The sequence below is a fragment of the Erythrolamprus reginae genome, chromosome 2 (genome assembly GCF_031021105.1).
Source record: "Erythrolamprus reginae isolate rEryReg1 chromosome 2, rEryReg1.hap1, whole genome shotgun sequence".
NCBI classification, from domain to species: domain Eukaryota; kingdom Metazoa; phylum Chordata; class Lepidosauria; order Squamata; family Dipsadidae; genus Erythrolamprus; species Erythrolamprus reginae.
This window is the reverse complement of record NC_091951.1, coordinates 99512659-99792992: the sequence shown is the minus strand read 5'-3', so window position 1 is coordinate 99792992 and position 280334 is coordinate 99512659. Positions and strand designations below refer to the sequence as shown.

General features: G+C 41.6%; 6 protein-coding genes across 17 annotated transcripts in view; 3 read left to right on the top strand and 3 right to left on the bottom strand.

Annotated features, from left to right (window-relative positions):
- Nucleotides 1-92991: 92991 nt before the first annotated feature.
- NSD1 (nuclear receptor binding SET domain protein 1) lies at nt 92992-170708 on the top strand. Of its 9 annotated transcripts, none has more exons than XM_070738923.1 (24): nt 94868-95055; nt 95715-96625; nt 123816-123951; nt 126608-126780; nt 128721-130332; nt 135678-135799; nt 137057-137348; nt 139944-140050; nt 141929-142004; nt 144446-144564; nt 145865-146005; nt 149962-150085; nt 151112-151312; nt 152187-152366; nt 153598-153754; nt 155072-155277; nt 157257-157369; nt 158217-158486; nt 159109-159225; nt 159480-159621; nt 160077-160183; nt 161054-161255; nt 163449-163640; nt 167179-170708. In XM_070738923.1, exons 2-24 carry the CDS (start codon nt 95735-95737, stop codon nt 167235-167237), a joined length of 5739 nt encoding a protein of 1912 aa, XP_070595024.1. In that variant the 5' UTR covers nt 94868-95055; nt 95715-95734; the 3' UTR covers nt 167238-170708. The 9 variants fall into 9 exon arrangements, with proteins under 9 accessions (XP_070595019.1, XP_070595016.1, XP_070595020.1 ...); XM_070738922.1 differs by having other exon boundaries at nt 94875-95055; nt 128721-130869; XM_070738921.1 differs by having other exon boundaries at nt 94875-95055; nt 128721-130869; nt 164685-167652.
- Nucleotides 170709-173752: 3044 nt separating this feature from the next.
- On the bottom strand, nt 173753-187769 carry RAB24 (RAB24, member RAS oncogene family). Its single transcript, XM_070738846.1, has 9 exons — nt 187354-187769; nt 185835-186053; nt 184222-184290; nt 183884-183962; nt 179249-179316; nt 175718-175817; nt 175202-175252; nt 174631-174690; nt 173753-174237 (listed from the first exon to the last, which is right to left on the bottom strand). The coding sequence occupies exons 2-9, from the start codon at nt 185949-185951 to the stop codon at nt 174170-174172; spliced, it is 612 nt and encodes a 203-aa protein (XP_070594947.1). The 5' UTR covers nt 185952-186053; nt 187354-187769; the 3' UTR covers nt 173753-174169.
- Nucleotides 187498-190872, top strand: PRELID1 (PRELI domain containing 1). The gene is made up of 5 exons (XM_070738845.1): nt 187498-187906; nt 189236-189461; nt 189564-189677; nt 189862-189940; nt 190550-190872. Exons 1-5 carry the CDS (start codon nt 187815-187817, stop codon nt 190666-190668), a joined length of 630 nt encoding a protein of 209 aa, XP_070594946.1. The 5' UTR covers nt 187498-187814; the 3' UTR covers nt 190669-190872.
- MXD3 (MAX dimerization protein 3) lies at nt 190425-198568 on the bottom strand. 2 transcript variants are annotated; one of them, XM_070738843.1, is made up of 6 exons: nt 198127-198568; nt 197833-197947; nt 195974-196003; nt 194463-194577; nt 192634-192802; nt 190425-191764 (listed from the first exon to the last, which is right to left on the bottom strand). In XM_070738843.1, the coding sequence occupies exons 1-6, from the start codon at nt 198194-198196 to the stop codon at nt 191571-191573; spliced, it is 693 nt and encodes a 230-aa protein (XP_070594944.1). In that variant the 5' UTR covers nt 198197-198568; the 3' UTR covers nt 190425-191570. The 2 variants fall into 2 exon arrangements, with proteins under 2 accessions (XP_070594944.1, XP_070594945.1); XM_070738844.1 differs by having other exon boundaries at nt 192634-192799; nt 198127-198489.
- Nucleotides 198569-202600: 4032 nt separating this feature from the next.
- ZFYVE28 (zinc finger FYVE-type containing 28) lies at nt 202601-246917 on the bottom strand. Of its 2 annotated transcripts, none has more exons than XM_070738841.1 (13): nt 246482-246917; nt 222642-222782; nt 221206-221343; nt 220122-220324; nt 219393-219482; nt 216310-216399; nt 214811-214912; nt 212695-212847; nt 211531-211667; nt 209948-210061; nt 205642-205728; nt 204738-204850; nt 202601-203585 (listed from the first exon to the last, which is right to left on the bottom strand). In XM_070738841.1, exons 1-13 carry the CDS (start codon nt 246521-246523, stop codon nt 203460-203462), a joined length of 1536 nt encoding a protein of 511 aa, XP_070594942.1. In that variant the 5' UTR covers nt 246524-246917; the 3' UTR covers nt 202601-203459. The 2 variants fall into 2 exon arrangements, with proteins under 2 accessions (XP_070594942.1, XP_070594943.1); XM_070738842.1 differs by having other exon boundaries at nt 216310-216403; nt 219397-219482; nt 246482-246634.
- A 9858-nt stretch (nt 246918-256775) lies between these two features.
- The window catches only part of FAM193B (family with sequence similarity 193 member B), a 50758-nt gene continuing 27199 nt past the window's right edge, over nt 256776-280334 (top strand). For both annotated transcript variants that reach the window (XM_070738840.1, XM_070738839.1), the window contains exon 1: nt 256776-257043. In XM_070738840.1, the coding sequence (XP_070594941.1) occupies nt 256876-257043 (168 nt within the window). In that variant the 5' untranslated portion in view covers nt 256776-256875. The remainder of the gene's footprint in view (nt 257044-280334) is intronic.

The following is a 280334-nucleotide window of genomic DNA, read 5'->3' as shown; positions in this document are numbered from 1 at the left end:
AAATGATTAAAACCTATATTCCTTCTGATTGTGTCCCCTTTCTCCTGTTAAATATCCTAATTTCTGTGCCCCCCCTCTCCAACCACTGAACTATGGCAGAAAACACAGGATTATCAGCCCCAGGAGGTAACTGCAGCTGTCTCTCTTCTTCCTCCCCAGCCCACTTCACTCCCCCCCACAAAGCCATCTACTGGGTTTAAAGTTTCACAAGAGATCTTGTGAAGGAATTGTAGCCCCTGCCACCCCACTGGGGATAGGGTTTCAGCGGGCAGTTTTCCCCAGTGGGGCTTCCTCTCTTCCCAGCTGTAGCCCATTCCAATCCAGCTGGGTGAAGGGATGAGAAAGAAGACCTCTCCCCCCTTCCACACCCTCCACTCAGAAGTTGTTTGTGCTTCTGCGTTTCCTTTCTTCTCCAAAATAATACGTAGCAGTGAGATGGGGCAAGTGGTTATACTATGCTGTAGCCAGCGTGGTGGACAACTGGAGATAAGGGGTTTAAAAAAAAAAAAAGCCTTAGGCTGCAGACTCTTTTAAGAGCGTGCAAGAGTTTTCCAAGGACAGAAGAGATGTTGCAACAGGTGCGATAGACGTGAGTTGTTGCTAATCCTTTTGGTTCCCTCTGTTATCAGCTTAAAACTCAGCCCTGCATGTTCATCAGTATAGACCACTTGCACTTTTAAGATATATAACCCAGGCTTCGCTTATTAGCAGCTTCCAGAGTCGTATTAATTCAAGGATTTTTTTTCAGCCCATTCATGAATTACGGATGTTTTAGCTTATTCTGTTCCATTTTCCAAACGCACCACACCGCAGAGCCAACTTTTATCAATGGATCGGTTGGCAGCATGCATTGGCATTCTTCAGTCTTGAAAGAGCATCGAAGTCTGCATGGCAAATATTGTTCCTTATAAATGGTTGCAATATCATTATATGCAGATGTCTGTGAAGGTTTACATTTGTTAGAAAACTGCTTATTCTGTAGTAGAGGAATGGTATTTCCTCCCCCCACAGGAAAAAAAAGGATTTTTTAAAAAAGAAATATCCAGCCAAATTTCTATGACTATCCCTCTGACCTCTGGTCATTTATCCTGTACAAATGATCCCATTATTTACTCTTGCCCAGTCTTAAAATCAGAAAAATTCTCAGTATTATGATCAGAATAAATGAAGTATTTTTGTAATGGACTGTGCTTCAGTCCTTCCAGTTGCAGCATTTCATACAAATAAAATTGAATTGCTTAGTTTATTCTGGGGAAAATATTGGGGAATTTTTTCTGATGGCTGAACTGATTATACCTAAAGTGGTCCAGTCGCTGGCCTTTAATTTACTCCTGTGGATAATGTGTTCTCACAGAAACATTCCACTTTCTATAATCATCATCTCGGAGGTTTGTTGTGATTTTTTATTTTTTTGGATCAGTGTTGACTCCTAACAACTCCATGGAGCAGTCCCTGCAGTTTTATTAGCAACATTTTTGGAAGTGGTTTACCATTACCTTCCATGGCTGAATAAGAATAAACCAAAAACCAGCCAGCTGGCTTTTTGCTTAAGGCAGAACCAGAATCCAGGTTCCTGATTTATCCAAATATTAGCTTTGTTTGTCCCTTTGCAGCAGCATGAATACTTCGCACCCATCAATAACCAGTGGTCCAGAATACTAGAATGGCTTTACTTAACTCCAAGACAGCTGGTATTTAAGAAAAGTGTCCCACTTCCCCTATAATCAGGCAATTTTTGCATAGGACCAAAAAAAGAGCATTTAGCAAAACTGGTAATTTACAAGCTCATACTATCCAGATCTGCAATGAGTGATTAGCTTGCTCAACTTGAGGTTCCTCAAGAGTAGCCAAGAGGAAAAAAACAAATATGGTTTGGGGCAGAAAATTAGAATTGGGACAGCTAATGTTGCAGGGTATTCGGTCTCCTTTAAGGGGTTCCAGACGGCTATTAGGAGTTAAAATGAGACCACAATAAATATCATACATCTGCCTTGTTGTGCTGCAGAGATTCGACACTTTTCTAAATCATTGTGGTCAGCATGGGATTTGAACAGAGGATGACCCAAATGTCAAGTACAGTGGTACCTCTACTTATGAACTTAATTCGTTCCGTGATCAGGTTCTTAAGTAAAAAAGTTTGTAAGAAGAAGCAATCTTTCCCATAGGAATCAATGTAAAAGCAAATAATGCATGCGATTGGGGAAACCACAGAGAGGGTGGAGGCCCTGTTTCCTCCCAGGAGATTCCTAGAGAGGCTCCACAGAGGCTTCTCCCCACCTTTTCTGGTCCTGTTTCCTCCCAGGTGATTCCCAGGCAAAAAAATCTGGAACACCCGGTTATTATCTAGAAAAGTTCGTAAGTAGAGGCGTTCTTAGGTAGAGGTACCACTGTACTGCTGTTCCTATGACTTTTTTTGCCATTCAATAGGGATCATACTATCTTCTACTGCTACTAGGAGGCCTTTTCTTCAGAAGTCAACAGCTCTTACATAGTTTTTCCGCCAAAGCATTGTAACTAATCTATAATATAACTGACTTCTGAAAGATGAGCTTCTTTCCTAGCTCTCTTGGGACAAGAGCCTAAAACTGTATATAGACAAGCAAGTCTAGCATCCTGTGCTTGATCAATGCCAATCCCTTCAACCACAAAGCCATTCCAAAGGCCAGCTGAGATTCATAGGTTGTGGTAGGTTGTCAACCTGCCAGCAAGCAGCGGGTGTTTCAAATGACACAAGGGCTTTGGTTTGGGGCCAATACTTAAAATTGGCAGCTGAACGTTAAATCAGGACCACAATATATTGATGGGTTTCCTTGGCTGGGAATCATTGGCATTGGAAGACATTATTATTGGAAGGGATGGAACCTAAAATAGAATGGCACAAAATCATCAAAGATGTGAGCACAACAATGCTGATTCATAGAACCCACACGTCAATACCACCCACCAGGAATTTTGAACCTGTGTGGTTGGGTGGTATCCAGGTCGAGTGTTTGCCAACAGATTTCAGTACTCAAAGCAAGATACAGTGGTACCTCTACCTAAGAACACCTCTACTTACGAACTTTTCTAGATAAGAACTGGGTGTTCAAGATTTTTTTGTCTCTTCTCAAGAATCATTTTCCACTTACAAACCCGAGCCTCTGAAACTGTAACCGGAAAAGGCAGGAAGAAGCCTCCATGGGGCTTCTCTAGGAATCTCCTGGGAGGAAACGGGGCCGGAAAAGGCGGGGAGAAGCCTCCGTGGGGCCTCTCTAGGAATCTCCTGGGAGGAAACAGGGCCAGAAAAGGCGGGGAGAAGCCTCCGTGGGGCCTCTCTAGGAATCTCCTGGGAGGAAACAGGGCCTCCACCCTCCCTGTGGTTTCCCCAATCACATGCATTATTTGCTTTTACATTGATTCCTATGGGAAAAATTGCTTCTTCTTACAAACTTTTGTACTTAAGAACCTGGTCATGGAACGAATTAAGTTCATAAGTGGAGGTACTACTGCATAGCAATCCGCTAGGTCAATCAGTCACATGCTACAAATTTCCAAATGGAAAATCTCATCATAGGTGAGCAAAGCTAATAGGCTCTTACACAAACATTCCATATTAGTTTTCTTTCCACTTGCTTGTAAATCCAGGCATCTAGCTGTAAAAAGCTTACATCTTCCAAGTACATTAAATATTCTTGAAAACAGGTACATACTGTTCTTCATCGCTTTATTATGTGCTTTGTTCATCCGCAGTCTGCATTGGTTGCCGATCAGTTTCTGGTCACAAATCAAAGTGTTGGTTATGACCTATAAAGCCCTTCATGGCACCGGACCAGAATATCTGCAAGACCGCCTTCTGCCGCACAAATCCCAGCGGCCAGTTAGGTCCCACAGAGTTGGCCTTCTCCGGGTCCCGTCGACTAAACAATGTCAGCTGGCGGGACCCAGGGGAAGAGCCTTCTCTGTGGTGGCTCCAACCCTCTGGAACCAGCTCCCCCCCAGAGATTAGGATTTATGCCCCCACCCTCCTTGCCTTTTGTAAACTCCTTAAAACCCACCTCTGCCATCAGGCATGGGGGGACTGAGACATCTCCCCCTTGCCCATGTAATTTTGTGTATGATATGATTGTGTGTATGTTTTTATATATTGGGGTTTCTTAGATTTTTAATGTAAAATTGTTATTTTTTTATTTTAAATATTAGATTTGTTACCATGTATTGTTTTTTATCACTGTTGTGAGCCGCCCTGAGTCTACAGAGAGGGGCAGCATACAAATATAATTAATAATAATAATAATAATAATAATAATAATAATAATAATAATTTGTTTGATGATTATAATTGGTGGCTGAGAAAGACAACCTCCAGCTTCACAAAAAAATTAATATTTGTTATTCCATCTTGGCAGAATCCTTTTCAGAATCCGTGTATCCCAAGCTCCACAATAAAGATTCCGATTGGGTGTAATCCTTTTACTGCATTGATGCTGCAAGAAGCTACTGCATGCATGCATGCATTAGGTCCTGCTGCATCCTTGCAGTTTGAGTGGCAGAATGGAAGTACAATGCAACTTAGTAATTCCTATTGAATCCCTGTGTTGGAAAACAAGGTGTAAAGCAGATTTCTGGATTCTAGAGTTTTGCCAACCATACTGAAAGCGATGCTGTTACTGCCAGCATTTTACAGTTAATATCTATAAAGCCTTGTAAATAGCTACCAGAACAGTTCTAGGCTACATTAACGGCGGTGTGTGTGTGTGAAATCAAGATCACTTGAAGTGTTAATACTACTTTATAAGGCCTTGGTAAGGCCACACTTGGAATACTGCATTCAGGTTTGGTTGCCATGATGCAAAAAGGATGTTGAGACTTTAGAAAGAGTGCAGAGAAGAGCAATAAAATGCTTAGGGGACTGGAGGCTAAAACATTAAGAATCATTGCAGGAACTGGATATGTTTAGTCTGATAAAAAGAAGGACCGGGGGAGATATGATAGCAGTGTTCCAATATCTCAGGGGTTGTCACAGAGAAGACAGGAGTCAGGCTATTCTCCAAAGCACCTGAGGGTAGAACAAGAAGCAATGGGTAGAAGCTGAACAAGGAGAGAAGCAACTTAGAACTAAGGAAAAATTTCCTGACAGAACAATTAACGAGTGGAACAACCTGCCTCCAGAACTTGTGAATACTCCAACACTGGAAGTTTTTAAGAAGATGTTATTATTTTACTGAAAGAGTAGTAGATCCTTGGAACAAACTTCCAGCAGACGTGGTTGGTAAATCCACAGTGACTGAATTTAAACATGCTGGGATAAACATATATCCATCCTAAGATAAAATACAAAAAATAGTATAAGGGCAGACTAGATGGATCATGATGTCTTTTTCTGCCATCAGTCTTCTATGTTTCTAAGTTGGATAACCATCTGTCTGAAGTAGTGTGGGGTTTCCTGCCTAAGCAGGGGGTTGGACTAAAAGACCTCGAAGGTCCCTTCCAACTCTGTTGTTGTTGTTGTTGTTGTTGTTGTTATTTCAACAATGCAACACAGCAAAACAGATCACTACACTGGATTTTGTATTTCATCACCAGTCAGGTGCTTTCCAAGTACCTGTGTGATGTAGCGGCGAATTATGTGTGCTGATCCCAGTAGAGCGGCCTTCTGCAATTGACAGATGAAGATTTTGTCAAATCTGATGGTTTTCCAATGTCCACTGACATCCTTTGGCAGTGCACCCAGCGTGCCAAGAACCACTGGGACCACTTTCACTGGCTTATGCCAGAGTCGTTACAGCTCAAATTTTTAGATCTTTGTATTTCGCCAATTTCTCTAACTGCTTCTCCTCAATTCTGCTGTCTCCTGGGATTGCGATGTCGATGAGCCATCCTTTCTTTTTCTCCACAATCAGGATGTCTGGTGTGAAAAAGAAAGAAAGTATGGATCATTGACATCGCAACCCCAGGAGTCAGCAGAATTGAGGAGAAGCAGTTAGAGAAATTACCTGCAATTATTATTATTATGCCAGTACAACACAGCAAACGAGATCACTATGCTGGATTTCGTATTTCATCACCAGTCGGGCGCTTCCCAAGCACCTAGGACTGGGTGATGTAGCGGCGAATTATGTTTGCCGATCCCAGTAAAGCGGCCTTTTGCAATTGACAGATGGAGATTTTGTCAATTCCGATGGTTTTCAAATGTCCGCTGAGATCCTTTGGCACTGCGCCCAGCGTGCCAAGTACCACTGGGACCACTTTCACGGGCTTATGCCAGAGTCGTTGCAGCTCGATTTTTAGATCTTCATATTTCACTAATTTCTCTAGCTGCTTCTCCTCAATTCTGCTGTCTCCTGGGATTGCAATGTCTATTATTATTATTATTATTATTATTATTATTATTATTATTATTATCATCATCATCATCATCATCATCATCATCATCATTATATAACTCTGCCTAATTTCAGAGTCCCACAAAAACACTAACCCAACAGACAGACTAATATATAGAAGAAAAAATAGAAAGGAACAGTTTGGAGCAACTGTACCTGTGACGCCATTTTGACTTAGGAAAGGGCCCATAATATGGGTCCTTGTGAATGAAAGAGTGTTCCCTCTGGATCCCAAAGTCCTTCTCCCGCTGCCTCTTATAAGCAAATCGACCACCAGCAGGTGTGAATGCTACCATGCTCCAGAAGTCTTAGTGGCCCACTGAAAAAGGCCAGCTGCCTGCTAATATGCCAGAACCAATGAATTCATCACAGCTAGTGAATGAGCCCATTGAGCAGAACTGGAGACCCTGTTTGCCAACGGGGCTTTCTCGATCCCCACCAAACAGCTTGCTCCAAACTCAGGCGCAAAGGATTGTGGGAAGGGAGTTGGGGCTTTCTGTCTCATTTCTGTATAAATAAACGAATGCGTGGAGAGGAAAGAGGCAGTGGGGAGGGAGGCTGCTCGGTAGGCATCTCACTCAGCACTTCACCTTTGCAGAAAATCTCATCCTAGTCCCAGGGCTATTCAGCTAGTCCTCCACACCTCCTTTCCCTGGTGCCACAAAATATCAGAACCCCCCCACCCTAACCCCCGTGCCTTTGGCCTCTTTGCCGTGATGGTGTCTTGTCCCTTCTTGCGTGGGTCCAGGTGAATAAATGATCTCCGTTTCAGGGAAGGATGTGGTTTCAGGAGCTTGTTCCTCTCACCCTGGTTGGTTTGTGCTATTGCTTTCTTTTCCTTGCCCCCCCCCCTGCACACTCCCTTTCTCCCTGCCTTGCCAAAACCCCTTGAAAACAGCGCCACAGTCAATTACAGAGGCAAGGAGGAGTTCATTAATATTGAACACAAGCTCCGAGCCAGGTGGAGAAAGACAAGGAGGAGATTGTATGCGAGGAACGTGCAGGCCACCTAAACGGAGCAATTGGGCTTGGGTGTTTACACTTCTCTCTTCACCCTCTTAGCCCTCACAGCCAGGCCTTTCAAGAACTGCATTGACGAAAAGAGCAGCAACGAAGATGGCGGAACCGCGTGGCCCACCCAGGCCTAAGGCAGCCATCTGAGACTGAAATGGAACCTGTGTGCTTGCGGGACCCGGAATAGAAGGCAGTTTGTCACCGGCCCAGGAATAGAAATACTATCAAAGCTGCTGCCGGCGCCATGAAACCTGCCCCCTGTGCACAGATGTGAAGTGTTGACTTTGGCAACAGAGGTCCTAGGCCTTGTCTTGCTTGCAAAGAGTGAAATGGAACAGAAGGAGTAGTGTGGCCCTTTCGGTATGCAAAAACGGGGCATAAAACTTCAGCGTTTGACCCAGAAAAATAGATAATACATTTAAGAAAAAAAGAATCCATGGAGAAGGAAGAGAAAGCCCCATGACACAATGTTCAAAACGTCTTGGCATTTTGAATATTTGTCTTCGCTCAGTATACAAAACAGATGCTCACATTTTTTATTATTATTAAATCAGATTGTTTTTTTTATCCCTCTCCACCCCTGAACTTAACTGTAAAAAACCTAATGGCTTATAGTAATGATAATGATAATGATAATGATAATGATAATGATAACAACAACTTATTAGATTTGTATGCCGCCCCTCTCCGAAGACTCAGGGCAGCTCACAGTAACAATAAACAATGTACAACAAATCTAATAATTGAAACTATAGCTAAAACCCCCTATCATTTAAAAAAAACCCAATACTACTCAGTCATAACCATACATAAATCTTACTAGCCAAGGGACAGATCAATTACCCCATGCCTGGTGACATAGATGAGTTTTCAAAGTCTTGCAGAAGGCGAGGAGGATGAGGGCAGTTCGAATCTCCTGGGGGAGTTGATTCCAGAGAGCCAGGGCCACCACAGAGAAGGCTCTTCCCCTGGGTCCAACCAGATGATATTGTTTAGTTGATAGGACCCTGAGAAGGCTGACTCTGTGGGAACTAATCAGCTGCTGGGATTCATGCAGCAGAAGGCGGTCCCGTAGGTATTCTGGTCTGATGCCATCTAAGGCTTTATAGGTCATTACCAACACTTCGAATTGTGACCGGAAACTAATTGGCAACCAGTGCAGGCCGCAGAGTGTTGATGAGTTTTGAAGTATCAGCCAAACCATTACCAAAGAGACCTCATTCAGTTCCTAAGTGAATATGAGCCTAATCCAAATAGGGAAGCAATATGCCAATATCACCCGCATTAGGTTAAAAATTCCACTGGTTTATTCTTTTGTTAAGAAAATGGTCCAGTTATGTTGTGGTTAGCTCTGGTCCAGCTCCTGCCCCAAGGACTGTGGATGTGGGACGGGGGGAGACATCCACATGCCGCAGGCCTGTTGTGCTCCCGGTGGAATCTGCTGACCAAGAAGACATGGGTGACAGGGAGGAGGAGAGTGTGGCAGACAGCTCAGAAGGATATCAATTATCTAGCTCCTCCTTGGATTCGGAACAAGAGTTAATCATACAGCCACGCATGCGGAGAGCAATGCATAGGCAACAACAACTGAGAGATTATTATCAAAATAAATAAATAAATAAATAAATAAATAATTAGTGAGGCTGCTATAATTAGCAGCCTATGGGTTTGGCCATTTTGGAGGATTATCTGATCGTTGTGTTTCGTGCCTGCCTTGCTGACTTCGGCCTTTGTGTACTGATTTTTCCCCGCTTTGAAACTAAACCAGAGCAAAGTGTGTTTCACTTTGTGAAAGAAGAAGGACTGTGAATTGCCTTACAGCTGCAAACTAAGTATCTCAGGACTGATAAGGGACTTGTACAAATTACCAGTTTGTTTGGAGACGAGTGCTCTTTGCTATACCAAAAGAGGGCTTAGTTCATTTGGATTTTTTGGTATACAGAACATTGTTTTGAATTGTCAAACGTGTGTGTGTGTGACATTTGCATCTGTGAATTTTCGGGAGGATTCTACTAGAGACCTCGACAGAACAAGTTAGAGAGGATGTGTTACTTTAGTTAGAGTTCTTTGAGATAAGCGAAAGCTCTTCCTGGTCTCTGTAGGGCAGAATTGGTGCTCACATAAATGGAGCAGATGTTCCTTCTTTGAATTCTTGACCCTGGGCCACATCTAGAGCAGAAGAGAGGGAGTCCCAGCTGCTCTAAGCTGGGCATCGAATTAGCTTCCTTGTTCAAAGTACCTTTGCCTTTTGTTTCTACATCAAGGCAACAATTAGTTCTTTCAGAATATTAATGAAGAGTGAAAAGTAATTACTATAAATACAAGCAGTACTCACATAAGGGGTTGTAGGGGTTCAGGGGATGGACTGAAGGAGCTAATGACAGAATTATCAGCATATTGCTTACATTTTAGAGTTTGATAAATTCAGAGTGAGAAAGAACATAGAAACATAGAAGACTGACGGCAGAAAAAGACCTCATGGTCCATCTAGTCTGCCCTTATACTATTTCCTGTATTTTATCTCAGGATGGATCTATGTTTATCCCAGGCATGTTTAAATTCAGTTACTGTAGATTTACCAACCACGTCTGTTGGAAGTTTGTTCCAAGCATCTACTACTCTTTCAGTAAAATAATATTTTCTCACATTGCTTCTGATCTTTTTCCCAACTAACCTCAGATTGTGTCCCTTGTTCTTGTGTTCACTTTCCTATTGAAAACACTTCCCTCCTGAACTTTATTTAACCCTTTAACCTATTTAAATGTTTCAATCATGTTCCCCCTTACCCTTCTGTCCTCCAGACTACACAGATTGAGTTCATTAAGTCTTTCCTGATAAGTTTTATAGTCTTCGAAACATAGTTTTGAAGACTATAGCTATATGCATGGAAGATACAGTATCACTGGAGAGAAGATGTCCAACTTAGCCAGGTGCTAAGAGCAAAGGTACCTACACCTTCCATCAAATGATGTCGGTGTAACATTCAGCTTGTTTTGCTATTTTGTCTTGGTTGTAGAATGAGGGCCTTCTGTGTTCCAGAATACATGCAAAACACTTCATATTCTGCAGAATGTAGTCTAAAAAACCCCCAGTTGATATGTTTTCTGCCTATTCCACTTAATGCCCTTAGCCAGTGTTTCTCAAATATAGGGGGGATCACATTACACCTCAATCACGCTGATAAGCGTTTGAGTTTTTGCTGGCAAACCGTGCTGAATATTGCCAGAGAGTTGGGGTGGGTGGGTGCAAAATGTTTAGTTCTTCGGGCGGGGGGGGGGGGGTGTAACAGAAATAATTGAGAAACACTGCCCTTAGCCAACACTATTTTTGTGGAAGGGTCCTGGGTGCTCTCTGAACATGGTTGTTTTCTTTGCAGAGGCTTCTTTATTCAAACCAGGTAATATTATCAGTGCTCTGAAGATGGTGACTGATGATGTTACCTATTATTATTATTATTATTATTATTATTATTGTTATTATTATTATTATTAATTGGATTTGTATGCCCTCCCTCTACGCAGATTTGGGGTGGCTAACAACAGTAATAAAAACAGCATGTAAATCCAATACTAAAACAGCTAAAAAACCCTTATTTCTAAAACCAAACATACATACAAACAAACATACCATGCATAAATTGTAATGAAATTACCTAATTTGGGTAATGAAACCTGTGCAAGAAAAAAACGAAGCTGAGTGAGTACCAAGGAACCCCTCATTTCAACCCCGAACTATAAATTTCCCCCTCTCTCCTCTCTACAAATTTTCCCCTCTATCGGTACTATTTTTGTTTTTTAGAAAATTACAGGCTTCGGTAGAGCTATATAAGTCTAAGGCTGAAAAGTTTGCCAAGTGATTCAATTCCTTCTTGAAATAGCACGGCCTGCAATTCTGCTACTCCTAAATTCTCCCTCGAAGCAAGGAGCAGAAATAATGCCAGAAGACACCAGGCTGAATCTACAAATGATTAATGACTAGCTGGTATGAAAGAGAGCTAGAAAAAGTCAGCCTCAACACAGCTGGAATGTCTTCCCATGAAACCACTGACTCCAAACAGACCTTACTTGTTACAGTCCACAAATAATTTACTAGTGAGGGCACAATTATCTCCCCAGTCCAAGGGTGTATTATCTGTTACTCACAATTTGGGAGGCTAATATATCTTCTTGATTTGTCTTGGCTGTGAATAAGTTCTGTGATGCTTATTGGTATCCATCTCAACTGAGGAAAAAATAACAGGAATTGTTAAGTCAATAATTTTATTCATTTACTTCAATGATGCTTTTAAAGCTGGGTTACAGTTTTGTATTATTTTACCAAGGTGCTCAAAGCTCGCCACTCCAAGTTAATAATCAAGAAAAATTAAATTAAATATAAAGATGGCGGGCTCACTGATCGGAACCAACTGAACTGGGTCGTTGACATTATTGTGCCATCACCAGCAGGTTGTTACTGGTTCGGATGAACTGGTCCGAACTGGGAGGAACCCACCCTTGGTCTATATGGCACCTTCTGCTGTTAGCCTGCTGGGATGTTATTTATACTGAATATGAATATGACTCTGCGTGAATGATATGTACGTGTGTTGTTGAGCCGTTCTGTTATGAGTTTTAATTAAGGTTTTAGATTTCTTGACTTCTTTATTATTGTTATTTGTAATTCTATATGGCAGTTTATATTGTTGTGAGTCCTTCGGGACTGGGCGGCATAGAAGTCAAAATAAATAAAATAAATATTAGACGAGAAGCATTTCCAACAATTTCTTGCTGCTTCTCCTCTTTTCCTCTCGCGTCTTGTTTGCAAAGGGAACACAGTACTTTGCTGAAGTGTACATCTCCATGCCCCTTTCAAGGAAATGAACTCTCCTGGATCCCCACCCCCCACCCCCCCAATCTATGAGCATGGAAAACCAACGTCATTGCTTATTCACCCTGCCCCACCCTATCCCACACTTAATTAGGAAGCATTTGAATTTCCCCCCCATAAACTTAATAAAAGCATAGTTGCTCCAGGCCTTCTATCACAAAGGATCTTCCTGCAAGAAGCAGAAGAGACCCAAGTGCTCAGACTGCATTGAGTGCGAATTCAGGCTCATGCCAAGGACCTGACATGGTACCTCTTGGATAAAGATGAATAAAAGGTAATAGGATAGAATAGAATAGAATAGAATAGAACGGATAGAATAGAATAGAATAGAATAGAATAGAACGGATAGGATAGGATTGGATAGGACAGGATAGAATAGGACGGGACGGAACGGAACAGAATAGAATAGAATTCTTTATTGCTCTTGGTGCATATGCTCTCAGTGTACATAAAAGAAAAGATACATTTGTCAAGAATCATGAGATACAACACTTAATGATTGTCATAGGGGTCAAGACCAAGCAGTTGGGTCCACACTTCTGTCATCTTGGCGAACAGAAAGGGGTTAAGGGTGCAAGGTGGATGGATTCAGTTATGGTGGCAATGTGTGCCCAGTTGGGAGATTTGGGAGGAAAAAAACCCAGATTAGGGATAAATCATCATGCAGAAAATCCATTTACCGGTATGTGGTTGTTAGCAATTGAAAATGACTTCATGATGCCCGATCGATCAATCAGTCAAAAGGGATGCCTTGATGGAAGGACTCAAGGGTTGGCAGGCACTCCCCAAAGGAAGTGGGTGGATGGCGATCTATGATCTAGTTAATAAGATTGTGCCCTCCTGCAGGCCCCAGGAAGGAGGTCTGGCTGGGTTAATGATTGGAGTTGTGGAAACAAAGCCGCAGCCTAACTACAATCAACCATGGAAGTTGATAATTACAAAGCAGAAAGGGAGATTTCTGCCACTTCTTTTTCCCAACATTGGAATCAGGATTTTTGAGGCTATTGGTGCAAAATATATGCAAAATAGGATGTCCAGATAACTCTTCGTATTTTTTTGGAATAATTCGTATTTGCAGAACTTCTGAATGCAAAGCACACTACTATTATATTTGAAGTAATTATCAGCACTATCCTAGAGATTGTATTATTTTGGCTGATAATATGCATCTTGTAAATAATATGCATCACTTTCGCAATTTTGTACTAACTCTTAAAAACTAACAGATATTAAACCAAGCATATTGATATTTTTTCATTATTGAGTATTTTTAAAATTCATGACTGTATGGAAGAGCGGTGTACAACACAATGTACATACAAGTATTTCTTCTTTGAATTTAAAAAAAACACCTCTAAAAATAACATGTTAAAATTATATTTTGGAAACCAATACATTGATTATTTATACTTTGGAGTCCTCGCTTTAATATGAAAACAAGCATATTTTTCAGTCAGTTGCAGAAAATATACATCTTCTGATCCAGGGAGATCAAATGTGATCTGTTCTCATCAAACCTTTCCTACAAATTAGTAGGAAATCTCCTTTTTCATCAAGTTTTTCATCAAGAAGAACTTTGGTATGCAGCAACAGCCCTCGTTCTGTCCACTGCAAAAGAATGTACTGATTTATTGGAGGCTGACCCTCAAATGGTTAGTGTGGCAGCCCCATACTCTACAAAATAACCAGAAAACCAAAAGGAATGAATGCAGCCCTACTTTCGGAAAGAGAAAACTTTTAACTAGAGGCACATGTGGAGCCTGTGGTGGGATGGGGGCCCCTCCAACAACTGGAGCCCGTTTTATTGTTTAACATTCCTGATATTTTCTGTCAGAGCTGAACCAATTGTCCCTAATCCACCCAGCTCTACTGGCCAAACAAATGCAGCTGAATCCTGTTCCCACTGAACAGGCATCTTTTGTGAGGGGGGATTTAGAGAGTAGCCCAGTAAATCCATCTAGTTTCCTGAGTTGGGGTTCCCACACACACTCTCTCCCCCAGCTGCTAGCCCTTCCCACCCTTTGGCTTATGAAGATGCCCTCTTCTCCTGCCCCTGTATACAAAATGTAAGTCTTTCTCTCTTTCCTTCAGTTGCTCCTTCTCTTCTCTGTTCTCCTTGAAAGCAACTGCCATTCTTTTAAAAATACCTTGACTTGGAGAAATGGCCAGGAAGCCATTTTAGATTCATAGAAGACCTGACCATTGGATATGACATTTGTCAGCTTCAAAGTTCGTAAGAAAGCTTCACAAGAAAAGACGGATTCAAAGGCTAATGTCTATTGCCACAGTCTAAGTCGTTCTGCTGAGTCAAGATTGTTCATCTGACATCAGAAACAGAAGACCAATCTCCTTGGTAGAAGCTTTCTGGGCCCAGATCTTGTTCCAAAACATTACCAAGGAAGATCACTCCAAAGCTTGTGAATCCATAGAATGGAATTTTTCCTACTAGGAAAAAACCCCCAAATAATTTATTTTGATTATTGTATAAGAAAATGCATTTGTATTCATTTTGTCTGGTTATTTGTCTCTGGTTTTCCCCATAGGTCAAATTGGACAAATTAAACATCTCCAGTCCACACATGGAAAGCCACATTTGTATTATGAAAAATATGTGAAGGGGCTGTAGAGGAGGTTTAGATTAAAACTTTGGGTCATTTCAGTGTCTTATAGTTTCTTCCCTATTTTGAAGGAAGGAAATTGCAGAGATTGTTGTATCCTGAAATGGCTACCTTGTAACTCTGTAAATAGTTTGTTCCTCTTTCAGCGCTGTCTGAGCCCAAGCAGGAAGTCGCTCCTGATTGGCTCAGACGCGGCCGGCTCTAGCTTTGGCGGGAACCGCAAATGTATAAAAGGAGCGGTTTCTCCAGGCAGAGTCAGTCGGTACTCGCTGAATTGTCACTTTACCTTGCTGAGCTGTCACTTGTTCTCTGAGCTGAATAAAAGTACCGATTGCTCCAAACCCTGTCTCTGGGTCTACTTCACTGGCGACGAACGGACGGAAGAAACTTCGCGTGCAACATGGACAAAATCCAGATCGGCCAGGCTCCGGAACTCTTCGATCCCGAAAAATCGACATGGGACGAGTACATGGCCACCTTCGAGATATTCCTCGAGGCGGCGGGAATGCAGGACGCCGAAGCCGATCGCAGACGGGCTATTTTCCTTAACTACTGCGGCGCAGAAATCCGCAGACTAGCCCAAACTCTCACCGAACCAGAACAAGCAAGAGCCACAGCGTGGGACGTCCTACAACAAAAACTGGCGAGCCACTTCAAGCCGACCAAACCAGCCATGGTTTTTCGGCATCAATTCCACATGATGGTTCAGAGGGAAACCGAGTCGATCAGCCAGTTTACAACGCGGCTGCGAACGGTACTTGCTCAATGCAAGTTTAAAGACCCGGAAGCTCGCCTCACCGACGCCCTGGTTTTCGGCATGAAAAGCAACACGGTGAGAAATAAACTCCTCATCGAAGAAGAGCCGACTCTACAAACCGTAATTAAGCTGGCGCAAACCGCAGAAGCAGCCGACGCGGCGGCAAGAGAATTGAAAGAGCACGGAAGGCGAGAAATTATTGCGAAAATCGACTCCGCGTCTCCCAGCGCCGTGGAAACAGACAACCCCAGCCAACAAAGTTCCAGCGGAGACAACTGCCTCCTGGTGCAAGACCAGCCGAGACACCTGAGAACTACTCACCCAGCCCCCTGCGCGGGCTGCCGGGGAAATCACCAGCGCCATCGATGCCCCTTCCGAGACGCTACATGCCGCCGTTGCAACCGGAGAGGCCACATCGCCATCGCATGCAGAGCAACAGCGCCAGAGGACACATTTGCCACACCGCAATACCAGCGACCTCAAAACCAGACCCCCCAAGCGCGAGAAAGGAGACCATTCCGCAACGCGGGTCAAAGGAACTACTCAAACGCTAACCGCGACTACTATAGAGGTAACTCTCAATTTTCCGTGAATAACACGGCAACCAAAAAGGGGGCTAAAATTGTTATATCACTGTTACTCAATAACCAACCTTGCTCAATGGAGCTGGATACGGGCTCTAGATATACCATCATGCCCTGGGAAAAATTTAAACTGTATATGCCTAATGTATCTAAGGCTGACCTAAATCAAACCTCTTTGGTGATTAGAGACTTTCAGGGGGGAGTAATCTCGGTCTTGGGAACAGCAAATGTACCTATCGCATTCAAGAATGTTAAATGTACCCTTCCCATGCTTATTGTAACAGGGGCCAAGCACTCTCTTCTGGGTTTAGCATGGATGGAACCACTGGGGATCGAGATTTCGGGTGTGTGTAATGTAAACTGTTATGATATGCCTAACTTTGTGAAAGAGTTCCCTGAAGTGTTCAGCCCCACACTGGGATTGTATAAGGGCCCCCCTATATCTTTCTCTATTGACCCCAAGGTTCCACCGATCAGACTAAAACCTCGCAGGGTCCCCCTGCCGCTCCTCCCCAAACTAGACATACAGCTGGACAAACTCATTAGCCAAGGTATCTTGGTCCCTGTGGAGCAGGGGCCATGGGAAACTCCCATAGTTACCCCTCTGAAGCCAGATGGCTCCTTAAGAGTTTGCGCTGATTACAAATCGACCCTAAACAAGGCACTCCAACACCACCCCTACCCCATCCCGGTTGTGCAACAACTGCTACACTCCCTGGGGGAGGGGAAAAGGTTCGCAAAGATCGACCTGGCGCAAGCTTACCAGCAACTTCCGGTCGATGAACAAACGGCGAACGCTCAAACAATTGTAACGCATAGGGGGGCTTTCAAATGCACGAGGTTACAGTTTGGGGTAAGCATAGCCCCAGGAATATTCCAGAGCATTATGGAACGCCTATTGTCAGGGATAAATGGGGCCATTCCATACTTTGATGACATCTTAATTGCAGGGGAAAACCAGGAACAAGTAAACAAAAGAATAAGGGAAGTACTTAAGAGGTTACAGGACAAAGGTTTAAGAATCAAGCCTGATAAATGTGTCTGGGGAACCAACAGTATAGAATTCCTAGGATATAAAATAGATAAGGAAGGTATCCACCCCACAACAGAGAAGCTGAGAGCAATTAGAGAAGCCCCAGAGCCACGAGATAAGAATGAGTTGCAGGCATTTTTGGGCCTCCTTAATTTTTATTCCGTTTTTTTAAAGCAGAAGGCAACAGTAGCAGAGCCTCTCCATCGTTTACTCCAGAAGGAAGCCCGCTGGACATGGGGGAAAACTGAACGTGAAGCTTTTTCTCAAATAAAAAATTTATTAACCTCTAAAAGTGTAGTAGTCCAATATAGTGCTTCACTACCCATTAGGCTCACGTGCGACGCTTCGCCGTACGGCATAGGAGGAGTCCTAGCTCACGTTCTACCTAATAAGACAGAGGCCCCAATAGCATTTTTTTCTAGAACCATGACCAGCACAGAAAGGAATTATAGCCAGTTAGACAAGGAGGCTCTAGCATTAGTGGCAGGGGTAAAGAAGTTTCACAATTACATTTTTGGAAGAAGCTTTGAGCTAGTCACTGACCACAAACCCTTACTAGGCCTGCTAGCCCCCAACAAGCCCACTCCACCTTTCATGTCTCCAAGACTGATCAGATGGGCTCTTTTCCTCTCAGGGTATCAGTATGAGCTCACCCACAAGGGGGGGAAGGAAATCAATCATGCAGACGGCCTAAGCAGATGCCCCATAGCAGACTTAGTGGAAGACCCTGTTCCTTCCACAGATGTGTTAATGATAGAACTCGAGGAAAACCCACTAACCACAGCAAAAGAGGTAGCTGCACACACGCAGCAAGATCAAATCCTTAAACAAGTGGTGAACTGTGTTCTAAAGGGATGGCAAAATGATGTTGTGAAACCTGAAGTGTGTGATTTTAAAAACAAAAGACTTGAATTATCGTATGTAAAAGGTTGTTTACTGTGGGGGGATAGAGTGATCATTCCCAAAAGCCTAAGGGGAAAGGTACTCAAAATGTTACATGTGGGTCATCCTGGGATTGTCAGGATGAAGAGCCTGGCAAGGGGGCATTTATGGTGGCCAGGGCTGGATGCTGATATTGAAAGTTGGGTTTCAAAGTGTGACCCGTGCCAAGAGTCACGGCCCAGTCCCCCCAAAACAACTCCGGCTGAGTGGGAACAGCCTGCTGGTCCTTGGTCTAGAATCCACATTGATTTTGCTGGCCCAGTGGGGTCTCAGTATTTTTTAATAGTGGTTGATGCCTTCTCCAAATGGTTGGAAATAATAGCAATGAACAACATAACCACAAGCGCCACTATCAAGGTATTAAGCAGACTTTTTGCATCCCATGGTTGCCCAGATCTCTTAGTGTCTGACAATGGGCCACAGCTAACAGCCAGGCAATTCGAATTGTTCCTAGATGGCCTAGGGGTCAGGCATGCCCTCATCTCGCCTTATTCGCCCTGGGCTAACGGATTGGCAGAACGTTACGTACGGGTGGCAAAGGAGGCATTGCGCAGGTCAGGCCCTGGGGATGTGCAACAGAACTTGGACCAATTCTTACTCACCCAACACATTACCCCTAACTCGCACACACATGTAAGCCCTGCAGAGTTATTGATGGGAAGGAAGTTGAGGTCACCACTAGACAGGTTAAACCCAAGGTTCTGTGTTAATAATAACCAAATGTGTACAAAACCTGAAAGAGAAATGTATCTGGGACAAAATGTATATGTAAAAAGTTTTGATGGAAATGTAAACTGGATGAAGGGAATTATTGTTAAGCAAAATGCACCTAAGACATATGTTGTTAAACTAGAGGATGGTCGTTTGTGGAAACGACACATAGACCACATTCGGAAGCGAACAGAAAATCAATTGCCACAAACCGCTGACATGGACTCTCCCCCTTCAACAGACTTTAGCACATTGCCCGAAATAAGAGACACGCAAAGAGACTTATCGGGCCAGGGGGAACCATCCAGCGACGCCGAGCCATCCTCGTCCTCCGAGGCCTTCGTTGGGCCCGCCAGGCCAAGTCCGCCGCGCCGGGAGAACAGCGGCGAGCCATCCTCCACAGTCGATGGCGAAGGAGAAATTGAACTGCGCAGGTCAGCGCGAGCTCCTCGGAGGCCCCACCGATTGGACGACTTTGTCACATGGCTTTCTTGATGGATGTGTCCAACTATGAGGGGAGGGGTGTTGTATCCTGAAATGGCTACCTTGTAACTCTGTAAATAGTTTGTTCCTCTTTCAGCGCTGTCTGAGCCCAAGCAGGAAGTCGCTCCTGATTGGCTCAGACGCGGCCGGCTCTAGCTTTGGCGGGAACCGCAAATGTATAAAAGGAGCGGTTTCTCCAGGCAGAGTCAGTCGGTACTCGCTGAATTGTCACTTTACCTTGCTGAGCTGTCACTTGTTCTCTGAGCTGAATAAAAGTACCGATTGCTCCAAACCCTGTCTCTGGGTCTACTTCAGAGATCATAACCAATTCTGAGTCCTGCATGTTGGCACAGGCAAAAAAAATCAATAATATATTCTATTTCAATGGTGTTTATACTGCCCTTCAGCAGAGCCTGAAAAATAATTTATAATTTATAATACATGGAAAAGCTGACTAGATTACAATTTTTACATCCCTTCTTCTCTGCACTATCAAGAAATTTAAAATCTCTACATTGTATAAATTACCGTCCTCTGCCTCCTGATTGGTGGTATGTAAGAAAGCAACAGCCAAATGCCCAGTAGACATTTGTTCTCCTAATTATGGAAGAAAGGAATAACTAAACTAAGACTCATCCACCCTTCTAGAACAAAGACCCAGGTTCACCATGGCTTAGAACAGTGTTTCTCAACCTTGGGCGTTTCAAGATGGATGGACTTCAAGTCCCAAAATTCCCCAGCCAGCAACGCTGGCTGGGGAATTCTGGGAGTTGAAGTCCACCCATCTTCAAACGCCCAAGGTTGAGAAACACTGGCTTAGAATAAAGTAACTTTTCTACCTATCAGTATCACTTGTGATCATTTCATTTTCTGTCTCTTCTCTCTCTTTATGCCTCTCTTCTCCTTTTTCCAGTTCTTTCTGTGCTCTTCCTTTAAGGAAGAAAAAGTTTTAAAAAGTAGTCAATGCCATTGATTTCAGACGGTGCAGAACCATGATTTGTCACTGAGCTAAATGGCAATATTTCTCTGTTTAGAGTCTTCAGGAGCTGCTGAGCAGAGATGAAGGATCTTTTCCTGATCTGAATTATAGACAAAGATGTGATTCTGGATGCAGCCTGAGCTATTCTGATTAAATCATACCAAACCTTTTGCAATCTACAAATCTTTTTCAGAAAAGAGAATATAGAGAATAGCATTAGGGTCCCAGCCTCATCCATCCATCCATCCATCCATCCATCCATCCATCTACTCATCCATCCATCCACTCATCCATCCACTCATCCATCCATCCATCCATCCATCCATCCATCCATCCATCCACTCATGCATCCTTTCATTCACATTTCTCCTGCTTTTATTATTTTATAAATAATTTAAGGCAGAAAACATACATCATACCTCTCCCTCAGTGTTCCCTCTAATTTTTTTTGGGGGGGGCGGAAAAGTATAGTGTCTGAGCGGCAGTCCCTTTGGGACTGGGCGGCACAGAAATAATAAATAAATAAATAAATAAATAAATAAACAAACAAACAAACAAACAAACAAACAACCCACCCTGTTTTGCCTCAGAGAATTCCAAAATAAAATACTGTACTGTGTGTCTATAACAGTGAGCTCATAATAGGGCAACTCTTATCAATATCAAAATGCCACTTAAATAGTTGAGCTAGTTTCAAACTAGATTTTGATTTTCTTTCTCTCTTCCTTACTCCCATTCTTTTTCTTTCTCTTTTTCTTCCTCTCTTTTTTCTATCTGTTTCTCTCTCTTCCTCTCTTCCTCTCTCTCTCCTTCCCTCTCACTCTTTCCCTCTCGGCCTCTAGGCAGGTTTGGAAAACTCTGAGTTGATGATGATTTTTAAGTGAGCGGTTGCTCACTGCTCAGCTTAGAGGGAACTATGCTCTCCCTCTCCTATTTTCCCGACAATAGGTGAGCTGGCCTGAGAAAGAGTGACTGTCCCAAAGTCACCCAGCGGCTTTTATGCTTAAGGTAGGAAACTAGACAACTATTACAAGCATTGATATTGATAGAGTTGCCCTATTATGAGCTCACTGTTATAGACGCACAGTACAGTGTTTTATTTTGAAATTCTCTGAGGCAAAACAGGGTGGGTTTTTTATTTGTTTGTTTGTTTGTTTATTTATTTATTTATTATTTCTGTGCCGCCCAGTCCCGAAGGGACTGCCGCTCAGACACTATACTTTTCCGCCCACCCCCCAAAAAAAATTAGAGGGAACACTGATTACAAGTAGAAGCAGGTAAAACCAGTGTGGAAGCCAACTTCTCATTAACCCAGCAAGCTTCCTTTGGCTCTTTTCTGTAAATTAATTGGAGGTAAGAGTGCTATCTTGGGGCAGAGGATGGTGCATTGGATTTTAGATCAGGTCTATATGGCCGGATGCATCATGTGCTGGCCACGCCCACACATAGTTCCCTCTAAGCTGAGCAGTGAGCAATTGCTCACTTAAAAATCATCATCAACTCAGAGTTTTCCAAACCTGCCCAGAAGCCGAGAGGGAAAGAGTGAGAGGGAAGGAGAGAGAGAGGAAGAGAGAGAAACAGGTAGAAAAAAGAGAGGAAGGGAAAGAAAAAGAATGGGAGTAAGGAAGAGAGAAAGAAAATCAAAATCTAGTTTGAAACTAGCTCAACTATTTAAGTGGCATTTTGATATTGATAGAGTTGCCCTATTATGAGCTCACTGTTATAGACACACAGTACAGTATTTTATTTTGAAATTCTCTGAGGCAAAACAGGGTGGGTTTTTTATTTATTTATTTATTTGTTTATTTGTTTATTTATTTATTGGTTGGTTGGTTGGTTGGTTGGTTGGTTGGTTGGTTGGTTGGTTGGTTGGTTGGTTGGTTGGTTGGTTGGTTGGTTTATTTATTCATTCATTCATTCATTCATTCATTCATTCATTTATTTATTTATTTATTTATTATTTCTGTGCCGCCCAGTCCCGAAGGGATTGCCGCTCAGACACTATACTTTTCCGCCCACCCCCCAAAAAAATTAGAGGGAACACTGCGCCCACACCCAATTTAGGGAAGGGGAACCTCACATTTATCTACTCGACTTCTATGCCACCCAATCCCGAAGGACTCAGGGCGGCTTACAAAATAATAATACAAACACAAAAGATACAAAGCAATAAGAGAAGTCAAATATAATATCTAAAACTAACCCAATGATAAAACCCATTTATTATAAAAAGATATCATCTCCGGGACCACCTTCTGCCACACGAATCCCAGTGACCAGTTAGGTCCCATAGAGTGGGCCTTCTCCGGGTCCCGTCGACTAAACAATGTCGTTTGGCAGAACCCAGGGGAAGAGCCTTCTCTGTGGCGGCCCCGACCCTCTGGAACCAACTCCCCCCAGAGATTAGAATTGCCCCCACCCTCCTCGTCTTTCGTAAGCTCCTTAAGACCCACCTCTGCTGTCACGCATGGGGGAACTGAGATATTCTTTCCCCCTAGGCCTTTACAATTTATGCATGGTATGTTTGTGTATATGTTTGGTTTTATAAATATGGTTTTTTTAGTTGTTTTAGTATTGGATTGTTACATGCTGTTTTTATCCCTGTTGTTAGCCACCCTGAGTCCATGGAGAGGGGCGGCATACAAATCCAATCAATCAATCAATCAATCAATCAATCAGTAAACGAACAAACGAACAAACGAACAAACAAACAAACAAATAAATAAATAAATAAATCACACGCATACACACCATTCATACAGTTTGGGCATGAAAGATGTACAATTTAGGGGGCCCAGGCCTGCCGGCAGAGCTAGATCTTTGTGGCCTTATGGAAGGCCAGTAGGGTGGGAACAGAAGGGACATTGGGGGGTAGTTGGTTCCATAGAGCCGGGGCAGCCACAAAGAAGGCCCTCCCCCGTGGTCCTACCAACCTGCATTCCTTAGTTGATGGGACCTGGAGGAGGCCAACTCTGTGTGCTCTTATTGGTCTCTGAGAGGTGTGTGGCAAGATACCTAGTCCCTTAGATAGTCTGCCCCTGAGCCATTTAGGGCTTTATAGGTAATAACCAACACCTTGAATTGTGCCCGGAGACTAATAGGAAGCCAGTGCAGCTCGTGGAGCACAGGTGTTATATGGGTATACCGAGGTACACCCATGACAGCTCTCTCAGCTGCATTCTGGACTATTTGCAGTCTCTGAACACTTTTCAAGGGTAGCCCCATGTAGAGCGCATTGCAATAATCAAGACGTGATGACACAAATTTGATGCATAGTTTAGATACATAGAAACATAGAAGACTGACGGCAGAAAAAGACCTCATGGTCCATCTAGTCTGCTCTTATACTATTTTTTGTATTTTATTTTAGGATGGATCTATGTTTATCCCAGGCATGTTTAAATTCAGTTACTGTGGATTTACCAACCACGTCTGCTGGAAGTTTCTTCCAAGCATCTACTACTCTTTCAGTAAAATAATATTTTCTCATGTTGCTTTTGATCTTCCCCCCAACTAACTTCAGATTGTGTTCCCTTGTTCTTGTGTTCACTTTCCTATTAAAAACACTTCCCTACATACTTCCATAGAAGGTTTTGGTCACCGAATAGGTCTATTGTTTCAAGAACCCGTGAGTTTCACATCATTCTCTCAGCAATGTCACTAGCCACGCATGGGCCTAAAGCAATTCCCCTTTCCTATCCCGGAGCGCTGCCTTTTTAAGGAGGTGCCTTGCGCCAGCTTCTGAGGCCGCCAGCCCTAAAGAGTCCCGGTGTCTGCCAGGCGGGGAATTAAACTCAATCCCAAGGAATCTATCTTGCAAGGGAGGAAGGCACGCAATTCCCAAACAGGGGGAGGAAGAGGGAGGAACAGGACCATTAATCTAAGGAAATAATGCTTTATTTTCCCAGTGTAGAAATTTGAACTCGGGCAGCACCTGGGACAACAGGCTGTTGATTGCTTCAGTTCTGCTTCTGAGGCTCCTCCTGTCCCTTCTCTTCAGCAATAGATCATTAGTTAATCCCACTTCAGTGCTCGCTCAACAGGGAGGAGCGAGGTGGGCTATTAAATAATTAAATTCTGAAATATGAGTGAAAGTTTGCTGACCTCTTTAGGGCAGGTAACCCCCAGTCCAATTCCCAGGACTTACTCCTCAGTCAAAACACTGTGGTTTGACACTTTTGTTTTCTTAGCTGGAGGGGCTTTAGTGGGGCCACCACCACCACCCTGAAGAAGTCTTTCCCCACTTCTCCCACTTCTAAATGGTCTTTCCATAGTTCATGGCTACAGAGATGTATATGGTACGTTAACAACGCTAGAGGTAGATATAAGGAATTGTAGCCCAGCAGATTTGGTGGAAACAGAATCAGATCAATGCTGTGTTGAGACGGGTGGCTTTTATAGATGGCTACATTAAGACAAGGACATTTGGTTATAATGAACATAGCACAAATATATGAGCACAGACTCATTTTGGGAGGTTTCCTTCTTCATCCTCAATTCTACAATGAAATACTCCTTTAATCATTTGTACTCTTCTCCTCTGTGTTAACATTTATTTAGAGCCATTCTATATTATTCTAAGTTACTCTGTCCTTGAACCTTGAATGCGATTGAATTGACCCCATTACTCGCAGTCTTTCTTTCTTGCCACTGCAGATAATATTTTACCTCCCCGGCACAGTTCCCAGCCCCTTTTTAAAAATAACAAATAGATGGGAGTAAAATACCTGTAGCCAAAACAATTGACTGAATCAGCTCATGTTGCATTGTGAACAATTTAAACGGTAATAAAACACCAGTATTGTTGAATCGTCCTGACTCCAAGGTTCACATATATTTGTGAGAATATATCTATATTTATGTGTATGCACACACAGAGCAGATCTTCTACCAGAGGTTCAGTAGCGAACCTAATTTTAAAAATAAAAACAGCAGAAAAATATTATACACCTAATTTCTACACCTAGTTTCCCTTGTCGTCTCTCCCACTTGGTCCTGATGGATAGGCAGTAGGGGGAAAAATCATAAACATTGTTTTTATATGTGATAACCGCAAAAAATTATTGTAAACATAAAGATGGAATGATTTGGCAAAACCTATGACAGAGGAATCGTTAGTGAAGATGATAGAACTTGCTAAGATAGCCAAGTTGACTTGTTTGATTAGAGAAAAGAGAGGTCGATTTATAACAGTACTTATAACTGCTATAAAGAAGATTGAAAGCCACTATACTTTTTTCTTTCTTTCTTTATCTGCCACTCTTTTTCTTTTTGTTTCTTCATTTTTTTCTCTTTTCTTTTTTTCTCTATTTCAATTTGTATTTTAAACATTTTTGTGTTTAACATTTTCAATGAAATTATATACATAAAAAAGCTGACCCACTCTGTTTGCATTACGTGAAGTTCTTTTTACCTGTCTCCATTAAATAGAATCATCTGGGTTTTTAAAAAAAATCTATCAAATTTGTTTTGAACATTTCTACCGTATTGTTCTTATTTTGAATTTGGTGAATATCAATTTAAAGAGGCTCAGAACCATAAATAATACACCATCTTACCGTAGAAATGTTCATAGTTGATGAGAAAATTAGAAATCACCAGTCCCTTCTCATAATGTACAATGTGATAAAGAATGGTAAACAATATTCCCTTTCGGGAATCCAAAACTGCCTCATGACAGCCACTTAAAATGGATTTTTTATTTTCATTGGAATAGAGTATAGTTGCATGAGGTCTATTCACAAGTACTGGAGATCCTCCATATTTTAACATCATTTGATTTCAAGCTATATCAGAAGCAAATATATAGAACAAGCATGTAACCATACTAAGAACCTTTGGGATTTATTTTGTTGTATTACTTGTATTTCAAGATTTTATGAGGTACTGACGGGATTCATACATCAAATTAATTCATAATTTGCCTAATTACATTTTAATGAATAAACTAATTACATTTTAATGAATAAACTACAGTGACAATATGGTAAAACATTTTGTTTAAAAAGTAAAAAAAAACAAGCAAGCAGGCATTGAAAGCCAAAAGAGGAGGTTGGGCAGGAGAGAGAATATCTAAAATGTAAATAAGAAAAATACTGATTGCATGAAACTCAGATGTATTTTAAGGACACTACAAAGCAAAAGGCATACAAGCATCTTGTACAATTTAAAAACGATTGTGTAAGATTAAAAAAAGCAATATATATCACAACAGATTGTATGGAATTACAAAAGTTAAAGTAGTATTTTTAAAGTGATACATTAAACCCAAACATATATTTAATTCTAAAATCAAATTGCTGAAGACATACTAAGCAATATTATATCTTTTGAGAGGTACGAGGACTAAGCAATTTATAGAATGAAAAATTTCATTTTTGAAGATTTTACTGATTAAATACAAAATTAAAACATGTTTATCCACCTTAATTATTTTTATACTTTACATTCCCTCATAAAAAACATAGCTTTTTAAAAATATCCACATTTTTACTATTTTTTATTATTATTAACAAAGCTGGATTCAGATTTTTTTTAAAAAATAAATACACAGGAGAAACAATGAAGCCACAAAAGAAATGTTTTTTATATCTTCTTACTAGCTAAAATATTTCAGCTAAAGGACACTAGAAAACTAGATGTGGAGAGAATGCAGCTGTTTTATCTTTTGGCATTAACAAAGGAAGGTTTTTGTTACATCCTGAAGTACGGTCTAAATTTACATGTCGCTCGCTGATTGGCCCAGCTGCAAGCGGGAGTTTTGAATGGCTGTCAAAAGCCAGCCACCTCCAAGCAAGCCCTTAAAAGCGGCTTGCCGGGAGCTAACTGGCATTCTGCATTCGCTACAACTGAGATACATTTAAAATTATACTTCTTGTATAGCGTGCCAATACCTTAACTCAGTGGTCCCCAAACTACGGCCCGTGGGATGGATGCGGTCCGCTGAGGCAATTTATCCAGCCCGCGGCAGCGCACGAGATTTTATCAAAAGATATAATAAGCTCCTGAATCTCCTGTCCACTCACCGCGGTCTGCTGCTGACCGATGAGGCGGTACAGAGGCAAGGGGCGTGGAGGAAAGTGGGCCTGCAATTGGCCCCTTTCTTTGCCACCTTTAGAGAGAGAAACTGTTGCTGCCGCCTCCGTTCGGGCGAATTCAGGGGGTTAGCTGGAGAGCCAGACGGGGGCGGAGGCGACAGCGAAGTTTGGTGAGAGATACAAAGAGGGAGAGAGAAAGAGAGTGAGGGAGGGAAAGAGAGAGAGAAAGAGAAGACAGAGAGAAAGAGAGAGAGGGACAGAGAAAGAAAGAGAGAGAGAAAGGAGAGATAGAAAGGAAGAGAGAAAGGGGGATAGATGGAAAGAGTGAGAGAGAGAGAGAAAAAGAGAAAGAAAAAATGAGAAAATGATGGAGAGAAAACAAGGGAGAGGAAAATAAAACAAATGAGAGAGAAGGAAGAAAAGAGAGAGGGAAGAGAGAAGTGGAGAGGAAAGAGGGAGGGAGTGAAGGAAGGAGAAATGGAGGGAGTTTGTTGATTTAAGTTTAAATTTACTTGTTAATAGAGTATAAATTACTTTATTACTTTATTACTTCTTTATTTTAAATATTGTATTTGTTCCCATTTTGTTTTTTACTTTAAATAAGATATGTGCAGTGTGCATAGGGCTTTGTTCATAGGGTTTTTTTATTGTCCGGTCCTCCAACATTCTGAGGGACAGTGAACTGGCCCCCTGTGTAAAAAGTTTGGGGACCCCTGGTTTAGGAGAATCCTCAGGTTTCCAGAGACTTGTCTTACTGCCATCAGCTTCTGGCAGTGAAGAGTCATTGCCTATGTCAGACGCTGGGGGAGAAAAAGAATCAGATAGAGAGATGGATGCAGCCAGCCCATTAGTGAATGACCCCATTAGTGGGTCATCAGAGGAGGAGGATAGGTGGGTAGATGCCAGAATGCGCAGGCTCATGGCTAGAAGGGACCAACTGCGTAGGTATCGTAGGAGATAAGGAAGAACACCTGCGGCTGAGGCAATAAGGCTAATGGGGTTGCTGATAAATTACCAGCGTTGCAGAGAGTGCATGTGGGAGTTTATCCATTTGGAGAAGGATACGTCATGTTTGCATTGTTCCTGAACTTTCACAGACTTTTTGGGATATTTCACAGCTAAGTAAATCTTGTGAACTCACTTGAAGATATTTGGTTGTGATGCTCTCGCAGCTGCTCTGATCTGTTTGTTTTTGTCTCTCACAGCTTTCAAGGACTGTTATCTGTGTGTGAGCTAATTTGCTCAGTTTAAAGTGCGTGTGCACAGCATTATTTTGGATAAACTGCTTTTCTGCTTACTCTGCAACAGCGTGTGTTATATATTTTATTTATTTATTATTTATTTATTACTTGGATTTGTATGCCGCCCCTCTCCGAAGACTCGGGGCGGCTCACAACATGTAAAAAGACAAATCATAAGTAATCAACAATTTAAAATTTTAAAGATTTAAAAAACCCCACAAACTAACAGACACACACACAAGCATACCATGTATAAATTAAACGTGCCCAGGGGGGGGGATGTTTCAATTCCCCCATGCCTGACGGCAAAGGTGGGTTTTAAGAAGTTTACGGAAGGCAGGAAGAGTAGGGGCAGTTCTAATCTCCGGGGGGAGTTGGTTCCAGAGGGCCGGTGCCGCCACAGAGAAGGCTCTTCCCCTGGGGCCCGCCAACCGACATTGCTTAGTTGACGGGACCCGGAGAAGGCCCACTCTGTGGGACCTAATTGGTCGCTGGGATTCGTGCGGCAGGAGGCGGTCTCGGAGATATTCTGGTCCAGTGCCATGAAGGGCTTTAAAGGTCATAACCAACACTTTGAATTGTGACCGGAAACTGATCGGCAGCCAGTGCAGACTGCGGAGTGATGGTGAAACATGGGCATACCTGGGTAAGCCCATGACTGCTCTCGCAGCTGCATTCTGCACGATCTGGAGTTTCCGAACACTTTTCAAAGGTAGCCCCATGTAGAGAGCATTACAGTAGTTGAACCTCGAGGTGATGAGGGCATGAGTGACTGTGAGCAGTGAGTCCCGGTCCAGATAGGGCCGCAACTGGTGCACCAGGCGAACCTGGGCAAACGTCCCCCTCGCCACAGCTGCGAGATGTTGTTCTAATGTGAGCTGTGGATCGAGGAGGACGCCCAAGTTGCGCACCCTCTCTGAGGGGGTCAATAATTCCCCCCCCAGGGTAATGGACGGACAGATGGAGTTGTCCTTGGGAGGCAAAACCCACAGCCACTCCGTCTTATCCGGGTTGAGTTTGAGTCTGTTGACACCCATCCAGGCCCCAACAGCCTCCAGGCACCGGCACATCACTTCCACCGCTTCGTTGACTGGGCATGGGGTGGAGATGTAAAGCTGGGTATCATCGGCATATTGATGATACCTCACCCCATGTCCTTGGATGATCTCACCCAGCGGTTTCATGTAGATGTTAAATAGCAGGGGGGAGAGGACCGACCCCTGAGGCACCCCACAAGGGAGAGACCTAGGAGTCGACCTCTGTCCCCCCACTAACACCGACTGCAACCGGCCAGAGAGGTAGGAGGAGAACCACTGAAGCACAGTGCCTCCCACTCCCAACCCCTCCAGCCGGCGCAGAAGGATACCATGGTCGATGGTATCGAAAGCCGCTGAGAGGTCAAGGAGCACCAGGACAGAGGATAAACCCCTGTCCCGGGCCCGCCAGAGATCATCCATCAACGCGACCAAAGCGGTTTCCGTGCTGTAACCGGGCCTGAAACCCGACTGCTGGGGACCTAGATAATCGGCTTCTTCCAAGGACCGCTGGAGCTGGAGTGCCACCACCTTCTCAACAACCTTCCCCATAAAGGGAAGGTTGGAGACTGGACGGTAGTTATTAAGCACAGCTGGGTCCAGGGAGGGCTTCTTGAGGAGGGGGCGCACAAGCGCTTCTTTATAGAGTGATGGAAAAACTCCCCTCCCCAAGGAAGCGTTGGTAATCTCCTGGGCCCAGCTCCGTGTCACCTCCCTGCTGGCCGAGACCAACCAGGAGGGACACGGATCCAGTAAACAGGTGGCGGAACTCACAGCTCCAATGGCCTTGTCCACTTCATCAGGTGTCACCAGATCAAACTCTTCCCAGACAGGTGGACAAGTACGTGCCCCAGTCACCTCGACTGACTCGTTGTCAGTCGACTCTGCTATACAATTGGAGTCGAGGTCGGCCCGAATCCGAGCGACTTTATCAGCGAAAAACGAGTTAAAGTCCTCGGCACTACTCTGCAAGGGCTCCCCAACTCCCCCCTGATTAAGAAGGGAGCGGGTCACCCTAAATAGAGCGGCCGGGCGGGATTCCGCTGATGCAATCAAGGCGGCATGGTACGCGCATCTTGCCGCCTTGAGCGCCACTTTGTAAGTCTTAATAAAAGCTCTTACAAGTGTTCGATCAGATTCAGACCTACTCTTCCTCCATCGCTTCTCTAGACGTCTCTTCTGGCGTTTCAACTCCCGGAGCTCCTCGTTGAACCATGGAGCTCTACGGGGTCTAGCGCCACGGAGAGGTCGCAAAGGCGCAATCCGGTCAAGGGCCTCTGCTGCAGCCTCGTTCCAGGCTTTCGCAAGAGACTCTGCCGAACTGTGGACAAGTGCCTCTGGTATAACCCCAAGCGCCGTCTGAAAGCCCTCTGGGTCCATCAGGCGTCTGGGGCGGAACATCTTAATTGGTTCTGCCTCCCTGCGGGGAAGGATTGGAGCCAGGAAGTCAAGCCGTAGTAGAAAATGGTCTGACCATGACAAAGGCACTGCTTCTAAGCCCCTTAGTCTCAGACCATTACTCAGTTGCTCGGAAAGGAATACCATGTCGGGTGCGTGCCCCCCCTCATGAGTCGGACCCCGTACTACTTGAGTCAGGTCCATGGCTGTCATGGTGGCCATGAACTCCTGTGCCAACCCAGAGGTTTCGCCGAGTGACGGCAGGTTGAAGTCCCCCAAGACAATAAGTCTGGGGAACTCCATATATATAATATGATAAGAACCAAATTAATGGATGGAATCTATTACTCTGCAACAGCGTGTGTTATATATATATATATATTATATATATATATAATATGATAAGAACCAAATTAATGGATGGAATCTAAAAATGTTAGGGAAACAAGGATATATAAGGGCAACAAGGATTAATTGTAGTTTGTTATTCGGACAATACTTTAAGAATCGAACACGACTGCTCCTTAGAGGCAAATCTTCAGTAGCAATCTAAGACTCTAAGGAAACCATTAAGGAAAGGTGAATGCCAATTTTGAAAAGCAAATATTTCCCATGAAGAACTTCTTATCATCTGAGAACAAAAACAGGATAGCCAGATGCCCCATATGCTATACTGACATCGACCATGTTTTGCAGGCTAGTACAGAATAAATAGACATTGCCCTCTGCTTAGACATTTACACTAGAGTCTGATACACTACCATATTTTACATATATAAGAACTAAAAACCAGAAGGGTATAGTATTATAAATGATTTTAGTTCAAGCAATGTGCTCCACAAAATAGAACTGATAAAACGTTTTCCCTTCCCATCTTTTCCCCCAGGCATTTACCAAGAATTTTTTTTTTCACTCTCCTCCCTGCCCCCCCCCCCCAGCAATAATTTCCTTTCCCAATCTTATTTCCTTTCCTCAGCTAGTCTAGTGTTTCTCAATCAGTTGGCTGGGGAATTTTGGGAATTGAAGTCCATGCATCTTAAATTTGCCAAGTTAAGAAACACAGAGCTAGACTTAGGAAATTAATAAAACATCTCAGTGCTAGAAGGTAAAACAGCTGTATTATTTCTCAGAGTAACTATTAGCATTCTTTTATTTATTTTAACTGATAACCACAAGTAATGGGGTTCACTTACTTTTGCTACTGGTTTAGATATGTGCACGCATGCACAGAAACTTCTGCAATGCGCAGATTTATTTATTTATTATTTATTTATTACTTAGATTTGTATGCCGCCCCTCTCCGAAGACTCGGGGCGGCTCACAACATGTAAAAAACAAATCATAAGCAATCAGACAAATTTAAAATATTTAAATATTTTAAAAAACCCCATATGCTAACAGTCACACACACAGACATACCATGCATAAATTAAACGTGCCCAGGGGGAGATGTTTCAGTTCCCCCATGCCTGACGGCAAAGGTGGGTTTTAAGGAGTTTACGGAAGGCAGGAAGAGTAGGGGCAGTTCTAATCTCCGGGGGGAGTTGGTTCCAGAGAGTCGGTGCCGCCACAGAGAAGGCTCTTCCCCTGGGGCCCGCCAACCGACATTGTTTAGTTGACGGGACCCGGAGAAGGCCCACTCTGTGGGACCTAATCGGTCGCTGGGATTCGTGCGGCAGGAGGCGGTCTCGGAGATATTCTGGTCCAATGCCATGAAGGGCTTTAAAGGTCATAACCAACACTTTGAATTGTGACCGGAAATTGATCGGCAACCAATGCAGACTGCGGAGTGATGACATCCATATGGGTGAGCAGAACCATCCACATCCACCACTACCAATTCACCTGAATCGGGACAAACCAATAGCAACTCACCATTGATAACCAGAGATATAGATAGATAGATAGATAGATAGATAGATAGATAGATAGATAGATAGATAGATAGATAGATAGATGATAGATAGATAGATAGATAGATAGATAGATAGATAGATAGATAGATAGATAGATAGATAGATATGGCTCTCTATAGAGAGGTAGGTAGGTAGGTAGAGACAGACAGATGTATCTTCTGAGCTTTTGAACTCAACTTTTTGTTGACTAGCATGTTTGTCAGTCTTTTCCATCTCTACTCTCCTGAGTATGATTATAAAGCTACTATTGGTGTAGCATCTCACATGTTAACTCTCTCATCATGTTCAAGTATTTGTAATTCCTGCTGACTTAATTGTCCGTGCAATAAATTATGGAGCGAGTTAACACAGGTTTCAGAGCATGGCTTTAACCTTTGAATATTATCCTCCTACCGTTTCCTTTTTCTCACCCGTTTTTCTTTGACCAGTGTCCTAATAACATTTTCTAGGTAGGTGACTAGTTCTTCTTCAAGGTGTGATAGCCTTTATGTATATTGATAGCTGCTTTATACTTGCCATATATCATTCTTCCCATCTCCGAATTGACTGGTGGTCGGTATCATAGAATGACCTTTCCCAATTGCATTGGTGTAGGAAGCTTTCATAAGTAGATGCTTCATGTGCTGTGAAAGATTCATAAAGCCAAACTGTTCAAAGCATTACATAACTACCCATATCTCTCATGAATGAACACATTTCTTCCGCTCCTAATTCCCAACAATGTAGCTTGCTAAACACCGTTTTTCAATTTACACATGAATATTTTTAGAGTTATACAAACTGCTTATAGGATTTTTTATTTTATAATGCCCTCATCAAAGGAACTTTCCAAAATGCATTCATAAACATACAATAAGTCACATATTTTAACATGATGAGTGAATCGGGCTATTACTAGATTTGTACATCATGTTTAGCCATGGTTTGTTGAATAAACCACAACTTGCTAGGTTTTATCATACACAGTATGAAAACCAAAGAAACTAGAAGCCTTGACCAATGCATTTTTACATGCTCAGGAGTTCTACCATAGAGATATCCTCTTCATGAAGAATGAAACTGTTCAATCTGCAGAGGAGACAGAATGGATTTGTCAAAATCAAAGCAATCTTACACCACTAATCACCATGAAATGAAACCTATTTAAATAATTGATTGAACTAAAGTACCCTAATTTTCATACATTTCCTAAACCAACATGCATTAGTTACTATGGCAATCGGCTCGCAATGCATTTCAGGACTTTGATCATGCAACCAGCCCATATGCTGTTTGCACGATTGAATTATAATGGGGAACATAGGACTCCAACATCAGTGAATGCCTCTTGGGCTTTCTATAGTCATTGAAGAACTTACAGTAAATCTTGAGAAAAATTGTAAGTTGCGTCTCTTTTCCTTTAATTAATAGGTTTTTTCTTGTTTCTTTTTATACAATGATGCCATTAAAAAATCTTCTTAAGGCTTTCCTTTTAAGCTGTTTCCCCCCCCCCCCTCTAAAAATTATTCCTTTCAACTCCCATGGGGCAAAAATAGAGAACACCAATATCTTTTTTCCAGGGGAGTAATTTTCAGCAAGAAAAGACTATTTCACCTATCAGACCAAGCCAACATTTGTTTAATCAACATTTATTGGATACATCAGAAATGGCTGGCTTCATGCAACATATTATAACGTATTGTGGTTGGCTCTGGCCCAGCTCCTGCCCCAGGGAATGGGGAGGTGGATGCAGGGGAAAATTCAACATGTCACAGGCCTGTGTGATTGCCGACAGAATCAGATCAGAGTTTAGTTTCCTCGGACGAAGAAGAAGGTGGGAGTGACTCGGCAGAGGAGGGCTTGGCACACAGCCAAGGCAGTCAATCTCCCTTATCTTCCGTTGATTCAGATGATGACATTTTGGACCCACGCAAGCGCAGAATTATGCGTAGAAGAGACCAAGTAAGAACATATTACAGGAAATAAGGGAGGCCACCTGTGTTTGGGTGGGGCTCCAGTAATTAGGGCTGCTGCTATAAATAGCAGCATGTGGGTTTGGCCATTGTGGAAGAATATCTGTTGCAGTTTCATCAGGAATCTTGTGTGCTGGACTTTGTTGCTTTTTTCACGCCTTTGAAACCAAAGCAGAGCAGCGTGTGTGTGTGTCTCCCTTCCTTGGAAGAAGAAGGGGTGTGAAGTTTCTCCACAGCTGCTGGCTAAGTACTTAATGACTGCTTAAGGGAAATTGTACAGACTACCTGGTTATTTTGGGAAGAGTGCTCTTTGCAATACAAAAAGAGTGCTTAGTTTATTTTGACTTTTGGGATAAAGAACATTGTTTTGAATTTTGAAACGTGTGTGTGTCTGAAATTTGTATCCTTGAATTTTCAGGAGGCTCCTATCAGAAAGCCCAACAGAACAATAACGTAAACTGTTTTATCAACTACACTGTCTCATATGTGTGCACAAAACACCATAAACCACAACCAATGAACTACATTATGATTGAATGTGCAAGGCCATCTCAGGTGAGAGGGAGATAATTGGAAATTCATGTCTAACAATGACTACCTGCAATTAGAAAGCTCACTTTATATATGAGCCAGGGTGGCGCAGCAGATAGAATGCAGTACTGCAGGCCACTGAAGCTGACTGTAGATCTGTAGGTCAGCGGTTCAAATCTCATCACTGGTTCAAGGTTGACTCAGCCTTCCATCCTTCCGAGGTGGGTAAAATGAGGAGCCGGATTGTGGGGGCAATATGCTGGCTGTGTTAAAAAGTGCTATTGCTAACATGTTGTAAGCCGCCCTGAGTCTAAGGAGAAGGGCGGCATAAAAATTGAATGGATGGATGGATGGATGGGTGGGTGGGTGGGTGGGTGGATGAGTGAGTGAGTGAGTGAGTGAGTGAGTGAGTGAGTAAGTAAATAAATAAATAAAAATATATATATTTAAGGGTTCACTGCTTTGTTGTGCATTGTTGTATTTGCATCAGTTTGTGTGAGATTGTAGGGAGACTTGAAAAAGAATAGATGAGAACACAGACATAAACAATCAGGGGGGGGGGGGAGAAGGAAGAACATGCCCTGAGACTGGGAGGGAGGACGGCCCAGCTCAGCAGTGGTGCATCGCCGTCATGTGCCGTCCTGGAGCACCATTGGCACCACAGCCACCCCTCTCGCCTTCCTGTCTTTGTTTCTGAGACCAGCGAAGAAGCAGGGTTAAGTGGGTCCAGGGCATCAGTGCAGGAGCGGCAAGGGTTTCAGGGCAGGTGGCAGTTCATCTTCATGCACAAAAGGCAGGCGAGGGGAGAACAGGGGTCCCCCAGTGCCCTTGCTCCGCACAACCTGCTGCTCCCAATGATCTCCTTCATGCTGCCTGCTTTGCTCATGGGAGGATGGACTGTAACATCTATGCTTCTTTGCTGGTGCAACTGAACAGGGCCATGGCCGTTAGCACCCTTCTCCCTGCCTGAACCTACAGCCACCATGACCGCCTCTCACCTCTCACGGCTTTAACGGCAGCAGCTTTGGGAGATGCAGGCTCATCTGGAACTGCTCCACTGCAACTGAGATAGCGACACGCACGGACCAGCACCAGCAGAACAGGTTTGGTGACATCATTATGACATCACCACATCACACATCGCTGCGCTCTCTCCTCCGGAGACACACGGGGTCGCACGAAGTTCACCTCCATGGGCTCCCCGGCAGGGGCACAATCCGCTAGACGAGGAGGCAGGGCAGGCAGGAAGTGACAGGACAGGAACTGGGGTCAGCAGGGGCATAGCGGACACCCCCCGCTGTGGAGCATGATGCCCGAAATGCGGGGGGAGGACCACCCAGCCCGGTGCACCTCTCAAGCCAGCAGCCGAGCCTCAATGGCTAAACAATGCTGCTCCAGCTCCAGCTCATTTATTAGATTTGTATGCCGCCCCAAGTCTACGGAGAGGGGCGGCATACAAATCTAATAAATAAATCGCCAGCAGGTCACCACTGGTTCGGGTGAGCCTGTCCAAACCAGGAGGAACCCACCCCTGGTTCAGGGACACATATCTAAAGTTTATTTGATAACTATGTGAACTAGTTTGCCATGCGAGCGGTCATGGGTCTTCCCAGATACACCCATGTTTCGTCAACACTCCGCGGCCTGCATTGGTTGCCGATTACTTTCTGGACACAATTCAAAGTGTTGGTGATGACCTATAAAGCCCCACATAGCATCGGACCAGATTACTTACGGACCCGCCTTCTGCCGCACAAATCCCAGCGGCTGATCGGGTCCCACAGAGTTGGTCTTCTCCAGGTTTCGTCGACCAAACAATGTCGTCTGGTGAAGCCTACGGGAAGAACCTTCTCTGTGGCAGCCCCGGCCCTCTGGAATCAGCTCCCCCCAGAGATTCAAACTGCTCCCACCCTCCTTGTCTTTCACCAGACCCTTAAGACCCATCTATGTCGCCAGGCATGGGGCAAATAATGTATCCCCCTTTCTGGCCATTAAAATTATGAGTGGGTATGATTGTGTAGTATTGATTGTTTTTAAGATAATGGCTTTTTACTACAGTTTTAATTATTAGATTTGTTTCTGTATTGTTTTATTGTTGTTGTGAGCCGCCCCGAGTCTTCGGAGTGGGGCGGCATACAAATCTAATAAATTATTATTATTATTATTATTATTATTATTATTATTATTATTTTGTTGTTGTTGTTGTCTTCTCTCAGGGGCATTTGTGTTTTACTTCTAAGCTATCTATCCCCTGGTAGTTGATAGTATCCTAACCATTTCCTTAAGCCTAAGCAGCCTTAGCTTTCTAAGATCGGCCAAGTTACTAGATGCTACCACTTAGTTGGACATATTCTAAAGAGGAAAAAGAGAAAAAATCCAAGGGTAAGTGTTCTCCATTAATGATGCTGCAGTATAATTGTATGATTATCCCTTCTGAAAGGCATGTTCTGTATCTATTTAGTGTTCAGAACCTACCTTATGCAATATTTTTCTCCTGCAATATATTTCCCGAGAAATTTATTGCATGCTTACTTATTTGGCAACCACTTCCAGCTTCCTCGTGCTTTTTGGGCAAGAAAGGTTTGGGAATCAATGGTTTTTAAGTTCTTTTACTCCAGACCAGCTGTTGGAGCCTCCAGGTCAGTCCAGGGAGGGAAGGGTCATCATCGGGAGACATGTTGTGGCCTAGGAAGCCAAGCCAGCTGGCTTGTGTCATTCCAACATCCAGTTCCCATCAAATGCAGGCTGTCACCAGAGATGTAATCCTCAGCACACACTCAGCAGAGAGATCAGGCCATCCGCTCACACCCCCACAGAACTGCTCTTTAATGGAAGGGGAGGCAGAGCCCAGTCATTTAGTAACGTCAAGATAGAAGAGAGCTGGCATGTCAACAAATAAAAATGATTTCCCAGGCTGGGTTCAACCATTCAATTCCAGAACCACAGGATGTGAACAGTTTCGCAATCCAGTGGCTCAAAGTTGATCCACCCAATGTCTTGAGCAAGAGGTGACTGCTTTTTAACGATAATATGCACTTACTATTACCCATCTGCCACTGGTGTGCTGTTGGGAGCCAAAAATAATTGAACGTGACCTTAAGTCGAGTCTGATGGTCCCAGAATAATTGAGCAATTCTGAAACCATATAACCCTATGCTGTCGATATTTCCATCCTGGGAGTATATGAATATTATAAACCACCCAGTCAGGGATGAGTTCGGAACAGTTCGCCCAAACTGGTAGCGACCCACTGATGATGTCACAATGGCATGATATCACGATCACGTCACCAAACTGGATCGGTCATTTCCAATCCGTGGGTTCCGCCATTTTTCTTTTATTTATTTATTTTCTCAGTTTTGTTTGCAAATGGCAGCTATTCTCCCTTGGCACTTTTAGCAAAACATTCTTTTAAACATGCATGGTGACCCAACAAGGATTGGAGCCACCACTGACTGGAGTGGGGGTGTTCGGTTGCCTCCATTGTATACACAAGCTACTCCACAGGAGAAGGAGATTAATTTAAATACACCAGCTACTATAGTACTCCTGTTTTGAAAGGCAAATCTAGGTTTATGATCTTTATCTCATCTGGATAGGTATATGATGTAAACAGATTCCTAACTGAGCTGGGTAAGTTGATACAGGCATACCATTTTTTGAAAACTGAATTTTCAAAACACCTTTTCAGAAAGTCAACTATTTCGTTTATGTACATCAATGTAGCATCATGCTTATTATTAATGAATGAAATGTTTATGCTATTGAATTATTACACTCATGGCAAATTACAACAACCACAAAATTGTGATAGAATATCTGTGGGAGTAAAATTAATGCCCTCATCACCTCGAGGTTCGACTACTGTAATGCTCTCTACATGGGGCTACCTTTGAAAAGTGTTTGGAAACTTCAGATCGTGCAGAATGCAGCTGCGAGAGCAGTCATGGGCTTACCCAGGTATGCCCATGTTTCACCATCACTCCGCAGTGTGCACTGGCTGCCGATCAGTTTCCGGTCACAATTCAAAGTGTTGGTTATGACCTTTAAAGCCCTTCATGGCATCGGACCAGAATATCTCCGAGACCGCCTTCTGCCGCACGAATCCCAGCGATCGATTAGGTCCCACAGAGTGGGCCTCCTCCAGGTCCCGTCAACTAAACAATGTCGATTGGCAGGCCCCAGGGGGAGAGCCTTCTCTGTGGCGGCACCAACTCTCTGGAACCAACTCCCCCCGGAGATCAGAACTGCCCCTACTCTTCCTGCCTTCCATAAACTCCTCAAAACCCACCTTTGCCGTCAGGCATGGGGAAACTAAACATCTCCCTCTGGGCACGTTTAATTTATACATGGTATGCTTGTGTGTGTGTCTGTTAGTATATGGGGTTTTTTAAATCTTTAAATATTTTAATTAATTGGATTATTTATGATTTGTTTTTCACTTGTTGTGAGCCGCCCCGAGTCTTCGGAGAGGGGCGGCATACAAATCCAAATAATAAATAAATAAATAAATAAATAAATAAATAAATAAATAAATAAATAATATACATATAAAATTAATATACATATAAAAATAAGATCAGAAAACATCCACAAAAGTTCAGTTTTTAATAACAGTGAAGAATGCCTCTCCAGCTTATGGAGGGAAACTCTTCCATTATGTTGGTGCTATGCTCAAAAAGCAATGGTCTTCCAGTGGTGGAATTCAAAACATTTGTACTACCAGTTCCGCGGGCGTGGCTTAATGGGCGTGGTGTGGTGTGGCTTGGTGGGCGTGGCAGGGGAAGGATACTGCAAAATCCCCATTCCCTCCCCACTCAAGGGGAAGGATACTGTAAAATCCCCATTTTCTTCCAATCAGCTGGGACTCTGAAGGCATAGAATAGATGGGGGCGGAGCCAGACAGAGATGGTATTTACTGGTTCTCCGAACTACTCAAAATTTCCACTACCTGTCCTCCAGAACTGGCCAAAACCTGCTGAATCCCACCTCTGGTCTTTTGACTCTTCATCCTCTAGAATTTAGACAGCCCTGTCTACCATCATTTTTTTCCTGGTTTGACCAAGGTCAATCAAGGTGATAAACAATATTAAAATGTTGGACATAATTCACCGGTCAAGGTCTGCCCTTTTTGACTTCATCACATGCAAGTAAAAATGAGTGGCTCTTTAAATTGTTGGATCACAGCCATTATTTTGATGTTATTCACACATACACGCACATATCCATGGGAAGAACTCTAATTTGGGAACACAAACCTCCAGATTCTTTGATGCCAATTTATAAAGTATGACCTTATAAATCCCAATTAGCCTTTCCAATTGCTCAGTCAGTCCTGACTCTTGATTATAACCACTAGCACCAGCCAATAAGTAAGCCACTATGTTTTGGACCAACTATAGTTTTCAAGGGGGCACAAGTAGAGCAGATTGCACCAGTCTAACAAACGATAAGGGCATGAGTTATTATAACCAGCTTCTCCCTTATATGATTTTCATGTAAAATTATTTAATTAAGGCTACAATATTTAGCCAAAGATGTATCACCACCTTCCTTTCTGCAAAAAGCCTTTAAATTAGCTCCTGTTATTATCAATGGAAGCTATTTTAAACCCCCTGGCCATAGATTGTGGTAAGGGAAAAAATCAGGAGCTGGTTTACACACGAGCTCAAGTTTGATTGTGGTTGGTGGGATACTGGAGGTAGGATCCCTGAAATAAGATGTTATAATCCCTCCAACATGCTTGCTCAGAGTTAGCCTTTGGTCCAAGAGAAATGCCCTATTCCTGCCTCACTTTGGTCATATATATTTACGCATTTGAACCATTGTATTACCAAGCTCTGTTTGATGAATGGGTTCTAGTCGAAGGGAATTCCACAAGTTTATCCACCACTGCTCTGCAAATGCCATGCCATGCATAACTGCCAGGGAATAAGCCCCAGTGAAAATTTAGTTACTACTTTGGAAGAAAAATACATAGGGCTGTGCCATAAATCTTTTAAATGACCTATGGCCTTAGAGGCCGAACTTGCAATAGATAAATAGGACTGGGGAAAAGTGGCCAAAGTAAATTATGAAGTACAATTCCAATTTATATAATTCTGTTTCTGGGATAAATATAGTCTCCTAAATCTGTTTCATTTCAACTCCTCTTGGACTCTTGTTTTGTGTGGTTTTTCAAGAGAGATCAGGCAGGCTGGCCAGGCTGTGGTTGCTGCCTCAGTACAAAAGCCACAACAAGAGGAATGGAGGAGGAGGAGGAGAAGGGGAAGGGGAAGATGGGGAAGAAGAAGAGGAGGAGGAGGAGGAGAAGAAGAAGGAGGAAGAGGAGGAGAAGGGGGAGAAGGAGAAGGGGGAGAAGGGGAAGAAGAAGAAGAGGAAGAGGGAGGAGGGGGAAGGGGTGTTGTGGTTGGCTCTGACCCAGCTCCTGCCCCAGGGAATGAGGAGGGGGATGCAAGGGAAACTTCAACATGTCATAAGCCTGTGTTATTGCCAACAGAGTCAGTTCAGAGTTTAGTTTCCTCGGATGAAGAAGAAGGTGGGAGTGACTTGGAAGAGGGAGGCTTGGCACACAGCCCAGGCAGTCAATCTCCATTATCTTCCGTTGATTTGGATGAAGACATCTTGGACCCACACAAGTGCAGAATTATGCGTAGAAGAGACCAAGTAAGGACATATTACCAGAGATAAGAGAGGCCACTTGTGCTTGGGTGGGGCTCCAGTAATTAGGGCTGTTGCTATAAATAGCAGCGTGTGGGTTTGGCCATTGTGGAAGAGTATCTGATCGCAGTTCTTCAGGAATCGTGCCTTGACTTTGTTTGTTGATTTTTCACATCTTTGAAACCAACCAGAGCAAAGTGTGTGGGTGTTTCACTTCGTGGAAGAAGAAGGGGTGTGAAGTTTCTTCACAGCTGCTAGCTAAGCACTTAAAGACTGATTAAGGGAAATTGTAGAGACTACCCAGTTGTTTTGGGAAGAGTGCTCTTTGCAATACAAAAAGAGTGTTCAGTTTATTTTGAATTTTGTGATTAAGAACATTGTTTTGAATTTTCAAACGTGTGTGTGTCTGAAATTTGTATCCTTGAATTTTCAGGAGAGCCCGGCAGAACAGGGGGGAGTAGGAAGAGGAGGAGGTCACTGAAGTGGCAACATCCCAAGCAGAGATGGGCAACTATGGCAACTGTTGACTTCAACTCCCAGAATTCCAGCACAGTGTCCATATTTCAAAAAAGTTCCTGGGTTTAGACTAGAGCATAGTTTCTCATTAACTTTTTCCAAAGTCAAAGTAATGATTTTAAACTCTGTTGGTGTTTTTTATTTAAAGTAAACTCAACCTAAATGGACCAAGTACTTTTTTGAACTAACTGTTCCTTTTGGACCCTTGGTGATGGGTGGCGGGTCCACATTTTGGCTCTCGTAACTAGAGGCGGATTTTCCAGCAAGCGCAGAGGGAAAAGAAGGTGAAGGGCAGTGCTGGGCCAGACGACAGACTGAGATCTGCTCCTTGTTTTTTCGATCGCCACAGCATTTTTGCCTGAGCCCTAGCCAGTGGGATCCTTGAGTGTCTCCATGAAGCTGTTATGGGGAAAGTAGCAACCTTGAGGGATGGGGGGATTCCGCAAAGTGAATATTCCTTAGCCCAGCCCAAAATTGGCTTGAGCAGAAGGTTTTGCTCTCTCTGGAGGCCAAAGCAAAAAAGGTCACAGAGGCCCAGAGATCGATGGATGCATGGGAAGGGATGCTCCTACTCTGGGCCAATCAGAACCTGCTTCTTTCGGAGATTGCGTCATGTATTTCCTCTGACATGGGAGTCTGTATTATGAGATCATCTTTACTCCAGAATCAGCCTCAGAATCAAGAGAGACGCCACTTTGCTGCTCATCTGAGGGGGGGAGGGGAAGCAACTCCCCAAAATCTCTCATGCAGATCTTTTGCCATTGTCTCTTGCTTAGAAACACCAAAGCTTGAACTAACAGCTTTTGGCATGTGAAATATGCCTGTCCCCCTGTCTTAATGGAGTCAGCTAATTCGAGGCGATGTGTTGACTGATCAGTTGGGTGTCTTAATGTAATTCTGTATACCTTGAACTAATTATTCACAGCATCCATTTTGTTTGTACATACAATTTTCATGTTTACTTAATTGAGTAGCCTTTCTCAAAGATGAGGGGACTTGAGAAGGACAGGGTGGTGATATGCCCAGGTGGTTTTCGTAAGGGTAAAAATCATGCTGGAAAGGGAGTGAACAGCATTGCCACAACCAGACGGGCAACTGCCTTGGTTTTGGCAGCTGCTTATAAAATGATTTAAAATCTTGAAAGCTTAGAACTACGGCGCCTAAAACACGATTTAAGTATTGCCCACAAGATCATATGCTGCAACGTCCTACCGGTAAATGACTACTTCAGCTTCAACCGCAACAACACAAGAGCACGCAACAGATTCAAACTTAATATTAACCGCTCCAAACTTGACTGTAAAAAATATGACTTTAAAAATCGAGTTGTCGAAGCGTGGAACTCATTACCGGACTCAATAGTGTCAACCCCTAAGCCCCAACATTTCTCCCCTAGACTATCCACGATTGACCTCTCCAGGTTCCTAAGAGGTCAGTAAGGGGCGTACATAAGTGCACTAGAGCAGTGTTTCCCAACCTTTTTTGAGCCGCGGCACATTATTCATGTTTTCAAAATTCTGGGGAACACTGAAGGGGAGGGCGGGGGGGCTAAACAAAAGTTTGGACAAAAAAAATATCTCTTCCTCCATTTCACTCTATTTCTCCCTCCCTCTTTCTCTCCCTTCCTTCCCTTCTTTCTCTCCATCCCTCTTTCTTTCTTTCTTCCTCTCTTTTTTGCTCTCTTTCTCTCTCCCTCCTTCCCTCCCTCTATGTCTTTCCCTCTCCCTCCTTCCCCCCTTTCTTTCTCTCTCTCTCTTGCTTTCTTTCCCTCTCTTTCTCTTGCTTTCTTTCTCTCATTCTCTCTCCCCTCCTTTTTCTCTCTCTCTCTTTCTCTCTCGTTCACCACGCCAGCAACAGAGAGAAAAAGAAAGAGCGAGAGAGAGCCGGAGAGAGAGTGGAGTGCGCAGCAGCCATCAGCCTCCTCGCCCTCCCAGACGTCCCCAGCGCCCGGCCTTGCACCGCCTCCCATTAGCCCGGCCGAAAGCCACACAGTCCCGGACTCCCGGATTGCTCGCTTCTCCGGCCAGCGTGGCGCTTTCCTGGGCAGATGGCTTTGCTGACCGGAGAAACGAGCAATCCGGGAGTCCGGGACTGTGTGGCTTTGCGCCATGAAGAGAAAACGGCAGCAGGGAAAAGTCGGCCGTTTTCTCTTCATGGCGCAAAGCCACACAGTCCCGGACTCTCGGATTCCTCGCCCCAAGGCAGGAGGCGGTGGCGGACAAGAGTGGGCGGATCGGGCGGGCAATGGGGCAGGATGGAGAAGCCAGGGGCGCGTTTGGCCGGAGGCACCGTGGGGAGCAGGGGCAGGGTGGTGCGGCAGTAGGAGTAAAGGGAGCCGTGGCTGCCCCTGCCTCCCCATGGTGCCTCCGGCCAAACGCGCCCCTGGCTTCTCCGCCCTGCCCCATTGCCCGCCCGATCCGCCCACTCTCCTCTGCCGCCTCTCGCCACGGCACACCTGACGGTGTCTCGCGGCACACCAGTGTGCCGCGGCACACCGGTTGGGAAACGCTGCACTAGAGTGCCTTTCGTCCCCTGTCCTATTATCTTTCCTTTATCTCATATATCATATATATTTTCTTCCTTTCATATATCTTCTCTATTTTTACATATTATCTTTATATATATTACTACATGTCTATTCTCTTCTATATGTATTGTGTATTAAGTGTCGTACCATTAAGTGTCATACCACATGATTCTTGACAAATGTATATTTTATTTTATGTACACTGAGAGCATCTGAACCAAGACAAATTCCTTGCGTGTCCAATCACACTTGGCCAATAAAATTCTATTCTATTCTATTCTATTGGACAAATGAATAAATAAATAAATAAAATAAAAAATATAAAAATATAAAATGATTTGAAAATGATAGAAACGTATTAAAAATCCCAACATAATATTTTAAAACTATTCAAAGAGACACCGGTGTCCCAATATCTGTACAAATTATTGAAATAGAGAAAAACAAAACAAAACCCACCAGTCTTTCAAAGCACCAACCTCCATAAAAGTTCAGGGTTTTCCATGAGGTTGCTAAAATAATTACAAATGGATAGTAGGAATCCAGGAAATTCCAGGCTGTTGGCTAGATAAGAGGGGTCCAAAAGGGAAAAAAAAGCATCCTGGAAAAAGACAGTGCCAAACCATTTATTATCGTGACCAGAAAAAATGCACAATGTTTTTCTCCCCACTTTATGAAAATTTACCTATTGCAGTACTAGCAGTTGAGTGCAACCTATACTTGTCACTCCAGGTCTGGGGATCAACAGGTCAAGAAGATGTTACCAATTGGAGCTTTCCTGAATCATATCTCTGACTTTTGCAACCTGGAGTGCTGCTGGGGGAGGGGGTCATTGAACTGACCCTTTAAAGATTGCATTAACAGCCATTTCTCTGGGATTTTGTATTTTAACACAGGTTGTGATCTGATCATATTTAACTGCTTCTACCTCTGTGTTCCCTCAATAGTGGTGGTACATAGGAAATCACTCGATGGGGCCAAATCTGGAGAATTCAATGGTGTTACTCTTTGGTGTATATTGCTGAATCAGTCCTATTTATTTATTTATCTGTTTGTTTATCTGTTTGTGTGGTGGTTAGCTCTGGCCCAGCTCCTGCCCCAAGGAATGTGGAGGTGGATGTGGGGGAGACATCCACATGCCGCAGTCCTGTTTTGCTCCCGATGGAATCTGCCGACGAAGCCTCCTCTGACCAAGGAAGCATGAGTGACAGGGAAGAGAGGAGTTTGGCAGACAGGAGGAGATCAATCATCTGTATCATCCCTGGATTCTGAACAAGAATTAATGACACACCCACGCATGCGTAGAGTGATGCATAGGAGACAACAACTGAAGGATTATTACAAGAGAAAAAGAGGCCACCTGTGGTTGGGTGGGGCTGCTGTAATTAGTGCTACAGATAAAAGTGCAGCCTGGTGTTTTAGCCTCTTGGCAGTTTATCTGATTCATTGTTTCGTCAAGATCATGGTTTTTGTGCTGTTCAAGATTGTGTGTGGACTCTCTGGACTTTAGAATTGGACTCAATTTCCCAGTTATTGGATGAACAATTGGATTGCATTTAACCTGTGCCTTGTGTGTACCAGAAAATCCCTTTGACATTTAAAAAGGGAGCTGTTTCTGTTTTTCTGTTTATAAAAACTTTTGCGTTTTCCTTTTATCGTGTGGTGTGTGTCTTCCTGGACTAATTACCCTGTAATTACGGGTGGTTGAAACACGCCGGCAGAACTGTTTGTGTGTTTGTGTGTTTGTGTGTTTGTTTGTTTGTTTGTTTGTTTGTTTGTTTGTTGGCTTTCCAAGCCACTCAACTCCTTGCGGTCCTAATTTATGGCAGTTTAACACAGTGGTGAAATCTATTTTTTACTACCAGTTCTGTGGGTGTGGCTTGGTGGCGGTGATGGGCTACTTAAATTTTTCCTACCACACTATGGGCGTGGCTTATGCATTTTGTTTCAACATCTTTCAGTGCAAATTGGGTGCTCTGGCGTGGAGCGCCAAATTTTGCTACCGGAACAGCGTTCCTGACCGTTCCCGTAGGAGTCCATCACTACTTGGTGGGCATGGCAGGGGAATGATACTGCAAAATCCCCATTCCCTCCCTACTGTGGGGCCAGCCAGAGGTGGTATTTGCTGATTCTCTAAACTACTCAAGATTTCCACTACTAGTAACAGACCAGTCAGAACCTACTAGATTTCACCCCTGGTTTACCATCCATAGCACTTAGTGCATCTACAATAAACATAACTAAATTAAAACAGCCAATAACTGATCAAAGTTAGAACAACACTAAGTTAAATTATAGTTAACAGTAATAAGGAAAAACAAAATGAAATCAATGTTGCCACCTGCTGGCCAAAATCTAAAACAGAAATAGGAAAAAAAAGTTGGATCTAAAAAACTGCATTCACATTTCATCTATGGGGTTCACTAACACTCATCATCACCATATCTAATTTCTGTATCCTGGGTCCTGCTCGCCATCCATCTCCCGTGCAGTGATACAGGTAAGGCTGTATGGTTTTTTCAGAAAACCCAGCCAAAAGCTTCTGTAATTGCTGGCGTCCTTTCCCAAGCTTGGCTGTGCATGTGCTGAACTCAAAATTTCACCTGCTTCACTGCAAGGGATGAGGAGAATTGAATCGGACCATAAGGTGTAATCAAGGGCTGGAAAAGGCTGCTTTCAAGTGAAGCCAGGCCTTTCAGAAAACCTTATTTGCTGCATGAATTTCCAGCGCCTGCAGTCCAGAAGTGGATTCCACCTGGTTCGGACTGGTTCTGTAGAACCGGTAGTAACTTGGTGGCCTGGGTCACCTAGAACCAGCAGTGACCCAGGCCTGCCACGCCCTTGACTGGATCCATAGCCACCGCCATCTTGTTTTTTGTTTTTTTGCTGTGCATGTGGTTGAACACTAAGCAAACTGGCAGGGGGGAAAAGCGGAACCCACCCCTGCTGCAGCCTGCCTCACTCAACAACATAGGATCCTGATTGTTGCTGTGAGAGATTAGTACCTACTTGATCAGTAAAAATGAGGTCCTGTCCCTGGTAGGGGCCATTCTGATTTCCTTTGCCTAAGTGCTGCTTCCTGAGACATGCAGTAAAATCATTAGCGAAGCCCCCCAGTCCTGTCCCAACAGGAAAATTCCCTGTTCCATAGCTGGAGGGTGGGGGAAGCGAGAGGATTTTGTGTCCCAAAGATGATAGCCTGCAATAGCTTTGCCATCTGTTGATTTAAAAGGTCAGTAAGTCAAAACCTGGCAACATCCTGAACGAAAACAGAAAATGAAAACAAGGACTGAACTTGGTGCAGGGGGTCACTGGGGTCAGGGCTACAAATAATAACTTCCTGCACCCTGTGTGGATCAGGAAGCATGCTGGCCAGCACATTGATGGCCAATGACACTATCCTTTGTGTTCTGCACAAGCGGCAAGCGATCGACTCATTGGCTCAGGGTGGAAGGCTTGTCGCTTTCTCCTGGAATCCTTGCTGCCTATCTGGCCAATATTACAAGTCCTCGTGCTTCTTTCATTGAAGGAAGCCACAAATAAAAGAACCATTTGCGTTATATGAGCTGGGTTCGTGTGTCATACTAAGCCATGGTTTGTTCTGCAATTTATCATAGCAGAAAACGTACTTCGTTTGCAAAACATACTGAGCCATAACATGTGTCATACTTGGTTTTATAAACACAAACCAGCCACGTCATGGCTTAGACTGAATTTAGGGTGCCTCTTCACTGGCAGGGGGAAGCTCTCCAAATTATAAATCTAACATTGTTCCTAGTCCATCAATAGTGAACAGAGATTGAATTGGAGATGTTTCGCATTATTGCCTACCCATCCCATCCCTATGTTAGAGCATCTGTGTTAGACATCTCCAGTTGAGCAATATGAGGCAGGTTAACCAAACTGCACAGAATCTTAGGAGATGTTGTCCCGAACCCCTGCAAACCCCCAGCAGCCCACCCCTGCATACGATCTATCACCATAGTTGCTTCCTTTCCACTGAGCAATATTGTATCAAAATGGCCTCCTTGTTCTTCTCAATGGTAGGGGCAGCTCTTTTTTTTTAAGCATATGAAGCATCTGTTTATTTATTTATTTATTTATTGCATTTACTTGCTGCTCACTCCGAAGGGGACTCTAATTCTTTGAATCTAGTCACCACCAAAGAGGCCTTTTTCTTAGCAATCTAACATACACATCTGACTGGGTTCCCGTGTCTCATTTAGTCATGGTTTGTTTAAAGCAATTTGTCCAATAAGTTGTTAAGCTGCCTAGAGTCACCTTGGTTAATGGGATGGGTGGCATAACAATTAAAGAAATAAATAAAACTGGCAGAATTCATACAACGTGTGGCCAAAACCAAACAAGCCAAGTTAGAGTTTATAGGGGCTGATTAGGGAATTAAGAGTGTGTCCAATGTAACATTCCCTCACTCCTCCCAAATCCTAGATTATCATGGTAGATGAATTCCTACAAGATAAGATGTTAAAATAGGGTATTCAAAATAGAATACCTACAGAACCTGAAGTAAAAAATAACAATGTATCTACAGAAAACATTTTGGAAATAGAATAGTTAGAATACAGTAGAATAATAGAGTTGGAAGGGACCTTGGAGGTCTTCTAGTCCAACCCCCTGTTTAGGCAGGAAACCCTACACTACTTCAGACAAATATCTTCTTTAAAATTTCCAGTGTTGGAGTATTCAACTTCTAGAGGCAAGCTGTTCCACTGATTAAGTAATTAATTAATTAAATTTGTATGCCGCCCCTCTTTGTAGACTCGGGGCGGCACACAACAGTAATAGACAAAATATATAATACAAATCTAATAATTAAAACTAAAAACCCATAATTTAAAAAACATGCACACAACATACCAAATATAAACAGTATAGGCCTGGGGGAGTTATCTCAGTTCCCCCATGCCTGACAGTAGAGGTGGGTTTTAAGGAGTTTACGAAAGGCAAGGAGGGTGGGGGCAGTTCTAATCTCAGGGGGGAGCTGATTCCAGAGGGCCGGGACCGCCACAGAGAAGGCTCTTCCCCTGGGATCTGCCAAACGACATTGTTTAGTCGACAGGACCCGGAGAAGGCCAACTCTGTGGGACCTAATCAGTCGCTGGGATTTTGTGGCAAAAGGCAGTCCCGGAGGTATTCTGGTCCGATGCCATGAAGGGATTTATAGGTCAAAACCAACACTTTGAATTGTGACCAGAAATTGATCGGCAACCAATGCAGATTGCTCTAACTGTCAGGAAATTTCTCCTTAGTTCTAAGTTGCTTCTCTCCTTGATGAGTTTCCACCCATTGCTTCTTGTTCTACCCTCAGGTGCTTTGGAGAATAGCCTGACTCCCTCTTCTTTGTGGCAACCTGAGATATTGGAACCAGCAGTGGGTTGCTCACAGTTTAGCCCAGTTCTCTGAACCGGTAGTGCCGGCGATGGGAGGCTCCGCTCACCTGCCTGACATGCTTCTGTGCACGTTCCCAAACCACAAAACAGACAATTATCATTTCTTTATTTTTACACCCTTCTTTGACCTCAATCCCACTTTAGCCTGCTTTTCTGAGGCCCGGGCAGCTCTCACAGGGGCCACTTCTCTTAAGCAGCCTTCATACCTTACTAAGAGTTCTGAATCTTGGCTATATCCATCCTAAGATAAAATACAGGAAATAGAATAAGGGCAGACTAGATGGACCATGAGGTCTTTCTCTGCTGTCAATCTTCTAAGATTCTATGTTTCTATGTTTCTATTATGCTTCTTTTTAAAAAGAGGCCTTAAATCAGTATAGGAACCAGCCAATAAATGGAGTGATTTGCTACTAAGAGCAAACCCACTTAAACCTATTGTAATCATAGGTTTATAGGCACTGAACATTGGAATGAAATATTACTGGAGAGTGATGTTTTAGCCTAATGGGTGCTGAATAAAACCTTATTCTTCCTCTATAAAAGGGGCAGCAAAGTCCAGGCTGAGTAAGCAAGCTGCAGAATCCATGACCACGTGGAAAATAATTAACTTGATATACAGTATGAAGAAAACCTATAGCTAACTTCCATATAAGGAAATATATGCCTTACTCTCATTCCTTTGCTAATCACCAGTAAACACACAATCCAGGAAAAGGCAAAAAATGGAGCTTCCGTTAATTATCTATAGGGAAGTCATGAGAAGCTTGCCTTATACAGCGCATGACTGAATGGTAGTTGGGGGATGGCTTAATGTATGTGGCGTTCGCGAATTGGTTATTCTGTACCACATGTCAGGAAAAGTGAAATACAATAAAAGGAGCGATCTTGATTCAACCGAGGTCATCTCATTGAGAGAAAATTTTCTCTGTTGCTTCATTCTAATGTGGCAATCATGGCACCCTGTGCCTTCCTAGAGGTCGACCCACTGAAGGAGGGCTGTTTGCCTTCAAAACCAATGACTTTCTGCAAAATCATTTTTTCCACAGATAAATAAATAACAACACAAAGGGGTTTAAAATATATTTAGTAACCAAAGTAGGGTTGAAATATTCCTGGTTCGCTCGTGCCTGTCGGTCATTAGAGAGCCAGTCGGGAAGGAAAGGTGAGGCTCCACCCACCTGCCCAGATACCTCCATTTGAATTATTTTACCCTCTGTGCATGCGCAGATGGTAAAAGAACCCAAATGGTGGTGTCTGGGTGGGTGGGCGGAGCCTCGTGCTTCCTTCGCGACCGGCTCTCCAACGACTGACTGACAGGCACGAGCGAACCAGGAGCATTTCACCCTGAATCAAAGCTATTAAACTTTTTCCTCTGAACAAGAAAGAAAGCTCTCCAAACAGTTTACAGAGGAAAGAGGGGACCCACAGAGAATATCCTAAATCAGGAAATGAAATTAATTCTAATGCCTTTAGCTGCTAAAGTTTACCACATAGGAAACTGTTAAAAATCTTTCTTTCTTTTTTTTCTTTTTGTCCTGGGCAAAGAGTGTGATGAAATGCTGCCCTCTACTGGATTTAGTTCATTTGTGTAGTGCAGGCAAAATACATGCAAACATCCCTCACCTGAATTTCACAGGCCGCTGTTTGGGCTGCAGGCAGGGTCTCCCTAAAGCTACCTTCACCCCCTTCTTGGCCCATAGAGAAGACAGCTTTAAGTTATCCTTAGTTGCATGAGAGTTTAAATCTACACTGCTCAAAATAATAAGGGGAACACTTAAACAACACAATATAACTGGCATTGGACCAGAATACCTCCGGAACCACCTTCTACCGCACAAATCCCAGCGGCTGATAAGGTCCCACAGAGTTGGCCTTCTCCGGGTCCCGTCAACCAAACAATGTCGTTTGGCGGGCCCCAGGGGAAGAGCCTTCTCTGTGGCGGCCCCAGCCCTCTGGAATCAACTCCCCCGGAGATTAGAACTGCCCCCACCCTCCTTGTCTTTCGCAAGTTACTTAAGACCCACCTAAATCGCCAGGCATGGGGGAACTAAGACATCTCCCCCAGGCTTATTATATTTCACGTTTGGTGTGTATGTGCTGTATGGTTTTTAATTGTTGAGGTTTTTATATATTTTATTATTAGATTTGTTCCATTGTTATACTGTTTTTTATTGCTGTTGTGAGCCGCCCCGAGTCTTCAGAGAGGTGCGGCATACAAATCTAATAAATAAATAAATAACTCCAAGTAAATCAAACTTCTGTGAAATCAAACTTTCCACTTAGGAAGCGTCACTGATTGACAATCAATTTCACATGTTGTTGTGCACATTCAACTTTGTACAGAACAAAGTATTCAATGAGAATATTTCATTCATTCAGATCTGGGATGTGTTATTTGGGTGTTCCCTTTATTTTTTTGAGCAGCATATTTTTCCTTATAATTTCAATGCTACCCAAGAGCAGCTTTGATCTATAAAACCAGTTAGGCTTTGCCACCCTTTAGTCTGGAAAGAAGTCAGAGAACCAGTAGGACCTGGACATAGAGGCAATAAAGACAGAATAGGGAGCTGTTGCTTTGCTGTTTCTGTTCTTTTTTGTTTGTTTGTTTCCAGATGTAGGGGGTGTTCCGGGATGGTGGAGGGACCTGCCACACTCTTTTTAGGGCTCCTTGTTTAGTGACAATCAGCTTTCACTTGTGGCTCCAAGCATCTGCAACCCATGCAGAAGCCACATCCCAGTAACCCATCTTGGAGAGGCCCCAAACAGTTGACAGCAGTCCATGAGTCTTTGACTCTCTGTGAAGTAATGGATTTTTAAATCTGGTGTGTGAAGACTGGCTCCAGCAGGCTGAGTGGAGGAGACTGATCAATTGTCCAGGGGTCAAAAAGGCAGTCCCAGCAGGAGTTAGCAAGCAAGACACTTAGATTTCCTGGTCATTCATTGTAGCAGGAGAGATCTCCAGCCGTAAAGGTTCTCTATGCCACTAGACTGCAGAGAGAGTGTGACTACTCTTGTGCAACGACAGCCCCACTTAAAGTTCCATTGTGCACAGGTTTCTGTTGTGTAATTCATCTTCATCTACAAATGATCTGCAAATCCTCTCCATCCAAACCTAATTTCATGTGTCCTGCAGCGATGAGGCCGTGGCAAACCAGTAGGTAGAGATGACCACTGGTAGTTGTAGTCACAAACCTGCATGTGGGTGACTCCTGAGCCAATGACTGTTTCTCTGTGTACTGTAAAGTTGTTTGGCAGCATCCAGGGTAACTGAGCAGCCGTTCTAGGATAGCAAGCCCACCCTTGTACGAGGAAATTAAAAAACTAAAAATTGCCTGTCCCACAATTGCAGCCAGAAGATCATCTCCTTATGGTTGAGAATCAAGAGTGGGGGAAAGAATCAAAGAAAATTCATGTTTAGTTAGCCTGATATATCCATACCTGGGCTGGATAGAGTCAAAGTCTGAAAGATGAACAGCACTCATAACATCTGAACTTTGTCGTTATAGCATTGGCATTGCTGCACTCAGTGAGACCAGGCTGGCAGAAAAAAGTTATTTGCAGGAAATGGTGAGTAGATATACAGGTAGAGCTTTTTCAGAAGGAAACCCACAGACTGGCAATAGGACTCACAGAGTAGGTTTTGCAATCAAAACTGCTCTGCTGAAGAACATTTCTATTGCACCCAATGGAATAAATGAATGCTCTCCTCTTTGCAAGTCTCAATATATCATCAATCAGCATGTATACACCAACTCTCATGAGTCCAGATTAAGACATAGAAGTTTCAGGGACCCAGAGACATCAGAACCAGATCGGAACCACCCTGAAAGAGTGGTGAAGAAAGGAGGCACAGGTCAGTGGTCTGGGGGGGGGGGACCTGAAACTCCCACCCGGGAGCCAGCACCAGCCTCTTGACCAGCAGCTGAAAAAGGTGACTTGTTGCCACTAGCTGAGATGGCCACAATGGAACAATGGAAAGGAAGAGTTTGTGGACTGTCTGGGTGAAAAGATCTAAGCATTTGTGTAGGAGCGGTGTGGAAGTAAAATACTGAAGCAGGATGAGTATGGCCACTTTAAAGATAAAAAAAGATTTAAATAAAAGATATCCCAGAGTAGCTACTGGGAATACCCTAGAGCAGTGTTTTCCAACCAGTGTGCCGCCAGACATGGTCAGGTGTGCCGCGAAGAAGGAAGCTCAGCTTCTGGTCTCACAACTTTTTGCTGAGAGTGCGAAGAGCAAAAAGTTGTGAGACCGGAAGCTGAGCTTCCTTCTTTGCGCCTTCCATGTTTTCCGGCAACTGCAGCACCCTGCCCGGCTGCGGCTTCCCTGGCGGCAGCAGCAGGTGAGCTTTGGGGCCCGGCAGGAGGGCGGTGGCAGCAGCAGCAGCACTGGGCAGTAGCTGTGGGGCGGTGGCAGGGTGGTCAGCTGTGAGGCAGAGCTCCGGAACGGAGGCACCGATGGCGGTGGCTGGACATGTTGCTGTACGCCGTACATGCTGGCATTGCGTGGCCGGCACTTGCCTGCTGGCTGGGCCAGGACGGAGGCTCCAGCCCCACGCCCTATGCCCAGCGCAACGCCAGCATGTATGGCGTCTAGCAACATGTCCAGCCGCCACTGTCAGTGCCTCCGTTCTGGAGCTCCACCTCACAGCTGACCACCCTGCCACCGGCCCATGGCTACTGCCCAATGCCGCTGCTCCGGCGTGGTGTAAGAGAAAGAGAGAGAGAAAGAAAGAGAGAGAGAGAGATAGCAAGAGAGGGAGAGAGAGAAAAAGAGAGGGAGAGAGAGGGGGGAGAGAAAGAGAGAGAAAGCAAAAAAAGAGAGAGAGAAATAGCAAGAAACAGAGAGAGAGAAAGAGAGAGGGAGAGAGGGGGAGAGAAAGAGAAGGACAGCAAGAGAGAGAAAGCAAGAGAGAGAGAGAGAGAGAAAGAGGGGGAAGGAGGGTGAGGGAAAGAGAGCAAAAAAGAGAGGAAGGAAGGGAGAAACAAAGAGGGATGGAGAGAGAGAGGAAAGAAAGAGGAAGAAAGGAAGAGAGAGAAAGAGGGAGAGAGAGAGAAATAGAGCGAAAGGGAAGAAGAGAGAGATTTTTTTCGTCCAAACTTTTTTTACACACACACACACACCCGCTCAATGTTCCCCAGGATTTTGTTAATGTGAATAATGTGCTGTGGCTCAAAAAAGGTTGGGAAACACTGCCATAGAGAGAGTTGTATAAATGGAGATTAAAGCCCAAGAACATTGTTGATGTTCTTGCAATTGGACTTGGTGAAAATTAAAGAAATTTGAAAAAGAATGATGAATTTGAAGAAAATATCCCATATGTGGACTTAAAGCATTTTGGAGAGCTTTGTTAACTAACTGGTCTGTTATATTGAGAATCCGGCGATGCCATCTGCTGGTTGAAAGAAAACATTACAATAGTTTATGGAAAGATGGGCGGGTGAGAAATAGAATTGCTGGCAGCTGTGGGGATTGACCTTGCTCACAGGAAAATAATTTGGAAACTGTGAGAACTTGAAAGGTGATGGAAGAAAACAAGATTTAGAACTGGAATGGAATAGACTAAAATCGGATACCAGAATACTGAAGCATAAAGAGACTATATGGATTTAAGCTTCAACAAAGAGAGATTTGATTTTTAAAAGTTTTAATAATTGTAAACTTTAAAAGTTTTAATAATTGCGGAGAGGGGCGGCATACAAATCTGATTAATAAATAAATAAATTAATTAATTAATAATAAACTTGATAATATCAAGATGTGTATGTATGAAGAATTCATTGGGATGTTAAAATATATTCATGATGATATAAAAATGGATCATTTGGAATTTAGAGGTAATAAGAAAACACAAATGAAGTTGGAACATATAGAACACTACAGAATGCACAACGGTGCTGGAAAATAAAAATGAGGAACAAGGAAACTACCCCACCTCTGCAAAGGCAAAAAAAAAAAAGATTTGTCATGCGACATCATGTCATGTGATTGATTTGACATCCATGAACTAGATGCATCCCTGATTCAAACACTGGCACCTCCTTCACTATTTCATAGTACACCAGCACCTATCTCCCACACTATGTAAGGTGTTGAGTGATGGACAGGTCACAGGCTGGTCCGGTCAGCCCCTTTACATTGTAAGCAACCAAGGAGTGTCAACATCTGCAGATTACAAGACCCAGACCAAGTCCAATGCTTAGATATGCTCAATTTTTTTTAAAAAAACCTCTCTGACAGTATACCGCTTGTAGGCACCTGTTCTAAAAGGTGAACATAGTTTCAAGATGTCATCACACAGATGGCAACACAGATGTACTCTGAAAAGCCAGATGAATCAAGAACTGGTTTGATGGAAAAAACAAAACCATTTCAACAGCCCTCGGGGGCCTACGCAGACTTGCAAAATGATCCATCACCTGTCTCAAAGAAAGACAAGCTTAAGCACCTGCAATCCAAAGTATAGACAGAACTGGGATAAATGAAGGATGGATGGGAGCAGGAGAAGGCTGATTAGGTGGAACATTAGCTGACGCGCATGCCATCAAAGAGTTCTTCAGTGGAATAAAGTCAGCTGATAGTCCTTCTAAATTGGGATGCTCCCCTCCCCCGGCTATCAGGTGATGAGTCAAACCTGATCAGGAAAGACTGGAAAAATTGCTGAGCTGAACACTTTTCCAACTTACTCACTAAGCCACGAGTGTCAAACTTCTGGCATCATGTTACCGTCACATGATGTTTCCCATTTGCAGAACTTGGGTGGGCGTGACCTTCATGTGACACATCCGGTCCATGGCAGCCAGTTTGACACCCCTGCATGGATGTTCATGATATCTTTCAGCAGTCTTGGATGCCATAGATCTGCCTCCTTCTAAAGATAAGATCAAAAAAGCAATCTTGCAGATGAGCTCAAATAAAGCAACAGGGCAGGGTGGCATTCCTGCTGAAATCTACAAAGCATTAGATTCAAAGACATCTTGAAAAACATCTGGTCCATAGATGAGATAATGATGGTGATGATGATGATGATGATAGAAACATAGAAACATAGAAGACTGACGGCAGAAAAAGACTCCAAGGTCCATCTAGTCTGCCCTTTTACTATTTCCTGTATTTTATCTTACAATGGATATATGTTTATCCCAGGCATGTTTAAATTCGGTTACTGTGGATTTACCAACCACGTCTGCTGGAAGTTTGTTCCAAGGATCTACTACTCTTTCAGTAAAATAATATTTTCTCATGTTGCCTTTGATCTTTCCCCCAACTAACTTCAGATTGTGTCCCCTTGTTCTTGTGTTCACTTTCCTGTTAAAAACACTTCCCTCCTGAACCCTATTTAACCCTTTAACATATTTAAATGTTTCGATCATGTCCCCCCTTTTCCTTCTGTCTTCCAGACTATACAGATTGATGATGATGATGATGATGATGATGATGATGATAATAATAATCTAATAAAATAATAATAATAGTAATACAGTAATAATAGTAATAATAATAATAATAATTATTATTATTATTATTATTATTATTATTATTATTATTATTATTTATTGGATTTGTATGCCGCCCCTCTCTGCAGACTCGGGGCGGCTAACAACAATGATAAAAAAACAACATGTAACAATTCAAATTAATAAATCAACTAAAAACCCTTATTATAAAAACCAAACATACACACAAACATACCATACATAACTTGTAATGGCCTAGGGGAAGGAATATCCTAACTCCCCCATGCCTGGTGACAAAGGTGGGTCTTGAGTAATTTGCGAAAGACAAGGAGGGTGGGGGCCATTCTAATCTCTGGGGGGAGTTGATTCCAGAGGGCCGGGGCCGCCACAGAGAAGGCTCTTCCCCTGGGGCCCGCCAAACGACCTTGTTTGGTCGACAGGACCCGGAGAAGGCCAACTCTGTCGTACCTTATCGGCCGCTGGGATTCATGCGGTAGAAGGCGGTTCTGGATGTATTCTGGCCCAATGCCATGTAGGGATTTAAAGGTCATTACCAACACTTTGAATTGTGACCAGAAACCGATCGGCAGCCAGTGCAGGCCGCGGAATATTGTAGAAACGTGGGCGAATCTAGGAAGCCCCACGATGGCTCTCGCGGCCGCATTCTGCATGATCTAAAGTTTCCGAACACTTTTCAAAGGTAGCCCCATGTAGAGAGCGTTGCAGTAATCGAACCTCGAGGTGATGAGGGCATGAGTGAGTAATAATAATAAGGACCAGTACAGAAAAACTGTAACTCAATGTCGTATGGACAGTTGGTGGAACAAAGCATTGCATGGCCAGTTCTTGGAGAAGATTGAAGGCAAAGTGGATAAAGAAAAGACCTGGTCATGGCTTACAAGTGGAACACTCAAAAAGGAGACAGGAGGACTAATACTGGTGGCACAAGAACAGGCTACTAGAACAAATGCTGTCAAAGCCAGAATTGAAAAATCAACAGACGATCCAAAGTCCAGACTCTGTAAAGAAACAGATGAAACAATTGATCACATACTCAGCTGCTGCAAAAAGATCGCACAGACTGACTACAAGCATAGACATGATGCTGTGGCACAGATGATCCACTGGAACTTGTGCCGGAACTACCATTTACCAGTGGCAAAGAACTGGTGGGATCATAAGCCCGAAAAAGTGGTCGAAAATGAGCAAGCAAAACTACTGTGGGACTTCCAACTTCAGACTGACTGAATTCTGAAGCATAACACACCAGACATTGTGATCGTGGAGAAAAAGAAAGTATGGATCATGGACATCGCAATCCCAGGGGACAGCAGAATTGAGGAGAAGCAGCTAGAGAAATTAGTGAAATATGAAGATCTAAAAATCGAGCTGCAACGTCTCTGGCATAAGCCAATGAAAGTGGTCCCAGTGGTACTTGGCACGTTGGGTGCAGTACCAAAGGATCTCAGCGGACATTTGAAAACCATCGGAATTGACAAAATCTCCATCTGTCAATTGCAAAAGGCCACTTTACTGGGATTGGCAAACATAATTCGCCGCATAATACGCAGTCCTAGGTGCTTGGGAAGTGCCTGACTGGTGATGAAAGACGAAATCCAGCATAGTGATCTCGTTTGCTGTGTTGTATTGACATAATAATAATAATTTATTAGACTTGTATGCCACCCCTCTCCGAGGACTCTGATGTCTGATAATTTCCATGATGCCTTTATTTTATTTTTTATTTTATTTATTGTATTTATATGCTGCTCAATCCAAAACAGATTCAGAGGAGCTTTATAGTAACTCTATAAAAATAGGGGGGGGGGGATGAGACAGTGGAAACTGGAGAGGTATATCATTGCTATCCATTGCAGGCAAGAACCTTTCCTGCATTCTCCTTAACAGAATTGCTGCTGACTCAGAAAGGAACCTCCCAGAGGCCCAGTGTAGCTTTTGGCCAGAACGGCAGACATGATATTTGCTATGAGGCCAGTCCAGGAGAAGCAGAAAGAATGAGCCTTTTTACCCTGTCTTCATTGACCTGACAAAGGCATTTGACCCTGTAAACAGGGAGGCTGCCTAAATCATCCTGAGTTGTGATGAATGCTTGAGGAAACTTGTGCAACTGACTTAACTCTTTCATAATGGAATGACATGGCCGGTTCTTTGCAACGGGGATACATCAGCCATTTCCAGTGGGATAAAACGAGGTTGTGTATCAGTCCTAGTCAATCTAGTCTTCACTTGCTTGTGGTCTGAAAGAGAGTCTGAAAGAGAGAGTTTACATCAGGTGCTAACTGGATGGTTTTCCTATCGGACTTTATCTGACTGCATGGACAAAGTGTCTCCATACAGTCATGCAAAAATATCTCTTTATTGATAGGACGAAGTGGCACATGTAGACAGTGACCTAAAGTTTATGCTGAACAAATTCTCAGAGGATGCTATGCTCTGGGGTCTGATTCAGCCTGAAAAAAACCAAAATACTCTTTCTTTCTTTCTTTCTTTCTTTCTTTCTTTCTTTCTCTTTCTTTCTTTCTTTCTTTCTTCATATATTTATTTATTCAACTTCTATGCCGCCCAATCCCAAAGGACTCAAGGCAGCTTACAGTAGTAATATGAATACAATATAAATAGATACCAAGCAGTAAAAAAGAAGTTGAATATTATATCTAAGACTAAAACCCCATTATAAAAAACCCGTTTGTTATTAAAAAAAGACAGTCATAATCATAGGCATGCATACTTTACCAATCCATAGAACCCAAAATGACCATTAATGACACTCAGCTGTCAAATGTAAACAGCTTCAGATACATGGGGAAAATTTTGAGTGATGGGACTGTGAACAAAGGAAATTGATCAGCAAGGACAGCCAGGCACTTAGTCATACTAGAGTGTCAATCACTGAACAGGACCACCTTCTGCCGCACGAATCCCAGCGGCTGATTAGGTCCCACAGAGTCGGCCTTCTCCGGGTCCCGTCGACTAAACAATGTCCTCTGGCAGGACCTAGAAGAAGAGCCTTCTCTGTGGTGGCCCCAGCCCCCTGGAATCAACTCCCCCCTGAGATTCGAATTGCCCCCACCCTCCTTGCCTTCTGTAAGATGTTGAAGACCCATCTATACCGCCAAGCATGGGGGGATTGATTTCTCCCCTTACCTTTCCTGACTCAACATATGAGATTGGTATGATTGTTTTAGAGTTGTTAGTTTTTTTTTATAATAGTGGGGTTTTTAATATAGGATTTATATTGGATTTGTATTTTATTGCATCTATTGTTGTTATGAGCCGCTCCGAGTCCTCGGAGAGGGGTGGCATACAAATCTAAATAATAATAATAATAATAATGATGATGATGATGATGATGACGATGATGATGTAGGATCTATATCTCCAAGCTGAAAGTGTACAGAGCTGTGGCTACCCCTTCTTTCTTCTATGAAGGAGAGTTCTGGACTCATCAACGTCAGGGCTCCCTGTCGCCGGTGCTCCCGATGTGCTTCCAGTGACTGGTGTGGGTGTGTCCAGCAGGCGCGCGCATGCCACACAAGATTCAGCTTCTGCACATGCACAGGAAGCAACCTCAAGCAAGGACACTCATGCATGAGAGATTTTGCCAATTTTCAGCGATTTCTTTCCTTCCACACATGTGCGGAAGCAAATAAAAATGCCCAAAAATTGTCGAAATCCCACACGCGAGAGTGTCCTTGTGCGAGATTTCTTTTCCTGCACATGTGCAGAAGCCTAATCTCACACTGGCCTGCACGGGCCTGCACTGGGGATGCAGAGATGCATTGCGCATCTCCATTTTCCCTACCGGGATGGTGTACTGGACCATCCATGCTGCAGCCCAATACCGTGTGTGCTCCACACCATTCTCTGCATTTATTGGCAAGACTGTGTCTTCAACTTGGAAGTCTACAAAATCCACCAACATTGAGTCTCTGATCATATCAGATCCCAGATGAGATGGGTGCAGTGATGGGCTCCTACGGCAGTGATTTTCAACCTTTTTTGAGCCGTGGCACATTTTTTACATTTATGAAACCCTGGGGCACATTGAGTGGGGGGGGGAGCTAAAAAAAGTTTGGACAAAAAAATTATCTCTCTCTCTTCCTCCCCTTCACTCTATTTCTTTCTCCCTCCCTCCTTCTCTCCCTTCCTCCCTCTATGTCTTTCTCTCTCTCTCCTTCCCTCCCTCTCTTTCTCTCTCTCTTGCTTTCTTGCTCTCTCTTGCTCTCTCTTTCTCTCTCTCTTTCTCTTGTTCTCTTTCTCTCTCTCTTGTTCTCTTTCTCTCTCGCTCTTTCTCTCTCTTGCTTTCTTTCTCTCTTGCTTTCTCTCTCTCCTGCTTTCTTTCTCTCTTGCTTTCTCTCTCTCTTGCTTTCTTTCCCTCTGAGCCTCGTGGCACACCTGACCATGTCTCATGGCACACTGGTTGAAAAACACTGTCCTACGGGAATGGTCAGGTACGCAGTACCGGTAGAAAAAGTTTGAATTTTTTTTCCCCCTCTTCTGAGCTCAGGGTATGTTTTTCCTATTGCAGTAAATGAGGTTGAATGTGTATAATTTTAGAAGAGCTGCGTGTGTGTGTACATACACATACAGTTTATACAGTAGATAATGTATATTTCTGTGTGCCTTTGAGCAATATGTATTTATACATACGGCATATGTACATAGAATTAAATAGTATATTTTGGATGTTCGGTAATGTTGTGGTTGGCTCTGGCCCAGCTCCTGCCCCAGGGAATGTGGAGGTGGATGCAGGAGAAACTTCAACATGTCACAGGCCTGTGTTATTGCCGACAGAATCAGTTCAGAGTTTAGTTTACTCGGACGAAGAAGAAGGTGGGAGTGACTCGTCAGAGGAGGGCTTGGCACACAGCCCAGGCAGTCAATCTCCCTTATCTTCCGTTGATTCAGATGATGACATTTTGGACCCACGCAAGCGCAGAATTATGCATAGAAGAGACCAAGTAAAAACATATTACAGGAAATAAGGGAGGCCACCTGTGTTTGGGTGGGGCTCCAGTAATTAGGGCTGCTGCTATAAATAGCAGTATGTGGGTTTGGCCGTTGTGGAAGAATATCTGATTGGAGTTTGTCAGGAATCTTGTGTTGCTGGACTTTGTTGCTTTTTCACGCCTTTGAAACCAAAGGAGAGCAACATGTGTGTGTGTGTCTCACTTCGTTGGAAGAAGAAGGGGTGTGAAGCAGTGTTCCCTCTAATTTTTTTGGGGGGGGCGGAAAGGTATAGTGTCTGAGTGGCAGTCCCTTCGGGACTGGGCGGCACAGAAATAATAAATAAATAAATAAATAAATAAACAAACAAACAAACAAACAAAAAACCCACCCTGTTTTGCCTCAGAGAATTTCAAAATAAAATACTGTACTGTGTGTCTATAACAGTGAGCTCATAATAGGGCAACTCTATCAATATCAAAATGCCACTTAAATAGTTGAGCTAGTTTCAAACTAGATTTTGATTTTCTTTCTCTCTTCCTTACTCCCATTCTTTTTCTTTTTCTTTTCCTTCATCTCTTTTTTCTATCTGTTTCTCTCTCTTCCTCTCTTCCTCTCTCTCTCCTTCCCTCTCACTCTTTCCCTCTCAGCTTCTGGGCAGGTTTGGAAAACTCTGAGTTGATGATGATTTTTAAGTGAGCGATTGCTCACTGCTCAGCTTAGAGGGAACTATGGTGTGAAGTTTCTTCACAGCTGCTGGCTAAGTACTTAATGACTGCTTAAGAGAAATTGTACAGACTACCCAGTTGTTTTGGGAAGAGTGCTCTTTGCAATACAAAAAGAGTGCTTTGTTTATTTTGAATTTTGTGATAAAGAACATTGTTTTGAATTTTCAAACGTGTGTGTGTCTGAAATTTGTACCCTTGAATTTTTGGGAGGCTCCTATCAGAGAGCCCGGCAGAACAGGTAATAATGAATAGAGAGGGAAATTGTATCTCTTTGAGGCGAAGAGAAGCCAGGCACCCTAAACCCTTGATGTGAGTGGCGCCAAATTGGCTACCTTTAATCCAGTCACATGATCTTTAAGCCACCCCCCAGTCACATGATCGTCAAGCCACTCCCACCTGGTCACATGCCCAGACCCACAAAATAAGCCACGCTCACAGTGTGGTGGTAAAAAAATTTGTAGCCCTTCACTGGATGGCTGGGGATATATCATCACAACTGATGACTATTATAATATATAATAATAATATAATTATACACCTTTTCTGTTGCTCTATGGCAATGATGGTGAACCTTTTCCCCCTCGGGTTCCAAAAGCATGTGCACACACATTATTGCGCATATACAAGTGCCTGCACTCAATGCCCTCCAAACCCCTATGCATGCACACATGATCCCCCATGCTGCCATGCCCATCGTGTATGCATACACTATCCCACCCACTCCCCCATTTCCTGACTTCAGGTGGGCCCAATAGGCCAATTTTTTACCCTCCCCAGGCTACAGAGGTTTTCTTGGAGCCTGGGGAGGGTGAAAACGGCCTCTCCTGCCCCCCCTGGAGGCTCTCCGGAGGCTGGAAATGGCATGTTTCCTGACTTCCGGTGGCCCCAGCAAGCCCTTTTTTCACCCTCCCAAGGTTCCAGAGGCTTTTCCTGTGTGCCACCAGATATGTGCCATAGGTTTGCCATCTGTTCTATGGTAAACTGGGGGCTGGAAAGAGACCTCAGGGTCATCCATGCATGTGCTACGAAGATACAGTGAAGGAAACTTATACCCTTGTGGCATCCAACCAATACAACTAGAAGATGTGGCTGCTGATAAGATTCACTGGCAAGCCCTGTGCTATCACAGGCTTTGAAGACAGGCACCAGCAAAAACTGATGGAAGAATGTAAGTGGTATTGCAGAATACACCCACAGTTATTGTAACAATGGACTTCTGGGGACCCTATGGTGAGACCTTCCAGACTGGGACTGCAGAGCCACCTATGTGTTCACAAATGAACTGCGGTGTAATATACAGGGAAACTACCATGGGGGCTGTTTTAGGAACGAGGTTAAAGAGAAGCATGTGATTGGCTGAGCTGTATCGGACAGCGGAATGTTTAAGAAACTGTCAACTGTACTGACAGTTATTGTTCGTTATTAGTCGTTATTATACGTCATCCAGAGTTGGTTCTGCTGTTATCGCTATCTGCTGTGAATTAAAGTATGTTGAAGGCAATGAATGACTTATCTTAATCATTACACCCACCAACCAAGGTACTTATCATGCACAACAGCATGTCTTCTTCAGACCCAAAGGGCTGCTCATCCTTCCATCATCCATCCATCCATCCATCCATCCTTCCTTCCTTCAGCTTGGCATGATTGGCACAATCAATGACCTTTCTAAAATCAATGAGGCAGATTATTATTATTATTATTATTATTATTATTATTAATTATTTGTTTATTTATTTATTTATTCATTCATTCATTCATTCATTTATTCATTTATTTATTTATTAGATTTGTATGCCACCCCTCTCCGGAGACTCGGAGCGGCTCACAAATCCAATACTTAAAGAAACAATTAAAAACCCTTGTCATTAAAATAGTCACACAACCCAATCAAATCATAGATAAATCGTAAAAGCTAGGGGGTATAACAATTTCCCCATGCCTGGCAACATAGGTGGATTTTCAATAACTTGTGAAAGGAGGATGGGGTGGTTCTAAGCTCCGGGGGGAGTTGATTCCAGAGGACTGGGGCCACCACAGAGAAGGCCCTTCCCCTGGGTCCCACCAGACGGTATTGCTTAGTCGATGGGACCCAGAGAAGGCCAACTCTGTGGGACCTAATCGGCCGCTGGGATTCGTGCAGCAGAAGACGGTCCCGAAGGTATTCTGGTCCAATGCCATGTATTGGCAGATACTGTATTGACTTCTTCCTTTAAAATCCTTGGCTTTCTCAATTAAACAGCCTACATACTGTACCTCTTCATCTTCCGTGTATATGCAAAGCTATGTTACCATCCTGTTGCCTGGGATCCATTAGGTTTAAGGGGGAAATCCTATTTAATGCAGGGAAGAACCAGAAGAATGCACACATCATCACACAAAGAGGGAGGTTTATATACTTACTGTATATAACCTTAATCTTTCTAAAGCCTCTTCTTCAAATCTCCCAGTATTGTGCAGCAGCAAATTCACCATAGACCATATGAGGATAACGCAAAGGTAGGAGAATCCTGTTCCTCCTCAAGGGGTGGAGGGCAGCTTTCTCAAAAGGAAAGTGCAGTTGCTTACTAGCAGGAGAGAAAAGGAAGAACGGTGCCAATGTGGGAAGCAAAGACAACAGCATATTGGAGGCCCTGCCAAAAAAACCCCTATGTAGGCTACAGCAGAACCACTTTGAGACACAACCACCCAGCACCGGGATTAATACCAATGAAATCGTGTGGTGGGTGTTCCAGTTTCTTTTAGAAAAAATCTTTTCAAAAATCCAGGAAGTGCAATTTCCTTTCCTTTTGCTTGAAACCAAACTTCATTTGTGTTAGAGCCAGGCAATGATGGGGCAGGCAAGCACGGAACGGAAACAGCTTTATTGAACACAAGGGCAACCAACAACTTCTACACTAAATCTAGAACAACACTGATCATGCCTGGCGGCTATATTTATTTATTTACTTACTTACTTACTTACTTACTTACTTACTCGTTTGTTCGTTCGTTCGTTTGTTCGTTTGTTCGTTTATTCATTCATTCATTCATTCGTTCATTCATTCGTTCATTCATTCATTCGTTCGTTCATTCGTTCGTTCGTTCGTTCATTCGTTCATTCGTTCATTCGTTCATTCGTTCATTCGTTCATTCGTTCATTCGTTCATTCGTTCATTCGTTCATTCGTTCATTCGTTCATTCGTTCATTCGTTCATTCGTTCATTCGTTCATTCGTTCATTCGTTCATTCGTTCATTCGTTTATTTATTAGATTTGTATGCCGCCCCTCTCCATAGACTCGGGGCGGCTAACAACAATAATAAAAACAGCATATAACAAATCTAATATTTAAAATAACTATTAAAAACCTTATTAAAAACCAAACAAGCACACACACAAACATACCATGTATAAATTGTATAGGCCTATGGGGAAAGGATATATGTCCTGCTGCCAGGCTCTGCCAGCCAATGAGAACTTAGGGATTTTCCCGCCGGGGAAAAGGAATGCCCATAGATACCAATGAGTAGCAGCATCTCTGAGGATTTCCATCCTGGTTATCTAGGCTGGCCCAAGCTATTCCACCTGGTACCATAGTTCCCTCTAAGCTGAGCAGTGAGCAATCGCTCACTTAAAAATCATCATCAACTCAGAGTTTTCCAAACCTGCCCAGAAGCCGAGAGGGAAAGAGTGAGAGGGAAGGAGAGAGAGAGGAAGAGAGGAAGAGAGAGAAACAGATAGAAAAAAGAGAGGAAGGAAAAGAGAAAGAAAAAGAATGGGAGTAAGGAAGAGAGAAAGAAAATCAAAATCTAGTTTGAAACTAGCTCAACTATTTAAGTGGCATTTTGATATTGATAGAGTTGCCCTATTATGAGCTCACTGTTATAGACACACAGTACAGTATTTTATTTTGAAATTCTCTGAGGCAAAACAGGGTGGGTTTTTTATTTGTTTGTTTGTTTGTTTGTTTGTTTGTTTGTTTATTTATGTATTTATTATTTCTGTGCCGCCCAGTCCGAAAGGGACTGCTGCTCAGACACTATTTATTTATTAGTTGGACTTGTATGCCGCCCCTCTCCGAAGACTCGGGGCGGCTCACAACAAGTAAAACAGTAACAACAATCCAATTAATTAAAATATTTAACGATTTAAGAAAAACCCCATGTAATAACAGACACACACACAATCATACCATGCATAAATTAACGTGCCCAGGGGAGATGTTTAGTTTCCCCATGCCTGACGGCAAAGGTGGGTCTTAAGGAGTTTTCGGAAGGCAGGAAGAGTAGGGGCAGTTCTAATCTCCGGGGGGAGTTGGTTCCAGAGAGCCGGTGCCGCCACAGAGAAGGCTCTTCCCCTGGGACCCGCCAACCGGCATTGTTTATTTGACGGGACCCGGAGAAGGCCCACTCTGTGGGATCTAATCGGTCGCTGGGATTCGTGCGGCAGGAGGCGGTCTCGGAGATATTCTGGTCCGATGCCATGCAGGGCTTTAAAGGTCATAACCAACACTTTGAATTGTGACCGGAAATTGATCGGCAGCCAATGCAGACTGCGGAGTGATGGTGAAACATGGGCATACCTAGGTAAGCCCATGACTGCTCTCGCAGCTGCATTCTGCACGATCTGAAGTTTCCGAACACTTTTCAAAGGTAGCCCCATGTAGAGAGCATTACAGTAGTCGAACCTCGAGGTGATGAGGGCATGAGTGACTGTGAGCAATGAGTCCCGGTCCAAATAGGGCCGCAACTGGTGCACCAGGCGAACCTGGGCAAACGCCCCCCTCGCCACAGCTGAGAGATGGTTTTCTAATGTGAGCTGTGGATCGAGGAGGACGCCCAAGTTGCGGACCCTCTCTGAGGGGGTCAATAATTCCCCCCCAAGGGTGATGGACGGACAGATGGGATTGTCCTTTGGAGGCAGAACCCACAGCCACTCCGTCTTATCCGGGTTGAGTTTGAGTCTGTTGACACCCATCCAGGCCCCAACAGCCTCCAGGCACCGGCACATCACTTCCACCGCTTCGTTGACTGGGCATGGGGTGGAGATGTAAAGCTGGGTATCATCGGCATATTGATGATACCTCACCCCATGTCCTTGGATGATCTCACCCAGCGGTTTCATGTAGATGTTAAATAGCAAGGGGGAGAGGACCGACCCCTGAGGCACCCCACAAGGGAGAGACCTCGGAGCCGACCTCTGACCCCCCACTAACACCGACTGCGACCGGCCAGAGAGGTAGGAGGAGAACCACTGGAGAACAGTGCCTCCCACCCTCAACCCCTCCAACCGGTGCAGAAGGATTCCATGGTCGATGGTATCGAAAGCTGCTGAGAGATCGAGGAGCACCAGGACAGAGGATAAACCCCTGTCCCGGGCCCACCAGAGATCATCCATCAACGCGACCAAAGCGGTTTCCGTGCTGTAACCGGACCTGAAACCTGACTGTCGGGGACCTAGATAATCGGCTTCTTCCAAGGACCGCTGGAGCTGGAGTGCCACCACCTTCTCGACAACCTTCCCCATGAAGGGAAGGTTGGAGACTGGACGATAGTTATTAAGTACGGCTGGGTCCAGGGAAGGCTTCTTGAGGAGGGGGCGCACGAGCGCTTCTTTATAGAGTGTTGGAAAGACTCCCCTCCCCAAGGAAGTGTTGGTAATCTCCTGGGCCCAGCTCCGTGTCACCTCCCTGCTGGCCGAGACCAACCAGGAGGGACACGGATCCAGTAAACAGGTGGCAGAACTCACAGCTCCGATGGCCTTGTCCACTTCATCAGGTGTCACCAGATCAAACTCTTCCCAGACAGGTGGACAAGTACGTGCCCCAGTCACCTCGACTGACTCGTTGTCAGTCGACTCTGTTTTACAATTGGAGTCGAGGTCGGCCCGGATCTGAGCGACTTTATCAGCGAAAAACGTGTTAAACTCCTCGGCACTACTCTGCAAGGGCTCCCCAACTCCCCCCTGATTAAGAAGGGAGCGGGTCACCCTAAACAGAGCGGCCGGGTGGGATTCCGCTGATGCAATCAAGGCGGCATGGTACGCGCATCTTGCCGCCTTGAGCGCCACTTTGTAAGTCTTAATAAAAGCTCTTACAAGTGTTCGATCGGATTCGGACCTACTCTTCCTCCATCCCTTCTCTAGACGTCTCTTTTGGCGTTTCAACTCCCGGAGCTCCTCGTTGAACCATGGGGGTCTACGGGGTCTAGCGTCGCGGAGAGGTCGCAAAGGCGCAATCCAGTCAAGAGCCCCCGCCGCAGCCCTGTTCCAGGCCTCAGCGAGGGACTCCGACGAACTGTGGATGAGTGCCTCTGGAATAACCCCAAGCGCCATCTGAAAGCCCTCTGGGTCCATCAGGCGTCTGGGGCAGAACATCTTCATTGGTTCCGCCTCCCTGCAGGGGAGGATTGGAGCCAGGAAGTCAAGCCATAGTAGAAAATGGTCTGACCATGACAAAGGCAACGCTTCTAAGCCCCTTAGTCTCGGACCATTGCTCAATTGCTCGGAAAGGAATACCATGTCAGGTGCGTGCCCTCCCTCGTGAGTCGGACCCTGTACTACTTGAGTCAGGTCCATGGCTGTCATGGTGGCCATGAACTCCTGTGCCAACCCAGAGGTTTCGCCGAGTGATAGCAGGTTGAAGTCCCCCAGGACAATAAGTCCGGGGAACTCCACCACCAGCCCGGCTACCTCCTCGAGTAGCACAGGCAGGGCTTTTGACACGCAGCTGGGAGGCAGGTACGTGAGAAATAAGCCCACCTGAACCCCTAGGTCCAACTTCAGCAAGAGAGACTCGCAACCTGCAATTTCCGGAGCAATGAGTCTACGCAGGCAAAGGCTCTCCCTGGCTATAATAGCCACTCCTCCCCCCCTTCCCTGGGGTCGAGGTTGATGCCATATCTGAAACCCGGCTGGGCAAATTTCAGAGAGAGGAACACCTCCCTCCGGGCCCAGCCAGGTTTCAGTGATACAAGCCAGGTCGGCCTCCTCATCCAGGATCAGATCCCGGATGAGGAGAGCTTTATTTACCACCGACCTGGCATTGAGCAGCAGCAACCTGAGCCCAGGGCCAGAGTTATACTATACTTTTCCGCCCCCCCCAAAAAAAAAAATTAGAGGGAACACTGCCTGGTACCCCAACTGATATGTCAAACTCTCAGCCTGCAGGGCAGATATGTCACATGCTGGACATACAAATGCCAGTTTAGCGAGGGGGGGGGATCAGAATATGTCAGGTGATGCCACAATGACGATGTGAGCTTGACAGCCCCGGCCTGTAGGGAATAAAGGGGGTTAAATTCCCCAACATTTGAGAAGTCCTTTTATTCTTCCCTGCCTTATACCAATCAAGACAAGACCACAACCTCTGGCATTCTGGGTATTTAAAGGCACAGAAGCCTGGCCAATGCAGGAAAATACTTCCCTGATTCAAACATTTTCCTTATTTGAAATAAGCCAGGTTTGAAGATCACTCACTTGGCGGGTGCTTGATCATTTTTACTCTCTCTAGTAATTTTTTTTATTTCTTCTCTAGTGATTTTTTTTTTGAAAATCAGTGAGAAAAAAAGGCCCATTTCAATCACCCCTTTCTGTAGGGCAGAGGCCTTCAAACTTGGCAACTTTAAGACTTGTGGACTTCAATTCCCAGAACTCTCCAGCCAGCTATGCTGGCTGGAGAATTCTGGGAGTTGAAGTCCACAATTCTTAAAGTTGCCAAGTTTGAAGAGCCCTGCTCTAGGGAAAAAAGTTAATTATAAAAGTAATAGCAAATATAGCTAAATGGGATATTTCAGAGGCATGTAATAGCTGAACACATAATGGTGGTTTCAACTTATAAATAAAGCCATATTGGAAGGCCAATTTTCTAAAGAAACAGAAATCAGGAATGCAAAATCCATGTGATTGGAAGTAAAGGGATTTCTCAAGCAGGTGAAATTATATATAGCTCACTCTGAGTCTGTGGAGAAGGGTGGCATAGAAATCCAACCAAATGAATAAATAAATAAAATCACAATCTCTGGAACATTTACATTTAAAAATATATATACTAAGCTTTTGTCAGCCCCTGTTGACATCATCAGAGTGTAAAACCCCCAATGAAGAGATGCTTGCTTTTAGGTAATGATGCCGATCGATTTAGTCATTGCACACGTAATACCCTTTCCCCCCTCTTGTAATTGACTTTGTTGTTTTTGCTGACAGATGGCAATTTGATTTCTGTTCCCTGTTTTTAAATGTTCCGGAGATCATGATGTCTATCATTTCTTCATCTATAACTATACCTGGAACTCGCACTTTTACAAATAACATATGTGTGTATGTATGTGTGTAATATATTTTGGCTGATAATGAAAATGAAGGGAAACTATCTATTTCAAACTATCTAGCTCTCATCAGCTAGTCATACCCTTACCAGGATTTGAACCTGGGCAGTCTGCCTGTAAGGCAGTGGCTTTTAATCTCTAGGCCACAGGGAATCCTCCTGTCTCAGCTTGTATCAGGGAAGAGGTATATATTGTATTGGCAGTTCTGTGTTAGCAAAAACTTCAGAAGAGAAGGATTATGGGGTAGTGATTTCTGACAGTCTCAAAATGGGTGAGCAGTGTGGTCGGGTGGTAGGAAAAGCAAGTAGGATGCTTGGCTGCATAGCTAGAGGTATAACAAGCAGGAAGAGGGAGATTGTGATCCCCTTATATAGAGCCCTGGTTGGAGTACTGGGTGGAGTACTGGTTGGAGTACTGAGCCCTGGTTGGAGTACTGGGTTCAGTTCTGGAGACCTCACCTACAAAAAGATATTGACAAAATTGAACGGGTCCAAAGACGGGCTACAAGAATGGTGGAAGGTCTTAAGCATAAAACGTATCAGGAAAGACTTCATGAACTCAATCTGTATAGTCTGGAAGACAGAAGGAAAAGGGGGGACATGATCGAAACATTTAAATATGTTAAAGGGTTAAATAAGGTCCAGGAAGTAAGTGTTTTTAATAGGAAAGTGAACACAAGAACAAGGGGACACAATCTGAAGTTAGTTGGGGAAAGATCAAAAGCAACATGAGAAAATATTATTTTACTGAAAGAGTAGCAGATCCTTGGAACAAACTTCCAGCAGACGTGGTTGGTAAATCCACAGTAACTGAATTTAAACATGCCTGGGATAAACATAGATCCATCGTAAGATAAAATACATAAAATAGTATATGGGCAGACTAGATGGATCATGAGGTCTTTTTCTGCCGTCAGTCTTCTATGTTTCTAAGAGTTGTATATGATTTTTTTCTTTTTCTTTATTTCTTTTTTCCTGTCGAATCACCCTGCTATACCCAAATACAGGAGGAGAACCTGTGGCCTAGAGGTTAAAAGCTACTGCCTTACAGGCAGACTGCCCAGGTTCAAATCCCGGTAAGGGTATGACTAACTGATGAGAGCTAAATAGCTTGAAATAGATCTATATTAGTCTTCCTTCAATTTCATTATCAGCAAAGATACGTTACACATATAGAATATATCTGTCAGCTATAAAATTAATTGCCTGGAGGGGCTGAGAAGCAAAAAAAAAAGGAAGCAGTATGCTCCTTCTCATATTTGGGTTTACCAGGGTAATTTTAGCCCTCTCCTTGGGTGATATCAATGTTGAGTTTTCTTTACCAAATCTTGAGTGTAAGAAAGGAGTAATTGAAAAATAGTAGAGTACTATAATATTTCACCTTACACTTCCTTGAAGGCTTGGAGAGACAGAATACCAAAAAAGGCATAAAATGTGATAGCTCATTATCGATCTGCTTAAGGAATTATCGGAAAAGTTGATTGATACACACAACACACACATTCATGCACACAAAACCTGCGGTGTTCTTTTTATAATGCACTGGGTCATCCTTTTTTGCTACTGCAACTTCTGGAATTTTGTACAACCTATTGCAACAGGAAGAAGTCAAAATAATGTGAAAGATTCCAGGATTCCACTGGTGTGGGTTCAATTACCATATTTTTCGGAGCATAAGACACACCAGAGTATAAGAGTATTCATCTGGCTAGCATCCTTAGTCTGGTCAGCTTCAGCGCATTATTTCATCCCCTGGTTAGGGCTGAAAAAGCCTTTTTCAGAGGGAGTAGGAATGAAAACAAGCCTGCCCAAATCTATTGGTTTGGGTTATTGATTGGACATCTACCATTACAACATTTACTCTGTACAAATTTGTTTTAGGAATGCTACAAATAATTCCTTAGCATTCTAACAATTGTGATTTTTATGGAAGAATTGTGGAAATTGCAATTGTGGAGTTGATAAAGGAAGGGAACTCCTGTTTAAAAAAAACGCAGTTTTTTTTTCTTTGACCACAAATTAATCTGTTTCCTGGGACCCTGACCAAAGACTGGAGTTTCTCAAGGGTTCTTTGAATCTGTATTACTGATGTCCCATTTTAAGGGGACATTAAGCTCATTAAAATAGTGGGCAGTTGCTGGAAAGAAAGGTAACAGGAAGCTTCTGGCCAACCATTACCAAGGGTCCAAAAGAAACAACTAAAAAGTACTTGGTTCATTTAGGTTGAGTTTACTTTAAAAAAAACCCACACCTTATTTATTTGTCGAACATGTATAAAAGAGGACAGTAGGACAGGACAGAGTTTAAAATCATCACTTTGACTTTGGAAGAAGTTAATGAGAAACTGTGCTCTAATCTAAACCCAGGAACTTGCTTGAAGTATGGGCACTGTGGTGGCTCAGGAGTTCTGGGAATTTAAGTCCATAGTTGCCCATATCCACTCAGGATGCCACCACCTCAGTGATCTATCTGTTTTTCTTTCTTTCTTTCTTTCTTTCTTTCTTTCTTTCTTTCTTTCTATCTTATCTTATCTTATCTTATCTTATCTACCTACCTACCTACCTATCTATCTATCTATCTATCTATCTATCTATCTATCTATCTATCTGTTGTGGTTCAGCCTAAGGCTGCTCAGGGACCGTCTGTGTCTCTGCTGGCTCCATGCCCAGAGGAGGATGACAGCGAAGAGGAGGGGGCTGAACAGTCGGACGGGGGAGAGGAAAGTCAGGAATGGGACTAAGGAGAACAGCATGAGAGCCCCGGGGGGGGGGTGTCTCTCCCCAGCCAGTAGCTTAGAGTCATTAGGTGATGAAGCACAAGCCGTCATTGACATGCGACAGAGACGTTCAGATCAAAGAAAGGAGCAATTAAAGAAGTATTATCAGCACTGATTTAGGAACAGCTGGGCTTGGGTGTGGTCCTCCTTAGCAGGGTTTAAAAGGCAGGCAAGCCCTTGAAGCCATGTGGAGTGTTATCAGTGGAGTTACGGTGTCCTGCTTTGTTCTCGACGTCTCTGTTCCTGGCTTGTGGCCCAGCAGTTTGGAAGACCCGTGGGAGGTGTAGGTCTGCTATCTACAGCCTCGTCTTGGCTGCAAGAATCCTGTATTGCTGCATGGACTTTTGCCTTCGTGGATCTATTTGAAGATACAGCGCTTTCCTGTTTGTAAGGACATTTTCTGTTACCTGTGTTTTTCTTGAATTTTATAAACTGCCTTTGCCTTTTACCGGTGTGTCTGGCTTCTCTTTTTGGGTTGGTCTTGGCTTCCGGAGTGACCCAGACAGAACACTATCTATCTATCTATCTGCCAAATGCTACTCATGCATCATCATGAAATCTCCAGAAACATAAAGCTTGCAAACTTGAAACTTGGCACGTATTTTCTTCTTGGCTTCTAGGTGCTTGCTAAGAAAGGATTTTACAATCAGATCATTAGTAGTTTCTTATATTATTATTAACAAGCTCTGATTCTAAGGAGTTAGACATTCTACTCCCACTCCCTACCTGAAAAGAACTCTGTTCCAACTGCCAGTGGGCATGGCTAGCCTCTGACTCATGTGGCCTGCAGGCTGGGAATTTAGACATTCTACTCCATGCTAAAGAGTTCAGTTTCATAGTGAAGTGCAGATACCCAGCTACTAGTTAGAAATATAATGCATACCATATCATATAAAGACTGCAGATATGCAGAGGAGCACCAGATGGCAGCAGAAAAATTGTCTTGTGCACCTCCTTGCTGCCGTTTAGTGATCCTCTTGTATTTCTGCAGACCGGATGTGGCATAGCAAAATTTACTCTATGGTCTCTCTTTTTCCTAGATTATACAGTAGTCTGGTTTCCCAGCAGAGATTTATTTTAATGTCCTTTTACTTTTGATAGTAAGGTGTTTTTAAATTAGAGGAAATCAGTAATCAAAACTTCTGCAGAGGTGGGGATTGGCATGAGGGTGATTAAGAAAGCCCACTCATGGTTAATCCTCTGGCCACAATTTCTTTTTTAATCAAAGGCACAGGACCAGGAGTGGGCTACTGCCCAGACAGGGGGGAATGCAGTGGGGTAGCAAAAATGGACCTCCACCCCAGAACACCCAATTTGCACTGAAATATATTGAAAGAAAATGCAAGGCGTCCTGCATAAGCCACGCCCACGGTGTGGTAGCAAAAAGCCCTTCACTGCACAGGACCCTGAAAAATGTAATATTGAAAAATATTTTGCCATAAATAACACAATGCTATTGCAATTGTATTCCATTGCAAAAAACCCAAAAAAAACATTTAGCACTATGATGACCTAGTTTGGAAAGCTGCGAAAAGTTCCTGGAAAGAAACATGTTGAAATGACTTCTGTGATGTAGTCAACTAAATTGCATGAAAATGTCCATGAAGTCACTAGAAATCAAGCTCAAATGAAGAGATATTATATATTTTAAACCATTCTATGTAAGTATCCGCTTGCTTAACTAAGGCAAGCTGGTTTACGGAAATCAGGTGTCCTATAAATATTACAAACAAATTATTATTAAATGTTGGGCCTATGTAATTTTCATTTTCCTCTGGTTTGAAAAAAAGGGTAAATGAGTAATTCTATTTTGCTACCTTTGGGGATCACAGGAAGTTTTTCTCAAGCACACGGCCGGCAAATCTCCTATATCCTTGGGAGAAAACACCTAAATTCCAATTATAGAATAATTGGAATTTCAGTCAGTGAATATGAGATAAGATATATTTTTAAAACCATGATGACCAAAGGAGGGGGAAAATTGCAGCTAATGGGACAGAAATAATTGAAAGAGTTTAATAGTTTTTATTTTCCTTTCAGTTCTGTAAGATGTTATGATATTTGAAGGAAAGATCCATTGTGTATAAAATAGTTTAAGTTTTATTCTAAGAAGATCAGTGTCTGCTGTTTTAGGTTCTGTTTTAACAGGGTAAATGGTTGCTGTTTAAGTTTTGTGATAAGAAGGTAAGCGTCTGCTGCTCCTGTGGAAGGGACTGTTTACCCAATTCGTATCTGTTTAGGGCATATGATAAACCACATAAGGTACAATTCATCTTTAGGAGAAAGGAAACAGGATGTAGACCATATTTAGGCAGAAATTATGTGTACCTCTGTGATAGGTTGTAACCCACCATGCTAGATTAGTTAGCGTAGCATTGGGAGGTCTTGTAATAGTATACAGTGATCCCTTGATTTTCGCGGGGGTTACGTTCCAAGACCTCCCGTGAAAGTCGATTTTCCGCAAAGTAGCGGTGCGGAAGTAAAAACACCATTTCTGACTATGGACAGCCAAAAACTACCCCTCTCACCGGCTTTCTTTGGACATGGGTCCTCCTGCAGCAGCGCTGGCGGCCACCGTTCCCCGTAGGCACCCGCCCGCCGTTCGCCGCTTGCCCGCCCGCCCGCCGTTCGCCCGCCATTCGCCCGCCGCTCGCCTGCCGCTCGCCCATTTGCCCACCCGCCATTCGCCCGCCCACCGTTTGCCCACCCGCCGTTCGCCCGCCCGCCGCTCGCTCGCCGCTCGCCCGTTCGCCCGCCCGCCGTTCACCCACCCGCCCGCCCACTTGCCGCTCGCCCGCCGCTCGCCCGCCATTCGCTTGCCGCTCGCCCGCCGCTCGCTCGCCGCTCGCCCGCCGCTCACTTGCCACTCGCCACTCGCCACTCGCCGCCCGCTCCACCTCTCTTTCTCCTCTGCTGCAAGAGAGGCGGGACAGGCATTCTCCGGAGGCTGGTGGGTGCATGGGCTGGCGCATGAGAGAGAAAGAGGGGGGAGAGCAAGAGATAGCAAGAGAGAGAGAAAGAGTGAGAGAAAGAAAACAAGAGAGGGAAAGTGAGAAAAAGAGAGAGAGCAAGAGGGGGAGAGACGTATGATGTCATCGGGTGGGAAAAACCGTGGTATAGAAAAAAAACCGTGGAGTATTTTTTAATTATTATTTTTTGAAAAACCGTGGTATAGCGTTTCGCAAAAATTGAGACCGCGAAAATCGAGGGATCACTGTATTAACCCACTCTTTAGCTTCTGTCTGGTGTTTCTTCTTGTGAAGAGTACCATGCTTTGCAAATCATTTTGCAGAGAGAGTAAACATCTCTGTTCTCTTGTCCAAACATCTCGTGTGAACTTTTTCATCAAATTTCAACACACAATATTCATGAACTGGAGAGCCAATGGTAACAAGGTCAGCCAATGAATAGTTATTGCAACTAAGTCAGCCAATAAGAGTTTAACACTTCTGAGTCTATGCAGAGAATCGAAATTGAAACTTAAGCTTAAAAGGTAAATGTGACTCCAGTCCTTCGTCCACTCTGCACTCTTCTCTCTGTACTGCTCTGCTGAAATGAAACTGTTTCTCTGCTGTCTGTAATTGCTTGAAAAAGAACTCTGTTTATGGTATTGTAAATTCATCTGTTATTATGTTTATAAAGAAGTTATCGAATCCAGCTGAATCAGTCATCTGGGGTGCTTCTGGTTTTGATTTTGCAACAAACATTAATAGGTTATGGACCCAGATCACACAGAAAAACTGCACTGTAATTAAGATGAAGAGACTGCCTATGTTTAAAAGAGAAACAAGGCAGAGATTTCAAGGTGGCTGCTGTTTGAATTTAAGGAATGCTCTGCGCACTATGCCTCGTTTGGGACAAAAGAACTGTTACACACATGCACACAAAAATATACATTATCTACTATACATACTGTATGTGTATGCACACACAAACATACACCTCTTATAAAACTACACATTCCACCTCACTTACTGCATTTGAAAAATACACCCAGAGTCCACTTTCTGCCATACATTTAACCATAGCTCCTGTACATTAGAACATTGCACATACCTTCAGATGTTCTTCCCTAGCTTGCACATCACTGTTAGACCCAGGAAATGTCATGGATTGAGTAAAATGTGGTGAAACTCATTGAACAATTCACTTCCTTCCTTCCTTCCTTCCTTCCTTCCTTCTTTTCTCTCTCTCTCTGTCTGTCTTCACTTGCTTCCCTTCTTTTCTTCCTTCCTTCCTCTATCTTCCTCTTCCTCTTTTCTTTTTTCTCTTTCCCCGTCTTTCTCTTTCTTTCTTTCTTTCTTTCTTTCTTTCTTTCTTTCTTTCTTTCTGGAAGGAAAAAGGAGCATGAGGGGTACCGAACCCCCAATGCGCCCTGTTTTGGGCCTAGCAAGCTCCCTACAGCTCCCTGGGAGCCAAAGGGGGCATGGGGAACCCTGGAAGCAGGGCTGAGTTCTAATTTACCTTGCTGCTGACTCACTTCTTCCCACATCATGTGCCAAAAAAAAAAAAATCTGAAAAATAGATGTGACTGCATGCACAGTGCCAGAACTCAGCTTCTGGGCATGCTCAGAAGTAAAATAAAATAAAATTTTAAAAATTCCAAAAAAAGATGGACCCACCACTGCCCTCACATATATGCTACTTGTTCCCAACTCTAGGAGGCGCATCTCCATTTCTAAGCCAAAGAGCCAACACTGTCTGATGATGATTCTGTAGACATGTGGCCAGCATGAGTAAATACCGGAGGTGCACAGAACGCTGTAATCTTCCCACCGAGGTGGTCCCTATTTTTCCCCATTTTTATATGCTTTCAAACTGATAGGTTGGTGTGGTGGTTAGCTCTGGCCCAGTTCCTGCCCCAAGGAATGTGGAGGTGGATGTGGAGGAGACATCCACATGCCGCAGGCCTGTTTTGCTCCCAATGGAATCTGCCGACGAAGCCTCCTCTGACCAAAGAAGCATGAGTGACAGGGAAAAGGGGAGTTTGGCAGACAGCCTGGGAGGAGATCAATCATCTGTATCATCCTTGGATTCTGAACAAAAATTAATGACACATCCATGCATGCGTAGAGTGATGCATAGGAGACAACAACTGAAGGATTATTACAAGAGAAAATTAGGTCACCTGTGGTTGGGTGGGGCTGCTCTAATTAGTGCTACAGATAAAAAGAACAGCGTGCTGGTTTAGCCTTGTGGCAGTTTATCTGATTCATTGTTTCATCAAGATCGTGGTTTGTGTGAGGTTCAAGATTGTGTGTGGACTTTAGAATTGGACTCATGAGCAATTGGATTGCATTTAACCTGTGCCTTGTGTGTACCAGAAAATCCCTTTGACATTTAAAAAGGGAGCTGTTTCTGTTTTTCTGTTTATAAAAACTTTTGGGTTTTCCTTTTATCGTGTGGTATGTGTCTTCCTGGACTAATTACCCTGTAATTACGGGTGGTTGAAACACGCTGGCAGAACAGTTGGTAGAAGCTGTGGCAAGTAACGGGAGCTCACTCTGTTACACAGTGCCAGGGTTTTGAACCACCAAACTCCCGACCTGTCTGATCAACAACCTCAGCATCTTAGCCACTGAGCCACCGCATCCCCAAGAGATTGATACTGAGGATTAATACATGGAAGAATAAAGGGACAATGTTTCCAACTGGAACACAGTTGCAGAAGAGAAAGTTGGATTGGTTAAAACAAAGAAGCAGGAGGCCTGCAGCTACAAGGTTGCTGGCCAGCAAAGCCTGTGGCTGTTCCAGCCCCTCCTGTTTCCCTGCCTGTTAGAAGATGTGTCTCTATGGCTGGTGTGGTGAACACAGCAGAAATTGTACACTATGATTTTTACTGAGCAGCAACAGTATTTTGGAAAATCATCATCCCTGTTGTACCTCATACTAGTTGGGATTCTAGCACAGACCCTGTCCAAATCCTCTGCCTTCTCTGGTTGGTTTCAAGAGAAAAGAAACTTTTCCCATTGTGATTAGGTTGAGACCTCATTGATGGACTTGAGCTGAGATATATGGCTGTTGCTTGAGATGAGAAAATATACTGCATCCGGTTCCCATTGACATCTTGTCCAACCAGCTGGTCCTATGAGGAAGAATAGAATGGAATAGAATTCTTTATTGGTCAAGTGTGATTGGACACACAAGGAATTTGTCACAGAATAGAATAGAGTGGAATGGAATGGAATAGAATAGAATAGAATAGAATAGAATATTGGTCAATTGGACACACAAGGAATTTGTCTTTGGTGCATATGCTCTCAGAAAGAAAAAGATATATTTGTAAAGAATCATGAGGTACAACACTTAATGATTGTCATAGGGGTTAAATAAGTAATGAGGAAACAATCAATATTAATAAAAAATCTTAAGAATACAAGCAACAAGTTATAGTCATGCAGTCATAAGTGGGAGGAAATGGGTGATAGGAATGATGAGAAAAAACTAGTAGAAATGGTGCAGACTTAGTAAATAGTTTGACAGTGTTGAGGGGATTATTTGTTTAGCAGAGTGATGGCATTCAGGTAAAACCTGTTCTTGTGCCTAGTTGTCTTGGTGTGCAGTGCTCTGTAGCAACATTTTGAGAGTAGGAGTTGAAATAGTTTATGTCCAGGATGCGAGGGGTCAGTAAATATTTTCACAGCTCTCTTTTTGACTCGTATAGTATACAGGTCCTCAACCGAAGGCAGGTTGGCAGCAATTGTTTTTTCTGAAGTTCTGATTATCCTCTGAAGTCTGTGTCGCTCTTTTTGGGTTACAGAACCAAACCAAACCGTTATAAAGGTGCAGATGACAGACTCAATGATTCCTCTGTAGAACTGTATCAGTGGCTCCTTGGGCAGTTTGAGCTTCCTGAGTTGGTGCACTGGTGCAAATTAGAAACATTTATCCATTCTACTCCTGTTTACTTTGCCTGGATATCTGAAGGGAAGTTGCAAAACCAACCAGCTAGTGTTTCTCCTACAATCCTATAAATTCTTGATGTAGTTGCTGGCAGCACCCAGTTTGCTTAGTCTGGGCTAGGAAGCTAAGCAGGGTCAGGCCTGATTAGCACTTGGATGGAAGTCTTCAGAAAATACTAGGGCTATACTGTAGTTAGACTGGGAAGTTTTAAAATAAGCTTCAGAAGAAGACAAGCAGTGACAGATTGCTTCTATACAATTTCCCTTAATATTTGCAGTAAATGTCCAGAAAATCATTGGAAGTTGAGCTTGGGTCAAAGATGACTTTTTGTACTGTAGGCTTAAGGAGCTGATAGTCGTTGTGAATCAAGAGAACTCTCCCACAAAGAAGCATTTAAAATATGCCTAGACCATCCTTCAAAACACATCTTTGCAGTATTTTAAACTCCTAAATCACAGGTAATTTGGAAAAAAACAACAACCAAAGATCCATGGTAGCTTTCAGCCTGCCAGAGAATTCTTGAATAGATGTGCCCCAAGCTACTGGGCTTAAAGTAGAATTTCTTTATAGTGGATCAGGGGAGTTAATTAGATGCCATCAAGCGTGTTTTTTATTCCTAGGGCTGGGGAAAGGCATACCATCTTGACCTATTTTGGGCAACAACTCATATGCCTTTCAAGTGATTTATTTCATCCATTCATCCACTTTATCCATTGCTTCCCCAAAACCTGCCATGCATAATAATTTTTTCATCCATTGTCTACCTAAATCACATGCCTGAATTATATGAGTTTCTGCTGGCTGATTATCACCTCAAGGGAGCCATCAGTTTGGTTCAGGACCAATTTATTAGTTCTTCCTACTCTCCAAGGTTCATTTCCAAACACATAATTCTCAATGGCCAGCTTTTGCCTTTGAACCTTGTCACTGAAAACAATTGCTTTGATTATTCCAATTGTTCTTGTAGTATTCTTTATCCATTATGTATCTTAATTTCTAATTGTCCTTCAGCACTATGTTTATCTGCTCTTCAACTCTACCCCAAAAATCAAAACTATCTACCATCTTTACTCTTTCATTCTGCTCCTTTCCATGTCAAAGCTACCATTGCACTTTGATCATTCAGTTCTAGCTGCCTTATTTGCATATATTTATGTATGACAAGGATGCCAGAATTCTAAAAGCATTCTAGAATGCTAATTTACATTAGCTACAGCAAAACAAAGATTGAAGGACTGAGAGAATTCAGTTATCCTGTACTTGACTAGAGGTGAGTCCCATTTATTTTATACCATCCTCCACTTGTGTTTACCTACTGTTTGTGGTTTTATTTCAATGAGAGAGGGAAAACCTCTCCTAAGTTTTAAAGTTTAAAGTTGTGTGATTGTCATGCTCAGGATAAAGTATTCGCTACATGATTAAAATAATCTCCCCCAGACTTTCATAGTTTTATGTATGGTATGTATGTGTTGCATGGTTTTTAAATGATGGGTTTTTAGATGCTTTTTAATATTAGATTTGTTTACATTGTCACACTGTTTTATTGTTGTTGTGAGCCACCCCGAGTCTTCGGAGAGGGGAGGCATACAAATCTAATAAATAATAATAATAATAATAATAAATAATAATAATAGTAATAGTAGTAGTAATAAATAGTAAATAATAATAATAATAGTAGTAGTAGTAGTAGTAATAAATAGTAGTAATAATAATAATAATAATAATAATAATAATAATAATAATAATAATATGCCGCTCACTCCTACAGGATTCAGGGCGGTTAACAATAATCGCAAATACTAAAACCATAAGAAATATAACAATAATAAAACAACAATGATATAAAATACATAAAAACCAAAAAAGTCATACATACACACAGTCATTCCTAATTCCAGGCCTGCCGGAAAAGCCAAGTCTTAACGGCTTTCCAGAAGACCGGTAGGGTGGGGTTAGTACGGATCTCTGGAGGCAGTTGATTCCAAAGGGTCAGAGCCGCCACAGAAGAGCCGCCACAAGGCTCTTCCCCGTGGCCCCCACCAGCCAACATTGTCTGGCGGATGGGACCTGGAGAAGGCTGACCCTGTGGGCCCTTATTGATTGCAGCTAGGTATGAGGCAGGAGGCAATCCTGCAAATAGTCTGGCCCCGAGCCATTTAGAGCTTTAAAGGTGATAACCAACACCTTGAATTGTGTCTGGAGACTGACTGGTAACCAATGCAGCTCACGTAAACTTGGAGTGATGTGGGCATACCTTGGTACATCCGTTATTGCACGAGTCGCTGCATTTTGCACCATCTGAAGTCACCGAACACTGTTCAAGGGTAGCTCTAGGCAGAGCGCATTGCAGTAGTCAAGGCGAGAGGTGATAAGGGTGCGAGTGACTGCGGGAGCGCCTCCTGGTCAAGAGAGGGCTGCAATTGGTGGATAAGATGAACTTGCACAAAAGCTCTCCAAGCCACAGCGGAGAGAGGTTGCTCAAAGCCAGTGTTTCCTAACTTTGGCAACTTGAACATATCTGGACTTCAACTCCCAGAATTTCTGGAAGTTGAAGTCCAGATATCTTCAAGTTGCCAAGGTTGGGAAACACTGCTCTAGGCTCAGCTGTGGATCCAAATGGGGGGGGGATTAAAAAAAATTAAATCGAACTTTAAAAAACCCATGGTGTTACCCTTGGACCGGCATTAACCAACCCGGTTCGGTGTGATGTCACCCGTGGGTCACAACCGGTTTGGGTAAACTGGTCCAAACCGGGAGGAAACCTCCGCCCCCCACGTCTGCTAAATACTTTGGACAACCAGACAAATTCTTACACATTTAATATTGTGGTGAAAAAAGTTTCTTGCCAGCTGATCTTGTTTGCTGCTGAGAAAATACAGCAAAACGCATGTCATACACAAGGATACTTTAACCAAAAAATAGGTGCCATATTTTAAAAATCTATGAAGTATACTATGTTCTTACACTTCTATCTTTGTATTTTCTTTAACGTATATATTGTTAATTAATTACAAATGTTAAAAGTCCATATAAAAAAAGAACCATGCTATTGATGACGTGTGAACATTTAGTGTATGAGCAATTTTCCTCTATCCTGGTGATCCTTGACCTCTCAGCGGCTTTCCATACCATCGAACATGGTATCCTTCTGTGCCGGCTAGAGGGGTTGGGAGTGGGAGGCACTGTTTTATGGTGGTTCTCCTCCTACCTTTCTGATCGGTTGCAGTCAGTGTTAGTGGGGAGGTCAGAGGTCGACCCCTAGGTTTCTCCCTTGTGGGGTTCCTCAGGGGTCAATCCTCTCCCCGCTGCTATTCAATATCTACATGAAACCATTGGGTGAGATCATCCAAGGACATGGGGTGAGTTGTCATCAGTACGCTGATGACACCCAGCTGTACATCTCCACGCCATGTCCACTCCGCAAAGCAGTGGAAGTGATGTGTCGATGCCTGGAAGCTGTTAGGATTAGGATGGGCGCCAACAGTCTCAAATTCAACCCTGACAAAATGGAGTGGCTGTGGGTTTTGCCTCCCAAGGACAATCCCACCTGTCCGTCCATTATCATTGACCCCCTCTGAGAGGGTGCACAACTTGGGCATCCTCCTTGATCCACAGATGACTTTAGAACATCATTTTTCGGCTGTGGCGAGGGGGGCGTTTGTCCAGGTTCACCTGCTGCATCAGTTGCGGCCCTATTTGGACAGGGAGTCCCTGCTCACAGTCACTCATGCCTTTATCACCTCAAGGTTCAACTACTGCAATGCTCTCTACGTGGGGCTACCTCTGAAGAGTGTTCAGTAACTTCAAATCGTGCAGAATGCAGCTGCGCGAGCAGTCATGGGTCTTTCTAGATACACTCATGTTTCTACAACACTCCTCAGACTGCATTGGCTGCCAATTGGTTTCTGGACACAACTCAAAGTGTTGGTGATGACCTATAAAGGCCTACATGGCATCGGACCAGATTACTTACTGGACCACCTTCTGCCGCACAAATCCCAGCAGCCGATTAGGTCCCACAGAGTTGGCCTTCTCCAGGTCCCATTGACCAGACAATGTTGTCTGGCGGGACCTAGGGGAAGAGCCTTCTCTGTGGCGTCCCCGGCCCTCTGGAATCAGCTCCCTCCAGAGATTTGCACTGCCCCCATCCTCCTCACCTTTCACAAAAGCCTTAAGACCCATCTATGTCACCAGGCCTGGGGCAGTTAGATCATGCCCCCTCTTCTTTTTGACCATTAAATGTTATGTGTGGATGTAATTGAGTTAATTGACTATTTTTTAAATGTAAGGGGATTTTTAGCTTAGAGTTCTTAACTATTAGATTTGTACATGTTATTGTATTGTATTTTGTGAGCCACCCCGAGTCCCCAGAGAAGGGTGGCATACAAGTCTAACAATAACAATAACAACAATAATAATTTATTTCTTAATACTTGGAAAAAAACAATAATTGTGATTCCAAATCCTTTTAAAATTTCAGCAAATTGCAGCTTATAAATTAATTTCTTTTGCATTTAGATTTTAAAATTTTTACTAGTTACAAATAAATAGATGAAAATAAACAAAATTCAGGCATTTAGATCAAACTGGTTTAATTTCAGACATTACATTATTATTATTTCTATGTTTATTATAGTCTTTGATAGTGAAGCCAGTCAGTGATTCTTAATATATTTAATATATTTTTAAAGCTTTTCACGGAATGTTTTTGGAATTCTCTTTAATGAATTTCAATTTGAACCTCAATTTTTAAAAAGTATAATCTTAATATAATCTTAATATATCAATTATTTTATGCAATAAATTCTTTTTATGCGCATTCCTGTTTTGCAAGAAAAACTAGATCTATCAGGAAAAGAGTTGAATGAATCTGATTTTGGGGGAGCACACTATCTATACATGCTACAGTATATCTATACAGTGTTCCCTCGATTTTCGCTGGGGATGCATTCTGAGACCGTCCGCGAAAGTCGAATTTCCGCGAAGTAGAGATGCGGAAGTAAATACACTATTTTTAGCTATGAACAGTATCACAAGCCTTCCCTTAGCACTTTAAACCCCTAAATTACAATTTCCCATTCCCTTAGCAACCATTTAGATTATTACTCACCCTGCTTATTTATTAAAGTTTATTTAAAAATATATTTATTAAAGGCAAACAAAAGTTTGGCAATGACATATGATGTATTTTTTAATTAATATTTTTGAAAACCCGTGGTATAGACTTTTCACGAAGTTTGAACCCGCGAAAATCGAGGGAATACTGTACTGTACATATATTGCCTTTAAACAAGTTTGGCAAATTAGATAGGAAATTTGGTCTAGCGGTTAACGATAGAATTCAGGAGACTGTGAGTTCTAATCCCATCCTAGGCATGAAAGCTGGATGGTTTCTCAGCCCAAGTCACCTCATAGGGATATTGTGAAGAAAATAGGCGGAAGAAGTATGCATGATACTTTATGATATTTATAAAATAATAAAAGTAGGATAAAAATATTTTAAATAGGCATTGAGCTAGAAACTGGGAAACCACCTTAAGCAAGAAGCCAATTGAATGATCTTGGCCAACCATTCTTTCTCAGCCCTAAAAAACAGGCAAAACCCCCGAGAACCAGCGCGGCTCACAGAGCAATGGTGTAACATAGGCAAACCAAGGGATATCCAGCACTATACAGTCTTCAGGGGCAGCCCTTTGTAAAGTTCAAGGCAATGGTCCAACCAGGAATGACCAAGGAGTGAATGACCATGAGCAAGTCTTTCGCTCCAAAAATGGACACATTGGTGCATGATATATTTGTGCAAAGATCTCTTCAGCCACAGCTGACGTCTGCTCTTCAAGCAGGAGCTGCAAGCCTGGAAAGACTTCCAACTTGTGTACCAGCTCAGTTTGAGGAAAGCTTAGTCTACTAAGGGTGAAAGGCAAAACATATCACCAGACCCTGAACAGGAGCAAAAATCAAAGCTACTTTATCTTGCTAAGGTAGAATTAAAGTTAGTCCTTCCCCATCCAGTCGCTCATAGTCTCAGGGCACCAAGTCAGCCAGATCAAGGTTTATTTATTTATTTATTTGATTTGTATGCCGCCCCTCTCCGGAGACTCAGGGCGGCTAACAGCAATAATAAAACAGCATATAATAATAATCCAGTACTAAAAAACAGTTAAAAACCCATTGTTATAAAAACCAAACATACATACAGACATACCATGCATAAAATTGTAAAGGCCTAGGGGGAAAGAGTATCTCAATTCCCCCATGCCTGGCGGCAGAGGTGGGTTTTAAGCAGTTTACGAAAGGCAAGGAGGGTGGGGGCAATTCTAATCTCTGGGGGGAGTTGATTCCAGAGGGCCGGGGCCACCACAGAGAAGGCTCTTCCCCTGGGTCCTGCCAAGCAACATTTTTTAGTTGACGGGACCTAGAGAAGACCCACTCTGTGTGACCTAACTGGTCACTGGGATTCGTGCAGCAGAAGGCGGTCCCTGAGATAATCTGGTCCGGTGCCATGAAGGGCTTTATAGGTCATAAGCAACACTTTGAATTGTGACCGGAAACTGATCGGCAACCAATGCAGACTGCGGAGTGTTGGTGTAACATGGGCATATTTGGGGAAGCCCATGATTGCTCTCGCAGCTGCATTCATGGCTGGATAAATATAATTGTATATCTTCCCATTCTGATGATACTGTAAACTGTGCAATTGAAGAATCTCATCCAGCAGTTTCATATAGATGTTAGAGAAGCAACAAGAGGCCCAAGACGCGAAGCACCCCACTTTGCAGGGGCCTAGGGCTTGATCAATGCCCATCACCACCCAGATGCTAGCTGAAAAGGAGAAGGGCTACTGCAAAACAATGTCTCCTCCTCTCAGTCCCTGAAACTGGGCGAGAAGAACACCATGGCTGATGGCAACAAAAGCTGCAAAGAGATCCGGGAGGACTAGAATGGTTCACGTTATGACTTTGGGACTGATGAATAACTAACAGAATTATTGCCTAGCCCAGGGTTAGGCAAAGTTGGCTCTTCTATGACCTGTGGACTTCAACTCCCAGATTTCCTGAGTTAGCATGATTGGCTCAGGAATTCTGGGAGTTGAAGTCCACAAATCATAGAAGAGCCAACTTTGCCTACCCCTGGCCTAGCCATATTCATTGAAACTCTTAACATTGTCAAGCCAACACTGAGCTAGTCACATGAACACAGTTTCCCCAAGTGACAGTACAATACAATTTACACACCATGGCTCTGTGGTAGCTTAAGCAGAAACATGGAAATGATGACAGGGCCCAAAGCTGGTCAGCATAAAGACGTTATACATTATTTTCTGCTCTTTACATTCCATAGTCCTATACAAGAGAACACTCAAGGTTGCTAACCGATTAGCAAAAAAGAGATTCCAAAACTAAAAACATGTTCATATGAATTTTAATTTAATAATAAAAGTCTGGTGAAAAAGAAGCCTCTTTACATATTTTTAAAATGCTGATAGTGGTTAGCATAAGTTCTGAGCAAATATATTTCACTGCTTGGGAGTAATGCAGAAGAAGGGCTTCTCCCCACTATTTATTTATTTTTATTTATTTATTTATTTATTAGATTTGTATGCCGCCCCTCTCCGAAGACTCGCGGCAGCTAACAATAATATAAAAAGACAATGTAAACAAATCTAATATTAAAAATAATCTTTAAAAACCCAATTTAAAGAACCACTCATACATACAAGCATACCATGTATAAATTCTATAAGCCTAGAGGGAAGGGAAATTTCAATTCCCCCATGCCTGACAACAGAGGTGGGTTTTAAGGAGCTTGCGAAAGACAAGGAGGGTGGGGGCAACTCTGATATCTGGGGGGAGCTGGTTCCAGAGGGTTGGGGCCACCACAGAGAAAGCTCTTCCCCTGGGGCCCGCCAAATGACATTGCTTAGTCGACAGGACCCGGAGAAGGCCTACTCTGTGGGACCTAACCGGTTGCTGGGATTCGTGCGGCAGAAGGCGGTCCCGGAGATATTCTGGTCCGATGCCATGAAGGGCTTTATAGAAGGCCTTCACAGCCTTCTAGCTCCTTCAGAAAGGCTACTCCTGCAGTTCCTAGATGCTGGGCAGGACACTAATAAACTCTCCAGGGCCTTAAGCCATAACCAGTGCAGATCACTTAGTACAGAGGTCATGTGACCCAGTATGTTACAAATATCACACAGTTTGGTCTACAGTTAGAAACATTAAGGGGAGGGGAAGAAATAAAGTTGCCATTGGAACTGCTCCAGAATACATTGTTTCAAATAATTTACTTATGTTTACTGAGAAATTAAAAAATAATTTCCCTTTTATATTCCAATTAGAATATTTTATATTATTATACATGTACTGTATCAGTCAGGCTGCAGATTCCCAGCGACCAACTGACAAAAAGTTATCTTCTTTTGGGAAAGACGGGTCCAAAAATGATGGGCTGTTATTTGTGTAAAACAAGATAAAGGTGAACTCTAGCTGAAAGGAAAAGCAAGTCTAAGGTTTGCAGACAAAAGGAACTGTAGGCAAGATTTTTTGGGTGGGAATTTGAAGTGGATAAAGATTCTGGATGCTACTCCAAGGAAGCTGGAAGTAGCCATGGTTGAGGCCTAAATAGAAAGGTACAAGAGTTGGGTTAGCTGAAGGAAGTGTTTGCTGAAACAATATTTTTACTCTCTTTGGCCAGTATGGAAAATTGAATTCAAGGCAACAACTTTAAGGTTCAATGAATGTGGACAAGTGGGATGACCATGGTTAAAATAGTGATAGGTAGCACACCAGTCCTATGGGGGAACAGATAGAAAAAGAGAAGCTGGGAGTAGATAATCAAACTGTGCAAAGAAGAGATGAAGGAAAAAGAGACAGTGAAAATCCAAGGCAGGGAAAGGAAACACATCAGCTTGTTTATTTATTTATTATTTCTTAATTAGATTTGTATGCCGCCCCTCTCCATAGACTCGGGGCGGCTAACAACAATAATAAAACAACATAAAACAAATCTAATATTAAAAATGACTAAAAACCCTTATTAAAATCAAACATACATACAAACATACCATGCATAAATTGTATAGGCCTGAGAGGGGGAATGAACATCTCAATTCCCCCATGCTTGATGACAAAGGTGGGTTTTAAGGAGTTTACGAAAGGCAAGGAGGGTGGGGGAAATTCTAATCTCTGGGGGGAGCTGGTTCCAGAGGGTCAGGGCCGCCACAGAGAAGGCTCTTCCCCTGGGTCCCGCTAACCGACATTGTTTGGTCGACGGGACCCGGAGAAGGCCAACTCTATGGGACCAAACCGGTCGCTGGGATTCGTGCGGCAGAAGGCAGTCCCAGAGATATTGTTGATATGCTTGTGTGTTTTATTAATTTAGCCTTGGCCGTTGTGTTAAAGAGAGAACTGTGTTGAATTGTTGATAACTTAGTCGTAATATTCCTGACTATTGCTGGTCATAATGCTGGGTTTTGTGGAGGACAACATTTAAAAAGTAATCTCCACCACCACCACCCTCACCTTTTCTGTCCCTGGGCAGCTTGACTGGCAATAATCAGGGTCACCTTTGCTCACCTGACCCAGATGTGCAAACTGAATCTGAACTACAACTGACAAAGTGGTCCTATTCAGTTACTCTAATAAGCAGCAGAGAACTGCATGTGTTCCTACCTTCTATCTCTTTCTACCTTCTATTTTCAACTTGGGAATGGTTTTGTTTCCATGAAACATCAGGTACAATTGTGACAACCGAGTTTTAATCAAGCACCTTCTATGAATTTACAAAAATTCAAAAAATATTCTGAGATCATGATTATAAACAGTTCAGTTAAAACACCAGACTAGAAAGTTAGAGGCTATGCGTTCAGGTCCCACCTTAGCCACAAAAGCCAGTTGGGTGAGCCAGTGTCTCTGAGCTCATCCCACCTGACAGTGTGGTTGTGGTGGGGGAAATAGGAGGAGGAAGGAGCATGGTATATGCTCACTGCTTTGAGTTATTTGTAAAAGCAATAAAGATGGAATACAATTAAAATAAACCATGGGTAAGTATGTAAATAAACAAGGCCTATGTGAAGCAGTCTAAGCATTCAAAAGCATAAGTATTATTATTATTATTATTATTATTATTATTATTATTATTATTATTATTATTATTACAGTGACCAGGTTAAAAAGCAACTTTTACCTGCCACTTTTACTACACAAAGACTGGGAGGAGAGAGTGATAGCTCTTTTTATTCTATGTGGACCATTCTTTCCCAATTTCTTGCTCTCCAGGTACCAATTTCCATTACTCTTCAGAATCCGGTTCAGGATGGCTTGTAATCAATAACCACTTCAGAGAACAATACTGTCAATTTCTTTTTCATACAGGAATATTTGTGGAAGAGGGAGATTACACTCTATTTTTAATTTAATTTAGATAATTTTGCATTCTCGCCAAAAACACATAACTGGAAAGAGTGGTCAGTATACTACTGGTATTAGAAAAACACAAAACTCCCTTAATCAGATCATTAGTTTATTTTTAGATGAACTTCCTGCTGCAACTGGATACATCTTCTGCTGGTCCAAACTTTATTGGGGCTGCAACTTTCCAAATTCTTGCTGGTGAGGCATTCTTTGCCCTGCAGCCCTGATGTTTCAGGGGAAGGGGGGGTCATGTTGGAGACAACTGACCTGGACCAGCAGGGAACATTCTAGCTTGGAATCATTGTTTGTCTATTCTGAGGCCTCAACAGCTGCAGTTTAAACAAAACGATGCTCAGCAACCACAAAAGTAGGAAAATATCCTCTTTCAGAACTTTAAGTGTGCAGAGGTTCCATCTAAGATGGCCGTTTCAGAATAAAAGTTGTTTGTGTGTGTGATTTGCCCAGGTTTGTTCAAATTGTCAGTGGTCAAATTCAATCTTTCGGTGCAGATCTGTGCTGGGCTTTTAGTGCGGATTATTTTAACATCTGCAATCCAAGAGAGTCAGAATGTAGCAGGTTAGTCCACTGCAGGAAGACCACATCTCCCCCATGCCAGCCTATCCTTGAATGGCAACTCCCCACCCCCCAAACAAGAGTTTTTCTCCTCTGGAAAACTAGCACTAAGAGCCAGCAAGCTCTTCCAAGCCAGCAAAAGAGCAGAAAGAGCTGGGAAGATGGCCTTGGATACAACCAACACCTCCTTCTCTCTTTGCTTTGACTAGGGCTCGCTTCTTGCCTGCTCGCCCTCAACAAGGGAGGGGAATTTCGCTGAAGCCGATTCGAAATTTAAATATATAAATAAACATATCAAATACAAAGGAGGATTAATGAGAAACCGGAGGTCCCGCCGGGTTCCCTCGCCAAGCAAGACCGTTTTGCCCCCCGCGGACGAAATTCGCCGGCGAGGATTTCAGGTAGAGCGAACCCCTCCCGCTTCAGCCCGTCTGGAAGGGGCTCGGGAGCCGCCCGGGGGGCTGCCGTGTGTGCGTGTGCGTGTTTTTGAGTGCGAGTGCCCCGGGAAGGTTTTGACTCGCAACTCCAATGGCTGCTTGTACAAAGCAGGTGGGAACGGGAAGGGGGGTGGGGGTGCGGGCGGGGGCGACTGCATTCTGAGGCGAAGCCGGAGCCGCACGTTGAAACGGGAAGGGAGAAGCACACGGCGAAGGCCCGTCGCTCTTGGCCGGTGTCAGAGGAGCTTGAAGCGGCGGCGAAGGAGCCGGAGCCTGGAATGAGGCGGCGGGGTATCGGTGTCGGGGATTCGGTCCCTTGCGAGGTTCCCCGGCCGCCCTCGCCGCCACATGAAAAGACGAAGCAGCGCTGCCGAAGGCAACAGGCACGCGACGTCCCTCGCCTGGCCCCGGAGACGCAGCGGGTAGAGCGGGCTCCTCTCTCCCCCCAAGTCAGGCGGGAGAAGCTTCCTCCAATCTGTGGGGAGGAGGGAGGACAGCAGCACCCAAGCTCACTGCTGGGCAAGCCATTGGCTGGGGAGTGGATCTCTCTCCCTCTCCCTCCCTCTCGAGGGTTTGGGGAGCGGCCTGGTTTCGTTCTGTTTGAGGAGATCCTAGCTTCGCTTTCCTCAGCCGCCCCCATGGTTCCCGGGGGCAGCGGGGCCCTGTATCTCGTCTGTGGTGCAGGAGAACAGAACCTGGCCCCGTTAGGTGGGGGGGCCAAAAGGCAGCCATATCTCTCTCTCCACAGCCCAGTCAATTGCTTTTGAGGAGAGACGGCTCCCCTCCCTTAATCGGCGAAGGTGGGGCGGGGGGAAGGAGAAGGAAGGAAAGAATAGCGACGGAGCTTTTCCTCCTCACTCGCCACCCCATTGTTGGCCGCGAAGAAGGAACAAGTTGACCTGCTCCGTTTCCCTCATTGTTTGGGCGCGAATATTAGGGGGGGCGGCCTGACTACCTCCTGCTCCTTTATGTCAGGGGCAGAAAGCCACCCTGTTTTCCTCACACACACACCTCCCCTCCCCCTCGAAGCGGAATAAGGTTGACAAGGTCGGCCGGGCGCCCCGGTCAACCCCTGGAGGTGGCGGAGGGCAGCTCAGACTCGGCGGCGTCACGTGCCCCGGACAGAACCCCGGGACGGCGAATAAGCCCGGTTGGTTGGTGGTCACGGGGCGTCAGGAGGACTCTCTCCCCCCCTCCCCTTATTCCAGGCTGGCAAACGAAAGCGGCGGCTGTCCGGCGGGGGTTGGGTGGATGAGCCGAACAGCCACCATCTTTGCTCGCTCCTGCTCTCTCTCGCACCCGTTGGCGGGGGAGCCAGCAAAGGCCTGGCCTGGCAGGCGGTGCCCTGTCTGAGGCGCCTTGGTACGAAAACGAGTCGCTTTAGGCTGCGTGGGAAGGACGTGGGCCGCGAGGAAAGGCAGGGCTCGTCCAGCGCGGGCAAGGGAAGGAGAGCTGCGGCGCCATGTGCCGTGGGGAGGGAGAGAGGGAGGCCGAGGTTAGGCCGAGCGGGATTGCTCGCCCGCAACCACCCCTGGGGAGTAGCCTGAGGAGGGTAGTCAGAGGTGGGTCAGGAGGGGGCTGCAGCAGCGAGCACTAGGGGGCAGCGATAAGCCCACAGGGCCGTGTGGTGTCCAAAGGGGACAGGAGCGGACGCGCCCGCTCTGATTGGACAGCGCCGCGGTTTGCAGCTGCTGAACCCCAAGAGTCAGTCAGGGGGCGCGCGCGAGCGCGCACGAGGGGGGGTGGGGGACAGCAGTGGCGGCGGCGGCGCGCTTTGCAGCGGGGGCGCGCACGAGCGGAAAAGAGCGAGCGAGCAAAAGCGCAAGAGGCCGGCAGGCAGCTGTGCTGGAGTCGGAGCGGGTAGGGGCCGGAGGAGCCAAATCGGCTCTTCGTTTTTTGGCCCCGCGTTTGAGGGAGGGGGCAGGTAAATTTCAGGAACGACTTCCCCGTTTTGCAAAAAAGGGGGGGAGGGCTTTCAAAGCGTTTTCCTCAGTCAAATTCCATCCGGACATGGCAAGGGCGCTGCAGCCCGCTCCAGATGGGCCTTTGCAAAAAAGGGAGGGGAGGAAGGGGAGAAATCCTTGCTAGCTTCTGTCGGGCCTAGTTGGGAAGCCGGGCGGTAGGTAGGAAAAGGAGGAGGGATGAAAAGTCCAGAAGCCTTTGCTAAACCGCTCACTGTGTTGCAGCTGGAGCTTTCAGGGAGGAGGTGGCGGGCGGGCGGGCGGGCTGGCAGGGGTGGGGGAAGAGTGCGGCAAGGCCAGGCCAGGCCTGCTTCTGCTCTGCGGAGCTCCCGGCAAGCAAGAGCAGGGATGGATGCTGCCCTTGTTTTGAAGGCAACGTCAAGTTGTGGCGATTAAGGAGGCAACGTTGCTGGAAGTGGAGAGTCGCGGGGGGGAAAGGAGCCCGCGGCCGGCTTGTTAGCCGTTCTGCGGCCTCCGGGCCAGAACAGAAGGCGGCTGCCGGGCCTCTGCCGCGCGGCCGCCGAGAAAAGGAGGAGGAGCAGGAGGAGGAATGGCTGCCATTTTGGAGAACAAGGCCATGGAGGGCTTGGCTGACCCCATTGTTGCTGTGTTTGCTTCACAGGTTGATGCCCGCCTCGCAGAATGGATCAGGCCTGCGAAGTGAGCAGGAGGGGCTGCCTGCTCTCCTTGGCCACTCCTTTGGGGCTAGACGCGCTGGAGGAGGAGGAGGACGGGGACAGCAGCCCCTATGTGGGGGAGGGTCGGAGCCGTAGCCCCGAGCTCCCTAATGCGTTCCCCCTGGGGGTCCCTCCAGCAGCGTCTGAGGCTGCGTTCGTCCAAGACCCCCCACCCTCCCGTTATATCCCACTGCGCAGGCTGCAGGATTTGGCCTCCATGGGCAATGCTGAATATTTCAATGGCTCAAAAGATGGCTCTGATTCCTTGCAGGAGCTGGAAATGAACGACTCCAGCCGAGACTCCCTGGAGCTTTGCAGCTCGTCGTTGTCATTACATGGCTCCAGAGACTACCCTCTGCAGGATTCTGCCAGGATTCTGGATTTTGACTCGTTTTCTTCGTCCGAGGAAGAGGAGGAGGCGGATTCAGAAGCCTCCTCCAACACAGCTGAGGAAGACCCAGAGGACGAAATCCACTTGAGGATGGCAAGTAGAGCTATGGCCACCTGCAGTAAGGAAACCGACTCTGGAAACAGGGCAGATCTCCATCTAGGAGAGTGTATAGAAATTAGACCCAATGAGACCATTTCTGCCCTCTTATCCACCCCAGTTTCTTCTCCAGAGCATGTACAAAATAATTCTTACCCAGAGTCTGCTATAGGGGGCAGGACTGAGAAAAAGGATCTGCCCTCAATGCCTTATTTACCTGGAGATGCTGATCTGAGGAAAGAAAACCAATTGAGTCTCATGAAAGCATCTGAAAAGGAAGATCCCACCACTCCCATCAACTTGGGAAACTTGATAGAAAGGCTTGAATCTTCAATTACCGCAAATCCTCCAACTCCAGGATTACCATCTGTAAGCAGCCTTGGGGTACCCAATACCTTTTCTGGAAATTTATTTTACTGTGGCCACCTGCTGCTGTAGAGAAGCACAAATAGAGGGGAGGAAGGTCAGTCAGTTATGGGGCAGCCTTCTGCAACCTGGTGCCCTCCAGATAGTCTTGTTCTTAGCACTGTCTGAACTAGGATGCTAACATTTAATTCATCTGGAAGACATTAGGCTGAAGAAAGTTGTTGCGGGGCAGGTTTTTCCATATATGTGTTTTATGTGTTTCAGATGAAAATTGAAATGGGAATGATTTAGTAAAGTGAATGGTACAAATGTAGCTTATTCTGCTTGGTACATAATCATCAAAGTTGGAATATTGAAAAGTAACTTATTACAGAAACAGGATTAAATATGGCTTTTTTCCTTCTTATAGGAATTCCCAACTCTTCTTGCTTCTTATTGATAACCATTTGCCTGAATTGGAATGTGATATTTTATCAATATTTTTTTAAAAAATATTACTTTATTTTTAAAAAATCATTTGTATTTTCTTTTTCCTGCTTACGGTTTCAATTATTAGTACAAATCTGGAATTTTAAAACTACTTTAAAGCCAAAATATTCTTTGGATGGGACATTTGTCTATAGAACTTATTTCTAGAATTCCATGTTATTTCTGAGTGTAGATTGTCTTTAAATCAATGAAAAATAAATCAGTTCTGCGAACTAAAAGGTTATTCTTGCATTTCTGATTTGATTTGCAAGGTTGGTAGAACTGTTTCATATTTAAAGTCTCACTGCAAGATTAATAACAAAAATATGAAAATAAGTGTAATTTTGAGCATTTCTTTTTCACAGAAACATATTTCAGATACTTGCTGTCAGTTTGTCTTTTTAGTGCATGTACATATGATACAACGAACTTACATTATGTAGCATACTATACATTGTGTAGTATACAAGTGATGTCAACAAGTGTCGCATGCCAGGTAGCCATGCATATATATCAGGATAAAATAACATGCATGAAGCAGGGGGAAATATACTATATTAGCAAAACTAGAAGGACTTAATTTAAAAAGTAGGTTTAAAGATTACATTTTTTTATAGATACAAGAAGTTGAATCTGTTCATGGACTGGAGTTGATTGGGAATGACAGAGCCATGATACTGATAATACCTGAAATCAAAAGTTTACTTTTCAGGAATAATTTTTGCAAATAATTATGTTTTGCTGTGGCGCTATATTCATTGCTCTAAGTGGAAGTATTAAAGAATAAACACAGGGATTGACTTAAGAATTTTAATTGTGGTTGATTTGTAAAGGTGGCAGTAAATAAATAGAAAAAAGAGTGTGAAATAGGAGTCATAGAACAATTCCGCATTTTCCCATTCAGAAGTACATTCCATTTAATTAAATGGAACCTTTTTCTAGGCAAATGAGAAAAAGGATTGCAATAGTTGTCTGGTGCACACGCATATACCACCTCTTAAATTTGGACATGATAGGGTGGGATTTTTTGAGTTTGCTTGTTATGTGAACCAGGCTATTACGAGTTTATGTGTGGATGCAAACAATGTATTTGTACCAAGCCCTGCTCTAAGAATTGTTTTATCTTCAATTGTAACATTGACATAATATTTGTATATATTGTTACTTTATTGAAGGCTAGGTAATTCAGGGGGGAAATAGTTGCATCTAAAAGAACAGCTAACCCAATATTATTTTTTGCAGCAGGATTTATACTTCATTGAATGATGTGGCTACTTCAGCTATTAAGTGTGCATATAGATATGTAAATGTGTATGTATACAGACACATAACACACAAACATTTTACCTAATATAAGCAAGAAAAGTTCTTAAAGCAGTCATCCAGTCAAAGGAATTATATGAATTGAGTACAGTAATTTATTATATTTGTGGATAGGTGAAGTTGATCTTACAAAAGAACCTTATTTATTGTCTTAAATAAAGCAAGCATGATCCTACAAGATATATTCTCTCCTATACAAGGCCAAACAAGAATATCTCTCAAGTATTTATTTTATGATGTTGCTACTATTTGTAACTGCTTGCATTCAAATGTTTGGCTGTTTGTTAAAGTGAGGTACAAAGGACAAGCAATGCAAGAGTCAGTCATAGGAATATCGCTGTCCTGAATATAATTACAACTTTCATTTCCAAATCACTTTGGGGTGTGATTTTGTTTTGAGTTAGAATATGATTTCTCTCTTAAAATGTTTTGGCTAAGATTAAATCAGACTAAAAATATGTTATCTTACTGGGTCACTTTTATACATTAACAATAATAAACCAGGAAAACTCTAGGCAGTTATTAGTAATTTTTAACAAATGGTAGTCCTCTTTCATTCAATTGAAATGATTTTTTCTAAGAAAAGTTAATAAGGCTTAAATTATAGTTAATGGTGTGAGTTCTCATACTTGAAGAAAGTGAAAGCCTTTATAGGTATACCTTGACTTACCGCCATTTGTTTGTAACTTTTGATAGTGACTATTTGAAGTTATGATGAGCCCTCACAGTCTTAGTGTCCCTGCAGTTACATGGTTTCAGTCTGGATGCTTGACCACCAGCTTACATTTAGAACAGGTGTTTTTTAGTGTCCTGGGTCATGTGATTGCCATTTGTGATCTTCCCAACAGCATCTGAGAAGTTAGTGAAGAAGCTGGCAGGGTGGGCCATGGATCACAATTGTGATGCTTTGCTTAATGACCACATTGCTTAATAACATCTTTTCCAGTTCCAGTTATGGTCATAAGACGAGGACTACTTATAGCCTGTGACAAAATGGAAACAGGACCTTTGCACTTGTATGGAACTTAGCTGAGCGGCCTGTAGTGTTTCAATGGGATGCCAAATATCGCTGTTACTGCAAACCTTTGTAGTAAATTCATAGATGTGCTTTTCTGTGTAGAATAATAGTGGATATTATTTTTTGCTGCAAAAAAAGAAAAAAAAACAATTTGATGATTTCTGGACTTGATGATTGGAAAGGGTAGATTATGGAAAAAAAACTTTGATTTAACATTAGTAATATAGGGGAAAATACAAATATTCTTTATAACTGTTCTTAAGTAGATTAAAAGCCACTTCTTTATTATCTTTTTTTCTTTCATTTCTATTTCACTTCTTTTTTCTTTCCTATTTTTCTTTAACTAAAAAGTTCTAATGTTTTTATTTGGAAGAAAATCTATCTGTCATCCATCCATCCATCCATCCATCCATCTATCATCTGATACCAGAAATGGGGATCTGGCTTGCTCTTGTGGCTGGGGAGATCTGTACTCTGTACCTCTGGGAGATCCCATCTCAGATTTCTCCAGGCAAAAATTTCACTTAGGTCATCTTTTCTGCATCTGTTTTTCTATTTACTACCACTCAAATTATGAAGGGCTTTCTAAAAATAAATTGATTCCATTCTATTCCACATGCTCTGCCCATAACTAATGTAATGAACAGGTAAAATAATTTTGTGAGTTTCTGCTATATACAGTGGTACCTCTAATTAAGAACTTTTCGTCCCATGACCAGGTTCTTAAGTAGAAGCGTTCTTAAGTAGAAGCAATTTTTCCCATAGGAATCAATGTAAAGGCAAATAATGAATGCAAACCCATTAGGAAAAAAAATAAAAGCTCAGAATTTGGGTGGGAGGAGGAGGAAGAAGAGGATGATAGTCGCTGCTGAAGGAAAAAGGTGAGGTGGGGGAAATCAAAAAATTCCAAAACTTTAAGGCTTAAAAAAAAAAAAGAGGGACTCTGAGGCAGCGCCCAGTGAAAGGAAAACGTTCTGTTCGCTCTGGGGTGCCCAGAGCGAAGAGAGCATTTATTTTCTCTGGGCGCTGGCAGAGGTTTATTCCCTCTCCAAGGACCCAGAGAAAGGAAAATGCTTTGTTCGCTCTAGACTGCCAAAGCCTCCTTGAGCGCCACTGAAAGGCTCCTCTGGCAGCCCAGAAAAGCCTGAGATGGCCTGGATTAAAGGGGGAATGGCAGGAAATTGGCCGGGCCTTCGAGCCGCTCTCAAATTTCCTGGTAAATTTTTCCGGGCTTGGGTTCTTAAGTAGAAAATGGTTCTTAAGAAGAGGGGAAAATATCATGAACACCCGGTTCTTATCTAGAAAAGTTCTTAAGTAGAGGTACCACTGTATATTAATAGAACACTTATTAAGTTTTAGTTGTTCAAAATTAATCAGCATTATTTACAAAAAAATCTGTTGTACTCATAGGAAAAATGAAATAGCCTTTTCATTAATTTAACCAATGTTATTTATTATAATGCAGACTGTTTTTAAAAATGTGATTCTAGGACTCCTGAGTGTCCCCCTAAGACCTCTTTAAGGGTCTGCAAAATAAAATTTGCCACCCTACATTGAAAAATGTCTAAGGAAGCATCTTATCCCAATTTCATCAACCCATTGCATCAGGTCAGGCAAGGAAGGTATGTTACCAGCCCAGTTGGTTAAAGAATTTTCACTGGCAGGAGCTAGATAAACAGCCTTCTTGCCATTTCCATCACTCTATAAAATATTTTGCCTTCAGAGGTGAGATTGTACCTAGCTCTTTTGGCCTGCCAGAAGAGTATAAAGAGCATCCTAGATTTGCCCACGTTTCTACAACACTCCGTGGCCTGCACTGGCTGCCGATCGGTTTCCGGTCACAATTCAAAGTGTTGGTAATGACCTTTAAAGCCCTTCATGGCATTGGACCAGAATACCTCCGGAACCACCTTCTACCACACGAATCCCAGTGGCCGATAAGGTCCCACAGAGTTGGCCTTCTCCGGGTCCCGTTGACCAAACAATGTCGTTTGGCGGGCCCCAGGGGAAGAGCCTTCTCTGTGGCGGCCCCGGCCCTCTGGAATCAACTCCCCCCCCCCGGATATTAGAATGGCCCCCACCCTCCTTGTCTTTCACAAGTTACTCAAGACCCACCTATATCGCCAGGCACGGGGGAATTAAGATATCTCCCCCAGGCTTTCTTATATTTTATGTTTGGTATGTAAGTGTTGTATGGTTTTTAAATTGTTGGGGGTTTTTTAATGTAATTTTATTATTAGATTTGTTCCATTGTTATACTGTTTTTATTGTTGTTGTGAGCCGCCCCGAGTCTTCGGAGGGGGGCGGCATACAAATCTAATAAATTGAATTCAATTCAATTGAATTAAAAGAGTCACAGGTGACCCTGAGATTAGTTGGTCATTTGAAGCAACTCCCTCTGCCTTTAAGTTGCCTTTTAAACTTTGTTCTTATTTTATCTTCTGCTTTGTTTCCATTCAGGTTTTCAATTAAGTCACTCTTACACAGTGTTATGGTTTGGGTCTATAAATCACCCAGAGTCATTTGGGTAGTGAGATGGGAAATTTGATAAATTACCTAAATTTGATAAATTAATAATGCAATATTAAAATCCCATCAGTCCTAAGAAGCAACTGTGGACAGCAAATGTGTCAGTTTTAATTTTTAATATGATAAATGAAGGTAAAAGTAACCCATACAAACAAAGGCTCTTTAGGGAATCGTCCATAAATCTTAGAATGGAACAGGGTCCTGAGTCCACAAGTCTTAAGGAAACGCTGATACGATAATTTTGCATCATTGATTGCACAGAATAGTGATGGCGAACCTTTTTTGGGTTCGCATGCCAAAAGGGTATGTGGGGATGTGCTAGCATGTGTGCACATGCCCAGACCCCTTCCCTCCCCCTCACGCATGCACACACCCCTCCCTTGTGCTGCCCCCCAAAGGCAGTGGTGGGGTCATAACGGTGTGGTCCAGAAAGCCGTATCAGTATGAACCCATTGATTTTTGGTAAAAATTTTCCCCGGCATCTCTGTGTTGGAAGAAGCCCCCCTGCCCCACTTAATGCTGACCTCCTTCCACATGCAGACTCCGGGGGGGAAATCACCAAAAATCAATGGGTTCATATTGGTGCGGCTCTCCGGACCACACCGGGATGAACCCACCACTGCTGGTAAGTGAAAAAAAAAATGCCCAAATGGACAAACTGGAACTACATTTTTCCAAACTTCTGGTTTGTCCATCGGGGGATTTTTCCCCCCTCCGGGGCTTCAGGGAAACTTTTCTGAAGCATCTGGAGGACAAAACGGCCTTTCTCAAGGGCGCTGGAGCTGAAACACAGAAAAGTCTCACGTGCCCTCCCATATGGCTCCATATGCCATAGGTTCGCCATCCCGGGTGTAGAATAAAGTAGTTTGTCCATAATATCAACATAGAGGAAGAATGTTTCAGGCAGTCTGACCTATCTGGGAAAGTGAGAATGTTCACTCAGGGACAAATAAATCTACCTGCTAAATGCTCCCTTGATAGTGTCTTTGCTTTGGGATCCTTCCTGATGTGAGGGATTAAAAGGATCCTTTGCCCCTTTGCTGTCCAGAGGTGTCAGTCCCAGATTCTGGTGCATTCTTATAGTGACCTGAGAGCCTTTTAAGAATGAAATGTTTTTTTTAAAGCGGTAGTTGTTAGAATGTCTAACTTTTAACAAACTTTTAAGCAGAGTAAATGTAGCAATGTGGGTTAGTCAGTCAATGAATCAGACTTAGTACAAAATAGAACAATATTATTATTATATAAATAGGCAAATAAACAATAGTAGTTACACAGTCCAAATATCATACACATATAATCCCAATAATGGTTTACAAACCAGGTTATTGCACACAGCAAAATATACACACAGCAAATATAAATCTCTCTAGTGCAGGGGTAGACTGCACTAGAGACTGCACTGGCTCTTCTATGACTTGTAGACTTCAACTCCCAGAATTCCTGAGCCAATCATGCTAGCTCAGGAATTCTGGGTGTTGAAGTCCATGTCATAGAAGAGCCAACTTTGCCTACCCCTGCTCTAGTATAAACTCCCCCAAGAGAAACATTGTTGGCTTCCTCTTATGGCAAATGACGCTTAAAGGTACGGTCTTAAACTTACATTGTTAGCTTCTGTATTGCAACACCCAACATAGTTACATATAGTATACTAACAGGGTCCTGAGTCCACAAGTCTTAAGGAAACGCTGATATGATAATTTTGTATCATTGATTGCACAGAATAGTGATGGCGAACCTTTTTTGGGTTCGCATGCCAAAAGGGTGGGGTGGCGCAGCAGGTAGAGTGCTGTACTGCAGGCCACTGAAGCTGACTGTAGATCTGAAGGTCAGCAGTTCAAATCTCATCACCGGCTCAAGGTTGACTCAGCCTTCCATCCTTCCGAGGTGGGTAAAATGAGGACCCGGATTGTGGGGGCAATAGGCTGGCTCTATTAAAAAAGTGCTATTGCTAACATGTTGTAAGCCGCCCTGAGTCTAAGGAGAAGGGCGGCATTAAAATTGAATAAATAAATAAATAAATAAACAGTAGTAAGTAGGAGAAGAAACTGGCCATGTTCCCCAAGACCAAATTAAACAGACAAAGCCTAGTGAACCTCCTCCATCCATTACTGGAGGACTTTTCTTGGGCAGTCAGCTTATTTTTGTTATTGCAAACTCTGCAATAACACAGCCCCCTCCCCTCTTCTTATCTTTATGGCTTAGGAAATGTTGGAATCACAGAAGAGAGGTAGTACCTAAATTGGACTTTCTGGCAGACTGTTGGTTTTCCCAATAAATATGTTGGATTTCAGTTTCCATAATTCTCAGCCAGCCTGATATTAGGCTGAGAATTAAATCTAATGCATCTGGAAAGTTTCTTGGGAGGATTGCTGTTACTGTGGAAGTTTGCAAAAAATAACTTGTTATTTTAGGGGCCTTGATATTGTATAATACTGTGTAACCTTCAGATAGATTATCTTCATTGTTTTCAGAGAAAAACAATGTATCTTTATAACAGTATTCCTTATGGCAGATTGAACAATCCAGAACAGGCCTGGAAAACAAAAAAAATTAGAGATTGGTCCAAAATGTTCCTTTCATGGAGACCTCTGCTGAAAATAATGGGGGAGTCAATTTCTATTCCCTCCCCACCCCAGGCTCTAGTAGCAGCAAAATCTTGAATTCTGAAATAGTTCTAGTTCTCCTTAGTTGTGTTTTAAGAGTCGTGGGGTTTTCTGGGGATGCTAAAGTGGTCAAAAATTATTTTGCCTCTCCCCATATACTTTACATCAGATACTTTGCATGATGTATCATGAATTTTTTTCCCCCTTTGCTAAACTGGCCGTGGGCATGATCAGTGCGTGATGCATGTGGGCCACAAATTTGATAACCCTGCTTTAGATTATTATTCCATAAATGAGATGCATGAAGCCCTCTTATTTTATGGCTGTACACAAACCGCTTAACAACTTTGTTCATTGTTTCTGTTCAGAAGTAAAATGGCTTTTTAAGTTCATAAGACATGTGTTTAATTCCTCCATTTTCAGTGGCTATTTTTAGTTTGCTTTTCGCAATTAATTCGTGGAAAATCATAAAAATAGGTGAAGTGAGGCATCTATTATTAAGTGTTGTTCCTTATGACCTTTCAATCAGTCAATAGTAATTTTTGCTAAAGTAAGTAATAATATGCTTTCCTTGTTGTGTTAAATGAGTACGAGAAGAAATGTGGTAGCTGGGTCATTTAAGAAAGTTATAGAGCTGTATCAAAATATCACTTTAACTGCATTGAGCTGAGGATCATTTCAACCAGTTAGTTGTTGATTATAAGACCAGGGTATAGGTTACTACAAGCCTTCATTTGAGAGTGACCAGACAAAAGTATTGATAGCAGGCATGGCCTTCTGCTTTGCATACGTATCATAAAATATCTATGATATAAACAACATTTAGTCCTCAGAGAAGGGCGGCATACAAATAAAATTAATTAAATATATTCATGCACAATTTTTGGACACGCCTATGCATGTACAACACAAACGTTTGCCACAGGTGGGCAAAGGTTTATATTCAGAAAAATGCAGGGTATTTCTTGGGGTTTTTTATAGGGCAATAATGGTGAACCTATGGCATGCGTGCCACAGGTGGTATGTGGAGCCACATCAGCTGGCACATGATCTGTTGTCTTAATTCAGCTCCATCATGCATGTGCATGCTGGCCAGCTGATTTTTAGCTTGCACAGAGGCTCTGGGAGGCATTTTCACCCTCCCCAGGCTTCAAGAAAGCCTCTGGAGCGTGCAGAAGGCAAAAAACAGGCCCACCTGGCCCACCGGAAGTTGGGGAGCAGGGAGGTCATGCACACATGCACAGGAGATGAAACAGCAGGGGGGGTCATGTGCACGTGTGCAGGCTTGAATAATGTGGTGCATTGAATTATGTGTGAATTTAATTATATGTGCATTGAATTATGGATGTGGGCACTCGTGTGTAAGCGATACTGTGCACGAGCATGCTTTGGGCACCCAAGGAAAAAAAGGTTTGCAATCACTATTATGGGGAAAGCACAGTACTTTTGGTCATAGGCCATTTAATAATTGAAATATACCATAATTTTCGGAGTATAAGACGCACCTTAGTTTTTTGGGAGGAAAATAAGGAAAAGAATCTTCTTACCAGATATTCATCTGGCTAACACCCTTAGTCTGGTCAGTTTCAGCACATTATTTTATCCCCTGGTTAGGGCTTTTAAAAAACATTCTTTGCAAGGAATAACAATGAAAGACCTTGCAAGCCAGTAAGGGCTGGGAACATTGTTAGAATCTGGTTAGGGCTGGGAAGAAATTCTGAGCAAGTAGAGCAATGGAAAAAAAGCCTGCAAAGACTTAGGGCTTGGAAAACATTCTTTGCAGAGAATAACAATGAGAGACCTTGCAAGTCGGTAATTGCTGGGAACATTGTTAGCACCTGGTTAGGGCTGGAAAGAAACATTTGGAGCAAGTCAGAGCAATGGAAAAAAAACCTGCAGAGACTTAGGGCTTGGAAAACATTCTTTGCAAAGAGTAACAATAAAAAACCTTTGTGCTTAAAATGGGCTTTAAAATTAGTGTAAAACAGATTTCATTGTGCAGTAGGAAAAAAATAGGTCATTGTTTAACAGGCCAACCTCCAAAGAACATTGTTCAGCCCAGTGGACGAGTGTAACTAGGCTAACACATGGATTAGATTGCAAATTGAACTTGGATTAAATATTAGTACAACAATCATATGTCTATGCGGTCATAAGTTGAGATATCATATGACAGGATTCAAAGTTATGACTCTTCCCTCCAACCACCAGTAAACAAATATGGCAATGTTTAAATTAATGCATTTTCCGCAATAGATATATTTTGCTGGAAGCTAGAAGTAAGTGCAGGAAACTGGCAAAAAACATTACAAAAAGCAGTCATGTGACTGTGAGACACTGCAAATGGCTGTAAAAGGAAGCTGGGTGACAAGCACCCAAAATGCAGTCACATGACCTGCAGGATGTGTATAGGCATCATAATTCCAAAAATGGTTACAAATAACTTGGGGGAGGTCCATCGTGACACTCAATATTAAGTGACCGCTTGGCAGTCGAGGATTTAAATTCTGGTATACTAGGTTGACTTTCTGCTTTGCTTCTGGCTTGTGTAAGGTTACAAAAAACCCCTAGAATTTGATAACTTTAAAATAACACATAGCATTGATAGCTAAATGTAGTAAGCTAATACAGTGATACCTTGTCTTACGAACTCAGGACGAGATTCGTAAGGTGAAAAGTTCATAAGATGAAACAATGTTTCCCATAGGAATCAATGGAAAAGCGATTAATGAGTGCAAGCCCAAAATTCACCCCTTTTGCCAGCCGAAGCGCCCGTTTTCGTGCTGGTGGGATTCCCATGAGGCTCCCCTCCATGGGAAACCCCACCTCTGGACTTCCACGTTTTTGCGATGCTGCAGGGGAATTCCATCATTGCAAAAACGTGCGCTTCTCTGGCAAATGCTGCGATTTCGCTGAGGCTTCCCTCGCTGGGAAACCCCACCTCCGGACTTCTGTTGCCAGTGAAGCCCCTGTTTTTGCAATGCTGGGATTCCCCTGCAGCATCCCAAAAACGCGGAAATCCGGATGTGGGGTTTCCCATGGAGGAGAGCCTCGGGAATCCCACCAGCGCGAAAATGGGCGCTTCGCCTGGCAATGGATGGTCCGGAAGTGGGGTTTCCCAACAAGAGGAGCCTTCGCCTGGCAATGGAAGTCCCGAGGCGGGGCATCCCAGCGGCAGCGGCAAGTTCGTAAGGTGAAAATAATTCGGAAAAAGAGGCAAAAAAATCTTAAACCCTGGATTCGTATCTCGAAAAGTTCATATGACGAGGGGTTCGTAAGATGAAGTATCACTGTACTTGTTCCTAATCTAGAAAACGTGTTTAATGTATCTTTCTATTTTCCCCCTAAAAGAAGAACAAACATTTAATGGGTTATTGCTCAGACTTCTTTTTTCTTGTCCTAGTTTTACATTGTTACAAGCGTTCTATGGGGAACAAAAACATTTCTAAGTAACATGGAATATTGTTACCTGTTAGTATTGGAATGTCTACACTAAATGAGTAAATTTTTCTTTCAGTAAGGCCAGATTAATTTGAAGACAAAGGTTGCTTTTTATTACTTTTGAATAGAATAGATAGAATAGAGAATAGAATAGAATAGAATTCTTTATTGGCCAAGTGTGATTGGACACACAAGGAATTTATCTTTGGTGCATATGCTCTCAGTGTATGTAAAAGAAAATACACATTTGTCAAGAATCATGAGGTACAACACTTAATAGGAAACCCCGTACTATAAGCACTGGTTAGTACTGGAATGGGAGACCACAGGGAAATTTCATGGTTTTGGGCTAGATTAAGACATTGGGAAAAAAATACCCTGAAAGAAGGCAGCAGGCACTCATGTCTGTATGGCTGCTAACAAAATTGTATGTATATTAACTAGGAATCAAACTCAATTTGAACGAAAAAATTACATGTAAATGAGGTAGTACTTAAGGAAACAGTGGTTTAAATATTATGTATTTTCCTTTCTAAAACTTGCTTTGAATATCATACTGGTTTTTCTTCATAACAAATTAAACGTGAGGGATACTGTACTACTGGAAATGTTATGCTTCAACTTTATATTCTAATTGTTGTCGGGAGCCTTTCTCCAATCTCATGGTTGTTGTCTTCTACTTCGGCTTTCCTTATGATCTTTCCTTCCTATTTTACCTTTTCAAAGAAGCCAAAATCTGCTTTCTTGTAGATGATAATGATGATGATGATGGTCTTCTATTCCGCCCCATTTCTTTTTTCCCCAGATACGGTCATAGAGTTATGGAAAGTGGCCATTCCATACTTTGGCAAAACAGATATAGGCAACATTTCTTGTGTCACAATACCTAAGTGCGTACATAAAACGACTCCACATGACAAAGAGTGGAGTCATTTTTTAAAACAGTGATATCTCCTTTGTCAGTAGGAAAATGTATTATAGTATCATAGAGAGATCATAACATTTCTTTCAAAAATGTAAAGGAATTTGCTGACATAAATTGGAGACAATACTGCATTTAACTGGGCTATGGAAATTCATTTTTATTCTCTATTTTAGTAAGAGTCTATGCTGTCAAAAAAAGAGATAAAAACATCCATATCCATGTCATTTACAAATACAATGTTGAGGGGAAAAGAGCATTTTTAAATTGTCGGGGATTTATATATTGTTCTCTTTTAATATTAGATTTGTTGCAATGTTATATTGTTTTTGATTATTGTTGTGAGCCGCCCCGAGTCTTCGGAGATGGGAGGCATACAAATCTAATTAATAATAATAATAATAATAATAATTATTATTATTATTATTATTATTATTATTCTAGTCAAGGAGAAAGAAAGCCGGATATTGTGATATTCGGAATAAAGTACTCTTAGGTATGCTGTATGGAGTAATTATCTGGTTTCCATTTAGTGATAAGGATTTTTTTTTAAATCAGAAAAAAATATAATAGTAGATTCAGAGGTGGGTTCCTCCCAGTTTGTACTGCTTCTATAAAACCGGTAGTAAACCAGTGATGATGTCAGGAAGCCGATTCTGTTGGTTCTGGTTTGTGGATGCCACCATCTTTTGGGGGGGGGGGAACGGATTTTTTGCTGGTTTTTGCTTCTGCGCATGTGCGGAAGCTGAGGTTTCAACACTGCGCATGCATGGCAGCAACTTGTTTTTGCCAATTTTTTGCTTGTTTTTTGGCAGTGTGCATGGGCAACCACATAATAATAATAGTAATAGTAATAATAATTTATTAGATTTGTATGCCGCCCCTCTCCAAAGACTCGGGGCGGCACATAACGAAGCGAACCAGTGGTGAGGTAAGTTAGAACCCACCCCTGAGTAGATTCCACTGACTTTAAGAAATCTTGGGGATTTTATTCTTGTGGCTTATGCTGCAGCAAGAAATTTTAGAGTGCAAATAATGGCTATACAATGCATAGCCATGATAGATTATACAATGTATTTTTAGTATATTGAGGTGTTAAGATCAAAGTTATTGGTATCAGTAATAAATGCTACTACTTATATGGCCACCTAACTCACACTCAATGACTCCAATTGGCACATAGTGTTAAAAATCAATATAACCACCCCCCCCCCAGAAACAACATCCCCGTCTCCAGCAATGAGAAATCTGATCATACAAGCCACTTGATTGACTCTGAAACATCATTGAATCCTCAAGGACGTTGACAGTTTTCAGGGTCTTCCAGAGAAGTAGCAAGGAAAAAGACAACCTCATCTCTGAGGGAATGATGTTCCAAGGGAGGGAGCCACTGCAGGGAAGGCCCTTCTTTTAGGTCCCATCAGGTATGTTTCCTTTTTAGACAGAACCTGCTTGCTTCTATGGTGGATTGGGTAAATATATTCAAGGAATATTTAATGTTTTACACAGAAAAATGAAATTGAACCTGGCTTCTTTTCATTTCTGTTATTAATCATTGTGTATGTCAAATTGGCAGCATTATTTATTGATTCTACCAGCTGTGTGTATTACAGCATTAAGCACTAACTATTTTGGGTGCCTTTTTTTAGAAAACACATAATTTATATTGTTGGCTGGAGCTTGAAATTTCTCACATTTTATGTACTGTTGGAAGACATAATTGAGTTGTTTAATGTATACATCAACCCTTCTCAAACTGGGTGTTATCAGATGTTGGACTACAAATTTACAATCCACATCTTGCCAAGACTTGTCAGGATACTACACAAGATAGCTATATGCAATAAGTCCACAGGTGCCATATCACAGAGCCATATCAGAGGGCACATTGCCCTATGTCAGCTCCAGCGCATATGCGCATGCTAGCCAGCTAATTTACAGCCGTGAGGAAGGCCGTTTCACCCTCCAGAGGCTTCAGGGAAGCTTCCTTGAAGCCCCAGAGGGCAAAAAGCAGCACGATGGCCAAACCAGAAGTTCAGAAAAATAGACTTACGGTTTGCCTGTTGTGCTGTTTGTTGCACTCCGGAAGTTTGGAAAACAGCAGCCGGTTGTGCTGTTCTTCATAGTCCAGGACATCAGGAAGCTTTCTTGAAGGCTCCAGAGTGCAAAAACAGCACAAGGGGCAAACCGGAAGTCCATTGTCCAAACTTCTGGTTTGGCTGTTTTTTCACAGTCACAGGCTTCAGTGAGGCCTGTGTGCATGCGCGGGGATTGGGGGGATTGTGTGCAGGGGCAGCGTGGGGTATGCGCACGCATGCATGTGGGGGAGGCAGTGGCCATGGGCTCATGCGTGCGTGTTACCACAGGCACACACCTATTGGCACGCAAATCAAAAAAGGTTTGCCATCACTACAATAGGTCAACTTGTAACAAAAAGTTTTAATATACACTGATAATATTGCATGTATCAATTTGTGGCAGTATTTTAGGATATAAAAATAGTAGAATTTTGAAGTGTCTTGCAGTTTCAGGGGATAATTCAGAAAAGAAATTTGTTAGCCTTTTTTGTCATAGAAGCATAGAAGACTGACAGCAGAAAAAGACCTCATGGTCCATCTAGTCTGCCCTTATACTATTTTCTGTATTTTATCTTAGGGTGGATATATGTTTATCCCAGGCATTTTTAAATTCAGTTACTGTGGATTTACCAACCACGTCTGCTGGAAGTTTGTTCCAAGGATCTACTACTCTTTCAGTAAAATAATATTTTCTCATGTTGCTTTTCATCTTTCCCCCAACTAACTTCAGATTGTGTCCCCTTGTTCTTGTGTTCACTTTCCTATTAAAAACACTTCCCTCCTGAACCCTATTTAACCCTTTAACATATTTAAATGTTTCGATCATGTCCCCCCTTTTCCTTCTGTCCTCCAGACTATACAGATTGAGTTCATTAAGTCTTTCCTGATAGGTTTTATGCTTAAGACCTTCCACCATTCTTGTAGCCCGTCTTTGGACCCGTTCAATTTTGTCAATATCTTTTTGTAGGTGAGATCTTCAGAACTGAACGCAGTATGCCTTTTTAAAAATCATTTTCTCCATTCCAATGTGCTGAAGTTTTAAGTACATTTTTATTTTATTTTTCATCTAAATGTTACTTTAAGAAAATTCTGGTATTTCTGTAGAAAAATATGGAGTCTTTACCAAGGCAGTGATTTTGCCTAGAAACGATATTTATAATGAGACTTCAACTTCTGTCTGAACTTCTTTCTCTTGTTTTGGTGATAAAGACTCTTGACTTTGATTCCCATAAAGAAATCTATATGTGGGTGGATAATTCTTGGTGCTTCTGCTGAACAACCATGAAATGCTGATTTAATAAAAACAACAAACCCATTAATTGGGCTGATGTATAGATTCTAAACCAGGTGCTGCACAGGTGATTTTTGAATCCCTATATGTAACTATTTCATCCTGTACAGCACTAGGGGAGTAATAACTATGCTAAGATTTTTTATATGAGGAATCAATAAATTGGGCACAGCTGTATATTTTATATTCTATTTTGTTAGTTCTGAATGCTAACTTTTTCTACCCCTGCTGTGAGAAGAACTTGTATTGTGCCTATAGCTGTTTAAGCATCACTATGGGGGTCGGAACCCCTGCTAAATTAATTGTTAGATTAAGGTTGGCATGTTAAATAATGAATGAAGTTGAAAAAAGAAAGACCAAAATTTATAAAAGGAGAGCCACAAACCCTTATTAATGATTGAAAGAAGTTTTTCATTTCCTGTTTTCTCATTTGTGTTGTTTAAATTTAATTATGAAATCTTAAATTCTTTGCTCTTTAAAAACAATGTTTGCACAAATATGGCAACATGTAGCTTTTCTTTTACAAAGGAACATATTTTATACAGTGTTTTAATTTAATTTTATTTAATTTAACCTTAAATCAATTATAATTTTTGCCTCTTTCTTCTTCCCTTTCTCATTCTTGCCCCCCAACATTCCACTCAAAAATTAAGTGTGATACTCCAGCCCACAAAATACAGCATTATCATGTCATGCTATGTTGGAACCATGTTGTTACAGGAAAATAAGATTAAAATACATTTTCTAGGTAAATAAAATTCTATAAATGAAGCAAAGCCATTGGGGTTTTGAGAGACAAAATATCCTCTGGTAAGACATTGTCATACAATTCTTTACTTTTATAAAGCTGATAATAGTTGATCCCCAAAGTCTAGCGAATGAGACAATGAAAAAATAATCCAGATTAGATTTAAATTGTTTTGACGTCTTTGAACTTTTGAAATAACAGAGTTGCTCACAATACAAATCAAATTAACATGAATTTAATGCAAGCCAGAGTTCCTATAAAAAGGATAAGAGAACCAGCTGCTTACTCTTGTGAAGGGTCGTAGAAGGTAAAATTCCACCATGGTTTCCTCTTGAAAACCCTTTCCCTTTTCCTTCCATCTTATATTTTGGGAAGGATAATGGGGGGTATTTTAAAACAAGTAGGACATTTAAAATTTTGTTCTGTATGTAAGGGCATTTTGCAATGTGTAAGATATATATATTTAATAAAGTTAACCTAGAATTAAAAAAAAAATAGTTACCTGACTGAAATGAGCCATACTAACCTGACATACATGCAATACATTACAGCTATGCTGTAAGGTTGACTTTATATAATCTCAATAAATCAAGAGCAAAGAAGTCACTTTAAAGCTTAGCATCAGATCTGAACTTTGCTTTTTGTACATTCCTATTATAGTCAATGGGGCTTTGGAGAATTAAATCTAAATCTACATTGTGTCTCCATTCTATGAGGGTTGCCAAGAATGTAATGCACCATATTTTTTTCTTCAACAATTATTTATTGAACACAATGAAACTTACACACAAGAAAGAATGATGTTCCTTCTACACTCCCTATTTTTCCACGTAATCTCCGTCCCATTCTATGGCCTTTCCTCAGCGAGACACAAGGGCGTGTGTATGCTCTGTTGGTACCACTCCTCGTTCTGGTCATGAAGCTTTGGAGCTCTGCCGAACCGTCTTCTAATGGCCTCACCCTCTTTGCCCAGCAACTAAGTGTACTTCTGTCAGCTGCAGATTCTCCATAAACTGTACACAAACGTTTGTGAATGTTCCCCACAGTTTCTTTCTCCGCAGTGAGAAATTCAATGACGACACGCTGCTTGTAACGTACATCACTTACAGATGCCATTTTGAAACACTGCTGCAACTACACTATCTGTCTAAAAAACACAAAATTTACACACGCACCCCTGACAATTCAAATAATGTATATCTAAAGTTTCGCATTCGTACCATTACTGTAGACTAAGAAAACAAATTTGGTGCATTACTTCCTGGGCGACCCTCATACTAGTATATACTGTATTTGTTATCTTAAGGATTCTATTTATTTGTCACTTTCTATCCCACTTTCATTGTGCTCCGCATTTCCTCGTTAAATATAATGTTTCAATGTTTATAGATAAAATGGAATGGCATTAGAATATGTAAATTAACGAGGTGGCCTTTTGAACATGTAGGTTGTCTCTTTTCTAGAACATGTTTGTGATGATAAGAATGTCATTGGTGAAATGCGTCTCTGCTCAGTAATCAGTATGTTCTCTTTGGAAACTGTCTTCATGACCAGTATGTTCCATTTGGAGATGTTCTGTCTGTACCCAATAGACTTCTGTCTGCTACTTTCTCATTTCTTCATTGTTTTCTTTCATTTTTCTTTGTGAAGGACTTTGATATGCTTCAGAGGTGTATTGGATAAAGCTATAGCGTTAATATTTATGGTTGTTTTATGTGTTTGCCAAATTTTAACTTGATACTTAGTATTCCTACTTACTTAAATGCACTGCTGACTACTAATATTGGCCTGGATCCTAAATAATGCTTAGCAACAGCAGCTTCTCAGAGGGTTTTCATATTGGCTGCAAACATTTAGATCAGTGTTGGCGAACCTTTTTTTCCTTGGGTGCCGAAAGATTCAATGCCCGGGAAGGGTGAAAACAGCTTCCCCACCCCCTGGAGGACTCTGAAGCTGTGTTTCCCAACTTCTGGTGGGCCCAATAGGTTCATGTTTTGCCCTCTTCAGGCTCCAAAGGCTTCCCTGGAGCTGGGGGGCAGTAAAAAGCCCTCCCCCATCCCCCCCAGGCTCTCTGGGAGTCAAAAATGACCTCCCAGAGCCTCTATGTGAGCCAAAAATCAGCTGGCCAGCACACATATGCACACTGGAGCTGAGCTAGGGCAATGTCTCGTGTGTCAGTAGATATAGCTCTGCGTTCCACCTGTGCCACCCATGCCATAGATTTGCCATCACTGATTTAGATGATCTTCAGATGGCAAGAATGGTTTAGATCAGGGCTGTCCAACATTTGCCCAGTGGGCCGGATGCATCATAATCATCATCATCATTATTGTTGTTGTTATTGTTATTATTACTTATTAGATATCTATGCCGCCCTTCTCCGAAGACTCGGGGCAGCTCGTCATGCTGACCATGCTGACCACACCCATGCACAGTTTAGTGAAGGAGGGAAAGTCCCAATATGTCAGGTGATGCTGCCGTGACAACTCGACTCATACTACTAACAAACATTCTTTGAGAAACTATTGATAATATTGAAAAAAGTATGACATGAGCAAACTTTTTTTAACTACAATCTAGTGGTCATCTGAAGTTTTTGTACTCCCTATCTAGTTTTCAACCTCTCTGTACATGCACAAAAATGTGTCCGTTTCTCATGCACTTTGCTCACGTCATACTTTCTTCAATGTTATTAACTGCTTTCTCGAAGAATGTTTGTTAGCAGCATGAGTTGAACTTTTATCCCCAGTGACATCTAGATTATAAGAAAACTACACATTTCTTTAGGATGAACATCTCTCCATTCTTTGGACCCTTTTATTCCATAGCCATGAAAATATTGTAAAGCAGAATTTAAGTTTGGGAAAAATCTTTGGGAATTATTCAAGTGGCTACAACTTATTGTTGCTTCCTACAATTTATTGTTGCTTCCTACAACTTATTGTTGCTTCATAGAGCAACATAATAGGGAGGCAAGTTCAGAACAGAGGTCGAGCTAATGTCAGCACTTTGCCTATCAAATGGGTAGGTTTGAGGTACTTTTGTAGGATATGGGGATGAGAGTCAAGAAGCCAGAGAATTCTTGGATGAAAAAAGGTGGAGCCATCTTTATCATCCATCTCTTTCAGGACTGAGCACAGTACTATTGTCTTTTTCATTGTTCTGATGAGTCCTCTAATTTGTAAAAAAAGCAAAAACAAAAACCTTTTTCAGAACCACAGAGGCTCTAAGTAAGTGCAAGAACTTTTTCAATTGTTTTTTTTCAATTTTGCTAACAAAATTGCCCACTGAATTAAAAGTGGATTACAAATGGTCCTAGACCAATCCATAGAGTTTACATTTGAACAATTTAGATTAGATTAGATTAGATTTATTGGATTTATATGCCGCCCCTCTCCGCAGACTCGGGGCGGCTCACAACAATGGCAAAACAGTACATAGTGATAAATCCAATACCCACCAATCCAATTACAATTTTAAGTTAAGAAATTCATAAAACGATCCCAATATATATAAAAAAACAAGCACACAATCAATCAAACACCAAAACAACATGGGCAAGGGGGAGATGTTTCAGTTCCCCCATGCCTGACGGCAGAGGTGGGTTTTAAGGAGTTTACGAAAGGCAAGGAGGTTGGGGGCAATCCTAATCTCAGGGGGGAGCTGGTTCCAGAGGGTCGGAGCCACCACAGAGAAGGCTCTTCCCCTGAGTCCCGCCAGACGACATTGTTTAGTCGATGGGACCCGAAGAAGGCCGACTCTGTGGGACCTAACTGGTCGCTGGGATTCGTGCGGCAGAAGGCGGTCCCGAAGATATTCTGGTCCGGTGCCATGAAGGGTTTTATAGGTCATAACCAATACTTTGAATTGTGACCGGAAACTGATCGGCAACCAATGCAGACTGCGGAGTGTTGGAGTAATATGGGCATACTTAGAGAAGCCCATAATTGCTCTCGCAGCTGCATTCTGCATGATCTGAAGTTTCCGAACACTTTTCAGAGGTAGCCCCATGAAGAGAGCGTTACAGTAGTCGAGCCTCGAGGTGATAAGGGCATGAGTGACTGTGAGCAATGACTCCCGGTCCAAATAGGGCCGCAACTGGCGCACCAGGCAAACCTGGGCAAACGCCCCCCTTGCCACAGCTGAAAGGTGTTTCTCTAATGTGAGCTGTGGATCGAAGAGGACGCCCAAGTTGCGGACCCTCTCTGAGGGGGTCAATAATTCCCCCCCCCCAGGGTAATGGACGGACAGATAGAATTGTCCTTGGGAGGCAAAACCCACAGCCACTCCGTCTTGTCTGGGTTGAGTTTGAGTTTGTTGACACCCATCCAGGCCCCAACAATTTAGAAGTGTTTTAGATTGCATAAGAAATCTGTTTCTGACTGATTTGTGGTCATATTCAAAGCTCATTCCCTTTTTTAAAAAACACAGTTAAAATTCTTTCATCCACATTAATAAATATAAACAGGAAGAGGGCGCCATTGTGACAACTGAATGCCACATTAGTCCAGTAGGGGACTACAGAGTGTAATATTTCCTCTCCTTTCTAATGAGTAAGGAAAATCAGTTGAGGGGAAAAAAGAGAAAACTGCAGAAATAATATTCCCTGTAGATATCACACACAGTGTTAATTTATGCAAACATGAATTATTCTAGTGCTTTCAATAAGCTCAGCGGAGCTGAAAACCAGTTAAAGTACATTATGAAAAGCCACTTATTGGACATGTGCAATAATTATAGCTACGGAGAGGTGGATTATTTAGAAAAAGGTGTTGGCTAGGCTTGATTTGTTACTTTCTGCCATGTGCATATTTTAATCTTGTATTAATGTCAACATTTATCTAGTTCTTGACATAGTACAGGAGAATTCCAAACACATTAGAATGTTACCTATGTTGATTTTTAAGTAAATATATTTTCAAATGTGTTGATGGGAATAATCATTTGTAAGTTGAATATATAATGGAGCTTTTAGGGTAGTATGTGTGTATTGAATTCAGAAATATAGAGAACTAATTCTCAACTGTGATGTAATTGCTATAGGGAATTACACTTGGATCATTGCTTCTGCAATAAAGTCTGTAGATACTTGAATATTTGAAATGCTTTAATCATCATTAAGCACCTTTTAAATTCAATTCAGACAATAAATTCTGCATATATATTGTCAGAATAACCCATATTCAGTATATTAAATATGGGCCTTTGATTGGAAGTGGGATAGATATAGTTTAAATAGTGAACAACAACTCCCCCATCACAACCTAGCTCCTGCACATGCACAAATGAAGCTTCGCATGTTTGTCTGCTACTTGTGCAATACGGTTCCCGGTGGACCTCAGATGGGTACCAGTCTGCAGCCCAGGGGTTGGGGTCCCTTGTTCCAACTGAAATATGTCTTTCTGCTCCGTCCATAAAGAATGGGTCCTTTGAAAGAAATTCATTTTAGACAATTCAGCAACTCAAGAGATAGGACAGATGTGTCCTCCAAAACGTTGGTGCTGTTGTTGTGAAGGTCATACATCCATGGATTTTGCAAGCATGGAAGGCACTTCCATCAGGACTATTTGCAGCTGCTTTGTTTCACCATTAGCCCTGCTAGAAGAGCCTATGCACGCAGAAATATATCCACTTGGCAGTGGAAGGCCTTCACAGCAGCTGTACCAAATTGTTGAGAAACTCTGATCATTTGGACACTTGAAGGAGAAGCTTTGTTCAAAATGCTATTTTAAAAAATACACGATTTATACAATGCTCATGCACAGTGGTTAGTGGAATCCAAACCGGCTGAATTCGAATAGGAAGAACTTCTTGTCCTCAATAGCAGATGCATCACCAGATTTTTGGTTCACACCGTCCATTATCACCAGCTGGGGACTCTGTAGGTGACATGGCTGTGTGGTATCTTTCCACAGAGGAAGGAGACATCCTCATTACCTATCTGCTTTACAACTTGTGGAACAAAAGTACAGTATGCTCCGATTATTTCAGTGGCAAAGAAAGCAGTGGCTCACATATGGCTGGCGTAGAGATGTGCTTCGAAGTTTCTTAGGCCACTGTTTTGGAGTCCTAGGTTGGAAGTTTTGCAACCAGAGTTATAGTTTTTTAGGTGGAATTTACACACTAGGAACCTGATGTGATTGGTGCTGAATTATAGAGAAAACCTTAATGCTCTCTTTTGACAAAGAGTTTATTTTTTTTATTTGTTTATTTTATCCAATACATAATGAAGGTTATAGAGCAGCGGTCCCCAAACTACGGCCCGCGGGACACATGCGGCCAGCTGAGGTCATTTATCTGGCCCGCGGCAGAGCACGAGATTTTAGACATAGATATAATAAGCTCCCGAATCTCCCGTCCACTCACCGCGGTCTGCTGCTGAGTGTCTGGTGGCGGCGAGGAGGAGGTGGAGAGCCAAGGGACGGGGAGGAAAGCAGGCCTGCAATTGGCCCCTTTCTTTCCCACCTTTAGGGAGAGAAACTTGCTGCCCTATGCCCACCTCTGGACTTCGGTGTTTTTGTGATGCTGCAATTTCGCTGAGGCTTCCCTCGCTGGGAAACCCCACCTCCAGACTTTCGTTGCCAGCGAAGCGCCCGTGTTTGCAATGCTGGTATTCCCCTGCTGGTATTCCCCTGCAGCATCGCAAAAACACGGAAGTCCGGAGGTGGGGTTTCCCATGGAGGGGAGCCTCAGGGGAAACTCAGCAGTGCAAAAACGGGCGTTTCGCTGGCAATGGAAGTCCGGAGGTAGGGTTTCCCAGTGAGGGGAGCCTTTGCCTGGCAACGGATGTCCGGAGGCGGGGCATCCCAGCAGCAGCGGGTTCTTAAGGTGAAAATAGTTCGGAAGAAGAGGCATATTTTATACATATGCTGTATCTTACACCTAATTTTGCTTTAAGATCTTAGTTCTTAAATTTAAAAAATTAAGAACTAAGATCTTAAAGCAAAATTAGGCATAAGCTATAGAATATGTCAGGAATATTTATTTTACAGAAATGTATCAGATCTTACTAGCATATATTAGCTCAAATGTGTTATGCCTACTATAGTCATAGTTGGTATTTTCTGTTCCAAAATTTTCCTGTGTTCCATTTTTCTCTTTTCTGTCCTACTAAGCAAGAGCAGGGACTGATTTTTCTTGTTGTCCAACAAATAGTTTTATAAAACTGTGCATTTAGGTGAGGTGTGTAACTATATATTTACACAATCCTAACAATGGAGTCAAATGAACATCCTTAACAGAGGAAATGTCTAGAATTGAAAGCAACATTCTTCCTTTGATGTGCCAGTAGGAACAAGAAGATTGCCAGTAATACTTGTGAACTTGTAAACAATAATTAAAATGTATGTACATGCTGACAGAGGTTGCATAATATGCCAATGTTGGTGAATTATTTTTCTAATGCTTTTCAACAAATAAATAAACTCCAGACTAGTAATTACTATCCTGCTAGGATTCCCCAATAAAAAAACAAAACAAAATCCTTATGTTGAAATAATTATATATAAGCCTGGTCATCAACATAGAAAATGTTTTATGTAAGACAAAAGTGAAATCTCTTTCTCCAGATATTGATCAATGGCATCTTCTGGTTGCTAGAGTCAAACTTGACCATTGGTCAGGGATTCTGATAACTCTAATTCTTTGTTCTGGAAGCCACAAGGTTCCCATGTTTACTGCGTAAAATGGTCTCATTCAAATTCTAATTCAAATTTTGCTTATTTATTTGAAGAACAAATTCTTTTCAAACTCAAGATAATTGTTTGTTTGTTTTTACATTCCAACTCTGCTTTATGGCTATATCTCTATTAAGCTAAGGACACAAAACAGGCTTTAGAAATATTTTTATCTCTTCCATGGTTGGAGAAGAGAAGAAAGGAAGGAGGAGGAGGCAAAAAGCTTGAAGACATTGTCTGCAGATGAAGTCTAATTAGTGGCAGAGAATGCACATAATACTGTGCTGATACAGTTAATACAAAATGGCTTCTGAAGTTTCTGGAATTAAGAAGAAGTAAATAATTATATGACATTACTTAAAAAATAGAAACAAAATTAGAGAAATGGAATAGACTACAAATATCATTAATTGGAAGAATATCTACCATTAAAATGTCACATTTGCCCAAATTTCTGTATTATTTTCAAACAATTTCGATTAAATTGGATAAAAGATATTTTGATCAATTAAATAAAATTTTATCAAGATTTATATGGGCAGGGGAAAAACCCAAAATTAAATTAAAATGATTACAGGATAATAGAACTCAGGGAATTCGGACACCCAGATTGCAAACTACTGTATATTATTGAGCTCAAAGAATGGATTTAACTTTAAAAACAAAAGGCTTCTGGCATTAGAGGGATATGACGTACAATTAGGATGGCAAGGATATATATATAGGAATTTGGTATTAGGAATTACTAGAATGAATATAATGTATAATTGGGAGGAAAAACTATGGAATACTATTAGGAATAGTATTTTGCAAACTATCTGTTGTTCAAAAATTTGAATATTTATTGTCGATATTTAGCAGCTCAAGATTACTTTAGAAATTAATAGAAATAATGGATTATAGCTTAGCTGTCACTATAGACAGCATTTGTGGGGTGAGGGGTTTGTGCGTGTGATGTTAGTTGTGTTGTTTGTAAAATGGGTCTTTTATTTTCTTTTTCTATGTTGTTTCTAAATGTAAATAAATCTAATAAAAATTATTTTAATTAATTAAGAAGTAAACAATAGATTATGCCTGAAAATAGAAAGTCTGGTTGTATAAAAAACACTTTACTCTTATGCAAACGACAATGTTCCTTAGTAGTACAAAATAGAAGGAGGGAGTAGTAGTGGACAGTTTGTGGTAATAAAGTTGGACCCTGGGAATAATTTTGCATAGTAAGTACGGGTGCTTGTTGCTATTATTATTCTACATTCATGGTCACCCAACTCCAATGGACTCTTGGATTACATGTCTTCAGAGAATGTAGCATTATTCCTGCTTCAGACGGCATAACATTCCCTTTTCCCTGTATAATTTCTCTGCAATTATGCAGATGAATGCCATTAAAAATATAGTTATAGTTCAGAAATTCTTATAGTTCAGAAATCTATATGAGTAATCATGGTCTCATGGTAATATCCCAAAATGATTATTAAAGTTCAAACTTTATTATTTGTAGCCCAAGATCAAACCTGGAAAAAAGACCTAATCTCACTGTGTGTGTGTTTGTGTGTGAGTAGGCGCGTATGAATGTCTGTATAAAGAAAGAAAATTCTGAGATAATGAACAGCTAACAATAGAATTTGGAAGGAAGCAGATTGTTCTTAGAGCTATAGCTGTGAGATAAAAAGTTGCAACTTACTTAAATTTGTTTAAAAGTAGGCATGGACACAGTGACAATATTAAGGGGATAGCAACTGGGAAAAGTAAGTTCAGTTGCCAGTGGGATATTATAATAGCATATGTGAAATATATTGTATCTCCATGACTGAGTAGAAACAAGCATGGCTTTTGTATGGGATAATTATTTCTGCTAGTTGTTGCCATAATAGGTAATACTGTATACCAATTGGGCCAGTGTTAAGGAGGATAGTATAGAATATTAGGATATTAAGGGAGGAAATCCAGGAACAGTCCAGGGAAGGGAGGAAATTATGCTATAAAAGAGATTGCATATCTAGATTGAACATCTAATTTAACAAAAACAGCACTAATTCAGTAAGTTAAGATGGAAGCTGTTGAGATTACTGAACGGTGCAATCATGTGCACATCTTCTCAGAAGCAAATAGTCTTGGATTCATGTGAACTTATGATATAAGGCTAAAATGATTTTTAAAGATTCTATATCAGTACTATCAGCCTTGCAGCAAAATTGGGAACAAATAAATTTAATAACTAAATTAAATGTATTTCTTTGCATGTGTTGCACCTATGCTAAATTTTGAATGCCTGTGAATTCTTTATAGCAAGACCCTCAGTTTCCCAAAGGAAGTGCCGCTGATCATAGTATATTTAAGTGGAAGAACTTTATGCTTGGTTAGATTATGTTGGATGTCTTCCATATTGCTATCTCCTTTTATAAAATACTATTGTGGCATATTTGTAATACTTGAGCAGTGTTATGATTTGTGTGTGTTCTGATGCGTGGCGAGGAAAAGCCCTACTAAAAAAAGCAGATTCTGGATCTCAGTTCTTCTTCCTTTCACTTTAATAAAAGTTGTTTTCTAATAGTGTATTATTTGCCTTAAGGAAGATGCTATTAATAGAGCCCTGATAAGGTACAAAGGCTCTCAAGGATCAAATATTTTGTGTCAGTAATAGAAATTCCTTTCCCCATTTTTATTGGCAATATCACAGTTAAGACCTGAGCACTTTCCTTTCAGAAGGGAGCAGAAATACTACTTAGGGTTTGTTCACAGGTTTTTGAGTTGACAGATTTATTTACCAAAATACCTTTGCTGTAAGCCACCCCGAGTCCCTTGGGATTGAGCAGAACGAACGAATGAATGAATGAATGAATGAATGAATGAATTGGTGCCTTCTTTGAGTTTCTTCTTCTTTTCTTTGATTTTCTGGAATAAAATCTTGCAATGCATGATTTATAAATGTTCAAAACATTACCTTTATACAATATTTTGTAATTAGTTTGCCTTGAAGTGAAACACTCTTTTGACAATTTTAATTTCCAATTCATACGGTGCACTTTTACAATGAGGAATGATGAGAACTAATTCAGCAACTGATTTATTGTAATTTATTGTTTTACTTCGAAGGGTCGAACCAAGAACAAACCTTCTCCGGTGAAATATGAAGCTGGAGATCTTGTATGGGCCAAGCTCAACAGACGTCCATGGTGGCCCTGTACAGTTTGTCATGATCCTGTATTAGATACTCATTCAAAAATGAAAGGTAACCTACTCATCTTGCATATAGGTTTTGAGTTTATATAGGTTTTGAGTTTTATTACTGAACATAATTAAGTACATGTAACATTTTGTAAATGATTTAATTGGGTGGATTAATCATGATAGATAGGGAAGAAATAGAAATGACATTCCTAAGCTAATCATATTTGTAATACATGATATTTTCTTAATGAGGAGAAGGGAAGTACAGAATATTTGTTATATACAGTAGTGAGTAGATTTGTTTTGAGTGCATCAAGTTCAGGACAGTTCAAATTTCCAAAGCACTGAAAGGCCAGACAAGGAACAATGGGTGGAAACTCCGAGTCTGCGGAGAGAGGCGGCATACAAATCCAATGAATAATAATAAATAATAATAATAATAATAATAATAATAATAATAATAATAATAAACTGATCAAACTGGAAGGTCTTAAGTATAAAACGTATCAGGAAAGACTTAATGAACTCAATCTGTATAGTCTGGAGGACAGAAGGAAAAGGGGGGACATGATCGAAACATTTAAATATGTTAAAGGGTTAAATAAGGTTTAGGAGGGAAGTGTTTTTAATAGGAAAGTGAACACAAGAACAAGGGGACACAATCTGAAGTTAGTTGGGGGAAAGATCAAAGGCAACATGAGAAAATATTATTTTACTGAAAGAGTAGTAGATCCTTGGAACAAACTTCCAGCAGACATGGTTGGTAAATCCACAGTAACTGAATTTAAACATGCCTGGGATAAACATATATCCATTGTAAGATAAAATACAGGAAATAGTATAAGGGCAGACTATATGGACCATGAGGTCTTTTTCTGCCGTCAGTCTTCTATGTTTCTATGTTTCTAAGTAGAGGTTCAACCTAGAAATAAGGAGAAATTTTCTGACAGTGAGAACAATTAACCAGTGAGAACAATTAACAATTCTAACAGCGAGAACAGCTTGCTGTCGAAGGTTATGGGTGCTTCATCATTGGAAGCTTTCAAAAAGAGACTGGGACAGCTACTTGTCTGAAAATGGTACAGAGTCACCTGCTTGATAAGGGAGTTGAGCTAGATAACTACAAAGGTTCTCCCAATTCTGTTACTCTGTATTTCAAATGACTGTTTTAAGGTCAGAACATTCTTGAATGGAATATTTTGATCTTCCTGAGTATTATCCATATTAATGCAGTCATGCAGCAAAATTCTAAACTGGACTATTTTGAAGTTAGCTGTTTATGCATTGGATTTATTTATTTATTTATTTATTTCTATGTTTCTAAGAAAGAAGCCATACACTATAGCCATCTAATAATAATGAAAAGGGGACTGGGAAGGATAAATTTCTTGGGGGTGGATGGCTTAATTCCAAGTGCAGCTCTTTTTCCCCCAAACCACCTTCACCCCACACACATTCACCAATTAATAATAATAATAATAATAATAATAATAATAATAATAATAATAATTTATTAGATTTGTATGCTGCCCCTCTCCGAAGACTCGGGGCGGCTCACAACAATAATAAAACAATGTTACAATGAAACAAATCTAATATTAAAAACATCTAAAACCCCATCATTTAAAACCATGCAGCACACGCATACCGAACATAAAGTATAAAAGTCTGGGGGAGGTGTCTCAGTTCCCCCATGCCTGGCGATACAGGTGAGTCTTAAGTAATTTGCAAAAGGCAAGGCGGGTGGGGGCAGTTCTAATCTCTGGGGGGAATTGATTCCAGAGGGCTGGGGCCACCACAGAGAAGGCTCTTCCCCTGGGGCCCGCCAAACGACATTGTTTAGTCGACGGGACCCAGAGAAGGTCGCTGGGATTTGTGCGGTAGAAGGCGGTTCCGGAGGAAAAGAAGACTCACTGTTTCCATTGGAAGATTTTTTTAAAAAATGAATGGCCAATTTTCAAAGTCTCTTGGTGTACAAGGAGAAAAAGGTTAACTTTGTCCTGCCTCTTGTCCCCAGAATGGTTTGCTATGCTGCATGTAGGAATTGGAGGCCCTCCGGTGTTGCCGAATATTGCTCTGTAGTCTGCCTCATTGGCGATGTTGTGAGCCAGGAATTGTGGTTCAGCAATTTCTGACCCTGCATTGGAGTCACCACTTCTGGTTAATGGGGACAGTTGAAGCTTAACATGGAGAAAATGGTGACATTTACTGAAACACACTTTTAAAATATACGGAGGGTGATATGGTTTCTTACATCCTGCATGGGTGGTGGTGGGGGTTATGGGTTCTTACACTGTGAAATGTTAATCTTGTAAATTACCTAGAGTCATTGTACACGGGTTTATTTTATTTATTAAATTTGTTAGCTGCCCATCTTGATACGAGGTGACTCTAAGCAGATTACAACAATTAAGAGTTAGGTTGCCATATACTTTTATCTAATAAATAAATAGTAAATTTAATAAATAAAATCACAGGCAGAAAAGAACATGAAATGTTCTGGGAATGTATATTTGGAAAGTAATGCATTTCCCTTGAGTTCTTGATTCCAAAAGAAAGTTGATAGAAACCATGCAAAGGACCCTCTTATAATAAAGTGAACATTTGTTTCAGTAACTTATTTTAGTCTCCATTTACTAATTCTAATTTGGCAGTTTCAGGCCGTTCTTTTCTGAACTTAGTACGAAATGTAAATATAGCTAATTTTATTTCAATAGTTACTAACCGGAAGCCATATCGAGAGTATTATGTGGAAGCATTGGGTGATCCATCTGAAAGAGCCTGGGTGATAGGAAAAGCTATTGTGATTTTTGAAGGAAGACATCAGTTTGAAGAACTACCTGTCCTTCGGAAAAGAGGGAAACAAAAAGAGAAAGGTTACCGGCACAAGGTAAAATCTCTTGTTCTTGTGCATATGCTGTGTTTAGGCTTCTTGCTCAAATTTAACAGATAAGTTAGGATCCAGCCAAAATGAACTATTATTGAAAAAAGCATAGACTGCGGTTGGAATGAAATCATTTGTATAAATACCTCTGAAATTAGTAGGATGTCAGTTTTATTTTGGTTATGGCCATAACATTTTCAAACAGTAATGACTGATATACAGTGAACCCTCGATCATCGCGAGGGTTCCGTTCCAGGACCCCACGCGATGATCGATTTTTAGCGAAGTAGCGGTGCGGAAGTAAAAACACCATCTGCGCGTGCGCAGATGGTGTTTTTGCTTCTACTGCCGCCCGCCCTTCGCCCGCCCACCCCGTTGCTCGCGCAACGGCTTCCCTGGGTGCCCGCTCGCTTGGGAACATCCCAGCTCCGCTCCCCAGCTGGGAAGCGGATCTAGGGAGTCCCCAAGCACGCGCGCTTTCCCCAGCAACGCGCGCGCGGTGGGGACTCCCTAGATCCGCTTCCCAGCTGGGGAGCGGAGCTGGGATGTTCCCAAGCGCGCGCGCTTTCCCCAGCAACGCGCGCGCGGTGGGGACTCCCTAGATCCGCTTCCCAGCTGGGGAGCGGAGCTGGGATGTTCCCAAGCGCGCGCGCTTTCCCCAGCAACGCGCGCGCGGTGGGGACTCCCTAGATCCGCTTCCCAGCTGGGGAGCGGGGCTAGGCTGCCCCAAGCTCGCGCGCGCCGCCCGCCCGCCCACGCTGTTGCCGGCTCCGCTTCCCAGCTGGGAAGCGGAGCTAGGGTGCCCCAAGCTCGCGCTCCAGCCCACCGCCGCTGGGGTCTTACCGGGGCAAGAGGGGGAAGACCCAGGGAAGCCTCTGCCCGGCGGGGAAACTCCACCATCTACGCATGCGTGGAAGGGCACGCATGCGCAGATGGTGGAGTTTACTTCCGGGTTGAAAACTAGCGAAATAGCCCTTTCGCGATCCTTGAGGACGCGAAACTCGAGGGTTCACTGTAATATGACACCGGTACTTGAAACTTTAGTAATATTTTATGTATTGGTATATTCACAGAGCTACCTACAGTGGATTAGAAAAAGGCTTTCCCCCCCCCTGCTTTTTAATAAAACAATAGAACTGATAATTTTGAGATCAAGTTACAATATTTCTAATGATGAAGCATTTGACCTGGAAGTGTAGGTATAGGATAAGATGACCAGGGCTTATTTTAGAATAATACCCTGTTTCCCCAAAAATAAGTCATCCCCGAAAGTAAGACATAGAAGAGGTTTCGTAGAATTGCGTAATATAAGGCATCCCCGAAAGTAAGACGTAGGAGATGTTCCGTTTCACAGCATTCCCGAACAGAACATGTATAACACTGTTGTCCATAAATTGCATCCCAAAAAGCTGCATCAATCAGATCTAAAACACATCCAACACGCATCAAACATGCAGCTGCGTGTTTGGATGCGTTTTTGCTGCAGCAGGATACAGAATACAATTCATTGAGGAAAAATAAGACATCCCCTGAAAATAAGATGTAGCACAACTTTGGGAGCAAAAATTAATATAAGACACTGTCTTATTTTCAGGAAAACATGGTAGTTCCAGTAAGAACTCATCTATTTCTGGTTCCTAGCCCTGCATTCCTTTTTCCATTCTGGAAGTGGTAATATTAACTATCTAGAACAGAGTTTCATTTGAAGTACTCCAGGCTGACCAGTGGAATTCCTAACAATTCCATTTGGCTTCATTTGGGATCAGTATTTGTCAAATTACCTGAATATAATAATGCCACTATAAGAATGCCATAATGAGTTGTATGTTTTGTTATAAATCACAAATAAACTTTGTGAAGGAAAGTATGATAATCTCTTACTGTGATACTATCATTTGCATGTAAGTATTTATTTTCTAATTTCTTCTTGTTTTCATTTATTTAAGGTTCCTAAGAAATTTATGGCTAAATGGGAGATGAGTGTCGGCCTTACTACTGAATATCTTAAGCAGAATGGCATGAAAAAATTTATCCGGGCTTCTAGCAAATTGGAGAGCATCCATTTAATGGGATCATATAAAAAGGATTCCTTAAATGAGCAGAGCAGGCATTTGAATGGATATTTGAAACCATTAGCATTTGATTCTAAACATTTGTCCCATGATAAAGGGGAAATATTCACTAAATCACAAACGAGGAAGAACTCTGATGCAAAGAAGGGGAATAGAATTAAAAAATGTAACATTAAGAGAGAGTGCGAAGGGGAAGTGCCAATGAACAAAGTTAAAAATACAATTTCTGAAAACATGCCAGACAAGCAGGCATCTCATGAACTTTGCAGAGCAGCAGAAAGCCTTATAGGTTCCAAATGTACCGTGAAAAACTATTTGCTCTCTTCTTTTGGAGAAAGGCAGTTTGAAAATAAACCGAAGAAAGCAGAATACGACATCTCTCAAAGAGACTGCCAACTTGAATCCCCAACAATAGATTTGAAGAAAATGAAAACCCCCTCGGGCTTCATGTCCAGATCAACACAACAGCAGCCGTATTCTGGAACTGATGGTAGAAATGATGGTAAAAAAGAAATAGACTCTGGTGGTATCTGCGATCCAGAGCCTCTTGGCCAAAGTATTGCAGCAGCATATAGAGACCTAAACATTTGTGACTCTATAAACAAAACAGGAAAGGAACTCTCTTTGGGACAAAGAAGCATTAAACGCCCTGCCTCTCTCTCCAAAAGTAGTAATAGAAATCATAAACCTCTGGAAGGCTCTTTAGATAGAAATGCCAATGTTGAGGCAGGATGTGAGCAATTCCAGCAGCCATCCTTTGAAGCTGAGAGGAAGGTGTCTGCTCACAGGAAGGACAATCTGACCACTGTAGATAAGCACACTACACTCCAAAGTAGAGGGCTCACAAGCTGCATGGATATGAAACAGCTCCAATTCAGAACTGTAAAATGCAAACATAAAGGATCTGCTGCCGCAGCCGCTGCCACCGCCACCGAATCGTCTCTTAAGAAAGACGAATGTATCCCTGACCGCTGCTTTTCTACTACCAAAGGTGCTCCTGGGTTTCAACTAGACACACCTGCCAAAAGTGGGAAGCTTGATGGCTCTAAACCGCCAAACAGCCCTAGAGAGAAATCTCATGATTCTGCTGAAATAGAAACAGCTGTTGTGAAACATGTACTTTCTGAACTGAAAGAGCTGTCTTATAGGTCCATGAATGATAAAGGCAAAGACTGTGCAGCCCCTAAGACCTCCATGCCGTTACTCTTTTCATCTGTCTCAGGGCAAAATCACTTGCCTATTGAGCCCGATTACCAGTTCAGCACCTTATTAATGATGTTGAAAGATATGCACGACAGTAAGACGAAAGAGAAGCAGATCATGACTTCGCAGAACATTGTCTCCTACAGACCTTCTAGCAATGGCGAAAGTGCTGCCAATAATACTCTGAGCGGTTTGACATCTTTGGCTGCAATGGGAGCAACTCCTAAAATAGAAAAAAATCAAGATAGTGTTCAAGAACCAGAATGTCAGAAGCCCAAAGAAGGTCAGTCTTCTTTTTCACGTAATATCAAAACCAAGTTGGTCAGTCGTGGTGCTAAAAAAAGGGAACTCGAAAATACGGCTGTTGCTGATACACGCTGCACCTCAAGGCGCAGCTATCCAAAATCTAAGCAACTATCTAAACAAATAGTTAACGCAACATCAAAGAGCAAATCATTAAAACATTTATTCAGTAGAGCAAAGAGAGTGTCCCGCCGGCATAGAGCTACCCGCAGTTCAGTGGCTAGATCTCTAGACAAAACCCAGGAAGATTTTTCAAGGAAAGCACCTTGGGAGTTAATCCAACACACTCCTGGTGAAGACTCTTCAACTTCCTTTGATGGCAGTTTAGTTCATGTAAAAATGAAGTCAGAATCTGGTAAAAAGAAAGAGAACTACAGGCCCTTTGAAAATGGGGAGTGCCTAGAGTTGAAAACAGGACTGAATAGAGGAGGCTCCATGGGGGATGAGTTTAAAGATGTAAGCCACGTAGCACCCAAAAAGCGATGGAAACGTTTTAAGAAAAGCAGTTCTAAAGCTGGTAAGCACATCAGTAGCTCTAGGAAAACAGGAGGCAAAATATTTTGATCATCTTTGGCTGGTACTGAATGAAATAATTTTGATTGGAGATCTCTCTTTGCTTTTCAGGGAGATTAAATTATTTATTTGTTTGTTTGTTTGTTTGTTTTTTGTTTGTTTGTTTGTTTGTTTATTTATTTATTTATTTATTTATTTATTTATTTATTTATTTATTTATTTATTTATTTATTTATTTATTTATTTATTTATTTATTTATTTATTTATTTATTTATTGGATTTGTATGCCACCCCTCTCCGTAGACTCGGGGCGGCTAACAGTAATAAAAAAAACATCATATAAATCCAATACTAAAACAACTAAAAAACCCTGATTGTAAAACCCTTATTGTAAGACCCATGAACAGGCAAAGTTTGTGAAAACGTTTTAGCTGAGTAATGTTTTCTTGTTTATAATAAGAACTGCAAGAGGGTTTTTTGATTTCCTATAGCTGCAGGTGGAATTTACTGTGAAATCCAGGAGATAAAAACCATTTTTTAAAAGAACTTTGGTTCTTTGACACCTAATTTTCCTGGAAAATTCTGTTTGTTAATACAAGGAACATGTAGTAAAATGTGTGCTTCTCCCTGTAGTTTGAAGTGGTACAGCTGTTAAATTACTTATTGTCTCATTTGTAGGTTGTGAGAACTAAGTGTTGTAAAGATATAGAAGCAAGCAAACTGACAAGAGAGAAAATCTTAGGGGAATAGCCCAGCATATATTATGTTGCACTGAATTCTTTAAACACCTCTTTCTTCTTCTGAGCTTAATTTAGGCTTCTAATCTTTAGAAGTTAAATAATTAACTGTCCAAATAAGAAAAGAAATACATTCAAGGTTGTTTTTCTTTTTACTTTACAAAAGGGTATTATCTTCAAATGAAACTGTTGCGGAATCAAACCCAGCTCTACTATAAGCAACTCAAAATGGCCAGAATTTTAGTGTGTCTGTTTTGGATCCTATACACAATTAAATAGTATAAATACACTTATTAGAAATTTAAAAAATGATTTGCATGTGGTAAGAAGTGGAAGATGCAGAATGGACTGTACTAGGCCTACTTACTATCTGGGCTGCACCTACCCAGATAATAATACAGTATAGGTGGCAATAATTCTGAATCTCTTTGCTGCTATCTAGTGTTGCCTCAGTTTTTGCAGCCCAGGGATAATATGCCTAGTCTGTATCATTTCAACCCATAGGCTTTAGATTGTATTTTTAAGTGTTCACTTATATCAGGAGTATCAGATTTGATTTCATGAGGGCCGCATCAGGGTTGTCTTTGACCTTGGGGGGGCCATGATGGGTGTGGCCAGCTCGTCCCTCATGTTGAGGGTGCCTGTGGTGATCCAAGCACTCTGCCAGTAAAAATGGGCTCCTGGGTGCTGCCTGTGGTCCTCATGAACTCCATTTTTAATTGCAATGGCCTCCTGCAATCCTCTGCCAGCGGAAACGGATGCATCTCTCCTGAATTCCATTTTTACTGACAGAGGCACCGTGGGACAGTCCTTTTCTGTTTCCAGTGCGGCCTTTCAGCCATGTCTAAGCACCCCATAGACCAAATCCAGCCCCCAGACCACCCCTGACTCATTCATGTCCAACCGTAGGTTGCCTGTTATGCTGTTCCCCAAATCTTAAATAGTTGCTTGAGTCCTGCCAGATTATAATAATCAGTATGACAAAAGAGAAGTGTTATTTAATGCATGAGAAACTAATTCATTAATTATAGTTTATCTGGATACTTGAAGAACCTCTGCAAATAGGTTTTGCAAAACTGAAAACAATAGGCTGAACTACAACTCTCCTCTTCTCATACAGTAGCATATTTTTTATGTTCTGCTTTGTTTTTAACTGAGGGAGCATTGAAATCTCCACACGAGGTTAAAATGGTATAACCCATCTTCCCATTTCAGTAATGTGTCATATGGAGGTAGGTTAAGATCTGAAGGTGCAGAAAGCAGGATAAAGGTCAGTTACAGTTTGGTAGTGCCAAAAATATTAATTTGTACCTTCTTTATTTATACAATGTATACTGCTCAAAAAAATAAAGGGAACACTCAAATGACACATCCTAGATCTGAATGAATGAAATATTCTCATTGAATACTTTGTTCTGTTCAAAATTGAATGTGCTGACAACAAAATGAAATTGATTGTCAATCAGTATTGCTTCCTAAGTGGACAGTTTGATTTCACAGAAGTTTGATTTACTCGGAGTTATATTGTGTTGTTTAAGTGTTCCCTTTATTTTTTTCCGAGCAGTGTATATTCATACATGTGTGAATATATGAATAAGGTTAGGAGTTAGGAGGTTGCTATCATAAATTTTACCTCCTGTTTTATCAAAAGTAAATTAAACACATTCATAATTAGGTTGCTCCCAAGTAGGACCTCAGGTTTAGTCTAGTAATTCCACTTCATGTTGAAAATAGACCTTGCAATATGCATTGAAGGACGTATCTATTTCTGCACCTTCAGATCTTAATCTACCTCCATATGACACATTACTGAAATGGAAAGATGGGTTACACCATTTTAACCTCGTGTGGAGATTTGATTTAAAATTTCATTATATAGGCTGTTGTTTTAGTAGAACAAGATAATATTGCAAGTAGCTGATCCTGCCTAACAATAGGTTTCTGCACTTTTTATCTGATGTAGTGTTTGGGACTAGGTACTTGCACATTATATTGGTTTTGTGGGCTCAGCATTAATTACAGTACCAGTAGATTTCTTGGTGAATTAAGTGTTGATTTTAACTTATAAAATCAATATAGCTTGGGACTTGGATACTTGCAGAATAAAATACTTCATATGGAGTTTATTGATCCAGTGTGCACACCCCGGGTATAATCTTAAAGGGACGGAGTAGGATTTCAATACTTCTAAGATGGTTGAAAGGTTCACCATAGTCTGTGGGATTGATCTTTGCTGAGCAGTCTAAAACAGTAAAGCGGGATGGAATCCCCCCCCCCCCCATCCAGATTCCATTGCAGATCATCTCATGATGTTTCTGATACTTGCCCAGACCTGAATTTTGACTGAAAGGCATCAGATAATCCAATTTGTTTTGGAAATTTTGCAGTTGAAGTACCATCACAACCTTCCCCAGAATTGGGAGATTTGAAAACAGATAATAGTTTTCTAACACAGCAAAATCAAGGGAAGGCTTCTTCATAAGCAAGTGTCTTTTTTCAAGGAGAATAATATTAATCCTTCACCAACCTTGGCTTTACCTCTCTGACACAGCTGATAGTCCCTTCTTCCTGAAGGGACCATGTCAGGCAGGAATTTCCATTCACACGTGGGAGAATTGATACTCTCCACTTCCCCAGAGTTCACAGAATGAAACAAACTATAGATAATATTGCAAGATGATTATCTCTATTGATTGTCCTTTTGGCATCTTAACTTTTGAGCAAGTTTAATTTTATTGGCAAAATATTCTGAGCTTGTGGGCAGTTTTCCCCCAAGTCTTGCTACACAAAAGCAAGTGGGTCAACAAGACTGCTGGGAACCCAGCCTTCCAGCACAATAAAGACAAATAAGAATACTTCACCACACTTATCACTATAGCATAGACGCAAATATATTGACCTTGTACCAGATTTGTTTAAGCCCACTTCTGTCTTTCTTCGCCACTGGTCCTGGTGTTTCATTTCCTAGAACTTCTTAGTAAATTACTGGGCACCTTGGAATGAATGAACAGGGAGAGAGAGCTCTCAGAAGCTATCTTGGTCAGTTGAAATCCATGCAAATACATTAAGTATTTAGGGATCTCCTTCTCTGCAGAATTTGTAGGTGATCTAGCCATGGCAAATACTACCAGTCCCATCTTCAAGCATAGATTACCAGCAGCTGCTCCAAGGTGAATACCGAATATGGGTGACTGCTCACATCTATCAGGCTCAGACACTTACGTTAATGCAATTATTTATTTATTTATTTATTTATTGGATTTGTATGCCACCCCTCTCCGAAGATTCAGAGAGAAATATTCTCAACTGTTTTCTTTATGTTGCCACTACATCATCTTCAACAAAAGTTTTTACCCTGTAAGCTACAGTTCAGTAGCATGGCAGTTTATTTATTTATTAGATTTGTATGCCGCCCCTCTCCGTAGACTCGGCGCGGCTAACAACAATAATGAAACAAATCTAATATTTAAAATAATTTTAAAAACCCTTATTTAAAAAACCAAACATACACACAAGCATACCATGCATAAATTGTATAGGCCTAGGGGGAAGGGAATATCTCAATTCCTCCATGCCTGACAACAGAGATGGGTTTTAAGGAGCTTATGAAAGGCGAGGAGGGTGGGGGCAATTCTGATCTCTGGGGGAAGTTGGTTCCAGAGGGTCGGGGCCGCCACAGAGAAGGCTCTTCCCCTGGGTCTTGCCAAACGATATTGTTTAGTCGACGGGACCCGGAGAAGGCCAACTCTGTGGGACCTAACTGGTCGCTGGGATATCATAGCATAGGAGATTCTGGCCAGGAGCAAGAGCAACTTCTAAAGGGCAAACTTTGAAGACAGGATGGTAAAGCTACTGACCGAATCCTATTTGTTTCCCAGACTTTGTGGGGCTAAGGGAATCCTCTCTGAAAAAAGTGAAATTGAGGTTTAGAGGTCAAAGATACATAAAAATAATTTTAAAAAGAGCTTGCGATGATTATGAAGAAGACGATTATGATATTTTACAATGGAAGATTCTATCCCACCTCCATTGTTCCTTTTTAAAATCTGTGAAGCTGTTTATCTCTTCCCTCAGTTGTAAATGCAGAGAAGAAGCGCCTTAGAAAACCAAGTAAGAGGCTTCTAGAATATGCGGAGGAATATGATCACATATTTGCATCAAAGAAGAAAAAAAAGTGTCAGGAATCATTTCAAAAGGTGGGTGATGAATCAAACTTGGAATTTATGAAAAATTGGGAAAATTTAATTTTTTTTCATGGCTAAAAATTAGAACTAGAATTCAGAATAGGAGTAAGCATATAGAGTGGGGGAGAAGTGATTTCTTCTTCTGACTATAGTTTTTGTTTAATGTGTGAATATACAGGTAGTCATTTGATGACTGTCTCATTTAGTGACCGTTCACAGGACAATAATGAAAAAAACACTTTACAACCAACCACACTTTACAAGTTTATAAAAGCTCACTCTTGGCTTCACTTAGTGATGGCTTCGCTGAATTGGTGGTCCCAGTTGCACTAAACAAGGACTATCTCTTGTAGGGATGAGGAAGGATGGATAGTAAATAACAAGTGACACAAACACCCCCAAATATTTGACTCCTCTTGTAATGGAGGGCTTTTTAAAAATATATATAATAAACAACTTCTATATCATGCTTGTTTCATACAAAGGAATAGTATATCACCAGTGATATTTGAGTATATCACCAGTCAGAAAATTATTCACAGAAGTATTATAGTAGTCAATCTATCTTGAATACCTCATGTTTAATATCTAAACTGGACAGATTACTGTAGTTCTTTAAATTATAATTAAGGATGAAAATACATTTGGTCATGAATTAATAATGAATTAGTTGATTTAATACCTCTGGTTTTTCCCCAATATGTAACTTTTTAAAATCATCATTAAAAACGGTAAAATAAACCAATTGTATTTTTTTTAATTATAAGTCTTATGTTTTTAAAGCACGTATTTTAAGGAATGTAGGGATTTGCTTCTGCAAATAGAATCACCATGATTAACCTTTTCCTTCATTCTTAGAAATGTATATTGGCTCTCCATGATCCAAAACCATCAATGTATTGCTTCCCTTATCCCCACTTAATGGTTATCATGGACAGAGAAGAAAGCCAGAGAAACAACCTAATGATACTGGATGATGGGTTGTAATTTATTGGGGGAAAGAAGGAATATTAGTTATGGAAGTGCTAAGTAATGGCAATACTGTGTCTTCGTTATTTCTTATTTTAATTTTAGGTTGTTATTGTTTTCTTTAAAGAAGAGTTTATTGTATACCTGCATAACTGTCTCCACCAGTAGAGCCAAAATGAAACATTACTTTCATTGACTGTTACCTAAAATATGCTGAAATATAGTCATTTTCTATGTAACTTTGCTCATATCAGTGATTCCTGCTCTGACCACTATTTCTTTATTGATCACTGCTAATAGGCAAGTTCTCTGGAGAAGTCTGAAACCAAACAGAAAAACAGCATTGAGAAACCAGCACATAGTAAACCTTTTGAGCAGAAGCCCTTGGATTTACTTTCACCCACTTCTTCATCAAAAGAATCTCCTCCCGTCCTTGAAGCCGAGCCTCCTCTGTCAGAGGAGCCTGATGTCCAGTCCAGGGAACCCAGTTTAGAAATGCCAGTTTTGACGTTATCTTCAGCGGATGTGTTGGAATCTGTTGCTGCTGCTCCCGATTCTCAATCACAGCCAGAAGAACCAATAGTGAATCCAGGTATTGAGATACGTTTCCTGTGTAACTTCCATTTGGAAACCTAAGATATTGCATGTAGTATTTATTGGTAGTATTTATTGGATGGACCTTGCCTTTCCACTCAGGCAAATATTAAATAGCATAATTTAAAAAAAACAACAGCTACAAAAACCCTGCCCCCACCCTAGGTTAAAATGAACTTTAAAACAGATACCAGAAACATTTAAAAATTAAGGGTTTTGAGAAAGAGAAACTGTTATAAATTGTGTACATTATTCTCTTGGAAGCATTCCACTTTGCAGTTTTATTTGTTCAGAAATGTTACTTATGTATATAATTCTGTCTTGCCTCAATGTTTATAAGCTGTTTAACATTGACAACATACATAAACACAATTTTCAGACTTGTAAGCTTATAAAGTAAAATGTCAGTTTATAAGAGGTTTTTTGTAATGTTTTGAGAATAACATTAACTACTGTGTGAACATTGCAAAACATTTTAATGAGAATATAGAATGCATTCTGTTTTATTGTTTCCAGGCATTTCTGTTCAATTAAGCATAAGAAAATCTTACATAGTACTCTTACATTTTCTAACTTGCTAATTAGATTAGTTACGGTAAAACAACCTGTAGTACTGTAGTACTCTTACATTTTTTAACTTGCTAGTTGGATTAGTTACGGTAAAACAACCTGTTAAGAAGATCATGAATCTAGCCAGATCTGGAATTTTTCATGTTTGACTTAGCTTTAGTTTTTCTTACACCTTGCCTTTTCCCAAGAGCCATCAATCCACAGATAAAGACCCTTTAGTAGTAGTAGTAGTAGTAGTAGTAGTAGTAGTAGTAGTAGTAGTGATAATCATAATCATAATAAATTATTAAGAACGTAAGAACATAAGAGCCATGCTGAATCAGGCCAAAGCCCATCGAGTCCAGCATTCTGTGTCACACAGTGGCCCACCAATTGTCCATGGGGATCTTGAGCAGAAAGAGAAGGCAAGACCCTTCCTTTCCCTTGACCCCCAACAAGTGGTACTCAAGGGAATCCTGCCTGCCTCAACCAACATAGAGGCGGCACTTGGACATCCGTTTCAATAACCATCTATATGCTTGGTATCCATGAATCCGTCTAATCCTGCCTTGAAGCTATCTAGGCTGACAGCTGTCATGACCTCTTCTGGAAGTGAATTCCATAAACCAATGACCCTCTGGGTGAAGAAATATTTCCCTTGATTTGTCCTCACTTTCTTACCTATGAGCTTTAGGGAGTGCCCCCTTGTCGTAGTATTGTGTGATAGAGAAAATAATTTTTCTCTATCCACCTTTTCTATCCCATGCCTAATTTTATACGCTTTGATCAAGTCACCCCTTAAATGCCATCTTTCAAGGCTGAAGAGACCAAAGCGTTGTAACCTGGTATCATAAGGGAAGTGCTCCATTTCCTTGATCATTCTTGTTGCCCTTTTTTTGCACCTTTTCCAGTTCCATTATATCCTTCTTGAGGTGCAGAGTCCAGAACTGTACACAGTACTCCAAGTGTGGTCTCACCATCGATTTGTACAGAGGCAATACAACGCTTGCTGACCTATTTTCAATTCCCTTCCTAATCATGCCAAGCATGGAATTTGCTTTTTTTACTGCTGCTCCGCACTATGTTGACATCTTCATTGAGCTTTATTATTAAAGCTCAATAATATATTTATTAATAATAATAATAATAATAATAATAATTTATTAGATTTGTATGCTACCCCTCTCTGAGGACTCATGGGTGTCAAACCTGTGGCACCACATTGCCATCATGTGATGTTTTGTGACATTTTCCTCATTCGTGGAGCTGGGGTGACATGGCCTGAATGTGACTCATCTGGCCCGCGGGCGGCCACTCCTGCTTTAGGTCGATAAAATAAGTGCTTAAGAGCCCAGTTTGCACTATATTAAGAGTATACAGGTTTACCACTATAAAGGAGGGTTCCCTAAACCTTTTGCCCTTGCAAATCATTTTAGCATAATCTTAATGTGCACAAGTCCCATAAACATCCAAACACCAAAATGAACACAAATTAACAATGAAAAAAATACAATGACATTTATTTACAATGAATTTATTATTGGAGTTTTCCCCCATTCAATCCTGTCCAATTCTGAGAGGCTACCTGACCCTGCAGCTTTTTGGCAAGGTTTTTCAGAAGTGGTTGGCCACTGCCTTTTTCCTAGGGCTGAGAGGAAGTGACTCTTCAAAGTCATACATGGTAGAAGAGAATTTACATCCAGTTCTCTGCAGCCCACATTAGCTGATTCATTGCTTGAACTGGACCTTGCTTAATAGCATTTTGCATACAAGTGGCTTGTATGAGTGGAAATACTGCCATTTTTACTTGTTTTAGATTTATAATAGAGAAACCAGAAGGCATGGGGAATTCAAGGAATTCATTCACCAGTAATTACCAGAGTTGCAGCTGCAGTTGAACAATTTGGGATATTTTATTTATTCTTGGTTTTTTTCCCTTCTGTTATGAACAAACTTAATAAATGATGCCATTGTTCTTAGTTGTTTGAGGCTGCTTTTTTTAATCCAGTGAAGTCACTGCTTTATATATACATTTTTCTTGTAGGAAGCGTTGAAAGTAAGCGCCAGCGGAAGCCAACAAAAAAGCTCTTAGAATCCAATGATTTGGATAAAACGTTTATACCAAAGAGAGAGTGGACCTCTATAAAGAAGGTAAGTTGATCTTTCTTTCGATTTAACAATAATTCTTAAAATATCATCATTTACTCTGAAAATTAGTTATTTCAAGACATGGTTATGTGACCAGACTAGGGGCTTCAATGGAACCAGAGAATTCTCTAGAGGGCTCCATTGTTAAGGAAATGTTTTTTATTCTCCTTCACTTAGGGTTTGTCTTTTTAGTTGTTACGATCTTTATTATTATTGTTTTTATACCTGGACTTGCTGTTTTTATATGTTCTGTTGTAAGCTATTGTGCATAACTCCCAGTTACCTTGTGCAGCTATATACAAGGGTCGCCCAGAAAGTAATGCACCATATTTTTTTTCCTTCAACAATTATTTGTTGAACACAATGAAACTTACACACAAGAAAAAATGATGTTTCTTCTACATTCCCCATTTTTCCACGTAATCTCCGTCCTGTTCCATGGCCTTCCTCCAGTGAGACACCAGGGTGTGTATGCCCTGTGGGTACCACTCCTTGTTCTGGTCACAAAGTCATTTCTGCACTATGCGAATCACCTTTTCATTATCCTCAAAATGCCTTCCGCAAATGGCATATATTTTATTAATGCATTGGATCTGAGAGGCAAAAAACCCCCATGTTAATATATTTCAGAAGATGATCTATAACATTCCCATTGCATATGCTTTAAAACGTGTATACACAGACAGAAGTTACATTATGACATGGTCATCTGAATTGTGAACAATTTGGTAAAGAAACCTAGATTAGAACTGAACTGCTTTGTGAATTGTGCGCACTCTTAGGAGGAGTCATTAATTGGGCATGCTTAATGAAATCTGAGCCCAGACGGGAGGGGTGAGGGTGGAAAAACCATCCCAGAAAGGACCATTCATAGTTTTCAGGTGAGTAAGGGAGGGGAGAGATACTTTTAGTATAGAGTTCTTGGTGCTCTCTGACCTTGGATGCTTGCTGGCAGAAATTACACACGCACACACACAATGGCAGAAATTACACACGTGTGCGTGCACGCACACACACACACAGAGCTAGACAGTAACTTTCCCTGTCAGTGTTGGTGGCGGTGCTGTTTTGTTTTTGGTAATGCCTTGATTAGACTGTTGTTTATTGCTTGTGTGTCTAAGTTGCTAGTTCCTTGATTAGGGTATTTTTACTGTTTGATTACCTGTTTGATTATCGGTCTGATGTTATTGCTGATATTAATCCCTGTTTATCTGGATATTGATTGGGGAGATATTTTGGCTTGAGTTTTCCTTTTAGTTTTTTAATTGTCTCCTTTGAATGGTGTGTAATATTGTTTATTTCTATGTGCCACTTGGCCGAATATCAAGCTTCCAGGAATTCCATCGTGTTTTTGGATTTACCTTGGTCTAGAATGCTGACAGTTTCCCTGTTGAAACCATTGTTGTGTCTGTATGTATGTTGTGAGATTAAGAACATTTATTATGTCTTCTTACTGCTAGTTGGTATTCGTGGATGCACTCTGCTAGTCTTCTGTCTATCTGTCCTGCATAGTGACTGTAACAGTTCTTTCATTGTGATGTTTTGTAAAAGTAGTCCTCGACTTACAACCCCAACTGTGATTGAAATCTCGGTCATTGAGCAGAGTAATCATTTATAGCCATGTGACTGAATTTTCTGACAGGCTGCAGAAATGGAGCTGGGATTTTCAGGGCTTGACCTTTCAATATTTAGGAAATTGATTATGTATTGCATATCCATGGCATCCCAGTGTCTAGCCCCACTTCTGCATCTTTTTCATTTAAAATAATTTGTAACTTATCAAGTAGAACTGCATTTTTAGACAAACTTAGTAAAAAGATATCTCCTTGTAGAACAATGTTTTTTTCATATTCTAAATTATCAATGGTACCTTATCCACAGTGTTCTGAGGCTGGTCCTTTGGATACTAAAATGCCTGAGTCTAATTCCACATCTCGGCTTTCAAATGCTGTTGAAGGTAAGAAGTGCTTACATAAGTAAATATCATTAAAGTGAGCCAGGGTTTGGGATTGCATTTTATTAATCCATCAGCTATGGTGAACGTAAGTATCATCTTATGAACCAGGTATAACCTAAGCCCAATTAAAAGAACTATATTTTTATCTTATTAGACTGAACTGATTTAAAATGAAATCTTGGCTCTACCTGGAATTCCTCAGGAACATTCTGAGGAATAATTCAGTAACATTCAAAAACATGAACAAAAACATGAACATATCAAGAACCCCTGGAGGGGTCTGTAATATGGTAAATGATTTAGCTTTACTAGATAAATGGTCAAAGCAATGGAAACTGCAGTTTAATGTTTCCAAATGGGGAAAAGGAATCCTCAATCTGAGTATTGCATTGGCAGTTCTGTGTTAGCAAAAACTTCAGAAGAGAAGGATTTAGGGGTAGTGATTTCTGACAGTCTCAAAATGGGTGAGCAGTGTGGTCGGGCAGTAGGAAAAGCAAGTAGGATGCTTGGCTGCATAGCTAGAGGTATAACAAGCAGGAAGAGAGAGATTGTGATCCCCTTATATAGAGCGCCGGTGAGACCACATTTGGAATACTGTGTTCAGTTCTGGAGAGCTCACCTACAAAAAGATATTGACAAAATTGAACGGGTCCAAAGACGGGCTACAAGAATGGTGGAAGGTCTTAAGCATAAAACGTATCAGGAAAGACTTAATGAACTCAATCTGTATAGTCTGGAGGACAGAAGGGAAAGGGGGGACATGATCGAAAAATTTAAATATGTTAAAGGGTTAAATAAGGTTCAGGAGGGAAGTGTTTTTAATAGGAAAGTGAACACAAGAACAAGGGGACACAATCTGAAGTTAGTTGGGGGAAAGATCAAAAGCAAAATGAGAAAATATTATTTTACTGAAAGAGTAGTAGATCCTTGGAACAAACTTCCAGCAGACGTGGTTGGTAAATCCACAGTAACTGAATTTAAACATGCCTGGGATAAACATATAACCATTGTAAGATAAAATACAGGAAATGGTATAAGGGCAGACTAGATGGACCATGAGGTCTTTTTCTGCCGTCAGTCTTCTATGTTTCTATATGAATAGAGAAGAAGGTTATGTGAGAATCAGAAGTCTCCTTTGACTTAATTTGAAGAGATTCAGCTCCAACTGGACCTCTTTTTTTGGTTATGTTCTAAAGGATGGATCATCCACAGTCAATTGAGGTGATTCTTTAATTTTGATACATAGAGATTCTTAAACTGCTGCATTTATCTAGACATAAATTGTCTGCATTAAAAATGAACATGCCCTACCAAGGAAGAAAAGGTAGGAAAAATATAATTCCACATTTGATTGATTATTTGCTTTCAAACAAAGAAGTGGTCAGGTATTCTCATGTTCTCTCTCCTTCCAGCAAGAATGGTAAGGAAAAGGGGAAAGATGATGGAAGGGCAGTTGCATTAAGAATGGAAGCAGGAAAAAGGGACATCAAAACAGTATGGCGATCATGGGGGAAAGAGGTTACCAGGCAGAGAAGAGAAGCCTGTTAAAAGAGTTAAATTTTCCAAGCAAGTAATGTGTACCAAGAAATGGCTGGTCTTCAAAGTCACATCTTTTCAGCAGCATCATTTGTAACATCTATCCATTTGCTTATTTAAAATACAGTGATACCTCGTCTTACGAACCCCTCGTCATACGAACTTTTTGAGATACGAACCCGGGATTTAAGATTTTTTTTGCCTCTTCTTCCGAATTATTTTCACCTTACGAACCCGCCGCTGCTGGGATGCCCCGCCTCCAGACTTCCGTTGCCAGCCGAAGCGCCCCTTTTTGCGATGCTGGGATTCCCCTGCTGGGATTCTCCTGCAGCATCGCAAAAACGCAGAAGTCTGAAGGTGGAGTTTCCCATGGAGGGGAGCCTCAGGGGGATCCCACCAGTGCGAAAACAGGGGCTTCGGCTGGCAAAAGGGGTGAATTTTGGGCTTGCATGCATTAATCGCTTTTCCATTGATTTCTATGGGAAACATTGTTTCGTCTTACAAACCTTTCATCTTACAAACCTCATCCTGGAACCAATTAAGTTCGTAAGACAAGGTTTCACTGTACTGTCCTATTGTTCTCTGTTTGAATACAAAGATCATTTTTTTAGGTAATTACTTGGACCCGACTAATTCACAGATAAATTATTTGTTGCACAGTGGTCCTACAGAATAAGTAGGGTGTGCAAATAGACACATTTTTTTCAAACCATTAGAATCAAAATATGGAATAAATGTACATTGTCATTACACTGTCTATATAGCCACTCAAGGGATATCAAAATTTGCAGAAGGTGCCCAAGATTGGATTATGCTAATCAGTTCTGAGGACCAGGGATGCCAGAATTGTATTGTGGGGAAGTTAATTCCATTCAGCTCCAAATGGGTGGTCTTCCTTGCTGCAGCTCCTGAAAAGGTTCCTGGGAAACAGAAGAAGAAAAAGCGGCAGCGACGCAACTTGGCAACAACTCCCTGTAAAAAAGAAAAGAGTGACAATACCCAGAAGGAAACGCCAAACACGGAGGTACTGCTAGGCTTCATAGGATGTGACTTTGCAATTTTGATTACTTTTCCATTGAGGAATAAATTTTTGTTATATTTATTTTATTTATTTATTTATTTATTAATCAGATTTGTATGCCGCCCCTCTCTGCAACATTATCAGAAGGGACATTTTAATAAATACTGTTTTGCCAACAAATATTTCCCTGTTAAACCAGGCACTCGCCTTAAAAGTCCTAATCATGTTCATTTTAAAGTTTATTGTTGAGACAATCAGATGACCAGGGTAAACTAGATTTTTTGGGGGTAATTTTATTCTGAAATTTGAGTGGTGTCTAATAACAATATCTGTTATTGTTCAGTCACCGAGTTACCGTATTTCTCAGAGTATAGGATGCACTGTTCCCCCCCCAAAGGTGGATGAAAATATAGGTGCATCATATAGACTGAATATGGCTGTTTTTGGCCTCCCAAGATCTCCATGGGTTGCATTTTTGCCTTCCGTGGCCACCAGAAGCACTCTGCAGGCCAAAAATGGACCATGTGGAGCAGTGCAGTGTGCTTCTGGGGGGGCCTGGGAGGGCAAAAAAGTGACACATGGAGGGCTTAAGAGCCCAAAATGCCCCCCTCTTTTTTGCAAAAATGGGCCATGTAGGGTGCTTTTGGGGGCCTGGGAGGGCAAAAATACAATGCACGGAGGCCAAAAACTCTTTTTTCTTCTTTTCCTTTTGGAAATTTAGGTGTGATTTCTAATCCTTCGGTACTTCCAACTCTTTGCAACCTTTTGATCACAGCAAGCCAGACCCTCTGGTCTTTCATTGTTTTTCACAGTTTGCCCTAACTCATGATTGTTGTGTTGATGACACTATCTAACTAGTTCATCTTCTGCTGTCCCCTTCTCCCTTTGCCTTCAGTCTTTCCCAACATCAGAGCCTCTTATCATTTGGTGGCCAAAATATTTGACCTTCAGCTTTAGAACCTGTCCTTCTAAAGAACAATCCTTTAGGATTGTCTGATTTGACCTCCTTGCATTCAAAGAGACTCTCAAGAATCTTTAGAGTGTCTTAGTTTTTTACTGTATATTGATATAAAATCATATACCTTATAAAATGTTTTCCCCATCTTTTATGCTCTGAATGGTTGTTTTCATGTACAGTACTTGGTTTTATTTTAAAAATGAAAGTGTTCAGATGAGTGGAAAAATTAAACAAATTTATTGAACTTCCAACTCTACAGTGGCCGGTGGAACATCTGGAAACCACTAGAGATATATTATATATGGGGTTGTTTGTTTAAAATCTCTATTTTTCCTCTTTTGAAAGGGTGAAAGATCTCATGGAGTAGCCGGAAGCCCGAAGGAAACTACAGAGGAAGGTTCTGAAAATGATCCTGGATTGCCTTCAGCCAAAAAGATGCAGGGAGAACGAGGTGGTGGAGCTGCTCTCAAGGAGAATGTGTGTCAGGTAGTAGCCTCCAATATTTGTCCTAAATCAGTAAGTGTAAGGATGGCTTGAAACAATTAGACAACCAGAAACACCCCATGTTCCTCAAGCCTTTATATAATGTTTGTATAGTAACTGTTTTTGTTTGCATTCCTCTTTCCCCCCTAAATACACTTTTTGAAAACAAGACTTATTTGTACTTGCAAACTGCCCAGAATTATAGGAGTGGGCAGATAACAATTTGAAGTTGTGATCATCATTATCATCATCATCATCATCCTTATTGTCATCCTGATCTTTCATTCTTGAAAGTCATTTAGTTGCTTTCAGCTTCCCTTACAAGCTTCTTTCATTGCATGTCAGTGTTTCTAATGTCTTTGCCTGTTCCTTCTCCTCTGTTTCTCCTATATCTGTTACTTTCAACTCCCAGCTGAGTTAAAAACTCCTTATGTATTCATAGTGATTTCCTGCTCCCTTTTTTTCCCTCATGGAATAGTACTTCCACTTCTGTACTCTTTCTGCACTGTCTTTGATCTAAGGATTTTTGTCAATGAGATCGATTTTACTGCTGCTGAGTTGTCCATTATTGAGTAGCTGCATATCTTGGTCTCAGTACGTGGCATCATGCTGTTTCCTGGGATCTCTTCCCCCACTCACACCACCCTGGTGAGCAGGGGTCCCCAAACCTTTTACACAGGGGGCCAGTTCACTGTCCCTCGGACTGTTGGAGGGCCGGACTATAAAAAAAACTATGAACAAATCCCTATGCACACTGCACATACCTTGTTTTAAAGTAAAAAACAAAATGGGAACGTACTATTTAGAGGGTGGAGAAGGTCTGGAATTCATATATGTTTATGTTTTGTTTTTAGTTTTCTTTTGTTGACATCTGATTGGCTATACAAGGTTTTCTTGGCTTATGAAAAATGTATAAAGAAAGAAGGAAGCACTTTGGCATAATGGTTAATAAGTTAGAAATATAATTGGTGTTGCACTTTTTGAAGGAACATTAAGGAAGGAATTTAATTAAAAGAAAATGAATGTAACTGGATGACAAAATTAGAAAAAAAACCTTTTGCAACTTTTTTGATGATTGATATTAGTTACTAACAAAATACCGCATTTTATTCATGGAAAATTAGATGGCACACTGTGTTGTTTGAATGTATGTTCAGAGAAAAATTTTAAAAAATTACCCCCCCCCCAAAAAAATAGTCCTTCCTTCCTCTGTCCCTCCATTTCATTCTTCCTTCCTTCCTTCCTTCCTTCCTTCCTTGTTCCCTCCATTTCTCCTTCTTTCCTTCCTTCCTTCCCTCCTTCTTTCCTCTCCACTTCTCCTTCCTCTCTTTCCCTTTTCTTTCTTTCTCTCTCTCTTTTCCCTGTGCTCTTGTCACTCACTGGCGGGCCGGATAAATGGCCTCAGTGGGCCGCATGTGGCCCACGGGCCGTAGTTTGGGGACCACTGCTGGTGAGTTTCAGTTTAAAGCTTTCCAGAGGAGGGTTGCAAAGCGATTTCCAGAAACTTTCTTCCCCATTTATATGTGGGTCAGCTTTCCCTGAATCCTTTACCTGGGAAGTATCAATTCCATTCCTTACTATCTGCAGGAAAAGATTGTTCACGTCCAGTATTATTATTATTTTCTTACCAGGATATGCAACAGGAAGAGATGAAAAAACACCTGTTTCTTCACTCCCTTCACCCAATCTATCAGTATATCATAGCACCTTGCAGTGTTGTCAAGGCTCTGACAAGTTGTGTCATTTGTTCCTATGTAAATCATTTGGAAGGAATATTTTATAGCAGGTGTAAAAGTAGTCCTCGACATACAAGCATAAGGGAACCTGTCCATCACAGTCATATGTCATGAGGGTCAAAAGGCAGTTCACCCATACTATAAAATACATCCATGTGATTGCAGGATGCTCCAAACTGCTGTAAATGTGGGCTGGTTGCTGGACACTAAAATATTGTCATATGACCCTCAGTGAGACGATGTCATATCTTCAGAATTAGGTCATAAGATCCCTTGGGAGGTTTCTCCTAACTTTGAATGGCCACTAAGGGACCGGTCCATTATTTCTGCTCTTTTAGTAAGCTTTTTCTGGGAGTTTTTCTGATGCTGCAGTTGCAGGTGACTATTGGGTACCATTTGTTGGAGGGGGGATTTTGCCTTCTCTTTCTGCTCAAGATCCCCATGTACAATTGGCGGGCCACTGTGTGACACAGAATGCTGGACTCGATGGGCTTTGGCCCGATTCAGCATGGCTCTTCTTAGGTTCTTATTTCCTGCACCTGATTTAAAAATTCTCAATCTGCCCTGATAACCCAAGTGATAGATAATTTGGCTTTCTCTTTCATATGAGCAGTCAGCTTATATTTATAGCATGTACTCTTCAAGGGGGGAAAACCCCCACCAAATATGACACATCTCCTGCAGGTCATGAGAGCTGGTTCCTCATCATCACTATGTTCCGATAAGCAACAAATAATTTAAACAGTTGGTTTCTTAGTAACTGGCTTCCTTGTATGTTCTATGAAGATGCCCTACCTATACCCGCAGCAAACAGAATTCCAGCTACACCCCAGCATTACTTAGGAAACATTAAGCAAGCAAACACAGGAACACCCAGGAAGCAGCCAGTAGCAGAAACAGCAATCAAATCCCCTGCCTCTAGAGTTTTTCAGCTTTTCCCTTCTCTCTTTTCTGCCTCTTTCCTCCTCTCTGTTGAATTCCTCTGCCTAATAACTGTCTGCTCTTCTTATTCATTTGCTTAGTGACCTCTCTGTTTGGGAACTATAGTGTAAAATGTTTTCTTACTGACCTTATGGTAGATAATAAATGCAAGTAAACACATTTGCCAGGGGAAGGAGGATACTTGAGCTAAATTTTGCCTTGTAGGATGGACTTAAGTTTAACTTTAGAAATAGTCTAAATTGCTTATATTTCTACAAAAGAATCTGGGCCTAGGGGAAGAGCCTTCTCTGTGGTGGCCCTGGTCCTATGGAATCAACTCCCTCCAGAAATGTGTACAGCCCCCGCCCTCCCCACCTTCCTCAAGACTTCAAAGATCTATCTCTGCCGACAGGCTTGGAACCACTAAGTTTAACATTTAGCCCCGTCCGATGAATGAATTTATACGTATGATTGGGTAAATGTGAGTGACTGGTTTTAAGAAATTGGGGTTTTAGGATGTTTTTATTTATTTATTTTATTTATTTTATTTATTTTATTTATTTTATTTATTTATTTTATTTATTTTATTTATTTTATTTATTTATTTTATTTATTTTATTTATTTTATTTATTTTATTTATTTTATTTTATTTATTTATTTTATTTATTTTATTTATTTTATTTATTTTATTTATTTTATTTATTTTATTTTATTTATTTTATTTATTTTATTTATTTTATTTATTTTATTTTATTTATTTATTTTATTTATTTATTTTATTTTATTTATTTATTTTATTTATTTTATTTATTTTATTTATTTTATTTATTTTATTTATTTATTTTATTTATTTTATTTTTTTATTTTATTTTATTATTTTATTTTATTTTATTTTATTTTATTTGTTGCTGCCCCTCTCCGTAGACTCAGGGCGGCTCACAACAACAATAGAACAATTCAAGACAAATCTAATAATTTAAAACATTTAAAAAACCTGTTATTAAAGCAGACATACACAGAAACATACCATACATGAATTGTATAGGCCCAGGGGAGATGTCTCAATTCCCCCATGCCTGACGGCAGATTTAGATTCCTAGATGTTTCGTATTTTTCTTGTGTGAGCCGCCCTGAATCTGAGAAGCAGGGCGGCATAGAAGTCTAATAACAAACAAACAAATATTTAAGAAAAAAGTATTGCTGAATGTTTCCGAATGACGTTCCACCTGTGGTTTTGTTTTATTATTGTACGTACAAAAATAAATACATCTTATGGTGACGTATTGTTCATTTATATGCAGATCTGTGAGAAGCCAGGTGAATTGTTGCTGTGTGAAGCTCAGTGCTGTGGTGCTTTCCACCTGCAGTGCCTCGGGCTCTCAGAAATGCCGAAGGGCAAGTTTATCTGCACTGAGTGTTCCACAGGTACAGTACTTGGGTGGCTGGAAAGAATGGGCTGTTAAGTGGTCCTGCCTGGCAGCCTTCGAAAAAGGGTTGGACCAATTAATGGAAAGCATGGGGAACAATGGGATGGCAAGGTGGCTGCCCCTGAAGAACATCTGCTGGAAGCTACTGAGCTTCCTGGTAAAGTTGGCTGGCCGCTGTGAGAACAGACTGCTGGACTAGATAGTCCAGGAAGTTTAATCCAGCAAAGCGTTGCTTAGGTTCTTATACACTTAGGGAAGTACAGTGGTACCTCATGATACGAACCCCCCATGATACGAACATTTCGAGATACGAACCCGGGGTTCAGAAATTTTTTGCCTCTTACGAACTTTTTTCACCTTACGAACCCACCACAGATCGCAAAATGGTGCTCCGCTGGCCGCCGCCGCCCTGCTGACACCTTTTAAAACAGCCGGGGGGCTTCTCGGCGTTCTCCCGAACCCGGAAGTTCGGGTTCCGGAGGCCGCCGAGAAGCACATGGCTGTTTCAGAAGGTTACAGCTGGGTGGCGCCGCTCGGCAGAGCGCCGTTTTTGCGATCGGCAGCGGCGTTTTCGGCCGATCTAGGGGCTGGAAAGGAGGTGGGGAATCCCAATAGGGAATTCCATGGGCAGAGCTTCCTTCCTGGAGGCTGTTTTAAAAGGTGACAGCCGGGCGGCGGCGCCCAGCAGAGAGCCATTTTGGGATTTTTTTCCCCCCTTGCACGCATTAATCGCTTTTACATTGTTTCCAATGGGAAACATTGTTTCGTGTTACGAACTTTTCGCCTTACGAACCTCCTTCCGGAACCAATTAGGTTCGTAAGACGAGGTATTACTGTATTTGAACCTTGTTGCAAACAAGAGGTTTTCCTATGGGGAACAGATGCCCTTGTGGTCAGCTGATTTGGAATACGTTTGAGCTTTTTTGAGACCTCCTCTCTCGAATGACTACTTAATTATAAATTTTGGAGGTTGTCGCTTCTGTATTTGAATGGCCCCGTCTCTTGTTCTTGATTTCTCCTTTAGGAGTCCACACGTGTTTTGTCTGCAAGAATAGTGGGGAGAATGCAAAGCGCTGTTTACTTCCTCTGTGCGGCAAATACTACCATGAAGAATGTATACAGAAATATCCTCCCACCGTCATGCAGAACAAGGGCTTCCGCTGCTCACTGCATATCTGTATGACATGCCACGCTGCTAATCCAGCTAATATCTCTGCATCTAAAGGTACATACAGGGACTTCTTTATGTAGTCAGTACAGTGATGCCAAAATTTGGAGTAAGATGTGGGTTTTATTTGTAGAAATTTAAAGTCTCTATAGACTTTTTTTTAAATAATTGAAATTTGAATTTTAGTATTTCCCAGCAAAAACTTCAGAAGAGAAGGATTTAGGGGTAGTGATTTCTGACTGTCTCAAAATGGGTGAGCCATGTGGTCGGGCAGTAGGAAAAGCAAGTAGGATGCTTGGCTGCATAGCTAGAGGTATAACAAGCAGGAAGAGAGAGATTGTGATCCCCTTATATAGAGCGCTGGTGAGACCACATTTGGAATACTGTGTTCAGTTCTGGAGACCTCACCTACAAAAAGATATTGACAAAATTGAACGGGTCCAAAGACGGGCTACAAGAATGGTGGAAGGTCTTAAGCATAAAACGTATCAGGAAAGACTTCATGAACTCAATCTGTATAGTCTGGAGGACAGAAGGAAAAGGGGGGACATGATCGAAAAATTTAAATATGTTAAAGGGTTTAATAAGGTTCAGGAGGGAAGTGTTTTTAATAGGAAAGGGAACACAAGAACAAGGGGACACAATCTGAAGTTAGTTGGAGGAAAGATCGAAAGCAACATGAGAAAATATTATTTTACTGAAAGAGTAGTAGATCCTTGGAACAAACTTCCAGTAGACGTGGTTGGTAAATCCACAGTAACTGAATTTAAACATGCCTGGGATAAACATATATCCATTGTAAGATAAAATACAGGAAATAGTATAAGGGCAGACTAGATGGACCATGAGGTCTTTTTCTGCCGTCAGTCTTCTATGTTTCTATGTTTCTATATTAATTTTTAGAAGTGCAATTTAATATATTTCTCTTTAGGTCGCTTGATGCGTTGTGTGCGGTGCCCTGTTGCATATCACTCAAATGATTTCTGCCTTGCTGCTGGGACAGTGATTCTTGCTTCCAACAGTATTATCTGCCCCAATCATTTTACCCCGCGAAGGGGCTGTAGAAACCATGAGCATGTAAACGTCAGCTGGTGTTTTGTTTGCTCAGAAGGTAAAGGCATTGTTTGCTGGATTTGATGCTTTGTCTATGTTTTAATGAAGACTTCTTTGTTGTTGTATTGGAGGACACCTCTGAAGATTTCTGATGGGTGTATCAGAAGAATAAAGCAAAAACATCCTAAATATTATCCCCATGCAAAGTCTGATAAAACTAAACCTAATAGAATAGAATAGAATTCTTTATTAGCCAAGTGTGATTGGATACACAAGGAATTTGTTTTTGTGCATATGGTCTCAGTGTATATGAAATAAAAAATACATTTGTCAACAATCATGAGTTACAACATTTAATATTGTCATGGGGTACAAATAAGCAATCAGGAAACAGTCAATATTAATATAAATCATAAGGATACAAGCAAGATGTTAAAATAAGTTAGGGCTTGATTGATCAGAACCTTCATTTATATATCTGTTAAGTTTTACTCTCCATCTTTTCTGAAAAGTATAGGGAGGATTCCTCCCTGATTCCTTTATTGTCTTATGAACTATTTGTGCTATACAATTAGATAAAAGATGCTGGCTATAGTCTAAAAAACAATCCCAGTCCTGCAATGGCATCTCAACACAAATAGTTGTTGTAGCATTTAAATACCTGCATATTACATTGGCTTTAAAGCATCTAATCAGTAATGGGCTGCTGCCCCCATGGGGGGGGGGTTGTTGTAGTAAATTTATGCACTATTTATTGAATACTTAATAGTTTTTTTATTGTCCTTCTTTCTGTAGTACATTAATATGATCCTTAAATATTTTTAAAATAGGAAATAATTAAATAGTATGTTTTTACCCATAAAAACGCTTTATTTTAATCATTATCTAGAACTGAACTTTTATAGCAATTAAAGAAAACTGAACTATTTGCCTAATCTATTATCATACTGTAGCTTGTGGGTTCAGTACAAAACCTTAAAATGTTACTGTGCTCCTCAACAAATAATGCTGTCTATCATTTGTCCTTTTTGTGGCTATTCAAATAATGTGACTTAATCAACTGAAAAAGAGTCCAAGAATCTATTTGAAAACTTATCTTGGTCGGTAAGCCACTCCCATACAGTCACATGATTTTTAAGCCACTCCTACCCAGTCATATGACCATCAAGCCACATCTGCAGTGTGACAGTAAAACTTTTGGCAGCCCATCACTGCTTCTAATCATAAATCCTATTACTGATAGTAACTTAGTTCTGACGACTATGGTAACCTACCTTTTGTCCTTGTAGGTGGTAGCCTTTTGTGCTGTGAGTCGTGCCCAGCTGCATTCCATCGGGAGTGTCTGAACATTGACATGCCAGAGGGGAGCTGGTATTGTAATGACTGCAAGGCTGGCAAGAAGCCACACTATAAGGAAGTGGTCTGGGCGAAAGCGGGGCGTTACAGGTGAGTGAAAGAAGCAATGAATGACTGATTCTGTCTCAGATATAATTTGAGTCTGTCCACTAAAAGAAGAAATTGCCACCATCTTTATAGTTCACATCGTCCTCAGCTTAACAACAGTGCTTTTAGTGACTGTTCAAAGTTACAACAGCATTGAAAAAAGTTTTCACACTTGAACCATGGCAGCATCCCCATTGTCATGTGATCAAAATTCAAACACTTGGCAGCTGACTCATATTTATGATGGTTGCAGTGTCTGGGGGGGGGGTGTTTACGTGATTTCCTTTTGCGAGCTTCTGATAAGAAAACTCAATGGGGAAGCCAGATTCACTTAACAAACAGGTTACTAATTTGTCAACTGCAGTGATGCACTTAACAATGGAGGGAAGAAAGGCTGTAAAGTGACGCAAAACTAACTTCACTAATTTCTCACTTAACAATAGAAATTGTCGGTTCAGTTCAGGTAGTAAGTCGAGAACTACCTGAAATGGTTAGGTTTAGGTTTAGGTTTATTGGATTTATATGCCGCCCCTCTCCGCAAACTCGGGGCGGCTCACAACAATAATAAAAAAAAAACAGTACAGTACATAATACCAAATCCAATGCCCACCCATCCAGTTACAATTTAAATTAATAATCTCATAAAAACAGTATATATAAAAAACAGGCACACAGTCAATCAATCAACAGAACAACATGGGCAAGGGGGAGGTGTTTTAGTTCCCCCATGCCTGACGGCAAAGGTGGGTCTTAAGGAGTTTACGAAAGGCAGGGAGGGTGGGGGCAATCCTAATCTCAGGGGGGAGCTGGTTCCAGAGGGTCGGGCCCCCCACAGAGAAGGCTCTTCCCCTGGGTCCTGCCAGACGACATGACAATTAAGCTACCTTAATGCTCAGTTTTTCCTATGGAGCCACCATGGAAACAGCAAAGTATCGGCCCGTGGTGCCTCTGCCAGCAAAAATTGGGTCCCATTTTTTGCTGCGGCAACCTCCTGCAACCCCCTGCCAGCAAAAACAGGGCTCCGGAGGGCAGCCTACAACCATCGCAGCAAAAACTGAACTCAGGAGCCTGTTTTCACTGGCAGAGCACTCAGGCCATCATAGACACCCATGCCCCTTCCTGGCCACACACACCCCAGCCCCCCCCAGGTCAAACGCAACCCTCATGTGGCCCTCAATAAAATTGAGTTTGACACCGCGAATGTAAAGCATCTGGTCTTGTCCTGTTGTGACTGAGTTAGCAAAGACGATGCGTATCTGGGAAGAGAAGCTGCAGTAGACACACCTCTTCATTACTTTACCTTGTGTTCTTTATCATCAGGTGGTGGCCCGCTGAGATTTGCCACCCTAGGACCATTCCTATCAACATTCAGAAGATGAAACATGACATTGGTGAATTCCCCGTTCTGTTTTTCGGATCAAATGATTACCTTTGGATTCACCAGGCTCGAGTGTTTCCTTATATGGAAGGAGATGTGAGCAGCAAGGATAAGATGGCAAAGGGCGTGGATGGCATTTATAAGAAAGGTAACTTACTTTAATTCAGTCCAATCTAAGAAAGTCTTTAACTATCATGAAATCAAAAAGTACTTGGCTTATATTGTGATATATGGATTTATTATTTGTGGATCTTGGAGCAAAGGTTAATTAAAACATTGACAATTTGATATTTGCAATTTATCACAATTAATGAATCTGCCTGTGGTAGTAAAAAAAGCAAATTCCATGCTTTGCATGATTAGGAAGGAAATCGAAAATAAGTCGGTAAGTGTTGTGTTGCCTCTGTACAAATCGATGGTGAGACCACACTTGGAGTACTGTGTACAGTTCAAGAAGGATATAATGGAACTGGAAAAGGTGCAAAAATGGCAACAAGAATGATCAAGGAAATGGAGCCCCTCCCTTATGATACCAGGTTGCAACGCCTTGGTCTCTTCAGCCTTGAAAGACAGCGTTTAAGGGGTGATTTGATCAAAGTGAATAAAATCATGCATGGGATAGAAAAGGTGGATAGAGAAAAAATATTTTCTCTATCACACAATACTAGGGGCACTCCCTAAAGCTCATAGGTAAGAAAGTGAGGTCACATAAAGGGAAATATTTCTTCACCCAGAGGGTCATTGGTTTATGGAATTCACTTCCAGAAGAGGTTGTGACAGCTGTCGGCCTTGGTAGCTTCAAGGCAGGATTAGACAAATTCATGGATGCCAAGTGCAAGTGCGAGTCTTCGGAGAGGGGCGGCATACAAATCTAATAAATACAAAGTAGAGTGGAAGCCCTTTTCATGCCCCCAGCTTGTTTTTGCAGGAAAGAGTGGGCACTCGGAAGAGATTGGACGGCAGGCTCCTTTCGAGTGGGCGAATACTGGAGTAATTCAGCTAGGAGGTTACGTAGGGAGACCCATTCAGAGGCACCTGGGTGGGGCGGGTCCCGTCTAATTCGGCTGAGTTTATTTTCTTTCCAGACCAGCTCCAAGCAAGCGGTGCAGGTGGTGGAAGTCTGTGCACTGCTTGCCTCTGGCGTCGAGGGAGGGAAAAAAGCCTCTGGCATGGAGGGAGGGATATCCCAGCCTGCTGTTCATGCTGCCCCCGCCTCTCCACGCCTGGCGGCAGCAGTTATCACACTACCACTTCCCCAGCGGCTGTGGTAAGCCGCACACTGGCCAAAAATGCTCCCTTGAAAGAAGTCTAAGGCACTAACATTTGCCATTGCAAACGGCCATGCTGTACGCTGTGTACAGCATACGAGGCTGGCAGAAGGATGAGGAAAAGCGGTGGCAGACGGTTCGCGCTGGCGAACTTTGGTGCAGGAGGCTTTCCAGGTCCAAAATGGGCATGTGTGGGAAAGCACGCATGCATCACATGTGCAGGGGCAGTCATGTGCACATGTGCAGGTGTGGCACACATTGCATTGTGGGTGAGGGCAAGTGTACAAGTAATATCGTGGGCGCACACAAACACATTTCTGCAACCAGAAAAAGGTTTGCCATCGCTGGTGTGTAGATATGTGTCTATAGACAAGTCTTTAAGGTTTGTCATTGATTTGGGTCTTTAGCCACTGACTGTACAAAGCAAACGTTACACCTTCACTCAGCCTCACTTCCTCCTTGGTTCAGACAGAGCATATACTTCATTTCCCAAACTGCTCTGATCTACATTTCTCATTGCTGATGCTGGAAAGATGAATTTGAGTTGAAGCTTTGCGTAGCTTAGGGCAGTGTTTCCCAACCTTGACAACTTGAAGATATTTGGACTTCAACTCCCAGAATTCCCCAGCCAGCAAATGCTGGCTGGGGAATTCTGGGAGTTGAAGTCCAGATATCTTCAAGTTGCCAAGGTTGGGAAACACTGGCTTAGTGTATGTCATCCTCCTTATTTTGGGGGCCTTTGGCATATTTATTCACATATGATTCTGCATACAAAAATCTTGAAAAATGATCCAGATTGCCAAAAAGGTATATAAAAGTGTCTGTTCAAATGTAATTAAAAAAACAATTCTCGACTTAGCTTTACAGGAAGCTGCTGTACGATTTGAAGAATTAAAGGCACAGAAAGAACTGCGTCAGCTACAAGAAGACAAAAAGAATGATAAGAAGCCTCCACCATACAAACACATTAAGGTCAGAATGCACAACATAACAGATCTGATAATACCTTAAATGTAATTGGGTGGTTAATGAGGTTGATTGTATGTGACTTTTGCAAGCCCGAATTGTATGTTAAGCTTTAGTTTTAATCAGGATTTGCTATCAACTAGTACATATATCTCTTGCTTAGCTTGGATTTAAATTTCTATGTTTCTTAATATCCAACTACGAAAAGTCAATATTGGATATAAATTTAAGCAAGGAAGAAAATTATTGCAGTCTTTGCTATTGTACTGTCAGATGAACCACATGAGCAGATTCCCAAACTTTTTGTCCTATCCCATCGTATGCAAATTAGCTTTTAGCTACACTGAATTGAAGTTGGTGCTAATCTGCAATAAATTTGTATAAGGGAGACTCCTAGTTCAGCAAAGAGAATAATTTTATAGATATATTATTGGAAGGCCAATCCACCTGACAGTCATTATATGGTCACATAGAGCAGTGTTTCCCAACCTTGGCAACTTGAAGACATCTGGACTTCAACTCCCAGAATTCCCCAGCCAGCATTCACTGGCTGAGGAATTCTGGGAGTTAAAGTCCAAATATCTTCAAGTTGCCAAGGTTGGGAAACACTGACATAGAGGAAGTAAAATATGTACTATTCCTTCTGGTAATAAAGTAGCACAAAGTATCCTCTGCAGCTGTAAAAAAAAAAAAAAGTAACTATTCCAACATTGTTTCCTCATCATTTGTGCTGCTAAAAGTTATTTTATACTTCAGTGAACTTCAGTGTACTGCAGCATTGGGTGGTGTTTCCAAAATGTATACTTCCTAAGACAATGGATTCACTTTGAATTGTCTATTTCTGTCTTTGTAGATAAACAGGTCTGTGGGCAAAGTGCAGATCTTCACAGCCGATTTGTCTGAAATACCACACTGCAATTGCAAGCCTACAGATGAAAACCCCTGCGGCTTAGATTCAGAGTGTATTAATCGGTTGCTGCTCTACGAATGTCACCCTGCAGTTTGCTCAGCTGGAGAACGCTGCCAAAACCAGTGTTTCACCAAGAGACAGTATCCAGAAGTCGAAATTGTCCGGACTTTACAACGTGGCTGGGGTTTGCAAGCTAAGAGAGACATTAAAAAGGTACTTTTGCTTTTATTTTACTGTTTCATTATAGTTGTCACATATATAAAAACAAAGAAAAAGCCGGTTTTGTTGTTCTTATAGGCATCATAAAGACATAGTAGAAGTTTTATTTCTCATGGTACTTTTTCTACATAAATAGAGATTAGATTATGCAACAATAGAATCTTAAATTACATCCCTCAAATCAATGTGTGCCAAAAATTATTTATATTGATTGTCTTTCCTTGTCAATTCTTTCTTTTTTCAGTGTCAATTATTTGTCATACAAATTATGATTTAAAAGACCCAAATTATCTACGACAGCTCACTGTTTCCGATACCCATGTTGTTCTATCAAATTACTGCTGAATCTATTCATAATATTCTTAAACTGTGCCATAAATAACATGATCCTAAATTATTGTGTCAGGAAGTAATTGAACAAATGTTGCTTTCAATAGTCAGGTTTTTGTAAGTGTTTAACAGCAGCCCTGAGAAAAGCAGAACATGAAACAGTTTGGTGTCTCCTCAGACTTTTCTCAAAAAAGTAGCTTGGAATATTGACATTAATGAAGAACTTTTTGTTTTCCTAGTTTTGTAATCAGGCACTTACTTGTTCTTCCATTCCTGGGAATTTCAGGGTGAGTTTGTGAATGAATATGTGGGAGAATTGATAGATGAAGAAGAGTGTCGGGCCAGAATCCGCTATGCTCAAGAACATGATATCACCAACTTTTACATGCTGACCTTGGACAAGGTGGGTTAAAAAAATTTATTTGCTGTACATTGAGTGACAGGTGGCTATATAAAACAATTTGGAGCATTTAGCAGAATGTCAAACCTTTGAAAAAACAAATGCTCCTTTAATACGTTTGTATGCACTGTGCTTTCCGAACTGTTCAATTTGTCCACCTTTGTATTTTTTTGAAGTGCTCTACATATAAGTTAGTCTCAGGTTAAAAAGATTACAGCTATTTTTTAAAAGGATATTATTCCATTTGGTGATTTTAGGATCGAATAATTGATGCTGGACCAAAGGGCAATTATGCTCGATTCATGAATCATTGTTGCCAGCCAAATTGTGAGACCCAGAAGTGGTCAGTGAATGGAGATACTCGTGTTGGGCTGTTTGCCCTTGAAAATATTAAGGCAGGTCAGTATGGCTCTTACAAGCTCTCTTTAGAAACATTTGGGGTAGTATTTGGCTTGTATAACATAACTTCCTGAAATTGATTTATTGTATAGCAAGTGGATGTTGTTATAATTTTTACTGTAATGTGATTGGAGAGAAAAAAATAAAAAAAAATTATTTGCCGAGAAGCACTGCAGTCATCCAACTTGACATAACTGGGGCTTGTATGACTGAGCGTAGAGACTCCTAATTCAGGAGAGGCCGCAACTGACGCACAACTCAAAGTAGCACAGACGCTCTTGTTTGGTTGACTTTCCACCTTTCATTTCTTTATTAGATACTGTTCTAAATCCTGTATATTCGCTGGCTGGGGAATTCTGGGAGTTGAAGTCCAGATATCTTCAAGTTGCCAAGGTTGGGAAACACTACTGTATATTATCATCCAGGTGGATCTTACTGATTTCTTTCATTACCAGGGACCGAGCTAACTTTTAACTACAACCTGGAATGTTTGGGGAATGGAAAAACAGTTTGCAAGTGTGGAGCACCAAACTGCAGTGGCTTCCTTGGAGTGCGACCAAAGGTATAACAGTCTATCTTTGGATACATTTCCTTAGATGCAGCTATTAAATTAACCTTACATATACTGGGAGCGAAGGAATTGTTTATAGTGCTGTGGTCCTCTACTATTTGTGTAATTTGCTCCTGCTGATAAAAGTAGCATCCCTGTTGTCTATTCTGCATTATTTAAACAGCCGAGAGTGCAAATTAAAAAGAAAAAGAGCAATTCTTGTATTTCTTGTAGGTGTATACCTACTAATGGATAACCTAGGATTAGAAATCTCATTATGTACAGTGGTACCTCTACCTAAGAACGCCTCTATTTATGAACTTTTCTAGATAAGAACCGGGTGTTCAAGATTTTTTTTGCCTGTTCTCAAGAACCATTTTCCATTTACAAACTTGAGCCTCCGAAACTGTAACTAGAAAAGGCAGGGAGAAGCCTTTGTGGGGCCTCTCCAGGAATCTCCTGGCAGGAAAAAGGGCCAGAAAAGGCAGGGAGAAGCCTCCATGGGGCCTCTCTAGGAATCTCCTGGGAGGAAACAGGGCCAGAAAAGGCAGGGAGAAGCCTCTGTGGGGCCTCTCTAGGCAGGAAACAGGGCTGGAAAAGGTGGGGAGAAGCCTCCATGGGGCTTCTCTAGGAATCTCCTGGGAGGAAACAGGCCCTCCACCCTCCCTATGGTTTCTCCAATCGCACACATTATTTGCTTTTACATTGATCCTTATGGGAAAAATTGCTTCTTCTTATGAACTTTTCTACTTAAGAACCTGATCACGGAATGAATTAAGTAGAGGTACCACTGTACTTTACTTAAATAAATTAAATAAAACTAGTTATACGAAAACAGGGATTTTTTTAATATCATGAAGAATTGCTCACTTCTGCTTTCAGAATCAGCCACCTGCTACAGAAGAGAAATCTAAGAAATGTAAGAGGCGGCACAGGAAGCGCAAATCACAGACAGAAGTCACGAAAGAGCGGGAGGATGAATGCTTCAGTTGTGGAGATGGTGGGCAGTTGGTTTCCTGTAAGAGGCCAGGCTGCCCCAAAGTCTACCATGCTGACTGCCTCAATCTGACTAGGCGACCTGCAGGTCAGTCATGTATTCTCATATTTTATTACTGCAGAAAGTATTTCCAAGATGAAAATTGTAGATGTAGGGAAGACAAAAGAACATGCTGCTACATATTGGCTAAAATTCTGTTGTTTAAAATAAACCTATAAACATAGTTTTCTTTTAAGATGTTCTGTGTTTTTCTTCTCGTAGAAACATCATGTGTTATTGAATCAAAATCTAGGACAAAGTTAGAAAATGAAATTCTTTTCTTCATACATTAAATGCAGTACTAAAAGAAAAAGAAAATCTCTTGAGTGAATTGGAGTCAGTTATCTCTCCTCTACCTTTTTTTCATTAAAGCATTCCACTTTAACGAGCTTTTTAAATGCAAGTTGTTAAATGATTCAGTTACAGCTTCTGTCTGTCTACTTTGATTTTCTTGTAAATGGTTCCTAGAGTTTGTATTAAGTAATGTAATTGGTACCTGAAGCGGCATTTATCATTAGAGTGAACTAGGAACCAAGACAAGATAAAAAGAATTGAGGAAAGAAGCCCAGGGGAACCAGACATGCTTATGAGATGTTAAATAGTAATTAGTTGAAACCCACAGGAAGTTATACTGCCTCTAACTTTTTTTCTTGGGGTGGGAGAATTGGAAAATTTTATGTGTCTAGTTAAATTCTGCCTTCCTTAAATTTCCTTTAGCCAATCTCTAGTCATATAGGGCATAATCTGTTTTTGGGGAAAAGCACATGTGTTCCAATCGAATGCAGTGACTGTGTGTGATTATGTTCCCGTGGAACTCCAGCTCTCTAGTGGCATGGGTCTCCTCCCTGAATTTGAGAGAGGAACAATATACATTTGCAAAGTGTTTCCCCACCCCGTGCTCCCCTCCTTGCAATACTAAGCACAAATAGTTCAGATAAGCAAAGGCATTTTATTAAGGAGGTGTGTGTCTTGATACGGGGACAGAACTAAACAATACCTTTGCTATAAGGCAACAGAAAACAACAAATCAAACAATAAAAGACATTGATTGGGTATCAATGCAATTACAATATGCGTGGCATCTTCTCCTTTCCTATCTGGGTTTGTTTCTTTAGCACTTGCAGCCCTCGAGGATTTCAGAATACAGTGGTACCTCATCTTACGAACGCCTCTTCTAACAAACTTTTCAAGATACGAACCCGGTGTTTAAGATTTTTTTGCCTCTTCTTCCGAACTATTTTCACCTTACGAACCCAAGCAGCTGCTGCTGGGATGAAGGGGTTTCTTTTTTCCCCCTTTTTTGAAGAAAGAAAAGGGAGGGGCAGCTTAGGGGAGGAAAAATTTTGCAGAGAACAATGTGCTTGCAAAGGAACTGAAAGGGTGTCTTTTTAAGAAAGAAAAGGGAGGAGGGAGGGGCAGCTTGGGGGAGGAAATTTTTTGCAGAGAACAACGTGCTTGCAAAGGCACTGAAACTGTGTCTTTTGAAGAAAGAAAAGGGAGGGGCACCCCCCTTGCCTTTCTTCCTTCCCACTCACCCTTTAGCCTAGCCTTGCTTCTTCCACCCGCCCCCTTTAGCTGCTCCTGTTCGCCTCCCTTCTGAAGTTTGGGATTTTCCTGAAGGATTTGCAAGCATTATTTGCTTTTACATTGATTCCTATGGGAAACATTGTTTCGTCTTACGGACTTTTCACCTTACGAACCTCCTCCTGGAACCAATTAAGTTCGTATGATGAGGTACCACTGTACAGTCCTACTCTTAAGTTTCTGCATAGGCTAGTTTTGCGCATCCAAGGAAATGGCTTTGGCTAAAGGAAAAAGAAGATCTACTACACTTCAAAAAGAGGCATGGTTGCCATGTTAAAATGCTAATAGCACCTTAATTAAAAAGCTAAACATAAAGCCTAAAATTCCAGGTAACACTAAGGGCCCCACCCCATTTGTTTCTGATGATACATATTTTTTCTTGTTCTATAGCTGGAGGTTTCTGCAGCTGGAGCCAGAGGGAAGTTGATACACAATAATAGTTACACAACAGTGGAATGAAACCATTGTCTATAATGAATTGGCCTTTGTGGGTTAGATCCTCTGTGGACAATTTAATACGTCTGGCATCTGGAGCTGAATTTAGCAATTTTCCCCGAACAGCTTTCAGCAGTCAGGGTTTTCCTTGCGTCTTGATTTCAGGGACTTTCAGAAACTGCCATCACTCATTTCGGTCGTGCTTCTCCCCCCTTGCTGCAGGAAAGTGGGAGTGTCCTTGGCATCAGTGTGACGTGTGTAGCAAAGACTCAGCCTCCTTCTGCGAGATGTGTCCGCGATCATTCTGCAAGCAGCACCGGGAAGGCATGCTGTTCATCTCCAAACTGGACGGGCGCCTGTCATGCACAGAACACGACCCTTGTGGACCTAACCCTCTAGAGCCAGGAGAGATTCGTGAGTATGCGCCTTCCACAGAGTCGGCAGATGGCTGCCAAAACACTCAGCCATCAGACCAGCAGCCTGCAGCTACAGGCCCGAAATCTCAGTCCTCAGAGAGGCTTCCTCTGACGGTGTCTCTGAGGCTGCAATCCTCAGATAAACCTCCTTCCTCTTCAATGGCTCTGAGGCGACAGTCCTCAGAGAAGCCGCCTTCCTCGGTGGCCCTGAAGCTACAGCCCTCAGATAAACCACCCTCTACAATGGCACTGCGGCTTCAACCGGCAGACAAACTGCCCTCCGCCCTGGCCCTGAGTTTAAAGCCCTCGGACAAATTGCCCTCCACCCTGGCCTTGAGGTTCAAGCCTTCAGACAAACTATCCTCTGCCCTGGCCCTTAGACTGCAGTCGTCAGACAAGCCGCTTTCGGCAGTGGCTCTTAGGTTACACCCCTCAGAGAAGTCAGCACCCTCGGTGGCCCTCAGGCTGCGGGCCTCAGAAAAGGTAGCTTCCCCCGGGGCCCGGAAGGGGCAACCCCCTGAGAAGCTGTCCCCCGCCATAGATCAGGAGGAGCAGTCCTCTGTTGCCACTGAGGAAAAGCCACCTGGATCTGAGGCAACAGCTGACTGCTCAGCCCTAGAGGCACCCAGGAATCTAGACCCATCACAGGTGGGTGCTTCCCAGCCCATGTTGCTAGATAAGAGCCCCACCACCCCACCGCCCCATGGGCAGGTAGTGGACAGAGCTGCAGAACCTGACTCTGAGCCGCAGGGCAGGGCCATTTCTGTGGAGCAGCTGCCTCAGCCTTCAGGGACAGGGGCCCCTTCACTGACCCGGAAAGCAAAGCCACCCGCCAGACCTGTCACCCCAGTAGCCCTGAGGTCTAAGTCGTCAGAGAAGCTAGTCGCTCCGACTGGCTCACCGCCTCAGACGCCCAGCAGGCTGCCTACCCCTGTGGACGTTCGGCCTGTGCCATCTGACAAGCCTTCTACCGCCACGGGGCTGAGGCCTCAGCTCTCAGACAGGCGCCTTGCCCCACTAAACCCCAGGCCTTTGCTTTCAGAGAAAGCACTGCGGCCAGTCGACCAGAATGCTCAACCCAAAGAAAAAGGCGTTGTGACTGTGGAGCAGAACCCTCAGCCGAAAGAACGGACATCTGTATCTGGCGAGCAGTCTTGTCGGCCAACGGGGAAATGTCCACCCTTCCCAGGGCAAACCTCCTGTCCACTAGAGAACTTACAAATGCATGAAAAGACCTCTTGGCTTAGTGCAAAAGGGCTGCCATCCATGGAGCAATCTTTTTGGACAGCTGAGAAACTGCAGTCTCCTGAGCACAGTCTCTGTCCAGGCCAAGAAGCAATAGTTGCACCCTCCACGGAGCAGACATTTTGGTCAACAGAGAGATTGTCTGCATTTGAACCACCCCCTTGGCCTGGAAGGGAAGCTCCACTACCTTCTGGGCAAACCTCATGGCTGACCAGAAACATTCAGACATTGGAGCAGACCTCTTGGCTCTCTGGGAAAAAACAAACGCCTGTGGGGCAGGGCATCTTGCCTTTGTCTGAGCAAAATGTGGTGCTAGGACTGGACCAGGACTCCCCTGGCCACGAACCTCCTGAGTCTAAACCCAAGTGAAGCCAGTTTGAGGCCAGGCGGGTCACCTCTTTGTTTTGATTGGTTTTTTAATTGTATGGGAAAGGATTGTTTTTGTTCGTTGTTTTCTTTTTAATTCATTTCCCCAGTTTCTTAACCTCCAGCAACACCCTGCTCAAGCTATACAGACGTATTTTAACTAAATCTCTAGGATGCCCAACCAAGAGGCAAGAATGTAGGTGGGCTTTACCTTCATTTCGCAGACGATACTGCTGAAATAAAGGCATCCACTGGGGATAAAATATTTAATTCCATTAACGAGTTTACTAATTTTCTGAGTCTGGATCTGGGAACAGACTTGGATTCCTAGATTATTCCCATGTAGCTCCCAAGAAATAGTTTGTTATCATTAACAAACTTCCATACTGGCCTGTCATATTTCCAAAATATTTAACGAACGAAGCTAGATATTGAGGGCAAACCAGGATATACAGCAGGTTTTTAGTCCTTGATTTTCATTCCTTGCAGTCTAACTGCTGTCAGGGTGGACTTTGTCAAATGCAGGTGCTTTTAAAAAAATACTTGAAGTTAGTTGAGGACCGCAGAACTGCAAAACAGAAGAACTTGTGCCTCAATGAACCTAGGTCTTACAGCAGGAATATTCAGAAATACTATCTGGTAGATTCTTTGGGAGTTAAGACCTTTAGTACGATGGCACTAGAGCTCCCACTTCAACAGAATTTTGACCACTAAACACACGAGCAGGTTAGAAAAATAAGTACGTGATTTATTTTTAAATAGCTTTTTAATGCAGCATTGCTGTGTTGAATTCACTTTTGTTTTTACAGTTTGTTCACCAAAGACATCTTTTAGTCAAACTGATAGTCAGTGTGGACAAATACAAACTGATTTTACTCTTTTCCATGGCAAATCTGCTTAAAAATAATGTTTGCATTATGTATGGGTGTATTTCTAAATTATAAGCTAATTCAGAAAACTAAACAGTTGATGACCTATATGAGAATAAATGTTCAAGATGAAAAGTGAATAGTACTATTCTGATTAGTATCTAGCTTACACTCCCCACCTATAGAAAATTGTCTTGAATTTTGTGGGGCAGTCCTAAAGTGTCCTGTTGTTTAAAAAAGAGAGATAGCTAATTTTATAGTTCTCACACTGGAACATGAAGAGCTCTAGCACTTGCCTGAGATTCTCGTTCTTTTTTCTTTATTTTCCAGTTAACGCAACATTTTAGTCCCGACTGGTTGCTAGGTTGGTAATACTGTCTTTCCATTAAGGAGAAGCATTTAGTATTACTTAAAGAGGCAGATATATATTATCTGCACCACAGAAATATAGCTTGCGATGGTACTGATGGTGGTTTCTTTAAACTGTAGCTGGGGAATCAAATAAATTATTACTTCACCATGTACATGGCGATACTATTCACTCTGCAGGGCCTTCACCTATCTAGTATATGGCTTCCATTACATCCAACAAAATCAGCAAAACTATTTGACCATTTTTAGATTGTCACCTTATTCTATTTGGCTGGGCATCTGAACTCTCACAGACTTTTAAGCTCCAGTTTGAAGGGGAACCTTTTGAATAGCTCCCATTTGGTCCTCTTTAGATGTTCACAGGAACTCTGTCCCAATCTAGATCCTCTCATCTCGGAATAGTTAACTCTGGGGAAATCAGGGCCTGTAGGCAATCGTCAATGTTGCAGTGGCAGTTCAAGTTCAGATCCATTACTTTTTTTTTTCAATGTTGGCTTTCCACAATGACAATATCAGCTCTCGGCACTACGAAATATTCTCTACCTGGTTATTGCATCTCATCCTCTTCTCTGATTCATTTCATTCTCTCCAAGTACAGCTAATGACTTTGTAAAAAAAAAAAAAAAGCATTATGACTAAATAGAACCTTAGTGCTTAAAGTTGGTTTTCCTTGAACACCTGCAGGCCGAGCGCTGCTAATTGCTGAAAATGGCGAAATACAAACACCTTTTGTTTCTGCGTGACTCCTGCACAAAAGGAAACAGGACAGTTCTTCTGAATGAGGCAGATACAAGAAACCAAGGGCATTTTACAAAAAAAAAAACTTTTTAAAATGAAAAGACCCACCTTTTTGAACAATCAAGCAAGTCAAGCCAATCACGAGGCTCAGCATTTTAAACATTTCTCACGTGGAAACAAAACGAGGCTCTAAATTTCACCATGTCTCTAGGCCTTCCCGTGAACTGGACTTTTATCATGTAGATTGTGTGTTTTTAGGGCTTCCTTTGTGCCAGCCCCCGCCCTCCCTTCACAGCTGTACTTGTAAGAAGAGAGATATCTGCACTGCTTTATCCAACTTGGTTCTTGCAATGTCATGTGTTTTAACTAGGTATTTGTTTCATGGGGGAAAAAAAATAAACTGTGAATATTTTTGGTGGAGGCTATTTTAAATCTTTAAAACTCAGAATTTTTATTTTGAATTCTTTTGCTCAGATTCCTAGGAATCATGTAGGTGACTGTAAGAACTGGGATTTATGTAGCAGCACATTCTGAATCTTTGGCTAGGAACTCATGATTGAACCAATTTAAACTTTTCAGATGGTATCTCAAAACAATTGCCCAGTGACGTATTTAATATTACGCCTTTCCTCTTTTCAGTCTCCTTAAGCTAAACTTGTTTAAAGTACAAAGCTGTTAATTGAACTAAGCAATGAAATAGAAAACATTGCAAAAGTAAAGCTGGAGCAACTTGAATAATTTATCAAACCCAACAGAGCTCTCAAAGTCCAGAGGTTAATGTCCAGTTCATTAAGCTGTTCATTAAAGAAACTACAAGGTGTAACTTCAGGAAAATGAAGCACAAGGCGGAATCACCACACAGGTCTCAGTTAGCATAAAGTAAGGAGTTGCAGTCTCTATAACCAGATGACCACATGAGGCAGAACATTCTTCATTAGAAGGAACATTGGTCAAATAGGGAATGCCATCACTCCAAAAGAAAAAAGCAAATAAGGGTTGGAGAACATGATTGATAAGAGTTGAATTTCCAGGGGCTAAAATAGTCTTGAATTTAAAGTTGTTTGGGCATATTTACTCTAATGTTGAGTAGTGGTATTTAGCTGGAATTGTGGGCAAAGTGATGCACCTATGTGCAAACCTTTGACTTTGCTATCATGTTTATTTTAGACATAAAAAGAGATGGTTTATAATTAAGAGTCTGGTCTAGGGTTGTGCAATTTTGGTAGATGGAGATCTGAGATTGTATTTTGCCTTTGGAAAATGGGCTAAGAAGGCACATTCAAAAAATTAAACAGATTGGGGAATTGAGAAAAATCTGGGCTAGAATTTAATGTAAATACATACATACATACATGCTGTCTGCGTTATACAGTTTGGGTGACTGTATAGAACTGTACAGGTTACAAATTGTGCTCCTCCTTTTTCGAGACATTTTATCTAAGCTTTTGAAAAGGGGGAAGTGAAACTTAAAGCCTGCAGGTGCCTAGATCTGTTCAAAAACTCATGTTAAAACGTTTATTTTTAATATATAGGCTACTTGTGGGAAGTGTACAGTGTAAAACTAAATTGAGGGCACTCCTTGGTCAGTCTTGTAATAGTTACAAGTTAAACATAATTTTATTACCCAGAGTCTTGAATGGGGCTTGTTGAAACAATAGGTTAGGTTAGGTTAGGTTTATTGGATTTATATGCCGCCCCTCTCCGCAAACTGTACATGATCATGATAATATTGAAGTATATGGAGAATTCTGGCCAGTACGATTCAGTAATGTGCTGCTAATCATTCCATATTTCATGCTACTTTGTATCAGTTTTCTGCATTTTCCTGCAGATGGTAAATCGACTGCAAGTCCTTTCATTTAGGATGTATAATTTCAAAATGTGGGCGTATTTTTAATTAAAAATGGGATTTTAGAATTATATGTAATATTCTGCAGCATTCATATGCTTATGTTCAATTTTAAAAAAGATCTTTCCTCCAAATACACATAATTATTAACAAGCTACATAAAAAGAAATTATCACCCCTTGTAATATATGAGATTTTACAGTGTGGTTGAATTCCTTGGCATGTACAAAGCTGTTGAAAATACTTACGAGGGCCATTTAAGAACATTGCATTACAGGAATTGAGATAACATTCACATCCAAGGTCAAGATGTATTAGTGTATTTAAAATATTGACAGAAAATTACACTAAATAATTGGCACATTTCTGTCTCTTCTAGATTTGCAATTGTTAGTACATTCAAGATGGTAGGGATCAATTTGTATGTGACAGCCACTTGAATGCACTAGTCCTTTTGGTCTCTGGGTCGTTGTATGCTTTGTGCTTCTGCCGAGCAACACCTTGAAAAGTTATAGAAAGTGCAGCTCAAATTCATCCTGCACTCTTGACTAGAATAAATCCCTGACGCTCTGCATTCTGTTCATCACCAGTTAAGCCAGATTACAGAGCATGCCCTTTTGGATATAAACTTGAAAACCCCTTGAGGCAGAAGGATATTCCAGTGGTCATTTTTGGATAATGTACTTTATGATAGGACGGTTTTACATTTGCTAGGTCTAGGTCTGTCATTATCTGAAGAGGGATACTTTTGTCAAAACTTAAGAGTCTATCCTGGCATGTGGTCAAAAGTATTTATAGAGAACCTTATTTACATTTGAGGGCTCAAAAGAAAAGTAAAATTGATTTGGGGGCAGGATGGGGAAAGAGGATCTTGTGTTTATCTGTTGCAGCAAATTCCTTGCAGCATTTTAGAGACTAACAAATTTATGTCATACTGTAAGTTTGGGGATTGCAGTTCTTAAAACAGCTGCAGAACTATTGTTCATAATTTTGGCCATTTATAAGAGTGAAGCTTTTTTAAAAAACATAGGTTGTCTTTATGAAACCAAAACAAAAATGAGTCAAATAAAGTAACTGGCACTTAGGTATGCTAATATGATGGAGGGGGAAAAATTATTTCTCCAAGCAATATGCATTGTTTCATTCTCAGGCATGTTGGTTATTGATTGTGGAAGGAGCATCAGTGGGGATTATGGCTAAGAGCTGTTTGCAGAAGATAGGCTGCCATATCGCTCCAGTGTTTAATTTTACCTGCATGGATGATGAAAAGGAGTCAACAAAGCATATACCTGTATTAGTGAAAAAATCAGCCCAATGTGGCTATGCCGAGCTGTCCAATTCTACAGAGCTGGCTGCCAGAAGAAATTTTTGGAATAGCTACATTGGAAGAAGAGAAAGTGTCTTTGGATTATTAATTTCATTTTGCTTCCCATACCTAGTTGACTGTATGTGAAATTTATAATTGGGGGAGGGGGGGAAGGTTGCCCTACCCAGGCGTTCCCAAAATATGTACTGTAATTCTTTGTATATAAAAGAACGTAATTACTGTAAAGTTTAACTTTACTCTTATCTGTGTGCATTGTCTCATTAAGGTCTGTCAGAGCATTAAAATCTACTTTAAAGGAAAGCTACTTTTACAGCAGTTTCCCTATCCAAACAGCGCTTAGCTTCCAAGACAGCACAGTGGTGTCTGTCTGCCATTCGGACAAAGTGGAGTCATGCTTATTTCTGGTGACTTATTAAAACTGTCCCGACTAAATTATTAAAAACTGGGGAAAGTGTGCTGCCAAATTAAAATGTGATTTTTACTGGATCCTCAACGTGGCATTTTAACTTCTATCTTACTATAGCTAGAAACTTAGATAAGTTTCCTGTGAGCTTATTGGTAGCGAAGTATGGAAAGTGTATTCTACTTTCCCAAATGAAAAGCTGCATTTGTCTGCTCATTTTAAAGATAGCAGCTAAAAAATGATGGCTCCTCTGTCCTACTGCTTCTTGGCAGGTGCATCTACATACCAAAAGGATACCTTGTTCCAGCTAAGCAAGAATACAGGAAAACTCCCATTTGCTTATTCACCATCCTGAATTGATGGAGCCTCTGTCTGTCTATCATTGACCAAAACAACATGCGGCTTTCTCTTTAGTGTCTTAGTAAAAGGTTTGGTCCTACAGTGGTACCTCATGATACGAACCCCTCATCTTACGAACAACCCGAGATACAAACCCAGGGTTCAGAAATTTTTTGCCTCTTCTTACGAACTTTTTCCTTCTTATGAATCCGCCGCCGCTGAGAAGCCCCGCCGCCTGGCTGTCACCTTTTGAAATAGCCGGGGGGCTTCTCAGCGTCCTCCTGAACCCGAACACCAAACCCGAACTTCCGGGTTCGGCGTTCGGGAGGCCGCCGAGAAGCCCCCCGGCTGTTTCAAAAGACGATAGCTGGGCGGCGGGGCTTCTTGGCGGCCTCCCGAACGCCGAACCCGGACGTTTGGGTTTGGCGTTCGGGTTCAGGAGGATGCTGAGAAGCCCCCCGGCTGTTTCAAAAGGTGACAGCCGGGCAGCGGGGGTTTTTTTCGTTGCACGGATTAATTGATTTTACATTGTTTCCTATGGGAAACAATGTTTCGTCTTACGAACCAATTAGGTTCATAAGACGAGGTATTACTGTATTTTTAAAAGTCCAAAGGTAGAAAAACTATTTTGCAGCAACAAATTAACAAGTAATAAAGTGTAAATGTACTGTACGCCTTACTACTTCTAGTGTTTATAAAAGAAAACATGAACTATCCCTGTCAGGAAAGGAAAAGCACTTTTATGATTACATCTGTGATCTTACTCTATAACCTTCTGGCGTTCTCTAGCTGCCTTATTACACCAGACTGTAACTGCATTGGAACTACAGTATTCTAATACAGTGATACCTCGTCTTACGAACCCCTCGTCATACGAAGTTTTCGAGATACGAGCCCGGGATTTAAGATTTTTTTTGCCTCCAGACTTCCGTTGCCAGCCAAAGCCCCGTTTTCGCTCTGGTGGGATTCCCCTGAGGCTCCCTTCCATGGGAAACCCCACCTCCGGATTTTGCAATGCTTCAGGGGAATCCCAGCAGGGGAATCCCACCAGCGCGAAAATGGCAACCGAAGTCCAGAGGTGGAAATCGCAATATCGCAAATGCTGCGATTTTGCTGAGGCTTCCCTCGCTGGGAAACCCCACCTCCAGACTTCCGTTGCCAGCGAAGCGCCCGTTTTTGCGGTGCTGGGATTTCCCTGCTGGGATTCCCCTGCAGCATCACAAAAACGCAGACGTGGAGGTGGGGTTTCCCATTGAGGGGAGCCTCAAGGGAATCCCACCAGCATGAAAACGGGGCTTCGGCTGGCAAAAGGGGTGAATTTTGGGCTTGCACGCATTAATCGCTTTTCCATTGATTCCTGTGGGAAACATTGTTTCGTCTTACAAACTTTTCACCTTACGGACCTCGTCCTGGAACCAATTAAGTTCGTACAACAAGGCATCACTGTACTATCTATGCAGTTCTACTCAGTGTGCAAGATTTAGAAACAAAGTCCTTTCATAGTATTGGGCCTTATTTTATATGTATCCTTGTGTTAAATTGCTTTGGCCAACTGTGATTAAGCTATCTCAATAGAAACCTGTTTGAAAGAAGGGTTCTTTCTGTTGCTACACTGACAGCCACTGATTGGCGGAAAGTAGTGGTCATCAGTAGAATCACTCTAAGATGGCTTTCAGGTAAGGTTTCCTCATGGCCCCATGATACCCTTCATTTAACAACAGTAACCGATACCATCATTTCTATCAGTTGTAAAGTGTGAGGTTATGTAACCATGACCCTTTATGACAGTGATGGCGAACCTATGGCACGGGAGCCACTGGTGGCACGGGAGCCACTGGTGGCACGTGGAGCCATATCTGCTGGCACACAAGCCGCTGCTCTAGCTCAGCTCCAACGTGCATGTATGTACCAACAGCTGGTTTTTGGCTTGCACAGAGGCTCTGGGAGGGCGTTTTTGGCTTCCAGAGCCTCCAGGGGATGGGGAGGGCGTTTTAACTTCAGGGAAGCCTTTGAAGCCTAGGGAGGGTGATACATGAGCCTACTGGGCCCACCAGAACTTGGGAAACAGGCCATTTCTGGCCTCCAGAGGGCATCCGGGGAAGCTGTTTTCGCACTCCCCAGGCACTGAATTATGGCTGTGGGCACTCACACATGCACAATAGCGCGTACACACACTCTTTCGGCACCCGAGCAAAAAAAGGTTCACCATCACTGCTTTATGATATAAATTCCTGCATTTTCAGTTGCCATCAAATAATATCACAACCTCACTCTTTGCTACCTATACATTTTCCTATTGACTTTGGTTATAAGGAAACTGATAAAAAATCACAAATGGCAATCATGACCACAGGTATGCTGTGACCATCCTAAGCACCGGGAGAGGTAAGTATCACTCATTCAGGGTCACTGAACAAGTGGTTATTAAGTGAGGACAACCTGTGTATGACTTGTGTGTGTGAATCAGGACATAGATTCTTTTCCTAACTTTCTGCAGTTCTGGACGTCCCATAATTGCAGATAAATTCTCATCCCCAAGTGCTTCTCCAAATGATCTCAAAATTTTCCAGCAGAAATAGAAAGCTGACCATATCCCTCAACACACAAGACCACACTGCCTTTTATTTACAGGTAGATAACTTATTGGAAACCATTTAAATAAGCTTAAGAATCAGGCAACATCTTCAAAATAGCAGAAACAACCCTAGTCAGCATAAGGTCTCTTGTGCATAGTGATGAAAAATGATTCTTGACACAGTTCAATAATTTAGTCAATATCTGCTGGGAAGGGGGCACAAGGCAATCAAGTCTTCCACTCAACAAGGCAGCACATTTTGCAGCATATTCATATCCTTGATCTATTTCTCTTCTGTTTCCTTGGATAGCAGCCAACAAATGATGTTCTACATATCCAAAGGGCAAGGCATTCCAACTAGCAAGTAGAAGATGTGACCCACCAGAAAAAAAGCATGAATTGCTATCTCTGGTGGGAAATGTTATTTTTGGCAAAATAAAGAATTCAGTGATGACAACAGCTGTAAAAATAGGTGGTAGTGTTCTTTTGATTCAGATCAACTCCTTTTTCCTCTGAAAGTAAAACATACAGGTTATACAAGTTGTACAGATTTCAAACAAATTAAAGTTAAGGCTCCATTAAAGTTTCTATGGAAAAATTTGGCAGTTCACTTAAATGTGTGTAACGCATAAAAGCTAATACCTTTCCTCCGTAATAATATTTCCCAATCCTCCCTGTTACTGATAAAAAAAGGAGCTTGTATTTGGAAAGTATGCTCATAGATTCTGCTGCCTTCCATAATTCTCAGGACACATTCAGAGATATTCTTCTAAATTCAGTTAAAGGTCTCCATGTCTCAGTTTCATAAGGAATAACATGCTGGATATTGTCTTAATTCAGGAATACAACAATTGATTTAGAAGTGGATGTAGATGCTGAGAATAACACCTGGTTCAACAACTCACCTGTTAAGTCAAAGGCAGTAAAATGCACATAATCTTCAGCCACCTTCTGGAAAAGCTCATCTTAAAAATAGATATATTAAAATCACACAGAGCAACCAAACACTCAAAATAATTTAATAATAATAATTGGATTTGTATGCCGCCCCTCTCCGTAGACTCGGGGCGGCAAGCAATGAAATTCCCTTTGATAAACTGAGGCAGCCAAAAATGTAACCCTTTTAGTACGTCCCGCCCTGAGTCCACTGGAGAAGGCCGGCCTAGAAATCCAATAAAATTAAAGTATATTTGTATACCTAATTCAGCTAAGAACAACTTGTTTTTGAGTAGATCTGCCTAGAATTACATTGTAGTTCTAGCTGAAGGGAAGGTAAAAATAGTTGTTTTGTCTTTTCTCATCAAGAAAAGATAAAATAGCTCCATTCACACTATCCTATCTCCCAACACTATGAGAAAAAAATATAGGGGAAGGAACATATGTTTAATCATTCTACGTCTTCTGCAATTAGGTGATTCCAAGGAGGCCAGATATGTTTAGCATAATGCATGCAATGCACACAGACAAGATACCCACCTACATTCTGTCCAGTCTTGCTTGAGGTTTCAAACAGCTCAGCTTTGATCTCTGGAATGATGTGTCACAAGGCAAGGATAAATGTTTACCTTAGCACTAAAGCATTCAAGTGTTAGTAACCGATAATATATCAATTATTACAACCCTCAACCTCTGCACTAGATCTAGAGCAGGAGCAATCTATACAAATTCCAGCCATTCTGGAATCGGATCATTTTCCCACCCCACCCCTTTCCAACAAACATGAATATTCCAGCCAATGACATTGCTCCAAAAAGGTGGATGCAAATTATTTTTTCCCGGAAGGGGCAACACCTGACTCACATAATTTTGCAAATCTTAAAACCGCAGTAGAACTGTTTTGCTCTCCTCTCAAAACTGAGCAATTGTAAGCAGTGTCCCTTTCATGAGCAGTTATGACCAAGGGCATAGTCAATGGAACATTTAAACCTCCTGTGAATGACTTACAGGGACAAGAAGGACCCTGATGTATAACCGAATAAAACAAAAACACACCGTCTGCATAGTCCTGTACATCATGGAAGTCAATTTCTCGTCTTCTCTTGTCCTCTTCCAGCAAGTCACTTTTGGTGCCACACAAATAGATCCTGCAGTTCTACAAAGAAAACGAGGCAAGCGCTTTCAATATATGTGGTGTACACTGACACTTTGCTCTTCACAGGAATCACTAAAGAGCAGGGGTGGCAAACTCAGGCCTGCGAGTCAAATCCAGCCCACGGGGTGCTTTGATCTGGCCTGTGGGGCCAGCCTGGAAATAGCAAAGGCCTGGCCTGCAGAGCCTCCGCTACTGAAAATGGCATGTGTGTGGGGCCGAACGGCCTCCTGCAGAACTCTGGCAGTCAAAACGGTTCATGGCGGGGCTGTGAGCAGCCTCCCTGTCCCTGTTTAGGGCCTGGATGGCCTCCTGCAGCACTCTGGCAGCCAAATTGGGCCCCCAAAATTATTATTATTATATTATTTATTAGATTTGTATGCCGCCCTTCTCCGAAGACTCAAGGCAGCCCGTTTTGGCTGCCAGAGTGATGCAGGAGGCTGTCTTGACTCGGAAGACTATAAAAGGGAGGAAAGGTAAAATATTTTATCTTTCAGGCTTGCAGGATTCTATTACTATGGCCTATATCAATACTTTGTAGTTCTAGTCTTTCTATGGAGTCAGTTTCTTGAACTGGCCTCTCTCTCTCATAGAGTGATTAAGTAAACCAAGTACAGTGGTAACTCGTGAGACGAACCCCTTGTGATACAAACATCTCGAGATACGAACCCGGGGTTCAGAAATTTTTTGCCTCTTGTTACGAACTTTTTCCGGCTTACGAACCCACCGCAGATCACAAAATGGCACTTTTCGGGTTCGGGAGGCCACCGAGAAGCACCGTCGCCCGGCTGTCACCTTCTGAAACAGCCGGATGCTTCTCAGTGGCCTCCGGAATCCAAACCCAAACTTTTGCTGAACTTCCGGGTTCGGCATTCAGGAAAACGCCGAGAAGCCCCCCGGCTGTTTTAAAAGGTGACAGCTGGGCGCCGCCGCCCAGTGGAGCGCCATTTTGCGATTTTCCCCCCTCCTTGCACGCATTAATCGCTTTTACATTGTTTCCTATGGGAAACATTGTTTCGTCTTACGAACTTTTCGCCTTACGAACCACCTTTTGGAACCAATTAAGTTCGTAAGACTAGGTATTACTGTATGTGTTTAAAAAGTAAAATCACAGAAACATACACCTCTCTATTTTTAAGCGTGTATAAAACCATGTGTGCGGGAGTGTGGTCCCATGTCATGTCCCTAACCACCCCGACCCCAGCCATGTCTCCCCAACCACGCTCTATACTTTCCCTTCCCTATGTGTCCCTTAATGAAATCAAGTTTTGAAACTCCTGCTACACAGAGTTCGTATTCATACTATGAAAGCTAATTAATCTTCATTCTGTTTAGTATTTTGACAAGGAACATTTCAGAAGGTCCCCAAAAGCAGTTTTGAATTTAACAAACGCTGAGAGATAAATTCAATAATGACCAAGCAAGCTTCTCAAATTATACTTCCAGTGTCTCAACTGCCAACATCAGTGCCAACTATAAGCATCTCCTATGGGTGTGAGGGAATTTATTCCCTTTAAAACCTAGTAGCAGTATTTTTATATGCTATCCAATTCCAAAAGAACTCTACAACTGAACCATCCAAACAACCATAATCCATATATTATAAAATGGCACCACTGATAGGACTCCATAAACATAATCCCAGATTTTTTCTTGATGATTGAGTCAATCATTAACCAATCCATTACACTCCATCTTGAAAGTAATAACCTACTTTCCAACAAACAATTTGGCTTCAGAAAAAAGCTATCCTTTAATTTACAACTATTATACTGCAAAAACATATGGACTACTCAAATTGATTAGGGTAAATCAATAGATGCAATCTACATTGACTTTTGTAAAGCCTTCGATTCTGGAGTTCACGACAAACTGCTTCATAAACTAAAATCATATGGCATCTCTGGACCACTACAAGATTGGTTAACAGCATTCTTGCATAACAGACAACAAGTGGTCAAAATAGGAAGTGCCATATCTAATCCTGCTCCTGTCAATAGTGGAATCCCTCAAGTTAGTGTCTTAGGACCAACTCTTCATACTCTACATAAATGATCTTTGTGACCACATTACAAGCAACTGTGTTCTCTTTGCTGTTGATGTTAAACTATTTAATACTACCGACAATGCTGCTACCCTCCAAAAGGACCTTGATCATTTAGCTGAATGGTCTAACAACTGGCAACTTCAAGTATCAACCAACAAATGCTCTGTCTTACACATTGGTAAAAAGAATCAGAATACTAAATACAACAACAACAAAAACCGCTGCCGCCGAACGCGGAAGTTAGCGTTCGGCTTCAGGAGACAGCTGCGAAGCGGCGGGGGTGTTTTGAAACGTCGCAGCCAGCCTGGGGGGCTCGGGGGCTTGCCCCCGAGCCCCCCAGGCCGGCTGCGACGTTTTAAAACACGCGCGCCGCTTCGCAGGTGTCTCCTGAAGCCGAACGCGGAAGTTAGCGTTCGGCTTCAGGAGACAGCTCCTTGGCACTCGTATCCCGAATGTGAGCTCGGGAGGCGAACAAAAATGTCGCTCCCCTCCCAGCTCTTATCTCGAGTAGCTCGTAAGTAGAGCTGCTCGTATGTCGAGGTTCCACTGTACATACTTGGAAGTAACGAACTCATAGCTAATCCTCATGCTAACATATACCTTGGAGTTCTCATATCCAATGACCTAAGTGCCAGAGCTCACTGTAACAACATTGCCAAAAAAACCACTAAGAGTTACAAACCTAATCTTACATAGCTTCTTCTCCAGAAACACTGATCTACTAACCAGAGCTTACAAAACATTAGTCAGACCAATACTCCAATACAGCTCGCCTATATGGAATCCACATTGCATAACTGACATTGACACAATTGAGAGTCCAGAAATACTTCACAAGAAGAGTCCTTCACTCCTCCTCTCAAAACAAACTACCGTACTCCTCCAGACATCAAATACTATGGCTAGACAATCTACAACTATCTCACCTCCAAACTGATTTAACTGTTGTTCATAAGATCATACACCATAACATCCTTTCTGATAGTGACTACTTCACCTTCAATAATAACACAAGAGCACATAATAGATACAAACTAAATGTAAATCGCTCCAAACTTGACTGCAGAAAATATGATCAAAACATGATCAATGCCTGGAACTCACTACCTGACTCTGTTGTTTCTTCCCCAACCCCAAAATCTTCAACCTTAAATTATCTACTGTTGACCTCTCCCCTTTTCTAAGAGGTCTGTAAGGGGTGTGCATAAGAACACTATTGTGCCTACCATCCCTGTCCTTCTGTCCTATTATCCTTTTTATCACCTCTTTATACTTTGTTGTTAATACAAGCTATAATTCTATACTTGTATGACATATATATATATATATCCTGGAAGACTTCAGGTACCCCATTTTAATCTCTGGCTACAAATAGAGATGAACGTACTTCCTCAAAGTTCTGTAGTTCATTCACCCAGAATTTTGCTCTCTGGAAACTGCTTCTGTCAGTAAGATCTGTGGAAAGAGGAAGTGTCAAGTGACTGGATCCCATTCCTGGAATTAAATAAAGCAATTCCATTCATCCCTGCATAAGTAAACTATGTCAAGAAACTAGAAGTAGCAATTCAGTTGAGAAAGTACAAGTATCTTCTTCGTGGGCACTTAATAAACCCTGACACCATAGCCATTTGTTGTCAATGTTGCCCAACAGCATAGCCAACTACTTTCTGTGCATGTTAAGCAAGGTTATCAGTTTCCTGTCACTCAATCTCAGTCTCCCAAAGAGACCCAATTCATTAAATCATAATAGAATCTGAGTACCAAAAAGTACAATTCCAATTCGGTATACAGTAGTGCTTAAAAAACGTGTGGTTCTCTTTGAATATGCGGTATTTCTGCAAAAATATGTGGTAAGTTTTCCACGCAAGTCATTACTATATAGAAAAACCCAATTAAATTGGAAAATTATATTTATTCATTTATTTATTTATTGAGGAAAACTGATTTAAAGGAACATATTTGTATGTGACAAAAAATAAGTCAACCTTTGTTTTTTGTAACTACTGAACTCTCCTCGAGCAGCAGTAACTGCTAACTAAAGATTTCCAATAATTATTGATCGGTCCTGCAGTAGAGGAACAGCTTTCAAGTCTTTCAAGTTGGTCAAACTGTGACAGTTTTCTACATTCCAGTTTTGTGAAGATCAGACTTCAGAGTGAATATCCACACTTCTGTTGTTTATATAAGGTAGAACCTTCCACATTCACAACTAATTATCAACCCATTAATTGAACCAACTGACTCTTAATTTCTCTGAATTGCTAACCCTCAAGGTTCACATAGTTTTACAATACAGAAATATGTAACTTTAGATAGTTTTCTTTCATAAACCAATGAGCTAGAACAGATAAGTCTTTAACTTCACAATTGTAATTGGGACCAGCAGCTCTGGTGCTAAGCAATGCAGCCAAGCGAAACATCAGGTGACCAGACTCAAGACTCATGTCCATTCTGCTGCAGTCATTAAGCAAATCCTTTGCAGTCGCTGATGTCATTTGACCACAACTTATGGCTCATACCAGCCTCCCCACTGACTTGTTGGAAGCTAGCAATGAAGCTGACAAATAGGGATCATGTGACCATAGGATTGTTCTGACCCAGGTCAGTCGCCTAGGCAGAGGCAGGCTTCCATAGAGTCCTTTATTGCTCTGCTAATTCCACAACAAATTTTATTTTTTATTTATTTATTTTATTTATTAGATTTGTATGCCGCCCCTCTCCGTAGACTCGGGGCGGCTCACAACAATAACAAAGACAATATAAGAACAAATCTAATAATTTAAAAAACACTAAAAAACCCATTATTAAAACCAAGCATACACACAAACATACCATGTATAAACTGTATAGGCCTGGGGGAGATGTCTCAGTTCCCCCATGCCTGACGGCAGAGATGGGTCTTAAGAACTTTACGAAAGGCAAGGAGGGTGGAGGCAGTTCTGATCTCCGGGGGGAACTGGTTCCAGAGGGTCAGGGCCGCCACAGAGGAGGCTCTTCTCCTGGGTCCCGCCAAATGACATTGTTTAGTCCAGTGTTTCCCAACCCTTTTTGAGCCGTGGCACATTATTTACATTTTCAAAATCCTGGGCAACATTGAGCGGTGGGGGGGGGGGGGGGGGCAAAAAGGTTTGGACAAAAAAATCTCTCTTCCTCCCTTTCGCTCTATTTCTCTCTCCCTCTTTCTCTCTCTCCCTATTTCTCTCTCTCTGCATCCCTCTTTCTTTCTCCCTTCCTTCCTGTCTCTTTTGCTCTCTTTCTCTCTCCCTCTTTCCCTCCTCTTGCTGTCTCTCTTTCTTCTTTCTTTCTCTTTCTCTCTCTCATTTTGTCTCTCTTGCTATCTCTTTCTTTCTCTCTTCCTTCCTTCATCTCTCGTTTGCTCTTTTTCTCTCCCTCCTTCCCCCTTTTGCTGTCTTTCTTTCTTTCTTCTCTCTCTCATTCTGTCTCTTGCTATCTCTTTCTTTCTTCCTTCCTTCCTTCCTCTCTTTTGCTCTCTTTGTCTCTCCCTCCTTCCCCCTCTTGCTGTCTCTTTCTTTCTCGTTCTCTCTCTCTCTCATTCTGTCTCTCTTGCTATCTCTCTCTTTCTCTCTCTTCCTTTCTTTCTCTCTCTTGTTCTCTCTCTTCCTTTCTTCTCTGTGGAGGCCGGCAAAGCTTTTTCTTATTTTAAATGTTCCGGGTGGGCTGGCAGGGGGATGGGGAACGCGCGCGCACGCGCCCCCAACATTCCAAAGAACCTTCGCCGACCTCCGCTGTAAGAAGGTTTTCACTCGCTGCCGTTGCAGCCACTGCTGCGGGAGGAGCTGCAGAAAGGGGTGGATTGGGCGGGCGGACGGGCGTCAGTGGCGAGAAGCCAGGGGCGCGAGGGGGCCGGAGGCACTGGGAGGTGGGGGCGGCCACAGCACCGGCCTCCACACTTTCGTTGCTCCCCACCCCAAACTCCAATGCCTGGCTCCTTGCGCAGCCCTGGAAAAGGGTGCTACATTGCCGGCTACTACCTGGTACCGCCAGGGAATCTCCAGCTGGGAGGGGCGCTGCTAGTGCCACTGACCTGGAGCTCCCGCTTGCAGCCGCCACCTCGGCTACTATTTGATGCCGCTGCTGCCAGTGCTCTCCCGCTGGGCCCCAAAGACGCGAAAAGGGGGGCGGGAAGAATAAAGCTCAGCTTCCGATCTCGGAAGCTGCGCTTTGCGGCAAACCTGACCATGTCTCGCGGCACACTAGTGTGCCGCGGCACACTGGTTGAAAAACACTGGTTTAGTCGACGGGACCCAGAGAAGGCCAACTCTGTGGGTCCTAACCGGTCGCTGGGATTCGTGAGGCAGAAAGCGGTCCCGGAGATATTCTAGTCCGATGCGATGAAGGGCTTTATAGGTCATAACCAACACTTTGAATTGTGACCGGAAATTGATGGGCAACCAATGCAGACTGCAGAGTGTTGGTCTAACATGGGCATATTTAGGAAAGCCCATGATTGCTCTCGCAGCTGCATTCTGCACGATCTGAAGTGACCCTGAAATGACCGGTAAAGCTCCATCCCAAACTTCCTGAAGGCAGCCACCCACAATTCCACAAACAAAGCCAATAATCACGAGCCAAATAGCAAAAGCAGAGAGGAAGTCCAAAAATAAAGTGGAAGTCCACAAAGCAAGGTTCATAAGTCGTACACAAGATTCCAGGTCCATAGGGCAAGGTCAGAGTCCACAAACAAGGGCTGAATTCCACAGGCAGAAATACAATACAAGGCAGAGTTTTTCCAAGGCCAGGGAAATGCAGGCCAAAGCAAAACAATTGTTCCCAACACAGATGATCTTCCCCCCTCCCCCCTGGCCTCTGTTTAAGTCAACCCAATCCTGGTGTTCCTTGTGAGGAGGGGCAGGAAGTCCTTCTTCCAAGCAGCCTCTCAGCCTCTCCCTTTGAGCTTGCCTCCGCTCTATTTTCTGTGCCCTTGGATCCTTTCTGTGCCCTTGGATCCAGTGAGGGAGGCTGCTGTTCCTCATCAGAGGGGATCTGCTGCTTCTCAACAGCATCGCAACCTGTCTGCAGGTGATCTCCCCCATGTGTCTGTGAGAGCAGGCAGCTCTCCCTCTGGTCAACCATCTCCCCCAATGTCTGAAGGGCCTAAGACATCATCGTCCTCAGCTCCTGACCTCTCCAAACATTCCAGGGGAGCTGTGCTCTCCCCGTCAGATGATCCTAGTTCCAATTCCTCCTCCTCCAAACTGGGATCCAATGGGGCCGTGACAAGGACAATGTGATGGTCCTAAATACCCTCCAGTTGTGAAGTTTCCAAGTGTTAATTGCATGATGGTGAGGATGCTGCAAAGACACTGCAATGGCCATGTTTGAAGACCAGTCGTAAATTTTTCAGTGCCATAAGTTTGGTTGCTGAACAAAACATTCATCAACTAAAGAGTACCTATATAACTTATTTAATTGGGTTCTCTTTATCTATTTTTAGGACCTTTGTGGACAATAGAGAATATTTTAGCTCCTGCTTATGCAGAAATATTGAATATTCAAAACATGTCACCAACCTTTAAGCACTACTGTATATGAAATCACTAGATTAGAAAAAGAAATTCAGATTTTCCCCACTGATAACATTTTCTGACCAGAATAGTCTCACAATGCTGTATTAGATTTAAGTATATAATATTTGCTGTCAAGCAACTCAACTAGGATTGCTGGGTAATTGAACAGAAGAATAATTTCTATAGCATTGCCCTCAAATCCACCTGCATTATAGATGTAGTTCTTCCTTCCATTGTAGCAACAGATTTTACCTGGATTGAATTACAAGGTATTTCACAGTGAAATGACTTTCTTCAAATGGCAACATGAGATGGGGGAGCAATTGGTGTCTGAACAGTACAAAAAATATTGCCTTTTCCAACTTGGCATCTTCTAATTGCAGTTTCTCACGATGTTCAAACTAAGATGGTCAGCTTGGCTGTAGAAATCTGCCAACATCCAAATAAATGCTTACCATAACATAAATGGCGGCTTTATGCAAATGAATGCTTACCATAACATACAATGGCAGCTTTCGCTCCACGATAGTATATTCGGCTCATAGCTTCATACCTCTCTGAGCCAGCTGTATCCTAGAGAAAGGTAATGGAGAAGAGTCAAATTTCCACTTAGTGGGAAAGTATGGTTCTACTTTACAGAGTCCTATGCATAATGCAATGCAAACATTGATTAAACATATCAACTGGGCAGCATTGTGAAGTAAAAGTAAGAAACTTTCTCTTTATACAAAATGTCCTTCATCACCTTGTGTGACGTAAGTTCCACAAGCGTTCTTGTTTTTATTGTTTACTGCAGATAGCCCACATACCTATTATTTCAACCATGACTTACCCAGATACCCAAGGTTACTGTGCGGCCTCCCACTGGCATTACTTTAGCCACGAATGCAGCACCTATTGTCTAAAATAACAAAAGTAGATGTGAACACAGCTAGAGTATCCCCGTCAGTTTTGGAAAGCAGCTATACACATAGTCAAAATACAAGCCATAATCGACCCAGAATTACAGCTGTAAATTGCTGCAATCCTATCTTAAATTATCATGTGAATAGATCCATTTAAAAATATATTTTTTTTTTATAGTGGCTGTTAAGCAAATTTATTTCACCCAATGGACTCCCCAACCCTGGAAACTAGAAGTAAATACCAGAAGCCAGCAAAAATGTTGTAATTGCACTCCCTTGATTGTGGGACCTTGCAAAGACCCTGTTGACAAGTGCAATCATATTGATGGGGGAATTGGGGGAGAAGCTACCTCCATATCATTGAAAATGTGTCATTAGTAACTTTGAGGAAGTCCACCTTAACAAACTAGTCACAACTGGTGAAAGACTTCTTTTAGAGGCAAATGTATCATATTCAAGCAACTGTGGGATAAATGATTTGTAAACAGGAAAAGCAACTGTTTTAACATTTTCTCTTCTTAGTGTGCATTACTGAGTGAAACACATGCTGGCAGATAATACACTATATATGAGAATCAGTAACTTCTCAGAAAACATCTGCATAGCTTCCTTCAACTAAAGAAGACTTCTCTGCCCCAGTTAAAATGGCTCCTTTTTGAAACAGTTTCACTTCACTTTTTTAAATGCTCCCCATTTCACAATAACCTAAAAATCTTCTCAAGTACAAACCCTGATGACTAGAGCCACAGGATTGTCATTTATCTATTTATTCATTTCCTACTTCTCAATCCAATATAACTGCAATAGTAGTTCTACAATAGAATAGCAACAGAAGAATATTTTAAAAAATCATCAGGAACCTTAACATCCAGGCCCAATCTAGAGTGGGGCTTTCATCCTGTACCAGATCTCCTTTCTTACGACTTTCTTTAATAGCTATGTTTTATAGTGCTCTTTAACATTCAGCAAGATAGGGGCTAATCTGATCTTAAAAAATAAAATACTTCAATTAAGTGACTGCACCAAGGAAACTCAACTATATAAACCAAAAAGGAGTTTCTTGGCAGTATTTAGCAAAATGATTTGCTATTGCTTTCCTCCGGGATATTTGAGGACTTTCCAATCTAGCCAATGGCCCTGTGATTTCCCAGGCAATTTCTTATGTGAATGTCAATCAAGATCAACTCTGTATAGCTGAAAAGATCAGCTAATATAGAATGGAACAGAATAGAATACAATAAAATTCTTTATTGGTCGAGAATGACTGAACACACAAGAAATTTTCACTGGTGCATATGCTCTCAAAGTACATAAAAGAAAAGATACATTTATCAAGAATCATAAGGCACAATACTTAATGATTGTTATAGGGTACAAATGAGCAATATTGATTAAGAGTTGCTTATAACATTAAAATACAATCAAGCCTAAAAGTCCGAACTTAGCAAAAGTTTGGGAAAGAAATGGCTGGAATTGTGAAGGACTCAGTCCAATTGAATGGAAAAACTTTAAGCAGCACAAAACCCCCCACAAAACTCACGTTTTGATAAGGTCCCACTAGGAAGCGGTTGTGAACATATCGCTCCACCAAGCTGGTCTTGCCTACGTATTCTTTGCCCAGCATCACAACTTTGGCGTCCACACGTTGCCCGCTCATTCTCCTGCCCTCGCAGCCGAATGTTGCCTTTCAGAGGGATCCTAAGCTCCCCCAACTCAGGTGGAGCAGCAGAAGAGGTGCAGCTCAGTTAGGCAAGTTCACCTGAAGCAAGGAGAGGAGGAAGTGCAGTGATTCATCACAATAGAAAATGTATTTGGCATCCTTCTCTTCTGTTCTCTTTCTGTATTTGGCCACCGAGAGCACTTCCTGTTAATGACTACTTCCCCTTCAACCGCAGCAATACACGAGCATTTAAACTATGTAAACCAATAATAAACTCAATTTAAACTGCTCCAAACTTGACTGCAGAAAATACGACTTCAGCAAAAGATTGAATCAATGCCTGGAATGCACTGCCTGACTCTGTGGTTTCTACCCCAAAAACTTTAACTTTAGACAGTCTACAGTCGGCTTCTCCCCATTTCTAAGAGGTCTGTAAGAGGTATAAGCGCACCATCGTGCCTACTGTCCCTGACCTACTGTCCTCTTTTATTGTTACTTTTTACTTATGTAAATAAAATTAAAAAGAAATACATGTAAATAAATAAATAAATAAATACTTTATTGTCATTGAATGGATAAACACATTATATTCATGCAACAAAATGTCATACTGTATTTATGCAAACTACTACTATCCTATACAAGTTTTGACTGACTGACTAACTAACTAGCTAGCTAACTAAATAATTTAAATAAATGTGATGGTGCCGTGGATAAGGAGACCCAACACCCCTTTTCTCACAGACAGCATGCTATAAATACTCCTACCCATGAGAAGGCAAAGTCACCAGGCCAGAAGCACCAGCTTTTTAATGCTTTCAGTTCAGAGACTTTGCCTTAAGACATGGGTAGGCAAAGTTGGCTCTTCTATGAGAGGTGGACTTCAACTCCCAGAATTCCTCAGCTAGCATGATTGACTCAGGAATTCTGGGAGTTGAAGTCCACAAGTCATAGAAGAGCCAACTTTGCCTACCCCTGGCCTAAGATATCAGTAGCTAACATCAGACTCAGAACACAGCTGGAAAGGACCCTTGGAGGTCATCTAGTCCAACCACCAACCCTCATCCCCAAGCAGGAGACTCCACTATTCCAAGACAACTGACTAATCTGTCTCTTCTCAAAAGCCTCCAATGATGAAAAACACGCACAACAGTCAGAAGGCGAATTGTCCCACTGGGTTAGCAGCCCGAGAGGCAGGACTCGACCTCTGCAGAAGCCCCGGCGCGAAAATAAAAAAGCCCTTTACTTGGATTCCCGTTGCCTGGTGTGTTTAGCATGACACGGGAACGCGCCATGGAAGGGACCGCTTGTCCCCAAGGAGGACCAAGCCCGGGGTAGCAGCGCCGAACGACGTCCGGCAGGTATTGAGAGAGAGAGAGAGGCCGTACACGGTACTCACCCCGGCCTCATGTCGCCGGGACCGGCCGGCCACCCCTGGCGGAGGAGGACGAGGCAAAGGCAAGCAGCCGTTCCGGCCGAGCAGCTTCCCAGGACATCCCCGGGGAAAGGGGCGGGGCTTCCCTGCGGGAACGGAAGCGCGCTCGGAGGGAGGCGGGGCCTGGGCCTACAAGCAGGAGGGGAGGAGGAGGCGGAAGAAGCAGCGCGGCCGCCGTCGTCACCCCGCGGAAGTCGTTACGGCCGCTCCTGGTCTCTGCATGGCCGCTGCGGCGTGCGTGCGGCCGCTGCTCCTCCCGCCGCCATCTTTAGCCCTGCCTGCTTTGCGGCGACGGGACGGCGGGAGCGCGTGAGGCCGGCGTCGGAGCGAGCCGAGCCGGGTGACGCCGCCCCCGGTCTCCGCCAGAGCTCCCTTCCTCTGGGTCCCTCCCGTCTCCTCCTGCAGGGTCGGTGACCGCGGCGCCGATGGGGAAGTACTTCCTGACCCTGAGCGTCCTGAAAGGGCCTTGGGACCAAGTCTTCACAGCCTTTTGGCAGCGCTACCCGAACCCTTACAGGTCAGGGGGGAGCGCGCGGGAAAGGGACGGGTGTGTGTGTCTCCCCTCCCATTGCGGGGCAGCTCAGCCGGGGTGGGGGAGCTCAGAAAGCGCGGGTGGGCGGAGAAGGGACCGTAAGTTCCTTCTTTTCGGGGCAAGAGGCGAAAGGGCTGCCGCTTTGGGGGGAAAAAACCTCTGTCTCGATTCCGTCCTGCTTGCTCTTGAAAACCCGCAGCCGCTTTGCGATTCCTTCCCGAGTAAGTACGGGGGTGGCTCCGGCTGCAGTCTCGGTCGGGGCAAAAGCTCTCCGCCGACTAGGGATTCCGCCCTGGGGGTAAACCTGAATCCACGGCCAGCTTAGAAGAGAGAGAAAAGAGAAGGGAGAGAAAAGAGAAGAGAGAGAAGGGAGAGAAAAGAGAAGGAAGAGAGAATACAGAAGAGAATAAAGAGGAAAGAGAATAGCGAGAAGAGAATAGAGAATGGAATACAGGGAAGCGAGAAGAGAATATAGAAAATAGAATATAATTCTTTATTGGCCAAGTGTGATGGGACCCACAAGGAATTTGTCACTGGTGCAGATGCTATCTGTGTACATAAAAGTTCATCAAGAATTATTACTGAAATCGAAGGGGAGAAAAAGGAGGGATTGTAAATCTCAGCTTTCCTCTCCCCCCCCCCCCCCCCAAATGGCCGCTGTGGGATCAAGGGCTGCTGAATTGAGCTGGTTTGTGGCTGCTTCTTCCAGCATCATCTTACAGCTTTTAACCACTGCGAGGGAAAGCTGAAATAATGGGGAGTTGGGGTGATTTGGCTGGGTTTAACTGGTGCTAGAAGATAGGAGGGAAAGACCCCAATAGTTTAGAATAACAATCCTGATGTAAGTTTAGTTAGCAGCTGCTTATCTTCTCAAGCCAGTAGGCAAAGCCTCTTTTATCCTGATCTCATTAACTTATAAGGTTAATCCTGGTCACTGTACTGTCCTACTTAACTTACTTTCCCTACTTTAACATCTATATTTGGCGGAAATAATTAAAAGGGGGTCGACTTAATTAAACATGGGACTTCTCTTGCCCCTTGGATTCTGAAATAAAATAAATGTGTGCTAGTAGCACTGTAAATTCTGTCAAAAGTAAATCTGAATGCAATGCTTCTCCATTTTGCCTTCCCAATCAGGACACGGGTGCTTTTGACAAAAGATTCTAGATGTGAAAATAGAGTCGCTAAGACACAAACAACATTATTTGACTCCACTGAATTGTGTGACTAGATAAGTAGAGAATGTTATGCTGCTATTTATAGATGCACAACATAGGGTGGTATCTTAAATTCTCTTTTGTCTTTTTTACCCAGCAAGCATGTCCTAACAGAAGATATCTTACACCGAGAGGTGACTGATGACCAGAAACTGCTGTCCAGGAGGCTCCTAACCAAAACCAACCGGATGCCACGTTGGGCGGAGCACTTCTTTCCACCCAATGCTGGCCGCCATGTCTATATCCTAGAAGATTCCATTGTGGACCTACAGAATCGAACCATGACCACGTTCACCTGGAACATTAATCATGCACGTCTTATGGTAACATGTTTTTAATTTACTTGCAGCCACTGCTGCATCATAGAAATGACTCAGAAGGTTTGGGGAAGTGATTGTTATTTTGGAATGCTGTCTCCCTTGCAGGTAGTGGAGGAGCGCTGTGTTTACAGAGAAAACCCAGAAAACAATAGCTGGACAGAAGTCAAGCGGGAAGCCTGGGTCTCCTCCCGTCTCTTTGGCGTTTCACGTGCTATCCAGGTAAGGGAGCTACAGATCTGTGTATGCATGACAGAGAAGAGGCCTGTAATAAACAACCTGGGACTACTGGTATCTAGCTGAAAATCCAAGTTGATTGCTCAATGTTTAACCTCTCCTAATAAATAGAGAAGAGGCTATTTTTATCTCTTTGCTTCTTGCTCAACTGGCTTTTCTCTTGTTTTAGGAATTTGGCTTGGCTAGATTCAAGAGCAATGTGACCAAGACTACTAAAGGTTTTGAGTACGTGCTGAGCAAAATGCAAGGTGGGTACATCTGGAAAAGCAATCAAAAATGCAGTATATAAAATGTAGATTAAGAAAATTCGTAATTGCTTTCTTGGGTCTTGTTCTAAGTATCACAGGTAGTCCTCAACTGAAAACCATGATTGAGCCAGAATTTCTGTTGTTAAGTGAGACAGTTATATCCCATTTTACAACCTACTTTGCCGGTTATTAAGCAAATCATTGTGGCTTTTAAATTATTAGCACAGTTGTTAAGTGTGCCTGTTTCCCCACTGTTTGTCAGAAGGTCACCAAAAATGATCACATGAACCCAGGATATAACAACTGTCATAAATACAAGCCAGTTGCTAAGTATTTGATTACTTGATCGTGGGGATCTGCAAGATCATAAAGTGTGAAAAACTGTCATAAGTCACTTTTTTCCCAAGTGTAACTTTGGTCACTGGGCAAATGATTGTAAATTGAGGACTACCTGTACTAAAAATATAAAATCATGTCTCATAGGTAATGACTATTAAAATTTTATACAATATATTCCAAAATTTGAACAAACTCGAATTTTACAGAAAAAACTAGGTTACAGTGGATATATTTACTTAGTCCTGGGCTTTTGGCTTATTGATTTTTCAGGTGAAGCACCATCTAAAACACTAGTGGAAACGGCCAAGGAGACTGCCAAGGCAGTCACTGAGAAGGCAAAAGACTTTGCTGGCAAGGCAGCTACTACAAAAAAGCAACAGTACGTGTGAGAAAACAGTTTTTCCACTTAAAGAACTAAATGCCACTGGCAGAGTGGTACAATAATACTGGAAGGTTTACTTTAACTTCCCCTTCCTTTGGAAGTTGACCAGAATGTGTAGATTGTATGTTTTTTTTAATTGAGATTGTACAAATCCGACAATCATCTTCTTTCTTAAAGATGTAATTATCATTAAAAACTAGACTTCAATTTATTTCAGTATCAGGATCTGTTTTTCATCAATGATTTACTTATCTTCCTGTTTATACTTGCCTCTTATGCCACTCAAAAGCAAGCCTTTGTATATGAGACTTCAGAGACTTGGTATTGGTGAATAAGTGTTACAAATTATTGAGGCTATGGTAGGCTACAATTCAAAATAGTTATCAAAAACCCACTGAGTACATCTGGAGGTAGCTCACTTAAGTAAAAAGATCAGAGAAACCTAATTTTGCAATGGCAAAAGGGCCCTCAAGCCAAAACTTTACTATTTATCCATTCAACAAGGACAAGATTTTTAAAAACCTGAGCATAGCATTTGCCTGTTGTGATATGGATTTTTGAAATCCTCCCTGCAGATAAGAGCTAGGTAAATATTTGGGGGTCCTCACCAGCCCTAGTCTCTGCAGAATGGACTTGCCTGTTCCACAAACTTTAATTAGGATGGGGTATAAAATGCAGCTATCCAAACTAAGCATATGTCAATTATTTTGAAACCTCACCCTTTTCTCTTGCCACCATGTGCTATGTGTAGTTAGCCAGCTTCAGTATGTAGCTCTCTTAACAATTGTCCTAGTTGATTTTGTGAAGGTGGAGATGCAAGACTTGGTTTGATGAGGAGGTGCATAGTCTTTTTTGTAAGAAAGGGGTGGTTCCTCTTCACTTACAGAAAACAGTCTTATAAGCCACGTATCAGTTGCCCTGCCACGAAGTAATTTCTGTAAAGCTTGAAGCTTGTCTAGATGAATGCCGTCCTCCTAACTGAACTTCTGTCCATAACCAGAAGTTGCTGACATTGGAATAGCTGTGCTCCTGCTGAGTACCGAAGGCAGCCATGATATCTCCAACGCTAGCAGATGCCAGGCCTTCTACATCCATTTCATCTTCTGCAACAGAACAAAAAACAAAAACCTTAGCATTATGCTTTATTCAAATGGAATGCAATATCTCTTATATACTAGCTTCATTACCAACATAGGCATAGTCTGCTTTCCTAGGGACCACTTACTTCCTGTTGCATCTGCCTGTCCAGTTCAGTCCAGGCCAGCAGGAAGGTATACTCTGGAATGAAAGTAATCTTGCAGGCTCCAGGAAGCCTAAATATTCTTGTTACAATTCTTGGCCTCTGAAATGATCTCCCATGCGCTGAGATTTCATAAGCTTCTATTAAAAAGCCTCACTCCCTTTTTTGGATTTAGTAAGGTGTTTTTAGTTGTAGACTGCCCAGAATTGCTTGGGAGCCAAAAATGAAATTTTATTCTCTAAAGCAGTGTTTCCCAAGCTTGGCAACTTGAAGCTATTTGGACTTCAATTCCCAGAATTCCCCAGCCAGCAAATGCTGGCTGGGGCATTCTGGGAGTTGAAGTCCAGATAGCTTCAAGTTGCCAAGCTTGGGAAACACTGCTCTAAAGTGAAAAGAAACATAGATCTGGCTCAGTCATTCTCACCCTAGGTAATCTACAATTTACCATGCCTTTTATTTATTTATTTGATATTTTTTTATTCCGCCCTTCTCCTTACACTCCGGCGGCTTACAACATGTTAGCAATAGCACTTTTTAACAGAGCCAGCATATTGGCCCCACAATCTAGGTCCTCATTTTACCCATCTCGGAAGGATGGAAGGCTGAGTCAACCTTTTATCATTAACACTGTACCCAGTGGTTTTCTGACCCTGCATTATTGTTATTATTTGCTGCTTAACTAGCCAGCATCATGAAGATGTACCACTAGAATCATTACTGGGCATTGCCCACCTGAGTCAGAATGCTCAGAGGAGAATCGAAAAGAATCCAGGCTATCTGCTTCTGGCTGTTCCATATTCAGATGGGCTTGTAATTCTTCTAAGCGCTGGTGCAAATTATGCTGCTCGCAACGTAGCCTCTCTTTCACTTGTTGAGCTTTCTGTTCCTGGTGTTCTAGCTTCTGGGAGTGAAAGAAGAGTTAGGGTTATTATCGAAAATAATTTTTGGAATTCCACTGGAGATTATTTTATTTCATATTTCCTAGAAACATACTGGTTATTGTTGGAAACAAAAAAAAGGACGCAACCTCTTTCTCAAATTCAGCTGGAAGCATTTGCTAGGTAATCCATCCTAAACACAAAAATGAAGAAATTATAAAAGTTATTCCTGGTTGTTTTTAAGATTTCCCCCTTTGTTTTCATTGGTTCTTACACTTACTTGAAGGCTGGCAATGTTTTTCCTTTTTTTTAATACAAATGTTATCAAAAGTTTAAAAGAAAACATAAAAGCTAATACAGAATAAAGGAAACAAGAAAATGGGTTCAGGAAAAAAAACTTCTGGTTTTCTTCGTAGCAGATAAGACATAATTGTGATTAGCAAAAAAGCTCACTTTTTTCTACTTAGTTCCCCCCCCCCCAAAAAAAAATCCTCAAAATCATATGATAGGTATAATTTTTTCCATTTTATGGAAAAAGTCTACAAGGGGTTTCCAGTAACCAAGGAAGAGAATTTAGCCATCTCTGCAAGTTCCATCATCTTGACCAACTATTCCTCTATTGTGGGTCATGTCAATTTTTTCCTCTTGAACTTTTTTGAATACGCTGCAGATATCATACATAGAAGCACAAGTGGTTTTTTTTCTAGCTATCCATTAATCCCAAATCAGTCTGATTTCAGTTGTACATTAGTCTTCAAAATCTTCTGAATTAATGTATTTATTTGTATTTGGGAGGGGAAGGGGGAGTTTACAGGTCCACCATATATGATAAAATGTCCCTTCATATTGTTCACATTTCCAACAGAGATTTGAAGTTCCTGTATGCCTCTGATGGCAAACCTGTGGCACACTTGCCACAGATGGCACGCGGAGCCATATCGCAGGGCAAGCAAGAAGTTGCCCTATGTCAGCTCTAGATGCATGCACGTGCTGGCCAGCTGATTTTCGGCATTGGGGAAGGCCGTTTCGCCCTCTGGACTGGACACTTCAGGGAAGCTTCCCTTAAAGCACCGGAGTGCAAAAAACAGCACAACGGGCAAAGCGGGAGTGTGTTTTCTGAACTTCCGGTTTGCTCATTGAGTGTTTTTTTTTTAATACTCTGGGCCTTCAGGAACTTTCCCTGAACCCTGCCAAGTGCAAAAAACAGCATAACGGACAAACCAAAATTCCAATTTGGCCGTTGTTTTCACCGTTGTAGGCTTCAGTGAAGCCTGTGTGCATGCGCAGGGATGGGGGGGTGCACATGCACAGGGGCAGCGCACACATGTGGGGGGAGGGAAGGGGTGTGGGCATGTGCACACATGCTAGCATACCCCCCCCACACCCTTATGGCACACGAACCAAAAAAGGTTCACTATCACTGCTTTATGCATTGTAAACTACTTATCTGATGACCAATTGGTTTTTCCTTCTTCATTCATTTCCATATATTGACTTGATCATGCTGAATCCTTTGTTTCCCCCCCTAATTTTCAGTTTTAAATTATTTCTAATAAAATATGAAAACTAGAAACCTTAATACCATTTGAAAATTACCAACAGCTAAACCAGTCAAGAAAGGCGGTCTTTACTTATTCACAATATTATTACAGCTTCCTGGAAGAAGCCAGGTAGATTACTCACTTTAATGTGCAATCTGGCGTGATGCAGGAGACTAAGCATTGTGTAACGAGAATGCTCTGTATTTGTGGGGATCTGCTGCTTCAACTGTTCTAAACACTGCCGTAGCTGGGCCCTTCTGCTGGGAAGAAACGCACACTGTGGACACTCATATTTTAGGTAAAGTCTTAATTGAATTCTAGACTCCAGAACATGGGTGTCAAACCCGCAGCATCATGTTGCCTGTTGCCATCATGTGACGTTTTTCCCCTTTGCAGAGCTGGAGTGGGTGTGGCCTATACATGATGCATCTTGCCTGTGCATGATGCACCTGGCTCGCAGGCCGCCAGTTTGACACCACTGCTCCATAACAAGGCAGAACCACATCTTCTAAAGAGTGAATCATTAATATATGGCTGATCTCAATAATTCCTTAATTCGGGGATTTCTGCATTGAGCCACCACTTTCTGGGTGGCATCAATTCAGAGGAGATACAGTTTTTAAAACTAATTGGACCTGAGAGTGATGGCATTGCCAAGACTCATTTATTCATAGTTTGCATATGCAAGCACATGGCAGGCTTACTCAGGCATGCAGGAAAGTAAATCAATGAGTATAGCCATCTGCTAATCACAATAACTTCATTGGTTAGATAGGTTACTACATTAATTCATTTTATAGCAATATAGTACTGAAAATCTAGGAACTGCTGTTTTACTAGGCATTATAATGTATACCATGGAATCCTAATCTTTAATGCGCCCTTGCCAATAAGAATATAAGTAACTCTAGTCGTTGAAAGAGAAAGTGTATGAAAGAGACAAGCAAAGAAGTAATGGTCAACTTGAAATGCATACATAGAAAATACTATCTACCATCTGTTGTATTCCCAGTTCAGTTTCATTGACCTGAAATGAGAACAGCCAGTAATAGGCTAAAGGAGAACCAGCTATCTGCACTTGAGGAAGCCTGAAATGGATACTTAAAATATTTAGAAAAAATAAATCAACGGGAAAATACTTACAAGAAGCATGAATTCATTCCCTTGAATTCATAATTCATTGCATGAATTCATAAAATATTCTTACCAGGGCATGATAAAAGATCAAGAAGATGCATTTTTCCAAAACCAAGTCTGGCCAGTGCTAACCTCATTCACTTCTGTTTGTGCTTATTTTGTTATGCAAATCCAACCTGTTTAATTTATGGTATGATATATTTTGTGTAAGCTAGAAAATGGCTGACTTGGTAAATGGCTTAAATATACATATGAATAGTATCTTATGAAATATTGAGAAACGGGTGAGGGAAGTCTTCCATATAAATGGAAAAAAAGACTCAGAAAGGTCACTTCCTGGTTCAGAAAAAGAAAAACATTTTAAAATGATGACCTGGAGCCTAAACTAACCCTCAAATTAATGGAGGAATTAGGACCAGGCAGAAATGAGTCCATCCTTCTTCCCTAGCCAATAGAATGTGGAAGAGAGGAGGCTAAAAAAGAAACAATTACAACAATATTCCTCCATAAGTGTACCTTTGTTTCTCCAGCTCATTGTGTACAGACCTGAAAGGAAATAGAAAAACAAAACAAAAACAATGAGCTATATTTAAAATTCCAACAATTGGTAGTGTTTTTCCTTTCACCATAATTCAGTGAAGCAAACTAAGTACACAATCAAACCAAAATCTCTTACGTTCAATTTCAACCTTTTATCATTTGTGCATCTTCTTTGAAAACTTTGGTTTTCAAAGGAAAACTAAAACCTTGCTGATTTGCAAGAAAACAGAATTTCATGCTTATGCAATAGTGGCAAAATCAATTAAAATATGAATACCAGTAACTTAAATATTAAAGAGTAACATTTTCATTCATTGCATAATCTTAAAAGAGATGAACAAATATGAACTATACTTCATATTTCCATGTTTTGGTATCATATAATGAAGTCTATAAGACTCAAAGAATTAAACCAAAGTCTGTACTGTATATACTTTGGTACAAAGTGAAGAAGTATTATGAAGTATCATTCAGAAACACCAATGGAATAACTTGTCAATCTAACTGCTAGTAAAAAAAACATACTTCCAACAGTTATCCTTTCAGTTAAATTCTGTTTAAATTTCACACTCAATCTCAGCTTCCTTTTGATTGTATCTGTTTCTTTCAAATGAAAAGTCATTAGGAAGCACCTAGCTCATTCAGAAAGGTTAAAGGAATTTGTTGTTTCCTTAAAACTAAGTCAATCTAATTGTTACTAAAAAAATAAACACTTCCTGATATTCCAACAGTTTCAGTTAAATCCTGCTTAAATTTCACCCAGCCTCCACTTCCTTTTGACTATATCTTGTTCTTACAACCAGAAAGGCCTGGTTACTACAAACCTGCGTGAATAGTACCTTTCTTCTATAGCAGTGTTTTTCAACCAGTGTGCCGTGGCACACTAGTGTGCTGTGAGACATGATCAGGTGTGCCGCGAAGCTCAGAGAGAGAAAGAAAGCAAGAGGGAGAGAGAGAGAAAGAAAGCAAGAGAGAGAGAGAAAGCAAGAGAGAAAGAGCGAGCGAGAGAGAAAGAGAACGAGAGAGAAAGAAAGCAAGAGAGAGAGAAAGAGAACAAGAGAAAGAAAGCAAGAGAGAGAAAGAGAGAAAAAGAAAGCGAGAGAGAGAAAGAGAGGGAGGGAAGGAGAGAGAAAGACATAGAGGGAGGTGGGGAGGGAGAGAGAAAGAGAGCAAAAAAGAGAGGAAGGAAGAGAAAGAGGGAGAGAGAAATAGAGTGAAAGGGAGGAAGAGAGAATTTTTTTGTCCAAACTTTTTTTTAGCCCCCCCACCTCCCGCCCCACTCAATGTGCCCCAGGGTTTCGTAAATGTAAAAAATGTGCCGCGGCTCAAAAAAGATTGAAAATCACTGTTCTATAGGAGTGGCTCTTCCAAGTATTTTTTTTTCTTTATAGTGAGAGAAATGAAACTAAAAGTAGATGTAAAAACACATCAACTTGATCTAGGGATTAGCAGCTCTCAAATTCTGGTCCCAGGACACCTTTGCATTATTAAAAATGACAGGACGGCAAAGAGCTTTGATTTCTATGGGTAAGGTAATTTAATTTTTATTAGAAATGAAAACTCAGAAATTTTAAAGTATTTGACTTCACGGATTCCACCCCCAAAAGGGTCTCCAAACCACAGATCTCCCAAAGGGTATCCAAACAATAGATTCCCCCCAAAGGATCTCCAGACCACAAATCCCCCCCCCCCCAAAGGGGTCGGTCCCCAGACCACATTTTTAAAAAACGCTGGCCTGAAGGGAAAGACTTGGTTTTCCAGTTCAGGGCTCGTCTTAGGACTTCAGGTGGGGGGGGAAATGAAATCAAACAGCCCGAGGTCTAACCAAGTCTTACCGGAGGTTTCTCAGGGCCTTTCGCGTTTTCGGCTTCCTCTGTGCTTGTAACGCCTCTGGTCCGCAATAAGGCGAGAGAGAAGCATAGCCGTGTTCAGCTTCTGGTTTATATATAGCTATATACAGTATATTCGTACATACAGAAAGAGATAAAAATGTTTTAGAGGTCCCAATCTGCTTCCCGCTTTCCCACTCGTTCCCTTCCTCCCCGAGGAGACCCAGTTCAGCCGCCCTCCGGTTAAAAAGCCAGAGGCGTCTCCCTTTTGACCGCCCTCAGAGCCGGCAGCATACCCACCTCTCTCTCTGCGCTCCAAATAGGTGGCCGCTTGAAGCAACACCTGAATGTTGCTGCTCGTGAGCTCCATGGCAACGGGGGACCCGCGCAAGTTAAGGACTTCGCAGCCCCGATCAATCAAACGGCCCACCGCCCTCAACAACCAACCCCGGCCCTAAATCCCGCCCCTTCGAACGCTCCAAGGGTTCTAGTCCCACCCCTTTCTCATCCACTCAGCGGCTCTTCCTTCACGAGGTCTCTTTCGGGGAGCGCAAACCAAGGATGAAGCCAAGCGGGCTTTTTTACCGCTCCCCACCCATCCCCTTCTCGACGTTTTAGGTTCGGGGCGTCCTCGCTGCCTTGTTTTGAATCTTAACCTGCGCTGGGCGTGGCTAGTGAAAGCAGCGCTGTCATTGGTTGGAAAGGCGCGACCAGACGTTTCAATCCATCCCTACCCTTCTGAAACAAATTCGGGCGGGTAAAATGATTTTGAAGCCTTGCGTTTGAACGGAGGGCGGGGCCTGCGCTCTGTTTTTATTGTTTGGAGGAAAGAGAACGAGACGTGTTTTAATGCTGCTTGTTGCCAACTGGATTTTATAAATTAAGAGGCTTTCCCTTTCGAAAATTACAGCTTTTTATGTGTGTACATAGTCAGTGAATTTAAAAAGGGCGAGGTAAAATATCCCCTGGTCGGTTTGGAATAGAATATAACAGTGATGTGGAACCTTTTTTTCCCTCAGGTGCCGAAAGAGCGTAAGCACGTGCTATCACGCATGCGCGAGTGCCCACGCCCATAATTTATTTATTTATTTATTTATTTATTATTTAGATTTGTATGCCGCCCCTCTCCGCAGACTCTATGCCTGGGTAGGATGAAAACAGCTTTCCCTGTCGTCGTCCCCCCCCCAGGAAGTCCGAAACGGCCTATTTCCCAATTTCTGGTGGGCCCAGTAGGCTCGTGTTTCACCCTCCCTAGGCTCCAAAGGCTTCCCTGGAGCCAAGGGAGGGTAAAAATGCCCTTCTCTATCCCTCTGGAAGACAAAAACGCCCTCCCAGAGCCTCTGTGCAAGCCAAAAACATGCTGGCTGGCACATACATGCATGTTGCAGCTGAGCTAGGGCAACAGCTCACATGCCAGCAGATATGGTTCCGTGTGGCACCTGTGCCACAAGTTCACCATCACTGGACTATAGAATCTGGAAAGGTCCTTGGAGATCTAGTCCAGCCCCCTACTCCACAGGAGAACCTATATTATTTCAGATAAGTGACTAGTCTTAAAAACCCCAAACCTTAGTGATGGAGTGCCTACAACTTCTGAAGGCAAGCTGTACCATTGATTAATTGTCCTCCCTGTTAGGAAGTTTCTCTTTAAATCCAGGTTGCTTCTGTCCTTGATTTAGTTTCCAACTATTGTTTCTTGTCCTGTTCTCTGGTAGTTTGGAGAATAATTTGATCCCCTCCTTTTGTGGTAGTCCCTCAAACACTGGCATACTACCGTATGCCACCCTTGATTCTTCTTTTTTTTAGACTAGCCAAACCTACATCCTGCAGCCATTCTTCATATGTTTTAGTTTCCAGGCCTTTGATCATCTTGGTTGCTCTTCTCTGAACTCCAAAGTCTTTTTGTGAGCAAAATTGGTTGCAGTATGCCAAGGGTGGTCTTACCAGGGTTTTATAGGGTTTTATTATTTATTTTACTCTTACTAGGATTTGATCATGAGTAATTATGCTCTATGTTAACAATGCCCATTGATACAAACATTCATGTGTATTTTCGCTAATCTGTACCTAGTTAGAAACAAATGATCAGCACATATACCTTACTATTAGGGAGAAAACAAATATTTAGAAGGCAAGAGTCATACACATTCCTTTAAGGAATACATATTTATAATTATTCCATAGAATAATTCAGGTAACAGGGCAGGAGATACAGCAGTACAGTAATAGAAACAAGCTTCATTTATCCTTAACAAGGCTGCGTGTTGCTATAAAAGCTCCAAAAGTCATATGATTCTACCTGGTAATCTCCAGCTATGCTTAATTATAATTCTCATATTGCACAATTAATAGGTGTTGCCAAAAAACCCAACAACTTGCTGCTACAAATTCACAATGTAGTGTTACCTTCAGATGTAACACACCCCTTAAACTTTCTCATATGCAACCTTAGTTTACATTTAAGGCGTTCCAGGGATCATAAGAATTGCAGTCAAGACAGCATATAAATTTAGTCAATTATTATCATTATTCATAAACACTTAAGTTTCCTGCACAGAAATGTTATTTTTTAAAATAATTGTAGCGTGTTGTATTTGCCTTTTATAGGAAAAGCACACCATTCCAATTTATACTCACAGGCAGCCCTGCTGACAGGTAGAATGAGCAATTACCTTAGGCAACTCATGTTAGGAATCATGAAAGGGTACATCTATGACTAGTTATTTATTATTTTTGTATCCTTGTTGCCTGCAAGCAGATGTCCTGAAGATATTCTGCCTCATGATGACCCTGTACAGTATTTGGGAATGTGTGGGTGGTAGAGGAATGTTATTTGTTACAGAACAAAATTGCGTTGGTCTTCTGATAGCTGGCAAGATTGAGGGACAGAAAGCAGCAGTCCATTTCAGAAAGAAATGTTTTCAGCAGAAAGGCAAAACTCTGATGATTAAGATCTAGTGCAAGTATGTCCTGACCGGACAGCTAGTAATTCATGCCCACAACACCCTCCAAAATAAAGGAAGTTTGTTAGTTGCATACATGAATTAAAATTGTATATGTGACCTAAGACAACTCCTCTTGGCTCAATATGGCCCAGGCAAATGAAAAAGGTTGCATATGTTTGATCTTATGTAAAGATACATTAGAAGTCAAATTTATTGTAATTAATGGTACAGGGTGGGCTCCCAAACACAATTTTAAAACCTACAATTTTAAACATAGTGTGTGCAATGAAGATATGGAATCAATTACCTTTTCTTCTGACCTGGACATTGCTTTTCAAATTTGAATGGGATGCTTGTAATATGTCATATTTTTCAGTGAAAAAAGTTATGCAGCTGCAGTATGAGGAAATGGCAAATCTGAAATAATGCGTTTGCATGTCTGTATACTTGGAGGCATACTAAATTTTATACTGTTCCAATGGCGTTTTTCTTTTACTGATTTAAAAATAGCCATTGTCAGGTTCAAGGCCAAATGTAACATAGCAAAATTTAATCCAATCCAATATTTTATTTGTTTACACCTAACAGACTAAATCTTACCAGATTAAAGCTATAACTCTCTACTTTACTAGACATATCCTAAGAGATTATAGAAAGTGACTACATTGAACTTCTTCCTCCTTCACTCCATCCTTATCAGAGAGGTAATCTGGGCCTCTGATAAGATTTACTGCCCCCTTCCTGGGAAAGCTCTGTTGTTCCCATCCACCAATTCTCCAGATCAGACGTGAAAATTTTACTGCTCTGGCTACATCCGGCCCTTTGGCTGTCTCTGTTTGACCTGCATGAGGTCAATTGGAAATTAGAAAATAAAATGTAAATAAGCAAGTTGCAAGAGGTGGGATAAGCAGCAGACTGCCCTAATTTAATTGGTTGGCGAGACAAAAGCTTTTCTGAGTAGCAGAACGCGTGCCTGGGTTGAAGCAAGATGAGGCTCTGCAATCCTTCCTCCCTTCTGCCAACGGCAGAATTAAGTTCAACCTATTGATTTGGCCTTTCATAACAGTTCCAGTGTCTCATGTGGCCCCTTGCCCAACCCTGCTCTAGGTACATATCCCATCATAGCCTGACACTCTATACATTTTTAAATTGCAACTGAATTTATAGAGGACTAGAATATTTTTTAAGAATTATTTAAACTCGTTATAAATTCCTTTTAAACCGGAGTGACATTTCTTTGTTGCATACCAGCAATGCAGTTAGAGGGCAATAATCAGAAAATGGGATTTTTCTGATTATTGTGAACAAATTGTGGAGATCTTAGACAAGAAAGATGAGCAAGGGAAAGATTACTGAAATGCTAATGTACATGTTACTGTTAATAGAGACCTATGTACAACTTCGGTCAATAATGTTACATAGCATTCTTATAATAGTCAAGTATGAAAATGTCAAAATCTTTTCCCATGCTAGGCAGGTGGTTTAACTTCCCCTTTAAGCTTCTGGATGAATCATGGGCTGGGAAGCATGCATATGTCTTGTGTGCAGTTAATAAATGCTGATACTTGCTATTTAACTGACATCAAAGAGATTATCTAGCACTAGAGCCAAACCAGTCACCCACATTTACACAAGCAGACAAATACACAAAATCCTCTGGTTGAAATGTGGTGGGAAAAGAAAAATAGCGCAGCAACAAGATTTGTAGAGTCTGTATTTGCAGCAGCAGATTCTGTCTGTCAACACCCAACAGCAACCCAACAGCTAAATCCAGCAAAAGCAATTATTTTGAATTCAGATACACAAGATGGCAATAGTAACAGACATCATTTTCAAGTAAAAACGTAGTTTATTCAAGTCAGACTTAATTTTATGCAGTTTTCTTGGCAACATAATGGAAATGTTTTGCATTGCCTTCTTCTGGAATAGATGGATGGATGGAGATATGAGAGAGAATATTTTATGGTAGCAGGATGATAATCAACTGATAAGTAATTTCAGAAGGAGTTGTATGAATCCCAGATACTGTAGGTTTCCAAAGCATCTCCCACAGTGTGGCAGAAGAGTTTACAAATATACATTGCATATGAGCAGTGTTGCAGTCCTTACATACATCAAGAGTTGAAGAGCAAAAGCCCTCCACAAATTATTGTTGGAAATCTAGGTCCTGCCTTTCAGTTCCAACCAGAAGTATCCTAAAGCCCTTATTGCACACGCATCCAAATCTGGTAACCTAATCTCATTTTTTTAGTTAGAAACTAACCTTAAGGCAATAAATTACTGTTAGGTTTTACCAGAGGTCAGGTAAATAGCACCAAGTAATTTCTACATGGGCCATCATTCCATTACAGAAAAAGCCAGCTTTATTAGCACATAGAAGAGTTTGTTCAAACTTCTTTAATGATAGATTCTAGTTCCCACCCCACGAATCCCAAGAGTTTTTTATTATAAAAATGCAAGAGTTCATTCCCCCTTTTAAGAACATTGTGCTTCTTTCTCCAACTTAACTCTTGCCTGACAACCAAAAGCCCTTTGTTTCACTCCCTGGAGAATCCTAGTAAGACAGGTGTGATTGTTCTCATAATCCTTTGCTGGTGAGGCAAGCTGCAATTGCCTTCCAGTTGTTGGAGGTTCCTCAGGCACCGATGGTGTTCAATAAAGCCCTCATCCAGAAATTGATCCTCACAGTCAACTGGCATTCTTATTTGTTGAAGGCAAGTGGGTAGTGTAGCAGTGTGTACAGATGCGGACTGGCTTCATATGCCTAAAATGAGGCAGTGCTGCCAAGTGGGATGAGCAACGAGAGCAGAAGATCTGAGAGAGAGAAAATGTCCATCAAAAGCAACTTGATAACAAGCCTCATTTCCTTTGCATGAAAGGAAGTAATAATGAACCTATGTATGAACTTGAATTTAATAAGCATATTAAATACATTTATTTAATAAACATCCAATGAAACATCCAACAAAGCAAACTGAAATGGAAACATCCCACGAAGCAGAGTGAAGTAGAAAGGATAATAACCATGGCTTAACACCCAGTCATAATTCAAGTTAAGGCCCAACACAGGAATACCCAACAAGCTGCAATTTAATCCTTTCTTTTACATTACAGTGGTACCACACGCCTCTACTTAATAACTTTTCTAGATAAGAACTGGATGCTCAAGATTTTTTTGCCTCTACTTAAGAACCATTTTCTACTTAAGAACCCAAGCCCAGAAAAATTTCCCAGGAAATTTGAAAGCGGCACGAAGGCCCGGCCAGTTTCCTGCCACTCCCCCTTTAATCCCGGCCATCTTGGGCTTTTCTGGGCTGCCAGAGGAGCCTTTCGGTGGTGCTTAAGGAGGCTTTGGCAGCACAGAGCAAACAGTGTTTTCCTTTCTCTGGGCACTTGGAGAGGGGAATAAATGACTTCGCTGTGGTGACTCCCTCGCGCTGCCTTCCATACACCCGTGCGCGAGGTTGTCTGCCGGAGCATCTGGGCACGGAAAAGCAAAAGGGGGTGCTCACCTCACCTTCTTCCTTCGGCAGCGACTGTCCTCCTCTTCTTCCTCCCTCCCACCCAAATTCCGAGCTTTTATTTCTTTCCTAATGGGTTTACACACATTATTTGCTTTTACATTGATTCCTATGGGAAAAATTGCTTCCACTTAAGAAAGTTTCTACTTAAGAACCTGGTCACAGAAGGAATTAAGTTCTTAAGTAGAGGTACCACTGTATAGGCTACTCCATTGCTTCTTTCTTACTGCTCTTAACTGCCTGGTAGCTCAGTCACCAATCCCTGAATAGACTGCCTCTTTCAGTTTGTCTCACCTGAAGATCTGCATTTCTGATCCTCCTTCCAGACGCAAGAAGGATCTTTTTGGAAAGTAATCAAATTCATGAATTGAACTACAGTCTCCAGCATTCTTGACTCCTGGTTCATGTTGGGTGGATCTACCCCAAAGTAGCCCTGATCCCTTACCTTCCCACAACTCCGGCAATGGTGCCGTCGCCGAAGAAAAGTGAAAGGCACATGGCACGCCATACAGTGGCTAGAAGTGCTGTCTGGTACCCAGTCTGGTGGCCCCAAAGTATCTGTAAAGGAACAGAAAAGTAGTTTGCAGGATAATTGTGTATCAGTCTTCTAAAGCCACTCAGAATCATAAACCTCCCCGTCCCCATTTTTCAAGGGTCTACTGTCTTTATTCAAGTAAATAGCCCAGAATAGTCCTCCTAAATTAAGGAAGCAAAAACGTAGGGAAACCCAGAGAGCTTCAGAATAGGAAAAATTAATACAGCTCAGGACATCAGACTGATATGTCTCTATGAGATATCAATAGATTATGAACTATCGACAAGTGAAATGTCATTTATCAGATAAGGTATATCCAGGAGTGAGGATGTATACAGCATGCCTTGAGTCAGGCTTGACTCCTGGACAACTCCCTGCAATTTTCATGACAAGGATTTACAGAAGTGGTTTGCCATTGCCTGCTCCCTAGCGCTGAGAGAGACAGAGAGAGATTGGACCCAGATCACTTTGTGTCTTAGAACTTTCCAGTTACTAGCATGGTACTTTAACCACTACCCCAAACTGAGCCTCAGTAGTGATCCTAGTTATACCCAGATCAGGGATCCCCAAATTGGCAATTTTAAGACTTGTGGATTTCAACTCAGCTACGCTGGCTGGAGAATTCTGGGAGCCGAAGTCCACAACTCTTAAAGCTGCCAAATTTGAAGACCTCTGACCTAGATTATTCCTAAACGTAGGAACATTTTATCCTGCAAATATTGACTGCAGCCGCTTTGTGAACAAGGTCATCAGAGGCAGAATCCTTGCTTATTAGGAGCCTGTAGAGAACCCATTGCACGCTTGGAGCTCTTACCTTCTCTCCTCACACCTTCCCTGCTGCTGCAGCAGAGAACACAGTCTGTCAAGAAAGGCACTGTTGGTGCCCCACAGAGATCCAACTCTGAAAAGGAGAAAGATATTAGCCTACAGGGCTGCTGTCATTTAACAGAAACAAATAAATTCAATCCAATTCAATTTATTAGATTTGTATGCGGCCCCTCTCCGAAAACTCGGGGCGCCATACAAATGATAAAACATTAATAGCCATTCCCAGAACTGTCCCAAAGGCGCTTTTTCAAGCAACTATGTTTTCTTGTCTTGGATAAAAGCATATGGAAAGATATAGTGAATAGTATCCATAAACCTCCATAGATATTTAGCTATGCGCTTTGGGGTGAACACCCTTCAAATGGTATGTATTGAGTATGTACATGTACGGTAATTGTAAAATTGTAAATTGTAATTGTAAAAAAATGCAGAGGGAGGAAAAGATATATGGAATAGCAAACCAAATAAACTGAAGGCTAGAAATGAAAAAGAAACATAGCTAAAACTATTTTATGTATACTTTTCACTATATGTAGATTGTTCTGAGTTCGGGTTTTGCCCCGTGTAATATTTTGAGTGTCTATGCGACGTTTCGGTGAAATCACATTCACCATCATCAGGCTGAAGTTGTAAGCTTCGTGCTGCTGTAAATATAGTTTATTCACTATATCTTTCCATATGCTTTTATATTTGCAAACCGCCTCAATTCTGTGATATTCATATATCCTTTTATAATTGCTTTTTGTTTTTCTCAACTCTTTTCTCAACAACAACATCTGATCTGACCCTCTCGGCCTTCCCCATTGTTAAGTTGTGAGAATAACAACCTCTCAACCTATTAATTTTTCCTTCATGTATTTGTTTTGCAATCTCATCTTCATTCATTCCATGTCACCAAACCAACTCAATGTAGTGTACTTCCTTCCCACTGGTAGTTCATGATCCACATTCATTCATCATTCGTTTAGGTTTTTTGCCCTGGGGTTTTACTTTGCACACTTAAGTTCAGGCATTCACTCACTTATCAGGTTACAAGCGGTGTGCCACAAGGGTCTGTTCTGGGTCCTATTCTTTTTAATATGTTTGTGAGTGACATAGGGGAAGGTTTGGTAGGGAAAGTTTGCCTATTTGCCGATGACTCTAAAGTGTGCAATAGGGTTGATATTCCTGGAGGGGTCTGTAATATGGTAAATGATTTAGCTTTACTAGATAAATGGTCAAAGCAATGGAAACTGCAGTTTAATGTTTCCAAATGTAAAATAATGCACTTGGGGAAAAGGAATCCTCAATCTGAGTATTGTATTGGCAGTTCAGTGTTAGCAAATACTTCAAAAGAAAAGGATTTAGGGGTAATGATTTCTGACAGTCACAAAATGGGTGAACAGTCAGGCGGTAGGGAAAGCAAGTAGGATGCTTGGCTGCATAGCTACAGGTATAACAAGCAGGAAGAGGGAGATTATGATCCCGCTATATAGAATGCTGGTGAGACCACATTTGGAATACTGTGTTCAGTTCTGGAGACCTCACCTACAAAAAGATATTGACAAAATTGAACGGGTCCAAAGACGGGCTACAAGAATGGTGGAAGGTCTTAAGCATAAAACGTATCAGGAAAGACTTAATGAACTCAATCTGTATAGTCTGGAGGACAGAAGGAAAAGGGGGGACATGATCGAAACATTTAAATATGTTAAAGGGTTAAATAAGGTCCAGGAGGGAAGTGTTTTTAATAGGAAAGTGAACACAAGAACAAGGGGTCACAATCTGAAGTTAGTTGGGGGAAAGATCAAAAGCAACATGAGAAAATATTATTTTACTGAAAGAGTAGTAGATCCTTGGAACAAACTTCCAGCAGACGTGGTAGATAAATCCACAGTAACTGAATTTAAACATGCCTGGGATAAACATATATCCATCCTAAGATAAAATACAGAAAATAGTATAAGGGCAGACTAGATGGACCATGAGGTCTTTTTCTGCCGTCAGACTTCTATATTTCTATGTTTCTATGTTTCATTCAGCAACCATTTGAAGATACAACAACACTGAACAAATGGTAGTTACTGTATGACTGTCCTTGAAGTTATGAATATGGTCGCACCCTCACAGTCGCATAATCAAAATCCGGGTGCTTGGCAGTCTGCCTGCATTTATGAGCACAGCATATGCTTCATCTCATGTGGCCTTGTGAAGTGTCTTGGGCATATCTTGTTAGAAGTGAAGGAAGACAATACAGATTGGGGCCAGCAGGGGTATATGGTGGTGGAGGAGGAGTGTAAAGGGACCAAAGGGGAATAGATGGGAGGGAGGAAAATGTGTAGGAGAAGCTGAAGTTGAAGTGAGAGCACATAGGGCAGGAGAAACATGAAGTCCTTGCCAAATGACTGTTAGTCATCATCTAACAACCACAAGCAGGACTCCTGGAACTGCTGTGTCACTGCATGATGCCATTACGTTATGCTTTGCCTAATGAATGCTTTACTTAATAATGGAAATTTTGGTCCTGATTAGGAGTTGTTAAACAAGGACTACTTATACATCACTTTTTACTGCATTCATTTTTTTTCTTAGCATTCCTAGCTCTTCCCTCCATACAACAAAGTGATAGATGTTTCAGGGATTTTTTTCTTCTTCTTTCAGCAAATATCCATTCACAATGGAGCATACATTGGCCACAGCCTTCCTCCTAGTATTTTCATAGCAGTTCTCCACCCATTTTCTCATGCTTCGGATACATTCCATCAATGTACACAAATCCTATTTGCTCTAGCTTTCCATCATCTATGTAAAATTTGTAAGCTTTCAGTTCCACTCAAATGCAATTGCTACTGTACATGCATTTATTTTCATAAAGGAACATGATTACAGGTTATACTTTGAATTGTCTTAGGGCTCAATTCAAACTGGTTCATGCTACCTCTGGAGTGGTGAAGAGCTACCAAAATTTATACTACCACACTGTGGGCATGGCTTATGCAGGACGCCCTGCATTTTCTTTCAATATATTTCAGTGCAAATTGGGTGCTCTGGGGTGGAGCTCCATTTTCGCTACCCCCACTGCAGTCTCCCCCCCCCCCGTCCGTCCGTCCCCCCCCCCATCCAGGCAGTAGCCCACACCTGCTCTGGAGTAGTGTGAATTTGATTCAAATGTAAACAAATATGTGCAGTTAATAGACTTGAGGCTTATCAGTTGTGACACTTAAGTGAGAAATAAGTTTCCTTATTTGAACCTTTTAGGGGATTTTATTCTGGCAGATTTTTTTTTCCTTAGAATCTCTGACATTTTTACTTTGTTCATTCCCCAATTGAAAGAAAGCAACAAGGGAAGATGATTAATGAATCGCCTGGAGCAAGGGATCCTATTAATTACAACTATCCTGGTAATTAAGTGCAACTGATCTAAGTGTTATAGTGTTGTGGTTAGCTCTGGCCCAGCTCCTGCCCCAAGGACTGTGGATGTGGGGGAGACATCCACATGCTGCAGGCCTGTTTTGCCCCCCCCCCCCCCGGTGGAATCTGCTGATGAAGGCTCCTCTGACCAAGAAGATGTGAGTGACAGGGAGGAGGAGAGTGTGGTAGACAGCTCAGAAGGAGATCAATTATCTAGCTCCTCCTTGGATTCAGAACAAGAGTTAATGATACAGCCACGCATGCAGAGAGTGATGCATAGGCAACAACAACTGAGAGATTATTATCAAAGAAAATGAGGCCACCTGTGGTTGGGTGGGGCTGTGGTAATTAGTGAGGCTGCTATAAATAGCAGCCTGTAGGTTTAGCCATTGTGGAGGATTATCTGATCGTTGTGTTTCGTGACTGATTTACTGACTTTGACCTTTTGTGTGCTGATTTTTCCCCGCTTTGAAACTAAACCAGAGCAAAGTGTGTTTCACTTTGTGAAAGAAGGACTGTGAATTGCCTCACAGCTGCAAGCTAAGTATCACAGAACTGATAAGGGACTTGTACAAATTACCAGTTTGTTTGGAGACGAGTGCTCTTTGCAATACCAAAAGAGGGCTTAGTTTAAGTGACTTTTCATTAAAAAGAACATTGTTTTGAATTTTCAAACGTGTGTGTGTCTGAAATTTGTACCTGTGACTTTTGGGGAGAAGTCTACCAGAGAGCCCGACAGAACATATAGGTTCCTGAATCCTGATGCATCGCTAACACTATTACAGAACCTGGTAATTTTTGGAACAGCATTATATGCCCTCATTTTAACAAGCCATCTCATGCTGCTTTGCACAAGGTGACAAGATTATGGAGCTATAGGTTAGCAAAATAGATTCACTCACGTCCAGTGTCTGTCACTTCCAATTCTTCTACTTGGGCGGTCACAATTTTAAAGACACTCTTCAGAATGCTGCGCAGGTCACTTGCAAAATTAGTTTGGAGCTGGTCTGCCACTCCTGCCAAAACACAGCACTTTGAGCATTTCACTTGCACATGGGGAAGGGATCATGGCAGACTTTGGTACAAAAGACTCCTTTCATAACAAAACAAACTACACAATAAGCAAATGTTTTTATTTGAACATAATTGATACAAAATGCCCTGTTTTTATTAAATTATCTAAAACAGAGCAGACATCTGAATGTCTAAATAGGTCAGCATGTTGAAAAGAAAAATGGTATGCAATGATTTAAACAAATACAATTAAGAGATTATTTGGGGCCAACTAGAAATCAGCACAATGCCTAAAATGAGCAGAGATGTACCCAATTGAAAAATATTAAGTCATCTATTCTCAGTTTTGCCATTTAGGGATAGTACTAGCAATTCTTACAAGATAATCGTAAAAGACATCTAAACTAAAGCAAAAAAACCCAAAATATAATACTAGTACAACAAATGAAGTAAATCCCTTTTATAAGCAACAAGGGACTGGGTGCACAGTTGTAACATACCACATATAATTCGGCCCAATTTTATTTTCCTAATGTGATTAAGGTTACCTGTAGGCCAAGCCTTGGGGGGTATTTTGGAACTTTGCTTCATTTTAGTTGGACTTTCAGTTCTTCTCTCCACTAATTTTTGCAAAAAAGCTACAAAAATCATCAGATCTGGGGGGATTTATCTGATACACTGAATTTGTTTTCCTGTACATTTATTTCCAAATAAATTTACACTTGCCACTTTAATAAGCTTTATAATTGTTCCTAGAATAAATAGTCCCCAGTTATTGATCTTATCATAAGAACATTAGAAGAGCCATGCTGAATCAGGCCAAAGCCCATCAAGTCCAGCATTCTGTGTCACATAGTGGCCCACCAGTTGTACATGGGGATCTTGAGCAGAAAGAGAAGGCAAAACCCTCCCTTTCCCTTGACCCCCAACAAGTGGGACTCAAAGGAATCCTGCCTGCCTCACCCAACATAGAGGTGGGACATGGACATCCGTTTCAATAACCACTGATACACTTTGCATCCATGAATCTGTCTAATCCTGCCTTGAAGCTATCAAGGGTGACAGCTGTCACGACCACTTCTGGAAGTGAATTCCATAAAGCAACGACCCTCTGGGTGAAGAAATATTTCCCTTGATTTGTCCTTGCTTTCTTACCTATGAGCTTTAGGGAGTGCCCCCTTGTCCTAGTATTGTGCGATAGAAAAAATAATTTTTCTCTATCTACCTTTTCTATCCCATGCATGATTTTATACACTTCGATCAAGTCACCCCTTTATCGATAAAGTGGACCATGGTAGAAGCGAGTGGCTTGAAAAAAACCATATCCTTAATTACTACTGACATTTCTACCTTGCTCCACCCTAAATGGTTGTGAGTGGCTTACACAAAAATGTTGAATCATTATTTTGCAAACAGTTAGATAAAAGCCAATAGCCATCCTGCTATAGAATGCAAGCAATGGAGCACTCACCAGAAATACAGACAAATAATGTGTGAATCATGTCCTCTATATTGCGATAACGGCCTCGTAATTCCAACCATCGAGAGTTCAGTGGAATATCTGTGAACATTCCTCTCTGAGCACTATCAGATTCCTGCACAAAAGGTCTGTTAAGAGGAGGACAAGCCTTTAGAAAAAATGCAAAGAGCTTATTTTTATTATTGCTTTTCAACTATACCCCCCCTTAAAAATCTGTATGCCAATCAAGGAACTACTGAAATAAAGCTATGAACGCACCTTGGGGATGAAAATATCAACTCTTTACATATTTTTTTTTGGGGGGGAGAGACATTTAACAGCATGCCACAAAGTATCTTCTGGTCCTGACCTTTTGATGGCCATAAAAGACCTTCTCAGCAAGCTTTTCAAATAGTGGGGCGGGCCCTCCTGGGGGGGGGGTGAAGCAATGCCAGGGTGTGTGTGCATGTGACCCCAGGGAACATGCGTGGTCCCTCTCAATCGATTCCCCCGGATGGGCAGTGTTTCCCCAGTTGCACACTGCTCCGAAACCAGAAGAGAAAACAGTCAGGTGGGCCGGGGTGGCTGCATGAGTTCTTGTTGTTCTTGGTGGGTGCTGCGGTAGCCATGAACGGCGTGGCGAACCTGCTGCTGGACAAGAAGGAGCATCCTCTGCAGCTAGGCGAATGCTTCGAATGGCACCCTAAAGCCTCCTTCCACATCATTCGTTGTGAGTGCCTGGCAGAGGTAGCACTTATGGACCAGGCTGGCGACCCCAAAACTTCGGCTTGATTAAGCTGGTCTGGCCCCGTGTCAAAAGAGGGCCCTAACCATGGTAGCCTTTGCCTGGCTAAGTGAAAACAGGCTCCACTGAGTCCAGAGTGACTTACTCCCAGGTAAAGTGGGTAGAGCAGCCTTCCCCAGCCAATAGTTTGCTTGCAGCTTATAGTAAGTAAAATAATAAATATTAACACTAAAATTCCATTGGGGCTCAGATTGGAGAGTTGGAGTGGGGCGCGAAATATTTACTTCTTCCTGGGGGGGACGTAACAGAAAATAATTGAGAAGCACTGCTGTATATGAATAGCACTCCCAATTTATAAGCTGAAGTTAGGCAACCCTGCATTCAAATGTGTGGGCGGAGACTGCAGGGGAGGAGAAGGTTCTTAGTCTCACCTTGGTTCAGATGGGCAGGCACACTTTGATGCAAAACCCTGGAGGTCCGAAGAGTCCCTATTACTGCAGGGCTGTGGATCTGCAGTGCATTCATTCAGCACACGTTTCTCCAGCCTGTACAACTCCCCCTTGGAAAGCACACGCAGCAAATCCCTGTAAGAGGAAGGGTCCACGAAGGAAACATCAGTGACAACAAAATTAAGTGATACAGTGGTACCTCGAGATACGAGTTTAATTCGTTCCGGACCTGGGCTCTTAAGTCGAGCAGCTCTTATCTCGAACGACTTTTCCCCATAGGAATTAATGTAAATAATTTTAATTGGTTCCAGCCCTCAAAAAACTCACAAAGTTAGTCTAAATTATGCAGAAAGACATGTTTTTAATGAAGAAATGTACATGTACATATAAATGAATAATGAAGTTTCTTTCACTTAACTTGTAAACTTTCTTAAACTTTTAAATTTACATATGTTCAACTTCTCTGCCACCCAATCCTGTAGGACAGAGGTCCCCAACCCTTTTTGCACCAGGGACCGGCTTTAAGCGATCAAGAGAGGAATGGGTGAATGAATGGACGGAGGGTGGGAAGGAAAGAGGGAAGGGACAGGAACAGAGGAAGGAAGCAAGGAAACTTATGAAAGGGGAGAGTAAGAGAGGAATGAGTGAAGGGAGGGAGGGAGGGAAGAAGGTGGGAAGGAGAAAGAAAAGAAGAAATAGAGGAAGGGAAGGTAAAAGAGAGAAAGAAAAAGAGCAAGAAAGAAAGCAAGAAAGAAAGAAAGAAAGAAAGGGGGAAGGGACAGGAACAGAGGAAGGAAGCAAGGAAACTTATGAAAGGGGAGAGTAAGAGAGGAATGAGTGAAGGGAGGGAGGGAGGGAAGAAGGTGGGAAGGAGAAAGAAAAGAAGAAATAGAGGAAGGGAAGGTAAAAGAGAGAAAGAAAAAGAGCAAGAAAGAAAGCTGCAAGCACCCCCCCGAGCCCCCCAGGCCGGCTGCAACCTTTTAAAACACGCGCGCCGCTTCGCGGCTGTCTCCTGAAGCCGAACGCGGAAGTTAGCGTTTGGCTTCAGGAGACAGCTCCTTGGCGCTTGTATCTCGAATTTGGGCTTGTAAGTAGAACAAAAATATCTCTCCCCTCCCAGCTCTTATCTCGAGTTGCTCTTAAGTAGAGCAGCTCTTATGTCGGGGTTCCACTGTACTAATCTACAGGATGGGCAGCTGTGCTTTTTCAAGAAACAACTGGACTTTCTGGTTTTTCTTCGAAGATATTTTGCTTCTCATCCAAGAAATGTCTTCAGCTCTGACTTGATGGTGGGGAATGGAAGGATTTATAAATCCTTCTATTCCCCGCCATCCAGTCAGAGTTGAAGAAGCTTCTTGGATGAGAAGCAAAACGTCTTCAAAGAAAAGCCAGAAAGTCCAGTTGCCTCTTGAAAAAGCACCTTTGGGACAACCACGACCTAAATGATGGAGAATCTCCATAGACTTTGGAAGGAATTGCTGCTCCAAACTGCCCATATGATATGATGTGGAAAGCGATGCAAACTAAGCATGGGGAAAACAAAACAAGGGCAGGCTCATAACATATATAAATATATTGGCCCTGCAGCCCACTAAAGTAGTAAACTATTGCATTTCTCCATGATATGCATCACATTTCATTCTCAGAATGTCTCATCTGCAGCTAACTATTTAGAGAAGAAAGTCACTTTTACAGACATTGCCTCCTACTTTTAAGGACTACCTTAAAGTGGATAATTTGGATGGCAATCTTTTAAAATGTTTTCCGGGTTGCTTCATTTCGTCAGAGAGCGACACAACAAGAACTGAAATTTAAAAGAAACCCTATACCCTTTTTTAAAAAACCCATGGTTATGTTAAAACATTGCGTCAGTGAGCAAAGGTAAACAAGAAACTACGTCTCTCTCCTGTACTTAATTACTAGATATAGAGAATGTTATCCTGAGTGAAAGAATTTAGACTGTAATCTGAAGTGTTTGGGTCCAGGAAAAACACACCTAACGTTTTGTGGAATATACAACATGGAAGCAAAATCTTCCACTAACCCCCCTCCTTAATGATTAATTGTATTCCTGTACCGCAATGCTATAGTCACACACCTGATTTTTCTAAGCAAGACATAAAAAGGGCTGAAGACTCGAGAAATCTCCTCTGGCCTCCTTTCCAAATTGAGGGGTCCATCTGGATAGATCAGAAGGCCACTGCGTAGAAGGCAATAAAATAAAATGCCGAATAGGGATACCAAACGTTATTAATTAGAATAAATGCACTTGACATATACACACACAGTCTCATGAAAAGCACAATCTTAGTAAAACCGGATTGTTCATAATTTTAATTCCTTTTAGTATCTTAATGACATCGTCATCTGTCACCCTGCTTTCTGGAAGGCCTTGAAGAGCTGGTTCTCCTCTCACGCATTGGTATAGGATGAACCCAACAAGATGATCTGTGGATGTGTGGGAGAATGTTGCCCCAGGGGTACCAGAGTTTTTATTATGCTTATTTGGTTGTTGGGTTGTTTTTATTGTCTTGTGATTTGCCCAGTATTGTAATAACTATATAAGCCTTTAAATAAAATAACGGTACACCAAGTTGTCAAAGCCTTTCATAAATAAGTTTTCATTTTCCACAGCTTTCAGAATTACTTTTCTTAAGCCCTTTCGTTTCTTTACAGAGGTTATTGTTGACCATAATGCATCTTATGGAAATACCATTACTGCTTTTTGCCAAGATAGGAGATACCATGTTTTGAAAGATTATTGGAATTGGAATTTGGCAAACCCAGAAGTGAATAAATTTGCCATTTGCAAATACTATCTTAGTAAGGATCCATAGTAAGATAAAATTTGCTTTTGAAAGACCAACCCAATTAAAAAGTTACCACTTCTTCCATCATTTATCCCCACCTCAGGAAAGGCAGGCTGTTTAAAAAGAGAGCTATCCAGAAAAATTGAATGAACAGTCTTTGTTCATGTTCTACACCAGCTATAAGAATAACCTGATAGTGTTAAGAGATCAGCAGGGTTCCTTTCTATATCAGAAATAAATCTGATATGCAGAATCCTGTGCTTTAAAAAGCAGAAACATGATAAAGATCACAAAAATATGAAATGTGTTTTTCAGATGAAGACCTATGCCAGGGAACTAATATGTCACAAGAGAATTTCAAATGAATTTAAAGAAAAGTTGAACCCTTTACTATATGAATTCTAACCAGGAAACAGATTCCCAAAGTTTTATATGAAATAACAATTTTTAGACATAAATCAGGTTTGCAGTCACATAGCAAAGAAGGAGAAATAATTTCATAAATTGCAAAGCGGTCTTTGAAAGAGCATATAATATTCACCAATGTCAACCATGCAGAAAAGCAGAAGGAAATACATAAATCTAAACCCATAGTAATAACTCCATTTACTGAGTAAATGTTATGTCAAATCCTTCTGCTAGGACTGTATGGATCATGCTACTTTTGATTAGAACTACCATGTCTAACATTTTAGGAATTCCAGTCTACAGAAATTTGCTTCTATAGTTTCCACCTTGTAGGTGGCTGATTTGGTAGTCAAACTCCAGCTGCTTACTAAACACATACCTAATAATAGCTAGGCGAGGAATGGTGAACATCAGCTGGGGTTCATATCCATCAATCATCTCCTGAGTCAAGTAGCCAAGTTTCAAAGCTCTAGGTAAGGAAAGAGAATGAAGAAGCAGAGAATTAGAAAATAAATCTGTGGGTATGTCTAAATTCCAATCATAATAATGGGATCCCCAGTTACAATTTCAAAAAAGTTAACCATGATCTCATAAACACTGACCTCTCATCTCTTGGTGGGCAAACCCTAGTCACTGGCTGTATTACTGCCAAAAACTATTATAGCATTTTCTTACTTGATGTCAAAAGAGTCACTGCACCAATGACAAATTCCTTGTGTGTCCAATCACACTTGGCCAATAAAAGAATTCTATTCTATGCTATCTATTCATTAAACTATATGTACCACTAATAACTCCCCAAAACAGGGAAAATAAATTACCCATAAAAATAAGGAAGCTCCAAGCAAAAAAAAATCTCTTTGGCAAAAAAACAAATCTGGCCACATAGCCAACTTCAAAAGCAGCTGCAAAAACTTATGCCCACAAATAAAGACTGAATGCACTAATATATCAATCAAGAAGAAAATCTCCTGCACACAAAATCCAATCATGCATTCTGCAATTTCGTAAACAGCAATCTTAAAGAGACGAGAACCATCCCACCTCTAAAAGGACCTAAAAATAAAGACTGTAATGATGAGACCATTAAACTCAAACTCTATAACACAGTTTTTGGGTCAGTCTTTGTTAACAGCAACAACTTATGTCAAATATTTCCTAGGTGAACCACAAACAATCACAATGATTTAAGGCACACTGATTTCACAAGAAGACAACTTTGGAAAGGCACTTTGCAATCTAAAACCATCTCTATCCGCTGGACCGGCCAGGTTATGTGCCTACTTCTTAAAAAAAACTTTCCAGTACCCTAGCAGAATCACTGAGCATAATTTTTGATAAATCTTACAGGACCATCTCCCTACCTACCCTAGGGTCACTAGCCACGGTCATTCCTATCTTCAAAAAGGGAGAGCACAGCCTAGTTGAAAATTACAGAAATCTCTTTATGTTGCGTCACCTGCAAAGTCATGGAATCAATCTTTAACCAATCCATTACCCACCACTTAGAGACAAACAACCTACTCTCTCACAAAAAATTTGGTTTCAGAAAAAAATTATCCTGCAACTTACAACTTCTACACCGTAAAAACATATGGAATACACAATTCGATCAGGGCAAAGCAATATACACAATTTACACTTCTGCAAAGGCTTTGACTCAATGGCACATGACAAACCACTTCTAAAAATAAAATCCTATGGCATTTCTGGACCACTGCACATTCTGCATTCCTATCAAACAGGCAACAAATGGTCAAAATAGGTAACACTTTATCAAACCCTATCTGTTAACAGCGGTGTCCCTCAAGGCAGAGTTTTTGGACCAACTCTCTTTATTCTCTACATAAATGAACTTTGTGATAATATAAACAGCAACTGTCTCCTCTTTGCAGATGATATAAAACTATTCAACACCACCAATGCAACTACCCTTCAAAAAGACATCGACTTTATCAGAATGGTCAAACATGTGGCAATTTCAAATCTCAATCAACAAATGCTCAGCCTTACATATTGGCAAAAGTAATCGGAACACAAAATACAGACTAGATGATCACAACCTTGCTTATGATCCTCATTCAGTAAAGGACTCATCTCTAATGTTCTAAATGTCAGAGCCCACTGCAACAACACTGCTAGGAAAGTATTTAGAGTGGATAACCTAATCCTGCGTAGCTTCTTCTCTGGTAACATTATACTTTTAACTAGAGATATAAAACATTTGCCAGACTAATTCTCAAATACAGCTCATCCATCTGGAACCCACAGCACACACTAGACATTAATACAATTGAGAATGTCCAGAGATGTTTCATGAGATGAGCACTACACTCCTCCATTCACAACAGAATACCTCATGCCACCAGACTTGAAATTTTGGGCCTACGAAATTTAGAACTATGCCACCTTCGATCTGACCTAAACATAGCACACAAAATTATATGCTACAATGTCCTACCAGTCAACGACTACTTCAGCTTCATCCGCAACAATACACGATCTCACAATAGATAAGAAACTTAATGTAAACCTCTTCAGACTTAACTGCAAAAAATTCGACTTCAGCAACAGAGTGGTCAACGCCTGGAATACATTACCTGACTCTGTAGTTTCTTCCCCAAACCCCCAAAACTGTAACCTTAAACTGTCTACCATTGGCCTCATCCCATTCCTAAGAGGTCTGTAAGGAGCATGCATAAGTGCACTGGCATGCCTACCGTCCCTGTCCTAAAAAGCCTATTAAGCCCTTCATGGCATCAGACCAGAATATCTCCGGGACCGCCTTTTGCCGCACGAATCCCAGTGACCGATTAAGTCCTGCAGAGTTGGCCTTCTCCGGATCCCGTCGACTAAACAATGTCGTTTGGCGGGTCACAGGGAAAGAGCCTTCTCTGTGGCGGCCCCGACCCTCTGGAAACAGCTCCCCCCCTGAGATTAGAACTGCCCCCACCCTCCTTACCTTTCGTAAATTCCTTAAAACCCACCTCTGCCGTCAGGCATGGGGGAATTGATACATCTCCCCTGGGCCTATACAATTCATGTATGGTATGTTTGTGTGTATGTCTGCTTTAATAACAGGTTTTTTTTAAATGTTTTTAAATTATCAGATTTGTCTTGAATTGTTCTATTGTTGTTGTGAGCCGCCCCGAGTCTACGGAGAGGGGCGGCATACAAATCAAATCAAATCAAATCAAATAAATAAAGCCTCCATGTATTTCGTAAAATATCATGTACTCAAAACCATGCTTGTACTTTTATATATGCACATTAATGTTTATACTTTGTTTGTATTCACATACATGCTTGACCAAAAAGAAGATATTATTCTGAATGTACATTGGGCCAAGATAGTTATCCAAAGAAATGGTAAAAGGTTTGCTTACAAATTCTAGTAACATTGTATTATATATGTCCTGGCCCAGACTACAGAAAATGAAGAAGCTGTGTCAGAATGCTCACCTAGCCACGGTTTCACAGAAGAGCACAACAATCTCCTGCTGCCTATAAATCTCTTCAGGGGATTTAACAGAAACTAACGATGACACATAGCTGAAAAAGAGACACACTATGAAGTCCAAATGAACACACAATGCAACCCCTCTGCATTCAGATCCAAAAATATTTTCCCACTTTTTGTGTTTGTATCAAATTCCATTTTGTTATTACTCCTTAATATAGGTAGCCATCAACTTAAAATCATTCATTTAATGACTGTTCAAAGTTATAAAGGCACTTTAAATTCACTTAATGTATCTTGCTTAGCAATAGAAATCTGGGGCATAATTTTGGTAACTGCAAGTCCAGAATTACATGTAACTAATTGGATTGATCCAAGAGGTTTTTGGCATTTGTTTATGATCCAAAGAACAGCAAATTAGTATTTTTCAACTCTTGAGTCCACCTATCACTTATTGCTCCATAGTTCAGTTCAGTTTATTCCGTTTATTACCTAATATACTTTACTAAGCCTTGTCCCTTGTCCCTCATTTATCAGTGAGCACCTCCACTCCAAGCAGCTGTTTTCTTCTCAAAATATTAGTTCTGCTTATTGTTCCCAAGGTCAAGGACTTGCAGCCCACTCTGTGGTTCCTACTTCTAATTCTGACCAGTCCTTGTAACCCTGATTTCTTTGGGGTATTAACAAGTAGGACATAATCTGATATAAAGTATAAGTGAATTTAGTCATACCTCAGTTCAAACTCAGCAAAAAGCACATCAAAGCGGATCAATGCTCTCCGGATAGTCTCTGAATAAGGTCCAGGTTGGTTTAAGCTTTGCTCTCGGAGGACCACCCGCACCACCTCTAAGCTGCATAGCAACTCTTTGGCCAGAGGACGCAGCCGTACTCCATCTGCCTCCTCCACATCAATGTAAGTGCGTGCCATAAGACACTAAAGGAGGGGGGGGAAAGCAATACAGGAACACTCCTTATCCCTTAGCTGCCTTTCCACAACCAAAGACAAGTTCTCATTCAACTACGGTGAAGGATGCTGAACAAGGCCTTCCCTCTTCACCAGGGCATTGCACTGCCAATCAGAAGACTGAAATCTTGTAGGAGCAGGAGGAGGAGAAGAAGGAATACAGAAGAAAAGGAAGAAGGAAATTAAATATCCAGTTTCCCCCAAAATAAGACAGCCCCTGATAATAAGACCAATTGGGCTTTTGAGTGTATGGCAATAAGGTCAAGTGCTTATTTCAGGGTTCAAAAAAAAAAGACAGGGTCTAATTTTGGGGAAAACACGGAAATGATGATGACGATGATAAAGAAAGCAGGGAAGGGGGAGGAAGAAGAAGAAGACGAAGGAGGAGGAGGAGAAGTAGTAGGTTAGTAATAGTAGTACAGCATACAAGTCATTTCGCAGTTCAAATGAGCAATCCCAATAAGGTACTAAATTCTAATTTCTGAAATAAGGTATTAAATTCTAATTTCTGAAATTATTCCAGGCTATATCTCAGTAAAGAAGGAACCTTGATGTCCTTAATATTCAGCAACCATCTGGACTATACTAGATGATTTGTGAGCCACTAAGAGTTGTGGTATTAAATCATATAAATGTTTTAAACACATAAATAGCATTAAAAACTCAGTAGGTGGATATTGAGCAGCAAAACCCAATTATCAGAGAACATAGTCACGCAAGGGCTTTATATCTGAGTACAGCTCTATTTTCACTATATGTTAAACGCAATACAAAAATAGGAGACATTTGATTCTACCGGAGCATATTCTGGAGGCATGGAGGCATCTTGGTATCTTCCCTCCATGACTTACCTCAGCAGCAAACAACATATGGTTCCGTAGGTTGTCTACTAGAAGGTCTTCAGGGAATTTGATCACATAGTCGCGACCATAACGTTCCTTGGGGATACATTCCTCCATGATCTGTTCTATGATAGCCAGTAATTCAGCCTGCCAGAAAGAAAAGAAATATTTCTACTTCTTCTAAAACTATATTTGATTTACTCCTAACGTATCAATAGACAGTAATCCATTTTTCTCAGATTCATCCTGAAGGAAAAAGTTCATAGCCTTTCATTTGAGCTAAAAATGAATAAAGCTACAAAGAATCAACAGACTATAAGAGAACCCTTATAGTATGCTCTACACTGAAATCAGTAAAAAGGGAAGGCTCCAGAATTGAGTTTGAACCATTTGCAACAATGAGTCACTTCTCCCCCACCTTAGCTATATTTATATTTATTTATATTTAATTGGATTTGTATGCTGTCTCTCTCCGAGGACTCTAAGGGATAAAATTTTACTTTGAAAATACTAAATTATTTTAAATGCTTATAAGATATTATACATTGATGCAAAATGTCCATATTTCTTCTTGCCACTCAGTGCAGTACAAGCTGCACCACACAACTGGTACTCTGGAAAGTGGGAAAATCCAGATTAACCTTAAATGACAGTTTGGTGTAATGGTTAAGGAACTAGTTTAGAAACTAGAAGGCACAAGTTCTACTTTTGCTTTGAGCCCAAAGCCAGCTGGGCGACCTTGGACCAGATACTATCTTTTCAACTTTAATAAAAAATCTTGCCAAGAAAACTGCAGGGAGTTGCCAAGGAAATTGACGGAATTAACACTGACTTGAAAACACCACCACCAATATCGTTAGTGCCTCAAATTCAATCCCCAAAAACCTGTAGCATTACTTGAACACCATCGTTATTGACAAAATCACCATCAGTCAATTGCAAAGGGCCATTCTACTTGGAACAGCTTACAATACCTTTAATATCATTAAACAACATCATCTATGTAATCCCAGTCTCTTGGGAAGGACTCAAACAGTGGATAAAGATGCCAACTGCAGTCTAAACACCTGGCTGATTGTGCAACCATAATAACAACCCTTTAGTTGGTTTCCCTCAGTGTGATGATAATTGTAATTTAACCAATTTGAAGGGCAGAGGCAAGTGAGTCAGGCTACCCAATTACCAAGGTTTGCAGTCCAAGGAGTGGAAGTAGGTAAACAAAATAGAAGGATAGTTCACACCATAAACCTCTTACTTGACAGGAAAATACCTCTAGGTGTGGAGTTCCATCAGGAGAAAGGCAAATAGAAATTTTGGGCATACAGGAAAAATGCAAGGAGGAAGTTGCACTTCTCTTTGCGAATGCTACACAGTTACATTCACTACCTCCTGACTGCTGATCTGTTACCACCTCATACATTTTGCTCTCCTCCAAAGAATCATACCTGGCTAAGATGCAACTGGTTTAACAGCGTCAGATACTGTTGGGGATCAGTCTCTATATTCAGGCAGTTGATTTCTGTTACCACTTGAGTCACTCGTTCGTCAGCATAGAAAAACTGTGACAGCAGTCTTGAATCAGAACGCTGAGGAGGAAAAGAGAAGAAGCCTGGGTTATACACAGACATACAATATGAGACACTCATGTTCAACGGTGCCTTAATTACATGTATACTTAGATATAAACAAAGAAATTCCCTTGATACAGAAAAGTAGTTGCCAGGTGAATTCTAATCCTGCTTTTTCCCCAATGTGCTTGTTTTCTATATCTGGGTAATTTTTAAAATTAAGGTGCACACAGCCCAGCCTGCATTTCCTTGTAACAAACGAAGCTAAAATTATATGCGTAATCTAGGTATATGTTTATAATATTTTAGATTTTGTTTTCTATTTTCTATTTTTATTTCTTGTGATTTCATTGAAATGTGATGTGAATGTACCATACGATATTTGTCTGTTTGTTTGTTTGTTTGTTTGTTTGTTTGTTTATTTATTTATTTGATTTTTATGCTGCCCTTCTCCTTAGACTCAGGGCAGCTTACAACATGTTAGCAATAGCACTTTTTAATAGAGCTAGGCTATTGCCCCCACAATAGTCCTCATTTTACCCACCTTGGAAGGATGGAAGGCTGAATCAACCTTGAGCCGGTGATGAGATTTGAACCGCTGACCTAAAGATCTACAGTCAGCTTCAGTGGCCTGCAGTACTGCACTCTACCTGCTGCGCCACCTCGGCTCACTAAATAAATAATAGTCCAGCCTGCGATCTTACTCCAGGATGGGGACTGCATCTACCAATGCAGCTTCAGTTTAAAAAGTGCCATCTCTTTTTAAAAACCCTATTCACATTTTTATTCTTCTGCTTGGACCTATAGTTTTCCCACAGAGATCAATTAATGAAGATTTATAATTCCTCCTATGTCAGTCAATATAGTGTGCAAGTAGAGTAAATAGAGTAAAGTCTTCAACTTTAGATGATGGGGTGTTGAGACAAGGGCCTCTGATTCTTACCCCAAATTAAATGGCTGTATAATTAAGGAACTGAGAATAGACACCTTCAAGGTTGACAGTTTACTAGATATATGGCTGCAGACACAAAATAAAGCTGGAGGGAAAGGTTCAAGGTTTGGGGGGAGGAGCGCAACAAGCCCAGAGAAGATAGGATTCCAAAGTGTTTCAGACAGACAACTTTTGTATATGTCAGGTTTCCTAATTCACGATAATCTCCTTGTCTAACATTCTGGAGCCTGTTTTGGAATGCAGCAGAGCAGAGAGATTCTTTTGCCTGATATGAAACCTTGCCATCAAACACAGAAAGGAGAGAATTTTCTTGTTACACATTTTGCAACTATTTCATTGAGCAGAAATTCTCCAAGGGCTGGTTGCTCAGCAATATCTCTACTTAATTCAAGAATCAGAAACCAATCTCAGTTTTCTAATTGAGCTTATCAACATGATAGAAAGATTAACATGTGTACCACAGGGGAACTATGAATGCAATACAAATTAATATATAACTAAAACAAACATAAAGGAAGCTGAATGGACTACAGAACCTTGCAGTATATACTTGCAAACGGATGCGCAGAATCTAAAAGAGCATGATGTAATTATAACAAAGGTGGAGAACTTTTCTGAAAGTTTTTTGGATGACCTACTCCCCTCTGGGTAGAGAGGGCCCCATAGAACATCTGTGGAGCTGCTGTGAATATTAATAAGGCTACCTGGCAGATAAAATTGCTCAGATTCACTCTTGGCCTGGTGGCATCAGCTGGGATGAGTTTTAGCCAGTGACTCCTGAAGAAGTGACAGGGTTCTCTCTGTTCTGGATTATAAAAGTGGCTAGAGGGATGAGCCATGGTTGGGTCCATGATATGGTACCTGGCCTTCTTGTATGATATGGTTGGGCTGGTGAGGCAGCCTCTGCTCAAGAGTCTGGGGAAGACTGCTGAGAAGCCAATAAGGGAGGTGGCCACCTATCCTTGCACTCCTGATCTCTCAGTAACTTGAATATCATTGACCGCCTAGCTTTCTGAACCAACTCAGGGGGGCTGGGGATTGGAGACATAGTTTCATGGGGGTTCTCTTTCCCAACAACTGGTTTCAGTTTTGTTCGTTGGGCCTGATAAATCACTCCCTAGGTCCTTCTCTCTCTTCCTTCCCCTTTGACATCCGCATGAAGCTACTAGATAAGGTTATCCACTGTTTTGGCATTTGGTCAACATATTGATGACACACAATTACATCTTTTGATGGTGGGCTGGTCAAATGGGATTTCTGATGTTCTGTCCTAATGCCCAGAAGCTTTGTAGGTATAAATAGAGAATAACTGACTTAATCCTACCAAGATCAAGTGATTTGAGATGTAGAAATGTTCCACCTACACTATAATTCTGAATGGAGTAGCACTTCCCCATTCAAGAATGATGCACAGTCCGGAGGCCTTCCTAGACCCACAACTGCTACTCATTGAGCAAACAGAGGTTGTGCCTTTGCATCAGCTGTATGGGTTGAAAAATCTCCTAGATCGGGAAGCCCTTGAGACAGTCACTCATGCCTTGATCAGCTCATGGCTTGATTACTGCACAGCACTCTACATAGGACTGTCCTTGAAGGTCATATGCACATTTAACTGGTCCAGAATGCAGAGGTACAGATAAGGGTGGGCAAGCTTCAGTATGCCCATGTAACACTTTTACTTTGCAAGTTGCATTAGTTACTGGTTTGTTTCTGGGTATAAATCAAGATGGTGGTAGTTGCCTATACATGGCAAACAGCCCTGTAGTGGCTTGTTAATCCCGTTGCTACTATTTCGCTTGTGAGCGCATGCACGCTCGCTTGTGTGATGCTTCTGCACATGCGCAGAAGTGTCCTGGGCGTGTGGGCAGAGACTCCCACTGCTGCCACTTCCAGTTTGCCAAACTAGGCCAAACTGGGAACAACCCACCACTGAAACAGACTGGTTAGTTGAAGGAGTGCCTTTCTTCCACAGTAGCTGCCTGATCAATGAGATTTGGTAGGGTTGGTGTGCTCTAGGTTCTTTTGTTTAAAACAAATGTTATCTATCAAAAGCAGATATTCTCTGCTGCAGCACCTGCCTTCTGGAGTAAAGTTCCCCTCGAGATCCAGGAGGGCTCTGCATTGCTGGTATTTTGGAGCGCCTTGAAGCCCTGGCTCTTCACTCAAGAGCTTTGGCAAGCTAACTGAAGCTTCTTCTGAATAATGCAAGATTACTTTGCTTGTTGTCTGGTTTGTGCCACCTTTGTTCTTTGCTTTTATCATTGCATTATTTTATTGTTCTGAGTGTCTTTAATCTGTGAACTGTTCAGAGTTGCCTAAGTTAGACAGTGTAAAAATATGCAATATAGTACTGTTAATAAGAATCGGAATAGGAGAAGAAGCAGAAGGAACAAGGTATGAAAATTATTATTATCAGTTTAGTTTATGACACCAGATTAACCTTGGGATCAAGCTTGAAGTTTGAAAATACTGCACTGAAATCAGAGAGTAACAGGAAGTATTTGCATCTGTTATCCTTTGAGCCCATTCCAAAGAACAGATGTACCTGTAGTCCAAATCTCAGACAGAAACAAATCCTAGCTTTTTACTCAGGTTCCACTAACTGTTAGAACTATTAATGTGTTATGCTCAAAGGCCTGAAAGTTTTCTATCACTGCAATAAACAAAATGACAATACAGCCCCATTAATCAGCTGCTTTGTTCTATTCAGATGGGGAAATTTGAGGTTATTTGTAATGGTAAAACTGGGTAGAAACTTGGTAACAAAATAGGTCATGTCATAATGAATCTTTAAAAATCACAAAACATTTCCTTTTTCTTGCTACAGATCAACCTAGCTATTTCTCAACGGTTGCCAACATTTAATCAAATCAGTCATTTATACTAAGCACCGTGTTCTTGTTGTTTCTGACTCTTTGTCAGCTTGATAGACACTATCCTAACAAAATTATATCTGAGTAATGGCTTCTTTGAGGTCTGGTATGCTCATAACATGTTATGTTGGCATCTGGTAATTCCCCCCCCCCCCCATAAACTTTTTGTTTGCATTGTCCTCGATTTTTCAAGCATCAGAGTCATTCTTACCTGTGCATTATGATGATTCTTGACAAGTCTATATTTTCTTTTACGTACACTGAGACAAATTTTATGCACCAAGACAAATTCCTTGTGTGTTTAATCACACCTGGCCAATAAAGAATTCTATTCTATTATGTGTCCAACTTTTCAATATTAGCATTTTCAGAGAACAATTTGGTTTTACTCCTTCTAATACTAAATTATTTTGTTTTTTCTTGAAATATTCTCAAAACTGTCTGCAGCATTATAATTCAAAGTAATATATCTTTCTTTGTTCATCTTCTCACAGGGCTTTCCTTCCTAAGTGTTACACAGCTGTGAAATCTAGATCATGTCCTTGACAGTATATAATCTTGTCAGCCTGATGTTTCTAAATATGAATAATTTGTCCCAATCTGCCTTTTTCCAACTAGCAACATGTTTTTATTTCATGACTACAATTACTGTGCTTCTGAACTTTTTATTTTTATGAAAATAGGATCTACAGTACTTCAACTTCTTTTCTACTGTTTGCATTGAGTGGACACTGCTTGTTATTATAATTGTATCCTTTTTGTTATTGTTTTTTGTTACAATTGATCATCACACAAGCTTTTGATTTCCATTTGTTAATCTTCAATAAGAGATTTTATGAGTGCTCCTGACACCCAGCCACCAATCTGGGTTGTTTCCTAGCATTTTAAATTCCAGTTTCTATTCCTTGTAATATATTTTTCAGGAAAGCCAAACAAATAAACTGTATGCAACCTTAGTTCTTTTCACAATTTTAAGACAATTTGAAATTACTTAATTGCTCCATTATTCCAACCTAACTGGTCACTATACAAATTCAATAGGCCTGCTTTTCTTATGTTTTTAAAGACTACTGAAAAATTGTTGTGGTTGATACAATTGAAAGTTTTTCTATGCTATCATCTCTGAAGATATAGGAAGTTAGCACCTCCCCCCCTTCTAGAGGAATAAAATATTTTAGCAAAGTACTAAAAAGGCAGAATATATATTTATATAGAATATCCCTGGCTGAGAAACATGATTTTAGGCATGAAAAAGACTCACTCTTAGTAGCTCCCATCTTTCTCAATGTGCCATTAAGAAATGGCCCAGTCCACTCATCCCCACCCCCCTTTGTTAATAGCCATGACCAGTCTATTCTACAGAACAAAGATCTACCTCTTTCAGACAGAGCTATATTAGGCATTGCCCAAAGCCTTTTCATTACACCACCACCCAGCAAGGATCAGCAAAACATGAACTCAAAAACACAGCCTACAGAGTTTTCCCAGCATAGCCCAAGGGAATCTGTCTGCCAATCAAAATGCATTTCTTATACAGGAACACAAAACTCTGGGGTGGGGCTCAAGAGAGGGCATAAACCAAGGGACTCAGCATCTTTTCCTTCACCCAACATCTGGAAGCATGTGATCTGGAGCTCAAGCCACGTGCTCCTGTCTACCATTAACTTCCATGAATTCAGTGTCTTTTTCCCTATTTGGAACAGAACCCAGAAGGATATTCCTTACAACAAAGAAAAATGAGCTTTGCTGTTCCCATTATCCTTTGGATGTTAGCAATACGACCTCAGGTACTCCTGCATCTTCTGAATCCAACTTGTACTTTGTACTGTTTTTATTTTATGTACTGTTGGAAGTCTAAATTGCAAAAGCTTGAACATTATCTTACTGATATATAAAATTAGCATTTGAGATTGTTCAATAAGTTGAACGCAATATTGTCCTTTTTAAGTATGGGAATTTATAAACTATTTTTTCACTTCTTTGTCTGCTGCAGGGTTTCCGATATCTGCCTACAACTGCATACACCAATTTAACAGCATGATCTGGTAAAATTTTAAACGGTTCTGCTGGTTTATTATCAACTTTGCAGCATTACAGTATTTGCAAAATTTCCTAGAGGCCCCTTTGACTTCACGTTCCAGAATGTCTGCTTCTAGTTCATTTAGATCAACAATTTTAGAAAATTTTGGATGAAATTCTTCAACCCACTTGTACCATCTCTAATTTCTTTCTTTCTTTTGCAATACAATTTGGCTTTCATCTTTTAATCATGTTCATTTTTGCATATGAGCTTACTTCACTTCTGTACTTTTCTTTAATAAATCTCTTGTCCTTCCCATTCAATTTTTTGCATTGTTTATTTAAATACACATTTTTATTCCTTCTTTATCTTCTGTAGAATTCAATGTTCAATTGAACAATTTTTCCTTTGTGTTTATTTGTCTTTTGCTTTCCACATTTTTTCAGTTACTTTTGATGATTCAGCAGACAGTCATTTTTCTTCTTTTTTCTCCCCCCCCCCCTTTTTTTTCTTTTTTGCATTATGGGATATTTTTGCTCACTTCATTTTAATGAAATCACACATTTCAGTTGATAGTTCTTTATGCAGTCTATCAAATTAAGTCCATTAAATCTATTCTTTACTTTCAACATTCATATAATGTTGAGTTTATAGCTTACTTGTCCTGTTGTCTTAGGAGGGTTTTGTTTTGTTTTTAGTTGTAATTTTGTGATGGGTTATGATCTGAGCAAGTCTTGTTTTCAGTAACATAGAATTTATCTATTTTTGCTTACAGAACAAAAAAGACAGTTTGATTTCAGTGTTGTCCATCTAGTGATGTCCCTGAGTAGAGGTGTCTTCTAGATGGTGGTGTCCTATTTAATTTCTGCACCAAACCCAAATTTTCTTATCATTCAAGATACTATTCTAGCTACAGTTAGTATGAAATCTGTTTTGAGAAAGGGAGTAGCTCAAACTTTTGCAAGAGATCTTTTCAACTTCTGTTTTATTGATAAAAAAAATTATTGGAGCACAGATGTGGATCAGATGTTGATTAATTTACCTAGAATTGCATTTGAGGTCATTTTATCATTTCTGGTATTGCATTTAAGTATCCAACTTTGATCCATTCTTTCTCAACAAAAATAGCACCTGCATTGTTTTCACTTTTTTTTTTGCTCAACAGAATTTCTGATACGAAGTGAACATTCTGGTCTACTTCATTGTCCTGTTTTGTGAAAGTTCATTTTGTTGTTTGGCAGAATATTGGAAGTGTTTCTTCTTTTTGTCTCTACTGGATCTTCATCCTATCCTGTCTACAATATGACCTAGTCTTTCTGAACACATTATTAGGCTGTGCAAGCCCCTTCACTATTGCAAGTTAATAATCCATGAAGGGGATTGAGTAGCCTAATGGCCATTAAATAAACTCTATTCCTCTTCATTGGAGCAAAAGACAGATACAATATAAATTATAATGGCATTCTTTAAGAATGTGTAAACCATTATAATACTTCCAGTACAATGGAGGCTTTTGCCCATGTAAATAAAGCCCATATAGTGGTTACTAAGTGGTTACTAAGTACAGTTTATGAAACCTTTTTAAAGGATCTTCAGCTCCCTGGGAAAAATTAATTCCAATTGTACCTTAACAAGGCCAAAGAGTGTATAAATAATAACCAAGAAACCTCAGTGAATGGAGACTGTTTCCTATTTATCCTAAGCACATCACCATAACTAGTACAGTAAACGTAGTAGAGTACTAATTCCTAAATTTCCTTGTAAGCTATTTGCCTTCTTGTTTTTCACGCTGTACCTCTCCCTCTGCAAAACAAATAAGAGGGTGTAGGACAATCAAAACTATTTCTTACTCACCACAGAAAAGTTAACCCTTTCGCAATAGGCAGCATTTTCCAAATGACCCTGCATCAGAACTAGCAAAGTCAGCACCGCATATTTTAAAACATTGTCTTTTTTAAAGCGACAAATTGTCTAAGTTTGATAGAGAGAGCTTTCTCCCACTATTTAATTAAAGTGCAACCCCTCTGCTAAAGCAAAGAAAAACAGAAAACTAAGGAGCAACTATCTCTACAAAACTGGAAATAATATGAAGTAAACAAAGTCAACTGTATTAGAGGAAGAAACAATAAAAATATAATGAATATAATAAATATCAGATCAACATCTGCCTATCTCTAGGTCTTGGTAAGGACTCAGTAAGTAGATAAAAACGTCAAATCTTGTCTGAACATCTGGCTCACTATTAGACAAACCATATATAATAAGAGCAGCTTCATGCAGTGGCTAAGAGTCCAGGCTAGAAACCAGGAGACTATGAGTTCGAGTTCCACCGTAAGCACAAAGTCAGCTGGGTGATTCTGGTCTAGTCACTCCTTCTCAGACCTAGGAAGGAGGCAAGAGCAAATCACTTCTGAAAATCTTGCCCAGAAAACTGCAGGGACTAGTCCGGGCAGTTACCAGGAGTCATCATTGAAACACAGACTTGAAGGCACATGCACACAAATAATAAGCATGTCATAGAATTAGAATATTTCATAACTATGCTATTCTAAGTCCTGGTAAATAGTTTCCTTTACTTTTCATAGGGTGCTCCAACAGACAACAACAAAATGAAGGAAGAAGGGGCTGACCAGAATGTTGGAACACATCTACAATAGGCTAAAGTAGCTAGTAAGTGTTTCTCTGCTATTGGTCTTGTGAATTTCTTCTTGTACTACATTGAATGAAATTTAACACACCATAGCTGTTGTAGAGTTGAGGTGTGAGAAAAGTACTACTTTAACAAAGATGATTTAAATGTGATATGAACTTACCTGTAGAACTTCTAGCATATGGTGAACTGGACTTTCTGCTTTACTCAAGGGGTTCTCTAAAAGGTTTTTCAACAATGTCCTGCTTACTTTGTTTGCAAAAGCTTAGGAAATGTTGCTGTTCCTCCCGGTGGACCCATTTTTCACCCTCTCCAGAGAGTTTCTTGTAGCCCACAGATATGGCTACACTGTTCACCTGTGGCACGTATGCCATAGGTTCGCCATCCCGAATCTAGGAATTCTAGATGAACAGATTGGATTTTATTGACAAATCCAAATCAAAGAGTTCTCTTTAAATTTTACGTACCCAAACTTCTTGGCACGGGATTTTCTCCATCAATTAACTTGTTCGTAGTGGGAAAGGAAGTGAAGGCAATTTTTGGAGACTTAGAAGGTGTGGGGGAAGAGAAAGAGAGGGGTATCCAGAGCATTTCTGCATCATGATTAGACACAAGTGCAGAAAGGCCCACAGATAGAATAGCACCACTGTTTAGCAAGAATATCCTTTCCTCCCTCTAGTATGATTAAGAATATCAAAAACAATTGAACACGGGACTAACTGGGTTGGATTGTAAATTTGCATGGTGTAGTAACCATTTTCAAATAGTTGACTTTGTGGTGGCATTTTAGAGTCAAGATAAATTATACTACAATCTCAGGATGTGCCCAACCCTTTGGTATAAAGCCATACCACATGCTTGGGAAGGCAGGAAACTTTAACCAAAAAAAAAAAAGAAAGAATGCTCTCAGAAATACAAACGCTACACTTGTAGCAATCACTAGGCAGCTATTTCTACTCATTTATGGCACCCCTTGAATTCACATAATCATTAAATAAAAACCCAGAGAAATGGTACAGGTTGAAAAGTCAAACATCTAAACTAAAGCTGAGCCTGACTGCACTCCCGTTAGGATTTTTACATAGCCTTACTCCTTGCAAGCTAAAATCTGTTATGAGTCACAAACTGTTTACTCCCCATCCCCCCAAAACTGTGAGAATAGTAATTTGGTTTTGTTGATTATAAAGTCGGCTCCCAAAAAGATATTAGATTCCATAATAAAAAAAATCAAGTAAGGGATGTAGCCGTTCTTAGCCAAAGACTCCAATCAGAAAGATGTTAAAAGACCTCATAAGACTCCAAGAGGGATTACATCTCCATACTTAGCCTATTCCAACAAAACTTTTTTGGGCTCTTCTTAAACAGGATTGTTGATGAAAAGTTAAATTTTGGGGCAGATTTAATTAGAACTTCACATATGGTTTTAAACATTTTGGGGATAACACTCACAAATGAATTGTCCAATGAATGCAGCTTTAGTTTCAGTGCCTCTGAAATGGATGTGGTTGGAAAGGTTGCAGTTCCTGAGGCCCACCTAACATTTCTCCTCAATCGTTGCAACAAAATGGGAATGTGTAGACTGGCTAGTTTCCTAAGGTTATAAATGTGTCTATGTAGGTGGGAATAATATCTTAGGATCCTGATTTAAACTAGGCCATCATCCAAATACAAAAACATATATTTTTGAAAAGACGTGTATGTGTTGCATCATTGCTAATGAAGATAACTTTAGAAGATTGGGATTTTCTGAATCTATTATAAATTGATTCCTCATTTTTTCTTCACTGAAATATCTTCAGTTTAATATGTGGCCTGTTCTGGCATGACAAGAGAAATTTGACCCTATTCATTAACCAATATATTTTTAACGTCTTTCAGCACCAAAGCAGTATTCTAAAGGGTGACCTGACTCTGAGAGAAGTTGTCTTGGAACAGAGAAGTACTGACGGCTCACAACTCCATTTATCTTACTTAAAATCATGCAAAGTTGCAGGAATACTCTGTAGACTGAACACAAACCAGTAAATTGAAGCTGAACTCAGACAAGGCAGAGGAACTTAAAGCAGTAATTTGGCCAGAAAGGGGGGATTTAATGCATTCTAGATGAAGGCTTAGTTCTATTTAAGTCACTGTTTAATTATGCAGTGTTAGTTCATTAATTCTTCACTGTGGTCTTTAGCTGGCCATAGAGATTCAGTAGATATTCTAGTTGGTTGATATTCTGTTTAACTACCAGAATATATTTTACATGGGACCCTAACCTGTTGAAAAAGTCCAGATGCAGACTCCGGTGAAGATGTTACCCAGTTTGTTAATGAAACGTCCAGCAGTTAAAACAGAAATCTCGGAGGACAAATCTGCCAAAAATCCAGATGGCATACAAATGTAGTCAGATTACGTTTAGGGAATAAATGTTTGAAACATGAATACAAAAAAAATTAGAAGCCAATATGTGCTTCGTTCATTATAGAAAGACCTTTAATCTGTTGGTCAAGCAAAGCTGTGGAATGTGCTTAGAAAAATGTGAAGCCCGGAATATCACACTCTCCTAATGCAAAACCTATACATAGATTTGTAGGCCACAGTCTGAATAGAACATGGAGAAACGGACCGGTTCCAGGATGGCAGATACAAGGTTGTACAGTACGTTCTGTATTTGTGTGTTGAATATATACAGTATTGAGGGAACCTGAATTGGAAGATGATAAGCACATTTAAAATGGAGGAAGGAACATGCGCTATGCTGATAGCAATATTCTGATTACTGAAATGCAAACAATTTGCAACCCTACTGAAAGTCAAAGAGCACAATGAATAAGATTAAATATAAAGACGATGATAAGAAAGCAGTCTTAGAATTGACAAATTAAGATATAAAAGAGGTAGATAGCTTCCACCTTTCAATAGTAAAGGAATCAATCATTAGGAAATACTGTACTCTGAAGACCAGGACTTGGTCAAATATTAATGAAAACCTTGGAAGAGACGTACAAACCTAATAAATAAATACAATTTAGGTGCCGTGAAGCACCTAATATGTACAAATATCAGAATACTGTAGTGCAGGTAATATTAAAATATCAATCTCAAAACATTGAGATATTGTGACACTCTATGGAAGTGAGTTTAGGACTTTGAAGATGGATAGAAAGAATATTTACACGTTTGAATCTTGGTATTGGAATGGACAATGGGTTTTAGAATGGACAGCCAAGGAAACTAACAAATGGATGATCAAAGAAATCAACCCAGAGTTCTCTTCTCACTTCTCACTTAGTCTCAAAGGACTAGGCTCAAATTATCCTCCTTGGGCACATTATGTGAAAAATCCACTCTCTGGAGAAGTGTATATAACGCTGGGAAAAGAGAGAAGGAAAGAGAAGAAGAGGATGACCAGCAACAAGACCCAATTACAGCAGCAATAGATGCACATCTGAAAACCTGAAGGACCAAGGTGAGGAACAGAATATCGGGGAGAAAAACCATCTATATGATCACTAAGAGTCAACATTTGATTTGATGGCACATGATCAACCAATTCAATTTCAAATATTCAATTCTAACTTTAAAGCAACTAAAGTAGCACCTATTTTGGTTCTAAGAACGTTGTAAAGTTTTGGTCTTGATATTGACTCTTTGCTCCTCTATGAGCTTGTTTCTGTATTCTGATCTTTTATATCTCTCTGTATCTCTTACACAGGGGTAGGTCCCATTGGTTCGCATCACATTTCGCGCTGCTTCTGTGCGTGTTCAGTAGCTATAATCAGCCTGAAACACAGCTGAGGAACTGACCAGCTGTGCTTCAGGCAAAGAAATAAAGGTAGGTATAAACCCGGTGGAGGGCGGGAGAGTCCTTTTTTAAGCAGCAGCAGCTGAAAAGACTTCAAAACAGTAAAAAATTCTGAAAAAATTCCCCAAAAGATGGTGGCGTTTACGGACCAGCATCAACTGAACCGGATCTATGACGCCATCGTGATGTCACAGGTGGGTTGCAACCCATTCGGGCAATCCAGTCCGAACCAGCGGGAACCCACCCCTGCACAGATAAAAACCTACACAGGTAAAAACCTAAAATGGTGCTTATTCAATAACAGCAATAACTTTCTTTATACTGTACTTGTTATAATCTCTTTTAGGAAAAGGGTAATAACCACACGTGACGTACCGGCAATCAGACCTGATTTTACACTGACCTGTATAACAAGACTGTCAGTTTGACCAATACAGCCTCGATACTATTTCTTGAATAATTTGAATTACACACATTCATTCTTATGACTGAACACAGGAAGTTGGGCCTGTGGTGTGATGATCAGAATCTTTTGGCTAACTAGTATAATTACATCACCCTTCAGTGTCCCCATCTGTACATCATCAGACAACAGCATCCAAATACTAAGAATCTGCACATGATTAGCTTCAGTTTGGCTTAAACTTGTTGTGTGCACCTAGCCCCTTGTGGTTCACAAACTATCGTTTATAGTTCTGGTTTATTTGATTATTACATAAGTCACAATTACATTTATACTAATCATCATGAATGAAACCATGACTTGGCATATGTGAAAGTAGTCTAAATACTTTCGAAACAAGTTCCTTTTCTCCACTCATGCACTTCCAACTATTCAATGGTTTGCAGGATTAATGTGGATCAACCATGGATGATTGTAACAAATTATGGCCTCAGTTTATTGATAAATTTAAATATACATTTTTATAATTTTTTTTAGTTTTGCATCTTTTTATAATTTAGTATATTTTTCTTTTTTAATTTTATTAATAAAAACATTAAAAAGTTACTTTCCCTTGAGAAAAATAATGACGCAGGAAAATTAATAGCAAGAGACTATGTTTAGAATCTTACACAGTTTGCAAAATTGTAAAAGTTTCCTATAAGCTCTGCCGACTCCACCTAAACCTGGCTTCCTTACAAGCCGGGAACCAGTGGGGAGCAGCGGATGAGCAGAGAAGCTTTATCCCTGTGTTATCAGCTGCATCTCTGTGACCCCCCTGCCGTTTCATGAGTAACTTCAGAGTAGCCCAGGGCAGCTTGGGGATTTTGGTGGACTTGTGGAAGAATTAAAGAAGAAACACAAAAATAACTGTTTGCCTGTGGCGGAGTCTGTTTGTTTCTCCCTTCTGAGCCTGCCTGTTCTCCCTCCATTGGAGGAAATTAGTTCTGTATTCTGCAGGCCCTGTTGGAAAGGACATATTTCACTGGCAAACCACGATTATGGGTCCTAACCGTAGTCCATATCAGGGTGATGTCTTCTTTCTGTTAATTCACTTCCTATAGACTACCTTCTCAAGCCACCTCTATCGGATACAATCACTCAGATTCAGACAAACCTGGACTCCGATTGGGCAATTCCAACCAAGATGACAGGGGCGGGTTTTAGTCCTAATACATATGGAATAAATTTGAGCCTGTGACTCCTGAGGAAGTAGACAAGGCTGTGAGAGCAATGAGTTCCTCCACTTGTTTGTTGGACCTGTGCCCCTCCTAGCTGGTTTCAGCCAGCAGGGAGATGACATGAGGCTGGTTTCAGGCTTTAGTTAACGCATCCTTGAGTGAGGGGTCCTTCCCACATTTTTAAAAGGACGTGGTAGTGAGACCCCTCTTCAAGAAGCCTTCCCTGGATCCAACAGAATTAAAGAACATCCATCCGGTCTTCAACCTTCCCTTTGTGGGAAAGTTTGAAGGGAAAGTGGTGGCACTTCAACTCCTATGGTGATGGGATGAAACGGATTACCCTTCTCAATCTGGTTTCAGACCTGGCTATAGAATGGAAACTGCTTTGGTCACGCTGATGGATAATCTCTGGCAAACCGGAGATGGGGGTCATCTGTCTATCTTGGTGCTACTTGACCTCTCAGCGGCTTTCAATGTCATTGACCATGGTATCCTTCTAGGATGACTAAGGGAGATAGGGATGGGAGGCACTATGCTGTGGCAGTTTTCCTCCTATCTCTCTGGTTGTTCATAGTTGGTGTTGGCAGGAGGACAAAGGTCGACTCCTAGACCCCTTGTTTGTGGGGTGCCTCAGGGCTCGGACCTCTCTCCCTTCCTATTTAATACCTACATGAAAACACTGATCCCCATGTACAATTGGTGGGCCACTGTGTGACACAGAATGCTGGACGCGATGGGCTTTGGCCTGATTCAGCATGGCTCTTCTTATGTTCTTATGCTCTTATGTTCACTGGGTGAGGTCATCTGACGTTTTGGGGTGAGGTATCAGCAATATGCTGATGATACCCAGTTGTATATCTCCATCCCACATCGGTTCAGTGAAGAAGTGGATGTGATGTGCCAGTGCCTGGAAGGTGTGAGGGTCTTTATGGTGTCAACTGGCTCAGACTTAACCAGGACAAGACCGAGTGGCTGTGGGTACTGCCTCCTAAAGACTGTATCGACTGTCCCTCCTTGGGTGGTGAGGGTGGGGAATTGTCTCCTTCAGAATGGGTCCACAATTTGGGTGTCCTCCTAGACCCACAGCTAAGATTAGACTAACATCTAACAGCTACAGCTAAGGGGACCTTTGCACGAGTTCGTCTGGTGCACCAATTGCGACCCTACTTGGATCAGGAGGCTTTCCGCATAGTCACTCATGCCCTTATCACCTCATGGTTAGATTATTGCAAGGCGCTACGTGGGGCTACCCCTGAAGAACTTTTGGTCCAGAATGCAGTTGCACGAGTGGTTGTGGGTGCATTTAGGTATACTGTACTCACATTACACCAATCCTCTGCAAGCTGCAGTGGCTCCGTATTGGTCTCCGGGCTCAATTCAAGGTGTTGGTTATTACCTTTAAAGGCCTACATGGTTAAGGGCCAGGTTATCTCCAAGACTGCCTTCTACCTCATAGTTCCTAGCAACCGGTAAGATCCCACAGAGCTGGTCTCCTTCAGGTCCTGTCAGCTAAACACTGTTGACTGGTGGGTCCGCAGGGAAGGGCATTCTCTGTGGCTGACCTGGCTCTCTGGAACCAACTACCCCCTGAGATCTGGACTGCACCCATTCTATTGACCTTCCGGAAAGCATTGAAGACTTAGCTTTTCCAGCAGGCTTGGGGCCATTGATCTCACAATTTTACGAGGTTCGGCCTTGAATTATATGCATGTATGTGTTTTTTCTTAATATTTTATGACGTTTTAAAATATATTTTATATCCTGTTGTAAGCCGCCCAGAGTCTTTCAAGAGTTGGGCAGCATAGAAATACAATCAATCAATCCATCCATCCATCCATCCATCCATACATACATACATACATACATACATACATACATACATAATAAGCTACCAAAGTTCAGTACTAAGCTATATGAAAATGGCCTTTTAGCAATTTTACTTCATCCAGACATCACAATCGTGAGCTAGTTTCCGTTCCTGGTATTTATACTCAACAAAATTATTAGACATACTATGTTGAAAATATTTGTATCCAGACATTCCTATGGGTTGAATATCATAGATAATTATTAACATTAAATCTAAGAACATTAGAAAAGGGTCAGATGCCATTCAACATATACTTGGAGTAATGTTTGAGGGAGACTGGATAAAGAACAAGGGTTAGTATGTAATTATTTAACCCTGGAATCAATTCAAAGGAAAAGCTACTGAGGGATCCTTTTATTGCAAAGAGCTGAAAGGTTAAATCAATTATTTTCAGAAAGTGCTCCTTGTTAAGCAAACTTTATTTTAACCTTTTGATGACATTATGAGTTTAAAACCAAGCTAAAAGTGTTACACAACTTATAAAAATTATTGGCTCAGCTCAGGATATTTATAGAGGAGGCCCACGATAATGAAATTCTGAAAAGATCGCCAGAAAACCTGAAGGTCTTTGTCAACTCTGGAGTGAAACTGGCTGAAGCCATCTTGTGCTGCCCCATAGTTGCCACAAAGCCAGAGACGGGGAAGGGATGGTGGAAGTAGATAGTTAGGCTTCAGTCAAAACAAAATGCTTTCTTGTGGGACCCAAGGTCACTGAAAAAGATGGCCGTTGAAAGAGGCTGCTTTCCATCTTCATTGGACAATGTGACCGGTAATGCCTGGGAGGGCAGAGTTTGATTCTTTTAATTAGATGAAAACCACAGGAACGGTCAGAGATGGGTTTCATCGGCTATGCCGATATGATGTATCCAATAAACATATCCTTTGAGGAATCTAAACAATGTCGGTTGGCAGGCCCCAGGGGAAGAGCCTTCTCTGTGGCGGCCCCAACTCTCTGGAATCAGCTCCCCCCAGAAATTAGAACTGCCCCTACCCTCCTCGCCTTTTGCAAACTCCTTAAAACCCACCTTTGTCGTCAGGCATGGGGGAACTGAGATATCTCCCCCGGGCCTATACAATTTATGTATGGTATGTTTGTACATATGTCTGCTTAATAATGGGTTTTTAAAAATATTTTAAATTGTAAATTATTAGATTTGTTATGAACTGTTTTATTGTGTTGTGAGCCGCCCCGAGTCTACGGAAAGGGGCGGCATACAAATCTAATAAATAATAATAAATAATAATAATAATAATCTACCTGCCTTGGAATCATGCTTTCAATGGGTGCATTACTCAGAACACTGACATTATCTGTCTAAAGGTGCTCAGCAATACAATACAATTAATCCTCAAATTATAAGGGTTCATTTAGTGTCTAAAGTTAAAACAACATGGAAAAAAGAGATTTATGACCATTTTTCCTACTTACGACCACTGCCGCATCCCCAGGATCATGTGATCCAAATTCAGACGCTTGGCAACTGGCTTATATTTATGATAGTTGCAGTGTCCTGGAGTCATGTGATCCCCTTTTGTGGCCCTCTGACAACAAAGACAATGGGGAAGTCACATTCACTTAAAAAACATGTAATTTACTTAACAACTTCAGTGATTCACTTAGCAAATGTGGCAAGAAAGGTTGCAAAATGGGGCAAAATTCACTTAACAACTGCCTTGCTCAGCAACCAAAACGTTGGGCTCGATTGTGGTCGTAAGTAGAGGGCTCCCTATATTCTCTCTTTCTGAGCTTTGCACCTCACTGAAAATATCTGATCATTTCAGCTAATGGTCATTAAAAATGTAGGATGCCCATATCCACAAAAAGTTTCTTCTCTCTTCTTCTCCTCACCTCTTCTGAGACTTCTGTGATTTGGAGAGGGCTGGTATTGCAAAGGTCTTCCTCATGGCTTCGGTTTGGTGCAAACCATGGAAGAAGGAAGCTACTTCATAGTTCCCTTTGAACTGTTTGGCATCAGGATAAGACTTTGGGAAGGAGCTGTGATGATCCCAAACTTGTTTTGGTTACTGGGCAAAGCAGGCTTCTGTGGGACGCTGCTCACAATACATACAAACAGTGGTGACCACAGGTCTTGAGGAAAGAAGCTGTTTTCTTTGAGTAGAATATAATTTGTAGTGACTTCATGGATGAGCTCATATGGCTGTATTAATAATGCAGAAGTGGTTTGCCTTCTTCCAGGATGTTTTCCTTCAGCTTCCTAGTTTAACCACCAACCAATGTCATAAATCTAATGAAGACCATGGAAACAGTCACCCTGGCCTCTGCAGGTAAGAAGAGTCATGGCTATCCCTGTCTGCTGCTGCTCATGCCTTCCCCCAAACAGGAAGGTGTCAAATTGGGGGGGGGGGTGTCAATGTACAGAAGTCCACATACAGTATAAGATCCCCAAATGCCTCTCCATGGAAAGGTAAAAGCTCTGTGCCTGCCTGGTTCTCTGGCATGGGTGGGAGATGTACAACCCCCCCCCCCAAAAAAAACAGGGAATATTATTATTATTGTTGCTGTTGCTGTTGTTGTTGTTATTATTATTATTATTATTATTTTAATATTTTTATTGGTTTTTTCAAAGCAACAAACACAACAAACAAAACATGTAACACTTAATGGAGCTACAGTCGCTCCACTCAAAGTAGAAGTCTTCATATAAAAGTAAAAAGTTTATCTGTAAAATACATATTGTTATAAAGAGTAAAAATTTCAATCTTAATATAAATCTAAATCTGTATCAAAATTTATAAAGTTGTTATTATTATTGTTGTTGTTGTTGTTGTTGCTGCTGCTGCTGCTGCTGTTGTTGTTGTTGTTGTTATTATTATTATTATTATTATTATTATTATTATTATTATTATTATTATTATTTGTATGCCGCCCCTCTCCGGAGACTCGGAGCAGCTTACAACAACAAAACAATACAAATCCAATACATTAAAACAGTTTAAAAACCCTTAATATAAAAGCAGTCATACATCTCATACAAACCATACATAAAACGAAACGGTCCAGGGGAATCAATTTCCCCATGCCTGACGACAAAGGTGCGTTTTAAGGAGTTTGCGAAAGGCAAGGAGGGTGGGGGCAATCCTAATCTCCGGAGGGAGCTGATTTGAGAGGGTCGGGGCCACCACAGAGAAGGCTGTGCCTGCCAGGTCGGGGCCTGCCAGATGACATTGTTTTGTCGACGGGACCCGGAGAAGGCCGACTCTGTGGGACCTAACCGGTCGCTGGAATATGGCAATTGGGGAGTGGACTACGAAAAATGTAGCCAAATGTGGCTAAAAGGGTTCATATTTGGAAAGTACTGTCTTAAGCTGGCTTCATTTCTAGATATTTAAGTATGGGAACCAAATAGCTTAAAGCTGAAGTGCGGGACAGCCCTTACTGATTTTGCTATGATTGACATGCTTGCTTTGCACAAAAGTGAGTGTTTTAATTTCTTACTCTTCTAGATTACACAAAATGTTCAGAAAGCTGCAGAACAATCAAGAAAGTGGAAACTTTAATGTTTGAACTACTGGAGTACAGTCACGTTGTGACAATTGCATCTAATCTTTTCTATGTACCTAGATTGAGAATATGGCAATTTAATGCAGGAAAACATGCCTGTCTTCCTAATGGCAGCAATAAGCTTTAGAAAGATCTTACAGACTTAGTATAACGATACTGTCGCTTTGAATGTACACTAATCAGCATACATCAAAATGAAATTCTGCTGCATATAACTCTAAAAGGGTCATCACATCCAATATATATTATATAAACATGACAGAATAAGTAAATGCAAAATTATGCATATGCCCACTTATATTATATGACATGGGGAAACAGCGCAGACTAATTTGGATGTACATGGTGAGTGAAACGAATCTTGCAAGTTTGCCAGACAGATGGCATAGGGAACAAAGCTGTTACAGAATCTGGTAGTGCTGCTAGAGTACTTCGAAACCTCCATGAAATAGATTTATACTTTTGAATTCCACTAGTGCCTATACATGCATTTTAGACCTTAAGCCAAACCTCTGCCCTTCACACTCACTCTCTCATAGCTATATAAATAAATGTTACTGCCACAAGAGGGAATCTGAGTATTCTGAGCTTTTTGCAGTCAAAAATGATTTAAATCAAGATCCTCTTTGCAACGGTGCAATGAGCTGAACACTTTTACGGCTGATTTCTCTTTTTTTCATTTCTTCCCTAGGCACTTCACATTTATTTTTTGATAAAGCTGTGTGTTTTTAAAAGTGAGATATGTTACTTCTGTTTACATTGTTTGGAGGGAATAAGTAAGCTATATTAAACAGTTCTACTTAAGCCACAGCATGGCTAAAACAAATTATAGACCAAGTGTATTGAAAAAACTTCCCCAACACCCTCCTTAGAGCATGCTGCCTAGGAGGAGTTCAGAGACTTGATGTCCCAACAGGTCCAGAAGATACCAAACTGGGAAGAGATTGAGTTGGCACATACAAGAAGTTCAACTGATTCATTCCTTTGATGTTGGTGAAACTCAGTTATCTTAAATCAAACAATACAGTACTTGTATAACTAGTTACAGTATATGAATTCCAGCATGAGTGTAAATCAGGAATACAAAGATAAAAGGTTCTGGCATTGAATCATGCTGTCATGTTACACTTTTCTGTACTCTTGGTGGACCTTTAAGATTCCAGTACTGTTAGGTTCTATCAAATCCCACGTGACTCCTGGTAAGTCTACAGATAAAAACTATCTGAACCATCCTGGCTTTTGCTGCTTACACATTTCTTGCAAACTCCTGCAAACTTTGCAAAGTTCTTGCAAACTTTTCTTGTGAACGTCTATAGGCTCCAGAATTGATAGGGATGGTGCAAAAGAAAATTCAGAAAAGAACAAAAAATATTGGTGGGTGTTGTGATTCCGTCCGAGGCCCCTCAGGGAACGGCTGATCTTCTGTCGGTTTCCTGCTCAGAGGGGGAGGATGAGGAACAGGAGGTGCAGGCAGACGAGGAGGAGGAATCCCAGGCTGAGGAAGAGGGGGAACAGCCAGAGGCCCCCGAGGGGGAGCTCTCCCCAGCAAGCAGCCTGGATTCCTTAGAGGAAAATGCACAAGCAATAATCGATCTCCGGCAGAGAAGAGCAACACAACGAAGGGGACAATTGGCCAGGTACTTTCAGCACTAAAGAGGCAACAGCTGGGTTTGGGTGTGGTGCTCTCTGGAAAGGCTGAAAAGGCAGACCCACCCTTCCTGGCTTGTGGAGTATTATCTTTGGGAGTCCTGGGACCTGGCTGTGATCTTTGGCGTCTTGGAATTCTGGTTTGTGACTTTGAATACTGAAACCTTGGGGGGAAAAGGTGGGGGTCTTATGCTCTACAGTGGTGGGTGTGCCAGCAAGAAGTTTGCTGTATTGTCTGGACATCAGGACTCTGCGGTAAAGTCTCCTAGCCTGCCTGTTGGGAAGAACAGGTTTTTCTCTGTGTTTATTTTTCAAACTATAAAGTGCTTTTGCTTTTACCAGAGTGTCTGGCTGTTTTTTCCAGTTGGTGTTGAGGTCTGGGGGAACCCAGACAGAACAGTGGGGAGGCCCTGGGAGTTATATACTCATGGAAAACAGAGATATTTCAATCAAGGCAAAATTTAACTCAGCGGCATTCCATTATGATGTTCAGTGAGGGATGGGCTCTATGCTGGAAGAGGAGGATTAACTCCCTTGAGTTAAGGAGAAGATTGCTTCAGATTCATCAGAAACAGTGGCTGAAAAACCAAGAAGGAGAAGAAATCAAGCCAGGAGGCTCACTTCGAATAATAAACAAACAAAAACCTTCATACTTTTGATATGAAGATTGATGTATCTATAGAAAAGATGATAATGCTGGGCAAGGTGGGTGGCACACCAGGTGCACAAATTACCATAAGCCACGAAATGCAATGCAATTTACAGCTTACACACCATATGGCAAATGTTACTGACCTACCAAGTGTATAGTATAGTATCTCAGATCTTGCAAAATTCAAGCCTAAGTGGAAAGTGAGTCATAAAATAAATCAGCAGGAGTCATTCTCTTACCAACCAATAGTCGGTACTGCTCCCTGCAAAGCCTGTTGCGCTCACACCTTCATCTAAAAAGGTGATGCAGCAAGACAATTTACACACAAACCTCAACTTCTCAGCTCCACCCAGAGTCAGCATAAATCTTCACTCTGTAGGCAACTATTCTGAGACTCTTTTTTGGGGGGAGGGGGGTTACAAAAAGCAGAATGTAAGACTTTTTATTTTCAGGCAACATTTTGACACATTTAGGCTAAAAAAGTTTGACTGATAGAATGTTTATCAGCTGTACAAATTTTGTTTGCCAGTTGCAAAGTACAGTACAGTATTGTGTACTTGGATTCCCCCCCTGCCCTTCCCCTTCCTTTTTTGCTCAAAATCTAGCATATCTAGTTAACATACCAGAAACTCAGATACCGTAGAAGTATGAATCACAAAGCCTGGCTTCAACGGCTTCCTGCAGGATTTAGGCACACTGACTGCACCCAACTTCAAAGCGCCCTGACGAGGTCTCTGCGAACGGCGAGGAAACATCGGCGACCAAATCCCCGAACTCGCAGCTCAAACCAAACAAGCCACACCAAAACATACCCGCGTACTACGATAGCCGAGGTCCCCGAATTCAAAACTCCGCGAAACGGAACTCACGGAGGATAAGCATCCCCCCCCTTTTTTTGAAGCACTCTTGACGGCAACCAAGGTTGACAAGACAGGGCAAGAAAGTTTGAGCCGCAATTGCCACCCGCGCTATTTTTGGAGGAACCAAGGAGTAGCTTCGAAGAGTGGAGTATATCAACTCATTTAAACGGAAGGAAGGAAGGAACGAAGGAAGGAGAGGGCGAGAGAAAGAAAGAAAAGGGAGAGTGAGAGAGAAGGAAGGAACGAAGGAAGGGGAGAGAAAGAGAGAGAAAGAAAAGGGAGAGAGAGAAGGAAGGAAGGAAAGGGGGGAAAGAGAGAAAGAAAAGAGAGAGAGAAGGAAGCAAGCAAGGGGAGAGAGAGAGAAGAGAGAGAGAAGGAAGGAAGAAGGGAAGGAAGGAAGGAGAGGGCGAGAGAAAGAAAAGAGAGAGAAGAAAGGAAGGAAGGAAGGAAGGGGAGAGAGAGAAAAAAAGAAAGAAATAGAAAGAAATAAGGGAGGAAGGAAAGAAAGAAAGAAGAAAGAAAGAGAGAGAGAAGGAAGGAAAGAAAAAGAGAAGGAGAGAGTGAGAAGAAAGAAAGAAAGAAACAAAAACAAACAAACACAAAGAGATCGCTAAAGAGATCGGGACAATCACCGCGCCGGGGAGGGAGCGCAGACACACCGCCGGGCGCAGCTTACATCACCGCTGCTCCTCACACTCCGCCTTTCCCCTCAAGAGCTCCCGGGGTTTTTACCACCACCGCCGCCGCCGCCGACGTTAAACCGTTAAACCGCACGAGGCGGACCAAGACAAAGCGGGGCGTGGGGGGACGGACGGAAAACACCCAGCCAACAATCCCACCGTGGCCGGCGAAAAAAGCTGAGGGGAAAGAACGAAAAGCAGCGCTCGGTTACTACTTCAAACCCGCCTTTATTATTCCACCCCAGGAAGAGCGAAAGTCCTCGGAGACTTCGGGGTGTGTGTGTGTGAAGAAAAAAGCTCCCGTTTCACAAAAGGAGTCCGCTTCCGCCAAGTCGGAGCCCGGTCTTTCGATTCCTCCCACACACACTCACACACCTCATAAAAAAGAAAACGGAGGAGCGGCGAGTTGCGCTCAGGGGAAGAAAGACACCCCCCTCCTCCGCGGATGGGAGGGGAAGGGACGGAGGACTCCAGGCCTACTTCAGCGGGGCGGAGTGTTTGCGGGGGAGCAGAAAGAGGGCTCGGTCTTTCTGCCCTCCGCCCCCGGGGTTCTGCTCCACGGGACCGTCGGCCTCACCTTGGGTCTGTGCAGCCACCTTCGGACGGCAGCGGGCAGCATGGCTGGGCGGGGGGACCGGCGGGCGCGCAACCCCCGAAGAAGTGGCCCCCGCCTCTACGCGGCACAACAACCTGCGCTCGACGCTCTCCCGACAGAAAACTCGCTCATCTTAGGCTTCTTGTCAGCCGGAGCCGGGATATTATAGCGCCTGGCCACGCCCCCTTCCAGAGGAGGGCGGACCTTTCGCCCGAAAGGAACGTGACCGCGTAAGGGTTGCGATTGGGCTCCCCGCCGCCGGCGCGCGGCTGATTGACGGAGCGGGCACTCCCCTCCTGGATGAAAGTTGTTGAGGGGGTGCAGCGGCGGCGGACAAACGGACGGAGGAATGAGATGGGAGTCCCGTCCCCCCCGAGAGGGCGGCAGCAGAGAGGAGAAGGCTGCCGGACGCCGCTCCGCTCTCGCCATGGACCTCGCGTCGTTAGAACTTAAAGCGACGGGGGGCGGGTCTAGCAGGGGTCCCCAAACTTGGCAACTTTAAGACTTGTGGACTTCAACTCCCAGAATTCTCCAGCCTGGAGAATTCTGGGAGTTGAAGTCCACAAGTCTTAAAGTTGCCAAGTTTGAAGACTTTCCAGTTCTATTGTGGTTCGGGACGGTGCGGTTGACCGGTACCTTGACCGGGTCATTCCTGGGCAGCAAGGAGAGGCTGGGCGATTCACTTGCCTCAGAGCCGCCATTTCAGGTGCAAAAAACCAGAAGGGTGGTTGGTGGCTTTGGCTTCTTTGTGGGGGTTTTCCTTCCCCGACTGAAGCTCTCCAGGTTGCAGCGAATGCCGACTGAGACAAAGCCTCCGGTGTTGAAGTCCCGTCCGGCCCATCTGAAGGGGCAGCTGGTTGGATGCGCGTTGGTCCAGTCCCGAAAGCGATCTTCAACAAGGCAGGCGCTACTAGGGATCCTCCTCGACCAACAAACTTCACGGGTTGCCTGACTTCCGTGCTCAACGTTTATTATTATTATTATTATTATTATTATTATTATTATTATTATTATTATTATTATTATTATTATTATTATCATTATTATATTTGTATGCTGCCCCTAAACGGTCCTGCTACCTCAGCTCGGTTTTTGTGTATTTAAGGAGGAAAAGGTTTTTTAACCCCATTGTCTTTTTTTTTTTTGCATTGACCACTGCATATGAAACATTGAGCAGGGCACTCAACTGCCCTATTGTATTGATTTTTCAAATGGGGATTTTCCCACTTTGAGATGTCTAGCTAGAAATACTGATAAGGAAGGAAGAGCATGGGACACCTTTTATTTTAAATGCTACCCAATATTTTATTTTATGATTTTATATTTTATTTTATTTTATTTTAAAATTAATTTACTTTTATTTTATATTTAATTTTAATTTTCTGCCAGCCCCTCTTTATTTGGATTCTCTGCTCCTGGCATAGTAATATTAACAATTACCCCATTGTCTTTTTTTTTTCATTGACCACTGCAGGGCACTCAACTGCTCTATTATATTGATGTTTTTTAAAATGGGGATTTCCCCACTTTGAGATGCCTAGCTAGAAATACTTATAAGGAATGAACAGCATGGGACACCTTTTATTTTAAATGCTACCCAATATTTTATTTTATTATTTTATATTTTATTTTATTTTATTATAAATGCTACCCAAAATATACTCAGTCAGGAGGAAGAGGCCAAGGCACTTCTAAATATGCACTCACTCACAAGCAGTCCTTCTGACAGCCCCTCTTTATTTGGATTCTCTGCTCCTGGCATGGTCATATTAACAATGGCTGCTACCACACTTAGTGTTTGGTCAGGTACTAGTGAGGATTGGTAGAAGGAATGCAGGAAGGAATGGCTCCCAAACAACAACTAGGATCAGAGAGAACAAAATCTGAATGGCTCCCTCTCTGAGAGTCAGCAAGGCTGGGTGGAATCCTGGTACAATAGAGATATTAAACCATCCTTGGAGATGGGTGGCATATAAATTCAATCAATCAATCAATCAATCAATGCTATAGAGTTTTATGCACTTCCATACAGGAGACCTTCAAAGGCTGATGTAGGGTCAGTCCACAGATCCTTCATGCCCTGAGTTTGTTTATTTATTTATTTGTTTATTTTGTTGATTGATTTTGTCCAATACACAATGAGGGTTTTAGTGGGTATATACATAGTAAAATACATAATGAAGGTTATAGAGGAGATACTCATAGTAAAATATATCTAAGAAAGAATAGAAGAGAAGATATAGGAATAAAATATCTCAATGAAAGAATAGAAGAAGAGATATAGGAATAAAATATATCAATGAAAGAATAGAAGAAGAAAGGCAAAGGAGATATAGGAGAGCAATAGGACAGGGGATGGAAGGCACTCTAGTGCACTTGTACTCACCTCTTACTGATTTCTTAGGAGTTCCACATCCTTCCCCCATCCCTCTAATTTGTATCGGTGACCCAATAAAAAGCATCCAGTTTCAGAAAGAGTGTTACGATTGTGTAATTCAAAGAATCTGAACTGGCACATTTTTATTCTCCTACATTTATATTTTCAGATACAGTATAATTATTCCTGAAGTAGTTATACAATTTCTTCCTAAGGATTTCACAGGCAATTTTATTTACTGGCCAGATGAATGTTTCACAAACAGCGGGGATGAGCTGTTTCCACCATTATTTGAGATTAGAAACACAACCACTCTGCTACTACTATGAATTGAACTACTCCTTAGTTAACTGGCTGTAAATCTGTAGCTTGCATAGATGTGCTAATACCTAATTCAAGGGGCAGGGTGGATTTTCATAAATCTAAATGTGAAATTAGTTTTCTTTGCTAAATACTCTGGTTTTGCTCTTGAAGAAATGTACAGTTGTTTTATCTAGAATTTTGGATAAACCTGTATCTACAATTGCTATAGTTTGGGAAACTGGCCTTAAGATGATATACCAATTTTTTTAAAAAACAACAACAACCCTCATGCTCTTCTTTTCCCTGAGGTCACTTTCCATGGGCTTTTTCTAAACAAAGGTTGCTGCTGTCATAGACAAGAAGATTAAGAGATACTATCATTATAAATGAAGTGATGCTTACATAATCCCACAGGGAGGATTAGAGATGACATCACTGAGATACCCAGACATTGACATAAATACCTGCATAACCTAGTGTGACGTTTTTTGGTTTAAATGTGGGTATCAAGATTAACATTTGTTCTAGCATTCCATAATTGAAGGGAATTAGATGTCTATAGAAAATGATACTTTTAACCTTGACTGACAGGAAGTACTCTTAAGTGTATAGGAGTTATAAAAATGGAAATAATTAATTCAAGATTAATTCTATATCATTTCTAAAAGTTCTGATTGCAGTAAGAAATTACAAATCTCTTGGTATTAAAATGAATCTATTGGTATTAAAATGATTTGACATTCATTTTAAATTGGATAATAAATTTTATCTGTATTAAATTTATTAACCTCTTGGGTTAAAGTCATATTTATAACAACAATTGTTTTACATTTTACGTCTTTACACATTGCCATTTTATGATCTTTCTTGCAACAGTGGAACAAATCTGGCTTCTTCATTGACTTTGCTTGTCAGAGGGTGGCAAGCGAAGTGATCACATGACCCTGGGACATCATGAATTCATGCCATTTGCCAAGTGTCCAAATTTTAATCACATGACCATAAGGGTGCTGCAAAGGTGTTATGAAAAATGGTGATGTCACTTTTTTCAAAGTCATTAACTTTGGAGGGTCACTAAATGAAAAGGTTGTAAGTCAAGAAAGTATGACTTTTTAAATATTTTATTAAAGGTATTTTAAGCCATAAAACAAGAATAGGTCCAACAGATAAACAAAATAATGAATATAACAGTAGCCATTAATAAAAAATAAAACCAAAAGGACTATCAGAATTACATATGCAAATGAACAAACAACATTAAAAAGATATGATATAGTTACTTATCAACCACATCTAAATTATCTAAACTAGCCACACTAACCAAATATCTTTACAATCTAAACAAACTAAATCTAATCTAAACTAACCAAAATATCTTTACAATCCCCAAAGCATGTCACAACTTTTGAGCAACCCTAGTGTTTAGAAATTGAAAGTTGAAAAATCTGACACACCCTAAAATTACCCAGGGACAAACAAAGCTTTCAGATAGTCAACTATTGGGCCTAACATTGCAGAAAACACTGAAATAACACTGCACCTCTATAAATGTCTGGTTTGGTTCTGCAACCCAGCAAGACTGACACAGACTTTAGACTTAGAGGATAATCAGAACTGCGGAAAAAACAATTGCTGCCAATCTGCCTTCCATTGAGGACCTGTATACTGTACTGCACAAGTCAAAAAGAGGGCGGGGAAAATATTTACTTATCCCTTGCATCCTGGACATAAACTACCCTACCCTCAAAACATTGCTACAGAGCACTGCACATCAAGACAACTAGACACAAGAACAGTTTTTTCCTGAACGCCATCACTCTACTAAGCAAATAATTTCCTCAACACTGTCAAACTTTTTACTAAGTCTGCACTTCTATTTCTACTAGATTTTTCTCAACGTTACTATCATCCATTTCCTCCCACTTAGGACGGTATGACTCTAACTTGTTGCTTTATCCTAAGATTTTTATTAATATTGATTGTTTCTTCATTGCTTACTTGACCCCTATGACAATCATTAAGTGTTGTACCACATGATTCTTGACAAATGTATCTCTTCCTTTATGTACACTGAGAGCATATGCACCAAGACAAATTCCTTGTGTGTCCAATCACACTTGGCCAATAAAGAATTCTATTCTGTTATATTCTATAAAGTTATCCAAATGGAAGGTACCCAAATGCTACATTAAGCAAATGTTAGCTTTTCAGAACATCATTTCATCTGGAAGATAAAATAAAGTTACATCTTATATCAGCAATGCACAATTGTGGGTTTAAAAAAAAAAAAGTTAATGCAAATGACTGTCTTATATCTATATATGATAGAGATTCAGTATTTTTTCAATATTTAAGAAAATGAAACCTAATTTTTAAAAGTAATGTAGGCAGAAATTTATTGTATTTGGGAGTATGCTCTAGTTAAACACCAATCAGTTAAATATCAGAATATTTTAATGGTACATTTTCTAATGTCTGCAGATTTAACTGATTATTAAATCAAATAGAATGAATACATTTCTAGGAGAGTCTGTGGAGAGGGGCGGCATACAAATCTAATTAATAATAATAATAATAATAATAATAATAATGATAATAGAATTCTTGGCCATTTTTTTTCTAAATTATTCTTAGTAAGAAATAAATTGGTGAAATAAATGTATTAAAAAACAGTTTAATTGACTGACACAATGCCTAATTATATATTAAGTGTTGAATAATACGAATTCCATTTACTACTGGTAAGTGATATTGTGGTAAGTGACCAGCTTATGATTAAACTGTTCTTTAAGAAAAAAAGTATGTTTTCAATTTCTCCCTTAAGGTGCTTGACTCACAAGAATGATTGTATTCCATTTATGGTGAGCTGAAGCTGAAAGATATAATCAAAGGTTTAAGAAGACCTAATCACACTGGATTGTGAGTAACTCAGATATAGCAGACAAAGTCACATGAAAACTGACAGCACCTTGGATAGCACCTGAAGTGCTGTGGACTAAAGTCCCCCTATACTCGGTTGATCTTGGAGTAATCTTGGGCTAAGGTCAGATCAATAATCAAGTAAACAATACCCCAATCAAGGAACTGCCAAATAATCTAAAAGTAAACAGCCTAACCAAAGAACCTCTAAGACCACCCCTGCCAACACTGACAGAGCAAGCCACTAGAATATAAATTGAGAGCAAAGCCCACTCCATACTAGCCATGAGGAGATTATTTAGTTTGAGCATTAAAGCATCTGCAATAAAACAATAAAGCTCAGAGAACACCAAGGACCCCTCATTTCAACCCTGAGCTACAAATATTATCCTTTATTGGTATTAACCAGATCAGTTAAAGACATAGCTACCATTACACAGCATGCTAAACTGGACTAATGTTAGCTTGTGTGTGTGTGTGTGTGTGTGTGTGTGTGTGTGTGTGTGTGTTTGTTTGTTTGTTTGCTATATTGTGTGAATCCAGTCTATTAGATTAGTTTATTGCAAACTCAGAAATAAGTTGATTCAGTAACCAGATGAAGTATGTTGTAAAAAGTCCTTTTATTATATGATGCATTATAATGGATGATCTGTCCATCTGTCAGATACACAAGAAACAAGCATTTGCCTCAAAAAGAGAAATATTGAGTGAAGTCATTGCTAGGATCTTTTTCAAACTGTGCCCTCTAAAAATTGAAAATCTATACAGTAATCACTTGTTTACTGCTTTCAGAACAAAAAGGCTTAAGTTTCCTTGTAGGTCTGGTGGCACTGAGTAAAACATAATGATTAAAAGATGTGTTATTATGAATAAGTGAACAGAGCTAACTGGAAAGACCCTGGAAAGCTGACATTTAAAACAATAGTCTGATAGATAAAACTGAAAATAGAAATCCCACAAAAAGGTCTTTTTGAAGGCGTAAAAATTCATGCAAATTAACTGAGAGTTTGTTTGGTTGGCCATTTTTTAAAAACGGAAGAGGCAAAGCATTTCTGTTTTATGTCCACATTTCAGCTTGTAATTATTAAATTAATTCAGGTTAAATGATATAAGATCATTTGTATTGGTGTTGTCTGGAATGAAGGAATAGTGCCCTCTGCTGAAACTATAAAGGTAGCATACAGGTATCAAAGTAAAACGAATATCAGGCCCTGTTCTTGAAGACCTACATGTAATCTTTCTAGTCTATTGTCAGTCCAGCTACAAGATGCCAAATGCAGCAGGCTTCACATAGCAGCCCTAATCCCTGCTCCCAATTTTCTTAAAATAATGTACATGCTATCTTGCCCTTCTTAAATTTGAAGCATTGCCTTGCATAGATTCTCTTTATATATACTGTATATCACTAAATAGGGCAAAAGCACAAGTGGCTTCATGGATACACATACATGTTCATGGATATATATACAGCCAATATACACTGCGCAAAAAAATAAAGGGAACATTTAAACAACAGAATATAACTCCAAGTAAATCAAACTTCTGTGAAATCAAACTGTCCACTTAGGAAGTAACACTGATTGACAATCAATTTCACATGCTGTTGTACAAATGGAATAGTTATGCAAATGAAACATTCAATGGGAATATTTCATTCATTCAGATCTAGGATGTGTTATTTGAGCCTTCCCTTTATATTTTTTGAGCAGTACTGTATATAAATGTTGTATACATGCAACTCAATAATAGGTTCATTTCATATACTTCAACTGCTAATCTAATTTTTTTGTAATTTGCTAATATCACTGCAGGCTATTATTGGATAGTAAAGGGGAAAGTATAATGCATATAAAGTAATTCGTTGTATGGAAAACGTGGGTAGAGGGAATTTTTGATCCTTTTCCCTACTATTCTTTAAACCTGAATACAGATAATCCTTGATTTACAATAGTTCACTTAATGACTATTTGAAGTTACAATGGCTGTTTTTCACACTTACAACCATTGCAGCACCCCCGTGGCCACATGATCAAAACTTGGATGTTTGACAACTGCCTCATATTTATGAAGTTTGGAGTGTCCTTGGTCATGTGATCACCTTTTGCAACCTTCTGTCAGGCAAAGTCAATGGGAAAGCCAGATTCACTTAACAAACAGGTTACTGATTAAACCGCAGCGATTCACTTAACTGTAACAAGAAAGGTGGTAAAATGGATCAAAAGTCTCATTTAGCAATATAAACTTTTTCTCAATTATGGTCGTAAGTCGAGGACTACCTGTATAGTCCTGTATAGGGAGATTTCTTTCCTTAATGGATATTTACATAGTAGAACTTGCTGTCATCAGATTGGGAATGGTTAATTTGCACAGGTTAAAATGGACACTGGATAAATTCATGATTAGGCTCTTAATATCTGCCAGACTGGATATCTATTTACAGTTTTGCTATAAGAATTACAAACCGCACATCTGTCTGGATGGGTGTCAACAAACTCAAACTCAACCCAGACAAGACGGAGTGGTTGTGGGTCTTGCCTCCCAAGGACAATTCCATCTGTCCGTCCATTACCCTGGGGGGAGAATCATTGACCCCCTCAGAGAGGGTCCGCAACTTGGGCGTCCTCCTCAATCCACAGCTCACATTAGAAAAACATATTTCAGCTGTGGCGAGGGGGGCGTTCACCCAGGTCCGCCTGGTGCACCAGTTGCTACCCTATTTGGACCGGGAGTCACTGCTCACAGTCACTCATGCCCTCATCACCTCGAGGCTCGACTACTGTAACGCTCTCTACATGGGGCTACCTTTGAAAAGTGTTCAGAAACTTCAGATCGTGCAGAATGCAGCTGCGAGAGCAATCATGGGCTTTCCCAAATATGCCCATGTCACACCAACACTCCACAGTCTGCATTGGTTGCCGATCAGTTTCCGATCACAATTCAAAGTGTTGGTTATGACCTATAAAGCCCTTCATGGCACTGGACCAGATTATCTCCGGGACCGCCTTCTGCTGCACTAATCCCAGCGACGAGTTAGGTCCCACAGAGTGGGTCTTCTCCGGGTCCCGTCAACCAAACAATGCCGCTTGGCAGGACCCAGGGGAAGAGCCTTCTCTGTGGTGGCCCCAGCCCTCTGGAACCAACTCCCCCCAGAGATTAGAATTGCCCCCACCCTACTTGCCTTTCGTAAGCTACTTAAAACCCACCTCTGCCGCCAGGCATGGGGGAATTGAGATACTCTTTTTCCCCCTAGGCCCTTACAATTTTATGCATGGTATGTCTGTATGTATGTTTGGTTTTTATAATAATGGGTTTTTAAGTGTTTTTAGTATTGGATTATTAATGTATGCTGTCTTGTTATTGCTGTTAGTCGCCCCGAGTCTGCGGAGAGGGGCGGCATACAAATCCAATAAATAAATAAATAAATTGGAAAGTTTGCAGAATTTATTTATTTGCCTTATATATCACAAAGAACGCTGGAGTAAACGAACCATTAGCAGAATACTTTTAAGTTAGTGTTTCTAGCCACGATTGAAGAAAAGACCATTTTGCTCAAATCTTTTCCTTTTTTCCTGACAAAATAGGTGGTGTCATTTTTATGAACAGTTTTATTGAAATTGTTTTATGGATTATGCAGAAATGAACATGCTCACAAGGAAACTGAAAGGAAAAGAGGATTCTGATTACTGTATTACAAAAGACGGGATAAATTCTATAACTGGTTAAAAGAAATAAACGATAAATGAAGTAAAATTATACAGGGATACCGTTTAGTAGTCTAACAATAGAAGTAATTTATTTACAGTATAAATAAAGAATATGTGATCATAACATTTACAGAGTAATGTATAAATGTATATATCTCTGAAAATAATTTATGTCAGAAATGAGGTTGTAAATATCCCAATTGTTTGTTGTCTATCTGTTTGTTGTGTGTGTACTAAATATAAATATGTTTTTAAAACTGAAATTGTTTTAGATACCAGACACTATTTTAGCAATGTGGTTTAGAAATATTTCAAAATCTACAGCGGCCAAGCTTTCAAATACAGTATACTGTACTGTACATAAAAACTACATAAGAAGTTTCTTCTAAACTGCATGGCAATCTGAACCGAGGCGATCGGCGAAGGCGCTAATGACTTAAATTGCAAGGAAACATAGTTGTGGAAAGCGAAAAGGCAACGGGACAAGGGGCGAGAGTGGGAGGCTTGTATAGATGAGGGGGATGATGATCCCTTTTACTGAACGGAAAGGTAAAATGCTCAGTTAACATGTGTCCAAAACACTCTTCCTTCTGCATCGATGCCCGGGAAGCTACGTTACCTGACCTGCCCCCGTTTGTGCTTAAAGAAGCCTTTCCGCTGTCGGAAACTGCCTCCAAACGACACTCAGCCGGCTGAGCCGGTCAGAAACACTGCAGAGGGAAGCAGGGAGGGGTTGGGGGAAGGAGGAGGCTGGGATCTCCCTGCCCAAAGCCACAGGCTTCCCTCCCGGGCCATTTAATCTCCGCCGTGTGCTTGCTTTGCAATGGCGTCTCCTCCAGCCACTGGGGGGCGCGCTGCCCAGGCAATGCCCGCCTCGGCGATGGCGGCGAAGGCTTCCCCCGCGGGCAGGGGCCGGACGGGCCGCGCCGCCATATTGGCTGTTGTCCTGTCTGAAAGCAGCGGCGGCGGCGGCGGCGGGCGAGCGGCGTTAGCGGCGGCGAGCGGCAACGGCATTAGCGGCGGCGAGCGGCGGCGGCGGCTGGAGCTACTGCGCGGCGGGGTGCAAGACGAGCATGACTCGCAGGCGGAATAAGGCGGTGGGCGCGGCTGGGGCGCGGCGGGAGCGGGCGGGGGGAGCAGCCCCCCCGGAGCCGCCCGCGCCCCCCGCTGGGCCCGGCCTTCCCGAGACCCCCGAGGCGGCGGCGGCGGCGAGCGGCGCGGAGCAGGGAAGAGCCTCGCAGGTAACTGGGCGCGCGCCCCCCCATCTCGCCCGCCGTCAGACCCGAGCCTGCATCCACACCCCTCAGCCCGTTTTATACCCCCGCATCCCTCGGCGCCGCGATCCTCTCCCCCCCCCAATTCACCCCTAGCGCAGTCGGATCGCCCGCAATCCAGCCATCCCGGAATGAGCCTTTTTCGGCGTCCCTCCTCCGCGCGGTGGGGATCGCCCTCCCGAAATTGCGGCTCCCGCAGCACGTTGCTTCAGCACCCTCCTTTTCGTGCCACCCACCCGTTGCAATCCAGCAGCACCCGCTGGCCGCTTTGGCGGTCACCTCAAGATCCACCTTGGATCCCGGCTGCCCTAAATCCCGGTGGATCATTGTCTGTGCCCTTTTATCAGCCCACCCTACCCGCAGCCACCTGCTCCCCCTGACATCTAGCACCCATCGGGCCCAGAGCCCCTCCGCTTATTCCCCACCAGCATCACCAACCCCCTGAGTAGATAGAACAGTTAGCCTGAAATAATGTCTGCTGTGCTTGTTCGGTATGTTATTTCGCCTTTCAATCGCCCCCCCCCCCCCCCTGTATGCTTAGTCTAACTGATTGTGCATTTAGTCCAGTCCAGGATGCAGAAGGCAGGGCTGCTTGTACATTTGCTGCAATTTCCCTCTCATTTCAGTAGAGAAGCACCATACCATAGGCTGGTTGCACCCTGTCATCATCACCAAAACCTGTTCAGGTTTCTTTTGGAAAAACAGTTACATATTTCTTAAATATCTTAAATCTTATTCTGTATTCCGCCTGTCAGGTATACAATGACAGGCCTTTCCCAAAACGATCAGTTTAGTGTTACACGTCTATATCCTAGCATTCTGTTTATATTTCGAGTACTGTATTTCATTTGCTTTTCAATGCAACCTGCCCTGGGACTATGCTGCATCTTGTCCTTTAGATTGTACCTAGGCATGTTTCAGTATCCCTTTCAATACATGAATCCTTTCCTGCTAGGAGATGGTAGTTAATTGGATCTTATGCGGTTGAAACATCCTTTATTAAACAATAAAGAGTTAATTGCAAGCAGGAGATGGTTACTGAAATGCTTTTTCCAAGAAGGACGTATGTAGATCAAAGAATCCTGTAAGGCCAAAAGGAGACATTGACTATGTTCCACAAAAGTCATTCTGTAAGTGATGTTATGTCCCCCCAGAGGCTCACCAAGTGGACCTCAGCAGTAACTTTAATTTACTGATTTATTTACTGAAGTGGATCTTTGCTACAAACAGAATGCAGTTCGCCCCAAAGAAAGAACTAGAACCTGATGTTTGTCAGGATTAGTTCAGTATAGCTATTGAGCCCTATTCTGGATAGATGGCATCTGTTCTATTGGCACAGGGCAAAATGCTTCTACATCTGTATTGTTCACCATGTGTAGTGAGGTGGCAAATGCTTAGGACAGTTTTGTGCAAACTAAGACCTGTGAATTAAACTGGGAAGCCAGACTTCCATTGGTAGACAGACATGCCTAAGACTCAGTCAAAGCAGTACAGAATATGTAGAAATAGGGCCTTGTCTATCTACTGTGCCAGTTGGCAAGACATTTACAGTCTTAGGAGGCTGCAGGCTACTGCACTTGTTTACATATTTTTCAGTATGGCTAACAAGAACTGTTTGATGGGCATTTTAAGTGAAACAAGGACAGAGAGTTTTCTAGAGTGGGAATCCAGCTCACCTAAAATGACATTAGTTTCTAGCCCAAGGTTAAAAAAATGTCTATTCTGCCATTCCCTAGCTGCTTGTAAGCAACCCTCTATTTACTTGTCCCTTGTTATTTTCAGGAATAATTGCATAGCTAAAGCTATATAGCTTTATAAATGTTAATAAAATAGCACCAGATCCAGAAATGGTTTGAAATAATGCTTGAATAAATAAGTGTTTTCCCCAAACAAATCTGTAAGCCCTAAGGGTGATTCCAATTTTAGTCTTCCAAAAGCTGTGATGATGGCCTTTGATATAGAAATTAAAGAAACTAGGACCCTTCTAATCTATCACAGAATATTCTATCGTCTGAATTCAGAGCATCAAAATTTGTGAGATACCTATCCATCAACATTGCCCTTTAACTAAGAGCATTTTCCTTACTTTTTAAAGCATGATATCCTTTTTTCTACATATGACTTTTATTTAGAAAAGTATTCCTAACTTGCCTTGTGGCCAGGAAAACACTCCTACAACTTATAAAACTTCAGCTGTTTTAAGAACTAAAATCACCATAGGCATCAGCATAGAAGAAAAATGATATCTCTTACACATACATATACATAATTCCATCGAGTTCAATGGGTTTTTCTTTAGATAACTGGGTCCTAGATTATGGTTTAGGATTCCTTGCTTTGGTGCTTAACAGTTATATTTATTACAGAAATCAAAATTTAACAGATTGACACAAACATGAACTAAGCCAGATAAGCAGCAGAATGGCAAGCTCTGAAAGTTGAGAAAGAAATTAACATCACCTGCCCTACCTGTCATAAAGATAGCTAGCACTCTGTTTATGATTGCTTTTTATTTTTTAACTCCTCAACTATTTTAACATTTCTTTATCATTTTGGCAAGATTAAGTTGCAGTACTGCATTTTAAAATCCAAATATTGTGTGATGTGTGGGTAGACTAGGAAGCCACAGTTTGCTTCTGAATTTTTGGTGGGAAATGGAGACAGGGTCCCCTGAAATAAGAGAAGATACCACTTTCAAGAAGCAGAGCACTTATAGGACACAGCTGACACAATTAATTGTTCCACTTTGGGAAATACTCCTTTGCATTTTGGGCATACAGTCATGGATGCCCTAATCAAATTGGAGGCGGCTGTCTTTGACAGCTTCCCTGTCAAAAGAAACAAAAGATTATCACTACCTGTCATTTTAAATTTTTTGTATTATTTAAAAAAAAACCCTAAAATGGAGATAATTGGCCCAGTGTTTATATAGTTGAAGGAGACTACTCTCTTCTCTTCTTATTTCTTTCCATTTTAGTCCCATGTAGTGTGTATAAGAAAGTAAAACAAGGTGTTACTAGAACTGCCTTTTTTTTGTAGGGCCACTCTAGGATTTTGTCTCTTTGTCAGCAGTAGCAAGAGATTTTCTGCAGCATAATTGAGGGAAGCTAATGTAACCCTGTTGCTTCTTAAGCTTGTCAGTGTGAATAGTATGTATCTTTGTCTCTCATCATTTTCATTCATATGTATGTGTGTTTGTGTGTGTGTGTGTGTGTGTGTGTGTGTGTCTGTCTGTCTGTCTTTAGATATCCTAAACTACATATTTGTGGCAATATAATCCTTGAATTGTGAAGATTAAAACTTAGCTTCAAGTCATCCTTTTATGTAAAAGAGGGATGGGTTTAAACATCTGATTGAAAAAAAGTTTTGTACAAGATGCTGCCCAAAGCATCCCTGTAGCCTCATTTTCTGAAGACCCAAATCCAAATGTTTGAAGAACTAAAATTAATTTTTAAAATCACAGCTGTCTGAGTTACTGTAACTGATCACCCTGTTGGAGAGCTGACCGATTTATGAAGGGTATGACCTAGGTAGTAGATAGATGATTGGCTAAGAACACAGATGTCTTGGTTTTCTGTAGAACTGAAGACAATGCAGCACTTAAATAGATGACTAGGCTGACTTTGGGTAAAGCAAATTAAGGCCTTCTTTGTAACTGATTTCTCTCTAGTATTTCCCCATTTCCACAAAACCTATTATGATAAACTTTATAACCTTGTTCTGATCAAATAACGTTTTTCACATTAAGGTATATTATGTAATTGCTAATGTAAGTGAGGCAACCACTTCTTTAGTTTTGATAAGTGGGATTCACTTAAGGCCATGAGCCAGGTTGCCTTGAGGAATAAGGCTTATTACTCATTACAAGGGACGTAAGTCTAACCATTTGAATTGTCTTGAAAATGAAAGGCAAAGATGATTAATTTCAATCCCTCTAAATAAAGGGATTGCAAAATAAAGTACTGTATTTATATAATCTCTTAAACTAGATAACTCTCAACAAATATCTCATTTTTAAAATAATAGTCAAATATAGAAGAATATATCAGATATGCCAGACATGGTACCACAACTTTAAGTATTTTTGGGTGAAGACTATTCTTTCAACCTATTCCATTTTGGGTTCAAACTTCAGTAAATCCTTGAGAAGGTCATGCTGGGATGTAAACAATGGGAATGCATTTCTGTTAATTGTTTTGGGCCTTCCAAAGGAGGAAGTATTATTAATGCATCTTTCAGAAACTGTCTAATTCAGGATTGAGGGGTTCGTGAATGTATTGGCCCGGTGTTTCCACAAAGTGCTACTAGAAGACAATTTCACTGCCTTTTGGTCCTTGGCTTATTGGATAGATCCTTCAGGCATATATGTATTACCAAAGCTCTTGTGTGTTGTGGTTCAGTCTGGGACCCCTCCGGGAATGGCTGACCTTCTGTCGGTTTCCAGCTCAGAGGGAGAGGCTGAGGAACAGGAGGTGCAGACTGACGAGGAAGAGGAATCCCAGGCTGAAGAAGAAGGACAGCCAGAGTCCCACCAGGGGGAGCTCTCCCCAGCAAGCAGCCTGGATTCCTTAGGGGAAAATGCTCAAGACATCATAGATATGCGACAAAGGAGATCTAATCAGAGACGGACTCAATTGGCTAAGTATTTCCAGCATTAGAGGTCACAGCTGGGTTTGGGTGTGGTGCTCTTGGGAAAGGATAAAAGGCGGACCCACCCTTCCTGGCTTGTGGAGTTTTATCTTGGAGATTCGTGAGACCTGTCTGTGAACTTTGGTGGCTTACAATCCTGGTTTGTGCCTTGGACTATTGAAACCTTGGGGGGGGTGCCAGCAAGAAGCTTGTGGTATTGACTGGACATCAGGACCCTGCTGTAACGTATTATAGCCTGTCTGTTGTGAAGACAGGTTTTCCTTTGTGCTTATTTTTTCCAGCTATAAAATACTTTTGGCTTTTACCAGAGTGTCTGGCTGTTTTTTCAGTTGGTGTTGAGGTCTGGGAAAACCCAGACAGAACATTGTGTCTATAGGATGGTTTGTAATCTTCAATTGGGTGAAGCAGTACATCATAGGGCAGTGATTTTTAAATCAAGGTACCTCAAATGGGCTAACTTAAAAAAAGGTGTCCAAACTCTGGCACTCCTGATTTTTGCAGGATTGAAATTTGGCACGGTAGTGACCCCTTCAGTGCTGCTACATTGCTCTGGTCAGCCACCATCACATTGCCATAATTTCCAATGCTCTCTGTAAGTTTCCTGCAAGAAAACCAGTGGGGAAGCCAGCAGGAAGTTGGAACTTGCTTTTTCTCCCATTACTTTTTGCCTGCCCTTAGTTGTTTTGTTTGTTTAGGTAAGGAAACATTGCTGAAGCAATGACCCAAATGGGTCAGAGGTAGTCTAGTACCTAGGCCACCAACCTGTGGTGTGAAAGCTTTGGTGGTTCCCAGAGTATTGCACTCGTCTTCAAAGTGAGAGGCTGCTGAGGAAAACAGTACCTGGCATGTGTAATGGAGATGCTGGGCATTTTTAGGTCGGCCTGGACTGGGGGAGAGTGGCAGTCGCTGATGGCTTTTCCGGAGGGGCTAGGCTGTCGTCACATCCTGCACTTTGGAAGGCGTCAGGAGAGCTAGGGCCACGGGACCTAGTGGGGATTGGGATAGCTGGCTACGGTGGGTGGACGGGCATTTCTGGAGGCATTTGAGAATGGACAGCATGCGCCAAAGTCGCTCTGGGCGTGCCTGGAGCTGTTGGCAGTGAAGTGGGGGAGGGGGAAATATGCAGAAGGTACTTTCTTATTCCCTGTCCGGCTTGTAGGCTCCCGAGAAGGGTATACTGTACAAGGCAGGTGGAGGAGAGCTGGACGGGCATGGCCAAGTGGACCTTCACCTGGATTCTCTCCAAACATGACTCCTTTCGTGCAGTCCGCAGTCAGCGCAGAACTAGGTTATTGGGATGGGGGGAAGGCGGCTTGAGATGGGGATGTCAGGTGCTACTTCATTCGCAAATGCCTCCCCATCCTGTTTGCAGTCTGGGGGCAAGGAATGTTACTTCTATTCTACACCATTCCTGCCCCCCCCCCCAATCCAGAGGAGATTTGGGGGGATCTCTTTTGTGGGCTCTCTGGGCAAGAGGGGCATGTGGTGTCCTCCCTTCTCTACCCAGAAAAGCTGCTGTTGAATTTGCTGTGCGACCAACAGGACACCTGTGGCCGTTTTCCTTCCCCTTTTTGGAGGATGGAGCTGACTGCTCAGCCCACCCTCGTGCTGATCTTCCTCCTGCCCTTTGCTTCCCTTTTGCCTGCCTTTTACGCCCGCTTTGTTTTGGAAATTATTATCTGCTTCCTTAGGACAAGGATGCCCGTAATCCTCAGTGAAGTGTGCTGTGTGTAGGATGACCTCAGAGTAAACTTAAGATGAGGCAACCATTGCCAAGCTGTATGCTTCATTATTGTTTTTGACCATTACAACAGTCACCCTGCTCTGAGGATACCGATTCTCATCTGATTGTTTCAGTTATTTCTCAGATGCTCTTTTTAGTTAAGTTTGATCTTAACTGTATATTTTTAACTAATATTTAATGGCATCAAATAATTTGGTTTTCTTTGGTTTTAGATTTGAATGGTTTCCATGATGATAATATTTTTGTTACAGATAGACAACCTTTAAAGATTTTGTTATTAAATAAGCATTTATAATTTTGTTATAAATACACATATAAATAGGTGTATTTCATATTAATAAAATGGAAGTTCTCTGGTCATTATTTTACAAATGTATTTATCCTTTAAAAAATCATATTAGTGATCTGCGGGACTCAAAATTATGAATTAGAGTCCGCGGGATTTAAAATTATGAATTTGGTGGTCCACGGGATTTAAAATTATGACCTTGGTGGTCCCTGAGATCCAAAAGGTTGGGGGAAACTGGGTCTAGAAACATAGAAACATAGAAGTCTGACAGCAGAAAAAGACCTCAGGGTCCATCTAGTCTGCCCTTATACTATTTTCTGTATTCTATCTTAGGATGGATATATGTTTATCCCAGGCATGTTTAAATTCAGTTACTGTGGATTTATCTACCACGTCTGCTGGAAGTTTGTTCCAAGGATCCACTACTCTTTCATTAAAATAATATTTTCTCATTTGCTTTTGATCTTTCCCCCAACTAACTTCAGATTGTGTCTCCTTGTTCTTGTGTTCACTTTCCTATAAAAAACACTTCCCTCCTGGACCTTATTTAACCCTTTAACATATTTAAATGTTTCGATCATGTCCCCCCTTTTCCTTCTGTCCTCCAGATTATACAGATTGAGTTCATTAAGTCTTTCCTGATACGTTTTATGCTTAAGACCTTCCACCATTCTTGTAGCCTGTCTTTGGACCTGTTCAATTTTGTCAATAACTTTTTGTAGGTGAGGTCTCCAGAACTGAACACAGTATTCCAAATGTGGTCTCACCAGCGCTCTATATAGCAGGATCATAGTCTAGTGTACACTATCCCTGTAGTTCTTATTTATTACATCTATAAGGTACTTCTTCAACAGAAACTCGAACTATGTACATAGTACTTCTATTTTTTTCCTCAAAACAGCCCTGTGAGTTGGTTGGGTTGAGAGATAGTGACTCTGTGAGCTTCCAAAGTGGAGAGTGGACTGGGTCTCCCCTTCATAATCCTACAGTTTAACCATTTCACCATCTGGTTCTCCTTACAGAAACGTTGCGAAAAATATACTATGCTGATGACATTTAACTTTTTTTCAATTGAGTCAAGAAGGCTATGGGTGTTCTGGACACTATGAAGGACTGAATATTAGCACACAGCTTGAGGCTCGGTTGAGATAAAATGAAGGTTTTACTGGTCCGTTGATGCAATGATATGTGGAGTAGGCCTTGAGAATAAGACCAAGAGATGCTGCTTAGGGAATGGTCAGATAAGAGACAACACAGCCTGCAACTGCATAGTGGATAGAGGAAGAGGCTCAGAAAGGACTCTCTCTAGGTTCTTGGGCTGTAATGGTGATGGCAAGAGAGTTCTACTTTCAGACCTGCATGAATCTGTTAATGTTGCTTTACAGTATATTAGAATTAATTTGTCTGATCACATTTCCTGTTTGGTCCACCTCGTAAGATTGACAATAGACAAAACAAACCTGGAATTTGGGCACAACCTCTAATGGATGGATTTGTATCCCCTTATTTTATTTTTTGCAATTTTGCAATTTTTTCGGCCTAGCGGGAGTGCAGATTCTTAGACCTAGCACTTCTTTTAGACAGCCAAGTAGTCACAGTAGCCAGCCGTTTTTTTCCTTATGCTAGTTACATTGCTTCCTGGGGACAGTGAATCTAGTCTGTAATCAAGCCCTAGCTATACCTCTTGGGTGATTACTATAACACTCTGACTGGGTTTGCACTACACACAATTGTAGTATTTCAATAAATTGGTAGTTAACCAATTATGGCTTAGCATGATGTGTGAAACCAGCCTTTGTACTGGCTGCCCTTGAAAAACTTTGGATTTCAGCTAATGCAAATCACAACTGACAAAACTACTGTATGATTTATGCTTTAGAAACTGGACATCAGCAGATATTAACTATATTGGGTCTCCACTTATTCCTAAACCCAAAACAAAATGTTTTTTATCTGTAAAGCCTTCACAGAATGGAGCCTAGACTATCTGAATGCTGTAATCTCTCATACAGTTTTTAACCACAGGCCTATGTTGTATCACCAATGAGATTAGATTGTTAAATTCATGGAGTAAGGTTATTTTGGTTATACTTCAGTTATGGAATGTCCTTCTGGGAGAGATTGAGTTGGTTCAGTTCTTTTGGTTTTAGTGTTTTCCTGAAAATAAGACCCTGACTTATTTTTTTGTACCCTGAAATAAGCACTTGGACTTATTCCATGCACTCAAAAGCCTGATTGAGCTTATGAGCAGGGGATGTCTTATTTTGGGGAAAATAGAGTAGCAGCATTGTTTGAATAGACATATTTGAAGGCCTCAGATATTTTTTTAAAATGTTTTTATTTTTAGTAATTGAACTGTATTGCACCTTTTATGTTTTTTACTGCTCGGGGCTTGAACTGTAAAAATTATGATCTATTGTACTCATTTTTTAATTAAGCTACTTCTATAATTTCAGTATTTTAAACACAAATTAAAGTCACTGAGTGACAGGCTTCCTCCCAATTTTTACTCTGGGACAGAGACTGCAAGGTACTTTAGGTTTCCCAATTGTTCACATATTAGCTTTAATTATAATTTGTGCAACAACTTATGCCTGGTTCATGTTAAGTGATAAATGTTATCTTACATAGTGTTAAATGTACAATATGCATCATGTTAAATCAAAACCAGACATACCACATTGTCCTGTAGTATGATGTGTGAACCATCTTTCAATTGCAACATCTTAAAGTATCTAACCATCCTAAACAAGTTTATAAAATAGTGTTGAGAAAAGGAACAAACCACAGCAACACCTGAATTTAGGAAACAGAAAAGGAATTGTTAATGTTGTACAATCCTAATTTAAAGACAAAAATGGAGTATAATTGAGGTTTCTTCACCTCTATTTCCTCAAATTCATCCTCAAGTAATGGATTTTTAATTCATTCCTGTATAAGTGATTAATAGTGGCCACATATATAGAAATCCCCACTACATGAGGTTTCTGATGATAGTATATGGTTTGGCTATATGGTAAAGCTGTTTCAAGATCAGGGCCACAAAAGTCTGGACAACAAGGAGATGAGAGCACAGAACACTTTCCATTATCATCATCATTATTACTATTTACATCTAATGATCCTCCAGAATTTTACAGCCCAGATCTTGGAAATTTTTTAGTATATTCCCAGAAAGTTCTAGTATTAAATTCATTAATGTAGACATGTGCATTTGACCTTGTCCTGTCTCAAAGTGCTTATTCAAGGCATAAATAATGTGGAACAGTAATGATGAAATTAGAGTAATAGAAGCTCTGCTAAAAACAAAACAAGTACGTTTGAATTTAAGTATTATTTTCAGGTCTTCAGAGTGCTTTTCAGGCAATTGCATTTACATTAACCATGTGTTCTGGTATATGTGTGATGCTTAGTAGAGAAGAGCCATAATAATAGAGAGTTCCATAGAAAGAAAATAGAGGTTTGCCCGTAACTTATGGTTACTAAAAGCACTGCATGAAAGAAAGAGTATTTCTTTGCCTTAGTTTTACTAAGTGAGATTTTAGGATGACATTCTTCTTCAAACCTGACACACATCTTTCATGCAGCTTAGGTGAAGTTGTGTAGTCTGGGCATAGCTGGATACCCAGATTGCAATATATGTACATTTTTCTCTTCATCTGGTAGCTTTTATCACAAGTTGGAAACTAGCAAGTAGCATATTTGTTTAGTGACCATTCAAAGTTACAGTGCCACTGAAAAGAGTGACTTATGGTCTTCCATCCTTACAACCATCACAGTATCCCCCAGGGTCACATGATCAAAATTTGGGCACTTGGCAACTGGCATGTCTTTATAATGGTTGCAGAGTTCTGGGGGTTATGGGATCACCCTTTGTAACTTTCCCAGCTGATTTTGATAAGCAAAGTCAATAGGGAAAGCCAGATTCACTTAACAACTCCCTGATTCACTTAATAACTACAGTGATTTGCTCAACCACGGTAATAAAAAGGTTGTGAAATCTAGCCTGACTCACTTAACAACCATTAGCAATGGAAACTATGATCCCATAGTTGAGGACTACCTGCACTAAGAAATAATAGTTGCCCTTCATCAGATAGGACAGAATTTTGGTGTCTTTAAAAATAAGAAGCCAGGAAACCCAGTGGATGTAAGTTATTTTATTGTTGTATCAGAACAGCAGTGCCTACTGATCATCTTCCTCTTATTCAGCTTGTAAAAACATAGGAGTCTGTTATTAAATTGACATATCTGCTTCACTGCAGTGAGGACAAATTCTCTTCTCATTTCTAACCCATTAAGAGTGTAATGACAGGCTGACTTTTCATAGCTCTTGCTAGTTTGCTTTATTGAGGATAACTTACAATCGTTTAATTAAAGTTATTAAAATGAAAGTTGTCTTCAAGGCAAAAGAGACAGGATGCTGCCTGAGTACACATTGGCGCTCACATGTTACAGTTTTCCAAAGCAGATGAATAATACTAAGCATAGTTTCACACAGTGGAGTTTCTTACCTGCCACCTAATTTAAGACACAGAAAACAAATAAGGAAGCTATCCAGTTGAAGTTGATTGGCATTGCACCTATAGTCTTTAGGTTTAATATACAGAATGCAAATATTTTCTAATTTGGAGATTACTTCTTATAGTTACAAATGATTTCTTGTTTTCCCTTCTTTCTTTTCTAAAAACGGCTGTATGTATATATGTTCCAGCATAACTCTGGAACGCCTCGAGCAATTTCAACCAAACTTGGTACTGATACGACTTACTGTCTGTTGACAAATACTCTGGGGACAAGACACCACCCCAGTACCCCTAGGAGTGCCTTTGAAACAATGGTCATGTTCTGTACACTGAGCCTAGCTCAGCGTAAGGCCGTGGTGGCTGAATCAAAGGCCTCTGTACTGGCTTAATCAGGCTCTCTTGGCTTTGTAGGCCTACTGTGTGAGGGAGGCCTAGGCCGCAGTTGGGCCGAAGGACAATCCTGGGAACACAGACCAAAGCTATTCCTTGTGAGATTGGGGTGGGATTGAGGTGGGCAATCCGCTTAGGTCATAGCACACTTCATTAAAGGACTCTGTATTGGTCTAATCAGGTTCCCTTCACTTTGTAGGCCTACTGTGTGAAGAAAGCCTAGGCCTGAATTGGGGCAAAAGATGATCCTGGGAACACCCCCCAAAGCTGTTCCCTGCGAGATCAAGGGAACGAGGCCTTTACAGGAACTGAGACCAGTATAGATGGCTTTGATTGAGCCTGTCACGGCCTAAAGGGATCATCTGTCGCCACCTCACAATTTCGGCCCATGTTCTCAGGATTGTCCTTTGTCCCAAGTCATCAGGCAAAGGATGGGACCAGCCCAACTGAGACAAAACAGGCATGGAGGCCAGAGAGGAGACCCCGCCTATTTCAGCAGGGGTGGAGGAGGCACAGCATAGGGCAGCTCAGGGATTTATGTTTCAGTCCCAGTTTGAGGAAATGGTAAAATGGGTAGTGGCAGAGGCGGCGTGGGGTGGGGATGGCGCTTCTAAATCCCCCAGCTGTCCACAGGTTCTGAAGTTGGGATTTGAACTTATATTTTTAAAACCCTGTAAATGAAATTGCTTTGGTTTGACACTATAGATATAATTAATTCCCTTTAGAAACATAGAAGACTGACCGCAGAAAAAGACCTCATGGTCCATCTAGTCTGCCCTTATATTATTTTCTGTATTTTATCTTAGGATGGATATACGTTTATCCCAGGCATGTTTAAATTCAGTTACTGTGGATTTATCAACCACGTCTGCTGGAAGTTTGTTCCAAGGATCTACTACTCTTTCAGTAAAATAATATTTTCTCATGTTGCTTTTGATCTTTCCCCCAACTAACTTCAGATTTCCTTTCCTCTGTAATTGGGATAAATAAATACCCGGGTAACATTGGTAATCGACTAGTATGCTATAAAAGTCTTACAAGTACTGTGGGAAAAGGCTGCTACAGAAATGCAACCAGTATCTAAATTTCTTATTGGAACACTGTCTTATCACTGCTAAATTTATTTGGAGTTTTCTTGGACTTAGCTGTCCCTTCAAGTTGTAGGTGGAGAGTGTGCTGCCTATATTTGATCTCATCTTTTATTTTCATTTGCTATCAACTAAGTCCTGCCTGTGGTCATCTTGGTGTTAGAAACAGATTGTGACAATATGATTTAACAAATTCCCTGATGGTAGTTTGTAGGAGCAAAAGGTGCTACAAGATTCTTTGCTGATGAGTTAACATTGCTGGTCAACAAATCTCCTCCTTGATTGAAGTACCAGTTGCACTCTTAATACCCAGGGCCACAATCCAGAGGTGCATTAACACAAGTTATTTTTGTACGTTTCTTTTTTTTGCAGCTGTCACACCAAGTCAGACTTGTAGTTGGCATCTGTCTCTGGATTAGAACCCAAATGGCTAATTGGATGCTAGCAACACAGCCCCTGTAAGATTATGCCGAAGACAAAATGATATGCCGGAGGGGGGGGGTTAAACATCTTTTTATTCTTTTAAGCATTAAAAATAGCTAGTTACTTCACCTTTAAATGGGAAGTAACACACTCGTGCACGAAGTGTGAAACCTAGTTTGTAGCCTTGTGATAAAATGCTACAGATGCTGTTCTCCTGACTAACGTATGGCGTACTCCTTGACTTGCAACAATTCATTTAGTGATCATTGAAAAAAGAGGCCATTTTTCATGAGCGTTGCAGCCTCCCCATAATCACGTGATCGGCCGCCCTGAGTCCCATTGGGAGTAGGTGGCATTGAAGTCAAATAAATAAATAAATAAATAAAATTCAGATGCTCCGCAACTGACTCATATCTATGGTGGTTGCAGCATCCCAGAGTGATACGACCACCTTTTGTGTGCAAGCAAAGTCAATAGGGAAGCCAGATTCACTTAAGAACCATGTTACTAATTTAACAACTGCAGTAATTCGCTTCACAACTTGGGACAAGAAAGATCATAAAATGGGAGAAAACTCAATAAATGTTTCACTTAGCAACAGAAGTTCGTAGCTACACACACACACACACACACACACTGAATTCTAAGTCAAGAACTACCTGTACTGGATATCTACCTCGACTCATGAGCAACAACTGAGCACAGAATTTCTCTTGTTAAGTGAGACGTTTGTTAAGTGAGTTTTGCCCATTTTTCATTTCTTGCCACAGTTGTTAAATGAATCAATGCGGGTTGATAAGTTAGTAACATGGTTGTTAAGTGAAACTGGCTTCCCCATTGATTCAGTGTTTCCCAATCTTGGTAACTTGAAGAAATCTGGACTTCAACTCCCAGAATTCCCCATCCAGCAAATGCTGGCTGGGAAATTCTGGGAGTTGAAGTTCAGACATCTTCAAGTTGCCAAGATTGGGAAACACCGAGTAGCTCATCGGAAGGTCGCAAAAGGAGATTGCATGACCTTGGGACACAGCAGCGGTCATAAGTATGAACTAGTTGCCGAGCGTCTGAATTTGGATCACATGATTATGGGGAGGCTACAAAGGTCACAACTTTGGAAAACGGTCATATGTCATATTGTTCAGTTCCGTTGTAACTTTGAACAGTCACTAAATGAACGGTAAATCGAGGATTACTTGTATGGAGATATCTTCCAGTATTGGTAGTTCTTGACTTACAACTGTTCATTTACTGACTGTTCAAACTTAACAACAGCACTGAAAAAAATGACAGTTTTTCACACTTGCGACCGTTGCAGCCTTCCCGTGGGCACGTGATCAAAATTCAGGTGCTTGGCAACCGACTCATATTTATGACAATTGCAATGTCCCTGGGTGACTGGGTCATGTGATTACCTTTTGCGATCTTCTGACAGGCAGTGTGGGAGCCAGATTCACTTTACAAGCTACAATTATTCAGCTAACAACTGTGGCAAGGAAAATTTTAAAACTGGGGGAAAACTCACCTAAAAAGTGCAACAGAAATTTTGGGCTTAATTGAGGTCCAGATGTCAGGGACTACTTATGTAGATGAATCTGTGTAATTTTTGTGCCAAAGTATTTGTCAATTCCTGGGGAATTTTGTGGGAGTGTTTAATTTAAAAATCATATATTATTTAGAATAAGGAATGTCCTTCCCCTAAACCACCTTTGGGGTCACAGCCCAGATTGGACAGAAAAATCTAACAAAAAAGCCTGAACTAAGGCTAATCTATATCAATTCATCCATTCATTTTAATGTCTTTCTGGTAGGAGCTGAAGGCAGTTTACAGGAGAATTTCCATTTCATCTTCACAATAAGAAGCCTATAAGGTTTGAGGTAGGCTGGGAATGTGATTTGGTGAAAGTCACGATGTGTTTCCACAGCTGAGGATCAACGTGACACTGCCAGTACTAATCCAACACCTTAACCACCTCACAGCAGCTCTGCTATGCTTACACTAAGAATTCTGTAGTTGATAGCCTCTATGAAACATATCATTTGCTCACAGGAAGGTGGCTGTGAACATAAACAGTGGGAAGAAAAATACTATATAACAAATAATACTTGAATAGGAATTTTATCAATAAAACTTTGCATCATAAAATAATTTAAATCCATTCTCTCCAAAACGAGTGCCCCCACCTACCTTTGTTCCAACAGAGCTCCTCTGAATTGTTCGTGTTTAAAGGGTGCCAAAGACATGGAGAATGAATAAGAAGGTTTTACAAGTAGCATCATGGAGATACACTATTTGTTAGTTTGTTCAAGCACAGTATACTATGCGCTGCCCCCCCCCTTTTCAATTCCATAGGAAATCTTTCTCTTTTTTACCCTATATACTCACTGACAAAGCCCAACTGCAAATAAGTCAGCCCTCTAAATATTTATTTTTTAATTTTCACTCCTAGTTTATTTGCAGGCAGCACATTTTTCATGGTATTTTGGTTAAAAATGTGAGGGCTTACACTATCCACGGATGAGTTTATTTATGAATATATATGGGATTTACAGATACTTTTTAAAAAAGTAATACTTTTCAGTATTACAGCAGTGATGGGTTCAACTTACCTTTGCCTCCGGTTCGCATTGCGATGTTTTGCAGGCGGGTGCCCTCATGCAATGTTGCTTCCGCGCATACTCAGTAGCAGGGTTCAGCCCCAAACACAGCTGAGGAGCTAATCAGCTGTGCTTTGGGTGAAGAAATAAAGGTCAGTATTAACCCGGAAGGAGGTGGAAGGGCTCTTTTTCAAGCAAGCGGAAGAGGAGAAGACCCCTGGAGGGGTCTGTAATAGGGTAAATGATTTAGCTTTACCAAATGGTCAAAGCAATGGAAACTGCAGTTTAATGTTTCCAAATGTAAAATACTGCACTTGGAGAAAAGGAATCCTCAATCTGAGTATTGCATTGGCAGTTCTATGTTAGCAAAAACTTCAGAAGAGAAGGATTTAGGGGTAGTGATTTCTGACAGTCTCAAAATGGGTGAGCAGTGTGGTCGGGCAGTAGGAAAAGCAAGTAGAAACATAGAAGTCTGACGGCAGAAAAAGACCTCCTGGTCCATCTAGTCTGCCCTTATACTATTTTCTGTATTTTATCTTAGGATGGATATATGTTTATCCCAGGCATGTTTAAATTCAGTTACTGTGGATTTATCTACCACGTCTGCTGGAAGTTTGTTCCAAGGATCTACTACTCTTTCAGTAAAATAATATTTTCTCATGTTGCTTTTGATCTTTCCCCCAACTAACTTCAGATTGTGTCCCCTTGTTCTTGTGTTCACTTTCCTTTTAAAAACACTTCCCTCCTGGACCTTATTTAACCCTTTAATATATTTAAATGTTTCGATCATGTCCCCCCTTTTCCTTCTGTCCTCCAGACTATACAGATTGAGTTCATTAAGTCTTTCCTGATACGTTTTATGCTTAAGACCTTCCACCATTCTTGTAGCCCGTCTTTGGACCCGTTCAATTTTGTCAATATCTTTTTGTAGGTGAGGTCTCCAGAACTGAACACAGTATTCCAAATGTGGTCTCGCCAGCATTCTATATAGCGGGATCATAATCTCCCTCTTCCTGCTTGTTATACCTCTAGCTATGCAGCCAAGCATCCTACTTGCTTTCCCTACCGCCTGACTGCACTGTTCACCCATTTTGAGACTGTCAGAAATCACTACGCCTAAATCCTTTTCTTCTGAAGTATTTGCTAACACAGAACTGCCAATACAATACTCAGATTGAGGATTCCTTTTCCCCAAGTGCATTATTTTACATTTGGAAACATTAAACTGCAGTTTCCATTGCTTTGACCATTTATCTAGTAAAGCTAAATCATTTACCATATTACAGACGCCTCCAGGAATATCAACCCTATTGCACACTTTAGAGTCATCGGCAAATAGGCAAACCTTCCCTACCAAACCTTCCCCTATGTCACTCACAAACATATTAAAAAGAATAGGACCCAGAACAGACCCTTGTGGCACACCGCTTGTAACCTGACTCTGCTCAGAATACTCGCCGTTAGCAATAACTCTCTGATGTCTACGCTTCAGCCAGCTGCAAATCCATTGAACTATCCAGGGATTAAGTCCAATCTTCACTAATTTATCTATCAGCTCTTTATGTGGAACCGTATCAAAGGCTTTGCTGAAGTCCAGGTAGGCAATATCCACGGCACCACCTTCATCCAACACCTTTGTGACATAGTCAAAGAAATCAATGAGATTAGTCTGACATGATTTGCCTTCAGTAAAGCCATGCTGATTTGGGTCCAATAAGTTATTGTTTTTTAGGTGCTGATTTATCCTCTTTTTGAGTAGAGTCTCCATCATTTTAACTACCACTGATGTCAAGCTAACTGGCCTGTAGTTATCAGCTTCTTCTCTACTGCCCTTCTTGTGGATAGGCACAACACTGGCCATTCTCCAATCCTCAGGAACTTCTCCTGTTAACAAGGATTGGTATGGATATTTCCCATTCATTAAAATCCTTAAACCATGTCTCAGTTATGGCAACCAGATCCAAATTGTCTCTAGATATTATGGCCATTAACTCACAGAGCTTGTTGCTCAAGCTTCGAGCATTCGTGCACATTACCCGAACAACATTATTTTCATTATTAGTTTGCCCCTTATCATCCACAACTACATCTATTTTATTTGCAGCTCCCTTTTCATAAGCTTCCAAAACCTGATTTATCCTCATTGGTCGGGGACAGAAATCACCTAAATCAGTTACATCTCTGTCCCCTTTACCTAGTTTAAATGCCTGTCCAAGAAAGTTCTGAATTCCTTACCAAGCACTTGGGTACCTCTGTATGATGGATGCAAACCATCCCTCTTAAACAGCGGTCCCCAAACTACGGCCCGCGGGCCGGATGCGGCCCGCTGAGGTCATTTACCCGGCCCGTGGCAGCGTAGGAGATTTTACCATCTATAATATACTAAGTTCCGAATGTCATCTCCACTCTGCTGCCGAGCGTCTGGCGGCGGCAAGGAAGAGGAAAGCCAGGAGGGCGGGGAGGAAAGCACCCTATGGCAGAGCAGCAACAGTTCCTCTGAGAAAGAAATTGGCCAATTGCTTTCCTCCCCGCCCCCTGGCTTTCCGCCTCCTCCTCCTCCAGACGCTCAGCTGCAGACCGTCTTTGTCCCTCCAGTGCGGCTTTTTTGCTTTTTTTTTTTTGCACCGGTGAGGTTTGCGCGCGCTTGGGCACTTTTGGCGTGTGGGGGGTCTGTTGCGGAGAGGGAGAGAGAGAGAGAGAGAGAAAGAGGGAGACATAGAAAGGGAGTGTGAGAGAGAAATAACGCAAGAAAGAGAGGGAGAGAGAGAGCGGGAGAGCTGCTTTTTTGCTTCTTCGCTGCCCGCGGGGAGCCTGGAAGCCCTGCAAGAGCGTCTGGAGGGGGCAGTAAACAAGACCGGCTCTTCCCGCGGGCAGCGAAGAAGCAAAAAAGCAGCACTCTCCCGCTCTCTCTCTCCCTCACCGGTGCAAAAAAACCGCAAAAAAAACGAACGGAGGCGGCGGCGGCGAGCTCAAGGAACCAAGAGCCGGTCTTTCTCCGCGCTGAATTGTTGCAGCTTCTGAGGCCGCATCCGCCTCCAGGCGAAGGGATCTCCTCGGTGGGCGGCCTCGGTCCGAAAAGGACCGGCTGTTGGTCCCTTGGCGGAGGCAGAGGCGGCCTCAGAGGCAATTGTTGCAGCCTCTGAGGCCGCCTCTGCCTCCGCCAAGGGGCCAACAGCTGGTCCTTTTCGGACCGAGGCTGCCCACCGAGGAGATCCCTTCGCCTGGAGGCGGAGGCGGCCTCAGAAGCTGCAACAATTCAGCGCGGAGAAAGACCGGCTCTTGGTTCCTTGAGCTCGCCGCCGCCGCCTCTGTTCGGGCGAAGGGATCTCCTTGGTGGGCGGCGGCGGCTGCAGCTTCAAGAGACCAACAGCCGGTCCTCGTTGAGCTGAGCTTCCTTTGGCTTCCTTCGAGGCGGCAGGTGAGCTTTGCAGTTTTGCCTCGAAGAAAGCCAAAGGAAGCTCAGTTTGGGGGCGGGCCTGAAGCCACCGCCGCCGCCTACTCTGCCCCGCACTTAGTCTGCACCGGGCAGCTCTGGCGGGCGCGGGGCAGCAGGGCAAGCCGCGAAGGTGGCGCAGCCAAACGTGGGTCGAGCGGGAGGGCACTGAGCAGTTGCGTGGGGTGGCGGTGGGCGGTTGGCTGCAAGGCACTGGCGCCGGCGGCAGCTTGATGTGTTGCAGGACGCCGCACATTGCTGGCGCTGCGCTGGGCATGGGGCTGGCACCTCTGTCCCGGCCCAGCCAGTGGGCCAGTGCCAGTCCGTGCCCATGCCCAGCGCAGCGCCAGCAATGTACTGCGACCCGACGTTGGTGCCACTGTCTTGGAGCTTCTGCTTGCAGCCGACTGGCTCGCGGCGCGTTGCAGGGCAGAAAAAAAAAGAAGAGAGGAAGGAAGAGAGAAGAAAAGGAGAGAGAGAGAAGGAAAGCATGAGAGAGAGGGAGAGAAAACAAGTGAGAGGGGGAGGGAATGTGAGAGAGAGAAAGAGAAAAATGAGAAAATGATGGAGGGAAAGAACGAGGGAGAGGGAAACAAAACAAATGAGACAGAAGGAAAAAAAGGGAGAGGGAAGAGAAGTGGGAAGGAGGGAGGGAGGGAAAGAAGAAGAAATGGAGGGAACAAGGAAGGAAGGAAGAATGAAATGAATTGAGGGGTGGAGGAAGGAAGGACTTTTTTGGGGGGGCGGTGTAATTTTTTAAAAAAATTTCTCTCAACATACATTCAAACAATACAATGTACCATCTAATTTTCCCTGAATAAAATGCAGTATTTTGTCAGTAACTAATATCAATCATCAAAAAAGTTGCAAAAGTTTTTTTTTCTAATGTGATCCAGGTACATACTTTTCTTTTAATTAAATTCCCTCCTTAATGTTCCTTCTAAAAGTACAACACCAATTATATTTCTAACTTAACCATTATGCCAAAGTGCTTTCTTCTTTCTTTATATATTTTTCTATAAATATTTTTCTATATTTTTCTATAAACCAAGAAAACCTTGTATAACCAATCAGATGTTAACAAAAGAAAATTAAAAACAAAACATAAACATATATGAATCTCAGACTTCTTTCCCCCCCCAAATAGTACGTTCCCATTTTGTTTTTTACATTAAAATAAGGTATGTGCAGTGTGCATAGGGATTTGTTCATAGTTTTTTTTATAGTCCGGCCCTCCAACAGTCTGAGGGACAGTGAACTGGCCCCCTGTGTAAAAAGTTTGGGGACCCCTGCTCTTAAACAACTCCCTATTAGACCACCTACTGACATCATGACTTACATAGCCAAAACCTTCAGCTTTACACCACTGCCTTAACCATACATTGAACTCTCTGATACACGTTGTTTTATCCTCTTGGCCACAAACCGGTAACACCTCTGAGAAAATCACTGAATCAGTTATTTTACCCAGCTCCACACTTAGACATTGAAAATCTCTTTTTACTACATTAACATTTCTCTGGGACAAATCATTTGTGCCAAGATGCACCACCACATCAACGTTATTACCTTTACTCACAGCCTTGACAATGTTAGGATGCTTGGCTGCATAGCTAGAGGTATAACCAGCAGGAAGAGGGAGATTGTGATCCCCTTATATAGAGCACTGGTGAGACCACATTTGGAATGCTGTGTTCAGTTCTGGAGACCTCACCTACAAAAAGATATTGACAAAATTGAACGGGTCCAAAGACAAGCTACAAGAATGGTGGAAGGTCTTAAGCATAAAACGTATCAGGAAAGACTTAATGAACTCAATCTGTATAGTCTGGAGGACAGAAGGAAAAGGGGGGACATGATCGAAACATTTAAATATGTTAAAGGGTTAAATAAGGTTCAGGAGGGAAGTGTTTTTAATAGGAAAGTGAACACAAGAACAAGGGGACACAATGTGAAGTTAGTTGGGGGAAAGATCAAAAGCAACGTGAGAAAATATTATTTCACTGAAAGAGTAGTAGATCCTTGGAACAAACTTCCAGCAGATGTGGTTGGTAAATCCACAGTAACTGAATTTAAACATGCCTGGGATAAACATATATCCATTGTAAGATAAAATACAGGAAATAGTATAAGGGCAGACTAGGTGGACCATGAGGTCTTTTTCTGACATCAGTCTTCTATGTTTCTATGTTTCTAAGACATCCAAACATGGAAAAATTCGCCAAAAAAATTATAAAAAAAGATGGCGGCACCCATGGATCAGAACCGACCGAATCAGACCCGGGATGCCATTTTCACATCATCAGTGGGTCGCTAATGGTTCAGACAATCTGGTCCGAATCAAGAGGAACCCACCCCTATATTACAATAATACTCAACATGTATACTTGCAGATAAGCTCATCCTTGGGTACACCTAATTTGCAGGGTATATTTTGGCACCTAAAATTCTTGGTGAGAATTATCCGTGAGTGTACAATAGTTTTGCCATGTAAAGTTTGCATCAACCTTAGTGACTTCCAGATGGTGTTGGGGCTGCAGCTCCCAGAATTCTCAGCCAGGAAGTTACTGGCAGAGAATTCTGGGAACTGCAGTCCCAACACCATCTGGAATGTGCCAGGCTGAAGAAGCTAGTGCTCGCTTTGCAAGGGATTTCTCATTAGAAGCCACCCACCAGAAATCCAGAAATTAAGCACTGTCATATGATTTCATGTAGCAGCAGCTATTTTATGTTGTCTGTTAAGTCCTAAGTAGATAAACATTCCATCTGTTCTGTTGTAAGGACAAACCTGAATTGTTAAAAAATTGATAAAAATCTTCATGCTATTGCCAAGAGAGGTTTTCTGCCTCGCTAGATTCTTTTTTATATAGTTAACTTGTATTTCATGGTGTCATTTAGAAACATGAAACAGTAATTATTTAATTGTTTAATATCAGACTATTTTCACATAAATTTTCAAGTTATTAATAGGTCTGTGTTTGTTTGTTTTACTATAGTAATATATCTGAAAACTTTTAAAAAGGTAAACAAGCTATTAACTCACAAACTTACCAGTTAAAAATTCTCTTGATTATTTGTTTAATGCTTGGCTGTTTAGTCTACAGAGTTAGAAGGTACAGATATAATTCTAATAAATATTGTGCTTTACGTCAGCTTCCTCGCTCCCTGCACTCAAAATGCTCCTATCCTTTGTTGCCCAAAGCTTAAATTAATTATCTAAGACAGTTTAAAGAGCAACGTCATTTTCTAGGTCTAGAATGCCTTTAAAATTAGGTTTTAACAAGTTTCCTACAGATGAGAAGACTCAAAACGAGGCACTCTCAAGAGACAGGATGGAGCCGGTACACTTCAACTTGAACAATTTTAAGGACAACCCTCTCAGTAACTAACCAAGAAGAAAGAAAGAAAGAAAAAAACCCATAAACTAGTGAATACTTCTCCATGATGGGAAATTTGTTGGTTAGATATCTTTATCTAGGAAGGAAAATACATTCTTACTTGAAACAGATCTAAAACTAATAGAACATTTGTCATGCAATATATTTTCCCCAAGTATTTGAAAAGGGATCTCTGGGGGCTCATCTGCTTAGCATCAGGTGTTAGCTAGAAACATAGTAGCTAAGCTTGTTAGAGGCATACATTACAGCTAAAATAAGTTTGGAACTTAATTTGACCAAGGCCTTAATTAATAAATAATTGTTAAGTTCAGGGATGGAAGTGGGGGAAATAAAAACTATTTATCCAATTATACTGTATTCCAAAACATTTTCAGAAATAGGATTGTGGCCACTATTATATTTTATTTCTCTCTTAATATTGTGCTAAAGGATTACAACCCCTGAGGTTTGTCTGAGCATGCTTAACACTTCTTTTTCCTGGTTACCATAAGTACAGAATGTAGAAAGAATGTAATTGAAATCATAGATTCTCTCTAATTTTTTAAATTACATTTTTTATTTCAAGACTGGTGAGACCACATTTGGAATACTGTGTTCAGTTCTGGAGACCTCACCTACAAAAAGACATTGACAAAATTGAACGGGTCCAAAGACGGGCTACAAGAATGGTGGAAGGTCTTAAGCATAAAACGTATCAGGAAAGACTTAATGAACTCAATCTG

Excerpts from the sequence above, each read along its gene's own strand:
- RAB24 (XM_070738846.1), bottom strand. The coding sequence starts at position 185,951 with ATGAGCGGGCAACGTGTGGACGCCAAAGTTGTGATGCTGGGCAAAGAA. Across the intron at positions 183,963-184,221 it reads CAGTAACCTTGGGTATCTGG|GATACAGCTGGCTCAGAGAG; the intron begins GTAAGTCATGGT and ends ACCTTTCTCTAG. Across the intron at positions 175,818-179,248 it reads AACTACAGAACTTTGAGGAA|AACTGCAGGATCTATTTGTG; the intron begins GTACGTTCATCT and ends TTTTCTTTGTAG.
- MXD3 (XM_070738843.1), bottom strand. The coding sequence starts at position 198,196 with ATGGAGCTCACGAGCAGCAACATTCAGGTGTTGCTTCAAGCGGCCACC. Across the intron at positions 197,948-198,126 it reads TTTGGAGCGCAGAGAGAGAG|CTATATATAAACCAGAAGCT; the intron begins GTGGGTATGCTG and ends TACTGTATATAG. Across the intron at positions 196,004-197,832 it reads AAGGCCCTGAGAAACCTCCG|GTCTGTACACAATGAGCTGG; the intron begins GTAAGACTTGGT and ends ATTTCCTTTCAG.
- ZFYVE28 (XM_070738841.1), bottom strand. The coding sequence starts at position 246,523 with ATGCTGCCCGCTGCCGTCCGAAGGTGGCTGCACAGACCCAAG. Across the intron at positions 210,062-211,530 it reads ATTATTTGTCTGTATTTCTG|GAGTGGCAGACCAGCTCCAA; the intron begins GTGAGTGCTCCA and ends GTGTTTTGGCAG. Across the intron at positions 205,729-209,947 it reads GGAAGTGACAGACACTGGAC|AGTTGGATCTCTGTGGGGCA; the intron begins GTGAGTGAATCT and ends TCTCCTTTTCAG.
- PRELID1 (XM_070738845.1), top strand. The coding sequence starts at position 187,815 with ATGGGGAAGTACTTCCTGACCCTGAGCGTCCTGAAAGGGCCTTGGGAC. Across the intron at positions 189,462-189,563 it reads TTAATCATGCACGTCTTATG|GTAGTGGAGGAGCGCTGTGT; the intron begins GTAACATGTTTT and ends TCTCCCTTGCAG. Across the intron at positions 189,941-190,549 it reads CGTGCTGAGCAAAATGCAAG|GTGAAGCACCATCTAAAACA; the intron begins GTGGGTACATCT and ends TTGATTTTTCAG.
- NSD1 (XM_070738918.1), top strand. The coding sequence starts at position 95,735 with ATGGATCAGGCCTGCGAAGTGAGCAGGAGGGGCTGCCTGCTCTCCTTG. Across the intron at positions 96,626-123,815 it reads CAACTCCAGGATTACCATCT|GGTCGAACCAAGAACAAACC; the intron begins GTAAGCAGCCTT and ends TTTACTTCGAAG. Across the intron at positions 157,370-158,216 it reads CACCATACAAACACATTAAG|ATAAACAGGTCTGTGGGCAA; the intron begins GTCAGAATGCAC and ends CTGTCTTTGTAG.